Here is a 211,239-nt window from a genome sequence, read left to right as displayed (position 1 = left end):
AAAGGCTGTGAGGGAAGGATCTGTCCCAGTCTTTTGATGGTTAATTTTCTGGGTCACCTTGACTGGGTCCTGGGATGCCCAAATATCTGGTTAGACATTATTTCTGAGTATGTCTGTGAGGATGCTTCTGGAAGAGATCAGTATTTGAATTGGTGGACTGGATAGAGCAGACTAGCCTGTTTCAGTGTGGATGGGCATCATCTCATCCTTTGAAGGCCTGAATGGAGAAAAAAGGCAGAGGAATGCTGAACTGATTCTCTGCCTGAGATATCAGTCTTGGACCGGGACTTACATCAGCAGCACTCCTGGTTACTAGGCCTTCAGACTCAGGCTGGAAGTTATACATCAGCTTTCAGGAGTCTCCCACTTTCTGACAGCAGACCGTGCACTTCTCAGCTTCCATAATCACCTGAGCCCCTTCTTAATAAGTTCTATTTGAACGTATAAGATGGGGCTCCTGTTGGTTCTCTGGAGAGCTCTAATATGAGACCTGTCTCTTTGGTCTTCAGATGGCCATCTTCTCCCTCAACTTCACATCATCTCCTCAGGTGCACCTCTGTGTTTACGTTTCCTCAGTCATACTGGATAAGGACCCACCCTAATGACCTCATTTAACATAATCACCTCTGTAAAGACCCTTATCTCTTCATGAAGTCACATTCTAAGGTACTGGGGGCTAGGACTTCAACATATGAGTGTGGGGGGTGAGAGGACAAAATCCAGCCCATAACAAGGTTTGTGGAGCTAATTCTGAATCATCTCAATACAGCCTGCATTTAAAAGAGGAACTTCAGGAGAAGAAACTTCAATTGATGGAATTCTGGGTTTCAAGTGGGGGAATTCTAGTTTTCAAAGTGGTCCCTAGGGGTGCTGAAGGCCCACCCTGTAGTTCTTCACAAAAGGCACCTCAAAGGTATCTCTGCTAAAGGGGCCCTAGCGACTGGTGGAATGTGGGTTATTATGAGGACAGGCGATTGTGATGATGGCTGGGCTGTGGAATCTTGTGAGGCCAAATGTTAATGCCTCAAAAAATGTCCTTTGGCCCCAACTGGCAGTGCTGTGGTTTTCTGGATGGCAACGGAGGATAGGGAAATGATGGAAGGCCGAGGGGCAGGAGAAAGTTGCCCAACCTTCCCCAAGATGGCGCCTGATGACCCCATGTCTGAAGGAAAGCCAAGGGCTTCATTGGTAAGGAGGATGCCTCTTCCCACTGCCCCAGCCCGTCCCAGTGAGGGGAGGAAGTGCATAATGGGGACACCACAAGCTAGGGGCTGAGAGCTAGGAGATTCCAGAGAGCTACTAAGAGGGGGTGACATGCACCCTGTCCCCACACTGGCACCTGGCTGCATCCAGAGACCAGGTAGCCTTCACAACATTGTGAAGTCACCTGAAGTTGGCTTTGATCCCCCCCATCTATCTACCTCTCCACTTCCCAGGTGGCTCATCTGGTAAAGAATCTACCCCCAATGCAGGAGACCTGGATTCGATCCCTGGGTTGGGAAGATCCCCTGGAGAGGGGAAAGGCTACCCACTCCAGTATTCTGGCCTGAAGAATTCCATGGACTCTATAGTCCATGGGGTCTCAAAGAGTCAGACACGACTTTCACACACACACGCACATCTACCTCTCCATGGGTGGGGGGCGGGAGTGGCTTTCTTCCTCCTACAAATGGGGATCTGGGTCCTCCTATACAGAGGTACTCAATGCAGAGCCTAGGTTTCTTCCTCCTTCTGTAACCTCTAGACGACTGGGTATCTAACTGATCTCAAACTAGTTGTGGGGATGGGGCGAGTCACCTGCAAGCAGCGATTTGAAGACCACCAGGAAGACAGACTTCTACTCAATTCCCCCAACACACCCACTTGGAAATTTAGGGCGCCATTCCTCTGTCAGTTTGCCCTCTCCTTCTTCTTAACTCTCAAGGTCCTGATAACTCCATGTAAGTTTCTCTTAAGAATTGAGTCTAGATGCTTTCAGTTCACAACACACTTTCAAGCACCCCCGGGGCACTGTGGCCTGGGGCTGCCGGTGCACAGTAGGGTGGGAGGCGGGGCCGCCCCATACTGACTCCTCCCATCCCCTCATTTCTGCCTCTCCAGCCCCAGGAGGCAGACACCCCGAAGCCAGACTCCTCCTACGACTACCTGGAGGAGATGGAAACTTGTGAGGACGTAGGCTGCCCGGGGCCACCTAAGGTACTGTCCTCCAAGGCCGGCCCCGCTGCCACTAAAGGACAGGCGGGCGATGGACCCGAACTCGCGGAGCTGCCCTCGGTCCCAGCCATGGCGGCGCCGGGGAGCCCAGTGCGCGAGCGCGACGCCGAGATGGAGCTGGAGAAGGTGCGCATGGAGTTTGAGCTCAAGCGGCTCAAGTACCTGCACGAGGAGAACGAGCGCCAGCGGCAGCACGAGGAGGTGATGGAGCAGCTGCAGCAGCAGGCGACGCCCCGCCTGGTAGGTGCCAGGTCCCGCCCGGAGGCCAAGGGTGTGGGACACTAGGGGTGAGGGGAGCCCGTCGCTGACCTGCACAGGAAGCCTACTTTATCCATTTGGTGGCTGCGTGCCACCCTACCTCCGCTCACAGCTTTAGAGCTTCCATGTTAATTAAACTCAGATCCAGCTCTTCAAGGAAGGTTGGCCCCAGAACCACCTTGTCCACGGTTTTCCTCCTCAGGGAAAACTCAACATTTCCTCTCTGGCTGGATTCCCACCCCTCTCCTCTCTTCTCGGCATCTCTTAAAACAAGATGCCTGGGCCTAGACTGCAGACACCCCCACCCACCCCCACCCTCCACGCCCCCCACCATGTCCCCTCCAATGCTCCCCCACCCCCAGCCCCGACACCCGCCACTGCAGCCTGGCTGATGGATTTTGATAAAACCATCCCCGGCCCCACCACACACAGACACACACCTCCTCTGTTCAGGGCTGCATTTGTTCTATTGGATCACACTGCCTTGCTGTCAACTAAAACTTAGATATCTTTTGGCAAGAAATGGGCCACTCCCCCCTAACCTAAACAGGGATAAGAAAGCCTGTGTGTGATTAAATGGGATGGGAAATTCCTAACACTGTGGCTGGACCATCATAAGCACTAAATAATGAAAGATGTTATTGTTTAAAGCAGCACTGTCTGAGCTTTAAATCAGACAGTTCTAGGTTAAAATCCTGGCTCTGAAACATATGAATTCATGACACTGGGCAAATTACTGATCCTCTTTGAACCTTGGTCTGCTCATCTATCGGAGAAGGCAATGGCACCCCACTCCAGTACTCTTGCCTGGAAGATCCCATGGATGGAGGAGCCTGGTAGGCTGCAGTCCATGGGGTTTCGAAGAGTCGGACACGACTGAACAACTTCACTTTCACTTTTCACTTTCATGAATTGGAGAAGGAAATGGCAACCCACTCCAGTGTTCTTGCCTGGAGAATCCCAGGGACGGGGGAGCCTGATGGGCTGCGGTCTACGGGGTCGCACAGAGTCGAACGTGACTGAAGTGACTTAGCAGCAGCAGCTGCTCATCTATAAGGCAATACCTACCTCATAGGATTGTGGGGAGGATTAAATGAAAGAATACATGTGAGGCACTCTGAAATGAGCCTGGCACATTGAGGTAAGCACTCAATAAATGTTAGCTATTACCATTTTTATGTACTCATGCAATTCACTTCTTGACCCAAATGCAACAACCTACGTTCATCACTTTTTAATTTTATTGGGATGTAATGTATTAGCTATGCTTCCCAGTTCTGAGTCATCCTGAGTTCTGAGAAACGTGCCTTCTGGCTTTATCCAAGTCATTGCTATAATTGTTGAGGAGGATATGACCTAAAGTAAATACCACTAAAAGAGTTCCCTACAGGTTAGCAATGTTCCATTAATCAGCACCCTTGAGTTACATTTTCTCCAGCTCACATTTCTCTACCTTGTCCAGAAAACTGTACTGAACACACAGTCAAATGGTTTCCCAGAATTAAGATATTATATGATAGCATTTCCCCAACTGACTGGTCCATGTTCTTTTTTAAAGAAAATTAGGTTGGCTTTGCATGATTTGCTCTCAATGAACACAGGCTGGCCTCTTAACAATTATCTTTTGTTTTTCTTGCTCATGAAATACTTGCTTTTTAGTTTGAAAATCTTTCTCCTTGCTGGAGGAGATGGAAATCTTTATAGTCCTATCTGCTCTCTGTCTTCCACTTAAAAAAAGAGACCATTGGAAGTGTTTTGAAAAGTCTAAAAGGTTTCACAAATGCAGTTTGTTATCAAAATCACAAATGTCAGTCATTAGCCTGCAGACCACCAACAGTGGCAAAGAGTCCATGGACACAGAGCCGCACCAGGTCTGCAGAGAAACACAGTATCTGTCCAGCCCTCCACTCCCAGCCCAGAACACCGGGTTTCTTCCCCTCTGGTCTTCTGCCTTCCTTACCATTCATTTTAGAGGCGGCTTTACTGGAGTCATTTTCTGCCCTGCTCAGTTTTATTCAGTTTGCCTCACATTTTACGTAGTTGTTTCAACAGTATTGTGTCCAAAACCCCACCTTTAACAATATTTTACAAAAGCGTTTTGCTTCCTGCGCATTTCCTTGGAGAGTTGAGTTTATTTGTAAATTCCCAACTCTCTTTTTCTGGGTGGGTGGGTGAGTAGGTAGACAGTTGTTATTGTATTGAAAAATACCTCTGAATATGTTTCTAGTGAATTCAGAGCATCACCAACCCTGCTTACAAAAAATGTGGCATGAGTTGAAAAGATATTTTAAAGAATGAACCATAGGTGTGATGCCTTCTTAACTGCAGACCGTAATAGTTACATCAGCTTTTACTCCACTTCTATGTTACTGCTTTCTACAGTTTAAATGGGGATCTGTTTGACCTTAATCATATAGATCCTGGAAAAGAGCAACACACAGGCAGAATCAGCCAGACAGCTAAAACTGACCCTTCCCCACACCCAAGACCCCGAGGGTTTAGGGAGGCCCCATCCCCTGTCTACTACCTGTCCACAGGAGAGACACACCCTGGGCTGAAGGACCGCAGCCTATCCCGATGTGACACGCACCAGCACCCAGAAAATCAGATAGTCATTTGTGCCCTAGGGATACCCTCTCATTGGGCCACCATCCAGCAAAGAAGGTGGGGCATCAGGGGAGACCTTCCAGGGAACTAGCTCAAGACCCAGTGTCCAGATCTGGGGATCTCTGAGTAGGAGAGAGACTGCCCATGTGTGGGACCCACAGGCTGCATGGAGCGTACAGAGAAAGGAGGGCGGCAGCCTGGCTCGGGAGGGCTAAGGCCAGGCTCAAGAAGTGAAAACTGATGAGTCCCCTCTGTGCCAGTAGCCTTGCCTGGAATTTTTCATTCTTGTCTCACTCTTCCTCCTCACCATCTTGTGAGGTGGGCACAATTACCCTCACCTTGGGTGAGGAAGACAGCCTGCCTAAGGTCACATTCGGGAAGGGACAAGAGCAGGAAGGAAGCCCAGGTCTGCCTGGTGTCCAGGCCCCAGCTGGTCATTTCCACTCTCTTCTTTCCCCACAGTTCTCAGGAGGCCTCCAGGACCTCCTGCTTCCCCAGAACCAGTTCGCCATGTTCCTGTACTGCTTCATCTTCATACACATAATCTATGTCACCAAGGAGATGATCTTCTTTCTCTTCTCCAAGCACTACCTGTTCTGCATTGTGGCCATTTTGCTCTGTTTGATTAAAACTTTATGGTCATACTTCCAAGTGCCTTCGCTCTCTCTCCATCACTGGGCACCACCTTGCCTCACCTGTGCCCCCCTCCCCCAATCAGAACTCACTGTTAGGAAAGGTTTGCTGTCAAACATTTACACCTTAGTGTGAAGAGATGTGTTTAGGCCTTGTACTAAGCCTGAGTTCTCACTGTGGGTGAAGACGCTTTGTTTCCCAAGAGGAGGATTTCAGAAGGTAGTGGGTTAAGGAGGCATGTGTAGGGAGAAGAGGTTTAGAAAGCCCTTCCAGAACCACAGAAATTATACCGTGACTGGGCTGACTTGGGATCCACTGAATCTTCTCATTTAGATAGATCTTGTCTGAGGTGTGGGGAGCTGAGGGAGGCTGGGAGGTAGGGCCCCCAAAGAGGTCCACATCCCAGTTCCCATATGTCACCTTATGTGATAAAAAAAAAAAAAAAAAGACTTTGGGATTAAATTACGGCCTTGAAATGAAGAAGTGATCCTGGATTATCCAGATAAGCACAGTGTAATCAAAAGGGTTCTTATAAGAGGGAGGCAGGAGGGTGAGAGGCAGAGAACATGTGGCCACGGGAGCAGAGCGGGGAGTGATGTGGGACCACGAGCCAAGAAATGCAGGCAGCCTACAGAAGTTAGAAAAGGCAAGAACATGGGCTCTTTCCTAGAGTCACCAGAAAGGATGCAGCCCTGTCAAAGCCATTTTAAATTTCTGACCTCCAGAACTGTAAGAGAATAAATGAGTTGCTTTAAGCCACTGCATTTGTAACAATTTATGACAGCAGCAGAACTAACACAGGAAACTAATACAAGAGCCAAAACTCTGTAAGCGCCTTCCAGCTCTGCAGACATGTCAAGAGGGCATTGCCATGCCATTGGCAAGGGTCCATTTAACCCTGGCCTGAGCAGGACTGCACACAATCCATCACACAGGCTCAGAGCCTGCCCTCAGCAACATGCAATTCAAGAATAGAGATGCTGAAGCTCCAGGGAGCCCAGGATGGGCCTATCGGGTATCCTAATCATTGAGCAGTGCAGGCCTGGGTGAGGTGGGGGCAAAATCTGGGCATACTCCAAGGGGCCTTGGGGAGGAGGCACTGATGTCTGATTAGAACCACAACAAGTGGAAAAGTAGAAGGAGGGGGGACAAAACCAAACAGGCCACACAGCCCAACCCTCAAATCACACACACACACAGCTAATAGCTGTCTACAATAGACAGGTACACAGATAAGCAGGCAGCAACGACTAAAAGGAACAGACTTTGGGCACTAGCGGGCTCACAGAGGGCACAAATGAAGTGGCCCAGTGTGTGTGTGTTCAACTCCCCTATCCCCTACACACACACACACACACACACACACACACACACAGGAGGTTGTCAGCTGCCCGACCCCACCAGCCCCAGCTGAGAATGATGGCCAGTGCAGGAGACTTCAAGAATAACGCAGCAAACCGAATGGACACAGCTGTGCGATCAGTCAAATCTTTTTTTTTTTTGGACCCCCTCCTCTTTCTGGGCATGAGGCTCTGCTTTAAGAGAAACAAAAGAATACATTTCTGTCTTGTTGGGCTGTCTGAGTGATGCTGAGTGAAAATACATGAAAAGAGAAGACCACCCTGGGATTCAACGTCAGGACACATTATCATGCACTTCAGTCCACAGTGACTTCTTGTTTTCCACCCCATTCAATGCGTCTGTTCCCATTTGTAGCTGCATGTGGCAGGTATTTACTTGAAGGAAATAAAATGGTCATTTCTCATTAAAGTTTCAATAGAATTTTTTTGCTATGGGTCACTTCTCACCATCTCTTAATTTGATCTGGGTTTCCGGGGGGCAAGGATTGAGGCAAAAGAAGGAGAAGATCTTGCTTTATTGACTACACCAAAGCCTTTGAGTGTGTGAAAGTGAAGTCGCTCAGTCGTGTCTGACTCTTTGTGACCCCATGGACTGTAGCCTACCAGGCTTCTCCGTCTATGGGATTCTCCAGGCAAGAATACTGGAGTGGGTTACCATTTCCTTCTCCAGGGGATCTTCCCGACCCAGGGATCGAACCCAGGTCTCCTACATTGGAGGCAGACGCTTTAACCTCTGAGCCACCAGTGGATCACAACAAACTGTGGAAAATCCTTAAAGAGATGGGAATACCAGACCATGTTACCTGCCTCCTGAGAAATCTGTATGCAGGTCAAGAAGCAACATTAGAACCAGACATGGAACAGCAGACTGGTTGCAGATAGGAAAAGGAGTACATCAAGGCTGTACATTGTCACCCTGCTTATTTAACTTATATGCAGAGTACATTATGAGAAATGCTGGGCTATATGAAGCACAAGCTGGAATCAAGATTGCGGGGAGAAATATCAATAACCTCAGATATGCAGATGACACCACCCTTATGGCAGAAAGCGAAGAAGAACTAAAGAGCTTCTTGATGACGGTGAAAGAAGAAAGTGAAAAGGCTGGCTTAAAACTCATTCAGAAAACTAAGATCATGGCATATGGTCCCATCACTTCATGGAAAATAGATGGGGAAACAATGGAAACAGTGGCAGACTTTATTTTGGGGGGCTCCAAAATCACTGCAGATGGTGACTGCAGCCATGAAATTAAAAGACACTTGCTCCTTGGAAGAAAAGCTATGACAAACCTAGACAGCATATTAAAAAAAAGAGACATTATTTTGCCAGCAAAGGTCCATCTAGTCAGAGCTATGGTTTTTCCAGTAATCATGTATGGATGTGAGAGTTGGACTACAAAGAAAGCTGAGTGCCAAAGAATTGATGCTTTTGAACTGTGGTGTTGGAGAAGACTCTTGAGAGTCCCTTGGACTGCAAGGAGATCAAACAGTCAGTCCTAAAGGAAATCAGTCCTGTATATTCATTGGAAGAACTGATTTTGAAGCTGAAACTCCAATACTTGGCCGCCTAATGTGAAGAACTGACTCACTGGAAAAGACCCTGATGCTGAGAAAGATTGAAGGCAGGAGGAAAAGGGGACGACAGAGGATGAGATGGTTGGGTGGCATCATTGACTCGAGAGACGTGAGTTTGAGCAAGCCTGGGGAGATGGTGAAGGACAGAGAAGCCTGGTGTGCTGTGGTCCATGGGGTCACAAAGAGTAGGACACGACTGAGTGACCGAACTGAACTGAAGGAGGAGATCAGGATATCAAAAAGATTAAGGTCCAGATGTTTAATCTGCTAGAGCAAATAGAATTGAGAGTTTGGGAAAAAAACAAGTGCTATAATACCATTTATTTAATCAGCCTGTTGCCAGATAAAACTAGATTAAATGCACCCATTTTCCTATTAAATCTTTAGAGAAAGACTAAATAAACCTTCAGCTGTTAGCATCTCTTCTCACCCCCTTAGCAATGGGCATGAAATCTCCCTTCTGTCCCTCCTCCTACTCTGACAGAAGACTGGAGCCAGTAAGAGAAGATGTGCCCTCAGTAAAAATGGGAGCAACTCATGGTCACTCCCCAGATTTGGTATAGGCCTCCCAGTTCAGTTGCAAAGTAGGAAATCAGAAGGAAGGGAGAGAGAAAAACGAAGAGAGATGCAAAGGATAGGAAAAAGGCACAGCCTGGAGTTACCAAGCAGGCAACAAGTCAACACACAAGCCCTTCCGGAGCATCTCCAATGTGCCTGGTACTTGATTACAAGCTTTATGGAGGCCTGGGAGGTAGACATGTATATCATCCCCATTTCACAGCCAAGGATACTGAGGCTCAGAGAGGTTAAGTGACGCACCCAAAACCATCTTAGATCTCAAGTCTGACTCCAAAATACATGATGTTTATACACTTATACATTCCTAAAATCCTGCCTCGGAGGATTTCACAGCCTTGCTGGGGAGATGCAGCTGATACACACTAAACTGTAAAGAAACTAGCAGGCACATAGACCTCAGTGATGAAGGAGATTAAACAAGAGGGCCCTGGAGCGCAGGGTGATCAGAAGTCTTCTCAAAAGAGCAGCTCACAGGGGCCAGTAAGCCTGGGACAGGTAGAAAGGAGCAGGGAGAACTCACATGAATTCAGACCAGTGTGGGATCTTAATTCAAAGAGAGGAGTAGGCTCATCCTCACTCTGGTGAATAGTAACAGACCTGTAAAAGTGATTTGGAACCAAATTTTATAGTTTTAAATGTTGGTCTGAGGAATGTGAACTTAATCTCTTAGGAAATAAGGGATGTTCAAACTACTGTGCTATTGCACTTATTTCATATGCTCAAAATCCTTCAAGCCAGGCTTCAGCAGTACGTGAATCAAGAACTTCCAGATATACAAGTTGGATTTGGAAAGGCAGAGAAACTGGAGATCAAATTGCCAACATTCATTGGATCATGAAGAAAGTGAGGGAATTCTAGAAAAACATTTACTTCTTCATTGACTATGTTAAAGCCTTTGACTGTGTGGATCACAATGAACTGTGGAAAATTCTTAAAGAAATGGAAGTACCAGACCACCTTACCTGTCTCCTGAGAAATCTGCATGCGGGTCAAGAAGTAAAAGTTAGAACCAAATATAGAACGATAGACTGTTTCAAAATTGGGAAAGACTGTATATTGTCACCCTGCTTATTTAACTTATATGCAAAGTACATCATGTGACATGCCGGGCAGGATGAATCACAAGCTGGAATCAAGTTTGCTGGGAGAAATATCAACACCCTCAGATATGCAGATAATAGAACTCTAAAGGCAGAAAGTGAAGAACTAAAGAGCGTCTTGATGAGGGTGAAAGAGGAGAGTGAAAAAAGCTGGCTTGAGACTCAGCATTAAAAAAAGTGAGATCATAATATCTGGTCCCATCACTTCATGGCAAATAGAAGGACAAAAAGTTGAAGCAGTGACAGATTTTATTTTCTTGGGCTCCAAAATCACTGCGGACAATGACTGCAGCCATGAAATTAAAAGATGCTTGCTCCTTGGAAGTAAGCTATGACAAACCTAGACAGTGTATTAAAAAGCAGAGACTTCACTTTGCCAACAAAGGTCTGTATAGTCAAAGCTATGATTTTTCCAATAGTCATGTACGGATGTGAGAGTTGGACTATAAAGAAGGCTGAGCGCTGAAGAATTGATGCTTTCAAATTGTAGTGCTGGAGAAGATTCTTGAGTCCCCTGGACTGTAAAGAGATCAAATCAATCAATCCTAAAGGAAATCAACCCTGAATATTCATTGGAAGGACTGCCGCTGAAGCTCCAATACTTTGGCCACCTGATGAGAAGAATCGCCTCAGTGGAAAAGACTCTGATGCTGGGAAAGATGGAAGGCAAAATGAGAAGTGGGTGGCAGAGGATGAGATGGTTAGATAGCATTACTGACTCAATGGACATGAATTGGAGTAAACTCCAGGAGATAGTAGAGGATAGAGGAGCTTGGCATGCTACAGTCCATGGGATCACAAAGAGTCAGACACTACCTAGTGACTGAATAACAACAACTGTGACCCTCCCCTAAAAAGGGGAAATTCTCCACCCATCCCCTCTCCTGGGGACCACGTTCTTGCCTTGACCTTCTCTTCCCATTTCCAATCTAGGAACATTTGTTCTAACGTCCCATGTGAAGATTGCATTTAGCTGTAAAAGAAACCCAGTCACAGTGGCTTAACAAAGTAGAAGTTTACATGTCTCACAAAATCCCTGGTAAGGCAGTCCGTGATGGTGAAATTTCTCTAGGAAGTCATAAAGGACCCGTCTTTTCGTTCCACCATCCTTAGCATATGGCTTTTATCCTACTCACTTCATGGCTTTTAGCCTCATAATCTCAATATGGCTGCCATGGCTCCAGGTATCAACTCCTGGTCAGCAAAGGGGGAAAAGAAATGAAGCCACCTCTTAAAAGCTTTCCAGAAAGATCCACTTAGAGACTTCTGCTTGCATCTCATGGTTCACACTGGTCACGTTGCTGCTCCTAGCTTCAGGACATCTTTAGTATAGTAAGTTTTTTGCCTGGACACTGTTGCAGCCTTGAACAAAATTAAGATTCTGATAGTATGGGGAGGAGGGGAAAGAGAGGAGTGGATAAGCAAATAACTGTGTCTACAGTACCTTGCTGCTTTCTTAGGCCCAGCTCCCACTCCCTGCCTCAGTGCTGACCCAGCATCACAGTCCTGTGGGGGTTGAGACAATTGGGTGGAGCACAGCTGTGGCCAAGCTGGGTCTGGTCAATGGCTGCACTTCTGCCTTAAGGCCTCACTCACATACCACAGCAAGAAGGTCACAGTTTTCTCTCAATACAGGACTGGAACAGCTCTGCCTTCATCCTCTTGACCTCTGCCTGAGGCCCCAGGATCTTACACAACAAGGGCTTCAGCCTTGCCTGGGGGCACACCCCTCGGTGCAAGGTTGCCGGAGGAGGCCAGTCTGCCTCTAGAGTCCCTCCCCTTCCTGAGTCCCAGATCCCGCAGAACAGAGCCCTGTCCCCAAAATCTATCCTGTCATCCCACTCACACTGTGTTGCTGAAGACTGAGCATAACAGATCCTACACAGTACACTCCACTCTAGCCCAAGCAGTTAAGCACTAATAATAAAGTTTCAAGCAGTCTTAGGAAGAGAAAGATAGAAGAATCTTGCCTGCTGTCCCAGTGGAATCACATAGGTTTCAACCCTGAGCCCAGGGACAGGCTAGGATCCTGGAAATGCTCAGATCTGCAAGGAGGGAAGGAGGAGCAGGCTTGGCTTCCAACTTCCCTGCCATCTCCGTTTCTAATCCACTTCAACAGGCGATGGCAAGCAAGTTGGTTAAGCTTTCTAGGCTTTATTTGGGTGACCTACCAATTACCTAGGCTCTCAGTTTAAAAAAAAATAATAATAATAAAATAAAAAGGTGGGGGGTGGAGAGAATAGGACCAAAGAGCCTTGAGTCTGATTTCAGAAATTGCAATTTAATTGATCTGAGATCGTGTCCAGAGAGTTTGGTGACTTTGAACACCGCCCCAGTTGATTGTAACATTTTCAGCTTCATTACAAACTAAATCCTTGTGACTCAACACAGGATCTGAGGACCAGCAGCCCCAGGTATCTTAGAAGTGCAGCATCCCAGGCCCCACTCTGGACCCACTGGTCATTTGCATTTTTGACAATATTCTCAATGACTCTTGTACACGTGGACGTGACAAGAGCTCTGCTCTAGGTGAAGTGATTCAACCTTTGTTCAGTTGCAAAGATGGTGCTCTCGGCCTGGAGGGTCTTGGGCTGGGGGCGGTGGTGGGGGAGTGCGGGGTGGGTGGTGGGGTGTGAAGGCCAGACAGGAAGGAGAGGAGAGAGGATAAGCGAGCGTGCAGCCCCTACGAGGGCTGTGGGAGCCCCCTCACAGCTGGCAGGCACAGACTGAGTGGCCATATTTCCACCCCTCCCCTCCACGCTCTTCACCAGCCCTTGCTCTGGGCTTCTGAGCAACCAAATAATTGCTCCCAGCACTCCGCAGTTCACCAGAAACTTCCGGAATCCCCCCAGGCCTGTCTCTGCCTCTGTCCCTTTTATGATCTGGCTCTGTTGTAGCTTGGGGGAAAATCTTGCTAATATACATTCATTCATTATTTAAAGGTTGCCACTGTTCTTTCAGGAAGGTTAAGCATGATTAAAAGACGGGATTTTTTTTCCACAGGGCACAGTAGAAAAGCTAGGACTCCCGCATTTTTAAGCTGTTTTGGCCAAGCCTTGTTGCATAATTTAAAGTCTGTGACTCATTTAGATTTAATTAGCCGAAGGAGCAGCAGGGGCAGGTTCATTAGTTGGTATTTATTAAGCACCCTCGGAGGGCTAGGTTTGCTGCTCTCTAAGAGCGTCGGACTTGCAAATTTCCTATACTTTAAGAAAGAGGGGATCACAGAGAGGGTTAGGAGGCAAGCATTTTGGTTCCTCAAGAACAAAGGGGTGGCATCAAAGTGCCTGGGGTCAGGAGACAAATCCCCCAAACGCCTCTGCCAAGAGTCAGTGATTTAGGGACTCAAGGTGACAATGTGATAACAGGGTGCAGGCTCAGCTTTACAAATGAGAGGTGTTAGTAAGAGAAGGGCAGAGAATGTAGGGGTCAGAGACCTGACTTTAAGAACCGGGAGAAGTGAAGCAATCAGGACTCAGCTCTAGGATCTTCGGGGCCCAATGCAGAAGGACAGTGAGGGTCCCTTGTTCAAGAACCACTGAGGATTTCAAGGTGGGGACAGAGGATCCTGGAACCAACTGTGGGGTCTGGCTAAGTGCAGGCCATCCCCCCCCACCAAGCATAGAGACTGGGGGCAGTGCTGTGGTGGTCCACCCATGAGGCTGGCCCTCGAGTGAGTGTGGGAGACCTTCTGGGGTAGGGGGCTTTTGTGGATCCTCTGAAATCCCCCTCTGGTCCCTGACACCCCATCAGCCAGAGGAAGGGGAACAGGTGCTATGCATTTTGAAAGGGGGCAGGGACCACGGGAGCAGGCCCAACTGCTGAGGATGCTGAGTCTGGTGGTCTGGGGGGAGGAAAGGTCCCTGCGCAGACAATGTCCGGGGTTGGGGGGCGGGGCTCATACCCCCACCAGCTCTGGAAGCAGAGTCTGGCTGAGTGGGAGATACCTCTTGGTGTGCAGGTCACACCCCGGGCTTGCAGCTGCTAATCTCAGGGCTAACACAAGCACTGAGTTTCCCAATTCTTGGCGTTTCCTCTCCCTCCTGGCTTCCTCCCCAGCCCCATTCAGCAGCTAGCTTTTCTCTGGGCTAGAAAATCCCCAAATAAGAGAATAAAGCTACACTTTTTACCCTCATGAGCCTCATTTGTATCAAATGACACAGTCACTTTGCCTCAAACTTTGCATCAAAGGAGCCTTTGTAGGGTCCTGGGGCAGAAAGCAGGTCTTGGAAGAGAGCCACCGGAAAGCCAGGCAGAAAGTGCTGAGCAAGGCAACCCTTGGTTGAGAAGGTGGGGGTCAGCAGGAGGGAGGTGGGGGGGTGTCCTTGGGAGCTTCCCCCACCCCTAGGTAGGGCATATGCCAGAAATTCTCTGCCATGGAGCCACTCTCCTCCCAGCTGGAGCAGCTAATTGTGTGCTGCAGGGACCACCCTACTGCCAGGGCTTCGGTCAATGCTTGAGGAGCAAATGAATGAACAAGTCGATGAACAAAAGGATGCAGTAGACGGCCTGAGAGAAGACTCTGAGCTCAAACCTTCTGTGAAGATGTCTTGGAGAGGAGGGAAGGGCTCACGCACTTGCCCTGTAGCTACTGTATATTCTGTCCCGTCCATGTCAACTCATCTCATCCCATAGCCACCCTGTGAGACAGTACTATAACCATCCTCACTCTGCCAATAAGAATGAGACTCAGACAGGTTCAGGAGTTGCCTGAGCTTCCTGAGCTGGGACCAAGTATAACACAGAGCTGAAAGTTGCTTTAAAGAATGCTGAGAAATCTATCTCGTCTGTTTGGATGTCAATGAGATTCAGAGCTGCTTTGATAATAAATGTGAAGAGTGATGTTACTGTATTTCAAATGCTATTGTGAGGTCCGCTGTATCTCTCTATATTGTGCACACCTAGGGGTAGAGGCTTCAAAGGTACTCGACTGAAAAACCTGCCCTTTTATTCTGCCCATTCTCTCCCTTCCTCCCACTAAAGGTTGTGGAGGGAAATATCTCTGAGAGGGGACACGCATGTCAGTCCTCACTCACTGGCTCGGGTGGGGCAGGTGAAAGACGGGAGCTGGCCAGGTGGAGCTAACAAGAAAGGAAGAATCAGTGCAAAAGAGGCAGCCCCACCCCACTCCCACCCTCCTGCCCATTTTCACCCTGTGTCTAGTTTAAGGGCAGCCAGGAATCCAGTCTTTTTAAGTGACACCTGCTGATTTTTAACTGTTGACTCCATCTTTTTAGGCACTCTCTGGACCTAACAAAAGTCTGCAGGCCCACCAACTCACAACCTTTGAACTTGAGATGTGATTTCCCTTATGATACAGTCTTCTGTTTCACTCAGAGATGTGCTGGGGGAATTCTTTAAACAGAAAATACACCTAGTTACAAAAATAGAATGTGATTCACTCTAGCCCTGCATTAAGCAGAGAAGCAGCAGTAAAGGATGTTTCTTCCCTTCACAAATTGCCTCACCTTGAGGTGTTTCAAGAGACAGATCTCTTTATGCATTTCAAATCAAGTTAGAATGGGAAAAATCTAATTTTCATACAACTTGAAGGAAAATGGGAATTTGACTCAAGCCTGGACAGGATTAAAGAAGGGGCAAGGCTGGGGCCTGGGGTGGAGAAATGAGGCAAGAGAGTGCGTTGCAGGCAGAGGGCAAAGCTGGGTGTCCTCGCTTAGGGATGTGGAGAGAGGCTGGCAACAGCCCTGTGAGGTTGGTGAGACAGAGAGATGGAGCCTGGGGACTGGATCCAGCCAGAGAGGGGAAGAGGATGAGGGCATATCATCAGTTGCCATGGCAACAAAGGAATAAGGAAGGAGGAGGGGAGAAAAGGAGGGAGGGGGGGAATCTCAGAGAAGAGCTATATTGTGCTGCTACAGCCAGGTCTCTCCCCTCCATCCAGGTGCCTTGTCTATAACTCCCGGGCCCTCTACCACCTCCCCCACCTGATTCCACTCAACCGTGGCATGGATAAAATACTATGAAATGAAAATACTATGAACTGATGTCAAAGACATTCAGATCCTATATGTGTAACTATAGGATGTGTAACTACTTACTTCGCATCAGTCTCTAGAAGACCTCTTTTAAAAAAATTTTTTTTTAAATATTTATTTGGCCGCACTAGGTCTCAGTTGCAACATGCAGGATCTTTAGCTGTGGCATGAGAACTCTTAATTGCAGCATGTGGTCTCTAATTCCCTTACCAGGAATTGAACCCAGGCCCCCTACATTGGGAGCATGGAGTCTGAGGCACCAGACCAACAGGGAAGTCCCTCCAAAAGGCCTCTTGAATTAAAAAATATTTTCTCCACTGTCCTGCTATGGAAGCCTGTAATTCAACTATCAGGGCAAAAATTCTTGGACTAAGGATTTGTTCATGTTCAATTACAAACCCTCCTTAGGAACAGTAATATCTTGGATATAAACTTCTAGAATCTCATAAATTAATTTATCACACATAGCAGGGGTCTTGGCTTCAGCCTAGGTATGTCTACTACTAGGATTCAGGCATATCTAAACGTGTATGATAAGTTAGTACGATAGACCCCAGACAGGTCAGTTTATAGCATGATTTCAGTGACATTTGCTACGTGTACCCAGTGTTCGTTCCCCATTGATTTTCTTTTGTGGAACTCCCTGTTCATCAGTCTTTGTAAATTTCCAGTGGGCTGGCTTCCAATTGAGGGTGGGCCCCAGACCCAGACCTGGCCAATCAGAACATTCCATCTTTTGGCCAAATGATAGGTTCTGGTGTGGACACATGACCCAAGCCTGACCAGTGAGTCTCAGACTTAGGACTTTTGCTGGAACTCCTGGGAAAGATAAACTCTCCTTTAGGTACTAATTAGGCAGAATAAATGTCCAGAGCAATTGGTGGCTGTCTTGCTCCACTTGGGAAAGCCCGACCTGAGAATACAGCTTACATGGAGAAAAGCAGGGCCAAGAAGGGATGAGAAGACTCAGGGGAAGAGAGGGAGGGAGGAGAAGGAGAGAGAGTGAGACCTTGTTGGCATGATTTGAGCTCCTGGATCCACCTGAAATAAGAGACATCCCTAAGCTTTTCAGTTGCTATTAACTTTTATTTAAATTAGGTTTCTGTCACTTGGAACCAAGAGTTCTGAAGCATAAGGGCTTTCCCATTTGGCTAAGGAGAAGAGAATTACATGAGTTGGAACATGAGCTCAGTGATAGCTAATGGAGGAAACTTGGCATCTGTTTCCAGCCTGTCCTATAGAGAAAGCCAAGCAGATGAACCTAAACAAGGGAGTTTAATAGACACGGGTAGAAGTGGCGCTATTGGGGGGCACACACGTGGGAAGGGCGTCATTACTTCTGGAGGGAAAACAGCCCTGCTCTGGCACCATGAGCGACTGAGGTATTGATGTCTCTACCAATGGAAGTGGTGGCAGGGCATCACTGAGAGGGGATGCCCAGTGGAAAACCATAGACAAGCATAGTCTGTACAATCACAAAGGCTCCATGATAAGACCATGAACAGTCCGGAAGCAACCCAAGTGTGTCCCTCAACTGATGTGTAGATAATCACCATGTGGGACAGCCATGCCATGGAATATTATTTGGCAGTAAAAAAGAATAAAGCATTGATCCATGCTACCACATGGTTGAACCTTGAAAACATCATGGTAAGTGAAAGAAGCCAAACATAAAAGACTACAAATGTTGTAATTCCATTTACATAAAATGTCCAGAATGTGCAAATCTCTAGAGAGACAAAGTAGACTAGTAGTTGCTTAGGACCAGGGTAACAGAGGGACTGGGAGATGAGAGGTATGGGTGCACAGTTTCCTTTCGGGTGATGAAATGTGCTAAAATTAACTGTGGTGATGGTTGCAAAACCTGAAATGCTAAAAGTCATCTAATTGCACACTTTAAGTGGGAAATTGTACAGTATATGAATTATATCTCAATAAAGTTCTCACCCTCCAAAATGGCTCTTGAGGTTTCTGCTGAGTCTGTGTGTGGGGGAGATAAAGGTGAAAGGTTAGCCTCCAGGAGATTCCAGGTGACCCAGGGCACTTGATGAAGCTGCTTCGACTTTGGGAGGGAGTCTCCCCTCAGATATGACATGAGAGACCTCACTCTGAGCCAGCACTATAAGAGGGCTCCCCGCTGACTCTTATCTGGTCTCACCCCTCCCCACAGGGTAGAAAGACTGTAGGGCCAATGGATGTGCCCACCACACTGCACCTCCTAAGAACATACCATAGGCATACAAGACCCAGGAACTCCTTGCCCAAAAGGTCCCAAACCTGTTTCTCGAGTCTGCAATCCTCTTCCCCAGGTTCATCCTCCACAGGGTAGACTGAATTGGTGGGTGGCACATACAAGAGGTGTGACTGGAACTTGGATATGCAGGCTGGTTGCCCACACCAGGCCCCTCGAAGAATGAGGCAGAGCTGGGGGGTGAAGGATAAAGGGACAGGCCACAGGCAGGGTCGGGAGGGTCCTGGGGCCCACTCTCCCCACAATCACCAAGTATTCCAGCAAGTGGCCAGAGAAATATGAGCGTTCTCAATTCAAACTTGACCTTCCAGGTCATCATGAAGATGTATTTTTCAAGACAGAAAGCTGGAACATTTAACAATTTGTTAGCCTGCTTTATAGCTGTAAGATATGTACACACGTGGCTTGTAGACCTCCATTTGTCTTCATGCTCTGGATCCCTGCAAACACAGAGATCTGATGCTGAGAGATGCTTCACTTGAGAGAAATCTATCAGAGCTCTTCTTTCTACAGAATCCTGCTAAGGGATTTCCCAGGCTGTGTTTATGGATTTACAAAACAGTTCATGGATTCTTAGCTCCAGGCTATAGAGAAAGCTGATACATAGCTGCCCGCAACCTGAAGTTTAATGATTTCTCTCAACATCTTCTCAGCTGAGCCCACAGCTTAGGCACATGGTGAGGTGCAGACTGGAGACTCAGTGGTTCTCAGAGCCCTACTAAGGAGTCGGTGCCTGTCTGGCTCCCTTAAGGTATCATGTAGTAAGAGTCCGACTGGCAAAGAATCCTAGCAGAAGCTCATGGGAAACGCCTGAGAGCAGGACTGAGGCAGGCCAGGGAGTATCCATACATCCTTCCTCTACATCTTCCTGTCGGCCAAAAACGCAGGAATCGTGTGCTAGGCCCCTTGCAGGAGAGACCTTCAAGACACACGGTCTCTGTCCTCCAAGAACTTATCATCTGGCTGCAAAGTAACACTGACGCGGATCATTAAAACACAACGATCCCTGGTGGTCCAATGGTTAAGAATCACCTTCCAGTGTAGGGGACCCTGATTCCATCCCTGGCCAGCGAACTAAGATCTCACATGACGGGGCAACCAAGTCCAAGCCTCAACTAGAGAGCCTGTTTGCTCTAGAGTCCATGTGCTACAACTAAAGAGAAGCCCGCACACCCAACACAGCCAAACAAATAAATAAAAATAAATATTAAAAAAAGAAAGAAAAGATGCTCAACATTAAAAAAAACACACAATATTAAACCCCCACGATATAACAGAGTGTGACATAAAGCATTTTCAAGACTAGAGATTATCTCATCCAGAGTTTCTCCTAGGCACGGCTGCCCCTTTGGACAACACTACCCTTTGCTTGGGCTTCCCTGATAGCTCAGTTGGTAAAGAATCTGCCTGCAATGCAGGAGACCCCAGTTCAATTCCTGGGTCAGGAAGATCCCCTGGAGAAGGGACAGGCTACCCACTCCAGTATTCTTGGGCTTCCCTTGTGCCTCAGCTGGTAAAGAATCCACCTGCAATGTGGGAGACCTGGGTTCAATCCCTGGGTTGGGAAGATCCCCTGGAGAAGGGAAAGGGTACCCACTTCAGTATTCTGGCCTGGAGAATTCTGTGGATTGTATAGTCCGTGGGGTCACAAAGAGCTGGACACGACTCAGTGACTGTCACCACCACCACCCTTTGCTTGGAAAGAGCGGGAGCTGTCCTGTGCATTGCAAGATGTTAACAGCAGCCCTGCCCTCCAACCCACTAGATGCCAGTAACAGGCTCCCTGCCCCAGTTGTAAGAACAAAAAGTATCTCCAGACACTGCCAAATGTCCCATGGGGGTCAAACTGCCTCTAGCTGAGAACTATTGCTCTAGTATAAACACCTCCCCATCATTTCCAGTATAATTAATGTTTATAGACAGATAATTACAGGAAGCCAGGTGAGGAGGTCGGTTTTCATTCCGATCCCAATGAAAACGCAATGCCAAAGAACGTTCCAAGTGAAAGTGAAAATTGTTCTTTGCAACCCCATGGACTATACAGTGCATGGAATTCTCCAGGCCAGAATACTGGAGTGGGTAGCCTTTCCCTTCTCCAGGGGATCTTCCCAACCCAGGGATCAAACCCAGGTCTCCCACATTGCAGACGGATTCTTTACCAGCTGAGCCACCAGGGAAGAATGCTCAAACTACTGCACAATTGCACTAATTTCACATGCTGGCAAAGTAATGCTCAAAATCCTCCAAGGTAGGCTTCAACAGTACATGAACTGAGAACCTCCAGATGTTCAAACTGACTTTAGTAAAGGCAGAGGAACCAGAGATCAAATTGCCAACATCCGATGGATCATAGAAAAAGCAAGGGAATTCCAGAAAAACATCTACTTCTGCTTCATTGACTACGCCAAAGCCTTTGACTGTGTGGATCACAACAAACCGTGGAAAACTCTTAAAGCGATGGGAATACCAGACCACGTTACCTGCCTTCTGAGAAACCTGTATGCAGGTCAAGAAGCAACAGTTAGAACTGGACATGGAACAACGGTTCCAAATTGGGAAAGGAATATGTCAAGACTGTATATTGTCACCTTGCTTATTTAACTTATATGTAGAGTACATCATGCGGAGAAGGCAACAGCAACCCACTCTAGTACTCTTGCCTGGAAAATCCGATGGGTGGAGGAGCCTGGTAGGCTGCAATCCACGGGGTCACTAAGAGTCGGGCACAACTGAGCAACTTCACTTTCACTTTTTATTTTCATGCATTGGAGAAGGAAATGGCAACCCACTCCAGTGTTCTTGCCTGGAGAACCCCAGGGACGGGGGAGCCTGGTGGGCTGCTGTCTATGGGGTCATACAGAGTCGGACATGACTGAAGCAACTTAGCAGCAACAGCAGCAGAGTACATCATGAGAAATGCCAGACTGGATGAAACTCAAGCTGGAATCAAGACTGCCAGGAGAAATATCAATAACCTCAGATATGCAGATGACACCACCCTTATGGCAGAAAGTGAAGAGGAACTAAAGAGCTTGTTGATGAAGGTGAAAGAAGAGAGTGAAAAAGCTGGCTTAAAACTCAACATTCAAAAAACTAAGATCATGGCATCCGATCCCATCACTTCAAGGCAAATAGACGGGGAAACAATGGAAACAGAGACAGATTTTATTTTCTTGTGCTCCAAAATCACCGTGGATGGTGAGTGCAGCCCAAAAGACGCTTGCTCCTTGGAAGAAAGCTATGACAAACCTAGATAGTGTACTAAAAAGCAGAGACATCACTTTTCTGGCAAAGGTCCATCCAGTCTAAGCTATGGTTTTTCCAGTAGTCATGTATGGGTGTGAGAGTTGGACCATAAAGAAGGCTGAGTGCTGAAGAATTGATGCTTTTGAACTGGTGCTGGAGAAGACTCTTCAGAGTCCCTTGGACAGCAAGGAGACCAAACCAATCGATCCTAAATGAAATCAACCTTGAATAATCACTGGAAGGACTGATGCTGAAGCTGAAGCTCCAAAACTTTGGCCACCTGATGAGAAGAGCCGACTCATTGGAAAAGAACTTGACGCTGGTAAAGATTGAAGGTAGAAGGAGAAGGGGATGACAGAAGATGAGATGGTTGGATGGTATCACTGATTCAATGGACATGAGTTTGAGCAAACTCTGGGAGATAGTGAAGGACAGGAAAGCCTGGCATGCTGCTGTCCATGGGGTCACAAAGAGTCAGACACGACTGAGCGACTGAACAACAACAGATGAGGGGGAGATGATTGTGGATGGGAAGAGCTGGTTCTTGAAGAAAGTGGCACCACAACTGGGCCTCAAAGGCTGAGTAGGAACTGGTGAATCCAGCTAGAAGGACAGCCCTCCAAGATGGGGGAGGGTGTGCTCAGAACAAGCAGCATGACCCACGTGGTTATGAGGTTGTGCAATGTCAAAAGGTGCCCAGCCAAGGCGACAGGCAGGGACTGAAACACAACTTCCCCTCTCCTGGCCAAGCCATGCCTCTTGGCACTGGGCTGTGTCAGTCTGGAGGAGAGACAGCTGTTCATACAAAGGTGTCTTGTGCTACCCACCTCATATGCTCATGGTGCTGTATCTGCCCAAAGAAGGCCATTTCCTAGTGACAAAGGCACCAAGGGCCAGCCAGGAATGAGCATGCCCTGGGATGGAGAGGAGAGAGCCAGCATAGCAGCCAGCCCTCTGTCAGGGTCAGATGGGGACTGCAGCATCTTGAGCCTCTTTTTGGCCCTGCTAAGCTTCTCTCTGCTCTGACTGGTCTGTGGGGACACCTTCGCTCCTCCCGCAGAGGTCCTTCATGGAAGAATGAGAAGGAAGGTCTTTCAAGAGCTCAAGGTAGATTGAACCAAAAGGAGAAGGAAAGCTCTAAGAAAAGAGTCTGGATCAGAAACACACAGTAGCCAGTGCGCCTGGACTCAGGTTATTATTGCTCCTGTCCCTTCCTCAGAAAGACACTACAGAGAGGTGTTCACCCCTCGGGGATGTCTCCTATGCCCAGAGCATCTTTCCTCCTACAAAGAGACCTTCAGACCCTGCAGGGACCCCTCATCCCATCACCTTCCCTTTCTTTGCTCATCCATCCAGTAATCACTTCAGTTCAGTTCATTCAGTCGTGTCCGACCCTTTGTGACCCCCAGTTGCAGTATGCCAGGCCTCCCTGTCTATCACCAGCTCCCAGAGTTCACCCAAACGCATGTCCATCGAGTCGGTGATGCCATCCAACCATCTCATCCTCTGTTGTCCCCTTCTCCTCCTGCCCCTAATCCTTCCCAGCATTAGGGTCTTTTCCAATGATGGACCAGCAAAAACTAAGGTACTGGTGCTCCTGGGCATACACAAAGAACCTCCCTGGGGCATTTTGGCATGGGCCATTTTAAGAGCCTCACGTGACAAGTCCTCACCTTTCACAAGCACTGTGTTAAACAGCTGTCTCATCTGAGTACACATGTGAGGGAGGCGGCTGGTTCTCCCTCCTGCTTCCCTTACACCGTCACCCTTCTCCCACTTCCCCAAAGACCAGCATGCTTCTTACCCATCCCGAATCTTCCCACGGTGCACTGGCTTGAAGGAACATGTATGGCACAATGAAGCAGGAGTCTCAATTCCTGCATCCATGTGGAGAAGAATGGTGGCTAAATGACTGGGCAAATCAACTAGCTTCCAGTTCTCTGCTTTCATTCAAAGTGAAGGAGAATCTATTCTAGCTGTCTGTCAACTGATAGGTTTTTAATGATTACCCATATGATTTTTGACATATAACTCAAAAAGAGTTTATAAAACTGAGTGACACTGCTATAGCAAAACTCCTTACATTCGTTAGTATTTATGTAAGTGAAAAGGTTTCTGAGCTCAGCTCTTGCATCTATTTTTTAAAGTAGAAATAATACTGAAACTTGACCCCTCCTGGCAATGAGTAATATTCATCTATGGATATATGATCTAATTGGGTGGGGAAAAAAGCACTTCATCCTCATTAAGAGATACATTTTCAATTAAGCTTTATTTTTTATGCTTCCTTAAGCAGCTATTACTAGGATATTGAATGGTTTGCCTTGGAAACAAACAGAGATCATTCTGTCGTTTTTGAGATTGCATCCAAGTACTGCATTTTGGACTCTCTTGTTGACCATGATGGCCACTCCTTTTCTTCTAAGGGATTCCTGCCCACAGTAGTGGATATAATGGTCATCTGAATTAAACTCACCCATTCCAGTCCATTTTAGTTCACTGATTCCTTGAATGTCAATGTTCACTCTTGTCATCCATCTCCTGTTTGACCACTTCTAATCTGCCTTGATTCATGGACCTGACATTCCAGGTTCCTATGCAATAGTGCTCTTTACAGCATCGGACCTTGCTTCTATCACCAGTCACATCCACAACTGGCTATTGTTTTTGCTTTGGCTCCATCCCTTCATTCTTTCTGGAGTTATTTCTCCACTGATCACTCATAGCATATTGGGCACCTACTGACCTGGGGAGTTCCTCTTTCAGTATCCTATCATTTTGCCTTTTCACACTGTTCATGGGGTTCTCAAGGCAAGAATACTGAAGTGGTTTGCTATTCCCTTCTCCAGTGGACCACATTCTGTCAGACCTCTCCACCATGACCCGCCCATCTTGGGGGTCCCCGCACAGCATGGCTTAGTTTCATTGAGTCAGATAATGCTGTGGTCCGTGTGATCATATTGACTAATTTTCTGTGATTACGGTTTCAGTGTGGCTGCCCTCTGATGCCCTCTTGCAACACCTACCGTCTTACTTGGGTTTCTCTTACCTTGGACGTGGGGTATCTCTTCACGGCTGCTCCAACAAAGCACAGCTGCTGCTCCTTACCTTGGATGAGGGGTATCTCCTCATGGCCACCCCTCCTGACCTTGAATGTGGAGTAGCTCTTCTTGGCCCTCCTGTGCCCGCGTAGCCGCCGCTCCTTGGACATGGGGTAGCTCCTCTCGGCCACCACCAAAGAATGCTGAAACTACCGCACAACTGCATTCATCTCTGCTGCTGCTGCTAAGTCACATCAGTCATGTCCGACTCTGTGCGACCCCATAGACGGCAGCCCACCAGGCTCCGAAGTCCCTGGGATTCTCCAGGCAAGAACACTGGAGTGGGTTGCCATTTCCTTCTCCAATGCATGAAAGTGAAAAGTGAAAGTGAAGTTGCTCAGTCGTGTCCAACTCTTAGCAACCCCATGGACTGCAGCCTACCAGGCTCCTCCATCCATGGGATTTCCCAGGCAAGAGTACTGGAGTGGGTGCCATTGCCTTCTCCCACGCTAGTAAAGTAATGCTCAAAACTCTCCAAGCCAGGATTCAGAAATACGTGAACTGTGAACTTCCAGATGTTCAAGCTGGTTTTAGAAAAGGCAGAGGAACCAGAAATCAAATTGCCAACATCCACTGGACCACCGAAAAAGCAAGAGAGCTCCAGAAAAAAACATCTATTTCTGCTTTATTGACTATCCCAAAGCCTTTGACTGTGTGGATCACAATAAACTGTGGAAAATTCTTGAAGAGATGGGAATACCAGACCACCTGACCTGCCTCTTGAGAAACCTATATGCAGGTCAAAAAGCGACAATTAGGACTGGACATGGAACAACAGACTAGTTCCAAATAGGAAAAGGAGTACATCAAGGCTGTATATTGTCACCCTGCGTATTTAACTTCTATGCAGACTACATCATGAGAAACGCTGGGATGGATGAAGGACAAGCTGGAATCAAGATTGCCAGGAGAAATATCAATAACCTCAGATATGCAGATGACACCACTCTTATGGCAGAAAGGGAAGAGGAACTAAAAAGCCTCTTGATGAAAGTGAAAGAGGAGAGTGAAAAAGTTGGCTTAAAGCTCAGCATTCAGAAAACTAAGACCATGACATCTGGTCCCATCACTTCATGGGAAATAGATGGGGAAACAGTGGCTGACTTTATTTTGGGGGGCTCCAAAATCACTGAAGATGGTGATTGCAGCCATGAAATTAAAAGACACTTACTCCTTGGAAGGAAAGTTATGACCAACCTAGATAGCATATTCAAAAGCAGAGACATTACTTTGCCAACAAAGTTCCGTCTAGTCAAGGCTATGGTTTTTCCTGTGGTCATGTATGGATGTGAGAGTTGGACTGTGAAGAAAGCTGAGCGCCAAAGAATTGATGCTTTTGAACTGTGGTGTTGGAGAAAACTCTTGAGAGTCCCTTGGACTGAAAGAGAGCCAACCAGTCCATCCTAAAGGAGATCAGTCCTGGGTGTTCATTGGAAGGACTGATGCTAAAGTTGAAACTCCAATACTTTGGCCACCTGATGCAAAGAGTTGACTCATTGGAAAAGACCCTGATGCTGGGAGGGATTAGGGGCAGGAGGAGAAGGGGATGACAGAGGACGAGATGGCTGGATGGCATGGACATGAGTCTGAGTAAACTCCGGGAGTTGGTGATGGACAGGGAGGCCTGGTGTGCTGCAATTCATGGGGTGGCAAAGAGTCGGACACGACTGAGAGACTGAATTGAACTGAACTGAAGTAGCTATTAAATTTTCTAATAGCATTTTTTGATTAATTGTGATTAGTTGTCATGGTACAAGTCCAGACAAAATATTCTGTAATATTTAGAATCTATGGTCACAAGAACATTTTTAAATAAATTCATTTTTATATACATAGCTTTGTTGGAGAGAAGTATGATTGGGTGAATAAAAGATATTCAATCATAAAAATGTATTAGGATAAAATTCTGTTGGGGAAGTAGAAGGAAACATAAATTCAAGGAGAAAAAAGAGATGAAATTTTTCCAACTGTCAAGGGAGAATTTCATGTATTTTTTAAAAGGATTATGCTGGGTATCCAATCACTATACTATTTCATTTAGAAACATTTTTCAGAGTACTGTAACAGTTTTATCTTTAAATGTCAATATTTGCATACACCAGAAAGTACACCCTATGTAACTATTTAAACTATGGAAAAAATTTTGAACATTTGCTCCTAAAAATGTGCAAAGGGGTACACAGATTTTCCGGAAAAAAAATGGAGTCCACAAGAAAAACGTTTAGAGCACTAGGGTCACAGAGCTTAGCTCTTGTCTGCAAGGGGATGGCCTTCAGTGAATGCAAAATCAGCACCTTTAAGGATTTCCTAAGTCTCCAGGGACCTGGGGGCACCCTTAAAGTGCTGGGCTGGGGGTGGGGCCTCTGACTGGTGAAAACTCGGCCGAGGCGCTCCCGCTTCAGCCTATCAACACTTTCCTCCGTCTTCTTTATTCTCTCGCTTGTTTTATTTTCAGCTTTCCTCCCAAATCCATTCTCTCTACTACAGATGGCCTGTCCGGTCAGTATGAGATCTCTTCGACTTGTTTGTATCCCGCGTCACCGTTCCTTTCTTCCAGAAGCTTTCAGGTGGGCAGTGCCCCCACCTGCCCTCCCCAGACTCGCTGACCGCGGTCTAACACCTCTTGTACACGTGCGGCACCCACTGATTCCTCGTTTTCTCTTGCTTTGGGCGAGTCCTCACTCCCCAGCTAAGCCATTCGTTTTCTCATCTGTGTCTCCAAGACTCTCTTCTCAGCAGTAAGAGGCTGATATAAAGAATTCAGCGAGATGAAATTCGTACTGGCACGGAGCCTGGCCTGCAGCCAGAACTGGGTACCCAGCTGCGCTCAGCAAATACTTGCTAATCGCGCAGTACAATTTTCCCTCTGGCCAGTGATTACAGAAGTCAGGGCTTCCTAGCGTCCTCCTTGTCCGCCCAGGGAACCAAAGAGAGTTTCCAAACCCCAGGTCTTTCGACAGCTTGCCAAGTAAGAGTGATGGAAAGGCTCTCCAGTTCCCGCCACCGCTGCCGCCGCCGAGTCCGCTCTGGGTGCTGGAGGCCGAACCGTGGACGTAAAGAGTGGGTGGGGAGAGCCGGGAGCTATGAGGTCATGCTCGGGTCACGTGACCGCTCCCGCATCTGTCAACTGTGATACAATTACTAAACCGATCTGGGCGTGCGACATTTAAACCAGTTCTCTCTCCCTCCCTCTCTCGCAGGCTCTGGTCCCTTTCATAACAAGGGACTGTCTCAAAAGTGTAGGATCCTGAAGGATTTGGCTGCAAATGTTACAATTTAAAGGGCTGGGCTAGAAAGAAAGGAGGGGAGAGAGAAAAAAAAGTCCAAGATAGCACTTACTGCTGCTGCAGTTTGAAAATTATGCTTAAGGCTCCTTAAAATCATTTCTGTCAAAGCAACTTGGCATATGTGTTAAACGGTCTTTTAAAATTCTTCATATGGCCTATTAATTCCATTTCTAGCGTGCTTGTTCAGGAAGTAATTCAAACTGGGGCAAAGGTTTAGGTACATGAAAGTCACTTTGTTATTGAAATTAACCAACCATATAAGGAAAGTGAATAGAGTATAAAAAAACAATATAATATTGTTCAGTTGTTTAAAATGATTTCCAAGAATCTTTCATGACATGGGAAAATGTGTGAGACAATGGCCACAGGGAGTATTTGCTGAGCACTTCCTATGTGCCAGACGTTCTGCTAAATGCTTTCTGTGGATTGATACTTACACCCTTAGGAGACAGATACCATTATAATCCCTCTTCTAAAAACTGCGGCCTAGAGAAGGAACCTGCCTAAGGCTGACTAGCTAATAAAGTGGGAAAATTGAGGCTTAGCAGTTACCCAAAGGGCTTACCTAGATAAATGACAAAGGCAGGATTTGAACCCACAAAATCTGAGGCTTGAGTCCAGCCTTTTAACCCTCATGCTCTTAACTGCCTGTCACAGTAATAACTGGCAAGAAATCAGTATGAATACTGCACACACACACCATCAGGCCAGTCGGATGTACACACACACAATATATGAATAGCAAAAGAATGGAAAGACAAACAGCCACATTCTCACAGTGGTATCCCTCAGTGGTACAATTACCAGTGATTTAAGCTCTCTCTATACTATTTCGAATCTTTTAATGCAGTGTGTATGTGTTATGAAGTAATGCAGGATGTATGTATTAATTTAACAAGTACACAAAATGTTATATACAGATTGATTTCACTAAAAAGTCATGTTTTAATTATGATATCATTTATTATTAATATAATGAAAACTTCAAAGTAGTTCATGACAATTACTCTTCGAATAGTTAAATGAATTTAAAAACACATTAGGTGCAATAATTTGCAGGCACTGAAAATGAAAGGTATGGAGATCAAGTGACACCATTATGTCAAAAATCAAGGTACAAAATGGTAGGCATACTATACACAATTATTTGAAAATACTGTTGTAAAATCTGAAAGAAAAAACAATATCAAAAGATAACTATCAGGATGGTAAAATTATGTGTGATTTTTAAAACTTTTTTGAACTTCTATAATATCTTCTGTTTCTTCTATACTAATAAAAATATTTTTATTATTTTAATATTTTATTTTATTATTTTATAAACATTTATAACACAATATTTTATTGTGTTAAGGTTCCATATCAAAATTAGCACAGAGCACACGGGAATCTTTATTACCTTTCCAGAATGCTTTCTGTTTTATCTCACTTCATTGCCAAACACCCCAGTGAGACTAGGCTCTTTCTCATTTTACCTATGGAAAAGTTAAGGCATTAAGATGGCAAATGAGTTACTTGGAGTAAGCTAGTAAATGCACGGCAACCCTGGGACCAGAGCCTACAACCCCAGAACTCTGGCCTATAAACCACACCAATTTCCTGATGCACAGGCTGATGGTGCTGCCTGGAGAATAAAAACAATGATTAAGACCCCCAACTCTGAGATCTAAGTGTAGATTCTCTTCAGAGAGCAAGAGCCTGGGGGCATGGAGCACGCCCTACTTCTCCTCTCTGTCTTCAGAGTGGGAATGTCTAAGGCCTAAGGCTTTCCCCTCACACTCCAAACTCCTCCACCCCCAACACACACAGCCAGCCATGTCCCTGAAAACAGGCTCCCTGGGAACATGCCTTGGTCTTGGATGGAGAGAGAGGCCAATAGATGTGTAGTTTATCCTCCCCCACACCGTCTGGTGTACAGTCTCACCAAGAGTCCCCAGAGGAGGAGGATCAGGGGCCCCACAGGCCAGCATGTGTCAGAGGTTAGTTGCAAACTAGATAGGCACTAGACAAGCAAGCCTGGAAAGAGCATCAGGACATGCAGGTTGCCAACAGGCACAGTAAAGGATACTCAACATAATAATTAGATAATTATATAATAATAATATATAATATAATAATAATAATTAGCTAATAATTAGAGACATGCAAACCAAAACTATAATGAGGCACCCCCTCACTGGTCAAAATGGCCATCATTGAAAAGTCTGCAAATAACAAACGCTGGAGCGGGTATGGAGAAAGGGGAACCCTCCCATACTGTTGGTGGGAATGTAAATTGGAGCAGCCACTATGGAAAACAGGATGGAGGTTCCTTCGGCTAAAAATAGAGCTACCATGCGATCTAGCAATCCCACTGCTGGGCGTATATATGGAAGACCAAAAACTCTAATTCAAAAAGATACATATACCCAGTGTTCAGAGCAGCACTGTTCACATTAGCCAAGACATGAAAGCAACCTAAATGTCCATCAACAAAAGAATGGATAAAGAAGATGTGGCATATATATATATATATCATATACAATTGAATATTACTCAGCCATAAAAAGAATGAAATAATTCCACTTGCAGCAACATGGATGAACCTAGAGATTATCATACTGAGGTAAAGTAAGCCAGACAAAGACAAATATCATATGATATCGTTTATATGTGGAACCTAAAAAAAAAGATAACAAATGAACTTATTTACAAAACAGAAATAGACTCACACACATAGGAAACAAACTTATGTTACCAAATGGGAAACAGGTGGGGAAGGGGGGGACAAATTATGAGTTTGGGATTAGCAGATACACAAACTGTACATAAAATAGATAAACAGCAAGAACCTTCTATATAGCACTGGGAATTACATTCAATATCTTATAACCAGCCTATAATGGAAAAGAATCTGAAAAAGAAAAATACATATACAAATATATATTTTTTCTTTTATATATAAATAAATATATATAATCACTCTACTATATGTCTGAAACTAACTACATTGTAAATCAACTATACTTCAATCAAAAAAAACAAAGAGAGAGAGAGAGATTAGAAGAGGTCAAGTCTCAGCCACAGTGGGCCAAGCCAGCAGTAGGGAACTGGAGGGGCTGAGGAACCCCAGGGAATCAGGTCCTGGTCCCTCATGTAACAGAAGATGTGACTTGCCAGGGTCACAGCCAGACTGAGCAGGAGTAAGCCCAATCCAGAGCACCAAGGGATTAGTCAGAGACCAGGCCACAACTCCACAGAGCCAGGCTTCACTAATTCATTCAAGATATACCCAGTGCCGTTCCCACTGATCAGATCTTCCTATTGTCATGGGTCCAGAGCCAGCACCCTGTCCCCAGTCCCCTCTCCTTTGGGGATCAGGTGACCCCTATGACTCAAGGTGAGGAAAATGTGGATGTCACAGGCAAGGGGGCAATTACTCCTCCGGAGAAATAAATTCAAACTCCGCAACACAGGAAACAAACCAATGGGCTGAGTCCAGGGGCGTGACAAGTCCAGGGCCCAGTAGGGAAAGCTTCTAGAAAGCAGGAGGAGTCAGACAGACATATGACTCAAGTGGTCCAGCAGGATGCACGTGCTCTAGAGTTAAAAGAAAACCAAAGGATGCCCATGGGCAAGGGAATGGCACAAAAAGTTAAGAGGGGAATGAAAGCCTAGATTTACCAATCCTGGTGTCAGGGGAGGGTCCCTAGTCAGGAGAATGGGAGGCGGAAGTGCTTGGATAGGGTGATTTCTGTAAACAGTACATTTAAGCGTTTGTCCCAAAACTGGAACGAAAAGCATGGAACACCTGAATGGGAGTAGTTCCTGCTACTGAAGACAAATGTGAAGGTAATGATACTTTCTGTAAGGAAAAGGGAAGCAACTCGCCCCAAGTGCTATTTACAAAGAGGCTTTGGGGGAAAAAAAAAATCTTGCCTATAAAGAGACCTGCCCATTGGTCTGAGCTGATGATAACTGGGTGCTTGCTTTGCTATTTCCATGGGGTCTGTGGGATTTCTTTTGAGTAAAGAAGAGGTACAAGTGCTGTGCTGGGGAACAGAGAAGCAGGAAGTTGGTAAAATGAAATGTCCATTCCATACTTGCAAACCCTCAGTGGCTTCCCATTGTATTTAGAATAAATTCAGATTCTGTAAGTGTCACATGGGATCTGGCCCTGCCCCTTCTCTCTCACCTTCACTCACTCAGTGAAGCCCCACTGACCTCCTCTCTGCTCCTCAACCCAACACAGCTGTCTCTGCCTGGTGCCTTATACTGTGGGTCCTTCTGCTCAGAACATCCATTCTTTCCCTTCCCCTCACCCTGCTGGATGCACGGCTGCCTCCTCCTGCTTCCCTCTGCTCCCTACCCAAGCATAAACCTTTACTTCTCCATAGTACTTAGATCAGCCCAAGTCACCAGTGGTCTACCTGCTCAGTAGCCACATCTCCACCACCCCCAGCCCTGACCCCTCCCACTTGTGCCCCACCCTCCACCTCAGCAGGTTCCTCTGTAAAACCTGGGGCTTAATTGCCCTGCTCACTAAACTGGATGTGGTGCCTGGCAGAGCGCCTGACATCGGGAACCAGCCAATACATATTTGTGGAATAAATGAAGGAAAAAGAGATCTGCTGCTTAGAATGTAACTGAGCGAACACTCAGAGCTCAAATTCCAAAGGAGAAAAGATGAGAATCTTCACATGCTCCCTATTGCTTCCCTCCTTTCTACTGAGCCCAGTGCAGCTTGCTTCCACTTGCTCGTCTTCTCCCTCCCACCCTCGCTTCTTTCTTTTACAGAGGTTCATGAGCACCTATTCTGGCTAGGTGCTGTGTGATAAGCCCACCTTCCCACCCACTCTGCTCCGTAACATGTCCCCAGTGCCCTGACCTCACCCAGGGCCCCAGTCTAACCCTAGGCCCCCTCAAGTCACATCCCTTATACCCTCACCCCCATCCTTGGTACATCTTCTCCCTGGACCTTCATTGGACCTGTGTGTTCTGAGGACAGACACCCTGGGAAAGAGAAATGTAGGATTCTCCAAGGAACCAGCTATAGGCATGTATTTGCTAACATATTTGTCCTCTTGGGAGTCAAAGTTTTAGAGTTCCTATACACTAAGTTTTTCATAAAGATGAATGACAACAACGTGGTCTTATCAGGTTTTTGGCTTGTAGTCCCAAGAGTCTTATTAGCTGACTATGACCCAGGACTACTTTCTTACTTCCTTTGAGCCTCAGATTCAAATGAACACTTGGTTTTTGAGATCCCTTCAAGTTCTAGATCTTGTGTAATCTTTGGCACATGAATCCACTCAGGCTTGGTAGCAGCCAGGATGAGTCAAACATCACCCTTTATGGGCTCATCTCCCAGTAGCAAAAAAAAAATGTGCTCAATTCCATCACTCCAAGGGTGTACAGGAGTAGGTGGTGAGCTGGGCCAAGGTCTGCCAAGACTCTCTCTGAACTGGGGATCCATTTTGCTGCATCTGCAATGAGAATGCAGTAGCTGGCCTTATAGTGAAAGGGGTCCCATACTGCAGGAAAAGCCCACGACGTGAGCTGTGAGGTTGTGTAGGAAAGCTGGGGTGCTGTGACAAAGTGAGGGTTTATCATGCTTTAGAATAGAGCTTAAGGGGGGAGGGGAGAGAGCTTGGGAAGGTGGGGGTGGCAGGAGAGAGTCAGTCCTTCCTAGTGCTGTCAATGGGCTTCTCAGGTGGCACTAGCGGTAAAGAACCCGCCTGCCAATGCAGGAGATGTAAGAGATGTGGGTTTGATCCCTGGGTCAGGAAGATCCCCTGGAGGAAGGCATAGCAACCCACTCCAGTATTCTTGCCTAGAGAATCCCATGGACATTGGAGCCTGATGGCCTACAGTCCACAGGGTCGCAGAGTCAGACATGAATAAAGTGACTGAGCACGCACAGTGTTGTCAATGAACAGGCATCAAGTCAGAGTAATGGGCCGTGAGGGTATGGACAGGATGCAGAGAAGAGAGGAAGGCGGCAAGACTTGAGCACCTCCCTGGGGGGTCCAGTGAGGGCTGCACTGGCTCCCTGGACGTGTGGGGGTTGGTGTTGGCCCAGTATAGGTCTGCTGATCCCTTCAGGGTTTCCTGGAACCCTAGAGACAGAGAGGAAGCCCTGCAGAATTTTCCGAAATGCTAGCATGTGTGCAAAGCTCCCTCTCCATTTCCGGCTCTCCAGGCAGCTGAAATCCACACTCTCCATCCACCAAGTTATCCTGGCCTTCCTGGGGCAGCAGGCCTCGGTGAGGGGCAGGGCCTGGCCACCCGGTGTTCAGCTCCCCCCAGTTCTCCCAGAGCAAGGGAGTGAGCCTGCAGAACAGCCTCGGCTGGAGCACAGCCTGGGACTGCGTCAGCAGCAAACAGCTTCCCTTGCACCTCGGCAGGAAGTGTTAATGAGGAGAGCGGTGAGGAAGGGCTGTGCCTGCCTGCGGTTGTAACAGTTTGCTCCTTCTGGCTCACAGGCACTGAGGAACTTATACATGGAACACGCCTTCTTGAGGGTAAGATGGTTAACACTAATCGAACAAAGTGCCCAGTGCAAACATTTCTAAAGCAAAGATCTGGACAGCAGTACAGCTGCCGGAAAGGATAGGATGTTGACCAGCAACTGAGCCCCGCAGGTCGAGGGTAGGCCTGGGGGCTACAGAAAGGTGCCCCTTCATGGTGGTGGACCTAGCTCATCCACAGCCCCCTACCTTCGCACCCAGGTCCAAAGCAAGCCCCTCCCCCCGTTTGTTTCCCAGGGAGGGAAGGGACGCAATAAAACCCAGATTTGTCCAGGAGGAACCAACTCTGACTGAAGTGAGTCCTGATTGAGTTCACACTCCATGCACCTGCAGCCTTCCCTGCCAGAAGCAGGAGAGAGGGATTCTCTTGTCAAACACCATCCTGTGTTACAGGGTGGGCATCCTTGCCTGGCCCTCACCTGACCTAAGCATCCCTTTCTATGGCACAATCCATTGTTGAAGAGGAGACAGACGCTTGAAGCCGCCATCCAGAAACCAGCACCAGGCCAGGGCAGAAGACTGTAACAAGCATAAATGTCTGTTCAGACCCTACAGCGTGCACCCTCAGTGTCAGCACTAAAACAACAGGGCAGCAGGGACCACACAAGGATGAAAACACACTCCTGCCCACAAAGAGCTGTGTTGAAAAAGATGGTGGCCCAAGCAGACAAAGCTGGTGACCGGAAATAAAGGCAATGAGGGGAAAGATCTCGTCAACCGGGGCTGTGGTTCCTGGAAATCAGGGGCTGGGAGGGCAGGCTTGGTCCACCACTGGGTTTTGTTTTGTGGAGGGGACATTATGACGGTGTAGACTGGAACACACAGGTTGAGAGGCTGAGGAGGAAGCTGGGGAGAGAGAGAGAGTATCAGGCAGTTGTGGAAGAGACATTTTGGAAAACAGAGAGACATTGAAGTAGAACTGGGAGAAATTTTGTAAAGCTCTCAACTTTCCCCCAAACCTTTCATTACAACGAATTTGCAGAGGAGATGAATTCATGTCAATCTGGGGGACATGGATGATCGTTGGGGCCCCAATAATGGATTGAGGCCAACTCAGAGGGTCAGAACTGGGGTTGGCAGGGGATCAGACACTCCTGGGTTATAGAGCTTGAAGTGGGGTTAGAGTCCCCAGAAGGGGAGGAGGAAGGGGGCTCAGGCAGCTGGAAAGGGAATGCTTTCTTTGCTGGGCCAGGAATGATGGCTGGGAGAGAAGAGGGTGGGCTGGGGGGGGTGTCCAATGGGACTTGTCAGATGGTGTGAAACTGTGATGGAAAGTCTCAAGCCCTGGACAAGTGTAAGGTTTTATTGGGATGGAAGGAAGGGAGCTGAGAGTGGGTAGGACACAGGTCACTGACTCTGACCTCTTCCAGCCTGTAGTGTCAAAAAATTTAACCTACCTCACCAAAAAGATGGGGAGATTATTTGTCATCTCTCACCTGGGCTGATGAACAGTTTCTGACAGGGCCCCTGCCTGCAGTCTCTCCCTTTCTCCAATGTTGTCCTCCACATACTGCGGTGCTAGAAGAATCTTTTGAAAGTCCAGCTCTCTGGGATTTCCCTGGCGGACCAGTGGTTAAGACCCGTCCAATGCAGGGGGCGTGGGTTCGATGCCTGGTGAGGGAACTAAGACCCCGCATGCCAAGCAGCTTGGTCAAATATTTAAAATAAAGTCCTTCAGTGACCCCTCATCACCTACACCCTGCCTCCCCTACCCACATTCATCTACTTCCTGAGCAGGGCACACTGCACCATGTAATCAGGCTCTGTCCATCTTTTCAGCCTCATCCATGTCACTTCCTGTCACTCCCACACTCCATCACACTGAACTACACACAGGTCCTCAAACACAACTTGCTTTTACACATCTCAGGGACTTTCCAAATGCTCTCCCCACCCCTGACTCCCACCTTTACCTGAAGTTTTTCCCCAGTTCAACTGCCAACACCCCAGAGCCTTCTGTGGCCCTTTCCTTCCACCTACTACTGTATTTCTACAGCATGCTGTATACAGCACTTCTGCATTGTTTCATCACCAAGTTCTCGTCTGTGAATGGGTCCGTAACTAGTGAAAGAACAGGGCCAGATGGTCTTTGCAGCCGAGCAGCCAGCACAGGGCCTAGCTCATTCCTGGCATTCAGAAAATTTTCAATGAATGACTGAGTTTGCAATTCAAAAGGGCCCACAAAGATGACATCTTTTAAGGAGTCTGTCCAGCTAACAAAGACACCCTTTTCTCATAGAATTGACCCTAGACACCAACTGGACTGGAGATGGACATCTGATCTGAGCTGGGCCAAATGGACTCCTTCTCAGAAAAGAGGAACTGACTCTAAGAAAAGCAAATTTGTTTCTGAAACTACAACATGTAGTGCATGCATGCTTAGTTGCTCAGTCTTGTCTGACTTTTTGCGACCCCATGGATCCCTCCAGGCTCCTCTGTCCATGGAGGTGGTCCAGGCAAGAATACTGGAGCGGGTTGCCATGCCCTTCTGCAGGGGATCTTCCTGACCCAGAGATCAACCCTAACAAACGTTATGCCCTCCTTCCCACCAGTCCCCAAATCTGTGTGTTCTGCCAAGTGTCAGGGAAGTCAAGCCACGCATCTCCCATTCCAATAGGCTAGCTGATCCAATTCACAGTAGGCAGGTGAATCCCAGGGTCATGACCTCCACACTGAGATGTGCTCAGTATCTGGTGGGTAAGAAACCCATGCTCACCAAGTTCCCTGCTGGATGTGCCATGGAGCTGCCAACCTGGGCCACCATTATGTCCAGCCCTAAGATTCTATGAAGGATACAGACCTTCCCTGCACACACTGGGCCCTAACCAGGGGCAGAGGGCACTAGTGTTCACTGGTTGAGGGAGAGGAAGGCAGGATCTTGGAGTACCAGGGAGCTGAGAAGTGGGTGCTCAAGAACCCATCCCAGAGAGATGAGTAGACTTTAAGAGTTAGTACTTGCACACATGAGCCAGGGCCCAAGCCCCTGGCACATGCACTGAAGTCCTACTGGACTTCACTTATAAAGCACACATTCAAAGATAAAAGTAAGAACTTCAAGACGGTTAGCTACCGAGCATTAGACCTCAGTTCAGTTCAGTTCAGTCACTCAGTCGTCTCTGACCCTTTGCGACACCATGGACTGCAGCACGCCAGGATTCCCTGTCCATCACCAACTCCTGGAGCTCACTCAGACTCATGTCTATCGAGTCAGTGATGCCATCCAACCATCTCATCCTCTGTCGTAGACCCCAACTGCTGGGCAGTTCTGAGCATGGAGCTCTGTGTGACTGCACTCATCATACGCCCATGAAGTTGACCCTCTACACAAGAAAAAGAGTTCTGTGTGGGCGTGCATGCTAAGTCGCTTCAGTCGTGTCCCCCTCTCTGCGACCTTATGGACGGTAGCCCACAAAGCTCCTCTGTCCATGGGATTCTCCAGTCAGGAATATTGGAGTAGGTTGCCAGGCCCTCCTTGAAAAAGAGGTCTAAACCTTATTAAGTAAAATAAGAACAAGAAGCTGAAACAAAAAAAGAAAAACACACTTCAAATGCGTATTAAAGAAATTTAGGACACTCAGACGCATACATCAAGATTACCATTCACATCTCAGCTGAAAGATGAGCTAACGAGCAGATGTCTCTATTTCTTTCAGCCCAGACTGTAGAATTGACCAGGAGCTCTAGAATGTATAGATAAAATGGAATTAGATTTATAAGCATTAAGTCAGGCTTTATTCCAAAGTATAATGCCTTTAGCTAGTCAGAGAGTATTTCATAAAGATAGACTAATCCCAGGGCAAAACAGAGGAGGAGATATTACCAGTTTGCTTTGCCCTAATAGGTTATGCTTTTACGGCTTAGAAGTTCAACAGGAGCTTCACTTTCCAGAGGCTTATACAAAAAACTTCCTGTTGGCATTGGCTCCAAACAAGGCCTTTCGTATTTCTGGCATCTTTTGCTGGGATAAGAGATCCAGGCGACTTTCCAGAGTATTAGAAACCATTATTCTCTGATCACTACTGTAGACCTCCACACCTCCAGTTGTGTCTGTAGCCAGTTGCACCTCTTTGTCAACTTGAACTTCCACACATCTGTGGGAGACTGCGGTGTACTGGGGGATGGCTCTTTGCACTGCAGCCTCCACCAGGAAGTGGTCCTGTGGCCTGCAGCGTACAATCACCACAGGCTCCAGCAGTCGGAGCAGACCCTGGAGCACTAGTTTATCCAGCAGCCCCTGGTAAAATTCTGGGTCTGTCACAATCCGGCTGAGTCTCAGCTTTGCATCATTCAGCAACTCTGAGATGAGGTCGTTTCGGGCTCTCAGGACTTTCAGCCTTGCCTGATTCCTCAAGGTAGACATCTGGATTTTCTTCTGCTGCTCTATCTGCTTCTCTTTCTTCTCATAATACTCCATGATCTTCAGTCGCTGGGTTTGCACAAGGCGTCCTTTCTCAATGTTGAACTCTTCCTCAGCCTTGGCATCTATTTCTTCTGCCTTCTCATTGGCTTCCTGCTCAATGAAAGCCATCATGTGCTTAATCTGCTTTTGCACATCGACATCACTCAGGGCCATGGCTGCTCCTGGAAAGGGAGGTAGAGGAAGAACTGGTGGACCTCTGGTTCCTCTGACTTAGGGCAGAATTTCAGGTGTGTTTCTGGAGCTCCACTTTCTGAGCTGTGGAGTGTATGAGGGGAGGAAGGATAGAGTTAGGGTCCAAAGGGAAGGATCACAGAGACCATTTATTCATGACTCATGTCACAGATGAGGAAACTGAAGCCCAGAGAGGGAAAGCAACTTGTCCAAGGTCATACCCTAGTAGAATCAGACTCAAACTTGGGTTCCCAGAGTTTCATTTTTACTACACTCATCACCTTTTTGTCATCAAATAATATGAGACAATCAAGACAAAAGATTTCCAGCCAGCAATGGCTCAATCATAGATAACAAGTGGAGAGAATGGAAAGGTCAAATTAATACAAAAATGGAAAGTGTAGGCACATTTCAGGTTGGAGAGGGCTGAGGGAGTCATAAGAAACTTGTGGTTAAACAGGATTCAATCCAGGAAGGTTGCCTAGAAAAAGAAAGGTCTTTAGTGCCTCAAATGATACAAAGAGACACAATACTCATGGACAGATAGTGGCACCCTGGAGAGAACTGGAGGTGGGAGAGGTTGACGCTAATCCTTTAACTGGAAGTGGTTTCCAAACCTAGATGTACGTATAAATCACCTGTGGGCCTTTCAGGAATACAGCTTTCTAGGCCCCACTCCAGAATACTGAATTAGAAGCTCTGCCAGTAGGGTCTGCGTGGGAATCCATATCTTTAAGTCTCTCTGGGCCCTCCTACACTGTTGGTGGGACTGTAAATTGGTGCAGTCACTATGGAGAACAGTATGAAGGTTCTTCCAAAAACTAGAGTTGCCAGATGATCCAGCAATCCCACTCCTGGGCACACATCCAGACAAAACTATAATGTGAAAAGATACCTGCACCTCTAAGTTCATTTCAGCATTATTCACAAAAGCCAAGACACGGAAACAATCTAAATGTCCAAGAACAGATGCATGGAAAAAAGATGTGGTATATATATATTCACACACACATATATACAATGGAATCTTAGTCATAAAAAAGAATGAAATAATGCCATCTGCAGCTATATGGATGGACTTAGAGATTATCATGCTAAGCAAAGTAAGTCAGAAAGAGAAAGACATATATATATAACTTATCTGTGGAATCTAAAATATGACACAAACGAACTTATCTACAAAAAAGAAACAAACTCACAGACATAGAGAACAGACTTGTGGCTGCTAAGGTGGATGGGATGCAGGGGAGGGCTGGACTGGGAGTGTGGGACTAGCAGATGCAAACTATTATATATAGCATGGTTAAACAGCAAGGTCCTATGGTATAGCATAGGTAACTATATTCAATATTCTGTAATAAACCATAATGGAAAAGAAACAAAAAAAGACTCTCTGGGATGCTTAATGAGCCCAGGCAAATGATATAGGAAATTTTTAAAATGACATATGAAAAAATAAGACTAGCAATAAAGAGGCAGAAAATATTAAAAAGAACCTAACAGAAAATTTGAAGCTAAAGAATATAATAGCTGAATTGAAAAATTCACTAGAGGTGTTCAACAACAGACTTGATTATGGAGAAGAAATAATCAGCAAACTCAAAGATAGGCCATTTGAAAGTATCCATTATTGGAGAAGCAAAATTTTTTTTAAGTGCAGAAAGTCTAGGGACATATGGAACACCATCAAATGGATTAATATATGCACTATGGAAGTCCCAGAAGGTGAGGAGAAAGAAAGAAAGGAGCAGAAAGCTTATTTGAAGAAATAATGACTCCAAACTCCTCAAATCTGAGGAAGGCAATGGACATCCAGATTCACAAGCAAAACTGAAAAACCAACCAAATCATGTCTCTAAAACAAATCGGTGAAACATGGGGACAGCAGGAGAGGGACAAAAAATGCTGGAAGACAGAAAACAATGAACAAACCGGCAATAGCACATCTTTCTTTTACAAGTAATTATTTAAAATGTAAATGGATTAAACTCCATAATCAAAAGCTATAGAGTGGCTAAATGAAATTAAAAACAAAACAAGATCCAATCCTACGCTGTCTCCAAGAGACTCACTTTAAGAACACACATAGGCCGTGAAACACATATTCTTTTTACTTTCAAGTGAAAAGACAGAAAAAGACAGTCTGTGCAAATGGTAACCAAAAGAGAGCAGGAATGGCTGTACTTAAGTTATATAAAATATACTTCATGTAAAAAACTGTCCTAAGAGTAAAAGAAAGACATTTTATAAAAATAAAGGTCAATTCAACAAGAAGATATAATAACTATAAATAGATACATACCCAGCATCAGACTACTATGAAGTAAACATTGACAGGACTGAAGAGTAATAGACAGGAACACAATAACAGTAAGAGTTCAACATCCAGAGAGAAGATCAATAAGGAAACAGAGGACTGTAACAATGATATAGATCAAACAGACCTAACAGACATAGCAAAATATTCCATGAACAGCGGCAAAATACACATTTTTCTCAAGTACAATTTTAACATTCTCCAGCATAGATTACATGTTAGGTCACAAACCAAGTCTTAACAAACTGAAAAAGACTGAAATCATACCAAGCATCTTTTCTGACCACAATGCAATGAAACTAGAAATCAGTAGCAGAAGGAAAAATGGAAATTTCACAAGTATGTGGAAATTAAAATGCTCTTGAACAACCAGTAGCTCAAAGAAGACATCAAAAGGGAAATTAAAAAATATCTTGAGACAAACAAAAATGAAATACAACATACCAAAACTTGGGATGTAGCAAAAGCAGTGTTGAGAAAGAAGTTTATAGTGTTAAAAGCCTACAAGTAAAAAGAAGAAAGGACTGCCCTAGTGGTCCAATGATTAAGAAACTGCCTGTCAATGCAGGAGACACAGATTTATCCCTGGTTCAGGAAGATTCCACATGCCTCATGATGACTTAAGCCGGTGCATGACAACTACTGAAGTCTGCACTCTCTAGAGCCTGTGCTCCACGGACCAGAGAAGCCAACACAATGAGAAGCCCGCACACGGCAACCAGAGGAAGCCTGCTCACAGCAACAAAGACCCAGCACAGCCAAAAATACATATTTTTTTAAAAAAAGAAGAAAATTTTCAAATAAGCAGCCTAATTTTATACCTTTAAGGAACTAGGAAAACAAAAACTAAGCCCAAAATTAGCAGAAGGAAATAATAAAAATTAGGGCAAAAATAAATGAAACAGAAAAATGGAGGGGGGGAATCAATAAAACTAAGAGCTTTTGAAATGATAAAACTGACAACCTTTAATTAGACTAAGAAAAAAACAGAAGACTCAAATAAAATAAAAAATGAAAGAGGAGACATTACTAACAGTGCCACAGAAATAAAAAGGATTATAAGAGATTACTATGAACAGCCATATGCCAACAAATTGGAAAACCTAAAAGAAATGGATAAATTCCAAGATACATACAACCTACCGAGACTAAATATAAATAGAAAATCTGAACATAGCTATAACAAGTAAGGAGATTGAATCAGTAATCAAAACCTCCCAGTGAAAAAATCCCAGGACCAGGTAACTTCAAAGGAGAACCCTACCAAAAAAAAAAAAAAAAATTAAAAATCAATGTCAACTCCTTGCAAACTCTTCCGAAAAATGGAAGAGGAGGGAGCACCTCCAAATTCACTTTAAGAGGTCAGCATTTTTTCTTGGGCTCCAAAATCACTGCAGACAGTGACTGCAACCATGAAATTTAAAGATGCTTGCTCCTTGGAAGAAAAGCTATGACAAACCTAGGCAGTATATTAAAAAGCACTTTGCCAACAAAGGTCCATATAGTCAAAGCTATGGTTTTTCCAGTAGTCATGTATGGATGTGAGAGCTGGACCATAAAGAAAGCTGAGCACCAAAGAATTGATGCTTCTGAACTGTGGTGTTGGAGAAGACTCTTGAGAGTCCCTTGGACCGCAAAGAGATCAAACCAGTCAATCCTAAAGGAAATCAACCATGAATATTCATTGGAAGGACTGATACTGAAGCTGAAGCTCCAATATTTTGGCCACCTGATGAGAAGAACTAACTCACTGAAAAATACCCTGAAGGTGGGAAAGATTGAAGGCAGGAGGAGAAGGGGATGACAGAGGATGAGATGGTTGGATGGCATCCTTGACTCAAGGAACATGAGTTTGAGCAAGCTTGGGGAGATGGTGAAGGACAGAGAAGCCTGGTGTGCTGCAGTCCATGGGGTCACAAATTGTTGGACATGACTGAGCACCTGAACGACAATAATTACCCTGATAACAAAGCCAAAGACACTAAAGAAAACTGCAGCCCAATATCCTTGATGAACACAGATGTAAAAATCCTCAACAAAATATTAGCAAACTAAATTCAAGAGCATGTTAGAAGAATTATACACCATGACCAAGAGGGATTTATCCCTAGAATGCAAGGATGGTTCAACATATAAAAATCAATGATCATACAAATGATCATTCAACATGCAAAAATCAATCAGTGCAATATACCACATTAATAGAATGAAAGATAAAATCACATGATCATTTCAGATGAAGAAAAGGCATTTGAGAAAGTTAGACACCCTTTCATGATAAAAAAACAACCAACAAAGTAGGAATAGAATGAAATTACCTCAATATAATGCAGGTCATATATGAAAAGTGCACAGCTAACATCATCCACCTGGCTTCCCAGGTGGCGCTAGAGGTAAAGAACCTGCCTGTAATGCAGGAGACATAAGGACATGAGTTCAATCCCTGGGTCGGGAAAATCCCCTGGAGAAGGAAATGGCAACCCACTCCAATATTCTTGCCTGGAGAAACCCATGGACAGAGAAGCCTGGAGGGCTATGGTTCATGGAGTCGCAAAGAGTCGGACACGACTGAATCGACTTAGCACACAGCATCATTCATACTCAACAGTAAAAAAATGAAAGCTGTTTTTCTAACATCAGGAATAAGGCAAGGATGCCCACTCTTGCCACTTTTATTCAACATAGAATTGGAAGTCCTAGTCACAGCAATTAGACAAGAGAAAGACATCAAAATTGGAAACATACAAGATCAACATACAAAAATCAATTATTTCTGTAATATTAAAATGAATAATCTAAAAAGAAAATTAAGAAAACAATTCCAATTATAATATCATCAAAAAGAACAAAATACTGTGACTAAATTTAACCAAGGAAGCTAAATACTTGAACACTAAAAACTACAAATTACTGTTGGAAGAATTTAATGACACAAATAAATGGAAAGATAACCTATGTTCATTAGAAGACTTAATACTGTTCATACTACTCAAATCGATCTACAAATTCAATACAATCTCTATCAAATGCCCAATGGCATTTTTTTTAAGAAATAGAAAAAACAACCCTAAAATTAAAATGAAACCACAAGGAATCCTTCACAGCAAAACAGTCTTGAAAGAGAACAAAGCTGGAGGCGTCACACTCCTAACTTCAAAACATATTACAAACCTATAGTAATTGAAACAGTATAGTACTGGTAGAGAGACCAATATAACAGGATACAGATCCTAGAAATAAACCCACACAAACACAATAAAATGATCTTCAACAAGGGTGCCATGAATACGCAATGGGGAAAGGACAATCTCTTTAACAAATGGTACTGCTGCTACTGCTGAGTCATGTCAGTCGTGTCTGACTCTGTGGGACCCCATAGATGGCAGCCCACCAGGCTCCTCCGTCCCTGGGATTCTCCAGGCAAGAACACTGGAGTGGGTTGCCATTTCCTTCTCCAATGCATGAAAGTGGAAAGTGAAAGGGAAGTCGCTCAGTCGTGTCCGACTCTTAGCGACCCCATAGACTATAGCCTACCAGGCTCCTCCGTCCATGGGAGTTTCCAGGCAAGAGTACTGGAGTGGGTCGCCAGTGCCTTCTCTGAACAAATGGTACCAGGAAAACTAAATATCCTCAGGCAAAAGAATTAAATTGGACCCTTATCTTACACAGAAATCAACTCAAAATGGATTAAAGAATCCCATATAATCCAACAATTTCACCTCTGGAGATTTACCCAAAAGAATTGAAAACAGGATCTCAAAAGAGATATTTGCATTCTCATGTTCACTGAAGATTTACTCACAATAACCAAGAGGTAGAAGCAACTTAAATGTCTATTTATGATTGAATGGATAAAGGAAATGTTGTATATACATTCAATGAAATATAATTTTGCCTTAATATGACAAGGAAATTCTGTCATATGCTATATCATAGATGAACCTTGAGGACATTATTATGCAATGTGAAACAAGTCAGTCACAGGAAAAATACTACATGATTACACTTAAATGAGGCATCTTAAGAATCAAATTCATAGAAGCAGAAAGTATAATGATGGTTTCCAGGGGCTAAATGGTGGGGAATTAGGAAGTTGCTGTTTAATGGGTATAGAGTTTCAATCATGCAAGATGAAAAGTCCTAGAAATTGGCTATACAACAATGCATATATAGCTAGTACTGTACACTTAAATTTTTTGTTAAGAGGGTAGACTGTATGTTACCTGTTTTTTTTAATTGGAAAAAAAAAAAAAATGCTGTCCCCGAAAGATGTACCACTCACCAAAGCTTGTCGGAAAAACATACCCATGTTTGTGACAAAGACCAAGACTTTGGGTTCAACTTTGCAAACTGTCATCGGAAGTTAAAAAGAAAATAATTTAGCCCATCCATTCTCCATTATTTTAGCATGTAATTTTTCTTAAACTGCGCTTTTGTAAGTAAACAGCAAAACATTCTCTGTTCCTAAATAAGACAAGTCCATTAAATTTTTTTTTAAGGCTCTCTGGATAACCCTGCTGATCACCAGCTTTGAGAGCCACTGTAAATGAAAGACAGAGAGTGGGAGATGCAGGAAGTTGCAGGTTAAGTGTATAGAGGAAAAAAATGTACCAGACAAATCCTTACCAGCCCCCCTGCCAAGGGCCAGCCTTTGCTCTGGTGCCGGAGTCTGCAGGCGGAATGCGGAACTTGGAACACCTACTGGAACCTGGCACTGTTGCTTCCTTCTTTCTGCAGACGACCCTCTCAGTCTGACCTGGCAGCTCAAATTGAAAGAGCCAGGCTGTCACTGGGGAAGGCGAGCCAAGCCCGCCAAAAGGAGGCCAAGAGGAATTTCCTTGGCACACAGGCCTGGGCTGGGGGATGTGCTTGCACACCCAGAATCTCAATTAAGTTGGCACACGGTGGGCTTCAACTCTTGGGTGGGCCCACCTTAACCAAACCATCAGAGACAGATGCGTGTGTGAACCCAGGCAGCCAGTTTCTTAATTTACTAATGAAAGATACAGCCGTCAAGCTGGCAGGTCATGGCCCTCTTTCTCTGTATGTGAGTCACATGGGAAGCCAAATGCAAAAGTTGTCTAGTGAGAAACCAGGGCAAACAAAATGTGCCAGATGGTCTCTAAGAATGGCACGCTGGCCACAGGTGCTGGCATGCTCTGGTCCATAAGCGAGGACATCCTCTCCAAGTCCAGACAGGGCTCAAAGGGGGCATCACTGGCTTCCACAGTGTAAGTAATCTTCTGGAGTAAGATTGCTGGAATTGAGATCCTAGTTCAGCACTTAACATTTGTATGACTTTGGGGAATCAGCTCATGCCTTGAAGGCTCAGTTTCCTCATCTGTACAGTGGAAATAATAATAGCATGCACATCATAGGATTATTGTGAGGCTTAAATGAAAGAAGTGAGTGTTTAGCATAATGCTAAGCACACAGTTAATCGTCATGCTTGGCAGTTCCCGTCATCATCAGCGTCACTACTAGACTGCTACTGCTTTATACCTAGCTCTTCTCCTCTGCTTTAAGCCTCATCATCGTCCCTCTGTATATGTACAGAGACTGCTTTGATTTCCATTCTCAAAAGTAAGTAGAAACACGTCCTAGTCTTGCTTCCTTGTATTCAACTTAGTAACCCTGCAAGAAGCTTGAGAACCTCCCAGCGCTTCACGGCATATTCACCCGTGATCTCAGGTGGCCAGCCATATCCTTGGTGATGGGAGGTGAAGTCCTGGAATTTCAGGGCTCTTGGGCTGTGGGGGTGAGGTGGAGTCATCTCACAGCCTGTAACAGTCCCTGAAACTGCAGTCCTGAGTTCTCATACCTCCTCTGGGACTCCCATTTCTAATCAGTCTCTCGGTGCTGGGACTTGAAAGCAGCTGCACGGTGGGGCAGGGCTAGAAGTCAGGGATTGAGCAAGTGTCTCCGCAGGAAAGCAGCTGCCCGTATAATGCATCTGGCTGATGTAACTTCCAGTCTGTCTGGGATGGGGATTATGAACTCACATGAGCCTGTGGCTCAAAGAAAACAATGAAAAGGAGCTAAGAAATATGAAACATACGTGTCTGCTCTTGCACAAGGGCACAGGACTCTCCCGTCCCACGAGGCAGACTTGCACTGTAAGTGGCATCTGTCCTGCCCGTACTTGGTAGGGGACAGCACCCAAAGCTCTCAAGATGGTCTTACTCCCATAAACTATTCAATACCAAGGTCTCTTCACTGCCCCCCAGACACAGCAGGCTCAGCCCTACCTAACTCACATAGCTTGTGATCACACAGTTCCCTCAGCTAAACAGCCTTCCTCTGCTTCTCTCCACTTAACTAAATCACATCTACATCTTCGGCCCAATGTGAGTCCCACTACCTCCTTGACCTCTGGACTCCTCCTCAAAATGACAGCATGGCCTATTTTCCAGATATAATTCACAGTCTTTTGATGCTCCAGTTACCTTGCTTCCTCCAGGAAATTCCTTGAGGACAAAAATCTCCTTCTCTAGCAGGGGTTGGATGCAGACTCGTTAAACATGAATTGATTGGATTAAAGGCTTGAGGCTGGGGTGGGGGGAGTACTTTTTTTTTTTATCGTGAATTGTAACACACATTCAGAAAAGTATACAGCTTAATGAATTATTATGAGGCAAACATGCAGTAACCAGCACCCAGGTCAAGCACAAGGACATTACCAGCACCCCCAGAAACCCCTCCTTATGACCTTGGGGAAGAAGACATTTCAAAGCTGATGATTTTATATTCATAGGCATAAGAGGTGTTCTTAGAGGAAGTGTGGGCTTGGAAATCTCTCTTCGCCAGTCCTCACCTACAGGAGCCTGTGTGCACCTTGGAGAATCCTCGTCACCACGAGAGGGAGGAGGGGAAGCAGGCATGCTTGGGGGCCAAATGTGTCTGTCAGCCTGGAACCCTGTCCAGACCCTGATGCTACTGTTCCTCATTCCAGCTGGGATTTGTAAGTCTGAGAGGTCACGTGTCCAGGTCTGGGCTCCCTGGTTTAAGGACAAACAGCACCAAACCGGGGCCTCCAGCCACTTAGAGATGAGAGAGTGAGCAAGGGAAGGGTGCCCGGGGCAACTTGCAGGGCCCAGGAAGTGGGTGAGGAAATTCAGAAAAATAAGGACTCCTCTGGGGGTTTAAAATACTTAATATGTGGAAAGGGGGGGTCCCCTTTTCTGTCTTTGGACAAATATTTGCTGAACATCTACTACATGCCAGGCACCATGTAGGCACTAGAGATAGAGAACAAGCAAACACCAGCCCTGCCTCCCAAGCCCACGATGTCATAGGAGGGACCGACAGGTCAACAGGAAGTCACACTACAGGTTGGCCTGTTAGCAATCAGCAGCTCCAAGACAGCTAGGTGAGGACTTCGCTGGTGGTCCACTGCCTAAGACGCCAAGCTCCCAGTGCAGGGGGCCAGGGTTCGATCCCAGATCAGGGAACTAGGTCCCATACACTGCAGTTAAAGATCCCACATGCCGCAACTAAGACCTGACATGGCCAAATAAATATATAGTAAAAAAAAGAAAAAGGCTAAGCAAATGAAGGGATCCAATGCCTAAATCCCTCCCTCCCAAGTTCACCATGGGCTCTTTTATAATGAATTGTTCTGCAACCATTAAGCTATGTAGCGGGTGGTTTGAAACACACCATTAGTGACAACAAATGCTTTAGATGCAGGTCACTTCCCTGGTAGCTCAACTGATAAAGAATCCACTTGCCACGTAAGAGACCCAGGTTCTATCCCTGGGTCGGGAAGATCCCCTGGAGAAGGAAATGGCAACCCATTCCAGTATTCTTGCCTGGAGAACTTCATGGACAGAGGAGCCTGGTGGGCTACAGTCCACGGGGTCTCAAGAGTCAGACACGACTTAGTGACTAAACCATCACCACCACTTGGAAAAGGTAGCAAGTTGGTATATTCATGAAGGAGGGTTTTCCAAATAGATAAGAATCAATCAAGTTGTTAGGGATACCTGACTCAAAGCAATGCCTTGGGGTTTCCAGAAGGACTCTGGCTCAGAAACGTGGAAGGGTACCTGAACCCAACATAGGAAGGAATAAGAGCAAGCAGAGGACACAGGCTGTGACTGCAGACTGCAGTAGAAGGAGTGGTCCTCTGGGTAAAGGGTCAACCTCGGAGGGAGAGGCACGGATGGGGATTGAAGGACAGACACTTGAGAAGCAGGAAGAGAAAGTGAGAGTCTTTTGACAGGGAGAACGCTGTGGGCAGAGGCACTGTGCTGGGAATGTGTAGGAGGTCTGAGCGCAGAGAACAGATTGGATCAGCAGCAGCAAACAGGCCTCCAGTGGCAGTGGGAGTGAGCGATGTCTAGAAAGTCGGAGCTCAGTTGGGGAAGATTTGAAATGTCAGACTGAGGGCTGGGACATGAGGCTAAGGAGACCCATTAAAGGTTTTGAGTAGGGATGTGACTTGGCCAAACCCGGGTTTAGAAAGATTAGCCTGGTGGTGGTGAAAGCTGGAGAGTCTGGCTTTAAGTAAATGCCAGGTCAAGACTGCATGGATGCTTGGACAAGAACATGAGAACAGAGGTGGAAGGAGATGTGGTACCAGAGCTGGCAGGTTTGAAGACTCAGGGTCTGGCCCTGGCAGCACCTGCCGAAGCTCCACCCACAGGATTGAGCTGCTCAGCTCAGTGTGAAGATACGGGAAAGCAGGTGTGAGGCACACTGCTCCTTCCAGAGCCAGCTGGGGATAGAGAAAGCAACAGCCAGAGAGTTCATTTGGTGAGGAATTAAAAGACCCGTCCCCCCAGAGAGGAAATCAGAAGTGTCCACAAAGCTTTATCTCTGCTTCAGTTGCTGATAACTAAGGGGACACATACAGTTTTAATCTAAGAACTCCATCCCAGTGGCAAAGCAGGCTGTGATTGGGACTGGAGAAAGCTAATGCCCACAAGAGGCAGGCAGGTAATATAAAGTAGAGAATCAGGTAGGGTCAGAGACATTTCTTCCCCAAATAATGTACATTAAGAATTTACAACTTAGTTTCTCCTTTTCACACATCTGCAGGAAGGTTACTTCAAAGGAGTCCAGTTCTCCCAGAGAGCAATGTGCTACAAGTTGCATGGCTAAAGGTTTGCAGTGGTGGCTCCCCACACCTCCAAAACAAAACCCCTCCGTTTCATCGCTGCCTAAAGGGCTCAGCCTTCTGAGTCTCCTGGAAATGGGGACGTGGGGGCACAAGTTCTCATATTTTAGGGAAGCTGGAAATCCCATTTGAAAAGTAAAATCCTTTTATCTTTTTTTTTTGTCTTATTGTGGTAAAATACACGTAACAAATTTTTGTCATTTTAACCACTAAGTAATGTTCTGCTGCTGCTGCTAAGTCGCTTCAGTCATGTCCGACTCTGTGCGACCCCATAGACGGCAGCCCACCAGGCTCCCCCGTCCCTGGGATTCTCCAGGCAAGAACACTGGAGTGGGTTGCCATTTCCTTCTCCAATGCATGAAAGTGAAAAGTGAAAGTGAAGTTGCTCAGTCGTATCCGACTCTTAGCGACCCCATGGACTGCAGCCTACCAGGCTCCTCCATCCATGGGATTTTCCAGGCAAGAGTACTGGAGTGGGGTGCCATTGCCTTCTCCGAAGTAATGTTCAGTGGCATTAAATACATTCACATTGTCGTGTGACAGACATCACCAATCATCTCTAGAATGCTGTACCCATCAAACACTAACTCCTCATTCCGTCTTCCCGCATTTTCTGGCAACCACCACACTACTTTGGGTTTCTATGCATTTGACCACCCTCAGTTCAGTTCAGTTCAGTCGCTTAGGGATGTCTGACTCTTAGCAACCCCATGGACTGCAGCACGCCAGGCTTCCCAGTCCATCACCAACTCCTGGAGCATGCTCAAACTCACATCCATCGAGTTGGTTATGCCATCCAACCATCTCATCCTCTGTCATCCCCTTCTCCTCCTGCCTTCAATATTTCCCAGCATCAGGATCTTTTCCAAGGAGTCAGTTCTTCACATCAGGTGGCCAAAGTATTGGAGTTTCAGCTTCAGCATCAGTCGTTCCAATGAATATTCAGGACTGATTTCCTTTAAGAATGACTGGTTTGATCTCCTTGCAGTCCAAAGGACTCTCAAGAGTCTTCTCCAACATCACAGTTCAAAAGCATCAGTTCTTTGATGCTCATTTTTCTAGAGCTGACCACTCTTGAAACCTCTTGGGAGTGGAATCATTTGTCCTTTGTGACTGACTTATTTCACGTAGCAAAATGTATTCAAGGTTTATCCATGTTGTAGCACTTGTCAGAATTTCCTTCCTTTATAAGGCTGAATAACATTCCATTGTATGTACCTATCACATTTTGCTCAGTCGTCAGTGGCATTTGGGTTGCTTCTACCTTTTTGCTATTATGAATAACATTCCTCTGAGTGTGGGTGTACAAATATCTGTTCCAGTCGTTGCCTTCAATTATTATAGGTATTTACCTAGAAAGGGAATTGCTGGATCACATGGCAATGCTCTACTTTTTGGAGGAAACTGTGCCATTTTCCACAGTGGCTCCACCATTTTATATTCCCACCAGCAATGCAACAAGGGTTTCAATTTCCCCATGTCTTCACCAATATTTGTTATTTTCTGTGTTTTTGATAAAAGCCTTCCTAATGGGTGTGAGGTGGTACTCATTATAGTTTTGATTTGCATTTTCCTAATGATTAGTGATGTTGAACATCTTTTCATGTGCTTATTGGGCATTTGTGTATTTTCTTTGGAGAAATGTCTATTCAGGCCCATTTTAAAAACCAGGTTGCTTTTGTCGTTTAGTTGTAGGAGTTCTCATCACTTTGTGGTCCTGAGCACTCCAGCTGCCAGCCAGGTAGCCAGCCAGCCAGCAAACAAAGCTTCTAGATAGGGTTTTTCAAAGTGTGGGCTGTAAAACCAAAAGGAATAGAAAATCCAAAATTCATTACAGGTAGTGAGCTTAAGTGCTGTTTGTCAAATTTTTGTCATATATATGATGCATACGTACATACGTATTCTGGTGCACAATGAAAATGTATTTGTTAACTGTGATTTAACATACAAAACAGAAGAATTGATACTTTTGAACTGTGGTGCTGGAGAAGACTCTTGAGAGTCCCTTGGACTGCAAGGAGATCCAACCAGTCCATCCCAAAAGAGACCAGTCCTGGGTGTTCATTGGAAGGACTGATGCTGAGGCTGAAACTCCAATACTTTGGCCACCTCATGAGAAGAGTTGACTCATTGGAAAAGACCCTGATGTTCAGAGGGATTGGGGGCAGGAGGAAAAGGGGACGACAGAGGATGAGATGGCTGGATGGCATCACCAACTAGATCCACATGAGTTTGGGTGAACTCCGGGAGTTGGTGATGGACAGGGAGGCCTGGCATGCCGAAATTCATGGGGTTGCAAAGAGTCGGACATGACTGAGCGACTGAACTGAATATACAAAACATTTGAACAACAGTGACCTCCGGACTTTCCTGATGGTCTAGTGGTTAAAACTCTGTGCTCCCAATGCAGGGGACTTGGGTTTGATTCCTGGTCAGGGAACTAGATCCCACATACTGCAACTAAGACCCAGTGCAGCCCAATAAATAGTACTTTTAAAAACAAAGCGACAACGAAAAACTCTGACCTCAAGTTAACTGAATCCAACCTCCTTAGAAGGCACCCAGTGTTACTCAAGCAGACCCTGGAAATTCTCCCTCAATCGATCTATGGAAGTATTCATCCCCAAAACACATCTCTTCTAGGTGGGGATGGGGGTGGATGGAAGTGGTCTGAGATTCTGGCTACATGACGTATGAGGAGCATGGTCACTCAGACATATCCAGCTTTTTGTGAGCCCACGTACTGTAGCCTGCCAGGCTCCTCTGTCCATTGAATTTTCAGGCAAGAATGCTGGAGTGGGTTGCCATTTCTTCCACCAGGGAATCTTTCCGACTCAGGGGTTGAACCTGCATCTCCTGTGTCTTCCTGCATTGGCAGGCAGAGTCTTTATCTTTATGAGCCACCTGGGAAGCATGAGCAACTTACATGGCTAATATCTACTGAGCATGCCCTCAGGGGCTGGGCGGTCACAGGACATCATGGGATGGTAGCTGAGGGTAGGAACCAGGCTGCCCCTGAAGTAAGAGGCCTCTCTCTGCCCTGGATGCCCCCATGGGCCATAACTGGTGTCATGAGAAGTGCAATGGATGGAGCATCAGAGGTAAAGGGTTCAATCCTGATGTCACTCACAGGCTGGATGATCTGGATAAGGGCTCACAATCTGTTCCAACTCCCTCTGGATAAAGACACAAAGCCTCATCTGTTTACAGAGAGGGTGTTACTGAGGAATTCTGTGAAAGCCAAATGCTGTGTTAAATGCTAGGTGAACCACAGGTGTCCTCATTCACAAAACACCACCCCAATCATCCTGCCCTTCCCAGAACCTCAAGCTGCCTTGAGGTAGGAGCAGGCCAGTAGTCATACCCCTCGAAAGCCCCCAGGCAAGTGGAGGGTGGGCTTGAGGTCATCCAGGAGCCCCAGGACACAAGCTTTTCTAAGGGAGCTGGCTGCCCAAGTCTCCAGCTGGTGGGCCACGGTCAGGGCTGGCCTAGAAAGAGCAGATGCTCTGCTTGTTCAATGTTTGCTACCTGTTCCCAGTTCAGGGGATGCATTCAGATGCCAAATGCTTCTCTGCTGCTGCTGCTGCTAAGTCGCTTCAGTCGTGTCCGACTCTGTGCGACCCCATAGACGGCAGCCCACCAGGCTCCCCGTCCCTGGGATTCTCCAGGCAAGAACACTGGAGTGGGTTGCCATTTCCTTCTCCAATTCATGAAAGTGAAAAGTGAAAGTGAAGTTGCTCAGTCGTGTCCAACTCTAGCGACCCCATGGACTGCAGCCCACCAGGCTCCTCCGTCCATGGGATTTTCCAGGCAAAAGTACTGGAGTGGGTTGCCATTGCCTTCTCCAAATGCTCCTCTAGTATTGACTTAATGTTTGCTGCTATAGGCCCTGACTGGCTTCACCTCTGCTAAGAGACACAGCTCAAGCCCAGAAGCAGGGTAGCTACTGGCTTGCAAGGAAGAGAGTGTATCCACTCAACTGTGTCCCTCACGGTGCACAGGGGCTTCCATATGACATAGTTGGGAAAAGCTCTTTCTGACCCCCTCTGTGCTCATCTTAACACTTTGCCCAGAGATCAAACCAGTCAATCCTACAGGGAATCAATCCTGAATATTCACTGGAAGGACTGATGCTGATGCTGAAGCTGAAGCTCCAAGCCAGCTGATGCAAAGAGCTGACTCACTGGAAAAGAGCCTAATGCTAGGAAAGATTGAGGGCAGGAGGAGAAGGAGGCAACAGAGGATGAGACGGTTGGATGGCATCAGTGACTCCATGAACATGAATTTAACCAAACTCTAGGAGATAGTGAAGGACAGGAAAGCCTGGTGTGCTGCAGTCCATGTGGTTGCAAAGTATCAGACACAACTTAGTAACTGAACAACAACAGAGTCCAGTACATAGCATTTAAGCATTATCTGTTGGACTCATAGATAAACGGATGGATAGTGAGGAAAGAGTCTTCTGTATAGACTGTCACAATCCTAGGGATCTGCAACTCTTTTTCAGATGGAGGAGAGAGGAATGTGAAGAGGTGCTGCAGTGGTTGCCCCAGGGAGACACCTCCTCCTGTTCCACCCACAAACTTGGAAAATAGAGCTCAATAAGAATTTAACTCCCTGTGGCGTTTCACTCTGTGCCTGCACATGAGTGGAAACAGTGACAGATTTTATTTTCCTGGGCTCCAAACTCACTGCAGACACATGACTGCAGCCATGAAATTAAAAGACGCTTGCTCCTTGGAAGGAAAGTGATGACAAACCTAGATAGTGTACTAAAAAGCAGAGATATCACTCGGCTGACAAAGGCCCATATAGTCAAAGCTATACTATTTCCAGTAGTTATGTGAGAGTTAGACCATAAAGAAGGCTGATTGCCGAAGAATTGACAGTTTCAAACTGTGGTGCTGGAGAAGACTCTTGAGAGTCCTCTGGACAACAGGAGATCAAACCAGTCAATCCTAAAGGAAACCAACCCTGAATATTCATTGGAAGGACTGATGCTGAAGCTGAAGCTCCAATACTTTGGCCATCTGACGCAAACAGCTGACTTGTTGGAAAAAGACCCTGATGCTGGGAAAGATTGACAGGAGGAGAAGGGAGCAACAGAGGACGAAATCATAGGATGGTATCACCGACTCAATGGACAAGAGTTTGGGCACACTCTGGGAGACAGTGAAGGACAGGGAAGCCTGGCATGCTGCAGTTCATGTGTTTGCAGAGTCGGACACCACTTAACAACTGAACAATGAGCAACTTAGCATAAGCAACGGACTCAAGAGAATACTCCCTCCTCTCTGGTACTCAGTCTTGAAAAGTCTCCTCAACTCAGCAAGACCACTAAGGTCAACTTTGGTTCAATTGTGCACTGCGATTCAGAAAGTACTTCCAGCAGAAAGAGTAATAGAGTTTGCCTCATTTGTTCCTGTCTTTCAGAAATCACAGTCCTGAACTACATTCAATATCTGAAAACAGGGATTTAGGTATGGTAGAAGTTGGAATCTCTGCTCGCACTGCATGAGGCACATTGAATACAGCGATCCAGTCCTCCAATGTCTTCTCAGGAGGCTGGAGTTGTGAGGAACAGAAGCTGGAAGTGGTTAACAGAACAGAAAAGGAAATTCTAAGGATTATGCGTGGCTCACAGGATAGTGGCAGGCTAGAGAAGCTGCTCAGGACTGTCTTTACAGGAACCACGCCCAACATACGCCTCAGGACCTGCTCTGATGAGAAAACCACTTCTGGTATTGTTGCTGCCAACAAATTCTAGACACTCAGTGTATACAGTGGTCACTTCTGCACCAGGAACTCAGTTACACCACAACCAGCACCACCACCCACCCTATGTGCCACTTCCTGTATTCAGCACTGAGTTGTGGGCCAAGCACCAAAGCTTCGAGAGTGCGCTCTGTATTTAACTGTAGTCACTCCAGCTCTTGAGTCCGACAAGGAAAGCAAGAGTCTGTAACAGCTTCCACAAGAGTGATCTTTTTCTTCCCACCAAGACTTACAAAGTGGAAGATTCCCCAAATTCAAAATGCGCATATAACACTCAGTGACCACAGGATCCACTATGGAAAAATAATCATCAACAAATCTTGGATGGTTTTCTGGCACTGTTAGAACTGAAGCCTGGAATAAAATCATTAATTTCATTTCTGGAAGATGGATCTATGATCTGGCCTCCTTTGAACCTTACAGGAGGTGGCCACTCCCAGATCATAGAAGTATTCTGTACCAGCAGCCTCTAAGAAGTGTCCTTTTCTATGATTCAGCAATAGTGGCAATGCCATCTGTTATAATGACTGGTCTCCTGACCTAGGCTGCAGCAAAAGATGGTTAGAAATGAAGATGGGAAAACATTATTAAGGGTGCTTGAGCTAAAATTCTCAGAGGCTGGGATTTACTTCTGAGTTTCTAGTATGTAACGAGCTGGAAAAAAGGAGATCTAGATGTGTTCTAGAAACATAACTAGAAATGAAATCAGTGAGCCCAATGTATTGGATTTTTTAAATCATCCTGATCATCAGAAACCACTGACCTTTAAGAAATTGCTGCAGTGTTTAAGCCATTAACATCTCAACTAAAAAATAGTGTAATACATTACATCTGACCCCTAAGAGAAAAGGATGCAGATGGGAGGTTTTAGTGGTAGGAAGAAAAGAGGAATAGGTATGGCACACAGTGTGATGCTACAAAGGTGGGCCAGGTGGAGTCTGGGAAGCAGGACAGCCCTGGGGAGTGAAGAGGCTGCAGTCTGAAGACACTGGGCAAGTATGGAGGAAAGAAGCATAATTGAAGAGCAGAGGAGGGCCTTTCTTGGTGGTCCAGTGGCTAAGACTCTGGGCCTCCAACGCAGGGGGCCCAGGTTCAATCCCTGGTCAGGGAACTAGATCCCACATACTGCCAACTAAAGATCCTGAGGGCTGCAACAAAGATCAAAGATCCAGTGTGCTGCAACTAAGACCAAGTGCAGCCAAATAAGTAAAAGGGACCAGGTAGAAGAATGATTACCATTTTACCTCCTTGCCGATAACTCTAAGAAGGAAGTTGGAAGGGGGAAAGGAGTAACTACTATCAGCCAAGAATCAGGGACTCACACCAAGCTTGGATTCATGTAGTGACAAATCAACTGACTGACATTTAAAACAAATCACAGATTTGACTTGGATCCTTCTCACCTCCCTCTTCCCTTGAAATTTGCTTTTTCTTTATTTCTAGTATAGCTTGGGGAGACCTTGAATCTTGGACTGTTGGCAACAATCCAGGGGTAATAGGTATTGTTGGTTGCCTCCCCAGCATATATTACCCCCCATGCCTACTGTCCACTGCGCAGGAAACATAGAGTTTGAGGGGGAATAAAACTCTGGCCTTGGGGTGGGCCCTGACCCGCCTAATAAGGATAGTTCCAAGCCCCTGTCCCAGCAATGGTTTCCGGGACAGCCAGTAGCCCAGGCCTAAGGCAATGAGCATCTGACATTCTGCTGGCCACCGTGATGAACTCAGCTAATCTGAAGAGAGGAAGTCCAAGAACTTTGTGTATTAAGCGAATCAAGAGAAGCTCTCTCTCCTGCTGGGCAGTGTGGTATATGGGTGGTAAGGCCTGGACCCGGTGTAACCATTTTGTTTTCAAGAGAGAAAGCAACCTAAGTAGGACGCTGACCCAGAGAGAAGAGAAAAACTGAAAGACGTGCAGGAAAAAAAATTGATTCAGGGTTTTGACCAAGCCATACTTGAAGCCTGAGCTACTTCTGGTTGTTTCAGTCAAAGAAGTCCATACATTCCCTTTGCTGTTGAAACCATTTGGGCTGACTTTCCTATTCCTTGGAACCCAAAGCATCATGACACCAAATGGTCTACTGGAATCCAGTTGTTCATTTCTGGAGTAAATGTGAGGGGACACAAACAAAATGACAGAAAGCTGAATACATTTTAGAAACTTAGTGACCTTCTGGAGTTCTACTCTCAGCTTGATTTAGGCAGTTGGTCACATGTTTAATCACCAAGAGGAGATTGGTAAATTTCGAAAAGTTAGGAAGAAACCTAAAGAAGTAAAGAGGCTAAAACAGAGAAGATTTAAAAGGGAGAGAAGGGATATGTCAATGGAATCATAACATAGACACCTCAGAGTACCCCAGCCCTTCTCTGTGTTACCAAGCCCTGTGAACTTGGTCATCTAAACTTCCTGCTTCTTCACTTTCACAGCCATGCCTGATCCAGACCTTCTTGACCTCTCTCCTCCTCACTTTCTCTGCCTTCACTCTGGTCCCTTCTAAATCCATGTTCTACACCACTCCCAGAGTGGTCATCTCAAAAGATAGCTCTAAACTTGTCATTTCCAACTGAACACTTTTAATGCCTCCTTCCTGTGGAACATGGGAAATAGTATGAGCTCAGACCAATTATTTTGAAAGCTAGCTCTGCCACTTAGCAGCTACATGACTTTGAGTAAATGTCTTAATTTCTCTGCACATCATCTATCTTGACTGCAGTGATAATACTATCATAGACAAGATTCCTTTACCAGTGACAGAAAACCAATCTACACCATCTAGGCAAAAAGGAAGGGAGGACTTATTAAGTGACCAACTGAAGCCCACTAGTATACAACAGAGTTTCAGGGATACCCAGAATCAGGAACTCTTAAATATCCTGTGTCATCCCTGCCACTTTTAGGGGGGATGGGTGGAGAGCACCTCTCTCCATTTTTGTTTCTCTGTGCATTGTTGCTTCATTTCCTTGAGTTAACTATTTTGTAAATGTCTGAAACATGAAGCAGGAATGACTCACTGCCTTTAGGCTCTTATCTTCCAGTTAGTTAGTACCAGTTTTGAATCCCAAATTCAAACTTCTCAAGAAGGGTTCTGGTCATCCCATCTGGTGTCAGGTGCCCAGGGCTAATCAATGGAGGTCAAGGACAGGATGTGTATGAAGAGGGCATCTACCATTTAACCATATGATCAGAACCTCCCTGGTGGTCCAGGGGTTAAGGTTCCATGTTCCCAGTGCAGGGAGCCTGGGTTTGATTGCATGCCACAACTAAAAGATCCTGTATGCTGCAACTAAGACCTGGAGCAGCCAAATAAATCAACAGGTAAATGGTTTTAAAAAGAAAAAGAAAATAAACCACACGATCACAGAAAGAACATGTAACACAAGCAAAGGGTGTTGTTTTGGATAGAGAAGCCAGTAGGTATTCTCTATGAATTTTATCTTGCATGGTTATTTTGGGGGTGTAATAGGATGACCTATGAAATGAGCAGCAAATACCCAGGACAGTGGCTGGGCACAGTACACAGTGACAGCACACAGCAAATCCTCCTTTCCTCCCTTCATCACTTCCTTACTGCCAGAGCCACTGTTTACCTAGCTAGTGCCTTTGTCTGGATAGCAAGGAGATCAAACCAATCGATCCTAAAGGAAATCAACCCTGAATATTCATTGGAAGGACTGATGCTGAAGCTGAAGCTCCAATACTTTGGCCACCTGATGCAAAGAAATAACTCATTGGATAAAGACCCTGAGCTGACTCACTGAAGGCAGGAGGAGAAGGGGATGACAGAGGATGAGATGGTTGGATGGCATCACTAACTCAATGGACATGAGTTTAGGCAAACTCTGGGAGACAGTGAAGGACAGGGAAGCCTGGCGTGCTGCAGTCCACAGGGTTGCAAAGAGCCTGACATGACTTAGTGAATAAACAACAATAACAAATTAAAAAGATGTCCCTCTGTGGGTGGATGCCACCCCACAGGCACAGGTCTGATAAGCAAAAGTGGCCTCTGTGATAAAAAAAAGTGCCCCTTCTTCCCGTGTACACAGCCTTAGGCTAGGGTCATGGCTTTGCAGGTATCACGTGGGCCTTTCTGGGTATCCTATTTCTCCCTTTGCCTTTGTGCAGTGCACAGACTGCCCAGCCCAGGTTGGCCCCGCATGCCCTTAACGTGGCATCCAGAGGCCCATGGCCTGGTAGCACCACACAGTTCTCAATTAAACACAAATCAGTTCTTTCACACCACTAATCCTGCATTCTGTCCACCCTACATGGCTCAGCATTCCCAAGAAGTTGCGTGCTGTTCCTTCTTTCTGTCTTTCCCAGGCATTCTTATCTTACTCCTATTAAACCCCAGGCCAATGACACCCTTCTGCACACCCAGAGCTAGGTACAAACAGCCTTCCTGCACTTCCCAAAGACTGTTCTTCATCCCCTACTACAGCACTGAACACATTATATAGTACTTATCTGTTGAGATCTGTTTCGTCCTTCTAGCTAACCTATTGGTGGGCTGACCTGGGCATCTGGGATAATACTCCCCTCTGCCTCCATATACAACTGGTGGAATCAACCCAGAGCTCGAAGTACTCCTGGCAGTCTGTTTTGGCTTTTCTATGGGCCAAAGGGATGAGGTCACCATCATCAATGAAGTCACCATTGCATGATTCATCTGACATCAGTTCCCCATTTGGAATGTCCTGATATTCCCAGAACTTCTCCCAAAGGATCCAGAACCTAGAGACCCTTCCATCTGTCAAGGTTTTGGAGCTAATCATCCAGCTCTCTGGATCCCCAGTAAATATCTGCCTTTCTGAAAAGCAGCAAAAGAACTGAGAGGCTGGAGTCTTGAATGGAGGAAGCCTCCATCCTCCCAGTCCTGGAACAGACCTCATTATCCCTCATAAAAGCCTCCCCCATGTCTCTAGCAACTGGCCCAAAGCCTTTACCAGGATCTTTCAGAGTACATTGTGAAGAGCTCTAGAGTTGTCAAAGGTGAGCCTTGATCACACCCTATGGATCACACCCTAAGCTCACATTTACAGATGAGAAACCTGAGGCCCTGAGGAGTGGCATGGTCAAGGTCACACTGCTAACTATGGTCAGTCAGTTCAGTTGCTCAGTCATGTCTGACTCATTGCAACCCCATGGACTGCAGCATGCCAGGCTTCCCTGTTCATCACCGACTCCTGGAAGCTTACTCAAACTCATGTCCATTGAGTCCAATCATCTCATCCTCTGCTGTCCCCTTCTCCTCCTGCCTTCAATCTTGCCCAGCATCAAGGTCTTTTCCAATGAGTCAGTTCTTCGCATCAGGTGGCCAAAGTATTAGAGTTTCAGCTTCAGCATCAGTCATTCCAATGAATATTCAGGATTGATTTCCTTTAGGATTGACTACTGTCAGAGCTGAAACCAAATGTCTTCTCTCGGCTGAGAGTATGCAGTAGCTCCTTAACCTGTCTCAATAGACTCCTTTCAGTATTCTAGTGGCAGCAAATGCTGCCTGAAGAAGTGGTCCTGCAGGCAAAGGAGGCAAGTCCTCCTTCCTTCCCCTCTAGAAGGAAGTGGCAGAGATTGGCCTTGAACTGAGCTCTGACTTCAAGACACTGAACTGCCTTCCTTAACAGGGCGTTCAGTACATATAAAGTGTCTTTCAGATTGACTGCATAATCTAAAGCAGCTGGCAGTGTAAATACTCACACTCAAACACGATGGAGGGGTCTGGTGAGACATCCAGTGGGACTCCACAAGGAACTTCTGACAAGCCAGGATGTCTTTCAGGACAATGGAAATCAGATTTGGGATTTGAGGGCTGAGGCCTCGGAAGCATGGCATGAGTACATAACCAACTGAGCATTTCCCACGGTGTGTTCCCAGAACCTGAATGCTGAAAAGAGGTGGAGACCTTTGGGATAACCACTTCACCTGTCTGCGTCTCAATTTGTTTACCTATAATCTGAGAGAGATCTCAGGGAGACCGTATGGTTGACCTCTGCGGTGCCTCTCAACACAGCGTTTTCTGATCCTGTGAACTGATGACAGGAAGCGATTTATCTGGCGTCAGCAAGGGGAGGGAGGGTGTGGTGTCAACGTGGAGTGTATCATCCCCGCCTCCCCTGTCCTCCAAGGCCTAAACTTAGAAGCAGCACTTTTGGCCAGTGAACAGATGGGTGTTTCCAGGCTTCGTCCAGGCGGGAGGGCAGGGGTTGTCGCCTGGCTCACTGGCCATGTCTTTGAGCTCTGGGGTGTAACACTCCTCAGGGATCCCAACCTAACACCTTCGAGGGATACTGGGACTGTAAAGGGGCCTCAGAGAATGTCGCCTCTAGGGGGAGCACAGGTACACCCGCAGCATCCAGAGTCGCCCAATCTACCTTTTCTGGCAAGGAGGGCGGGGGGTAGAGAGTGCGTCAGTGGTTCAAGATGCTGTAACTCCCTTAGTCACCAGTTTCATAGCAAATGATGTGGACAGCATGGGTTGGGTTGGTGGAGGGGAAGGAAGGGAAACCAAGCCTCAATTCAGGAGTTCCTACTTTCCAGCTCAGGAACTACCGCCACCCCTCCCCTGTCACTCCCGTGCGCCTGAAAAAAAAAAAAATTTTTTTTTTTTTCAAACTCTCTTGGCCTTTCTTCCTTCCCGATTTCTAGTTCTATTGTGCATTTAGAGGCTAATAGAATGGATCCTGCCTTCCGGGTGGAGTTTAAATATATACGAATAATTTTGCACGACTATTGCGTCATCATAAAAGTCGTCGTGGTCTCCCAAGAGGGCTCCACGTCTTCTCCCAGCTTCGGGGCCTTGGGACGCTTCTGGGCGCTGCGGGCACTTTCGCGAGGAGCCCTCGGCTCCGCCCGAGCGCGGGTTTCTCGGCCCCCCTCCCCCAGTCTCACCTTCCTCCCCGCTACGCTGCTCTTCGGCTCCTCCTCCACGCCCCCTCCCCGCAGCCCCCGCGCGGAGCCAAGCTAGGGTGAGCCGGCAGGGCAGAGAGGCGGCTGCGGGCGGGGCGCGGGGCTCTGGAGCCGGCAGGCGGGCGGGCGGGGGCGCGAGGCTGGCTGCCCGCAATCGGGGGAGGCGCCTGGGCCCGCCCTCCTCTGGGGCCCAGCGGGGAGGGGGCCCCGGCCCGGCGTGGGGCGGGGTGAGCCGCCTGGCCCCTCCCCTCCGCTGCCCTCCCCAAAGTTGCCGTCTCCCCCGGGGCCGGCCAGTCTTATGATCCAGTGGATCCTCCTGGGGAGGCTGGGCCGGGGAGAGGGCGCGGGCGCCGAACGGCGGGGGCAGCGGGCGGGCGCGGAGACCGGGGCCCGGGCGGGGATCCGGGCAGCGACCGAGGCGGCGGCAGCGCCCCGGGCCCGTCGCCCCCTCCCCTTGGGCCGGGGGAGCCGCTGCATGGGGCCGGGGGGTCGGCCCTGCTGCGCTGAGCGGCGGCGGCGGCGGACCCCAGGCGGGCTGGGGCTAAGCCCGGGGCCGGGGCGGGGGCTCCGGGGGGACCATGCCCGGAGGCCGGCCGGCCGCAGCATGGCTCACGGGCCCGGCGCGCTGATGCTCAAGTGCGTGGTGGTCGGTGACGGGGCGGTGGGCAAGACGTGCCTACTCATGAGCTATGCCAACGACGCCTTCCCGGAGGAGTACGTGCCCACCGTCTTCGACCACTACGCAGGTAAGCTTCGGAAGTGCTGACTAAGGGGCAGCTCCCCAGGCCGGGAACTTTGGAGCAACTTTGGATGAGCCCCCTCGCCGCCTCCCCTGCGCGCGCTCCCCGCCCCTCCCCCGCCGCGCCCTCCACTGGGCGCCCGGCCCCACCCCCAGGCTATCCCTCGGGCAGCCCCCTTGCCAGCTGGACCTACTCCTCTTCCCACCCCGCTCCCCAATCCTGGAGCCCAGTCCCGCGTCCCGCGTCGGGGCTCCCGGCACTTCCCAACCCCCTCGGTGCTCCGGGCCGACCTCCTTGACCTTCCTACAGTCGCCTTCCCAACAGTCAAACCCCGAGGGGGAAACGTGGCTACGGGACTCGGGAGAAGGGAGTGGGCAGCTGGGGGCCACTTCATCCCAGCCTCACCCCCACTTCACTGTGAGCCTGGGAAAAGGAGTGGCATCTCCCTGGGAGCTCCCGCCTGCGAGCGCTGGTTTGGGAGGGGAGGGTCCTGGTGGGGAACAGAATTGCCCCAGAGTCTAGGTAATTGAGCTTCTCTCCCCGCCCCCACTTCTGCCCTTGCAGTCAGCGTCACCGTGGGGGGCAAGCAGTACCTCCTGGGACTCTATGACACAGCGGGACAGGTGAGTGTCTTGGCCCTGGCCAACACCCCCCTTCCTTTCCCCAATTTAGGATGATCGCGAAGAGCCTTTAGAAACTGAGGTGTCTAGGAGCGAGGGTGTGTCTGCGAGGGTCCCTCTGGATCGAGTATTTCTTTGAGTCAGCACATTGGGAAAAAGATAAAACCTCAGCAACAAAGGCAGACCAGCCCACCCCATGTGAACCCCTGGGCTGAAAGTTTTTGCCTGTGTGTGCCTCCTGTGTGGTGCCTGGTGTGTGGGTCCCAACTCCTGTTGCAAAGTGGCAGCAGCCAATCCTGAAGCGCCCTTATTTTTAGTTGCAGATGACCAGGTCTCCCCTCACAGCCTTTGTCTGGTCCCTCATTGGTGAGTGGTCTGCCTGCCCGAGGAGCCTGATTGGTGGGAAATGGCATCATCTAATATGATGGGAAGGCATTTGGTCCTGGTTATGTTTATTACAACATCATTGCACTCTGGGACTCAAGTCCCTGGAAACGTAATTTGTGGTGTTACTGAGGACCACAGGGAAAAAAAGAAAAGAAACAACAACCATCCAGCCACTCCCTGGGTCAGGGAGAGGAAGGAAGGGTTAGGAGTTCAGCCTGAACCTTGGAGGAAGAGCTTTTGTTGTTGTTGTTCCCTAGGAAGGCCAGGTGACTTTGTCTGGGTTTTCTTTGGTAGAGATCACTGTGCAGAAAGGAAATGCACCCTCCTCCTGTCAGTCTCTAACCATTATTGGCAAAGTAGAGGTGGCTTCTGAAGGATTGAAGTCTCCTTTCTGACTCTGTCCCAGTTCCACCCTTTTCCCAAACCCACTTTTGCTGTGGGCCTAAGATGTGTGATGAAGTTTTGCAAAATCCAGCCCTGTGATTAGACCTGAAAATTCAGATGGAAGTTTCTATGTGTCATCCTGACTTGAGTTCTTCAGGACGAGTGGGCGGTTGAGGGCCTTAGAGAGAGTCTGTAGGGAATACCCAACAGCGCAGCTTCCTTATGCGTAAGATGGGGCGTAAAAAATTCAGACCGTTCCCCTGGGCGTATATTGTATGCTAGATGCTTAGCGTTGAGTCTGGCACATACTTGGTCAATAAAGAGGAGGTTTTCTTTGTAACTCATCTAGATCTGGGTTTCAGAATTGTAGTATAAGGTTAGATTCTGGAAAAGGTCTTCTCGGGGGGCACCTCAATGTGACCTCTGGTTTCTGTACTGTGAAGTTAGTGGAGCCTCTGAGAGAGACTGTTAGAATAGACTCTATAGAGTAGTCTCAAAAGAGAGACTGTTGGCAGAGAGAGGTGCCTAAGGCCACCCCCTCTCACCAAACTGACCCAGGTCAGTATAACCGGTTCTTTTTAGATTTTTTTTTTTGATGTGGACGACTTTTGAAGTCTTTATTGAATTTGTTACAGTATTGCTCTGTTTTATATTTTGTTTTTTTGCCTGGAGGCATGTGGGGTCTTAGCTCCTGATCAGAGATAGAACCTGCACTCCCTGCATTGGAAGGCAAAGTCTTAACCTCTGGACCACTGGGGAAGTCCCAGTATAACCAGTTCTTAGTTTTCCAGGGCCGCTTTTCATTACCTGCCTTGTAGCTACTCCTTCTGTCATGGACGGCAAGAGGCAGAACCCATTCAATCAAATAAGACCAATGTTTAAGAAGTACAGCTGGTAAACAACAGGTTGAAATTATTGGTTGAAAGGAGAGAGGTTTTTAAGGATTGTCTCTAATTTTAACTTCTCTCACTAGTGCCTCTTCCCTTTTCTTTGTTACTTGTCACCATGACTGTTTTTTGACCACAAGCCCTGTTCAACAGGACGTGTATCTGTCAGAGCTGTTCTGTGCACATTCAAATGTGACTAATATTTGCTGACTTTCTTCTATCGTACATATCAGGCCAGGGACATCCACATGCAAATATTATATCTTCTCCACTAAACAACCCCATGAGATAGGTAATCCACTATCTTTGCAGATGAGGAAAGGGGCCTAAAGAAGCTAGGTCGCTGATCTAAGGTCACACAACTGCTGAAGGGTGTTGCTGGGGTTAGGACATGGGTCTGAATCTGCCCTAGTTAGAGGTGGTTATATACACAGGAAGCCATGGGAGGTGCTGAGATACCACCTGGGTTGATTGGGTTGCTTGTATGTCTCTAGACATGGTCCCTGGAATCTTCACAGCTATTCTCTGTTTGGGGGTTATATGCCAGTCCTGTAGAGGAAAGAACCCAGGTCCAAAGAGTCAACTACTCTGTCCAGTGGAGATTGTAAGCTGTATACCTAGTGGGATCAACCTATTAGTGATTAAAGTTTACTGTTTTTACCCATCGGTGGATCACCTATTCTGTTGACCAAGAGGTGGACTAGGCCCCCTTGGTGTTTCTCCCAGTGTCTAAGACTTTTCTTGGCAATAGTTCATCTTTCAGCATCCAAGCATTTATTACTAATAAGCAGTCTTAGCGACATAATCCTCAATGAGATTAAATGAGTGCCCACTTTGTACCTGTGTGTGTCTGTGCTCAGGCTCTTCAGTCATATCCCACTCTTTGCAACTCTATGATACCTAGCCTGCACTAAGCACCTGGGGGCTACAAAGAATAAATTTAAGAGAGGGATCTGCCATGGCCAATGACAGCATAAGTGAAAGTGTTTGAATTAGATGCCATGTGTGTTATATAGGAGGTACTTGTGTTATACTTGGACATTAAGGCCTCATGCCTTTATGAATTGATATCAGGTTAATCTTACAATAATAATAGTGATCAAGGAACACATATACATATATAGAGAAATTTTGAAGTCTAATGGGCACCAGAAAAAAGCCCATGGGCTTTGGAACCAAATTAGCGTGGGCCCAGATCTCTACTTGGCTGAAGTGTTCTTGTGATTCTTACCACATTATTAACCTTCTTTGTGATCTAGTAAGAATGTAGATAATTAAAATCTGCACTGCAGTGTTGTAGGCCAACTTAAATTGTTTAATGTGTAGAAAAGCAGCAGACACTGTCCTTCATTCATAATAGTAGATGTGTAATAAATATTTGGAGAAATCACTGTGCTCCACTGTGGGCAGTTTTGTGGGGTGAAGGGGTCGCAGGTGGAAGAGGGCAGCATGTTATACTTGGAGTTGATAGAAATTCCACTAGGATGCCAGATCCTAGAGCCTTTTGAGTGGAGCCATGGTGCCAACTTTGTCCTTCAGAATTCCCACAGTCCCCATCACATGTACCCCATGGGTACATGGACACAGTTGAATGCTCCCTTCTCTAAATGCCCTGTTGTGTCAGATGGTTTTCCTTTCTCGATCAGAACCTACATCCCCAATGATAGAACTCTTAGCAAAATGAAGAGTTCAGTGTAGAATTTGAGAACCAAGTGGGATATGTAGGTTTCAGTTGATGCTACTTTAGGAGGTAGGTTGGGATGGGGAAGGAACTCAGCACTTTCAGATGTTCACTTGGGGTACTTCCCTGGTGGTTCAGTGGTTTGGATTCTGCACTTCCAATGCAGGGGGCCCAGGTTTGATCCCTGGTTGAGGAACTAAGATCCTACCTGAGGCCAGAAAAAAATATAAAAAGTTTTGAAAAATAAAGTATGCTGTTCACTTGTATACTTGGGTGCTCTCTGTATTTGAGTCATAGCAACAGCACCTTCCCCGGGTTGGTTGGGACTCCTAGTCTGGGCACCTACTCTTGGGTTCCCTCTTAAAAAGAAATTATTAATTTTTATTTTTTAGCTGCCCTGTTTGGCATGTGGGATCTTGGTTCTCCAGCCAGGGATCGAACCTAAGCCCTGTGCATTGGCAGCATGAGTCCTAACCACTGGAACACCAGGGAAGTCCCACTGGGTCCCCTCTTTGACCCCAGTCGAGTTCAAAGCCATGTAACAATTGCCCAATTTATGTATTAAAGAACATATTAGAACAATTCAAGAGGTGGCTGTAGCAGATGACCTCTTGCCTTCCAGAGCTGGCAGTTTCCCCCTTCACCTCTGCTGCTGGCAGGGAGAGAAAGAACGTGAGTGTGATGGGCAGTGTTAGTCTGGTCACGTGCTCTGCCTGGGCACATCCCTCAATACCACCAGTGTTAGGCCAAAGGGAAGCCCCCCTCTCTGGGCCAAGACCCTGGGTGGCCCAGGAGCAGGCCCAATATTTTACTGCCAAGCTTTTCAGAGTGGAAGTTGAGGACACTCCCTCCTCCTCCCTGGGGCCTGCTGGAGGGTCTGGCTTCTGGCCTGGGCCTCTGCAGTGCTTCTCCTTTCTTGCCCAGCTTTCAGGGCTCTGAGGTCGGCTCTGCAGCCCCTCTGTCTGCTCACAGAGGGGCTAGAGGGTGAGATTTTTCCCTCCTGCCTCTGTACAGGGAGCTTGGGGGAAGTGGAAAGGGCTCTGGCAGATGAGCTGGTGGGAGCTGCCTGGCAAGCTGCTCTCCAGCACCCGGCTGATCTCTTAATCCTTGGCAGGAAGGCAGAACTTGATACCTTGAAGAGGGAAGGACAGATGCCCAGTTTATCCCAGGTCCCGGAATACCCACACTCAAGAGGGTGTGTGTTGGGGCTGAGTTTGGGTTCCCGAGAGTTCCAGATTTAGTCACTGCCTCAGTGCGTACACATCCATATGTGTGCTTTGGGGTGTACTGTTGCTATATGTGTTAACTTGAACACACACAAGTTCAAGGATGCATACAGGAGAGCTATAAATACCTTAGCTCAGGTGTCCCCGGGGGTTGGATCAGGGACAGGCAAGGTCTGTTTCTTTCTTGTCGTAACCCAGAAGCTGTGGCTCCCTTGCAAGCCCTCTGGGTGCCCAGGAAAGCACTTCCCTTCCAGAAGGGAATCTCCAGGGCCGGCAGCCTGGGAATGCCCCGCCTTCTGAAATGCCCCGCCTTCAGTGTTTCCTTGGGCAGCACCCAAGGGCCCAGGGTCACGGGAAGGGGGAGGGGAAAGCCCAGGGAATCGCCACTCATGGAACAGCTCCTGCCTTCAGGCCAGCATCCTCAAGAAACCTTCTGAGGTGGACTCTTCCCTGCTGAGGGAGTTGAGGGAGTGTGCTTGTGAAAACCAGACCCAGAGAAAGGTTTTCCTTAGTTTGGAGGGGTCTGTGGGGAAGATCAGTGGGACTCAGGAAGTGCCTACTCTCATCACCAGGCCTCCAGGTCCCTGTACCCCCTCACTCGTCCTGAGGGGCCAGGGAGCAGAGTTTGAGAGGAGCGGCAGTGTCCCTTTCAGACATCAGCCACAACAGGTGAGATGCTGGCACTGAGCACCCTGGTTTCCCTTAGTAACCTACTGTAGATTTGTCATCTCTGCATTTTGCTAACCTTTTTAGAAGCTATTTATATCTCTAGCCTGCACTGCATCATAGGGAATGCTGGTTTCCACCTCCGTCTGGGGAAGGTGGATGGCCTTTTTTGGCTCCAAAGCCTTTGCGGTGGCCAAAGGTCCTGTGTCCCCTGGCTTGGGACTCTGATACGGGTTTGGGATGTGGTCCTCTGATCCATCTGGCTTCACTTCTGTCATGATTCTCTTGAAGTTTGGTGACATTTACGCTCTGGGAACCAAAGCTCCGCAGCAGGTGTATCAGGAATGGTGTTACAGGTGTGCCCAAATAGCATCCGCTCGGCTCTGGGGGGGCGGGGCAGTGTGCAGCCTCCAGGGAGCTGAGCAGATGCGGTCCTTTCTCTGTGTGCCAGGATGTGAAAAAGGTGGGAAGCACTGCGTTAAAGCTCAGGGGTCGGAGGCCTTATGGGGAGCTGGGTGTTTGCGGTTTTGTTGTGGAATTTGGGGTTTCAAGAGATGAGCCCTAATGGTATTAAAACAACACAAAACAGAGCCACTCTCCATGGGGCTATCAGTTTCTAGCAATGACACATGTGTTGGCAGCAGCTGGTACTACTGAGAGGCCTCAGATACAGAATAGCAATATACAAGGAGGAGGAAAGAGAGGCTGTTACAAAGAAGCTAAGCCCAAGACCACACATGTCTTTAAAATTTGTGCGCCTCAGCTGAATTTCTTTTCAGTCAGAGGGCTTGGTTTTGCCCTAATTTGGCATGCTTGGGTCAAGGAGCAGCTTTCCTTGCCCTCAGCAGTTTGCTGTTCCTCTTTTAGTTTCTGGCAGACAGCTGCTTTGCACGAGGAAGCGAGGGGAGACCCAGCCAGGGAGGCTGCGCACGGTGGCAGGCTGGCCATGGCAGGCTGGCCGTGGCGAGCCGTCAGAGCCCTTCCCTGGGTCTCCCAGCCCTCCTGAGTTCAGTCCTTCCAGATCTGCTGCCTGCAGGTCTGGCTCCATTCCCTCTAAGCTCTGTGAGGACAGGCAACTGTATTTCTTTTTCTCCACCACGTTTCCAGCTCGTAGCCCCGTGTCTGGTGCGTGGTAAGCCTCCAATGAATATTTCTTAAATTGAGTTGATTCCCATTTGGCTGTCAACCCATTTCTGCTAAAAGCTTAACCAAAGACTAGGGTTATTGCTCTTAAATAAGAGCTTCTGGCATACCCCCTTTCTTGGGAAAAAAAGCTTTTTAAATTTAGTAGGAGTCTCTTAAGTTTCAAAGGAGTGACAGGCATGTAGGTAAGCAGCAGGCCAATAGTGTTATCCCCTCTTTCGGACCCTGGGGGCCTTTAGTATCACCTGTGGGTCTGTCCCCCAATGCCGTCTCAAGAATCTTTCCTGAGGCTTCGCAGTCTCAAATCCCCTGGGGAGGAGGCGGCTTGGCAGTAAATGTATGGGTATTGAATTGTCTGGAACATCTTTGAATCCCGCTCCTCCTCTCTCTGTGAGAGCGTCAGGCAGCCCAGCTTCTTCCCTCCCTATAAAGTGGGGAGATAATGGCCACCTTGCAGGGTTCCATCAGGATTAGAGATGGTCCCAAATGGCCTGGCACTCAGTCTGTGATGATGGTCCAGGCCAGCTTTGGGGGTTTCACCCCAGTTCAGTTCAGCTGATGTTGATTCAGGGCTGGCTCTGTGTGTCAGTCGTCTGGGGGAGGAGAAAAGGGGGATCAGATGGCATAAAGGTCCACCTATGCAATAGGGAACACTCCACGTGTGAAACCAAGTGCCACATGGTCCCAGCTGAGAGGAGGTGGTCCAGACAAGCTTTTGGAAGTTGTTGGCTTGCAGGAAGAGATAGAAGGCGGCACAGTAGGCTGGTTACAATGGTGGGCCCCCACATTGGACTGCCAGGATCCACTTCTCAACAAGGGTCTTGACCTCTCAAAACCTCAGTGTCCTTATCTGTAAAATGGGGATTATTAAATCAGAGCTTTCCAGCTGCCAAGTAAGGGATTTTTCTCAGCCTCAAGGCAGCTGGGTGGGGCCTAGGATGGACAGCCCTGGGCTCAAGTTGTCCCTTCCAGCTCAATCAGCCTGACCTCAGTCACTTACCCCAGGGCCCCTCTACCCCACCCACTGGGTGCTGTGGAGTGAAAGCTTGAGAAGCAATGGACTAAATGAGGTGACACAGGCAGAGGTGCACGGAGAACTGATATTCTGGATAGAGAGGAAGAGCATGGAGTGCAGGCATGGGGTGTCCCAAATGTGTCTTTTTATGGTACCCCAGATCCCTGCTCTCAGTGTCAACATGTGGAGTAGGGATGAGTACTAAATTATGGAGTTTTTCACCTGGTAAGCGACAGCTTAGTAATTAGAGAGATATTAATCTGGTGCTGCGTTGCTTGTTGATTTTAATAGAAAGAGCAGAACATGGGGGAAGGGCCTGCTCTTTCATTTCAAGTGACTGAGTAGAGGCCTAGCCACCTCTTGTCCCCATCCCCACACAAGCCAGCCCTTTCCAGACTGAGGGTGGACTCTGGGCTTCAATAATGACACCCTTGTCATTGAATGGTATTCTTACAGGGTACAAAGCATGCTTCATGTCATGCCTCCATGAGGCCTCTCACCTGCTCTGTGAGTGAAGAAAGCCGGTTGCCACTGTCTCCTGTGCAGGGTCAGGGAAGTTAAGTAACTTGTTCATACCATAACAGCTGATAAAAGGCAAAACGAAGGTTGCGGGCCAGACCGCCCAACTCCAAGGCCTGGGTTCTTCATGTTAAATCGCTCACGTGAATCAGCTCGACGGTGTTATATGTCTCCTCTACATCATGTACACTCCGTTGCGATTTCATTTAACAGTGTATTCCAGGCCTGTTGCTTTTCTGGTTGAAAGAGTGGGTGGGATGGTATCTATAGTTGGGACACCAGGGGCTGCTGCTGAAATGGCCCTTAAGGAGACCCCCGCCGCACCCCCACCTGGGAGATTAAGGGCGTTTTCTTCATGTGTTCATTAACTTCCATTCTTGCTGAAAGAGGCCGTCCCTTGTGTGGTAGCGGAGGCTGCACTGCCAGTGAGGCTGTGGAAGAAGCTTCGTGCCGGTGCCTGTGTCGCCTCTTCCCGGGAAGGAGGACCGGGCTGTGCTTGGGCCCCCTTTGTGTTGCCACCCCCGCTCGCCTGCCAGCCCTGACTTGACTGGAGTACGTGTGCAGCGGCAACTGGGCAGGGCCGTGACAGCCAGCAAATGGCAGGTGTCTTTTCCATCCCATAGGGGCTGCCCCAGGCTTTTCTCTTCTCCCTTTAGGGGTTTTCTTATTTAGGTAAAAATTGCTGTTTTCAACCTGTTTGTCCCTCTTCCATTGGGTATGCCCTGGATGTGCTCCCTCTGCCACCCGCGCCTCATTTTGCCTGCCTTCCTGAGTATCCCGTTGGCACCACCTCAGCTCCCACATCCCACAGCCTGGGCTGCATCCCGCCACTGAGGCTGCCAGGACTGGATGAAAACATTCATTCACTCAGTCAGCAAACATTCCTTGAGCACCAGTCTGGGCCACCGGTACCTGTGCCAGGGGCGGGGCTTACAAGACAGGTCAGGTCCTGCCGCTAGAAGCTCACAGTTCAGCACAAGGGACAAGGGAGTAGGTGCCTGTTCATCAGGGGGCGCAGAGGGGGCTGGGTTCTGTCCTTCCCAAGCAATGAACTGCTCCTAAGAGCTAAGCTGCCTAGGATTCTCCAGGTCGATTTTAGGTGAAGAAAGTGCCAGGTTGGATTCTTACATGTACTCAATGCTCAGCAAGGGTTTGAATTACTATGTGCGTGCATGCCAAGTTGCTTCAGTCGTGTCCGACTCTTTGCAACCCTAGGGACTATAGCCGCCAGGCTCCTCTGTCCATGGGATTCTCCAGGCAAGAATACTGGAGTGGGTTGTCACACCCTCCTCCAGGGGATCTTTCTGACCCAGGGATCAAACCCGAATCTCTTACGTCTCCTGCGTTGGCAGGTGGGTTCTTTATCACTAGCGCCACTTGGGAACGCCTTGAATTAAACTACACTGATTCTCAAATGTGGTCCTCGAGCCAACATGTGTCTCCTGAGAATTTGTTTAGGCATCCAGACTCAGGCTTCAACCCAGACCTCCTGAATCAGAAAATCCGGGACAACTCTGGTATAACAGGCCCTCCAGGTCATTCGGATACAACTGAAGTATCAGAGCCACCATTAATGAATAACTGTGAACGTCATGTATCTCCTCATAGCAAGCCACCTCCTCTCCCCCAACACTTGTGTATACACACACACATACACACACGTGCTGTATACCTGCTCTACTTACACATTGTCTCCAGAGTGCAGTACATAGCTTACTCATCTTTTAACCCCTATCCATCCAAACACGCCTACATACACCCTCATCTCTAGTTCTTTACATGCAGTTGGGACGCTCTGTATATGTTGGAATGAATTGAATCATTCAGGCAGTGGTGCCGCCTTCCTCACTTGTCTGGTGGAGATGGGGCCGAGGCAATATCAGCAGCAGAAAACGGAAGCAGAACTTCTTAAGCTGCCCTTGGCTCCAGTGGTCTGCTGTCTGGCCCAGGGTGTGGACACAGTAGGTTCCATGAGTATACTTTGATGAAACCCAAGTGTCAAGCCATGTTCTCCCCTGTACTGTAAGCAGCCAGACAGATTTGAGGCTCAGGCCCTGCTGTGTTCACTGTAGCTGAGGTTAGCGCTCTGGGAGGTGACAGGCCCGCCCCTGAGGACAATGCTGGTTCGGTTTGTGCTAAATCAGTTACAAAGCAACAGGTAGCATGACATCCTTTTGTGTTGAAACTCCCCAGGCAGGTCACTGGGACAGGCCATTACTCAGACACTCTTCTCAGCTGTAATTACTTTTCGGGCTGACCATGGCTGTCTGTGTAAGTGTCCTCCTCTTCCATTCCCCTTCCCTTCCCCCACTTTTGAATTCCTCCTTCATTCCTTTCTTTCTTCCTTCTTTTTTTCTCTCTTGCTCTTTCTTTTTTTCAGAACTTGTTCCAGTGTAGAAAGACCATCCTCTTTCAAATGAGCTAATGGTTGGGATTATAAATGAGTTGGCTCAAGTGTGCCCGCTGTAAGAGCTGCCACTGAGGGAAAGCATTTAATTCTTATTGTCCAGCTTGATTAAAATTCCATTTACCCCAGCCTAATTTTCAAAGAGCTGTCCTTCCCAGTTAGCTGATGAAGGGTTCCTAATTAAGGTGTTTCTCGTGGCCTCCCTGGCCCTGGAGGAATGGGGAAGGGCTGGAGGTGAAAGGGTTTCTTGCGGTCTCTAGACAGGGGCCTTGTCCAGCAGGAGGGAATTTCTGGGCTTTATCCAGTCTGCAGAAAGTGAGAAGGTCCTTCTGAGTCCCAGGCATCCCATGAGCTCCTCCTCTGAGGCTCCAGCCCTCTTAAGGATTGAACTCCTTCTTTGCATTTCAGCTGAGAAAATCATCTATAGGCTCTAGTCTAGCATTTCATTTTATTCTTGTGTAAATCTTTACTCAGCCCCCAGATTGTAAGCCCTGGGAATAGGGAGGAGCAGGCTGCAAGTGGCAGGTACACTCAGCACAGCTCACAACCAGGTGTGTGTTGGATTTAGGGGATTATCAGAAAGATAATCATGGAGAGTACTTTTCCCATGACTTTACACCTCCTCCATCAGCTCATTTTAAAGGGGATTCTGATCTGTCTGGATGTTATTGAAGTTCTTTAAAATCAGGTTATAGGAGGTCATTGTAAGGTGTCCACTGAAGCACAGTAAAACTCATTTCTTAACTCATGGATGCCATTAGCAGAAAGGCTTCCAGGCCTATTTGGATAAAATATAAGACACGATGTGTGCTGTTCTCCAGCAAGTCTGGATCTCTAGGATCCCTTAAGTGTGTTTTATGTTAGGTGTCCCTCTGTTAAAAGCAGGAGGTTGGTGGGGAGCCCAGACATCCTGCTGCTGGGTCAGGCATTGTGGAAGCATCAGTCTAGGGAAGCTGGTATTATGAACAAAGCGATTCCTCAGAAGTTTCCCGTGGGCCAGACTGCTTGATGTATAAGTTTACTCCTCTTTCCTTTTTAAAAGTTGAGGTATTATTCATATTCAGCAGGTTCTATATATTCACAAAGTTGAATCACCACTATTTAATTCCAGAACACATCCTCATCATTCCCCAAAGAAACCCTGTACCTACTAATACTCTCCATTCTCCTCTCCCCCTAGCTTTTAGCAACCACTAATCTGCTTTTTGTCCCTGCGGATTTGCCTGTTCTGGCCATTTCATACAAGTGGAATCATACAATATGTAACCCTGTGTCTGGTTTCTTTCCCTTAGCATCATGTTCTTAAAGTTCACTCATGTTGTGGAGTATACCCGTATGTCATTTCTTTTTGTGGCTGAATAACCTTTGCCTGTCCTTTTTATTCGTATATGTCAGTCTTCATTACACGAACATTCTGCCTGAACCCCAGAAACCGCTTTCTGAAGTCCTGCTGGTCACGTACTTCTGGTGCAGTCTTCACCCAAGCCTGCAGAAGGGGTCGGGGCTGGTCGCCCTCTACTCTCAGTGTTCCAGTTCTCCTGCTGCCTGTGTTCATAATCCTCCCCCACCTCCCACCATCCACACCCTTAGGTACATGAGTATCTGTTAAATATAGGTGACATGAGGAACACAAAGATCCATCCTCTGTAGGAGCTTAGAGTCTATTGCAAAGAGAAGATGTATACTATGAAAGTGAAAGTGAAAGTCGCTCAGTCGTGTCCCACTATGCAGTCCATGGAATTCTCCAGGCCAGAATACTGGAGTGGGTAGCCTTTCCCTTCTCCAGGGGATCTTCCCAACCAAGGGATGGAACCCAGGTCTCGCGCATTGCAGGTGTATTCTTTACCACCTGAGCCACCAGGGAAGTCCATATGACAAAATGAAAGCAGAAAATGGGATGTGCCAAGAAAAGGTAGGAGTGTGAGGAGTGTCATAGAGGTGCCTGGCTGCCATGCTGCTTGCCTGGAGCCTCCCAGAGAGCTCAGCCCTCAGTGGGGCCATTGAGACTTATAGAAACCTGATTTCACTGAGGCATTCACACATCATCAGGTCCATGGGTCTGATTTGTGTTAATTCATACAGATCCAGATACAAACAAGGCTGTGGAGGGATTAACTTACCATGTGGTCTCATTGGAAAAATGGACACAAGCCATAAACCAGTAGCTCATAAGGAAGAAAAGCCAATAGCCAATGGACACACAATATGCAGAGATATGAAAATAAAAACTTTTTTCACTTATCAAATTGAACATGAGAAAAATTGATATTCAGAAGCCAGGGAAGAGGATGCTTTATGTACTGAACTGTATCAGCTCAGTAAAAACTGATACAGTCCATTTGGAAGTTAATTTGGCAAAGATAGTTACATTTTCAATGATCCATTTCTATGAATTTATGCCAGGGAAACATTCAGTGTACACAAAGATTTACATAAAATGATGTTATTCATAGTGATACTTATAACAGTGATAAATATAAACACATTAATGCATAGTAAAAAGGGATTTGTTAAATGATAGCATAGTGTGTATTAGAGTAATCACAGCCATTAAAAACTGCTTTGAGCAGATATTTGAAGATATATGAAAAGGCTGGTGGTATTTTAAGTGTGAAAAAGCAGGAATCAAAACTGTAGCATGATTACAACTTTGAAAAACATACATATGTATAATGTGTAAGAAAAAAATTGGTACAAAATTGTCAAAATGTTAATCTGTTGGCTCTAGGTAGTGATGGTGAATGTTTTTAGAAATTTACTTCTTTATACTTTATTCTGTTTTCCTTCAATTTATGAAAAAAGGTTGCTTTGTTTTATTGAAGTTATATATACAAATGGCTTAAGTTTTAAAGAGTCAACAGTTCTATAAGATCCTGTTATGGAAAAACAAAAGATTCCTCTCCACTTCTCTGTAGAAAAGTCCTTCCACTCCCCCAAGGCAAGCACTTTCAATTCTTAGCAGTTTATTTTGGTAAAAGAAATCCTCTGTTGCCTTCACACTGGGAATGATGAGGCTTTAGCTCTCTTTCAGAGTATCTTCCACGTCCCATCCACCCATCCCCAGGAGCAACACGGTCATTTTCGTTTGATTATTGACCCATCGTTATATCCTTACTGCTGTGTTAGCACAGCTGAGCCATGTAATGTACTATAATTACTTTTCCTTCTTTGTGCTACTTTTTGTTTCCCTGGAATTACTAATTATTTTGCTTCTTCCCTTGCTAAGTTTTCATTGTATGTCTGTCTCATCCTGAACTTGCCTTTCCAGGCATTCCAGTGTATCAAGTCTTCTGTCCGTCTCTTCTGGGAGACTTTTGCCATGAGCCTGCTGTTCTGCTTCAGACTGGGCTAGTTGCCTCCAGCTGCTGCACAGCTGTCATCCTGGGATTTTCCTACATCATTATTGGGATTCCCTTTGGCTCTATCTTATGTATTACATTCTTACTTTTCTTATCTGCATAGTCTAGTTCCTCATTTTGGTAGAGCATCTATTTTATTAGTTTCCTGAGAAAAGGTGCGTTGTAGGCAAATTTTTTGTTGCCTGTGTGTTTGAATGTGTTTTTATTTCCATCATACTTGATTGACATTTTGAAAATAGGTTAGAAATCATTTTTTTCTTCAGAACTTTAAAGGCATTGCTCCATTGTCTTCCACTTTCAGTTTCTGCTGTCAGAAAGTCTGATCCCAATCTGGATCTGGATTCATTGTCAAGAACCTGGTTTTCCTCTCTGGGAGTTTCACACTCATGGTCTTTGGGTTAGGGTCCAGCCAACTGTTGTGAGCCCTTTCACTCCAGAGATTCGTGTCCTTCTGTTCTGAGAAATTTTCCTGGTTTATTTCTTTGATTTCTTCACTTCCAGTTAATCTCTTCTGATACACTAGAACTTCCAGGTTTTAGATATTGGAGCTTTGGGGTGGTTCTCTGAAAGTCGCTCAGTCGTGTCTGACTCTTTGTGACCCCGTGGACTATACAGTCCATGGAATTCTCCAGGCCAAAATACTGGAGTGGGTAGCCTTTCCCTTCTCCAGGGGATCTTCCCAACCAAGGGATGGAACCCAGGTCTCGCGCATTGCAGGTGTATTCTTTACCACCTGAGCCACCAGGGAAGTCCATATGACAAAATGAAAGCAGAAAATGGGATGTGCCAAGAAAAGGTAGGAGTGTGAGGAGTGTCATAGAGGTGCCTGGCTGCCATGCTGCTTGCCTGGAGCCTCCCAGAGAGCTCAGCCCTCAGTGGGGCCATTGAGACTTATAGAAACCTGATTTCACTGAGGCATTCACACATCATCAGGTCCATGGGTCTGATTTGTGTTAATTCATACAGATCCAGATACAAACAAGGCTGTGGAGGGATTAACTTACCATGTGGTCTCATTGGAAAAATGGACACAAGCCATAAACCAGTAGTTCATAAGGAAGAAAAGCCAATAGCCAATGGACACACAATATGCAGAGATATGAAAATAAAAACTTTTTTCACTTATCAAATTGAACATGAGAAAAATTGATATTCAGAAGTCAGGGAAGAGGATGCTTTATGTACTGAACTGTATCAGCTCAGTAAAAACTGATACAGTCCATTTGGAAGTTAATTTGGCAAAGATAGTTACATTTTCAATGATCCATTTCTATGAATTTATGCCAGGGAAACATTCAGTGTACACAAAGATTTACATAAAATGATGTTATTCATAGTGATACTTATAACAGTGATAAATATAAACACATTAATGCATAGTAAAAAGGGATTTGTTAAATGATAGCATAGTGTGTATTAGAGTAATCACAGCCATTAAAAACTGCTTTGAGCAGATATTTGAAGATATATGAAAAGGCTGGTGGTATTTTAAGTGTGAAAAAGCAGGAATCAAAACTGTAGCATGATTACAACTTTGAAAAACATACATATGTATAATGTGTAAGAAAAAAATTGGTACAAAATTGTCAAAATGTTAATCTGTTGGCTCTAGGTAGTGATGGTGAATGTTTTTAGAAATTTACTTCTTTATACTTTATTCTGTTTTCCTTCAATTTATGAAAAAAGGTTGCTTTGTTTTATTGAAGTTATATATACAAATGGCTTAAGTTTTAAAGAGTCAACAGTTCTATAAGATCCTGTTATGGAAAAACAAAAGATTCCTCTCCACTTCTCTGTAGAAAAGTCCTTCCACTCCCCCAAGGCAAGCACTTTCAATTCTTAGCAGTTTATTTTGGTAAAAGAAATCCTCTGTTGCCTTCACACTGGGAATGATGAGGCTTTAGCTCTCTTTCAGAGTATCTTCCACGTCCCATCCACCCATCCCCAGGAGCAACACGGTCATTTTCGTTTGATTATTGACCCATCGTTATATCCTTACTGCTGTGTTAGCACAGCTGAGCCATGTAATGTACTATAATTACTTTTCCTTCTTTGTGCTACTTTTTGTTTCCCTGGAATTACTAATTATTTTGCTTCTTCCCTTGCTAAGTTTTCATTGTATGTCTGTCTCATCCTGAACTTGCCTTTCCAGGCATTCCAGTGTATCAAGTCTTCTGTCCGTCTCTTCTGGGAGACTTTTGCCATGAGCCTGCTGTTCTGCTTCAGACTGGGCTAGTTGCCTCCAGCTGCTGCACAGCTGTCATCCTGGGATTTTCCTACATCATTATTGGGATTCCCTTTGGCTCTATCTTATGTATTACATTCTTACTTTTCTTATCTGCATAGTCTAGTTCCTCATTTTGGTAGAGCATCTATTTTATTAGTTTCCTGAGAAAAGGTGCGTTGTAGGCAAATTTTTTGTTGCCTGTGTGTTTGAATGTGTTTTTATTTCCATCATACTTGATTGACATTTTGAAAATAGGTTAGAAATCATTTTTTTCTTCAGAACTTTAAAGGCATTGCTCCATTGTCTTCCACTTTCAGTTTCTGCTGTCAGAAAGTCTGATCCCAATCTGGATCTGGATTCATTGTCAAGAACCTGGTTTTCCTCTCTGGAGTTTCACACTCATGGTCTTTGGGTTAGGGTCCAGCCAACTGTTGTGAGCCCTTTCACTCCAGAGATTCGTGTCCTTCTGTTCTGAGAAATTTTCCTGGTTTATTTCTTTGATTTCTTCACTTCCAGTTAATCTCTTCTGATACACTAGAACTTCCAGGTTTTAGATATTGGAGCTTTGGGGTGGTTCTCTGAAAGTCGCTCAGTCGTGTCTGACTCTTTGTGACCCCGTGGACTATACAGTCCATGGAATTCTCCAGGCCAAAATACTGGAGTGGGTAGCCTTTCCCTTCTCCAGGGGATCTTCCCAACCCAGGGATCGAACCCAGGTTTCCCGCGTTGCAAGTGGATTCTTTACCAGCTGAGTCACAATTGTCTTATATTTGCCCTTTCTGTGTCTTTTTGCTCTATTTTGGGAGAGTTCCTCAAGTTTACCCTTACTATTATTTGTTTGTTTAATGTCATTCTAGCAGAACCTTTTCCTGTTCTTTGGATGTGCCTTTCTTTTTTTCTTCAGCATTTTCTAAGTTTGGCTTGGCTTTCTTTTGGTTTGAGTATCTTCTCTAATTTCTCTGAGGGTATTTTTTTTTTTTTGTCTTTTTGAAAAAATTTATTTTAAATAAAGATGAATATTTTTAATGATAAAAGGTACAATTCACAAAGAAAATAGACATCCTAAACCATTAGACACCTTAACAACAAAGAGATAAAGTTACATAAAGCAAACACCAGAAGTCTCTGAGGATATTAATGATAGGTTTTTGAAATTTTTGTTTTCCCACAGTCTTTTGTTTTAGTCTCTGCCTTTTGTGGCAGTTTCTCAAGTGTCTAATTATATTTATGAGAGTGACACTGGAGAATGTGGAAAGCTCTGTGTATACATGGGCCTGGATGACTCTGGTCCTTACTGAAGGTCCGGGTTTCTCAGCCTAGCACCATTGTATTTTGAGCTGGACAGCTTGTTGTGGGTGCTGTCCCGTGAACTGTAGGATGTTGAGCGCATCCCTATTGTCTTTCCCACCCCAGTCATGATGATCAAGAATGTCCCAGACACTGCCAAGTGTTCCCTTGGGGCAACATCGCCCCTTACTTCCTGTTTCCCCATTTGAGAACCACTGCTGTAGGGTGAGCTGTCTGGGCCTTTTCCCTGGGGAACCTGGTCCTTCCTCTTGCACTGGTCATGTTCCCCAGAAAAGAATCTTCTACTCTGCTGCCTGAGAGGGTCCTGCTAGGCTCCACTGTTCTTAGCCCGTGTGTTAGGTATGTTCAACGGGGCCCTGTGTCTTCCCACCCAGGGAACCCTCTGTTCTACACTTTCCTGGAAATAAATCTCTCTGCCTTTTGTCAGGGTTGGGGAGAACATTATGATAGAGAACGGTATCTGGGGTGTAACTGCTTTACAAGCAGACTATCAACCCACCCCTTGTTTGTGGCGCCGCTTTCAACCCCCTTTCAGAACACACTGTGCGAGCTCCCACACCTTTAAAGGGTTCTGTTGAGCAGAACAAGGTGCTTTATAACTTCCCCTTGTTGTTGGCCCAGGATCCAGGATTTGGCTCCCAGGGTCTGCATATCAGTTCTTACTTGTTCTTTGGCTTTCTACCTTCTAAAATGATGTGGCTGTTTAATTTGTCCTGTGGCTTTATGCCTTTTTTTTTTTTTTTAATTACTATATATGTCAGAGGATTTGGGAAAGATCAAAGATAGATGCATGTGTTCAGTTGCCTAAGATTTAACTGAATTCTTCTCCAATTTGTTTTCATAGTCAGAAAACATACATAAGAAGAGCAAAGCTATAGTGATAAATACCTGTTCAGTGCCTGTTATCCAGTGTACCTTCCCTTAGTATTAAGGTATCGGGGAAAATTAATTCATTAGAAGCTTTCTTGGGATTCAGGCTTTGGAACAAAAGGTGGTAGAGGCTATATGAATTTCATCTGGATCCTGGAACCGTATGGTTAACTGTCCCTTCCATGTGAGAGCTTGGCTTTCTAGTGTCCAGGATCTTTTTGTCCACCAGGTCCAGCATCTTACTGTTGGGCAAAGCTGGATGGGCATGAATATTTCTGATTATGCAATTTCCCCTTTGCTAGACTCTACTTAGGGTTGGGAAGATCCCCTGGAGAAGGAAACAGCAACCCACTTAAGTATTCTTGCCTGGGAAATCCCATGGACAGAGGAGCCTGGCCAGCTACAGTCCATGGGGTTGCAAAAGAGGCAGATATGACTTAGCAAATAAACAACAACAACAAGAGTCTACTTAGAATCCCTATAGATAATGATTTTTAAGTCAACATTTTTCAGACAGGCTAAAACAGACAGAGGATGAGATGGCTGGATGGCATCACTGACTCGATGGACGTGAGTCTGAGTAAACTCCGGGAGTTGGTGATGGACAGGGAGACCTGGCGTGCTGCAATTCATGGGGTTGCAAAGAGTCGGCCACGACTGAGCGACTGAACTGAACTGAACTGATTAGGTTACAGCTCCCTTTACTTACATTTTATTCACCTTGATTAGAGTCGGGTGTTTTCAAGCATGTCAGTGATTTCTTAGTAATGTGATCTCTTAGTAATGACCCATATTGCAGATGACTAATGACGATTATGGTTTCATTTTCATGACTTTAGTTCTCAACATGTAGCTTTATGTCAAACTATTAGGATGTCCTACTATAGTTCCCCTATATTTATTAACTGCATCCCCAGATACTGACATTGGGAAGCAGGAAGGAGCAATTCCACTTTGAGGATGGGGACAGGGAGGGTCAGGACAGTTTTCTTAGGTGAGGAGGTGATGGGAGCATGTGCGTTTGAGGTTCAGAGGGAAGATGGGTAGGACAAGGTATTCCTCGCAGCCTTCTCTAGTCCTCAGGCGGTAGACATAGCATATGAATTCCTGTGGCACTTAGCACATGTGTCTCTTCCTGCCTACATCAGCGGGCCTTCTTTGGACCTGTGTATCCCATTTGATCATAACAACAACCTCTGAAGTAGGTGATATTATCTACCCCTCCTCCTGCGTTTGCTTAAATGGATGAGAAAACAGACACACTGAAATGACCTGCATGAGTTACACACACAGCCCAGGAGAGCGATGCTGGGCCTCAGACCAGGCCCACAGGCTCCAGATCTGTAAGTCATTATTCTCATTAGTGACTTCCCCTGCTGCCAGGGTCTTACTAGATTGCTTAACTGAGCTAGTGGCTCTCTGAAAGGAGATGTACACTGTTTGATTTTCCAGGAAGCACATAACACAGACTCCGTAAAAGGGCTGACATGTCAGCTTGGACGGGACTCAGCTTAGTGGGTGACTTAGGGCGGTGCTGAAAGCTGGAACCTCACAGATTCCTGGCAATTTGACCAGACTCTAGGGTCCACACCTCTGCAGTTGAAAACTGCCTCCACTCCCACGCTAACTGGCCCAACTGCTCCAGCCACGGCCTCCCAGCACTTCACCCACTGCCCTGGGCTTGGCTGCTGCTCTCTGCCCTAGTTGGGGGGCAGCTCCTGTCCCAGCGCTGCCTTCAAGTGTTTTAGAGGATCTAGGAAAGAGAATGCACATTCGAAACCACTGGAAATGACTGAGGTTTTTCTTGAAAACTTTGTTGTTTCCTCATCTGCTGCTTTTTGATTTTGTTGCTCTGGCCCTTGGTGTGTTTGGCCAGTGTCACATCTTCTTCTAGCCAGATTCTCTGTGGTGGGCAATCCAGCTCCTGGATTGGCTGAGTTTCTGGGAGCACAAAGATGCTGGTGCAAATGTGGGTCCAATGAACCTTCTACAGGCAGCAGCTGAAAACTGCCTGTGCTGAGTGCAGGGCCGGGCGGCCACATCAAAGTCCACACGCATCTTAACTCTCTTTCACTTCTCAAGTCTCGTTAACCATTGTTTTAAAACAATACTTTTGGGGTCTATTGATTTAGCTATCTTCAGTTATTTTAGTAAAACCTCGAATTTCAGTTCTTGCCTGCCGTGGTAAACATGCACTTAGTAAGCAGCCAAATTTCTCCGTGTGTTTTTCACAAAGTCGATTTTCCCCTCAATCCTCCTTTTCCTCCAATTTATTCCTTTGCATCAAATCTCCTGAAACTGAACAGAGAATGTGTGCCATCGGGTGGGGTGATAAGTTTGCAGCCACCACACAGGCTCAATGTCTGTTGTTTAATCTTACAACAGTTGAGTCCATTTTATAGAAGAAGGAAATGGAAACAGTAAGTAACTTGCCTGAGGCCACATAGCCAGTAAGACTATGATTCAGAGATTTAAAAGGTCTGTGTCTAAAATCTACTGCTTGCTTAGAACAAAGAGGCCATGAGGGTCCTATACTAGTTGATGGAAGAAACTGCCTTCCTGCCTCACTTCTGACCAACTCAACTGTGACTTTGGACAAGTGATGAGTTTCTCTGAGCCACAGTTTCCTCATCAGTATATTGGGAGCCGAAGGTTTGGTGGGCTGGTCGGACTAGTGTGGTAGCAGAAGCAAGGCTGTGCTTGCTGTGCTTTCTCTGCTGTGAAGTGAAATAGGGCTAAAGTAGCGTGGTGCTGCTGCTGCTGCTAAGTCGCTTCAGTCACTCCATAATAAGCCTGGCAAAGAGCTCTGCTGGGAGCCTCCTGCAGAACAAGGGGACCAGAAAAGGAGGGAGAAGATGAAGCAGGTTATGCAGAACTGGCAGAGTAGGGGGTGTGAGACATGCCTGAAGGAAGGTAAGTTGTGCTCCACAATGTGGAAACGTGTCATGGGGATGAACTCACCTCCTGAGGAGTGGATGTCTTGGGAGTTTCTGCCAGGGACTCTCTGCAGGAGAAGAGTATTTCTGCCATGTGCAAGCATCTCTCTGAATTTCATAGAAATCTGTGTGTGTGTATGTGTGTACACATGTGTGAGGGTGCCCACAAAGACCTGGCTTTGCACACTTGTAAACCCATGTATTTCCCTTAAATTAAGGTGAAATTCACACAACGTAACAGTAAGCATTTTTAAGTGTACAATTTAGTGGCACGTAGTACATTTATGGGCTTCCCTGGTGGCTCAGATGGTAAAGAATTTGCCTGCAATGCAGGAGACTCCCATTCAATCCCTAGGTTGGCCATTCTCTGGAGAAGGGAATGGCCATCCACTCCAGTATTCTTGCCTCTGGAATTCCATGGACAGAGAAGCCTGGCAGCTACAGTCCGTGGGGTCGCACAGAGTCAGACATCACTAACACTTTCACTTCACTTCTTTTCAGTACATTTACAGTGTTGCACAACTGCCACCTCCGTCAAGGTCCAACGGAAATTGTGTGTACTTCCTAAAGGGTCTGTTCTGTGACAGTATTTGTGAATGGCATTAGGTCATCCTGATTTTGCCTACCTGCCCGGAATCCTCCTTCCCCCATCAGCCTGTACCGCGTGTTTGGCCAGGGAGTGTAGTTCAAGTATTCAGATTCCAAATATGTTTGCTAGTTATGATTTAACTCCTCTGTGTAGCATGGCTGCCTCGGTGGGCATGGAGAAAACCAGCGTTTCAGGATTAATCAGAGGGTAGTTCCTGAGTCTTCTCTTGCTGTTTGTCCCTAGTGTATTGGAAGTCTGTGTGTAAAGGTGTCTGCCAATGAGAGACTTTAGTCATCATCAGCCTCTTTCTCTGGAGAAGGCCATGGCACCCCACTTCAGTACTCTTGCCTGGAAATTCCCATGGACAGAGAAGCCTGGTAGGCTGCAGTCCATGGGGTCGCTAAGAGTCGGACACGACTGAGTGATTTCACTTTCACTTTTCACTTTCATGCATTGGAGGAGGAAATGGCAACCCATTCCGGTGTTCTTGTCTGGAGAATCCCATGGGTGGCGGAGCCTGGTGGGCTTCCGTCTATGGGGTCACACAGAGCTGGACACGACTGAAGCGACTTAGTAGCAGCAGCAGCAGCAGCCTCTTTCTCAGCCTCAAAGGCAAAGAATGTAGGTCTTAGTCCACAGTCAAGAAAAGTGGTGTCTCCTCTGGATCTGGCCCATCCATAACTCCTAGTTCTGTGTTGGCAGCCTTGCCCACGGGAAGCCCAAGTGACCTGCAGCCACAGTGCCCAAGGGTCCTCTGCAGCTCAGGTGTTGGAAGGGTAGGAGGGCTGCTCCCCTGGAAGTGTCAGGCGTGCATTGAAATTATCCATGCCCGCATTGAAATAGTTAGCCCTGGGCAAAAACTGGTCCCCTGTGATACAGGGACCACAGCATTGGGCAGAGTCCCTGAACACTCTTCAGGGGCTGCAGAGATGGGGCCAGTTCAGTTCAGTTCAGTCATACAGTCATGTCTGACTCTTTGTGACCTCATGGACTGCAGCACGCCAGGCTTCCCTGTCCATCACCAACTCCTGGACCTTGCTCAAACTCATGTCCATCCAGTCAGTGATGTCATCCAGCCATCTCATCCTCTGTCATCCCCTTCTCCTCCCACCTTCAATCTTTCCTAGCATCAGGGTCTTTTCCAATGAGTCATTTCTTCACTTCATGTGGCCAAAGTATTGGAGATGAGGCCAGTGAGTAGTAAATCCTTCCATACTTACTTTGGCTAAGGGGTAAGGAATGAAACTCCATGATTGGCTTAAATCCAACCAAGACTTACTTTAAGCTAAATATGGGGTCATGTGTCTGGATAGAAGAGAGATAGGTCCTGAACTAAACTAGTTTTGGAAAGAAGGAACAAGCAGGAAAAGGATGCTGGGTAGACAGTCGATGATCTCCTCCATCCAGGGTAGAAAAAGTGTCAAGACAATGGAAAAAAGGTGGCAGTGAAAAACAGTAGCAGGAGGTAAAATACGAGAAGAATCACTCAGTCTGAGGCTTTGCTCCTTAGAGCTCACCTTATTATTTAGGAAGATGGGTTGGACAGGCAGTTGGGTTCTTGGCTGAAAGTGGTAACAGCAACTTGAAAAATTCACCTGTTAGTGGAGAATTCAAATGCTTTATCCACTGTCTCCAGCTTTGTAGCTGGTGAAGGACGTGCAGGCCTCTGTGATCTGGCTGCAATTGGCTCTTCTGACTTCACCTCCCACATGCTATCCTCATTCATTCAGCAAGACTTTAAAAGCAGCTACTATAAACCAGACTTTGAAGAGTGGTCCTCTGCCCTCAGGGAGTCTTGCGAAGGATACAGATAAAAGAGAAAAGAAAAGAGGCAATCTATTACAATGTAAGAAATGGGATGACATTGTGTTACAGAGGGACCTTAATCTGAATTGCGGGTTTGAAGAAAGTTTGTTGGACCAAGCGATTTTTAGACCAAACTTTGAAAGGTGAGTTGAGGTACCCAGGTGGGGAATATGGAGAGGGGACAACAGACTGGCTGGGCAAGTGACTGACTTACTTTATGTTTGATGTTGATACTGAGGCCTTCCAGAGTTCTGTTTTGATCCTGATTGAGTTGTGATGTCTTTTCATGAGATGGTGAACCTAGGAGGACTTAAAAATTTGAGGAAGAAGAAATGTGAAATTTCAGATGCGTCCGGTTCGGCCAAAAGGAGACTTCCAGAGCTGAGTCCAGAACTCAGAGGCAGAGAGCTTCTCCAGATACACTTTTCCATTGTCTACTCAGTATCTCGAACTTAATGGGCCCAAAATTGGTCTCTTTCTCTAGTTGTGGGCCAATTTCTCCACGCTCAGTCTTCCTCATCGCTGTAAAAGGCATTACCCATCCAGCTGCACACACTGAACCCTGGATTATTCCAGAAGCCTCCCCAACCTAAAGGCCTAAACCTCCATATCCATCACCCAAACTTGAGTCTAATTCCAGAATAGAACCCACCATTTCTCTAGCTATCAGCTGCTTCCACTTAATCTAAACCACCATCTTTTCTCACCTGAATTACTATTATACTGTCTCTCCTTGTACTCCTGGCCACCTCATTCATTCACCACAAAGCAGACTGAATTGCCTTTAAAAAACACAAAACAAAACACAAATTACAAGACACTCATTCCATAACTTTCCATTGTAGTAAGCTCTAAGGATCCAGGCGGGCTTCCTCTCCAGTCTCACCTTGTCATGCTGGCCTTTCCTGCATTCGCATCTGTCAGGGCTTTCCTGTCTTGGGCCTTTTGCCCCTGCAATCTTATATTTGGCTCCTCAACGCATCCCTCAGATCTCAGCTTAGACATCACTCCCTCCAGGAGGTCTTTTCACACCAACCAGGCTGAAGCTGTTCATCCTGGTTGCCCTCTCTCCTGGCTCTTTTCCTTCTCAGCATATCCCAGTTTGCATTCATAATCATTTTTGTCCCAATTTGTTAAATACCTGACTCAGTTTCTCTCACATATATATATATATATATATTTTTTTAATTTGGCTGCCTTGGGTCTTAGTTGCAGCATACAGGGTCTTTCACTGCGGCGAATGGACTCTTTAATTGTCGTACAAGCTCAGTAGTTGCAGTGTGTGGGCTTAGTGCTTGGCCACATGTGGGATCTTAGTTCCCTGACCAGGGATCAGACCTGCATCCCCTGCATTGCAAGGTGGATTCTTAAGCACTGGACCACCAGTCCAGTGGTTATTTATTAATTTTTGGGCTGCACTGGGTCTTCCTGGTGGTGCACAGTCTTTCTCTGGTTGTGGGGAGCCAGCTTAGTTGCCCCAAAGCATGTAGGATTTTACTTCTCCAAGCAGGGATCGAACCCATATCCACTGCATTGAAAGGCAGATTCTTAACCACTGGACCACCAGGGAAGTCCTTGGTATTGATACATTGGATCCACACTGCTCCTCCCCGCCCCCCCCTTTTATTTATTTACTTGGCTCTGCCATGTCTCTTGCCTGGAAAATCCCATGGGCAGAGGAACCTGGTAGGCTTCAGTCCATGGGGTCGCTAAGGGTCGGACACGACTGAGTGACTTCACTTTCACTTTTCCCTTTCATGCATTGGAGAAGGAAATGGCAAGCCACTCCAGTGTTCTTGCCTGGAGAATCCCAGGGACGGGGGAGCCTGGTGGGCCCCATCTATGGGGTCGCACAGCATAGGACACTACTGAAGCAACTTAGCAGCAGCAGCAGCAGCAGCAACCATGTCTTAATTGGAGCACTCAGGATCTTTGGTCTTCATTGCAGCATGCAGGGTCTTTAGTTGTGGCATATGGAATGTAGTTCCCTGACCGGGGATCAAACCTGGGCCCCCTGCATTGGGAGCACAGAGTGTTGGCTACTGGACTACCAGGGAAATCTCTTTCTCCCCTTTTGATAACAATTTTAAAAATAGAGTTCTCCTATACTTATCTTCAAATGAATAGGTAATGTAACCTCTCTGTATACATAATTTTAAAGCAGTGTTACATCCTGGCAGTAGTAAGAAGGAGAAATAAAAGGAAAGTAATTCATAATAAAAGCATTTATTTCAGTATTAAATTCCTAAGTTCCCAGGGCTGAGTACTTCAGAAATCATAAATGAAGTCATCAGTTGAACAACTGTAGCAATAACTCCAAAAGTTCACTAACAGGGTTGTGTTTTAGTTTTAGCAGTTAGGGTACTAGAAGTAGTATTGCCAGTGGTGTACAATTTTCGGTAGTGATAAGTAACTCCTGTAATGTTTGAGCAACACCAGGTAAATCTACCTTTGTCTCATATGCAGCAGAGATAGGTCCTAGAGTCACTCAGCACCTAGCAAGATACACTCATCAATCATGCGGGACCCAGGGCCAGTTTTCATTACACAGGTCAGGTAGCACCCGGCTCCCAATCCCCAAGTGCTGCCAGGGTTCCCACATTCATGTTGACAATCAAAATTAACTCCTGCATTTTCCCGGTGTCCCCTGAACCTGGAGGAGTCCTGCCCTAGTGGGGTGCCTCTGCTGTGTGGTGAACTCCACAAGGGCCGGGTATGCAACTGTTTCTCATTGGAGCACGCAGGGTTTAGCAGCTAGTGGGTAGTATTTGTTGGAATACAGGAATGCATGACTGTTCCATCAATGTGAAATTTGTACCGAAAGAAGTTAGAAAAGGAACGCACTGCACAGAAGTGTGACCTGCCATTGACCATCCTTCTGACTGCCTTAGGCCAGCTGACCTCTGTTTCAGTGAAAGAGACTTGCAATTATAGCTCCAGACAATGTAGAATTGCAGCTCTAAATCCTTTACAATGAAGGAAGTCATCTCACCACACACAAAAGAAATTGCACTGGCTCTGAAGTTGTGGTTTGTCTTTTTTTGGAAAGTCAGGCTTGTCTTGTTGAAGAGCTCAAAACACTTGACCAGCTCTCTCATTTATCTTAACATGTGTATGCTATATTTATTCTCCCCTCACAGATGGGGAAATGAAGCTTGCCGAAGGGCCATATTTAGCTAAGTCTTGATCCCCTGCCTTGGGGGGTCAGCTTAGATAAAACAGTACCCTAAAACTCAATTTTTATTCAGTAGTTTAAACCTCCACCCACATTAAATCTGTTACTAGGGCTGCTCACAAGGGTAAAAAGTGTTAGTTTGAGCATGTCTCACCATGTGATGTGGCAATCTAGTTCAGTCCTCTCCTTCTAGAGATGAGGAAGTGCAGGTTCATGAGACATGGTTAGATAACGGCACAGTCAGTGCTCCAGCTGGTTGTCTTTCTGCTACCACACATTTACATTTCTCTCTTTTTTTCTCCAGCTAACCTGAACAGGAGTTACAATCAGTCAGACAGCCAAAAGCAAGATAATAATGGAAAAGAAGCCAAAGATATAGTTCCCTAGCTCCTAGATAATTAGTACATTAACTGGGAAATGGATTTATTCTAATCAAAATATATGAAGATGACAGTTGCTTAAAGTTAGAAGCTGAGCCTTCAATTTCAAGAACTCTCGCCAGGAACTAATCAGGCTTATGATAAGTAAACACCATTTCACAACTGAACAGAAGATGTTTTTTAAAAAAGGGAAGGAGGGAGGTAAAGAGGGTGGAAGAAAAGAAGAAAGGAAGGGAAAACAATGTTAAGAAAGTAAAAAAAAATTTTTTAAGTTTTTGAAAAACAATGACCTTTTAGGAATTTCTAACGATTAAATTCTCCCTAAATTTTATTTAGTCCAATAAAGTCATCGTCAATGCATTTTGAACCAAACTTACCAAAATACTCCTCCAAAGAACCCAACCCAGCTTCCTTGGAAAGTTATTTTTAAGGGGCTGAAAAGTGATATTTCACAAAAGGGAAATACAAAATGAACACGAAAAGAACAAAAGAGCTACACAAAGAAGATGAGGTTTCATAGACTGCTATTACCGAGAATTGTTATAGAAATGTTGATCATTTATAAGATTTCTGACAAAATGCTTTCCGTCTTCAGAAGCCAGCTTCAGCCCATGTGTCCTCTTGGCTTTAGAGGAGCACCGTTCAGGGGTTGGAGTGGTTCGGGAGCCATGCCTGATACCTATTTTGGGCTTCTCAGCAGAAACAGATGTTTCAGATGGAGACGACTCCTCCTTCATTGACCACAAGCCACCAGTTGTCAGGGACATTCTTGCTCAGTTGCCTTACATTTTATATATCTTGAAGTAGTAGGAGTCTGGGACTTGACTGTTAAAAGAATTATTCAATTGTGGTCCCACTTCTCATTCCAGGTTGTTAAAGAGGAAAACTCTTACAGGTTTTGACAAATATTTTCTAAAGTAACATCCTGGATTATTCGGAAGCATAATATATTCTTATAGCACTTTATAGTCTTCAAAGCACTTGTCATTGATAATCTCCCATTTCACAGACTGGTAAACAAAAGCTCTAAGACATAAGTGGTTTGACACGGGGCACATGCTGGCCCGTCACACAGGTTCCAGTCCTCTCCCTCCTGTAAGGGCCAGCTCAAATGCTGCCTCTTGTCTTTTCTTAGCGCCTCCTAATTACTGCCCTTGGTTTTCACCACATTCTGACTTGTAATATAATGTCCGCATAGGTTTGTTTCCCTTGCTGTGAACTCCCTAAGAGCAAAAGCCGTTATAAATGTTTTGGTCTCGTCTCTGTCAATTCTTCCTCCTCAATGCCAACCTTAGCATGTTCTCTCAGCAGCAGCACAGTTTCTTCTGTTCTAGGCTATGGCTTTGAGGTATGCAAAGTCCTAGTGAGGTACCCGGGCACACCATGGGTGTTGGTGCTCATTCAAGCTCGTTGCCACGTTTTCAGCATGCAGATGTCTTAAGAGCATCTTGCAAATAAAGCGTGTCACAAGTTAGAAATGGCTGAATCTTGTCCTGACTTCATTTCCCTGATGGTTGCACATCCTGGACACACCGTAGTTGCTTACTAGTGTCTTTTTGATCAAGCATGTATATGTCCACCTGCTGCCGTCTACACTTTTCTTTCTCCCATTGCTGTATCTGACTATCTTTTTCTGTATTCATGTCTTGAATTCCCAATGAAATATGAGCTCCAGAGGGGATGATTATTTCATTTGTGTGTACATGTCCTTGGAACCTCTTTGCTAATTTTCAATGACCAGTATGTGATAGAATACCACAAAAAGCATGGCAGAGGCTACACCACCCAATGTGAGTGGTTTGCTTAAGGTACATATTTTGGATATGTAGTTGAAGTAGGTGTACACATTCTAAAAACATGTATTTTAAACAGAACTCACTAAAGTGGGAGGGAGCACCCAGCTCCACACGAAGGGAACAAAAGTGGGCACCCTGAGGAGCACTGCTGGCTGAACTGGGCGTTAAAAGGGGTCTCCTGACTGATGGCCACTTGCCGCAGTTCTCTGTCGCACTGAAGGTGTTTCGTTTCCTCTCAGAGCATGTTTCATTGGCCTCATTGTGTGTGGGCTCTTGTCAGATCGTCAACTGTGATACTGTTGAAGGGTGAAGCCGGTCATCCTCACAGGTCAAGCACTCTTGATGAGCACGGAGAGTCTAATCAATCACTGAGCTACCAGAACCCACTGTAAGAAAATGGATCCCACTGGTACTCAGCCAGTTCTAAGAAACTAGAGCTTTTACTAAGCAGTTCAGCAATCCTGTTGACCAAGTTCACCATTGTTTCTCAGCTTTTGACATAAGACAGTTGTCTTCAATACACTGAGAATATTTAAATTACCAGGCTGAAATGTTTAAACATCTACCTTTAAAAAAGTTTTTTTGGACTAAAATATAATCAATTTGTGAATTAGGAGGACATGAGAATTGACTTTAAGGAATTAGGATTTTTAAAAGAAAGGGCAGTTCCACATTTAACTTTCTTTGTGTTGTCAAATTTTAAATATATAGCTGGGGAGGAAAGGGTTACATGCTTCAATTTGTTTATCCCCAAATCTAAAATTGCACATTGTCTTCTCTCAAGATACTGTGCAGTGGATATAAATAATTGTATATGATGCGTGGTACAGTATGCACAGGGAATCTTTTTTTTTTTAATTTGTTATCTATTATTAGACTTCTAATTACTTAGGCTAGATGGAAGCAGAAAGGTTTCATTCTGATAATCACTGCCGGTGGTTTAGCTGGAGACTATAGGCAGAAGAAATTCATATTAGATAGTTCAGACTTAAGTAACATTTCTTTCCAAGGAGTTCTAAACACACTAGTCTTTTTTTTTTTTTTAACCTCAATTCTTCATATTTTAACTTTTGCAACAAAAATCTACAATTTAGCAAATGTAGAAATGATTAGTCTAGGTTCCTTCCTTTGTGCCCACGTGTCTCTCATTGAGGTTATGAAAAGAATGCTTGCAGTAGACTTATGTTCTATAGAATATTTGGGTGAATGTTAAGCATTTCTAGAGACCTTTCCATTCAGTTAGTTTTTATGTCTTCCCTCATAGCTCAGTTGGTAAAGAATCCGCCTGCAATGAAGGAGACCTGGGTTTGATGCCTGGGTTGGGAAGATCCTCTGGAGAAGGGAAAGGCTACCCACTCCAGTATTCTGGCCTGGAGAATTCAGTCCAAGGGGTCGCAAAGAGTCGGACATGACTGAGCGACTTTCACTTTCAATACCCTCCTCGAGAAAGAATGCATGTTCTGTTTCCCTGATGAAATAAATTTTTCATTTAAAAAATCTAATTTGATTTTCTTGAAAAATACATAATTCTTTTTGGGGGGTTACATTGTAAATAGTCTTAAGGCTCTTGAGTCCCCAAATGATTAATTAGTACAGTAATAATATATCATTCTTTTATAGTAATCTGAAAATTATACTGTCCTCAAGAGACCTTAGTTTCATTTGTGTGTTTTGATGCCAGGGTGGAAAATTTGTGTTTCTCACTAGAAGAGTTTCTTCCCTGTGGTTGGAGAGAGAGAGATGCAGAGCCAGGACTGATATGGGATTGATGGGACCCTGTGTGGATGGCAGAAAATAGGAGAACCAGTTTCCCATGAGATTGAAGAATGTATGTTAAAGCATTGAAAGAGATTTTTATGTGTCTGGCACTCTGCTGAGTGCTTTAGTAGCGTTATCTCATTTATTCCTCATAATCCTATGAGATAGTATCTTCATTTACTAATTCTGTGAAAACTAGATCTCTAAATATGGTGGAAGAGGGATTTGTAGCAAGAACCCCACCCTCCTCCCCTGACCATGCTGTGTGCAAGTTTGCTCAGGAAGGGACAGCTGCTGGTAGAATGCTAAGATCAGATGCTGTCCCTTTAATTCTCCTTCTTAACATGAGTACAGAAAGTATACTTAATGCAACAAATTGTACTATTTAACACTCAAACTGATGTGTTTGTTTGTTTTTTGCTTATCTAGTTTTTTATTTTTATTGGGGTAGAGTTGCTTTACAATGTCGTGTTTCTGCTGTACAACAAAGTGAATCAGCTGTGTGTATGCACACAGCCCCTCCCTCTTGGACCTCCCATCCCACCCTTCTAGGTCATCCCAGGGCCCTGAGCTGAGCTCCTGGCCCTCTACAGCAGCTTCCCACTAGCTTCCCATTCTACGTGAATGGACTCAAACTGATTCTAAAACATGTTTTTGATAATAGTCCTTTTGTAACTGACTGGGGTGCCAACATATTTCACACCCATTCTACTTGAGCTCATCATTAATAATTTCTTTTTTTTTTCATTAATAATTTCTTAACACTAGAGCTCTGCTTTCGAAACTGGTTAGAAGCCTCTACTTTTAAAAACAAATGTTCAAGAAGACTGGGGGTGGCATTTCCCATCCTGTCCTGAGCCAGCACCTGAGAAATCTTTGAATACTCTTGGCCCCAGACTGCACGTGTGCCCTTAGAAAGCATTGCAAAAAACCAGAAGGGTTAACTCCAAAGTCAAGAGTTTGAGGTAATAATATGCTTGAGTGTAACACTGTAGTAAGAAAAATGTCAGAAGATGACATGAAAGGAAAATCGTCCCATGAGAGAAATACTACCACTGAAACTCCTAGTGGAAGATATTTTTAATATGCCTTTAGTTCCACATTCATGCAGTTCTAGTAGTGAAGGGTCATTTAAGAGGGGTGGCAGCTTAGGCCAAAAATAAAATTTCCTTGAAACCAGATGAGAGGCTAGCCCTGACAAAAATGGAATCCTGATTCTGCTCACTCCCTGGAATGTAAGCAAGCAGAATTTTGTGTCCTAGGAAATAATCTAAGCAAACAGGATATTCACTGCCTTTTGTGATGGAGAGATGTTAAAACAGCCATTGATGGTGCAGCTCTTCTGTAGAATATGAAGCAGCAGTTTAAAATTGTATGTCTGTTAAAAGATTGAAGGCAAAAGGAGAAGGTAGCAGCAGAAACAGAGATGGTTAGATAGTATCACGGACTCGATGGCCATAAATTTGAGCAAACTCCAGGAAATAGTGCTTCCCAGGTGACGCTAGTGGTAAAGGACCCACCTGCCAATGCAGGAGATAAAAGAGATGCGGGTTCAATCCCTAGGTTAGGAAGATCCTCTGGAGGAGGGCATGGCAACGCACTCCAGTATTCTTGCCTGGGGAATCCCATGGACAGAGGAGCCTGGTGGGCTACAGTCCATGGGGTCACAAAGAGCTGGACACAACTCAAGGGACTTAGCACACACACATACGAGGAGACAGTGGAGGACAGAGCCTGGCATGCTACAGTTCATGGGGTTGCCAAGAGTCGGACATGACTTAGTGACTGAACAGCAACAACATGTAATAACCTACGAGGGAGAAGAATCTGAAAAAGAATAGATTATATATGTGTGTGTCAGGAAGATCCCCTGGAGGAGGGCATGGCAACCCACTCCAGTATTCTTGCCTGGAGAATCTCCATTGACAGAGGAGTATGGTGGGCTACAGTCCATAGGGTCTCCAAGAGTCAGACACCACTGAAGTGACTTAGCATGCACACATGCACATATATACATAATCACACACATATACTCATTATATATATATGAATCACTTTGTTATACACCTGAAACTAACACAACATTGTAAATGAGCTACACTTCAGTTTAAAATCGTATGGCAGTCTAACGGGTTCTAGTCTGGGACCAGCTCCAGGACATGCTGAAAGGTGCAGAACAACATGGATTGCACAGTCTCTTCTATGTACAGATGTTTAAATACATATACATGCACATGTATATGTAGGCATATACATGCACAAAAAACAACAGAAAAGACACATCTGAAAAATCCGCAGTTCAGGAAAGAAATGGAAAGTGGGGAGTAAGAAGGATTCTGTAGATTTATTCCATGTGTTTCTATCTTTAATTTTTCTCACAAACATGCACATGTAACACAAACACACAATTAAGAAAACTGTATAAACAGGGAAAACAAAGATTTAAGGTCTCGGTGAAGATGTATAGTGGTTAAGGCGTGGATTCTAGAGTGAAGCTGCCCGTGTTTGAATCCTGTCTCCTTTACTTGCTTATTACGCTTCCTTACACAAGTCATCTAACTTGGGCGCCTCAGTTTATGCAAATGCAACACCGAGAGAGTGGTTCTTATGTTGTATAGTTGTTACAAGGATTAAATAAGTAACATGGTATGTTTACATAGTAACATTCAGAATATTAGTTATTATACATGACTGTACCTAGATATTTAGCCACAATCAATTCTGTGTGCAAACTTTTCGGTTAAAGATGCTTCCAGTGAGAACTGTGGTCATCACAATGTATTTTCTCCAAGTTTCCTTGTAGTTGTTAATGATGTTGTCATCTTTTTACCCCCCTGGTGTTCAGAACTTCCAAAAGAAGAGCAGCAGAAATGAATGGAATTATGTTGATGGATGTAGAATGCCATGTGTTTTATTTGTGGAATAGTCCCGAGCATGCTTTTTGACCATCTAATCTAATGTGCATATTTATTAGTAAACTCACAGTGATGGAAATCATGAGGTTTTGCTTTCTTCCTTAGGAAGACTATGATCGTCTGAGGCCTTTATCTTACCCAATGACTGATGTCTTCCTTATATGCTTCTCTGTGGTGAATCCAGCCTCATTTCAAAACGTGAAAGAGGAGTGGGTGCCAGAACTTAAAGAATACGCACCAAATGTACCCTTTTTATTAATAGGAACTCAGGTATGTATGCTTTGATTTTACCCATTCAAGAATAACCTTTCTGGCCTGCCTCGTGATGTTGCTCTTAGATGATGGCCCCAAGGTTTAGCAAATGAGATACGTGTTTAATCTCAGTTGTTAGTTATAATAAATTCTGTCACACTTTTGGGAAAGGTAGTGTCAAAAGAAAGCAATTACTGTATTAGTCTGTTCTAAAAATCAAGTTCCATTGTAATCTTTTTTTTTTATATGTGGGGGTTAAATGGTACTACATGTTTTATCTTTAAAGACTGACGCTATGATGGGATGTTATCAACTTTTCTTAACTAGATTGATCTCCGAGATGACCCCAAAACTTTAGCAAGACTGAATGATATGAAGGAAAAACCTATATGTGTGGAGCAAGGACAGAAACTAGCAAAAGAGGTAATGCAACCTTTACAGATTTTATTTATTTATTTACAGAATTTAAAAATAAATGTAAATGAAGCTAAGGTAGTAATAGAAGCAAATATTTATTGTGCATTTACCATATGCCGGCACTGTGATGAGTGTTTTACATGCATTCAATCATTTAATCCTCGATTGACCAGTTGCTCTGGAGGAGAAAACAGAGGCATGGCAATGTCAGATAACTTGTCAGGTAGCTTGTAAGGTCCTGCAGGTAATAAATGGCAGAGCTGAGTTCAGTAAAGACCTGACTCCAGCCTTTAAACCTGTGCTACACCGCCAACACTATTTTCCTAATAAGCCATGTGTAGAAAGAGGTGTCAGAAAAAGGGGCTTCTTAATCAGGCCCTGTCTTCAGTGAAGACTCATGGAGTAGGCAGTGGAGTGCAGTTGGAGGACAATTTAAATCTGCAGTTAAAAAACAAAAAATTATGGCTAGGTAGGAGAGGAAATGCGCTGCAGTCTTTTTATGAAAGGTGGAAAATATTATCATTCTAAAAATATAACTCTGATGCACAACATGCCTCCTAACTTAGAGTCTTCCTCTCCCCAAAGAAAGGCATACTTTTTTCTCCATTTGGCCCTAACATTATTGGATTCTATTTTTAGATGTTATGACTTTAATAGGATTTTTGTGGAAATGAAATCTAATCAGGTCTTTTTAAAAATATCAAGAGGCAGAAAAAAGCAAGAAAACTTCTTGGAAAATAGTGTTTCCTAAAGCAAAAGAGAAATAGTTTCACTAACAAGTCACTTTACAAATTCCAAGTACTAAATTCTGTCATCTTGGGAGAGAAGGAATTTCTAAATGTCATAAAGGTAAAAGTCATAAATGAAAACATTGATGATTTAACTACATAAAAATTTAATACATCAAAATGCCAGAAATAAAATTAAAAGTCATACAACAAACTTGACATTTATGGCAGAAAAAGGGGTTAATATCCTTAGTGTACAGGAGCCCCATTGCATATGGATTAATCACAAAACGACAGGTATACATATGTTGGGAATTCTACATATATATATATTCATACACTCCAATAGGAAAAGGGACTCAGATTCTTCAAAAAACACGGATTGCCACAGAAGATAAGAAATACATTCATACTCCTTACTGGTCAACTGTAGTTCAATTTCCATCTATAAAATTGGCAAAAACACTGTCCCAGCAGGCAAAGGCTTCCTTGGTGGCTCAGACGGTAAAGAATCTGCCTGCAATGAGGCAGACCTGGGCTCAATTCCTGGGTTGGGAAGATCCCCTGGAGAAAGAAATGGCAACCCACTCCAGTATTCTTGCCTAGAGAATCCATGGACAGGAGCCTGGTGGGCTACAGTCCATGCGGTCGCACAGAGTCAGACACGACTGAACAACTAACACACAATGGGGCAAGGAAGTGGGTGCTCTGCTGTTCTATTGGTCAGTGAGTAAAAGCAGCCTCAACAACATGCAAAAGGCTTAAGGGCATGAACGCTTTTGATCAAGCAATTCCATAGGTAGGAGTATATCCTAAAAAAATTATATAGGATGTGCTTAAAGAGATGGCCATAAAGTTGCTGTATTGTTTATAACAGCAAAAATCAAAAAATCCTGCACCTATTAAAATTTTATACTAATATACCTATTACAATGTTCATGCTTATAGTTTAAGGGGAAAAAATGGTTGCAAAACACTATGATCCCATTTTTAGACCTGTCAGCAGCATTTGGCACAATTGGTCCCTTCTTGAAACACTTTCACGTGGCTTCCTTGAACGCCCTCTCTTGGGCTTTGTCCTCTTTCGTTGGCCTCTTCTCCTTCTCTTCATCTCCCTGTCTCTGAATGTTGGAGAGTCCAGGGATCAGCCCTCAGCTGCTTGGATGTCTTTCCTTCTATATCCACACTCAGTCCTTAGGCCTGTTGAGCTTCTGTCAGTTTTGTGGTTTGAACAATCTACTACTGAGCTTCCCAAATTCCCATCTGCAGCCTGGACTTCCAGACGTGGTAGTCCAACTTCTCATCCAACAAGTCCATCCTGGTGGTAAGCATCTCAAAATTAACACGTCCAATACAGAATTCCCAATTTTATCCTCCAGGCTTGTCTTCCCAGTTTCTCAGGTTAAAAACCTGAAGTCACACTTGACCTTGTTCTTCCTCTCATACCATACAGTGAACACTTCAGCAAAACCTGTTTTTTTGCTTTCGAATATATCCAGAATACCTATGTTCCTCACTGTCCCCTCCTTTGGCAGCCTGGACCAGGCTCCTTCCCTCTCTGCCTGGACTAACTGGAACAGCTCCTCACTCACCTTTCTGCTTCTGTGACTGTTAACCTGTTCTCCACACATCAGCCATTGAGTCTTTAAAAACAGAAGCTCCATTAGCTCACTGCTCTGTGCAGAATCCTTCAGTGGCTCCCCAGCTGACTTTGAATAAATGAAACCCCCACTGTGGCCTCCAGGCCCAGCCACCTCTGCCTCACTCGTTGTGCTCCAGGCACACGGCCTCCATGCTGTTTCCCATTTTCTGCCTCCAGGCCTTTGCCCTTTTACTGCTTCCTCTGCCTGGGAGTCTTCCTGATGTAGACACTGTTCATCCTTTCCTTTTAGGTATCTGATCCAATATCATTCTCTCAATGAGATCTTGCCTGACCTGTCCCCACTCCATATCCCAGCGAATTCTCCAGGCCACAATACTGGAGTGGGTAGCCTATCCCTTCTCCAGGGGTCTTCCCAACCCAGGGATCAAATCCAGGTCTCCCGCATTGCAGGTAGATTCTTTACCAGCTGAGCTACCAGGGAAGCCCAAGAATACTGGAGTGGGTAGCCTATCCTTTCTCCAGGGGATCTTCCCAACCCAGGGATCAAATCCAGGTCTCCCGCATTGCAGGTAGATTCTTTACCAGCTGAGCTACCAGGGAAGCCCAAGAATACTGGAGTGGGTAGCCTATCCTTTCTCCAGGGGATCTTCCCAACCCAGGGATCAAATCCAGGTCTCCCGCATTGCAGGTAGATTCTTTACCAGCTGAGCTACCAGGGAAGCCCAAGAATACTGGAGTGGGTAGCCTATCCTTTCTCCAGGGGATCTTCCCAACCCAGGGATCAAATCCAGGTCTCCCGAATTGCAGGTAGATTCTTTACCAGCTGAGCTACCAGGGAAGCCCAAGAATACTGGAGTGGGTAGCCTATCCTTTCTCCAGCGGATCCTCCCAACACAGGAATCGAATTGGTGTCTCCTATATTGCAGGTGGATTCTTTACGAGCTGAGCTACTAGGAAAGCACTTCCTTTTAGATCTCTGCTCCAATATCACTCTCTCAATGAGATCTTGCCTGACCTGTCCCCACTCCCTATCTCCTTCCCCATTTTTCTCCAAACCACTTCTACCTCTATATTTATTAATCCATGGTCTTCTTCCTCTAAAATACATTTCATTGAGCGTTGCATAGGGACTTAATTTTGTTCATTGTTGTAGGAAGGAACAAATTCCTTCCTCTGATTTGGCAAATCAGTGCTCTGTAAGTTTTCAATGAATGGACAGACGGATGGATGGATGGGGCCCCTCTCAGAGTAGAAACCAAAGTCCTTACTCGAAGTCACTATCTTGAGGCTACCTCACTGACCTCATCTCTTGCCACTACCCCTGTTCACCCTCTCCCCTGCCACTCTGGCTTCCGTCCTGCCCCGAATGTTCCAAGCACGTTCCTGCATCAGGGATCTTTACGTCTGTGGCTCTTTATGGCTGGAAACCCTGCCAGTAGGTATCCCTCACTGCTCAGACTTTACCTTGCTGAGCAGCTTCCACTGACCATCACCACGGTCATCTGCACCCTCTCCCTCCATGTTTAACCCACAGCATGTGCCACCATTTCTATATTCCTTCATGTGTTCCTCCCCCAGTAGAACTTAGGCAAATGTGAGCATCACACAGCAGGGGTTTTGCTCTTTTGCTCAGTTCATAGACATGATTCCCAGCACCTAGAAACAGTGCCAGGCATTTAATAGGTATCCAGTCAACATTTGATGATTGAAATAATTTTTCAGAGAAAGTCTGAAAGGATATACACTAATATTTTAACAGTTAGCTATCTCTAGGGAATCATAAATATGATTTCATTCTTTTTGCATTTTATGATTTTCCTTATAATGGTATGTTTGTGTGGTACCAGTTGTGTAAAAAAGATTTTATATATTTGTGATTTTTTCTTTTTCTCCCTCCCAGATAGGTGCGTGCTGCTATGTGGAATGTTCAGCTTTAACACAGAAGGGATTGAAGACTGTTTTTGATGAGGCTATCATAGCCATTTTAACTCCAAAGAAACACACAGTAAAAAAAAGAATAGGATCAAGATGTATAAACTGTTGTTTGATTACGTGAGAAACATCTTCAGTGGCCAAGGAAACTGTACATTTCTCTCAGAAAGCATATGAAATGCTACAGCTGTACCCAGACCTCTTATAATGAAGCAGTTTAAAACTTGAAAGGAAAAAAAAAACCAACCCTGTCCTCAGAATTCTATAAAAGTTCATTAAGAATGTTTCTTAAAGGTCCAAGAAGCAGCAAACAGCATCTGAAGCCACAATCTATTATAAATACTTTATTTCAACTAGAAGGTACAATCTCTCAGGGGTTTCATAGTTTAAAAAGCTACAATCACATCATGTAACTACATAAAAAAACAGTGCTGTTAAGTGGAACTGCCTGGCCTAGACCATATACATTTCTGCACAGTCTTTATGGAATCTGCACAAAGAAATCTCTTCTCCCTTTGCTCCAATTAATTGTTCTTGTATGTGAGTTTCTTTCTATTCCAGTATATCCAGAGTGGTGAAATAACAAGGCCAGCCACGTAGCCAAAGGTTGCTCCAAGCGTGCAGGAGATGGGCCATTCCTGAGGAGAGAATGTATGAGATCAAAAAGAACAAATGTTTTACTATTACTTGAGCACAAGTGTAACCTAAATATTTCTATATTAAAGCTTAACGTGCTTTCTTAAAGAATGCCAAAAGTGTAATAAGGTCATAACTGCATTTATCATGAACACTAAAAATGTACACACTTTAGTTAATGTGCGTTCAACTGTAACAAGGCTTCTGGCGATTGTAGATTTAGTTTGATGCTCCCCAGACTGCATGAGATACATGCTGAGATTACAGATTAAAAACTTTGGGTCAGACTTTGTCATAATCCTGGACTCAACTTAGCTCTCTGAACTAGTTGGTAGTTTTTTTTTTAATTTCCACATTGGCTTGTATATCAAATGAGACAAAAAGTATGTATGCTGACCAAACCACAAGAAACTTTAAATCATGTAAAGACAAATGACCTAGAATTCAAGCATGTTACATCGAATTTATAACAAAGCAGCTGCTTTCATAATAAAACTGATGTCACCTTTCAGACATAGATATTGAAACCACAGTAGAAGTTACAGAACTACAACTTAATGTACACATCTAGAGTATAAGTTAAATGATGTGCTGGCTTCCAAATACCCATTTTTCTCCAGTCATGTTATATTTCACAATATTACCTCTAGCCAGAAGTAAATAACATTGATTTATTGATCATCCGTGAGCAGTGCATGGTGGTCCCAAGGTGAAAGGTCCTGCTTTAAAAAAATTTTTTTTCATGTTTATCTGTGAAGCTCATTTGGTATACTGGAGCCATTTCTAATTTTTCTCTAGGGAAACAGGCCGTATAACTGTGTTAGAGGTGAACCATCTTAATGATAGTTCTGTTACCTAATTAAGCTTCCTTGTTTGGTCTGCTCTTGATCTACCTTAGTCCAAATGCCATGCAACAGACAGTGTGTTAGACAAAGATTCAGTGTGAACAACTGATGCAGTTCAGAGAAGCATAATCTAATACATAATTTTTTTCCCCATCCTTTCCTACATTTAAACTTGCTGTTGCCTAAATTATGATTTCTGTCTGTCTTTGGTGAGCTTCTGTTAATTTCCATGATTTGAGCTTACAGCTATGTCTGTTGCACAGATTGGGTAATGGAACACTAAACTTTTATACTTGAAAATGACAGCCTTAAATGCTCATAGCAGTCACAAATCTAGGATGTATTGTCTTGTATGTGAGCTTTGTAGAGGTTTTTTTAAAAATATAAGCATCATCCCCATTGAAGAGTGGAGAATCTACTGGATAACTGGTCAGGAGCTTTCTCTCCTGAACTGGACAGTGGATATCTTCTTTCTCCCAAGAAGTGGTGGTTCGTGTTAAGTATCATGGCCTTATGTATGCTCAAATGGAATCTGATGTAACTTTCTCATTTAATATTGGTCTGCTATTTTTAGATAGAACTGAAAGAACTGTGTAACTCAATTAGTATATTAGCCAAGTTGTCCAACACATGATATAAAGGAATTAAGACAGTAAAGTATTATATATTTATTTCCAGCTTGCCTTTGGGGATTTGATGGGAATTTTTTTCTTCCTCAGTTCACATATCTGAAACTCTTCACACTTGGTTTCCTAGCCAATAAAGTTAAAATCTAGAATTTGCCCTGCCCTAAGAGAAATGGACTAGGACTCTAGAAACACAAACCCTAGTGTCATCTGTTTCTTGATTGGGCCTCATTTTTCTCATCTTTTAAATATGGATTCTAATCTCTCTTCCTAGCAACTGCTATGGTTTTCTTCTTTCTTACAGTAATCACTGTTGGACATTACCTTTTCGGCTTCATGTTCTTAAGATGGTAAAAATCCTGTATATAGATTACTAGAACTCTAAGCAAAGATGATTGTATCATCTGAACCTGAGGTGCCTTAGGTACTCTACTGACCTTGGTGGGGTTTGGAGTTTCCCATTGCTTATTGCTTATGAAGAGCCTTTCCATTGCTTTGGTTCTTTAGTATCTTTTTTTTTTTTTTTTTGCAAAACCCTTTCAGCCACTTTAACTAAAACCAAAGATTTCTTTTTTTCTGTTTATAAACAGATTATAGAAAAGTTGCCTTATTTTCAGAAGCATGTCTTCATTTAAAACTTAGGTTTCCACAGAAATTCAGGCTAATCACTGGAACAACATAGTGAAATATCTGGAAAATAAAATACTTCAAAAATATCTTACTGACATGAATTTTGCTAGTGAATGAAAATACAGTGCTTCAAATAAGATCATGTATGAATGAATTCAAACTTAGTTTTTTTGCATGTAAGTAATCAGTTTTAAGTCCTTAAACATAGTTTTAGGGACTTCCTGACATCTTATTTAATATTTTGCTTATATCCTTATTCGATCTCTAAAGGTACATTTTAGGTTAGCCTATGTTGAATTATCATCTTTCCAATAAGTAGAGCCTGAACTAATGGTTTTTATTGTGAATTATCGTAGTTACTTTAGGCATTGCTTCCATTTGATTTTAATTATTCAGTTTACGTACCAAATTGAATACTCGTTTGTTGGTTGTTGCTTTTTAAGTGATTGTTACTTTAATAGTGTCCCATCTCAACACATGGGGTTACAAATAAAATAATATGCATAGTTTACTACCTATGTAAAGTATTGAACTTCTTACCTTAGTAGTTTTTATTTAACACTCTATGTAAACATTTGGACTAACACTCGATTTTCCTCTGTTTCTCATTGCTGTGAGTTTATGCATCATCAGCCAATTGTGAGCGCCTGCACTTTGGTAAAGAGCACATTGTCAAAGTGTAGGGAGAATCATAATCCCTCATGAATCCAGCCAGATTCCAATTTGGGTTACTAAATTCTATTTTAATCACTTTGTCATTTCAGTGTGGCTCTTTGTTTCCAAACACAAAGATACATTTACACACACATTCTTCAAATAGCTGCCATACCTCACCTCCAGTGGAATGCCAGCAATGACGTAGATATTAGAAAGTTTAAAAGTTTTGCCTAAAGAGGGGTTAAAGTTTGAAACACTTGCTATTCAACATCTCAAGGAATCCATGCCATCAACAAATCAGAATGCTGGACTAACTGTGGACACTGTTCGCTAGTGACAGGTCACACTCTCCTGCTTGATTTTCCTTAAAGTAAGTAATCCTTATCTGTAACACAGTCATTTTTAACAAGAGATTTTCTTTATATAAGGGCAGACTTTCCTGATTTCTATAAGCCAAGATAGGGAATGGCACAGAGGCTACTGGAGGGAGTTGGGGAGGGGAGGGGCGGGAGGCTGCCAACAAACCACCCTTCCTCAAACAGCTTGCTACTAACCTTCTTGTAACTGCTTTAAAACAATTTAAAAACTATCCTGTGGCAACAGATCATACTGAATTGTCAAACAATCCTAGATTTGTCCCGTATTTTCATAGATTTTGAAGTTTTCCATTTAAATTATCATCTCACATACAGAGATGTTTCTATTTATCGTTCCTCATACTACAAATAGGATTAGAAACACACACACGGTATCTATTGAACAGACAATTCAACTTCGTTGCTATAAACATGTCTCCAAATGATGGTCATCTGAGATGGAGCTACATAATTATCTTGTTTTGTTTAAGGAAAATAGAAAACTCAAAGACATTCATGTAAAAGTCACGTGTTTATCACCAAAGGACCATCTTTTTATCCAATTTTTTATAAATGTAAAATTTTTTTTAAAAATCACTAAATAAAAGAAAATTTTCTGTTGCATAACAAAAGATAATATAGTGCAATTGGGTAAAATTACTATAGTTACTGTCAAAAAGAAAAACTTCACAAAAATGAGTAGCTACATCATGTGAAGAAAGTGCCCTGCTTTACAGTACTACTATTATCCTTGCTCTAAATCAAATAATTCCTTATTTGTCTCAGCACTTGAAAAAAGTCAGTGTTCGCTTAAAATAATCAGCATTAACAAAGGCCTGATACATAGGATCTTAGTACATGGTACTGGCAATAGGTTATTTTTCTCTTAGAAATAAAACAATTTCACCCTAATCAGCTTTAAAAAACTTTTGAAATAATACAGATATGTGTTTTTCTGTTACAAAAATCATTATTATTGCTGCTTGAAAGACACTTCAAAATTATATAAGCTTATTTCTACCTGAAGACCACACTACATTCTTCTGATCAGGCACTGCTATAAAACTCTGCTTTACGTTTTAGAAAAGGAAAATGTACTAATATACAAAGTTTGAAAGCATTTTCTAAGTAGTAGAGAATAGTATTCTCTGTGTGTGTATATATATACATATATATATTCTGAATCACTTTGCTGTACACCTGGAAGTAACACAACATTGTAAATCAACTATACTTCAAAAAAAAAAAAAAAAGTTAACAAAAAGATGACCCTAGGCAAGTCGCCTAACCTTTCTGTGCCTTGGTTTCTTATCTGCAAAATGAGGATCACTGTAAAACTCACCTCACAGGGTTACTGTAATGACCAAATGAGGTAAAGTCCTATGTGGTACCCACAATCATACCTAAAACACAGGTCTGGCACATAGGACAAGTGACCAATCAATGGGTTACAATGGATAATCTTTCAGTTCATATTTTTAAACAGGCACATATGAAGTAAGTTGTAATTACAATCTACAACACTATCATTCCTCAAATACACCATCTCTAAAGCTATTTTTTAAAGTATTTCTAAAAAACTACACCTAATATATACAGCAGAAATTTCTATCATTTTTAAGAGTCTCCATTTGAATGGCTCTTTTCATTCAAAACTATGTATTGAGAGCCCCTACTATAAACCAAGCAATTAAGGGGCAAACTAAGATTCTTTTTTAGATAAATTCAATAACACAAACTAAAAAATGTGTTGCAATATAATTTTTGGAGAGGTATGTGATCTGAGAGATCTCAAGGGAAAACTGACTTATCTGCAGATCAGAAAACCTAGAAACACTTAGAACAACCCACAACCATTAGGATTACTGACTCTTTCAGATAAAAATGAAGATAAAACCCAGGCAATTCTAAATTTCACACAAACTACTTTTTACTATGTTTTGTTTATCATGCTTACCATAGATTTACATTTGCATGACTGATACAATTCATCTTTCAAAACCGACTTACTTCCAAACTTCACCTGGTTTTAGATGATTGTGTGTATTTTCTTCTGAACCTGGTTTTAACGCTGTGTTTCCCAGATGCACATAAAGTAGATGCTGCCGTCTTGTGTAAGAATACACGAGCAGATGAGTCTACTCATCGGGGTAATTTCTCTGCTTGGTTGTAACTCAGAGTTGGTTGGTCCAGAGTTGGTTGTAACTCTGCTCTGAGCCATGATTACTCTACCACTCTCCTGTGACTAAGAACACAGATTTAGGAAGAGCTATTTGTGGAGAGGTCCACAGTCTCCAGGCTGGAACTTCTTGTTAAAGTGACGATGTAAGGTCCCTGCCAGGACCATGCAAATGAGTTTTACCTCAGCCAGCACTCTCCTCTATCACATGGAAGTCCTACTGGCATATCATTTTCAGTATCACTGCCCTACAATGAACCCACCTTTTAAATCGCAAACCACTTTCTATCAGTTAAGTATTAGTATTTTTCCCATGCTTGAAGTATGTAACTCACATTCATATAAATTAATATTTTATTTTGGTTTGTCTAAAACACTGTGTAAGACCTTTAGTAACAGAAACACCAATTAACCTAAAAATATGCACTCTTTCAATAATTAAATCCATAATCTTGGCTTCATCCCTTTCTCTACCATTATTTGCTGTGATTCATTTAATTTTCCTAATGATCTCCAGCATCAATTTATTAAAGTATTACCTGTGGCACCTGTGACTTTTAATAATGAATATATGTCTCACAGATATTAATTTTTAAACCTGATAAAACCAGAGAAAACAAAAAAAAAATTTTAAATACAACAATGCCTCATTTATCTGGTATCTGATGGGAATAAGTACAAATATTTAACAATTTTAAATTGTTTTAAAGACAATCTCCATCCATTTTACATTTTAACTTTATAAGAAACAAATACACTCAGAAGAGATTTGATTATGTGTTCAATTCCATTTTGGAGATAGTAGAACTGGAAGTCCAGAGTTTAAAGGTATTTGTTGGTATTCTAGGTACAAAATCCTCATTTATTAGCTTCAAATACTCTCCTACAAATATATTAAATTTTTTGGTCTAACATACACTACCAGTTGAGTGGTTGTGGCATTTAAATGAGATCCTCATGTGGGGAAAGAAATACAATATAATAATTACTCGACCTTTTTCAAAAAAATCTAAGCCCTGGCCATTGTTAAAGAAGAACAGGGATAAAGAGAATCATGGTGTCCTGGAGCACTGGATTCCGAGTCTTCCTCTAATCAGTCAAGAAATGCTGAACAAGATGCATACTCCTCTCCTGACACTTGGCTCTCTTATGTGTAGAAATGAGGATGAAACCTACCTTGCACTATGGTTACCAGGATTAAGTTACTTGTGTGACAGTGCCAAGCCCCATGCCTGGTACATAAAGAGATACTGTGTTTTCCTTCTATTGCCATCTGAAATGTCAGATAGGATTGAAAATTAAGTGAAATCCAAATACCCTAAATACCCAAATACCAGAGAAACAAAAAGATGAGTTAACAATCCACTCTACCAATTTAAGGACCGTTGTGCAGAATGAATAAAACAAGCACATTCTCTGGAGAATTCAAATAATGAATTGGCAGTTTTTTGGGAATGCTAAGAAAAAACAGTCATTAACCTACTCCTTTTATAGGTCACAAATGCCTATAACATCAGTTAAGCAGTTAACTGTAGGGTTCTAAACTAAGTAATTCAGAATTATTTAATCCTCACTAGCAAGTGTCAGCGGAGAAGGCAATGGAAACCCACTCCAGTACTCTTGCCTGGAAAATCCGATGGACGGAGGAGCCTGGTAGGCTGTAGTCCATGGGGTCACAAAGAGTCAGACACTTACTGAGCAACTTCACTTTCACTTTTCACTTTCATGCACTGGAGAAGGAAATGGGAACCCACTCCAGTGTTCTTGCCTGGAGAATCCCAGGGACGGGGGAGCCTGGTGGGCTGCCGTCTGTGGGGTCACACAGAGTCGGACATGACTGAAGCGACTTAGTAGCAGCAGCAGCAACAAGTGTCAGAGCCAGGGTTTGAACCCAGTAATTTGATGCCTCAGCTCTTAAAAATCCTGTTATCTACCTATTAATAAAACATGTGGGTTTAAAAACTTCATGTAAATTTCCTTTGTTTAGAATGACTAACAACAATTCTTAACTTTGTACTAATTGTTTTAATAATGTGAAGTGCTGATTTTTGATAAGTAAAGAATTAAGATATTTTCCAGATGAAAAGCTGATAACCATATATTCTGAAAATATTTAGAGCATATTAAATCTGAATCAGAATCTAACTCACAATCTGGATCTAAATTATCATTACCAAACAAATTCCAGTCCTGGTAATATTTCTGTTATAGCTTATATAGTTAATATGTACTTTGTACACAGTAAGAACTCAACAAATACTTACTGATTAGCTATTTTTATGGCAGATGGAAGCATCAAATTATAATGTAAATAGATTTTCCATAGTCAAAAATCTTGTCAGTTACTGCAGCTATAAGTTTTCTCTGGGGGTGAAGAAGCCAGTCTGGGTTATGGACAATTCAATGTTTATAATGTAATAATTAAGGCAGGGAAGAGAAGCAAGATGACTTTGAATTACTTTCAAAGAAAACAATAAAGATGACCAACAACAGAGTGGGTAGCCATCAACCATATTCTCTTTCACCAAATTCTCTTGCTGCCTCCTAGAAATGGAAGGCTTCCTCCAATTATATAAAGATGCCTGGAATCTTTCGTCAATTGTCATTACTTAAAATTATTTAAAATTCCTATTAGTTAAGTGAAAAAACCTTTTCATTAAGGTTATGTATTTTCAATGGGCCTTTCCAGTCACTAAATTCTGAAACAACTTAAAAACTATAAGCATTCTTGAACTTGCTCAATACAGAACTCACATCATTATATAATCTTATGCTTGGCCTCGGGCACTTTATACACAGTCAGATTGAGTACAAAGTAGAAAAATGGAACTACAATATGTGACAGTTTTTGTGAGGTGGTTTGTGTGTATGTGTTTTTAAAGAAAGTGTAATTGCTTAACCAGATACTCTTGCTTCTCCAAGTTTACTTCTTTTTATTAAACATGAGTAAAATCAGATCACAACCCAGAAAAGCTTGCTTTACCACAAACATATCAAATCTTTATTGGGCTACAGGAATACAGAACTAAAATCTCTTCCTAATACTATAATATTAAAGTTTAAATAATAAAGTATAGACAGAGGTTTTCTTCTTCTGAAATTCTACTTTAGAAAAATCTCCATTCTGAAGTAATGCCATAATCTTTTATCTGGTTTATTGTTTCTCTGGCAGATTCTGTCAGCATCATGAGCCACACTGAGTACTTATTGTGTAGTTAGGTTTACAAAGAAAAAAAAACAGAACAGAAAACTTTGATGAAAATAAAAAGTGAAAAAAAAAAAGACATCATTTCTCTAGTTTATAATTGCTAAATTAGTAAATAATCACTAAACTGGGGAGGGGCAGGTAATTATTATGTGAATAAAAGATGATTAATTATATATCACTTCTAACATATCTATCATAATTTTAAAAGATGATAGTGAATACATATCTATCATAATTTTGAAAGATGATAGTAAATAAGTGGCTCATTAACTTGGAATACTCTTAAAACAACCCAATAGTAAAGATTATTAAATAACCAGTAATAGTCCAGTCAAATGAAACATTCCTAATGAAGACCAACATTTGTTACATACTAAATTAGCTAGCTAGAAATTTTTTTTAAAGTCGATAATTCAAGTAGAAAATTTATATTAATTTTAAAAGTCTGATACCATTAATTTGGATCCAGTTCACCTCTTACTGTAAATAAGAATTGAGGTAGAAAAATGAGAGTCACTAGCTAGAAGCCTAAACAATCAAAAATGGATAATTGGATTGTAAATAACTGAAATATATATTTTCTTCACAAACCTAAACCCGATTTTAGACAGATGCGTCTGCTCCCCATAATTCAATATCTACTTCTGCATCGTCTTTTTTGCCTGTCGTTCCCCCCACCTTTGGCTGCACCACATAGTATGTGGGATCTTAGTTTCCGAATCAGGGATCAAACCCATGTACCCGGCACCAGATGGCGAAGTCTTAACCACTGGACCACCAGGGATGTCCCTGCATAGTCTTAAGACGATTTATACAGGTCTAAGATGCAAAGAGTCAACTCGTTGGAAAAGACCCTGATGCTGAGAAAGATTGAGGGCAGGAGGAGAAGGGGGCAACACAGGATGAGATGGTTGGATGGCATCACCGACTCAATGGGCATGAGTTTGAGCAAACTCCAGGAGACAGTGAAGGACAAGGAAACCTGGTGTGCTGTAGTCTATGGGATGGCAAAGACTTGGACATGACTTAGCAACTGAACAACAACAACAACAAGATATCAAACTTTTACACTCCAAAATATTCCACCTATATGCAAACTAACAAGCTAATTACACGTTACCTTACCAACTCATAAGCTGATGGCCCATGGTGCGTTATATACTGATACTTTGTATTAGATTTAATTTCATATATCTGAAATAAGGGATTAAGACACAATTTCCTATGTACACTTTTCAGTGATTTTGATTGTCCTCCAATCTAGAAATTATGACACTATTGAATGAAATTAAGTTTCATAAGATGGTAACTTGAGTACAAATGAATCTCTATTTCCCAGCAATCACTGAGATGGCCAAGAGAATATAAAAGAAACCTTTATTAATACTATAACCTTGGGAATGGTATCAGTGACATCACACATGCCAAACCTCCAGGGATTTCTATAACATATAAGTAGGTGAAGAACTATTACAGGGAAGGGCCAACCTACCAGACTTACTGAATGTAAAACAACTCATTTGTTAGGGAAACACAACATCTAATAGAAACCACAAAGAATGGACTTAAAAAGTAGGCAGTTAAGTGCAAGGCATACAATCTAGCTCCCTCAGTGGCCTTTGGAAAGTGAGACACGTATCAGAGATTCACTACCTAGGAATTTATTTTAAAGAGAAAACTGGACAAACTAAGAAAAATTTAAGGAGAAAACTGGACAAAACTGCCAGGATGTATGTTTTATGATAATTATGGTAATTAATAATAGTGAAAACTGTAAATAATCTAAATATCCATTCATAAGAAATTCATATATGATTTTACACAAATAATACAGTATTACACCCATGCAACTTGTTGCTGACATGGAACGAGTTCCACAATATACTGCTGAAGGGGAAAGAAACAGATTAAAAATAGTATGTGTACTATGAATAGTTATACAGAGAGAGAGCTGCAAAGATTGTCACCAAAACACAAATGGGAGCTGCCTCTGGGTGGCTGGATATTTGATAATTTTTAACTTACTTTTTATAATTATTAGTACTGCTGAAGTTTTCTAAATAAATGTATACTGTCTTTGTAATCAAGAGAAAAATTCTCATTTTGGAAAAAGAAAGTATATTTATTTTTTAATACTAAGCTTGATTTAGGAGAAATTATCTTGATAATTGGAAACATCCATTAAGATACAGATTAAAAGATCTTTATCATAACGTTTATAACAGTATAATAGTAAAAATAGTTAATTATTAGCAGTAACTTAAATGATCAATAGCGAATTTGTTAAATTTTAGAATAACTATATAATGATTTACTACAAAGCCATTAAAAATTATGACAAAGATATATGCATCACTAGCTCAGTGACCTTGGAAATATCATATGTCCTCTAGGTATCAGTTTTCTGTATCATTTCTGTAAAATGCAGATAAAAGAATACTTACGGTGCTTCACCTAGCTTAATAGCCATACCCTATTGTGATAGAAAATGAAAAATCTGATATTTATAAGTTTCCTCTAATTTCACACACACTTATTTCAAAATCAACTTTGCTATATGTTAAACAGTGCTGGAAGACAGAAACAGGCTAATCTGGATACCTGTAGCACTGAGGCCCCAATAAGTCCCCCAGATTACAGTGACAGAGGGAACCGACATCCCTACTTAACTGAACAATGAAACAATTTATATATACACTCGTTGGCGTCATCAGTTTTACCCTCACTGTACAAACATTTACTTTGCTGCTTTAAGGAGTTGAAACCAACCTGCCATGGTCTTCCCCAATCCAGTGGAATAGGAAAGGCTCCAAGCCATATTCCTACAAAACTAGAAATTGTAGTGATCTGAAGACTATTCTCCCAAATGGACGTAACTCTGTAAAACACAAATATATAAATCATTGGTGGAACAGATCTCAGCTGCTGGGAAATCAAACAAAGAGCACGTATTAACACCATACATATGTACATGTTCTGTTCATTTCAAATAAGCATCTCAAATTGACACATAAATATTTGCTATGAATCATTAACAATTAATTGGCAAGAAGATATAAGTGGTTTTCAGCTGGAAAAGTAACATATACACATACTGAAAGTCAAATAATACAAAAGAGTATTTGCAATGAATGCTAAGTCCTCCTCTCACCCTTATTATCAACTTTGGTTCCTTTTCCCAGAAATGACTATTACCAACTAAGTACATATCCTTCTAGAAATATTGTATACACACAAAACCACACAATTTTGTTTAGAATGATACATGCACATCTACTTATATGCACACATGTATGTATAAACCCTTCAAAACAAAACTCAAATGTACCATGTCATAAACACGGTTTTGCTGTGTATCTTCCCCTGTTAACAGTTTTACTAGTATTCCATTGTCCCAAGGAAGCATCATTTATTCAACTAGTCCCTTATGGCACATTTCATTTAACAAAATCAACTCTATTTGGTAAGGAAGGAGTAGAGAATGAGAACAAAACATTACAAAAGATCCACTGCTTTGGCCTACCATTCTTATTTATTAAATGCACATCTTACAGTGTAAAGGTGGAGAGACATAATTCTATCTGTCTCTTAGAAAGTCTTGGCTTCAGTCTGCCCCTAATGGGATCACTTAACTGGGTGGAATAAGAATCTCATTACAGTGGAGTAAACCACTCCCCAAAAATGCAGTAACTGGAGTCCAAATATTCAATTGTTTCAAATGCAGTGTTTAGTTATTCTGAAGTTTATGAAAAGCAGTTTCTTCCGTTAGTGTGGTAAAGGGGGGAAACATTTGCTTTGTTAGATGACTGCTTTAGAAACAGGCTAATGACTATACACAAAAGTACCCTGAATTAAAACCATCCAGAATGACAAGTCAGTCCATAAACCAACATCCCATCACCTACCCATCTCAGTACTGCCTTTCCCTCACCTACACGAGTTAAGAGCTTCAGCCTGTTTCTATTGAAAACTGGGGCTGGAAGAAGATTAGAGGCAATCCCCATACATCCAAATCTGTGTTATTTGTTGGGCTTAATTCTTCTTCTCTATTTTGTGTAACACTTAAAAATAAAAGTCAATTTCTTCAACTAACATTCAACAGAACAGAGATCTATTCCAGTCTTAAGAGGTGAAAAAACTGATGAGTTGAATGTAAAGAGAGAATTGTACGATTCAGGCAATTTAAAGGTTTGTCTAAGGTAATTTTTTACTTTATGTTGCTGAGAAATGTTGACTTCCTTTCACCAAAACACACACTTCTTGGTATTGCAATGTGTAAAGTGATTTGCCGAGAGATACAAAATTGAGAGCAGAGTTTACTTTCTGCTAAGAAGAGTTTTACTTTTTTCTTTTTTTATGAAAGGAAGTTCAGCTGAATTTGGAAGAATGAGTGGTATTTGGTCTTGAAGAAATGGAGAAAGAGATATACTGTAGGTTAAAAGAACGTAAGTAAAATTGGTTGAGCCCAAGTGGAAGAATGGGTAACAACACTGGAAAAGTAGGTTACAGTAGGATTTTTAAAAAAATAATGGCTTTATTGAATACAGTTTAAAAAAAAATGCTACAGAGAAACCTTTTCCAGCCATACGATTCACTTAAAGTGCACAATTCAATGTTTTTAGTATATTAACAGAATTGCACAATCACCCACAAAACAAAAGCCTTTATATTAGCAGTCACTCCCAATTTCCCCTTCCCTCTAGATCACTAATCCACTTTCTGTCTCTATGGATTTGCCTATTCTGAACATTTCATGCAAATGAAATCAATGTGTGGTCTTCTGCGACTGGATTATTTCACTTAGCACAGTTTCCAAGGTTCATCAATTTTGTAGCACATAAAAATGTCATTCCCTTTTATTGCCAAATAATATTTTGTTATACAGATATATCACATTTTATTTTTTCCACACATTAGTTGATGGACACCTGGGTTGTTTTGACTTTTTGGCTATTACATCTAATGCTACTATAAACATTCATGTATAAGTTTTGTGTGGACATATATTTTTCTTGGGGATATACTAAGGAATAGACTTGCTGATAACTCTGTGCTTAACCTTTTGAGGAACTGCCAGACTATAGTCCAAAGCAGCTGAGCTATTTTGTGTTCCCATCAGTAGTGTATGTGGGTTCCAATTTCCAGATTCTTGCTAATACTTGCTACTACTGATTATAGTCATCTTAGCAGTGATGAAGCGGTATCTCATTGTGGTAGATTTAGGCTTAGGATTTTATAAAAGCCTTAAAAGTCAAATTTTTAAGTCAAAAGAAGTCTCTGAAGGTTTTAAATCCAGTCAGCAATATGAGTTAAGTCTAATAAGATCTATGTACACGTCTAATCTGAGCTCCAAGTTCCTTGGGCTAAGGGGCAAGATCCATGTCGTCACACTTTTTTTTTCATTGTTATAAGCACACTTGTGGTCATCTTATATTTGTTAAAATAAAGGCAAATATCCAAGAAAAGTGAAAATGAAAGTGAAGTCGCTCAGTTGTGTCCAACTCTTTGCGACCCGTGGACTGTAGCCCACCAACCTCCTCCGTCCATGGGATTCTCCAGGCAAGAATACTGGAGTGGGGTGCCATTTCCTTCTCCAGGGAAGGGCAAATATCCAAGAGGTTGTCCTCTATTTTGTTTGTTTGATGTATGAAGAGTGTTTATGATCTTACGTACAACAAATGCATAAAAAAATGGAACCAAGACCTAATTTAAAAATTAGAAGAAATCTGTAGCCTATCTTTTTAAAATTAAAAAGCCTGAGGCACAACTGTGTTCCTGTGAGTGCCCTACACCATCTCGTGAATTCCCTTTGCCTCTCTCAGTGCTCCTGGGTCTTCATTTTCCTGAATTTCAAGACGTCTTCCTTCTATCGTCCCCTTCTTTTAAAGTACATCCTTTAACATATTCCTGAGAAAATGTAGGGGGAAAACAGATTTTAGAGATGTTTAAAGTCTGACAGTGACTTTACTATAATTGTTGGCAATCATTTTGTCTCAGAATGTTGAAGGCATTTGCTCCATTGTTTTCTGATTCCTGCTTGAGAAGTTCAGGGCCATCTGGCTCCCAGTTCTCTGTAAGTAACATGTTCTCTACACCCCACCTCCCACCATCCTTTCTGGGAGCCTCTAGAATCATCTCTTTATTTCTTGTTATCTAAAATTTCACATTAACATGTCTTGGAGTGGGTCTTTTCGTCCATTATGCCAGAAATACACATGGGCTTTCTTAATTTAGACTCTCAGGTTTTTAGTTCTTGAAATTTTCATTTGAAGACTTGCTGTTTGATGCCCAGGTCCCTTAAGAATTTTGTTTTTCTTACTCTTTTGCTGGGGATACTATCCTTATGAATTAATTCCCTAATCTTCTTACTTTTTAACTCATTTCCCATATCTTTGCCTTTTTGTTTGACTAAAGGATCTTTTCAACTTTGTCCCTACTTCTGTTGAATTTAATTCCCAAGAAGCTTTCTTCTATGAATATTCCTTTTGATTACCTCCTGTTCACATTTATGGATGTAAAAATATATATTTTTTAAAGTTATCTTCTGGTTCTTACACTGCTTTTATTTCCACTGAGTTTTCTTGTTGTTTCCATTTCTGGTTTTCAGCTTAGAGGTGTTCTTCAAATGTCTAGTGATTCTTCAGTTACCATTCTACTTAAATGTAAAACACTATATATGAAATGTCCAGAAAAGGCAAATTTATAGAGACAGAAAGTACTTTAGTGTTTACCTGGGATGGAGAGTAAGGGGTGGGTGGGAGAGAAGGGTGGGAATGGAGAACGACTGTTGACAGGTATTCCTTTTGGGGTGATGAAATGTTCTTAAGATTGTACTGACAGTTACAAAACAGTACCTACACAAAAAAACTATCGAGTTATACATTTCATTGCTTTATTTTTTGGCCGTTATGTGGGATCTTAGTTACCCAACCAGGGATTGAACTTCTGTCCCCTGCAGTGGAAGCGTGGAGTCTTAACCACTGGGCCACCAGGGAAGTCCCCTTGAACTGTACGCTTTAAATGGGTGAGTTTTATAGCTTGAAGTTATATCTCAATAATGTGCTTTTTAAAAAGACAACAAAAAAAGTGAAACTCTAAACAGCTGGCTGGCTGATCACTGTACACAAATAGCATGATTCAACTGATGGGCTTCACTGTTTCAGGAACTGGGTAGGAACCCTGCCTGTTAAGAGAAATCTCAAATGTCAGTATCTATAGGTGTTTTGGGACCATTTTTCTCAGAGAGAAATCATTTCAGTATTCTGCCTAGATGGTATAAGCCTGGCTGTCAGTGTTCTGGGCCTAGAAGATAAAAAGGACTAGGCATAAGGTACAGACTCATTGCTTAGTATGTAGAATTTTGTTTAAGCCTTCCTGAAGAGGTTGTAGCAACTAGGCTCAGGATCTGGGGGTAGCCGGAGTGGTTGGGGGTGCATCTTTCTCCATCTTCCCTTCACCCACTGTATAACTATGATATTTATACAGTATTTATATTCTGTTCTGAACTCCAATTCATTGATATAGTAACCCCCTTATATATGCACTCAGTAATTCCTTCATCTGGGGGAACTGTCTTCTATCATATCTTTGAGTTATTTTTTGCTTTGTATTTTAGGGGTACTGAAACAGTGTCAGACTTTATTTTTCTGGGCTCCAAAATCACTGCAGATGGTGACTGCAGCCATGAAATTCAAAGATGCTTACTCCTTGGAAGGAAAGTTATGACCAACCTGGACAGCATATTAAAAAGCAGAGACATTACTTTGCCAACAAAGGTCCGTCTAGTCAAGGCTATGGTTTTTCCTGTGGTCATGTATGGATGTGAGAGTTGGACTGTGAAGAAAGCTGAGCGCTGAAGAATTGATGCTTTTGAACTGTGGTGTTGGAGAAGACTCTTCAGAGTCCCTTGGACTGCAAGGAGATCCAACCAGTCCATCCTAAAGGAGATCAGTCCTGGGTGTTCTTTGGAAGGAATGATGCTAAAGCTGAAACTCCAATACTTTGGCCACCTCACGCGAAGAGTTGACTCAATCGAAAAGACCCTGATGCTGGGAGGGATTGGGGCAGGAGGAGAAGGGGACGACAGAGGATGAGATGGCTGGATGGCATCACCGAATCGACGGACATGAGTCTGAGTGAACTCCGGGAGTTGATGATGGACAGGGAGGCCTGGCGTGCTGTGATTCATGGGGTCACAAAGAGTCGGACACGACTGAGTGACAGAACTGGAACTGGAACTTGTCTTAAGTGATCTCCTTTGTATGTTCTCTATATTTATCATTTCTTCTCTAATTGCTTTATTCTTCCCAACCCCCATTAGCTTTCATTCATTTTGATTAGCTCAAACCTTTCTTGCTGCTACAACTTGATTTTCTAATTTATCTATGTTTCTAATTTATGATCTAATAGTATGATCTGGATTCTGAATTTATTTCATTAATTTTTCAATTTCCTTCTCCACCTCATTTTCTTTAATTATCTCATCTTTGAGCTCTTATTTTATTGCATTAATATCCTTAATAACATTTTTTTCAGTGGTAAACTGTGTGGAGCTTTTTTGTTTTTGTTCCTTGGGTAGTATTTTCTTCCAGGCTGAGTTCCTTATCTTCTACATGCCTTTTTCTTCTTCTATAGTTTGTTTTTAGGCATTGTCAGACCATTTCTTTTCAACTTGCCCATACTTCATATGGTCAGGCTGCCCAAACTACCCATTTGTTTGGATAAAACAAATGTGTTATTTGAAGCCGCCTTTCTATCTTAACCAACATCAATTTTTTAAGTCTTGAAGTTGCATTTTGAGGACTGGATGTTCTTTTCTATCAAATTTTCGGTGACATGAGGCAGAAGGAAAGAATGGAGGCAGAGAGCCAAGGCAAGGGAAATGGTGTCTTTGCAATATAATCAGAAATATTCAGCTGCAATTTAATGAATGGTGGTGCTACAAATTAACAAAAATTTTGACCAGTGCTTATGTATCCCATTAGGAATCAGATGAAACTATAGTAGAACAGTCTGCTTCCTGGGTAAAACCCAGTAGGCAGCAGCCCTGGGAGACTGATAAAGAGTATAAACAGCACTAATGGGGGTTCAGGGAAGCTGGCACTCTGCTGAGGTGTCTGCATGTGTTTGAGTTTTGATGATGATGTGTGTGCTCAGTTGTGTGATATAAGGTCAGATGTGCTCAGATGATGTGTACAATTCTTTGCAACCCCATGGACTGTAGCCTGCCAGCCTCCACTATCCATGGATTTTTCCAGGCAAGAATACTGGAGTGAGTTGCCACTTCCTACTCCAGGGGTCTTCCAACCCAGGTATTGAACTTGGGTCTCCTGCACTGGCAGGCAATTCTTTACCACTGTGCCACCTGGGAAGCTATATGTGTATATATATATATATATGTATATAATAATAAAGTATATATATTGTGTGTGTATATATTTCAAATTAGAATTTTAATTTGGTGATGTCTATCAACTTCTTTTGACCTAGGAATTCTACTCCAGAAATCTGGTATACAGAAATCACTGTACAAGTATACAAAATTATATGGTACAAAGATGTTCATAACAACATTATTTATATCATGAAAATTTGATAATAGCCCTCAATAGGAAATGAGTTAAATCATGGTACATGGAATACTTATAATGATGATTAGTTGCCAACATTCATCTCATTTCTGATGATTAGGCTAATTAAATCATGGTGATCCCATTCTTTCCCAATGATTAGTTTAGGAAGATTTAAGGAGAGAAGAGAAGTTGCTGCCATTTCCCTACCAGCCCAATAAGTGAGAAGTAAAGCAAATTATAAAGCAGTGACTAGTATAACCAGTTTTATTTTTAAATTACATATATTTTTTCATAGATAAAATCTGGAACATATAAAATCTGTTAGTAACAGCTGTTCTTTTTAACTTTTGATTTCTATTATTTGAATTTTTATAATATTCTTTTGTAAAAAACAAAAAGCATAAATTCCTTTCTAGTCACTGATTTATAGCAGCACTGACATTGATTTATTTTCATTTTATAAATTTCCATAATAAAGCCATTGGAATTCGATGGTTAATGGCTAATTTCTTCATAGTTAAGTTCTATATATATATATATATGATTGAGAATAGAATACATAGTGCACTATTCTGCAAACAAACTTAGAAGTGACTGAATATTACAGATCAGTCTTCGTGACAGTGAGTTCTAAGTAAATGTCCACATTATTTGACTCCACTGAAATTCATTTAATCAAATCTTAATTGAAATAAATAAACCATTTCAAATGCCTACTATCTATGTTCCAGACACTGTATCAGTCATCTGAGATAGTTAACAATAAATACTATGGCTCAGACAGGCTGTCACCACAACAGTGCTTGTTTAGATGGAGTTGATCTTTTTAACTGTTGATCTCTATCTAAAAAAGAGGCACTAAACAACTCCTCCTAGTGGCTAAAGATATTTACAGAAATCTTACATAAACTTTCCCCTTCCCCCACTGAATAAATATTAAAACCAATGCCTCTTTGCTACTAAATTTTTGTACCCACATTAAGACTAAATTACCTAATTTTAATACATATAAAAATTGGTCATTCACCATCCTTTCACTTTTAATGTCCACAGTGGTTTTTTTCAATATAAAGTCCATTTCAACACAAAGATGGCAAAAAGAGGCCTATTGTTTTCACTATACAAATAGGGCTTATAGGCTGTCTTTACCTTGGCAAGATAATCACAGATTCAGGAACGTATTCAGAAATTAAACTTTTTCATTTCATGAAAAGTGATCAGATTCTGAAACATTCAAATAAAAGCATAAAATAAACTGATAAAAGAAAAAGCAAACTTGAATGAAAAATGTAGGATGAAGATAGTCGAATTATTATTTTCCTTTATAAGGAAGTCGACAAATGGAAAAAAAAAAAAGGCCCCACAATAATTACAACACCAAAGCAACAAATGTAAGTAAACTAGTCCATTACTCTTCCTGGAAAAGCCCATGGACGGCGGAGCCTGGTGGGCTGCAGTCCATGGGGTCCCTAAGAGTCAGACATGACTGAGCGACTTCACTTTCACTTTTCACCTTCATGCATTGGAGAAGGAAATGGCAACCCACTCCAGCGTTCTTGCCTGGAGAATCCCAGGGACGGGGGAGCCTGGTGGGCTGCCGTCTATGGGGTCACACAGGGTTGGACACGACTGAAGTGACTTAGCAGCAGCAGCAGCAGTACAAATTGAGTATATTCAGTAATAAAGTATACCAAAAAGAAGTCGCTAGAATTTTTTAGGAAACCAAATGACTTTTCTATCTTCAAGCCTCTTTAAAATAGCATTCTTTAAAAAAAAAAAAAAATTTACAATAATTTTACATGCCTTTAAGAAAAAGTCTTGTGAAAACAGTGTCATTTAATTACATATTCAATCTGAATAGTGTCCAACTGGCCCTTTACTCTTGGGATGCATCTCTTACATAGTTCTCAAATTCAGAGCTTTGGTGTCTTCAGTCTTTATTTGATTATCATCTACTCAGTGTTAAACATGCAAATAAATACACTAAAAATTAGGATATAATGATATTTCACTTAAAATAGTACAAAATATTGATTCAATACTGAACAAGATCTCAGCCCAATTCCAAGCTATTCATACTCAACACCTGAATTAGTTACATTTCAAAAATAATACAAGGGCCTACTTTAAATAAGCAAAACAAAAGGAAAAAACTCTACAAAAATCAATAATTTAAGGAGGTTATACAGAACATATGATCTCAGCCTAATTCCAAACTGAGCTATTCATACTCAACACCTGAATTAGTTATATTTCAAAAATAATACAAGGGCCTACTTTAAATAAGCAAAACAAAAGGAAAATACTCTACTATGTTTTGTATACTAAAACACAGGATGAATGATAAAAATTTAAAGTTCTAAAATCTTCAATCAGTACTTTAAGGTATTTAAAATACTTTCAGTGAATTAGAACTATAGCATAAGTACTTCAAATCAGAACTTTAATTTCTGCTGAAAATGATTACTGGTTAGGAAGAAAAGTATTATTCATATGTTCTATATAACCTCCTTAAATTATAACATTATTTTAAATTAAAGTTGTAACTCAATATAAATAATGTTAATATATTCAAATAATTTCAAAATAACACACAAGTCATTGTTTTTCTTAGGTATTTCATACTAACAGTGCAGAATCACCAGATCTTTGAATTTTTAAAATTTTTTGCATAAAAGTGAACATTTAAGGCTAACTCTAACATTAAACAAGTTACTGTATCAGATTATTTCCTACCTCATTCAAAATTGGACATGTGACATATTTATACTAAATCCTTCAAGTGTGATAAAAGTGATAGGGAAGTGATAGGAGGAAACTGAAATATCACTAATGTATGGTAGAAGCATGAAGACTTAAGCTCCCCACGACAAAGTTCAAATCAACTTTACATTAAATATACTGTAAAAACCATTCTTCCTTCCCTGTGGTTGTCTATGCTTAGCACTCCTTGGTCTGTTACCTAAACCAAGAAAAGTACTAAGACAGATGGCAGTCAGGACTGGGAGCATGAAGTATACAAATGTCTCCTGACAACTGTTAATCCAGTTGACAAACATTTCTTGAGCACTTACTATTTCATAACCTCACTCAACTCAGGGTGGGAGGGGCAATACAGGGGCAGGGAATTAAGAGGTATAAACTATCACGTACAAAATAAGCTACGAGGATATATTGTACAACACGGGGAATGCAACCAATATTTTATAATAACTGAAAATGGTGTAAAACCTTTAAAAATTGTGAGTCACTATGCTATACACTTGTAACATATAATACAACTATACTTCAAAAAAATTATCAAAAGAAAAAGGCTCAGAAAATGTCTATATAATAAGTTCATGATAAATTACTATGAGAAACTAAGAATGGTTACTCTGTTTCCCTTCAGTTTTAAAGTTTGACTTTATTTAATTTTAAAATATTAGGAATTTATACATATTTAGTTCGTTCTGCTATAATGCTTGTTTTGAAATTTTGAATTTATTCCAATTTGATTGATATATTAAAGAACAATAGGAGTGACTTTGTCTGTGAGAAACACTGAGTGAACACAAAAACTGCACCTAGTTCAACTGAGCAGCGTACGAATACATACAACATGCACACTCCTCAAACATCTAGCAGCTAATCAAGACAGTGTTATACTGGCATCAGGATATACATTAATGGAATAAGAGCTGAAAGTCCAGAAATGGATCATGTGCTTATGATCAACTGATTTTCAACAGAGGTGCCAAGATCACTCAGAGGGATAAACGGCCTTTCAACAAATGATGCTAGCACGACTGGAAGCCACGGGCAAAAGAATAAAGTGGGAGACGCCTACTTCACACCATACACAAAAACTAACACAAAATGGATCAAAGGCCCAAATTTAAGAATTAAAATTAGAAAGCTCTTAGAAGGAAACACAGGAGTAAATCTTCAACACCTTGGATTTGGCCATGTGTTCTTAAATATGACTCTAAAAGTACAAGCAACCCAAGAAAAATTAGACTTCATCAAAATTAAAACCTTTGTGTCTCAAAGAACACTATCACGGAAGTGAAAAAACAACAGACAGAAAGAGAGTAAATAATATTTGCAAAGCATACATCTGATAAAGGGCTTGTATCCAGAATACATAAAGAACTCTAACAACTTAACAATAAAAACATAAAAAACTCAATTGAAAAATGAGCAAAGGATCTAAAGAGATATTTCTTCAAGGAAAACATAACAGCCAATAGGAACAGGAAAAGACGCTTGACCTCACTAGTCAAAAGGGAAATACAAATAAAAAACACAAATAGATAATACTTCACACCCATTAATTAAAAAGTCAAATACTAACAGCTGTCGGTGAGGATGTAGGGGACTGGAGCCCTCACACACTGCTATGGGCATGTAAAATGGAAGAGCCACGTTGAAAAAGTCTGGCGGTTGTTCAAATGATTAAATGTGGAGTTACCATATGACCCAACAACTCCACTGCTTGGCATACACTCAAGTAAAATAAAAACATTTATCCATATGCGTTACTTATCTTGATCTTGAAATCATTCTGCAATGTATATCAAATCACTTTAAATATGTATAATTTTATATCATCAATTATTCCTCAGTAAAGTTTAAAAACATAAAATAAAAAACTGCTTCATATTTAAAAATATATCCACACAAAAATCTGCACACAGACTCCTTCAGCAACTTTTTCAGAATAGCAAAAAGTGAAAACTCAGATGTCTATCAGCTGACGAATGGATGAACAAAATGCAGTACATATCCATCCTTATTATTCAACCACAGAAAGGAATACAGTACTAACACACGCTACAACTGGCCTCCCAGGAGGCTCAGTGGTAAAGAATCGCCAGCCAAGCAGGAGACAGGGTTCAAACCCTGGGAAGGGAAGATACCCTGGAGAAGAAAAGGGCAACTCACTCCAGAATTCTTGTCTGGGAAATCCCCTGGACAGAGCAGCCTGGCAGACTAGAGTCCATGGGGTTGCAAAAGAGTCAGACATGACTTAACAACACGCTACAACGTGGATAAACCTCAAAAACATCATGATAAATGAAAATGCCAGTCACAAAAGATCACATATTATATGATTCCATTGTTATGAAATGTCCAAAACAGGCTAATCTACAGACAGTAAATAGATTAGTGGTTGCTTAGGGCTTGTTCAGTTGCTGAGTCTCTGCGACCCATGCTATATCCCACCAGGCTCCTCTGTCCATGGAATTTCCCAGGCAAGAATTCTGGAGTGGGTTGCCATTTCCCTCTCCAGGGTGCTTACGGCTAGGGGAGAGGAATAAGGGAATTATAGCCAAAGGAAACAGTTTCTTTTTTAGGTGATGAAAATATTCAAAACTGACATATCTGTTGCACATATCTGTGAATACATTAAAAATACTGAATTGGACACTATATAGGTGACATATATGGTGTCTGAATTATATCTCCATACTATTTAAAAAAAACCTGCCTCCCAGCTGTCTCAGTTCCCCTCACGTATCTGAGCCACACCTTCCACCATCCGCCTTAACTTTTTAACAACCCTCCTTACAAGACGCAACCCCTCCCATATCTACTTGAGACACAGGTTCAATCCCAGGACTGGGAAGATCCCTGGAGGATGATACGGCAACCCACTCCAGCATTCTTGCCTGGAGAATCCCCATGGACAGAGGAGCCTGGTGGGCTACAGTCCACAGCGTCACAAAGAGTCAGACACGACTGAACACGCGGGCACATGCTCTTCTGAATACCAAATATCTTTTATGATGTGTTACTGACCAAGTTTCTGAGTGTTGCACCTCAATCCCATTTTCTTCACAAGCTCTGTGTTTACTGCTTAGTTCTGTATAATGCAAGGATTTTTAGGTATGCATCATACAGTAGAACTGACTGTCCAATCAGATAACAATATCACTCTAAATGCACCATCGGTGCTATCATCAGAAACAGAAATCAAAGCTGGATAAATCATCAATCCAAACCAGTAAGATTTCAAATGATTTTCACTGTTTAAAATTTTCAAACTAAAATGCTAAAAGAAATCAATGCTATTTGGAATAATATGGTAATGATGTAGGAAAAGGTATTCAAACGGTGATACACTTTTGTTTTCTAGAGACTTTATGAACACTAGAAGATGGTCCTGAAGGGGTACCAACAGTATGCATTTCCAAAGGAAAAAGTCAGTAATGTATGGAGTCTCGCTACACAGCAGTATCTCTCTACTTGGGCTGTTCTCTTCCAAATCACACAAAATACCACATTCATTTCAGTTTCTATGATTTCACTCATTCCTCTATCATGCAGTGTCTCCCCTTTCCCGAGTCTCACCAAATCTCTTACTCCTGATCTAAGTCTTTCATAGATCATCCCCATTACAGCTCACTCTTCAGGACCCTACCCTGCTACTGAGTTCCTAAAACTTTACTGTTTACACAAATTTAGTCTTATGTTTTTGCTCCTCTCATCCCTGCCCCTCGAACATCCAAGCCCCTTAGGGAGAGAATCAGCTGATTCAGCCTCCAAAAACTCTGTTTGTACAAACTCTGTACAAACTCTAAACAGAGTTAAAGGCTCAAGAAGTTTTTGCTGCTGGATGATAAATAGGACAAAATCATGGGTACCAACTAACTTCTAGTTTTCTTAGTTATGACTCAACCATTTCTGATATAAGTAATTTCAATGCTTTTTAAGAAACTAAAATTTTAACTTAGTGATGCTAAAAATACATACAGCTACTAAGGGAATAAAATCCTGTAAAACCTGCACTTGGATGTCTCACCACAAAAGAGGGTGAACAAAAAACTATGGTTGTTAACACTAAACATTTTTGGCTAATGAATGCCAATTCTACATAATAAGATGTATGGAAGCAATTTTATCGGCAATTTTATCACAGTGACAAACTGTCCCCAAGGAGTGTTTCCAAGGTTTTCTTTCAGTAGCAGTTTTCTTTTTCCACAAAAGACTAAGTGAAATTCTGCCATACAGGGGAAAAAAGAAAAGCAGAGCTGCTCATGCTGAAGTGGAGGGAGAGGCCTATAGTTCTGCTTGCTTGGGTCCCCCTCGAGTGCACACAACCCTCCCCTGGTCCCAGTCCCCAGCTGCAGTGGGCCCGGAAGGCATCTCTGGGAACCATCCAGGGCTGAGAAACAGTTGCCCCGAATAGAAAAGGACCTCGTTAGTTTTTTAATACTAACTAGTCAGTTTTTTTAATACTTCAAACATCTCTAGAATATAAAATTAAAACTTACCCATTTCTACTGAAAATTCTTAGCCAGGCTTTGAAGTTTGGTCCTAACAAACATAAACAAGGTATGGTAGTAAAAGTGGACAAAATAACCGCAAGTGAAAATGTTTCCAAAGCCAACCTAGAAAAAAGGAAACCTTCATTAACTTTTTAAGAACTGTTAAACGTGCATGGACACATTTTGTGTCATTTTTATTTAAACAGATTTAATAATATAAACCTACTGTCTTACCAAAATGATGACTATAAAAAATGTTACTAATGAAATGCAAACTATAAAAAACAATCTAGCAGATATGTGGCTTTAACTATAGAATTCAGAAGTGTTAAATGCCCTTTGACACTGAAACTGTCCATTGCAAGAAAACCCACTTCTAGATCATTAACTTTTTCCTCAATAGTCTCTGGAACTTTCTATGCAACCAGTGGTTCAATTTAGCTTATACTGGAACCATATGAAGAACTAGTAAACTAGTTTCTAAGGCCTGAGAATTTGCATTTTGATAAAATGCTGATGCTGTTGGTTTTAGAACCTCACTTGGAGAACCACTGCTCCAGACATCCACTCTACTCTAAATGGATTAGACAGAAAACTACCATTTCCTGTTACCAAGGGCTTGTCCCCTCTCTAGAAAATAACTGCCTATTAACTTATTGTGTGTACATATAACCAGATATACACACACACAAATATATACACACACAGCTATGTGTGTGTATGTGTATTACATCACTCATTTCACCATGATCATTTATCACTGCTAAGCTGAACTTTCTTCAACTACTGTGTGCATAACACATATTCAAGAATCTGCCTTTCCCTAATTAAAAATTTTTCAGTTTAGAAAAGGTATTTAGTCAAATTTTACCTTTCAACTATAAACATTAGCTTATTATGTAATTAAATACAGCAAGCTGCTGCTGCTGCTGTTGCTGCTAAGTCACTTCAGTCGTGTCTGACTCTGTGCGACTCCATAGATGGCAGCCCACCAGGCTCCCCCAACCCTGGGATTCTCCAGCCAAGAACACTGGAGTGGGTTGCCATTTCCTTCTCCAATGCATGAAAGTGAAGAGTGAAAGTGAAGTCGCTCAGTCATGTCCGACTCTTAGCAACCCCATGGGCTGCAGTCTACCAGGCTCCTCCATCCATGGGATTTTCCAGGCAAGAGTACTGAAGCAGGGTGCCACTGCCTTCTCCAATACAGCAATCTACTGACTTTTAAGAAAACAAACTTTTTGAGCAGTTTAGAATCACATTTACTAGGAACTGATACGCTGTTTATTTTGCCAACAAAGGTCCATCTAGTCAAGGCTATGGTTTTTCCTGTGGTTATGTATGGATGTGAGAGTTGGACTGTGAAGAAGGCTGAGCACCAAGAATTGATGCTTTTGAACTGTGGTGTTGGAGAAGACTCTTGAGAGTCCCTTGGACTGCAAGGAGATCCAGCCAGTCCATTCTGAAGGACATTAGCCCTGGGATTTCTTTGGAAGGAATGATGCTAAAGCTGAAACTCCAGTACTTTGGCCACCTCATGCGAAGAGTTGACTCATTGGAAAAGACTCTGATGCTGGGAGGGATTGGGGGCAGGAGGAGAAGGGGACGACAGAGGATGAGATGGCTGGATGGCATCACTGACTCGATGGACGTGAGTCTGAGTGAACTCTGGGAGTTGGTGATGGACAGGGAGGCCTGGTGTGCTGCGATTCATGGGGTTGCAACGAGTCAGACACGACTGAGTGACTGAACTGACCGAACTGATATGCTGTTTATAACTAATTTACATGTATCATTATAATCAGTTTCCTTAGAGGTTCTAAGGACTTATGATTACCAGTATCATACACTTACTGGTATATGACAATTTCTCATGTACGTCCCTCCTCAGGCAACTGGGTAACAGAAGGCTAGATAATAGGAGCATTTAGTGAATTAAGTTATTTCACTGTCTTTAAAAAAAATAAATAACACTGGCAAGGAAAGGCAATGATTTCAGTATCCTTCTGTGATCCATTAACGGAACACACCATTTTATTTCTCTAATCACCAACAGAATCAGCATTTGGTTTTACCAATGACTGTTTTAAAATATAATTGGCTTAAGGTACACATTTCAGACTTACTCTATTAGTGGTGCTCCATACAGAACAAAAATTACATGAAAGAAGAAACAAGACGTAAGAAAGTAGATACAGCATTTCAAAAATCTGGTTACCTAAAAAAAGAAATGAACAATTTAAAGAATCAAGAGTGCCTGAAGGACAGCAGATACTTTGAATTTTATCTACAAATACAACTTGGTCCCACACTGAGTGGTACAGGGGACTATTCTTTGGATTTGCTCCTGAAGTCAGATCACATATGCTTTGCACAACACTTCTAAAAAGCCTAAAAGATAAGAATCGACCTCCATATTCCACACACCTAACCAACAGCAGAGTCAGAAAACATTTTTGTTCCTCTGCTGCTGCTGCTGCTAAGTCACTTCAGTCATGTCCGACTCTGTGCGACCCCATAGACGGCAGCCCACTAGGCTACTCTGTCCCTGGGATTCTCCAGGCAAGAATACTGGAGTGGGTTGCCATTTCCTTCTCCAATGCATGAAAGTGAAAAGTGAAAGTGAAGTCGCTCAGTCGTGCCCGACTCTTAGCGACCCCATGGACTGCAGCCCACCAGGCTCCTCCGTCCATGGGATTTTCCAGGCAAGAGTACTGAATTATGCTGTTACGCAGTATTTACGAAATATTTACCAATAAGAGTGCTAGGATACACAAAAAACAAATAGTCCTTATTGTGTGATAATGTTACACGTGAAATATTTATAGAAAATAACAACTATAATAAATCTTTTTCATTTTAAAACAAAATTCCTAGAAAAACTGGACAAAAAATTACAATATTAAATAATTCCCCGAATCATATTTATGTTATTATAAAAAAGGCCTGCATGTTTGAAAATCAGTGTGTGGGACCTACTTGACTTCAAGAAGATCTAACGGTAAAACACACACTGAGCTTCTTATATCAAAGGGCAGTAAACATGTTTTAAATTACCTAATAGCATACATATAGTACTGAATAATGTTCAGTGAGGACTTTTCAAATAATAGTTGTGTTACACTGTAATAAATATTCCAGAAAATAGATTCCAATATCTGAAACTTCAACTACTATTTAGTCAAGGAAGGCCATGTTTGAAACAAGAGCTACCAAGGTGGTTTATTTTATAATGTCTAAAAAACCCATTGTGTCTTTCAGAAATGCAAAAGATGCATGAAAATAAACTGAAATGTCTTATAAAGATTAAAGGTGCAATTGCTACATGTTTTTATCTTCATCATGTTTTAGGATGACATAAAACATGACTATATAGGTTCACAATGCTATGATATCCAATGAACTCATGGCAAGAATCTATCAAACATAATGGACAATCTTTCAGCAAGCAATACACTACTGATTTGGGGGTGAAAATATCAGCTTCTTTATTCACTGTAAATAGCCTAATAAATGCTTGACTAATACTTTATCCTTCAAGTAAAAGAAAAATTACCTACATCTGAAAATCATTTATCAAGAAATAAAGCCTTACCTTGTATGATAATGAACTTCTTTTAGAAGACACATTTGGTTTCACTACTAAATACAATACTAAATTGACGGCAGTTACAGAAACAGAACAGATGCATAACCATGTCAAGTGTGTCTCCAATATTGAGAAGTTCTCCAAGAAGAATGATGGAATGAAGATGCTTAGGATAATTGAAAATATGCATAAAAGATGGGTATACAGTAGTTTCTTGATGTCAGTATCTTTCATGGTGTTTTCTTGAGTGGCTATCTAATGAAAAACAAATTAAGAAAAGAGCATAGACAATAATGACTTTTTGCATTGTCCTAAATGCTTAGACATCTAAAAATAAGCCATGAACCAAAGTCAGTTTTCTATGGGCAAAAATGTCTAAGTGCTAGAGCACAGGGAGATGCATATCTGGAAATATACATGTAGACTAATATGGTACAAACTGTTCTCACAGCCTAAAAAAGGACACATTAACTAATTTCTTAAATATTTGTGTTTAGTTTCTGCAACATGCTCATATGCTAGGACTGTTTAAGCAATCCATTGTACTTTTCCTTTTTTTCTTTGCCAAAATCAGAGGTGAAAACAAAGGACATAGGTTAATAACTTGCCCTTTTGGAATTATAGGCTATGCATTCTAGGAACCCCATAATACACTTTGGCTGGACTGTTGGCATTTTTTACCATTACAGACCTTTGTCTAACGTCACAGAAGTTCACATTTTCTAGCAAATGCCAAGTAACACCAGGTACACACTGGAATACTCAAATGGCAGCCAGTGTTATTAAGAGCTTTCAAAGAACATTATGCTAAACCAAGGAATCCCAGTGCTGCAAAAATACCAAAATGGCAATGTCCGTTACAGACGCCAGATTCCAACCAAAAGCAGGGTATGAATGAAAGGAAGAAAAATACCTACTTTCTTTCTATAAAACACATATTTGATGTATGTACATATTTACAGATTACCTAACAGAGAGCTTATACATGGTATGGACTGATGTTAAGTAAGGCGTTTATTAAAGTAACAGTCCACAGGTTACACTGTGGTGAACAGTCCAGAAAAACTTACATGAACATACATATAGATATGGACAACGTGCTCATTCACGCAGTCGTGTCCGATTCTTTGCGACCCTATAGACTGTAGCCTGCCAGGCCCGTCTGTCCAAGGAATTGTTCCGGCCAGAATCGAACTCAGGTCTCCTGAGTTTCCTGCTTTGCAGGCACTGTGGAAAAGGAAATGGCAACCCACTCCAGTATTCTTGCCCAGAAAATCCCATGGATAGAGCAACATGGCGGGCTATAGTCCACAGGGTCGCAGAGTCGAACAGGACTGAGTGAGCACTCTACCTACCGCTGAGCCACCAGGGAAGCCTACATATATATATATATATATGTACACACACACACACACATATATATATGCATATGTATATATTTTATAGATACACACAGGACACCCACCAGGGCAAAAGGGCGAATCCACACCTTATCCCAACGTTCTCATTAATTCACATCTATACTTTTCAAAGGCAAATATTACTACTTTACTGATAAGGAAACAGGCTAAAACAGATTAAGAAATACTCCAAGGTCTCAAGCTCTCAAGTGATAAAGCCATTTCAAAACCTAGCCTCGCTGATATATACGCACCAAGGGGGTCGAAAAGCGAATGAATGGCAAGAAAGGAAATGTTTCTCACAGGTGCTACGCTCAGCTGAGGGCCGGGGAGGGAGATCTAGAATATATTCTCAAAAAAAAAAAAAAAAAAGAATATATTCTCTCAATAGACAACCCTTCAGATATTTTTCTGGGCCACCCTCAGAATCCCGACTGACCAAGCAGATCTGGACCTAAAACAGTGAGCGGTACCCAAACTTAGATAGCTTGCGGAATGAGTGAATGAACAAAGAGTTGGTCCAGTGCTGCCCCTCTGAGAAACCAGCCCTGTGTTAGGTCCTGGCCAGCCGAGGACGACTCTGGTCAGGTGCCCTCTCAGGTGGCCAGGAACCCGGCATCCGCAGTCAGACCTGACCCAGGCCCTCAAGCCTTGCAGAGGTAGAGAAGGCCCTTCTGAGCGACTCCTACAGGAGCCTTGGCGGGACATGAACCTGCAGCTTCATCCCAAATTGTATTGCTCTGGACTCTGCCTAAGCCCGTCTCAGCCGACCGGAGTGTGGGCAGCGAGGGACGAGCTGAGAAGCATAATCAAAGAACACAGACGTGGAGACCAACAGAAACAGAGGTACAGACACAGAAAGACGTATCTGAAAGAGGCCAGTCCATCACGGCAACCCTTGGGTAACGCCGGAAGGGCGGCGCTCGAGGGGCAGGCAGGCGCCAACTGGCCGGGGACAGAGATTTCCGGCCAGTTGGGCAGTTGGCGAAAGTGGCTTGCAGCCTCGGGAAGCTCACATGCGAGGGCGTTCGGCTGGGCTTACCTATCTCTCTCGCCCGCCGAACGGAAGCGAGGGTTACTACCGCCCACCATCAGGTGCCACTCACTGCCCTGAGCCTCGCGCAGGCGCAGCCTGTGGGGCGGAGACCCAAGGCCTCACAGCCAATCGCAGAAGTGGAGGGGCGGACCAAGAAGCCAGCCCCGCCTTCTCGCTCGCGTTTATTGCTCCCGCTGCTTTCCAGGTGCAGGATAGGCGGGGCGAAGGGCCGTGGGGCCGGAAGTGGGTTTTAGTAACCCGGAAGGGGAGTTCTTTCTTGGCTGTAGTGTTGATATCTTCCAGCTGCTGCTTGTTCTGCGGCTGAGGGTATCATCGCGAAAGGATGGTGTGCGAAAAATGTGAGTTAAGGAGACTTTTCTCTGGGAGAAAGAGGCTGGGAGACCCTAATTCGAACTCCCCGGAAACTCTGCCCTTTGTTTTTCCTTCGGCCACAGGCCTCTGATTCTAGTCTCTGTCCTTCTGTCTTGCTATTTGACCATTCCGGCCCCTCCCCAATGACCGTATAGTCCTGTATCTGTTGGATTCGGGGTGGTCTCAGTTTTGCCCCCGTTTTGTCTATGTCGGTTGCTTCCCCTTGACCCCGGCTATCATCCTGTACTGCTTCTTGACAGGCTCCCTCGCTTCACAGACCCTCAGGGTTGGAATGGATCTTAAAAATCACTTCCACAACATCTGGAGTTGCTGGATTTAGCAAATAAAAGTACCGGACGCCCAGATAAATTTGAATTTCAGGTAAACAACGAATAACTTTTAGTGTGAATATGTCCTATGCAGTATTTGAGACTTGGCCCTGTTTGCTGCTCCTTACTACTCTTAAGTGCTTTGTCCCAAAGCACGCACTTTTACGACATTCTTTACTGAAAAAGTATTCTTTGTTTATCTGAAATTTAAATCTCACTGGGTGTCCTGTGCTTTATCTAACAAGCCTAAATGAGGATCCCACCCAATGATTAAGTGCTCTTTGCATGAATGCCTAGAGTACAGAGGCACGGGCCTAGGAGAATCTTACCATCTTCAAAGAAGTCCCTATAGTTTTCACTGGCTTTTAGAGAAGTCCTTCCTCCTTATGGACTTCCCTGATGGCTCAGAATCTATAGAATCTGCCTGCAGTGCAGGTAGACCCGGGTTCCGTCCCGCGGTCCGGAAGATCACCTGGAGAAAGAATGGCAACCCACTCCGGTATTCTTCCCTGGAGAATTCGATGGACAGAGCAGCCTGGCAGGTTACAGTCCATGAGGTCGCAAAGAGTCAGACAGGACTGAGCGACTAACACTTTCCTCCTTATAGTTGCCATTCGGTGACTCTAACGCTAACCCTTGACAGTTCTAGAAAATATGATTTTTGACGTCACAAACTGGTTATAGCTTTGAAAAGAGCTGTCATATCCTCAAATACCTTTTTCGTACCGTTAGGTATGTCTGACTCTTCTGTAAAAAAGATTCAAGTCCTCATATCGTGATAATTAACATGATCCGTTTTGTTTATATCCCCATAGTATATAAAACTTTGAACACAAATGCCTGTGAGTTTGAATCAGAGTTTTTATATTAGGTGAAAGAATGACCATGGATGGTTTCTTTGTTAAATTCTCAGAGTACAGAAAATAATTTGGTGTTTTTATATTTGGTGCCTGGCATTCGGGAGGACCCTCCACAATACAGCCTCAGCTTACATTTTAAACTTCATTTTCACTAACCCTTATTTTCTGCAGTTCAGCCAAACCAAACTGTTTCGTATGCCTGACCTGAGTTTTTCATGCTTTTCCCCCGGATGTGTTGTTTATCAGGTTACCTTCATCCTCTTTTCTCCTCTTACCAGTCCTATTGCCACTAACCCTCTCTATTGCCTTCCCCACAAAGGTTTCCTGGATTTCCCTGATCAAGGTTATTTTTTCTTCCATGGGATTTCTCCTAATACTACAATTCTGAATTGTTATACTGCTTATTTTCCAGCTTATATTTTAGTTGAATAGTTCTTAACTTTTGGGGGTGGTTCTCTGAGCCCTTTGAGAATGTGATGAAAGCTATGGACTTAGTATAGTCTGCTTAAAAATGAATATACAAAAAGTTTGTGTATGGTTTTGTCTTATTCATATATCGTCTGTGGCCTACCTGTGGGACTCAGACTAAGGACTACTGTTAGGGAAATGAGTGTGCTATAAACTCCTTGAAATCTAGACCTTTATCTAATTCATTTTACTTTTCTCTGTACTTTGTACAATGGCTTATACATCAGAGATGCTTAGTAAATATTTACGGAATGAATAGATTTATTAGATTTGTTTATACACGTACAGAGGAAGCCTATTATAAGCCATCCTGTTATCCACAAATTTGACTTGAGAGTCAGTTATCCATTGCCCACAGTTAATATCTTAAGTCTCAGTTTAGTGGCCCTGACCCCAACATGAACAAGCTTGTACATATTATGACTGGTGATACCATTGTGAACTTTAGGCACAATGTAGTGTATTTATTAGATAGTAAACACTAATCCCCCTTGTTTTTACTATCTTTTTATAACAGGTGAAAAGAAACTTGGTACTGTTATTACTCCAGATACATGGAAAGATGGTGCAAGGAATACCACAGGTATTTTTCCTTTTAGAACATAGATATTGAATCAGATACTTCCTGTGAATAATGTTTTCATTTTCACATTATTTGTAAAATGAAATATTGTTATATGTACAACATACTTTATTTATTAAACATTAAAGAATACTAGATCTCCCAACAGTTTAATATATTCTTCTATTTCATTCTTTCAGTGATGTGTCAGGGTTCCTGATTTGGTAGAAAGGAAATAGCAAAATAATTAAATGAATTTTAAGCAACAAGTGCATCATCAGATCAGATCAGATCAGTTGCTCAGTCGTGTCCGACTCTTTGCAACCCCACGAATCACAGCATGCCAGGCCTCCCTGTCTATCACCAACTCCCGAGTTCACTCAGACTCATGTCCATCAAGTCAGTAATGCCATCCAGCCATCTCATCCTCTGTCATCCCCTTCTCCTCCTGTCCCCAATCCCTCCCAGCATCAGTCTTTTCCAATGAGTCAACTCTTCGCATGAGGTGGCCAAAGTACTGGAGTTTCAGCTTTAGCATCATTCCTTGCAAAGAAATCCCAGGGCTGATCTCCTTTAGAATGGACTGGTTGGATCTCCTTGCAGTCCAAGGGACTCTCGAGAGTCTTCTCCAACACCACAGTTCAAAAGCATCAATTCTTCGCCGCTCAGCCTTCTTCACAGTCCAACTCTCATTTGATTAAGCTTACATAGGGTTAGTATTGAAAGCCTCACCTGATTTTTATATTCTTGAACAAATTATTTAAATGTTTTCACCATCATAATCATTAAATACAGTGAGGATTTTTTCAGAGGGAACAAAAAGAAATATTTTCACTATTCAGTGTCACTGGCAGTAAAGTAGTGGCGTCTGGATTTTACATTAGATAGAGTAAATATAGACCCATTTCCAAAGTCCTACACTGAGTCTGAGGAATAAGATGATTGCTTTTTTCCCACTACCACACCCTGCCCCCCATCCCCAACCATGCTGTGAAGCTTGCAGGATCATAGTTCCCTGATTAGGGATCGAATCCACCCCCTTGACAGTGAAAGGACAAAGTCTTAGCCATGGACTGCCAGGGAATTCCTATAATGATTGCCTTTTATTCAAATTTTATTCTCCTAGTAAAAAATTGTTTTATTTTTAAGTAGTGTCTTTAAAACCTGGCTTTTAAATGAAGATTTTTGAAAATGTTGATATAGGCTAGTCTACCCGAATGTTAGGTCCGTGAATCAAGACAAACTGAAAGTGGTCAAACAGGAGATGGCAAGAGTGAACATCAACATTTTATGAATCAGTGAACTAAAATGGACTGGAATGGGTGAATTTAACTCAGATGACCATGATATCTACTACTGTGGGCAAGAATCCCTTACAAAAAATGGAGTAGCCATCATAGTCAACAAAAGAGTCCAAAATGCAGTACTTGGAAGCAATCTCAAAAACAACAGAATGATCTCTGTTCGTTTCCAAGGCAAACCGTTCAGTATCACAGTAATCCAGGTCTGTGCCCCAACCAGTAATGCTGAACAAGCTATAGGTTCTATGAAGACCTACAAGACCTTCTAGAACTAACACTCAAAAAAGATGTCCTTTTCATTATAGGGGACTGGAATGCAAAAGTAGGAAGTTAAGAAACACCTGGAGTAACAGGCAAATTTGGCTTTGAGGTACAAAACAAAGCAGGTCAAAGGTTAACAGTTTTGCCAAGAGAACTCACTGGTCATAGCAAACACCCTCTTCCAACAATATAAGAGAAGACTAAACATGGACATCACCAGATGGTCAATAGCGAAATCAGATTGACTATATTCTTAGCAGCGAAAGATGGAGAAACTCTATAAATAAGACCAGGAGCTGACTGTGGCTCAGATCATGAACTCCTTATTGCCAAATTCAGACTTAAATTGAAGAAAATAGGGAAAACTACTAGACCATTCAGGTATGACCTAACTCAAAACCCTTACAATTATACAGTGGAAGTGACAAATAGATTCAAGGGATTAGATCTGATAGAGTGCCTGAAGAACTATGGGCGGAGGTTCATGACATTGTACAGGAGGTAGTGATCAAGACCATCCCCAAGAAAAAGAAAGGCAAAATGGCTGTCTGAGGAGGCCTTACAAATAGCTGAGAAAAGAAGAGAAGCTAAAGCAAAGGAGAAAAGGAAAGATATACCCATTTGAATGCACAGTTCCAAAGAATAGCAAGGAGAGATAAGAAAGCCTTCCTCAGTGATCAGTGCAAAGAATAGAGGAAAACAATAGAATGGGAAAGACTAGAGATCTCTTCAAGAATATTAGAGATACCAGTGGAACATTTCAAGCAAAGATGGGCACAATAAAGGACAGAAATGGTACGGATCTAACAGAAGCAGAAGATATTAAGAAGAGGTGGCATAAATACACAAAACTATACAAAAAAGATATTCATGACCCAGATAACCACGATGGTGTGATCACTCGCCTAGAGCCAGACATCCTGGAATGCAAAGTCATGTGGGCCTTAGAAAGCATTACTATGAACAAAGCTAGTGGAGGTGATGGAATTCCAGTTGAGCTATTTCAAATCCTAAAAGATGATGCCGTGAAAGTGCTACACTCAATATGCCAGCAAATTTGGAAAACTCAGCAGTGGCCACAGGACTGGAAAAGATCAGTTTTCATTTCAATGCCAAAGAATGTTCACACTATTGCACAATTACACTCATCTCACATGCTAGCAAAGTTATGCCCCAGATCCTCCAAGCCAGACTTCAACAGTACGTGAACCATGAACTTCCAGATGTTCGAGCTGGTTTTAGAAAAGGCAGATGAACCAGAGATCAGATTACCAACATCTGTTGGATCATTGAAAAGGCAAGAGAGTTCCAGAAAAACATCTACTTCTGCTTTATTGACTACACCAAAACCTTTGACTGTGTGGATCACAACAAACTGGAAAGTTCTTCTAGACATGGGAATACCAGACCACCTGACCTGCCTCTTGAGAAATCTGTATACAGATCAAGAAGCAACAGATAGAACTGGACATGGAACAACAGACTGGTTCCAAATCAAGAAAGGAGTACGTCAAGGCTGTATATTGTCACCCTGTTTTTTAACTCATATACAGACTATATCATGAGAAACACTGGGCTGGATGAAGCACAAGGTGGAATCAAGATTGCCGGGAGAAATATCAATTACCTAAGATATGCAGATGACACCACCCTTACGGCGAAAACTGAAGAGCTAGAGAGTCTCTTGATGAAAGTGAAAGAGGAGAGTGAAAAAGTTGGTTTAAAACTCAACATTCAGAAAACTAAGATCATGGTATCTGGTCCCATCACTTCATGGGAAATAGATGGGAAAACAATGGAAACAGTGAGAGACTTTATTTTGGGGGCTCCAAAATCACTGCAGATGGTGAGGGCAGCCATAAAATTAAAAGACGCTTACTCCTTGGAAGAAAAGTTATGACCAACCTAGACAGCCTGTTAAAAAGCAGAGATGTTACTTTGCCAACAAAGGTCCGTCTAGTCAAGGCTATGGTTTTTCCAGGGGTCATGTATGGATGTGAGAGTTGGACTATAAAGAAAGCTGAGCACCGAAGAATAGTTGCTTTTGAACTGTGGTGTTGGAGAAGACTCTTGAGAGTCCCTTGGACTGCAAGGAGATCCAACCAGTCCGTCCTAAAGGAGATCAGTCCTGAATATTCATTGGAAGGACTGATGCTGAAGCTGAAACTCCATTACTTTGGCCACCTGATTGCAAAGAACAGAGTCATTTGCAAAGACCCTACTACTGGGAAAGATTGAAGGCAGGAGGAGAAGGGGACGACAGAGGATGAAGTGGTTGGATGGCATCACAAACTTGATGGACATGAGTTTGAGTAGGCTCTGGGAGTTGGTGATGGACAAGGAAGCCTAGCATGCTGCAGTCCATGGGGTCCCAAAGAGTCGGACACAACTGAGCAGCTGAACTGAACTGATTGGTTAGAAGTCAAAAAATGAACATTCTAATTGTTATATGTTGCATGGCTATGTTATTATGTGAAATGTGTAGAAATAACCCACTAAAGTGTATGTATATTTCAATACAGAAAGTGGTGGAAGAAAGCTGAACGAAAATAAGGCTTTGACCTCAAAAAAAGCAAGGTAGGTAAAAGAGCATCTGTACAGCAGTGATAAATTTCCACTCTTTTTACTATTAAGTATATTGGAATGAATTTGTTTTGCCTCATTCTGTTGTAATAAAGCATAGACTTAGGTACTTCCCAGGGTGTATAACCAAGCTATCTGTTACATCCTATTGGTTTCACCCTGTTCTTTTCACTGTATCAATATATGAAGATATTATGTATTATTTTTATAATTTGACCAGAAAATAGTACTTATTTTTAGTAGTTCTTAGCTTTTCTCTGAATCACAGGCAGCAGACAAATGTGGACAGATCATGAGCTCTAAAGTCAGACATAAATTTGAATCTAGACGTTGTACTGTCTAGTTCTAGAACCTTAAGCAAGTCAAAACAGTTCCTTAACTTTCCTGAACATTGCTTTTTTACTGAGGAATGGGGATAAAAATGTGTCCCACCATAAAAACAATTTTTGACACTATGCTCTACTATATTCAGTTTTAAAAGCCCCATAAATTCTTCCAGCTGCCATCCATTTTCTTGCTTCCTTTTATAGCAGAACTTTTCAAAAGCCATATCTAGAGTACTTTCTCAGTGTCCTTAAGTTCTATTCACTCCTTCAGCCACTGTAGTCAGGCCTCCGCCTCTACCACACTCCTAAACCTACTCTTGTCAAGATCACACATGAACTTTGAAACTGTTGGCTACTTCTCAGTTCTTACCTTTCTTAACCTTGAACAGCGTGCTGTCTCTCTCTCTCTCTTTTTTTTGCAGCTATTTATTCTCTTGGCTTTGAGATACCACATTCTCCTTTCCTCTTAACTCACTAACTGTTCCTTCTCAATCCAGTACTTGTAGACTCAATCCTAGACATTTTTTCCCCATTTATAAATTTGCTATCTCTCCTCAAGTGACTTTAGTCCAGCACCTTTAAATTCAAACTGTATGTTAATGACTTCCATGTGTATATCTCATCATGACTTTTCTGAACTCCAGACATATATCCAGTTGCCTCCTTGACTTTTCTAATTTGATGTTTGACAGTTATCCTCTTTTTCCTTCAGTCTAATCATAGTCTTCTCATCATGGCTCTGGGGTTCAATCTACTTGTACAAACCAAAATTCCTCACTGATTTCTTCATTTCATTTACTTCCCATATCCATTAGTGAGTTCTATGGCTCTACTACCAAAAAGCAACCTGAATCCACCTTCTTCTGCTCATCTCACTGCTAGTACCCTCTTCTAAACCATCATTATTTCTTACTGAATACTGTAATAACTTCTGTCTCCCTGTTTCCTCTCTGATTCCCTATACTTCATTCTCAAAATAGTCAGCGTGGTTCCTTAAAGGATATGTAACTCCTTTGCTTGGGTTTCTTTTTACATTGAATAAAATCTAGGCCCTGTGCCATGTTCTCATGGATCCTTTATGGTCTGGCCCCTCCTACCTCTGTGACTTCCCACTGAGCCAACTCTTGAATCAGATTTGCCAAGCACACTCTCATTGGAAGAGGTTTTGCTTACTGTGCCCTCTTCCTAGAACTCATCCCTAAGAGCTCACGTAGCTGGCTCCTTCTGGTTACTTGAGTCACAGCTGAAATGTCATTTTTTCAGAGACAGTCCCTAAGCAGCATCTAAACAAATGTCTTCCTTCCTTCTTCCTTCCCCTCCTGTCCACCACAGTATCCTCTTTGAATTTTCTCTACAACAGGTATTACTGTCTTAAAAGTGTGGTTGTCTCCTTACTTACTGTCTATCTCCTCTCACAAATGTCAACTGGATGAGGACAGAAGCTTTGTCAAGTTCATCTTTGGCTTTTAATGATAAAGCTGCTAATACATAAAGTGCCTTACACATAAAGGTGTTTATTAAATAATGAGTATAAAATAGCATAATAGACTTAAACTTCAGTGCATTGTCTCATTGTGTATTGTTGACTGACCTATTGATGTCTTCTAAGATCATTCAGTTATTATTGACCAAGTTGTTCCTTTTACAGAGCGTACAGTTTTAGGTCCTAGTTCCTTTATGCTCCCAAACTTACTTCGGTAACATTAATAAGTAGCTATTACTTTGGGGTATTTTAAATGTCTCACTTTGGGAAGTGTACATAAGATTTCTGAGATATTAAAATGTACATTTTAGAAAAATATATAGTTCTAAGAAAAAGTAATCTCTAGATTTGTAAGTTCAAACAAATTGAGCTTGTTATTCAAAGGAAGAATCAGGTTCACTCTTAACTTCCCTTGTGGGAAGTAAAGTGACATTCTTTTGGATTTAGAAAAATTAACCTTTGAAAATGAGCTATCGTATTGTACCCAAGAGAAGAAACCAGGTCTCAACAGTGTTAGTGTTCAGTATGTGAGTTCAGTTACAAAAAGTTACTGCCAATTTGATGGGAAGTATTTCCTCTGAAATTATTTTGCACTCCAGTTACAGTAAGGTGACATTTTCATTTAATAGAAACTTTTTATCCAAAGAAGTTTACATCAGTTAATTGAAATTATCAGCTAAACTAGGTAGTCATGAAGAGATACACATACCTTATTTTAAGTCAAACCATATAACTGTACATATATTTCATCAGTCATTTTACATTGAGACAAGACTTTTTGAATATGAGTCTGCTTTATCATTTGCCTTATATAAATCATAACCAGAATATATATTTTCAATATCTTTAAAGTAGCTCAAGAACTGATAACTTTTCAAGTGCCAAGTCCTTCCATTTAGAATTTTTTCTCAATTTTTAAGTTTTCTTACCCATGACTAATGCTGTAGCAGTTTTAATGATTCACTCTTTTCTGGTCATCCTCAAGTATTTACTTAGTTTTTAATAGAATCAGTTACTTTTTTTGTACTCTTCATTTCATGAGTTTCCATAATATTTAATTGTACCACATGAATAGATTGACAAATACAACTATTATAAACAGGTTTGGAATTAAGTACAGATGACTCTTTATAAGCATACAGCTTACATGGAAGGGGCAGAAGTGTGCAGGTATGTTAAGAGAGTAGCCAGTTAGAAGAGTGCTCTGCCTATCAATTGTAGAGTTGGAGGGACCGGAGGGCATAGTTTAATCACATTTGTTGCCAAGTGAGGTTATTTAAGAGTATTTCTATTGTATTGTATATTTTTCTTTCTTTAAAAAAAATCTCTAGGTTTGATCCGTATGGAAAGAATAAGTTCTCCACTTGCAGAATTTGTAAAAGTTCTGTACACCAGCCGGGTTCTCATTATTGCCAGGGCTGTGCCTACAAAAAGGGTGAGTTTCTCTTAATACCACTTTTATATTCATATCAAATGTACCTCTTTTGATACTGATTTGGATAACACAGTATAAGAGTAGCCCTTCATAAACCTTATTTGTCAGATAAATGCTCTTTCTTCTAAGGCAAAGAATATAGAACGTGTCATAGTTAAAAGTATATTCGTTTTCTCTTTTCTGATGCTGTTTAACTTTTTTTTTTTTTTTACCTTCAGCAGTGACTTAAATAAACCAAATCCTTGATATTAGTTAAATATTTGATTGGTATAATTAGTTGTTGTTAACACTTGATTGCTTACGTGAGTTTTCTGTTTGTTTGTTTTAGGCATCTGCGCTATGTGTGGGAAAAAGGTTTTGGATACCAAAAACTACAAGCAAACGTCTGTTTAGATGTATTGAAATTTCTGGTTTTCTGTATGATTTTACTTTTTGCTTTGAATTTTCAAGGCATAACTTAGATGTTCAAGTTACAAGATAACATGTCTTAAGTAAACCAGGGAAGCAGACTGGTATTCTTTCTTTTGCTGTCAAGAAGTTCGGCAGCAATGTAACTAGTTTTCTGCCTCAAGCTTTTCTTTACAAACATCTTATTTAACTGGAGTAAGTAACAAATCTAACAAAAATATTTTCCTGGTTCTGTATGCACTTTTTAATTTATCATTACTCATATAATTTTTATTCTTTTTCCCTCTACATTATAGATAGCGCAAAAGTAAGAAGGAAGTTATTGATATATGGCTTTGAATTTGGCATTCAGACTTGTAATCCTTCCCTCATTCCCTGTTGGTTGTGTAGTTTTAGGATCAGCAGTTCCTTAATTAATGGCAGCATCATAGGGCATTTAAATATCTGAGCCCATTATTGTTAAATAGTTCCTTAAATAAATTAGCCCAAACCCAAATTAAACAAAAGTTGTTTTTATGTTATTTTTTATTCATTTGTGAAGCCAAAGTGCCAATACCTTTGATATGAGAACAGGAACTCAGGGGACAACCCACATATGTCCAAAAAAATACACTGGATTTCAGAAAAACACATATCACCTTGAATTCAGGCCATCATGAAAGCCAGAAGAACACTGTACACCCATAATGATGTATAGTGAATGAATCACCATTCTTCGGAAAAGTGCTTTGAAGCAGACACCAAGCATTTTTTTAACCTCCTCTTCTTTTCCCTCCCCCACCAAAAATAAATAGACAAAGCAAACATTTTGACTCTTTTTTTAATATATATATAATGTAGACTGCTAAAAGACTGCTTTGAGGTTTTTTTTTAACTGTAGTGTAGCTGATTTACAATGTTGTGTTAATTTCTGCTGTGTACAACAGAATGATTCAGGTATACGTCTATATGCATTGCTTTTTAAATTCTTTGCCATTATGCTATATCACAAGATACTGAATACCTTCCCTGTGCTATGCAGTGAGACCCTGTTGCTCATCCCTTCTGTGCATCTGCTAACCCCGAACTCCCAGTCCATCTCCCCACCCCACAGCCCCCTTGGCAGTCACAAGGTTGTTCTCTGTCTGTGAGTCTCCTTCTGTTTCTTAGGTTTGTTTGTGTCATATTTTAGATTCTGCCTTTAAGTGAAATCATATGGTATCCGTCTTTCTGACCTCAGTTAGTACAGTCATTTCTAAGGCCGTCATGTTAATTGGACATTATTTCATTCTTTTAATGGCTGAGTAATAAATTCCATTGTATGTGTCAGTCTTTTGAATTGTAGTTTTGTCTGAATATATGCCCAGGAGTTGGATTGCTGGATCATATGTTAGTTCAATTTTTAGTTTTTTGAGGAACCTTCATAGTGTTTTCTATAGTGACTGTACCAACTTATATTCCTACAAACACTGTAGGCGGATTCCCTTTTCTCCATACCCTCTCCAGCGTTTGTTATTGGTAGATTTTTTTAATGATAGCCTTTCTGACTGGTGTGAGGTGGTACTTCATTGTAGTTTTGATTTTCTTTTCTCCAATAATTAGTGACGTTGAGCATCTTCTCATGTGTCTGTTGGCCATCTATGTGTCTTCTTTGGAGAAGTGTCTAGGTCTTCTGCCCATTTTTTGATTGGGTTGTTTGGGTTTTGTGTTGAATTATATGAACTGTTTGTGTCTTTGGGAAATTAAGCACTTGTCAGTCACATCATTTGTAAATATTTTCTCCCAGTCTGTAGGTTCTTTTCATTTTGTATATGATTTCCTTTGTTATACAAAAGCTTGTAAGTTTGATTAGGTCCCATTGGTTTAATTTTGCTTTTGTTTCTATTGCTTTGGTAGTCTGACCTCAGAAACGTTGGTACGATTTATTTCAGAGAATGTTTTGCCTGCCTTCTCTTTTAGGAGTTTTATGGTATCAGTATCACGTCTTATACTTAAGTGTTTAAGTCATTTTGAGCTTATTTTTGTGTATGGTGAGAGGGTGTGTTCTATGTGTTCTAACTTCATTGATTCACATGCAGCTGTCCAACTTTCCCTTAACACTACTTGCTGAAGAGATTGTCTTTTTTCCATTGTATATTTTTGCCTCCTTTGTTGAAGATTAATTGGCCATAGGTGTGTGGGTTTATTTCTGGGCTGTCTGTTCACTTTCAGGTTTCAAACAAAGCCTTTTCTTTCGCTGCCTTCAGAGGTACAGGACTTCTGCTTTTGAAACAAGCTTACTGTGGGAGGCCAAGAAAAGTATTCCCCATTGCCAAGTGCAGTATAAATACGTATCACTATAAAATGGTAGACTAGATACAGTGATGATACACATGGTATAGATACCACATTTTTATTTGTTTTAAAATTACTGTGGAAAGTATTTAAAGTTTTAACTGTTTAATTTTATCTATAAGGTTTCTTCCCCCCTAGGATACGTTCTTATCCTTACCCAGAAATATCACAGCGATAATTGCAAAATATAATAACAATAGCTCTGAGGGCAAGAAGTATCTTCTCACGCTTTAGCTTGGGATTTTAAACTAAAATCAGCACAAGGGAAACATAATAGGACCTGGGTAAGAGGGTGACCCAGATCCATTAAAAGCTATATTGGTCAGCTTTGGGAAGGTACATTTTTCAGGTATCACCTGGGATGTGGATTTCCACAACTCATATTTCCTATTCGTGCCTGACTAGCCTTCTATGTAAATGATCCAATGGCCAGACTCAGGTTGTTCTGTGAAGATATTTGTCAGTGTTATACCTCAGAGTAGTGTAAGTGTTATAGACCTTCATATTGTTGAAATAACAATGTGACTGCCATAAATTGAATAGAAGTTATTAAAAGAGGAAGAAAGTCCCAAAATAAAACATAAACGTAAAATATTTTTAAAGAAATTAAAAAATAGAAAATATAACATTAAGATGACAGGATTAAGATCATATCTAGCCTCTATCAAGTTAAATAACATTTTTTTAATCTCAGATTGTATTTAATGTATGTATGTCAGAAACAAATACCAACAGAACACTTCTTAAGTACTTTCACTCATTAAAATATGCAGTCATCAAAATAATACAAGATTTACGTATTTGTGCAGAAGTTTATGTATACAAATAGAAAACATCTGAAGGCCACTGATGGTTTTTCTCTGTGGAGTAGAACTAAGGGTTCAGAAGAGAGACTTAACCCCTTTACAGCCTCATGCCAACTACCTAGTACTTTTTAGCTTCTAATTCCTTTACCTGGGGGAGCAGGAGAGTAATAATAATTTTCATATCCTAGAAATATGTATTTACATGCATAGATACATATTTATTTCTTGAGAATTTCAAGCAGAAGAAATATATACATTGTTCTGCACTTCAGATTGTTAATGTTTCTCCTATTTCCTTTACCATTTTCTGTCTCCTTACACATTTTTTTGACCACGTGATGAATACATTGCAGACATCATACCCTTTAATACTACATATGCACTTTCACTTTTCACATTCATGCATCGGAGAAGGAAACGGCAACCCACTCCAGTGCTCTTGCCTGGAGAATCCCAGGGACGGGGGAGCCTGGTGGGCTGCCGTCTATAGGGTCGCACAGAGTCGGACATGACTGAAGTGACTTAGCAGCAGCAGTACTTCATATGAATAAGCATGTAAAGTATGGTTATCAAATTCAGGAATTTAACATTAATATTTTCATCTAATCTTGTTCCAGTTCCGTTTTGTTGTCCCATTGGTAAATTTTTTTACTGCTACAGGATCTAACCCAGGATCATATGTTAGATTATCATGACTCTAATCTGGACCAGTTCTTCAGCCTTTCTTTGTCTTTTATAGTATTTGTTTGGAGAATACAGGACAGTTAAAGTATAGGTTATCCTTCAGTTTGGGTTTTTCTGATTCTTCCTTATGGTTAGATTTGGATTATGCAGTATGGGCTGAAATCCTGTGACTGATGTGTCCTCTCAGTGTCATGTCTAGGCTCTCAGAATGTCCCCTCGCCTCTTATTGGTGATGTTAATTTTATCACTTGAGTAAGATGTTGTCCAGTTTCTCCACTGTATCGTTAAGTTCCTGTTTTAACTTTTGCAATTAGTAGATAATTTGTGAGGAGAAACTTTGAGACCAGGTTGATTGATGTTCTATTCCTTGTCAAACCTTCCCCTCCTAGATTTAGCATCTTTTGATGATTTTTGTCTGAATAAATTTTTACTGTGATGTTTACCAAATTGTGATTTTTCTACCTGCATTATTCTTTCTATATTAATTAGTTGTCATACTACTCTAAAGAAAAGGTTTCCCTTTGTCTATTTATCATAAGTGTAGAATAAATGCTTTTTTTCTGATCACTTGAATATTACTTACAGGTGATTCCTCTTTACCCCAAATAACTTAAATGTGTATTCTCTAAGAATAAGGATATTTTCTTACATAACCACAGCATAATTATCAAAATCAGAAAATTCGCATTAATACAGCGTATCTAATATTTTCCACATTTCACTGGTTGTTCCAGTAATGGCCGGGAGAATTGGTCCAGGATTCAATCCAGAATAACACATTCCATTTAATTGTCAAGTCTCTAGTCTCCTTCAGTCTGGAGCACTTCTTCAGTCTGTCTCTCAGAAATGTCAAGGGCGTGAAAAACATAGACTACTTACGTATATGAAGTGTCCCTTAATTTGAGATTTTTCCGATGTTTGTTTGTGATTAAATTGAGCTTATGTCTTTTTGGCAAGAATATCATAGAAGTGGCACTGTGTCCTTTTGAGTGCACCGAATCATGGTATTGGTTGTTCCATCACAAGCTGTTCATTTTGATCACTTATTTTTGGTCGTATCTGCTAGATTTTTACACTGTAAAGTTTCTAATTTTTTTCTTTTAAGTTAGCAAGCATTTTGTGGGGAGATACTTTGAGACTGTAAATATTCTGTTTCTCAGCAAACTTTCATACGCTAAGTTTAGCATCTAGTGATGCTTCTTGGCTGAATTGTTACTCTGATGGCTGCCAAATGATGGTTTTCCAGTTCTGTCATTCCCCCACATTTATTAGTTGGCATTCTACTATAAGGAAAAGATTCCTTTTCTCGCTTCTTTTAGTATGAACTCATAAATTCCTATTTTATTCCTCTGTTACTCTCATTTGTTTTAATGTCAAATTGTTCCATATTTGGTCAGTGGGAGACCTTCTAGGCTGGCTTCTTAGTCTTTTTGACATGTTTTTATCGTTCTTTGAGAAGTTTCTTACTCTCCAGCACAAAATGTTCCAAGTTTATCGTGTTGTTTTCCCTTCACCCATCCCTGGAAATCAGCCATTTCTCCAAAGATTCTTAGTTTCTTTCAGTGGACAATGGTGTTCAGAAACTAAGATCTAGACCTGCTGGCTTGTCATTGCTTATAGGGCCTTCAACAGAAAGAACCAAGAAACATTTATTAGATATCCCCAGTTTCTCTAATACCTTCAATTCCAAACCAGCCCCACAGGGTTCTTTCTTGCCTTTACCCATTTGATATTTGTATCTTCTTCCACAATGAGAACCTGGGTCTCCAGCATCATTATTGCAGAACTTTGAATTGTTTAATATTGCTCATGTATTTTGCAATTAAAAATAGTTTTAAGTTTCTTAAAAATCTAAGTAAGCCAACAGAATGATACATGTGAATGTCATTCATCAGTCTGTTAGTGCAGGAAAAGAGCTTGGGGACTTCTGTGCTTATGCTGCCTCCCAGATGAATTTGGTAAGTGAATAACTGATACTAAATACTTGTTTCAATTCAGCTAACATTTATTGAATCTATACTGTGTTCTCATCCCTAATCAGACTACTTTTATTGGCTCCAAGTTTTTTGCTCATAACCATCAGCAAGAATGTGATAAACAAACCATCAATTAATGTAGTATTATGAAAGTAATGTACAGAGAAAATATATTGAAAGAATAGTAACTAAAGAGAGAGACTGTTTCAAAAACAGCAATCCTAACAACAACAACAAAAAAACTAGACCAAGGTGATACTCAGAGAATGGAAATGAAGGGACAGATTCGAATGAGCTGTTAAAAGATTTGACTGCCTTGTTGACTAAATGAGGAAATGAGAAGTTGAGTTATAGTGGGTCTCCTTTATATGTTCTCATAGTAAGTTCCTCCACCAGGGGGCAATGGTGTTCTTTCTTGGTTTTTAATTTTCCATCCTGCTAAAAGATTTGCAGTTTTAGACGTACAGATCAAATAGATGGACTTAAGTCTCCAACAGCATTGTGAAAAGATAGCCAGAGAAACTTAGTCGTACAATAAAAATCCTGGAAAATATTTATTTACATGTTTCAAAGTGAAGTCGCTCAGTCATGTCTGACTCTTAGCCACCCCATGGACTGCAGCCTACCAGGCTCCTCTGTCCATGGGATTTTCCAGGCAAGAGTACTGGAGTGGGGTGCCATTTACATGTATACATATTCATATAAGTATATAAAATTTCTGTGTATGTATCAACTGGCAGGAAATAATGATTCTTAGAGCCCAGAAACGAAGAAAAAGAAGTCCAAAATGTACATTAGTTCCAACAATCTGTCAGTGTCTAAAACCTACTTAAAGCATCATGTGCATAGAAGACAAAGCCCTGGACTTGAGCAAGGTGGGAAGGTTAGATTAGACATAGGTGCATAAAGCATGGATCCCTACAAAGCATTGTTTTCAGTGGATTTACTATAAAACCCCACTTACACACAAAAAAGGCAGCGGGAATATGTTTTTATCCTAGCCTTAGCCTTGGGAAGACATGGGGTAGAAAATTAAAATCTCTCCTTAAGAACAAGAATGAGATAGACATTTTTAGGCAAGCAGGTGAGTTTAAACCAACCAAATCCTCAGTAGAGGACATTCCAAAAGGCATATTTCAGGAAGAAGAAAATGAGCTCAAAATTAATGAAATTAATTTAATGACCATTAAAGAAATAATGGTCAGTTCCAGAAGATGATAAATATGCAGGTAAGTATAGACAAACATTGATTATGAAACATGTTAACATGTAGTTTGTGGAGTTAATAACTAAAATACTGGAAAATAATAAAATAGTTGGTCAGATTAAGTACTCAAGAAGAAAAAGATATTACAAATTTTCAACTTGGTTAAGTTAAAAATACATTTTAAAGCAGTACATGTTGAAATTTCTTAACAAAGAATAAAGCGTATTTTCCAAACCGAGGTGTATGGAGTAAGGGAAAATATATCAATCCAAAAGAAGTCAAGAAAGGAGAGTGTGAGGAAAAGACATTTAGAGAACAGAAGAGACAAAGTAATATGGAAGATATAAATTCAAATGTATCTCTAACACAAATGATGTGAATATACTAAATTTTCCAGTTAAAGGAAACAAATTCTGTCACAGGTCTTTTAAAGTTCCAGCCATATGCTGAATGTGCATTTACAGTAAAAGGATGGGAAAGTATACCAGGCAAATATTAATTAAAAGAAAACTGATGTGGCTATATTAATATAGGGAAAGTAAATCTTAAGGTCAGAAGCATTACTAGAGGAAAAAAAGACCATTACATACTGATAAAAGGTTCAAGTTTCCAAGAAGATAAAAACAAGTCTTGGTTATATACTAATATCAGCTAATATACTAATTATAACTAGTATAAGCTAATAGCTTCAAAATATATAAAGGAAAAATTGATGAAACTATTTTAATGAAATATTTTATATACTTTTTGCACTAATTGATCAAACAGCCAAAATATAAAACATTCAGTAGGATTTGAACAATACAGTTAATAACTTGATCTAATGGACACAGAAAAGATCATGTCAGTAACTGAATAATATGCATTGTTAAGCGTACAACAGTTACCAAAAAATCCTGTACTAAGCCATAAGACAGATGTCAACAATTTTCAGAAATTTGATATCAGAAAGACCAACCTCTAATCATAACACAGGTTAGAAACCAACAACAGATAATTTTTTTAGAGTGTGTATAGTCGGCCCTCTATCCTTGGGTTCTACATCCACAAATTCAACCAACCACGGATTGAAAATATTCCCCCCAAAATTTCCAGAAAGGTCTGAAAAGCAAAACTTGGATCTGCCATGTGCTGGCAACTATTTAGAGAGAATTTACACTGTATTTACAACTATTTAAATAGTATTATAGGCATTATATGGAGAAGGCAATGGCAACCCACTCCAGTACTCTTGCCTGGGAAATCCCATGGATGAAGGAGCCTGGTGGGCTATAGTCCATGGGGTCACGAAGAGTCCACACAACTGAGCGACTTCACTTTCGCTTTTCACTTTCATTCACTGGAGAAGGAAATGGCAACCCACTCCAGTGTTCTTGCCTGGAGAATCCCAGGGACGGGGGAGCCCAGTGGGCTGCCATCTATGGGGTCACACAGAGTCAGACACTACTGACATGACTTAGCAGCATAGGCATTATAAGTAATCTAAAGGTGATTCAAAGTATATGGTAGGAAGGTGTACTTAGTTTTTTTAATATAAATTTATTTTAATTGGAGGCTGATTACTTTACAATATTGTATTGGTTTTGCTATACATTGACATGAATCCACCACAGGTGTACATGTGTTCCCCATCCTGAAGGCCCTCCCACCTCCCTCCCCATACCATCCCTCTGGGTCATCCCAGTGCACTAGCCCTGAGCATCCTGTATCATACATCAAACCTGGACTGGCGATTCGTTTCACATATGATAATATACGTTTCAATGCCATTCTCCCAAATCATCCCACTCTCGCCCTTTCCCACAGAGTCCAAAAGACAGTTCTATACTTCTGTGTCTCTTTTGCTGTCTTGTATACAGGGTTATCGTTACCGTCTTTCTAAATTCCATATATACGTGCTATTATACTGTATTTGGAGAAGGAAATGGCAACCCACTCCAGTACTCTTGCCTGGAAAATGCCATGGATGGAGGAGCCTGCCTGGTAGGCTGCAGTCCATGGGGTCACTAAGAGTCAGACACGACTGAGCGACTTCACTTTCACTTTCCACTTTCATGCATTGGAGAAGGAAATGGCAATCCACTCCAGTGTTCTTGCCTGGAGAATCCCATGGACAGAGAAGCCTGGTAGGCTGCAGTCCATGGGGTCGCACAGAGTCAGACACAACTGAAGCGACTTAGCAGCAGCAGCATACTGTATTAGTGTTTTTCTTTCTGGCTTACTTCACTCTGGATAATAGGCTCCAGTTTCATCTACCTCCTTAGAACTGATTCAAATGTATTCTTTTTAATGGCTGAATAATACTCCATTGTGTATATGTATCACAGCTTTCTTATCCATTCATCTGCTGATGGACATCTAGGTTGCTTCCATGTCCTGGCTATTATAAACAGTGCTGCAATGAACATTGGGCTTCATGTGTCTCTTTCAATTCTGGTTTCCTCAGTGTGTATGCCCAGCAGTGGGATTGCTGGGTTATATGGCAGTTCTATTTCCAGTTTTTTAAGGAATCTCCACACTGTTCTCCATAGTGGCTGTTCTAGTTTGCATTCCCACCAACAGTGTAAGAGGGTTCCCTTTCCTCCATACCCTCTCCATTTATTGCTTATAGACTTTTGGATAGCAGCCATTCTGACTGGCGTGAAATGGTACCTCGTTGTGGGTTTGATTTGCATTTCTCTGATAATGAGTGATGTTGAGCATCTTTTCATGTGTTTGTTAACCATCTGTATGTCTTCTTTGGAGAAATGTCTGTTTAGTTCTTTGGCCCATTTTTTGATTGGGTCGTTTATTTTTCTGAAATTGAGCTGCATGCTTGTATATTTTTGAGATTAATCCTTTGTCAGTTGCTTCATTTGCTCTTATTTTCTCCCATTCTGAAGGCTGTCTTTTCACCTTGCTTATAGTTTCCTTTGTTGTGCAGAAGCTTTTAATTTTAATTAGGTCCCATTTGTTTATTTTTGCTTTTATTTCCAATATTCTGGGAGGTGGATCATAGAGGATCCTGCTATGATTTATGTCGGAGAGTGTTTTGCCTATGTTCTCCTCTAGGAGTTTTATAGTTTCTGGTCTTACGTTGAGATCTTTAATCCATTTTGAGTTTATATTTGTGTATGGTGTTAGAAAGTGTTCTAGTTTCATTCTTTTACAAGTGGTTGACCATTTTTCCCAGCACCACTTGTTAAAGAGATTGTCTTTTCTCCATTGTATATTCTTGCCTCCTTTGTCAAAGATAAGGTGTCCATAGGTGCTTGAATTTATCTCTGGGCTTTCTGTTTTGTTCCATTGATCTATATTTCTGTCTTTGTGCCAGTACCATACTGTCTTGATGACTGAGGCTTTGTAGTAGAGCCTGAAGTCAGGCAGGTTGATTCCTCCAGTTCCATTCTTCTTTCTCAAGATTGCTTTGGCTATTCGAGGTTTTTTGTATTTCCATACAAATTGTGAAATTATTTGTTCTAGCTCTGTGAAAAATACCGTTGGTAGCTTGATAGGGATTGCATTGAATCTATAGATTGCTTTGGGTAGTATACTCATTTTCACTATACTGATTCTTCCAATCCACAAACACAATCTATTTCTCCATCTATTAGTGTCCTCTTTGATTTCTTTCACCAGTGTTTTATAGTTTTCTATATATAGGTCTTTTGTTTCTTTGGGTAGATATATTCCTAAGTATTTTATTCTTTTTGTTGCAATGGTGAAGGGAATTGTTTCCTTAATTTCTCTATTTTCTCATTATTAGTGTATAGGAATGCAAGGGATTTCTGTTTGTTGATTTTATATCCTGCAACTTTACTATATTCATTGATTAGCTCTAGTAATTTTCTGGTGGAGTCTTTAGGGTTTTCTATGTAGAGGATCATGTCATCTGCGAACAGTGAGAATTTTACTTCTCTTTTCCAATTTGGATTCCTTTTATTTCTTTTTCTGCTCTGATTGCTGTGGCCAAAACTTCCAAAAGTATGTTGAAGAGTAGTGGTGAGAGTGGGCACCCTTGTCTTGTTGTACATAGTTTATATGGAAATACTACATCCCTTGATATAAGGGACTTGAACATCTGCAAACTGTGGTGTATTGGGGGTGGTCCTGAAAATGGTCCCCTGCAAATATGGAGAGACAACTGTATTTGGATAAAACATGCTTCTAAATAACTGAGTCCAAACAATCATAGTTGAATTAGAATTTACTTAAGATCAAATAATGAAATAATTTATCAAAACTTGTGGGATACAACTAAAGTGGAATTCAGAGGGTTGTGTATAGCTTTAAATGCTTATCTAGGAAGAAAAGAAAGTCTGATAGTGAGCTAAGAATTGAACTGAAGTTAGAAAACAAATCCAAAGAAAGTAAGGGGAAGGAGTTAATAAAAATAAGATTATAAATGAATCACATGTAAAACTAAGGTACAATAGGAAACAAATAGAGCTCAAAAAGTTCATTCTTTGTAAAGACAAGTACTTTAAAACCTATAGCAAGACTTATTTTTAAAAAATCAGAAATAGACAATTTTAATAGATATTAGAGCTTAATTCTAGATACAGCAAAGAAAAAGGATACTGTGGACAGATGTCAGTATATTTGAAAAATAGATGAAATGGATATTTTCCTATAAAAATAATAATGATTGAAATTGTCAAGAATAAATTTAAAAACCTGAAAGATCCTATAGTCACTAAAGAAATTTTATCAAGAATCAAACATAAGAGTGAGATAATTTTGCAGGAGAATTATACCAAAATTCTAATAAGTGATTCCATACTTACACAAACCTTTTTAAACGAGAAAAAGTGGGACTACTCAACTCACTTTATAAGGCTAGTATAACCTTGTTACCCAAATCAGGCAAGTACTGTAAAGAAAGGAGAATTACAGAGCATTATCAGTCATGAGCAAAGATGGAAAATATTAGAAAACTAATTGCTCAGTTCTTAACACTTGATAGTATTTTGTGACCAATGCAGGTTTATCCCAGAAATGCAAGATTGGCCAACATTTTAAAAAATCTATTAATTATCCACATTAACAAATAAATGAAAAAATACTATATGATCATTTTTGGTAAAAATCCAACAAACAATGAAAACTAGAATGGAAATTCTTAACCTCCTAAAAGGTAACATCAAAGTCCACAGCAAACATCATGTCAAGTCTTAAATGTATCACCCTTAAAACTAGTAACAAGACAAGAATGCCTACTCTTACCACTTCTTTTTTAAAATATTTATTTTTATTTGGGCTTCCCTGGTGGCTCAGATGGTAAAGAATCTACCTTTTTATTTATTTGGCTGTTCTGGGTCTTAGTTGCACCACACGTGATCTAGTTCCCTGACCAAGGATCAAACCCAGGCCCCCTGCGTTGTGAGTGCAGCCTTTACCACTGAGCCACCAAGGAAGTCCCTCACCATTTCTGTTCACATTGTACTAGAGATTCTAGCCAGTGCAGTAAAAGAAGACAAAGAGGAAAAAAGTGTAGAGGTCAGAAGGAAAAAACAAAACCAAGTGTTTGCAGTATTTCAGTGTGTTGTGGCTCCCCAAAGAATCCCCAATGAATTATTACACTGAATAAAGAGTTTATGCAATTTATTGCTAAGGAGATCAGTATACAAAAGCAGAATGTATTTAAGCATACCAGCAAAAACTAAATGTAGTTTGAATCTATATATAATAGAAACTATATAAAAATAAATATAACAAAAGGTGTCCAAGTCCTTTTGGAGAAAGTTACAAAATTTATTGAACAAGACAGAACTCAGCAAGCTGATCATAAAGTTTATATGGAAGAGCAAAGGGCCAAAAGACACTTTTAATGATAATAAGTTGGAGGGACTTGATGTACCAAATATCAAAGTTTGTTATAAAACTGAATTATTAGGACAGTATTATACCAGCACAAAGGCAGAAACAGAGCAACTAAGAGTAGATGAATGCATGTGTGGAAAGGTGGCATATGACGCAAGTGGCATTATAAATCAGTGCGGAAATTCTTCGGTAAATTAAAACTGGATCCTTGTAAACAAAAGCCAAATCCAGGACTTAGATGTGAAAGGCAGTCCTGTTGTCCAATATCAGAAAGCAATTTTCTAGACTTGCCTGGATTCCTAATTGTTTGGTCCCTGGTAGTCCATCGTGGTCAGAAGTGGGAGGCAAGTGTAGTTTTGTAGTTTTTTTCTTCCCGCAGTCTCTGTTTCCTCCATGTGCTTTTATCTGTTTGTTTAGGTCTCTGTTCTTGTTTTCCTCAAGTGTCTGGTCTTTTTTTTTTTCTTGGGGAAACTATTGGAAACTCTGCTCGTGTTGGTAGAAGTTGACCATGAGTTTCATGTAAGGCAGAGGTTAGCAGCAGTAACACTATTGATGTTTTAGATTGGGTAATCGTTTGTTGTAGGAGGCTTTTCTTGCACATTGTAGGATATTTTAGCAGCATCCCTAACCTTTACCCTTTAGATGCTAGAATGCCCCACCCCACCAAGTTTTGTGAAAATAAAAAATGTCTCTAGACTTTGCCATACACCATATGTGTCTTAAGTTTAGAATCACTGATTTGGAGTGATCTATCTAAGGTATTTGCAAAGGGACTCCTAAAATCAGTATATTTAGATACTTCTTTTTGAGATGGTCATATTCTGCACAGAGTAGTCCTCCAGTTTCTCTTGGCTGAAGGATAAAGTGGCAGAAGAAGCAGAAAGTCTTAGTATTCAATATACATGCATCCACTTATTCTGCTTGTTTTAAGTACTACCCACCCTCAACCATGACTGGTTTTCCTCCAATCAGAATCCATCTGTTTTCCCATCTCTGAAGCCTAAACCTCTAGACTTTCGCCAGAGTGTGGGAGGTATGATCAACCAGTGATGTGGAGTATGGGAAGAGGAGAAATCCAGGAAGCTACGGATCCTCAAACAACCTTAATTCAACCAGTCTTCCTTGTTTCAACACCCCATTTAACCCCTCTTCCGGAGATGCCATCAATCTTTGAGTTTTTTGAGGATTCTAGAGTCCAGTATTCATGTATGGATATGAGAGTTGGACCATAAAGAAAGCTGAGCGCCAAAGAATTGATGCTTTTGAACTGTGGTGTGGGAGAAGACTTGAGAGTCCCTTGGACAGCAATGAGATCAAACCAGTCAATCCTAAAGGAAATCAGTCCTGAATATTCATTAGAAGGACTGATGCTGAAGCGCTAATACTTTGGCCACCTGATGCGAAGAACTGACTCATTAGAAAAGACCCTGATGCTGGGAAAGATTGAAGGTGGGAGGATAAGGGGACGACAGAGGATGAGATGGTTGGATGGCATCACCGACTCAATGGACATAAGTCTGAGCAAGCTCCAGGAGTTGGTGAAGGACAGAGAAGCCTGGTGTGCTGCAGTCCATGGGGTTGCAAAGAGTCGGACATGACTGAGCAACTGAACTGAGCGTGCTTATACTTAATGTCTGTTTACTAACTTATTTGTGGTCTTTCAAAGTTTGCCAAGTCCATTACTATTTGTCTGCTTTCTACTCTCCAAAATTTGGTTCTTTTGGTATCCTCTTTCACTCTTTTTATCCTTAGGATTTATGCACTCCTTTACTGTATTTTTATGTGGGGAGATTGAGAAGGATGAAAACTAGATATGTTTCATTCCTAGATATATCCAGATATGCTGTTCATTCAACTGTCTTTATCTAGAAGCTTCAATTTCATGTACTTTAAATACTTGTCATGTTTCTAATTGTATTCAGACACTTACCCTTTGGAATGTGGACTATCAGGTGGAAGAGAACAGATACAGCCTTTTTTTCCTTCCCACCCTTTCTTATAGATAATATAATTGGGAAGTAGGAACGAAGAGAAAGATGTTAACAGAGGTTATTGGAGATTAACTGGTTGAAATTGAAGTTCATCTTGAAGAGTTATGGGAGATACGAATATAATAAATAAGGTGTAATCAGATTATGAAGCCTAAAAGACTGGTTTGTTGATATCATATTGAATCCAGGAGGCAGGCAGAAAGCATTATGGACTTTTTATCTGAGAAGTGATTTGATGAAAGTAGATTTTATAAATATTAATCTCAGAGCTCTGACAACATATGGACAAGAATAGGGAATGAGTAGAGGCAGAGGAGCCTTCCAGAACTGTGGCTGAAATTCAGATAGAGTGATAAACTAGGCCATACTGGGAAGCATGGGAATGGAAAGGACAGGTTTAAAAGTCATTGACAGGGAAAATTTGATTGTTACCTCCAGTGGGTATAGAAGTTAGATCATAGTCGAATGTGTAGAATCTTACATTCATGGGTGGTAGATCTGAAACACCAAATAAAATGTCATTTGTGGCAAGAAATGTGCCTGATTGAGCACCACGTGATTTACTGAGAAAAGGCCCAATCAAGACAAGTCAAGAAAAGGGAAAGGGAGGCTATTATAAATTCACAGAGTGGTTGCACTGGAATATAAAGATTCCTGAAGAACAGCCAGTCCTCTGGAACAGAAATGCTTTCTCTTTTTTACTTCTGCTTTTATAGGGAACACATCTGGCACAAGGCCCACAAAGGGCCATTCTAATTCCTGAGGTCACGCGACCTTTTTGGTTTCATCTCTACCACCAATTATTTCTTCCCTCTAGTGTTTCAGTTCAGACTACTGAAAGAGAATTAGGGCCCAGCTCTATGTTTCAATTCAGGGCACACGTTACACATGCCTCAGTGGCCAGTAGTGACAGAGGATGGGTTGTGCTGTCCATTCGACAGCAGCTGCAAATATGGCAGGCACATTGACTCACCCAGACAAAAGAGTTGTTTTAATGAATCTGAATTAGAACAGAAATGAAACTTTTTGGTGTACAATTTTACCTTTTGAGGTTGGTCAGGTCAGCTCCAGAATCCCCAAGCTACCTTACAAAGCTACCATAGTGGTGGAAATGTGAAAAGACAGATTGGCTTAGTGTGCTTACTCCTTCTGTGCAAGTAGTTTGCACTTCAGACTAACCACTCTCTGAACCCAGCACCAGGTCTGCTGTCTGCAAGCCACCTAGCCTCGTGACAGCACCTCATCCAGGTTTGCTTATGTAATGTTTGTAGAAAAAGGGCACAGTTTGCTGACAAATGGACCAATACACCCTCATCTCGGCCCCACCAAAACTGGTCTGCTGAGGTGCTCCAGGAAACTCGTAATCCTTTCAAATGAGCTTGCAATTTTTCTACATCTATGTAGTTGTTCAAGAGTCAGCAAACTATGACCCAAACTGTGACCCAAAGACTAGTTGCCTGTTTTTGTGTATACGTCTTTATTGGAACACAGTTATGACTATTCATTAATAGATTGTCTGTGGTTACTTTCTTGTACAACAGCAGAGTTGCAAAGCTAAAATATTTACTACCTGACCCTTCAAGAAAAATTTTGCTGACTCTTGTTCTAGATAGTTCTAGAAATGATCAGCATTTTGGGAAAAATCTTGAGTAGGTATAAAAGGTTAGTGGCTGCACAGTAGTGGTACAGTGTTTTCCCATGCTGCTACTTTTATTGTTTCGTAATTCCTTAATCACCTTATGGGCCACATTTGGCCAGAAGTCATTCAGACATCTCTCAGGGTTATCTTACTGGCCTAAGCTAAAGCTCATGTTATTCTACACTGATGGATTAAACTGTTAAGTAATTCAATCTAGATGACTTTACAGTTTAATGCAAATGTCTTTAGTTTGTTCCAATTATTTACCCTAGGATTTTATTTTCCTGCTACATGCACTCAAGAGTAATAGTATGTGTGATCTGGACGCCTGGGTCTCTTGCGGAATGCAGTCCTTTGATTTGTTTCCACATCACCGAGTTGGCCTTCAGGTGATGTCGTTGAGATTCCCCAAACAGGATATTAAGTTTTACCCAGCTGGAGAAACATCATCCTATTTCATGATTTAGTGGGCCAGAGATCCTCCTGCCTTCTCACACTATCCTTCATCTATAAAATAAGTGTTAACTTGCTTTCTTTGTGGATTATTTGCAACAAACCTCTATTTTCAAGACTCTCTCCTCAAAGTCAGGTGAGCATACTCAGCTAAGATAGCCCATTTGGAACACATGAGCTTTGGCCAAGAGTTTAAGGTTAAAAATACATTGCTTACAAAAGTTCTCTGGTGTCTGTTCGTTTTGCCAACAAATTCTTCTCTTGAAATATAGGATCTTTTTAAAATTTTTATTTATTTGGCTGCCCTGGATCTTAGTTGCAGCACATGGGATCTTTAGATGTGGCATGTTAACTGTTAGTTGCAGCATGTGGGATCCTCTGTATTGGGAGCATCGAGTCTTAGCCACTGGGCCACCAGGGAAGTCCCTGAGATATAGGATCTTTTAAGTCAACTGCCATTCTGTCTCCAAGAGGCCAGGGGGAGAGTTTGTGGCTGTTGCATGGTGAAGGACCTGCCCCACTCTCACACCTACCCATTTCTCCCCTAGGCTCTTGATTTAGCACAAGTTGAAAAACAGGGAAATGGAACATTCTGGCTTAGGCTTGCAGTTAACAGGAGCCTTTTGAATGAGAAAAATATGTGTTCATAACCATCAAATTTGAAAGATATGGCTACTGGAAATTTGGGCTGTTTCGGAGCCTCCCAAGTTTGCCCTGCCCCCAAAGCCCTGGTGCTACTTCTCTGAAGTTCTACCTGTTCCTCCTCCTCCTACCCCAGAAGCCTTCTCTGACACCTCCAGGCTTGCCACAGTATTTCACTACAGCCTGCATTTTCCCATCATGATGTTGACATCACTCCTTCTCCTGTCCTTTCCATGGGTTCCACTCCCTCCCCAACTGAATTGTAAGGTCTTGAAATACAGTGACCATGCCTTTTCTGTTCAACAAGACTCTTAAATAAAGTCACCAAGACCAAAACGGTTGCTTGTTCTCCAGAACATAGTATAGGAATTCAGTGGTTATGAAAGAATGAACGAACTGAACAAACACACTTCAGATCTACCTAGGGCAGGAATATCAGAGTTAGTGGCAGTTGCCTTTCCAACAGCCCTAGGGGCAAGGAAGTTCCAGAGAGAGCCTGAGAGCAGAGCCACAAGTGTGCAGCAGTGTACCGCACCTCCCCTTTCCTCCCCTCCTTACCCTTCCTCTCCCAACATCCAGCCTGACTGGTTGGAGAGCCTTCATATTCCACAGAGGAGCTTTCAACCTTCACCTCATCCCTGGAAAAGATCCTTTTCTTATTCAGCATCATGTCTAAAAGTCATTTAGTCTTGAAATCAAACACTGCAGAAAACATGAAGAGCCTTATAAAAACTGCACCACTACTGGGAGTCTTATTTTAATTATTCTCTAAAAATTCACTCTTTGTTCAGTGTCTGATTTCATTTGGGGCTGGTTTCCTCTCTTGCAGGCCCTGGACGCATGAAATCTGTATTAATTTATACATGTGGCAGGATAGTACAGCCTATCCCTTTCCCTGTGTTTAACTGCCTTCTTTCTTCCCCTCACTCAGGCAACTAGCCTAGTTTGTGCTTCTTACCCAGAGGAGAGATGTGATAGCTAGAAGTAGAGAAATGAGTGTCAGAGAAAACGGCTTTTGGTTTCAAAAGTTGCACTTAGGCTAAAGAAGAAGAAAACTTACACCATAGACAAAATATTTGGAGGAAAGGATAATTAGCATAGAAAAGAACTCTTTATCCCTGAGGGGCAGGAGATGAATTCCTGGGAAAATACCACGTTTCCAGGTCCTGTGCACTACTATACAGGGTCACCCTGGAAAGAAGGCACAATCCTAGATGGTTGTCTGGGAATATAGAAAATGTTTTTTACACCCTCAGGAGGGCCCCAGGAAGATTTCAAGACCTCAGAGAAGGACTAGGTGCATGGTGGCTCCCTCATGAAGGGGCTTTAGGTAGGCTGGTAGAATTTTTCATGCCCCAGTGAGACATAAAGCTTTTCTCCTTGTGCCTGAGAGGATGCCAGAGAAATGGAGGGTGCTTCTGAACCTGAAGGGGTCATGCAACCAGGGTAATGGATGTCTCAGTAAATACCAGTGTATATGGTAGAACAACCTTGGGGAGCAGATTCAGCACTCCCTCCACTCCCCCTCTCCCACCACATACCTTGACACCTCATAAACCCCTCCTAGGCACTAGACACAATCAGGGGATAGGGGAGGTTGAAATCTACAAATTCACTGAGATTAAGTTACTGACAATGCCAAGAAATGGAAGACTGGAATAAAACTTAGGTTCTATTTCTTACATAAATGTGTGGATTAAGACATGTATCCACTGCTCATACCTTATATTTAGGGGTGACATTTCCCACAGAGCAGCTGTGTTCAAGTAGCCATTAAAATGTCTTCTTAGGTTTTAAGTTTCTAGAAACCAAATGGTGAGTGTACTATCCAACATATGCCATGAAAGTAGAGCCAATAACTGGAGGGAAAGGTTCTCTCCTAATGGTAAAGTGTCCAAATTCCCTGACCCAATAACAAAGTCAAATGATCCAAGTATAAAGATTGTGTGTCAACATTGAAAAAAATGTTTTTGCTTAAACTCGAGCATGGTATTAACTCTACTTTTTTTAGTATCCACCTGATTAAGAAAATACATAACAGAAAGCTAAGATATATTCAGCAACATTGTACGATAATTTCACTCATCATAAAAACATTTATGCATATTTGAGAAGGAATCCATATGGATGTGCACATTTTTCACTTAGTCTGCAGACAGAACATGCATGTGGGTTTGCAGATTCCCCTCAGGTAACTCCACCACTCCCAGGGGTCTGAGGACCACAAGTGGGAACCTGCTGGGCCAAATCATTTGAAATTAGTCTTATTTGGCAACTGCAATATGTGTGATGGCGATGTCTTGCAGAAATACCTCTTTTAGTATTCCAGTCTGTGGACTCTGGCAGAATAATAGTTTGTTGCAAAACAGATCACTCTTTTTTGTTTGCAAAGTCTTCATACCAGCTGAATCACAGCTTGCTTTTCACTTCTCGTAACACCTTGCAACATCGCAAAATATTTGCTGGAGTTTGTGAAGGGCGGCTACAGAATTAGTAAACTGAAAGGAAGCCTGCCTTCACTCCCACCCCTGTCAGCACCTTCTGTTCTAGCAGACCGAAAGGCAGCTTGAGAACTCTGATTGCTTCTCCAGATAAGGACTACTCTTGGCACTGTCGCCTCGTGGAGAATGGAAGCAAAGGAAACATTAGGGAGTTGTGCAGGTGCCAGTTCATGATACCGTCACTTCACAGAATGAAATCGGTAAACGACTCCATGAAGGTAAATTGCTGTGGTAACCAACCTTCTCAACTTTTCTATCTGTAAGTGAAGACAGTATGGGCTATTTCTCTTTGGGAGTATATAATCTGGTTTTAATGAATGACCACCATGCTCTAACTCCTACTTAACTAGGCTTATACAATGCTAAGCCAGGGAGGGACCTTAGCAAGTGTCTAGTTCACATCCCAGGTTGATAGATGAGGAACTGACACTCAAAGAAGTGAAGATGTACAGCTAGCATGTCTCAGACCTGATCCCTTGTTTCCTCATTAGTTTTCTAGTGCTCTTTTCCGTTTACCACGCTGCCTTCTGAATGGACTCACCCAACTTCCATGAGTGGATAAGAGAAATGGGACCACCGTTAGACATAAGGCCATCATCACTTCTTACTGAGAGGTCAAAGCAAATATTATGGATATGCTGGTGTCTTAACTTTCTCCAGAGTTATCACAGATTTCATATTCCAACAATTTTCATTTATCCAGCTGAGTAGAGTTAATATCACGCTTGAATTTAAGCAAAAATATTTTTTTCAATGTTAAAATGTAGGCTTCACATTTAATCAGATCATTTGACTTGATATTATTGGGTCAGAGAAGTTGTACACTTTACTATTAGGAGAGAACATTTCCCCCAGTTATTGGCTCTACTTTCATGGCATATGTTGGGTCATCAAAGGTACTAGGGGAAGACATAGTGTGGATAGGTAGGGTGTGGCCTGAGGAGATGATCCAGTGTTACGGTCCTATCATACATAGGTTAGAAAAGAATTAGAATGTACCAAGATTATATTGAACAGGTATAGTAAGAATAAAATAAACTTCTTTTGTTATTTTCCATTTTTATTTATTTATTTTTGGCAACACTGGGTGTTCAATGCTGAGTGTAGGCTCCCTCTAATTACAGTGGGCGGTGGCTACTCTAGTTGAGGTGTATGGGCTTTTCACTGTGGTGGCTCCTCTTGGTGGAGCAGGGGCTCTAGGGCATGCAGGCTCAGTAGCTGTGAGGCATGGTTTAGTTGCCCTGAGGCATATGGAATCTTACTGGACCAGGGATCCAACCGAGTCCCCTGCATTAGTAGGCGGATTCTTATCCTCTGTATCATCAGGGAAGTCATACACTTTAGTGATTCAGAAAACATCCTTTAGGAATATGCAAAGCCTAATTTCTTCAACCACAGTTTCCATTGTATAAATACATGTGAAGGTGCTTTGAATTAAAGATTTCCTTTCAGTTAGTGAATCACAAGGCCACAGACAATGTGGCTATTAGGAATCTTCATAGGTTGTCATAGACAGAAATGGCAGAAATTTGAAGTACTTCATACCGTTATTTTAAAAGCAAACCAAATGCACTGTGGTGACCTGAATGGGAAGGAAGTCCAAAAGGGAGAGGATACATGTATGTGTATGACTGACTCATTTTGGTATATAGTAGAAACTAACACATTGTAAAGCAACTATACGCCAATAAAAATTAATTTTAAAAGAAGCAAATAAAAATCTAAAGTTAAACTGAACAGTAAAATTGAGGAGCATTTTAGATAGAGTACTATTTCATTTTAAAGGGACATGTGAATACTGATACTTAGTCCCCAAAAGTCTGAAACCATCTGGAGATCCTGTTAAAATGCAGATTCTGGTTCAGCAGGTCCGAGATGAGACCCACAGTTCTACGCTTCTAACAAGCTCTCAGTGGTGTCAAAGCAGCTGGTCCTTAGTCCACACCTCTAGAAGAAAGGGATGAGTTTACTTGGTGCCCATATCTTTAAATGTGTTTTCTATGGAGGTTGACCCTGACTTTTTCAGATCTACGACTACCCTCAGTCATAGGAATCTTTCTGCCTCTGAATTCCTAGTACACTTATTATATGTATCATCCACAAGCTCTTAGGTACTAGAGTGTATTATGCCCTGTATAGGCATGTCTTGTGTCGCCTACTAGATTATAAGCCTACTATCTGTGTTTGCTCAGCCCTGTGTATACAACGTAGATGCTGAGTGAAGAACTACTGATGACTGGTCGGTACATTGAAGATCGTTCGCCACTTCCTCAGAATGCTACAGCTAGCTCATGAATGAACTCAGGACTTAAATCAAATGTCTGGTCTAAGAGACGCTGAGTCTATTCTGCCTCTCATTTCCCCTCTCTAAGTTGGTGTTTTAGAAACCAGTGGTTGTGTGGAGGATTCTGCTTGGGTATGTGATAAAACAACAACAAGCCGTGAGGGGAAAAAAGGTCCGGTAAGAGTGAGGAGACTGTGGCAGCAGGAAGCATGTGCACTGGCTGCATTAGACTACCAAAGTAAAAACCCTGGAAAGAGCACAGGCTTGGAGGCCGACAATCCAGTGTTCAAAGCCCCATTTCTCCCACAAGTTGTGTCAGATAGTTTTCATGCAGAGTAGTAGCTCCATCTAGTGGCTTACTGCTGCCTAAGTTCCCTCACAAAATTATGTCTTCTAGTACAGTTGATGGTCATTTGATTCATCCTTTCATTTAATTCAACAGCATTTACTGAATGCTTACTGTATGCCGAGCATTTGTCTTCTAAATCTAAAACAGTGAACAAGAGAGACATGGTCCCTGCCTTAAGGGAGTTTGTGGTCAGATGGGAAAGACAGAAATTGAATAATTTGTCAAGTACATTTTTGTTTTTATTTTTGTCTTTTAAATTTTTACCATTTTAATTGAAGTATAGTTGATGTATAATCTTATATAAGTTACAAGTGTACACTATAGTGATACATAATTTTTAAAGGCTGACTTCCATGTGTAGTTATTACAAAATATTGGCTATATTCCCCAGGTTGTGTAATATATTCTTGTAGGTTATTTTATACAGGACAGTTTGTACCTCTTAATCCCCTTCCCTCTTGCCTCTCACTACTGGTAACCACTAGTTTGTTTTTTATATCTGTGAGTCTGCTTCTTTTTGTTATAGTCACTAGTTGTATTTTTAAGATTTAGTAAATTTGAATTCAAATTACAAAAAGTCGTATGAAGAAGTATAGCATCCTTCTTATAAGAAGTATGAGTCTGTAATAAGGCTTCCTTAGGGAAGTGACGTTGAAGGTAAGAAGAGAAGAAGTTGGCCAAGACACAACATCAGGCATGAATCAGACACCCAGCAGCATCTCTCCGGAGACCTCAGCTCCCGTTTCAGATCAGGACCAGTCCATTGGGAGCTCCAACCTTGAGCTATGGCCTCTTTCATCAGTCATTTATCATCTATCAGTCCACCCTGCACAAATCACTTTATATACATCATCACTGATCTTATATTATCCTTTTATGACAAAATTCACTTGCACAAAGGTCTGAAATGACACACCAGAGATAGGATTCACACCCTGATCTCTCTGCCCCCAAAGTCCATAGTCTTTCTTCTACTCATGGGGTCTCCCTAAAGCCAAGGCCAGATCTCTTCATTCTGCTGCTTGCCTTCCCCTAAAAGGAAATCATTATGAGAAGTGTTTAGGAAGAGTGAAAATGTGAAAGGAAAACAAAATAATAGCTTGGTGGGTCACATGTGAAGAGCCTCTTACCAAGGGACCCGAGTCACTCTTTGCCTCACCTTGTCTGCCGTGGTCTATGAGCTTGCCCTGCACTGGACCCCAGGTTTCAATAACTGCCCCAGCCTAACTTTCATGGCCTAACTTTCAGACTCTCCCAGTCTGGCCCATTTCTAGGGTGACCAAATCAAAATAGTTTGCTAAGAAATGTCCCAGTTGTAATGCTGAAAGTCCTGTGTTAGAAAAAAACTTCTTAATCCTGGGCAAACCAGAATGGTTGGTCACCCTACACACCACACAAGCCTGCAGCCATTTTTTGACCCATTGAAGTTTTGCTCTTGGTGTTAAATCACAAGATCATAGGAACATTGTTGGGGAGACTTTCTTTCCTAATGGAGGAGATTGCTCCAGTTTACTTTTTTTTAAAACACATCGATCGACCATAACTAGCCAAGCCAGCAGAGCAGTGTGTAGCCCATAAGAATACATGAACTGTCACAATGGAATTCTCAGGAAGAGAAGCTCACGTGTCACCCTGTTCTGATCACTTCTGTAGCTCAGTCTGCCCATCTTTGTAAAGTGGAAATCAAAAGCCATGAGAAAATTTCCAGAAGAAATAAAATGGGCCATGATCAACAAGGAAATGGATCATGGTTAGGGATATGTGCTCTGAAATCAAACCACCTGGCTTCTGCCCTGCTCTGCCAGAAGGTCATTTGTTATTTCACCAATACTTATGGGCCAGGCACTCTTCTGAGCACTTAAACATTCAGCTCCTTTAAACCTCATAGAAGTCTTAGCAGGTTGGTACTGTTATTCATCCCATTTTACAGAGACTGAGGTGAAGCACAGAGAGGTTATTTAACTTGCTCAACTCACACAGGAGCAAGAATCTTGGGCTGGTTTGTTGACAGCTCTGTTCCCCTACTTCCCCCAGAAAAGTGGAGATAGTAAATTATGATGCCTACTTCACTGGGTTGTTATGCAGATTAGCTGAGATAGTCTGTAAAGCCCTTAGCAAAGGGTCTAGACCATAGTAGGCTCCCCATATTGAATCACAAAGTATGTACTACTTAATTGGAGTGACAAAACACATGTGCTGTAATCATCAAAAATATAACTGGCAGTTTAGGATAATGGCTAAATGAGTGAAGCAGAAGTCTGGGGTGAGGCAGGATATGTAAAAAGCCCTGAGTTTAGGAAAAGGAGGGCACAGTTAAAGACCTTATTTACATGAAAGACAATTCTCCCATCTCTTTGGGGAGAAATAGCAAAGAAGACGTCTAAGGATTGATGATTGGCCTCAAAGCCCTAGGCTTTCCTTTCCCAAAAGAGGAACAGTAAACACGTCCTCAGTTCTGGGAAGAAGTTCTGGAAAGCCCCAGATAGGTGAGCTGAGGTACCTGGAGAAGCCCCCGGGAGGGCCTGAGCTGGACTGGCCAGGGAGGCCTGAACATGCTGCCTTTTTGGGCCTCTGGGGCAGGGCTCCAGCCCACAGTCCAGATTTCTACCATGACTTGCTTGCCAGTGTGAAGCCACAGTTGTCTTGGCATTATCTCTCTGGCTTCATCAATTTAGACTCTCATCTTTGGCTCAGAGAACTCAGTCCTCTCTTCTTCACCTGTGCTATTTTTCATTTGCTCACCTGATTCCAGGGAAGACACAGGACTATGTGTCCCAAGCAGCGGGGGAACTTGAAGGCAGAGGGGACTGGCAGGGTGAGAGGAATAATGCTTATCAGAGATGCAGCAAGGTTACTCACAAATAGCTGTAGACTCCTAGAAACTCACTCAGGTCCTTCATCAGAGACAGCATTAAATTTCATTTCGGCATCCTAGTAAGAGTTGTAATTAGCAGCATGGAGAGAACAAGAATCTTCTCCTCTGGGCTGAGAGACCAGAGCAGTAAGCCTTGAATGGACATTGCTTATCCAGTCAACCTATGGTCCCTTTCTTCTTCTTCTCCCACCTCTTACAATGTGAGTGAAGCTGTGCTCTCAGGCTCAGGGACTTCTTCCTGGTTGCGCTGCTTTGCCAGCAAATGGATTCTCTATCTCTCCAAAGCCCTTTTGGATAGATGACTACATTGGATGGGACCAGGTTTGCATTTCCATTTCTCGGCTGGATGTTGCTCTCTTCAAATCTTTGGCATTCAGGACTGGAGATTCCATTTCTCCCCTTGTGTGGATTCTACACCCTGCCCGGAGCCAATGCCTCTGGACCCCTTGTCTGTGTGGAGGATTCAGATGATGGTTGGTGCCTGACACATCAACCTTGGTTTCTGGGCTCTTGAACTGTGGGTAGGAAGTTGCAGAAGGGTGCCACCACATGGCAGAATGGGTGGGGTACAACAATGGGGAGATTCCCTCACAATGACTTTTGGGGGAGGAAAGGAGCACCTGGGAACCCAGGTGGTCAAAGGCAATTGAATTGTACAAATTAATGTTGCCCAGGGAAATACAGCTAAGGTCATCATGTGCCTCTAGATTTCCTCTAATGAAGCTTTCAAGAAGAGACCGGAATTAAGCTTCAGTTGAGCTTGAAGGATGGACCACCTGATGGTGGGATGGGATGGGATAGACCACCCATATCGTGCATTCAGGTCTGCATTTCAGCTCAAGGTGTTGTAGGAAAGTGGAGCTGGAGAGGATGGTCGTGTCCCAGGTCTCGGGTGAGTACCTGGGATGGGCTGCCAAGTGAGGGTCCTCGGCTTTGTGCAGGAAAGAACTCAAGAGTGAGCCATGGTAAAGTGAAAGCAGATTTATCCTGCAAGGTACACACTCCATTGACAGAGTGTGGACCGGCTCAGAAGGCAAGAGGCAGCCCCAGGGCATGGGGTCCTCTGGGAAAGTCAGAGCAGCCGTGGGTGTGGTTAGTTTTTATGGGCCAGGTAATTTTATAGGCTAACCAGTGGGAGGAATATTCTAACTATCTTGGAGAAGGGGTGGGGATTTCCAGGAATTGGGGCACGACCCACTTTTGGCCTTTTACAGTTGGCCTCAGAACTGTTCTGGAGCTTGTGGGTGTGTTATTTAGCATAGGCTAATATATTGTCAGATCAGATCAGTTCAGTTCAGTCGCTCAGTCATGTCCAACTCTTTGTGAATCCATGAATTGCAGCACGCCAGGCTTCCCTGTCCATCACCAACTCCCGGAGTTCACTCAGACTCAGGTCCATCGAGTCAGTGATGCCATCCAGCCATCTCATCCTCTGTCGTCCCCTTCTCCTCTTGCCCCCAGTCCCTCCCAGCATCAGAGTCTTTTCCAATGAGTCAACTCTTCTCACGAGGTGGCCAAAGTACTGGAGTTTCAGCTTTAGCATCATTCCTTCCAAAGAAATCCCAGGGCTGATCTCCTTCAGAATGGACTGGTTGGATCTCCTTGCAGTCCAAGGGACTCTCAAGAGTCTTCTCCAACACCACAGTTCAAAAGCATCAATTCTTCGGCACTCAGCCTTCTTCACAGTCCAACTCTCACATCCATACATGACCACAGGAAAAACCATAGCCTTGACTAGACGGACCTTTGTTGGCAAAGTAATGTCTCTGCTTTTGAATATGCTATCTAGGTTGGTCATAACTTTCCTTCCAAGGAGTAAGTGTCTTTTAATTTCACGGCTGCAGTCACCATCTGCAGTGATTTTGGAGCCCAGAAAAATAAAGTCTGACACTGTTTCCACTGTTTCCCCATCTATTTCCCATGAAGTGGTGGGACCGGATGCCATGATCTTCGTTTTCTGAATGTTGAGCTTTAAGCCAACTTTTTCACTCTCCACTTTCACCTTCATCAAGAGGCTTTTGAGTTCCTCTTCACTTTCTGCCATAAGGGTGGTGTCATCTGCATATCTGAGGTTATTGAGATTTCTCCCGACAATCTTGATTCCAGCTTGTGTTTCTTCCAGTCCGGCGTTTCTCATGATGTACTCTGCATAAAAGTTAAATAAACAGGATGACAATATACAGCCTTGACGTACTCCTTTTCCTATTTGGAACCAGCCTGTTGTTCCATGTCCAGTTCTAACTGTTGCTTCCTGACCTGCATACAAATTTCTCAAGAGGCAGGTCAGGTGTTCTGGTATTCCCATCTCTTTCAGGATTTCCCACAGTTTATTGTGATCCACACAGTCAAAGGCTTTGGCATAGTCAATAAAGTAGAAATAGATGTTTTTCATCTATTGAGTGTATATTGAGTGTATAATGAGGCTCAAGGTCTACTAAGTTGAGCCTTCCTCCATCTTGGATCTAATCAGTTCTAACTGGTTTTTGTCATATCCTCTCAGATTTGAGGTGAGCCTGTCTATGAAATAAGGTGTGCTCGTGTTTTTGTTTATTGTGATTTCAAAGAGCAGGGAGGAGAAAATGAAGATGAGAGAAGGCATGAGGAACTAGCATTTGTAGAGCCCTTTGAGTGCTTGAGATAGAGGCCTCACATGCATTAACTTTCTCTTCCTCACACTGATCTTGGGAGGTGTTGTTTACTGCACTTTACAGAGGAGGAAACAGAAGGCACATTGTAGCACAAGTATCACAGCTAGTAAACAGAGAAGCCAGTTGCTACTTTGTTCTTTATTTAGTGTAAAAATTAATGAAAAAATTCTGAACAATTCAGTCCTAAAAAATAAAAAAAGACTTCATGAAGCATGCCATCCAATCCAATGAGCTGTGTGACCTGGGACAAGTCAGTGAACCTCTCTGGGCTATAGTTTGAATATCTATATCAAGAAGCTATTCTGGAATGATCTACCATCTAAAAGCTTCTGACCCAGTCTCTAATCACTCTTGTTCTCAAAGAAGGACTTCCTCTTGCCCAGCCCGAATCTCTCAATAACCTAAATTGTACTGATAGGAAATCTGTACTAACAGATTAGTACTCATCAGGAGTACATCAGGAATTCACATCCTCCTCGGCTGGACAGCACTTGCAGAGCTGTGCTATAACTCTCCTAAATCAGGCCCTTGAATAGGCAGGAGAATGAAAACACAAAGTGAGTGCTGAGGGGGTTCTGCGTCACCTGCGTTTCTACCTCACCGCTCCCCCACAGCCACTGTAGCCAGCGTGGCTTCACCTTGCCGCTGCTCCCTCTGCAGCTCAGGTGCTCCCCCACAGCTGGCCACTTGCACCAAGGGAAGAGCCGGTGGCCACCATGCTTTATCCCAGGGCAGGCCTAGCCAACACAAACAGGTTGGACTTGCATGGCCTCCCCTGTCCCCTGGGAGAGCACTGCCCAGGTAGGGACAATAAGATAATATTTATGAGAAAAAGTATCATCTACAGCGGCACATGCACCTTGAAATTCTAGGAGCTCTGAACTGCAAAGGCACTCCCTGGTTCCCTGTGCAATCTGTACTCCCTTGGTCTCGGTGGGGAAGGGAGCACACACCCACACACATATATGCACATACATAGACACACACACATATGTATTTACATGCATGTACGCATACCAGCTGTCCCTGGAGTTTGCTAAGCCTCTCACATGAAGCATCAACAGCCCTAGGAAATTGTACTTATGAACTCTAATTCCACTGGAGCTTGCCAGCATTCCAGGGCCAAGTCAAGGCTTTTAAATAGCTGTGGACTAGATTCTAACCTTGGAGCACAGACTGGACAAAAAAGGGCCTAAAAATGCCAGGGAAGCCAAAGTCTACCTTCCTCACCATCCATGTCCCTTTCTCCTACCCAGCCTCCTGTATTCACCCTGCAATACATACACCAAAAAATCAGTAAATCCCAAATTGAGCAGTTGGCTGTGAGAGACAGATGCCAGTTGAAGCTTTGTGTGTGAGGGTGTGTGTAGCTGTGCCCAGCGCTTGATCCAGGGATGGCCACCAGAGGCAGTGTCATAATTTAAGTCAAGTTGTCTTTGGCACCTGCCTGCGGCTCACAGATTAGCCTCTTTGTTCCCATCCCAGCCCTCCTCAGGCACCCATCCAAGCTGCTCTGTGCACTTCAACTAAATTTATAGGACACTGCTCCACTCGGCACTGTGCTGAGGAGTACAAAGTCATTCTGGTATCAGGTCTGTTGCAAGCTCTGCGTCCTTGGGCTTCTCAAGTGACTGCTTTTGCTCCACCATAGAGATGCTGGCATGATGCAAGAAAGATGATGAGGAACTCAGGCTCAGAGGAAAAGCCTAGGCTTCTCACCAAAAGACTGGCAAATAACCCCCTACCTGTATGTTTTAAGTTAAAATAAGGCTCCCCAGGTGTGCTAGTGGTAAAGAACCTGCCTGGGAATTGCAGGAGCCATAATAGATGCTGGTTCGATCCCTGGGTCGGGAAGATCCCCTGAAGAAGGGAAGGACAACCCACTCCAGTGTTCTTGCCTGGAGAATTCCATAGACACAGGAGCCTGGTGGGCTGCAGTCCATGGGGTCACAAAGAGTTGGACACAATTTAGCAACTAACACTTTGTTTCTTTGAAGATGCTTAAGGCTTGTGTGTTTCATTGTCTTATCTGCTCTAACCAATGTTTTCAAGTAACTGATTAACAATAGTCCCAATTGCATTTGATGACAGATCAGATCAGATCAGATCAGTCGCTCAGTTGTGTCCAACTCTTTGCAACCCCATGAATCGCAGCACGCCAGCCTCCCTATCCATCACCAACTCCTGGAGTTCACTCAGACTCACGTCCATCAAGTCAGTGATGCCATCCAGCCATCTCATCCTTTGTCGTCCCCTTCTCCTCCTGCCCCCAATCCCTCCCAGCGTCAGAGTCTTTTCCAATGAGTCAACTCTTCGCATGAGGTGGCCAAAGTACTGGAGTTTCAGCTTTAGTATCATTCCTTCCAAAGAAATCCCAGGGCTGATCTCCTTCAGAATGGACTGGTTGGATCTCCTTGCAGTCCAAGGGACTCTCAAGAGCCTTCTCCAACACCACAGTGCAAAAGCACCAATTCTTTGGCGCTCAGCTTTCTTCAGAGTCCAACTCTCACAACCATATGTGACCACTGGAAAAACCATAGCCTTGACTAGATGAAACTTTGTTGGCAAAGTAATGTCTCTGCTTTTGAATATGCTATCTAGGTTGGTCATAACTTTCCTTCCAAGGAGTAAGTGTCTTTTAAATTCATGGCTGTAGTCACCATCTACAGTGATTTTGGAGCCCAAAAAAATAAAGTCTGACACTGTTTCCACTGTTTCCCCATCTATTTCCCATGAAGTGATGGAACCAGACGTCATGATCTTCATTTTCTGAATGTTGAGCTTTAAGCCAACTTTTTCACTCTCCACTTTCACTTTCATCAAGAGGCTTTTGAGTTCCTCTTCGCTTTCTGCCATAAGGGTGGTGTCATCTGCATATCTGAGGTTATTGATATTTCTCCTGGCAATCTTGATTCCAGCTTATGCTTCCTCCAGCTCAGTGTTTCTCATGATGTAGTCTGCATAGAAGTTAAATACGCAGGGTGACAATATACAGCCTTGACGTACTCCTTTTCCTATTTGGAACCAGTCTGTTGTTCCATGTCCAGTTCTAACTGTTGCTTCCTGACCTGCATATAGGTTTCTCAAGAGGCAGGTCAGGTGGTCTGGTATTCCCATCTCTTGCAGAATTTTCCACAGTTTATTGTGATCCACGCAGTCAAAGGCTTTGGCATAGTCAATAAAGCAGAAATAGATGTTTTTCTGGAACTCTCTTGCTTTTTCCATGATCCAGTGGATGTTGGTAATTTGATCTCTGGGTCCTCTGCCTTTTCTAAAACCAGCTTGAACATCAGGAAGTTCACGGTTGACATATTGCTGAAGCCTGGCTTGGAGAATTTTGAGCATTACTTTACTAGCATGTGAGATGAGTGCAATTATGCGGTAGTTTGAGCATTCTTTGCCATTGCCTTTCTTTGGGATTGGAATGAAAACTGACCTTTTCCAGTCCTGTGGCCACTGCTGAGTCTTCCAAATTTGCTGGCATATTGAGTGTGGCACTTTCACAGCATCATCTTTCAGGATTTGGAATAGTTCAACTGGAATTCCATCACCTCCACTAGCTTTGTTCGTAGTGATGCTTTCTAAGGCCCGCTTGACTTCACATTCCAGGATGTCTGGCTCTAGGTCAGTGATCACACCATCGTGATTATCTGGGTCATGAAGATCTTTTTTGTACAGTTCTTCTGTGTATTCTTGTTATCTCTTCTTAATATCTTCTGCTTCTGTTAGGTCCATACCATTTCTGTCCTTTATCGAGCTCATCTTTGCATGAAATGTTCCTTTGGTATCTCTGATTTTCTTGAAGAGATCCCTAGTCTTTCCCATTCTGTTGTTTTCCTCTATTTCTTTGCATTGATCGCTGAAGAAGGCTTTCTTATCTCTCCTTGCTATTCTTTGGAACTCTGCATTCAGATGCTTATATCTTTCCTTTTCTCCTTTGCTTTCGCTTCTCTTCTTTTCACAGCTATTTGTAAGGCCTCCCCAGACAGCCATTTTGCTTTTTTGCATTTGATGACAACATCTACAATAATATCCTAATTCTTTTTTTTTTTTAATTACCATCTACAGTTTGTAAGCGCTTCAGCAATACGTGAACCATGAACTTGCAGATGTTCAAGCTAGTTTTAGAAAAGGCAGAGGAACCAGAGATCAAATTGCCAACATCCGCTGGATCATCGAAAAAGCAAGAGAGTTCCAGAAAAACATCTATTTCTGCTTTATTGACTATGCCAAAGCCTTTGACTGCGTGGATCACAATAAACTGTGGAAAATTCTGAAAGAGATGGGAATACCAGACCACCTGACCTGCCTCTTGAGAAACCTATATGCAGGTCAGGAAGCAACAGTTAGAACTGGACATGGAACAACAGACTGGTTCCAAATAGGAAAAGGAGTACGTCAAGGCTGTATATTGTCACCCTGCGTATTTAACTTCTATGCAGACTACATCATGAGAAACACTGGGCTGGAGGAAGCATAAGCTGGAATCAAGATTGCCAGGAGAAATATCAATAACCTCAGATATGCAGATGACACCACCCTTATGGCAGAAAGCGAAGAGGAACTCAAAAGCCTCTTGATGAAAGTGAAAGTGGAGAGTGAAAATGTTGGCTTAAAGCTCAACATTCAGAAAATGAAGATCATGGCGTCTGGTTCCATCACTTCATGGGAAATAGATGGGGAAACAGTGGAAACAGTGTCAGACTTTATTTTTTTGGGCTCCAAAATCACTGTAGATGGTGACTACAGCCATGAATTTAAAAGACACTTACTCCTTGGAAGGAAAGTTATGACCAACCTAGATAGCATATTCAAAAGCAGAGACATTACTTTGCCAACAAAGTTTCATCTAGTCAAGGCTATGGTTTTTCCAGTGGTCATATATGGTTGTGAGAGTTGGACTCTGAAGAAAGCTGAGCGCCAAAGAATTGGTGCTTTTGCACTGTGGTGTTGGATAAGACTCTTGAGAGTCCCTTGGACTGCAAGGAGATCCAACCAGTCCATTCTAAAGGAGATCAGCCCTGGGTGTTCTTTGGAAGGAATGTTGCTAAAGTGAAACTCCAGTACTTTGGCCACCTCATGCAAAGAGTTGACTCATTGGAAAAGACTCTGATGCTGGGAGGGATTGGGGGCAGGAGGAGAAGGGGACAACAGAGGATGAGATGGCTGGATGGCATCACTGACTCGAAGGACATGAGTCTGGGTGAACTCCGGGAGTTGGTGATGGACAGGGAGGCCTGGCGTGCTGCGATTCGTGGGGTCACAGAGAGTTGGACGCGACTGAGTGACTGAACTGAAATGAAGGAGGCACTGTGCTGTAGGGGTAAGGGAGGAGTTACTGGTACGGATGGGGCTTGGAGTGGGACTAGAGCCAGGCTGATGGACAGGAGAAAGGATCAGGCTGGGGAAGGACCCAGCATGATCCAGGTCTGGATGCAAGGCCATACTTGGGGGTCAGGGAGGAGGTGGGGTTGCTGGGACACAGGAACTTGTAAGAGAATAAACAATAGGACATAGAAGTGGATGGATAGAATAGGGAAGAAGAAAAACTATTTATTATGTACCAATTAGTGTATCACATGATTTTACGTACTAATTTCATTTAATCTGAACATCCCTGGGAAAAGGTGGGGCTGGGGACAGTGGTTCCTCGGCCTTTAACAGGGTTCATCAAGGAAACTAACCTATTTGCTTAATCTCAAACAGCTAGTTAGCAGTAAAACCTAGATTCTAGTCCTCCATTTCCATCCCCAGATCCAATGGCTATTACTTTTCATTTTACTGCACCTACCAAGTTTCTATCATGTTAACTTTCTAAAACTAGAATATGAAATGGATTGTATGTGCAAATAAATAGAAATAATATAACATGTATTGTTTAAGAAAATTAAGTCCTTGTGAACCCACCCCTCAACTTAAGGAATAATATATTACCAATATGATTGAAGTGCCATATTCCCCTCTGTTCCCAGCCCTGGAGGTAACCACAATCCTGACATGTGTTCCGGCGATTCCTTTGTGCCTTATAATTTTACCACATGTGGTTGCTGTGGCATTGCCACTTGCCCCTCCAGATCCATTCTCCAATCTTCTTCATCATTCCTAGTGTCCCCTGAAGCTGCCCTGTATTGACTGCCCTGGGAGGCTCCCTTGATCCCTGGCTTCCTGATCGGTTTGGCTAAAGTGAAGTGCTGGCAGGAGATCAGAGGATGAGCAGAATGAGGCCAGGGTGTTAGCCCCCCTGCCCCTCCCTGCTGGGTCACCCACTGTAATAAATCAGTTGCATTCCTCTACCAAAGGTAGGCAGCCTTCCATGCAGCTATTCCCTCCCTGTCCTTCCCCTGCCCCCACCAGCTCCTTGAGACTTAAGGATGGGAAAGCTTCTGGACTGTTTTGCTAGCCCCAGGGCACTATACCATTCTTTGTGGTTAGCCAAACCTAGTGTTTCTCAAATTTTTTTTTCCCATTTTCACCACCCACCTCAACCACCAAGTAGCCTTTTCAGATTTTTTTCCTAATCTTCTTCCCCACCATGAAATTTTAATACCACAGACATACTATGTATCTGTTTATGTACTATACACTTCTCTGCTGTACACATGAAAAGAATAATACTTCTTTGCCCTCTTGGGGATAATATGGCCCCTCATTGAGAATGTATACCTCAAACCAACTCATGTTTTTTGTAAAGAGTCCCTTTAAAAAGTTTCCCCAGCCACCCACCTGGTGGATGCCGTTTCTTTCTTGCCAGAGCACTGACTGATACGAGAGAACATACCTGTGTCCCTAAACAATACATGTTTAGTTTTTCTGGGTTTTGTCTTTACGTTAATGAAAGGACACAGTGTATTTTTCTTGGTCTTGCTTTTCTTAATGTAGTTCATGAGAGCCATCCATAATGAGGCGTGTAGCTGTTGTTGATTTGCTATATAATACCGCATTGAAAGGAATACATCAAAATTGACCTGTTCACTTAGGGTTGATGGATATTTGGGTTGGTTATTCTGAACATGTGGCACAAAACGTTCTTGTACATGTGTCTGGGTTTAGAACACAGATATCCATGAATGTGGATATGGATATAGGTATAGGCATAGATATAAACATAGATACAGAATGTCTTCGGTACATACCTGCGTGTACAATTACTGGATGGTAGGGTATGCCTGTCTTGACCCTAAGCAGGAAATACCAAATTATTTTCCTGTACCTGTACCAGTATATATTCACACTAATAAGGAGTTTTGCTTGCTCCACCTTCTTTCCAGCATTTGTTGTTGTTAGACTTTTGCCTGGAGGATCCCAGGGATGGAAGAGCCTGGTGGGCTGCTGTCTATGGGGTCACACAGAGTCGGGCACGACTGAAGTGACTTAGCAGCAGCAGTAGCAGCAGACTTTAAAATTTTTGCTCATTGTTGGATATGAAATGGGTATCTCATTGTACCATCTTTTTACTTGTTCGTTAGCCATTTGTCTTTCCTCTTCTGTGAATGCCTGCTTATGACTTTTGTCCGTTTTTCTATTGGGGTGTTTCTCTTTCTTCTTGATTCATTGGTATCCTCCTTATATTGCAGGAAGTAATCCTTTACCAGTTATATATGTTGCAAATACTTTCCCAGACTGTGACTTATCTTTTTGCTCTCTTTAAGGTGAATTCTGATTATAGAAATTAAAAAATGCAATGTAGAAAAATGTACTATTCATTTCCTTAATGGTTTATGCCTTTTGTGACTTATTTGAGATACTCTTTCCAATACTGAGTTTCTAAACTTATTTTGTAGTTCTTTTTTAAGATCTTTTAAATTGTGCCTTTTACATTTAAATTTTTATGCTATCAGAAATTCATTTTTGTACATAGTAAGGATCAAGTTTCTTTTTTTCCTTATGATAAAGGAAACTAATTTTCCAGTCTCACTTACTGAATAGACCCTCATCTCCCTTTCCTATCTTTAGTGCTTTCTCAGTCATGTATTTATATGTGTGTGGGTCTGTTTCTGGGTTTGTTCTTCTATTCCATTAGTCTAGTAATATATCCCCAAACCAATAACAGTTTTAATTTCTATAAGCTTAATAATAAGTCTTGATATCTGGTAGAGTGAGTCTCTTTACTTTTTTAGAAGTATCTTATCTACTCTTTGCTCTTGGCTCTTCCCTGTAAAAAGTTTTCAATGGTTTGTCAAGTTCCTGAAAGGACTTGTCATGGGCAGAAGCAGGAGTCGGGTAGGCATCCACATGCACCAGTGAGGACCACTTGAGGCAGAGTAGGTGATGAAAGGTGGTACCAACCACCACAGCATATCTGAAATCCAGAAACCGAGGCCTCTGGAGCCAGAATACCACCTAGCATGGGAAAGCTCAGCCAATGTTAAAAAGTGATATGAGGCTATCTCTGCTTATTTTTATTAACCCAGTGGCCCAGGGATATCATAAAGGTACTAAACCCCCACGTTTGGGGAGGTTTCTTGAAGAACCGTGATACAGGTGTTCCAGGTGGCACAGTGGTGAAGAATCCGCCTGCCAGTGCAGGAGACACAGGTTCAATCCCTGGGTCAGGAGATCCTCTGGAAGAGGGCATGGCAACCCACTCCAGTATTCTTGCCAGGAGAACCCCATGGACAGAGGAGCCTGACGGGCTACAGTCCATAGAGTTGCACAGAGGTGGACATGACTGAAGCGACTTTGCAAGCATGCACACACTGAAGAACAGGAATTACTTATTCTGAAAAAAGAGGAAAATTAGGAGTGACTTAATTGTTGAATACTGTTCTAGGCTAAGGAGACAAATGAAAATTGGAAAAGAAGCCAGAGTTGGGGATTCAGCCTCGTAGGCATCAATTAATATCACAAGAGACAAACCTAGCTGAACCCATAGCACCAGTCTGTTTTCTTCCAAAAAAGAACATAGATGGTTCTGGTATGAATCCATGTCCATTTACTGATATTTGTGTTTGTTTGTTTGTTTAGATACCACTGATCATTTACTAGGGGCCTATCTCTCTTCCAGGCACTTACTCCATGTAGTAATCTATTTAAATCTTACTTATTCCATGTAGTAATTTATTTAAATCTCACCTACTCCAACCTAAATCAACTCAGAGTATGTATCCAGCTGATGCTTTTTCTGTTGGTGTTTTCCCGTGAGGAATAGATCACTGAGGGAAGTTGAAGAATTCTATATAGACCGTCCAGGACCACTCCTCAAACCAGGCTTTCAAACATTTTCTAGTGGGTATTGTTTATTTGACCTAAACGGGAAATTGTAAAGCCAGGTATCAAGTTATGCAGTTTAAAAACAAAAAGCAACAGGATTGTGGTGACTATCTTTTCTCTGAGGAAGCAGGTAGAAGGAAGGGGATGAGCAGGAAGAGGGGGTACTCTAGAGCAGGCTTCCTGGAGCAGCCATTGTATCCTTCACAGAGGCTGTAGGAATAAGACTGGACCTCTGCTCCAGGCGGGGATGTCCACGGCATCAAGGATTTTTTTCAGCAAGAAGGCAGCGCCTCAAATCCTTTGTGGAACAAGACAGGTTATAAATAGATCTATAAATTTTTTTAACTAGAAGGCAACAGGCTTAGCACAGCTATTCTTCCCCGTTGGTTCTCCTCCCTGCACCGCTTTGCCTATTAAATCCCTGCTACCAGGCAGATCCACCTGCCTCTTAGCCAATCCGCTGCAGGAGCCTCAGGAGAGCCAGGCTGGAAACTGGCTTCTATTAGGGCTCCAGGTTGTGACCTTGCTTGTGGAAAAGACTAAATCTTCCTATCTTATCTCTGGCTAATTGGGCAGGAGGTAGAGGAGACAAGAATTTATGGTCCAATTTGCCACCTGCTGACTGAAACACTAATGTCTTCATTTCAGAGGCAGGCTCTGATTTTAGTGACAGGATGAGGAGAAAAATGATGTAGGCTGGGTTTCTGGAACATGTAGTGAAGACCTGCTCACAGGGCTTTTAAGTACAAAATCTGAAGACTGGTATTTTATTGGCCAAGTTATATGTGGCTTGTGTTTTTTGTGTGCATGTGTGTGTGTGTTTGTGAGAGAGAGAGAGAGAAGCAGAGAGATTGATTTCATCTCCTAACAGATCCAACGGAGAAGGCAATGGCACCCCACTCCAGTACTCTTGCCTGGAAAATCCCATGGATGGAGGAGCCTGGTAGGCTGTAGTCTATGAGGTCACTAAGAGTCAGACATGACTGAGCGACTTCCCTTTCACTTTTCACTTTCATGCATTGGAGAAGGAAATGGCAACCCACTCCAGTGTTCTTGCCTGGAGAATCCTAGGGACAGGGGAGCCTGGTGGGCTTCCGTCTATGGGGTCGCACAGAGTCGGACATGACTGAAGCGACTTAGCAGCAGCAGCAACAGATTCAAAGGCATTTGAGCATGCAGGGACTTAGAAATTATTTAGCCCCGGGCATCTCACACTTTGTTGTGCATCAGGATCACCTGCTGGCTTGTGAAAGCGCTGACTGCTAGGTCTCGACCCAATGTTTCTGACTCCGGGTGGGGCCTGAGAATTTGTCGTTCTCACAAGTTGCTAAGTGACGCTAATACTGCCAGTCTGAGGACCACACTTGGAAAACCACTAATTTAGTCCAATGTCCAGATCACCGATGAGGAAACTGAAGCTCAAGAATTAAAAGTACATGTTTAAGGGCCCACAACTGATTATTAGCTAAAGCCGGACGAGAACAGAGATACCTGACCTCTAATCTGGTACTTTCCCACTGCTTCAAGCTGGTGCGTGGTCAGAGTGCCAGGGAGGTGCCATTCCAACGATAAACATATTATCCTTTATGGCTGAAGATAACCAGTGTCCACATTGTCCTCTGCTGTCCTCCATAGCCCAACATCACTGGCTGTGCTGGCTCAGGACATAAATAGACCAGCCCAGCCCAGCCCAGCCCACTCGCTCCACCATCCAGTGGGACTGACAACCAGGTCCTATTCCCACAGCCAGGGCGCCTACTCACTCCCCTCATATCCTCATGGGTAACTAAGCTGAGATTTGAGGCCTCTGGTGACCACTGGTCATGCATATTGGCCCTGAGGAATAGCTCTTTCTACATCTTCCCACGTTCACCAGGGCTTTGACCTTAGTGTCTGACATTTAAGCCCTTTATCCTGCTTAGCGACTAAGTCCCCTTCTGAGGCTGGAGCTCACTCTGAATGACCATCCAGCACTGGGGGACTATCCTTCTGTTGGTCCCCTTCCTGGGCCGGAGTGTTGGCCTATACCCAAACCCCGTGGTTGGGTCCTACAGCCCATGGGCCAGCCTCCTACATGGTTTTTGTCCATTCAGAGGTCTTCTGAGCACTAATTATCTTTTGAATTCCCAGGGTCTGTGCTCTGCCTGCCAGATTGGAAATCCCAGGTTTGACCTGATATAAGTCAAAGCTGAGATTTTCATCAAAAAATTTTAAAAATTAAAAAAAAAATTTTTTAAACGCTTCATTCTATTTTTTTTTTTTTTCACAATTTGATTTGAGGATGGTTCCGAACCTCTTTTCTAGTGACTCCCTCTGCTGTAGAGTTGATTCTTTTGTTTCTCCCAAGCATACCTTGCCTGGTGAGATGGTGTGGGAAGTCAGGTTGCCGTTTTAAAGTGTCCCTCCCTTGGGATGATGCTTGTCTACCTATCATGGGCCAGTTTCTCCATTGGATCAGTTCCCCAACCCCATATAACCAACCCTAGCCACATTCCTTGGTTTGCCCAGTGAGACCCAGCACAAGGATGTCCTAAAGAGGACAATGCTTTGAGTGGGTTTTCCCCACCATGGGGAAGGGATATACTGATCCATCCACAATGGTACCTTACAGGCCTCTTTTCATTTGGAAGTGATGCTCCAAAGACATGGTCTTATAGGAGACAAAGAATTGGCTAGATTATTCTGCATAAGGAGTTGGTAGATACTGGAGATGAAGGAAAGAATACAAAAGAGAGGACCCTGGAGAAGTCTGGAGTAGTTTGAGTGACATAGAAAGATGCTGGAACCTAGGGGGAAAGGAGCCAATAAGACATTCCCTATGTGACATGACCAGAGGACTTCTGCTGTTGAATTTTAATTTGTCTGCTGTCAGGCAAGATGATCTCTTCCCTACTCCAAACCTAGGTACACCTCTATAGCTTTTGTGGTGGAGACATGAGGGGTGAGACAACAGGACAATATAGAGAAACGTGGTCTGCTCCACTCATCTCTGCTGAGACTTATGAGCTAGGAGTGTTGGACCTCGATTTTAGGCCGGAAACTGCTAGTTCCAGTTGGTCAACCCCTGCTAGCGGGGTGAGCGGGTCTGCGAGAAGCAGGGAGAAGTGCTTGACACAGAAGCAACTGCCAGGTAGACTTAGGCAGGGACAGGAAACATAGCCCCTGTTTGCCAAACACACCAGAGGCTTTGAAGGCAACTCTGAGATGACTGTGCTGGGTTATTCTGGGATTCATTGTCATTCCACTCTCACCGTTTGAGAGAGCTAGCCTGATATCAGACACTCTATAGTCTCTTAAATTTGGATCCAATCAACTTGGAATCTGCGTTCCCATGGTCAGGGGTTTGGGTGAAATTACCTTTTTCTTGTCTGTGAAGAAACAAATCAGAAGTAGAGACAAGATGGTAGGAAACATGTTTAGCCTATGCAAATTTAGTAATCCTTGGCTTACTGCCTTGGGGAGAGAATGCAATAAATGCATTGATAGTTGATGGGGGTTTACAGTTTTAGGGAAAAAAATTTTAAAACACTTCATTCTGTTTTTTTTTTTTTTTTACAATTTGATTTGAGGATGGTTCTGAACCTCTTTTCTAGTGACTCCCTCCACTGTAGAGTTGATTCTTTTGTTTCTCCCAAGCATACCTTGCCTGGTGAGATGGTGTGGGAAGTCAGGTTGCCATTTTAAAGTGTCCCTCAAACACCCTAGAATGGGACAGCTTTTCCTTCTCCCCTCCAAGTAAGTGTCAACCATCAGGGCTGCAGTAGATTGTCAGGATGTGGCAGTGGGAATGAAAAGGGAGGCGAGGAAAAGGTTCTTGCTAAAACCATTCCCTTCCCTTCCCTTCATTTATTCCTAGTCCAAGAGCGGCTGGAATGAGTCACTCAGAACACACCTTGGTCTTTTTCCTGAGAAAGCCAAACTTGGAAGTGACTAGCAGGTCTAATTGTGCCTCTGTGGAATCTAAATTCTGGAAGGAGACAAAGAGAGGTCTGGAGGCCTCTGACTGGAGAGCCTGATGGATTAAATCCAAGCCGCCAACCGTCCCAAGAAGCTGTCAGGGTGCCTGGGCTGCGTGGAGTCAATCTGGACGATGCATTCCAGATGGTTTGCCTTTTTCCTTGGGTTTGGGGCCAGTTGGAGCTCCTGGGCGGTCTCCCAAGGTAGACCCCCAGAGAGCATAGGGCAACTGTCCAGATGGGAGGGACAGGCCGAGGATCACTGTGGCAGGCTCGAAATTAGAGGGAAGGGCCCCCCTCCTTTGTGTCGAGCATCTGGATATCATTTTTCAGGCTATTAAAAACACTAACTCTACTTTGTTAAATGCAGCCAATTCATTTTTTTTCAAAAAGCAGTTGGGGGCCAAGCAGTTGCCCCAAAAGGGATCCAAATAACTTGGGGCTATGATATGGGGTGGCTCAGAAAAGGGGCTGCAAACCTTGCTAACAAGCATCCGACCACCACCTCCACTCCAACCTCCCAACTTCACCAGTTCACAGGCAATGACCCCACCAATGGCAAAGACTCAGGACAGTGCCAGGGTTGTGCAGTGTATTTTACTTTTTGTTTTTGTGCAAAATGTATGAGGCAGATGAAGAACCTTTTCTTCCACATCGAAGGCTTTCTGATTAGGTTACTGAAAATAAGCGGGAGATAGAAGAGTGGGGGCAGGGAGAGCACGCGAGAGAACAGAGAGAAGGAGCAGACTGGATGAACCACTGAAAACTCTCTGTGGACTCCAGCGTCTGTGAATCAGCTCTAGCCATGACTGAATTTGCTGCTATGGAAAGAAGGCATGTTTATCTGTGGTCCTGTTGCAACCACGTGGTTGGCCAGCAACCTGAGGGCAAGCAGCTAAGAGCAGCCCACTTCCCAAGGGGCCGAGGGAAGAGACAGGAGGTGAAGGATGAGCTTCTACCCATGAGTGTCCCAGGCTGGTTGGAAGAGAAGTGGTCCCAGCTCTGGGGAAATCCTGGCGAGGCAGCAGGCCCCAGCGCTAGGGAGCTTCTGGGTTACTAGAAAGAGAAAAATTGCAAAGCACCATGGAATAAACAACTGCAAGGGAAGGGGGTTCGTAAGTACTAAGGGGACACAGGGCGGGGTGAACAGAACAGTTTGGGATGTTTTGGAAGGAGAAAAGTTGCCAAAAAAGAAAAACCTTTCCAACCCAATAACCTTACCCAGAGGAATCAGAGGAAGCCCAAGGATAGATCCTGCCCGACCATCCCAATGTCTGTTCTGTTGCTTTGAGAACTGTGCTTTAGTCAAACTATTTTGGACACATTTCTAGAGGGTAGATACCAGAAAGTAAAAATCTTACACATCCGATCAATCCCCAAAAGTATCCTGTTTGAGGAGTGGAAATGTCTTCTATATGTATCTCCTAGCTCCAGGCACTACTTGTGATGGCAAAAGCAGGCTTCCTAAAATGTTCAGCCTAGTCCACTTTTAGGAGAAAGTGATGACATTCGGGACATAAATGTTTACTGTAAATATACATCATTATACATGAACAAACCAGAAGTAATCAAGTACACAAGTTGTACACTGCAAACTTGTGGTGACATGCCCCTATGCAGTGTATCCATGCCCCTAACTCTTATTCATGCTTTGTCCTTGGGAATCAGTCAAGAGGATTGCTATATCCATTATTCAGAGACCTCACTTGACCCTGGTCCTCACGGATGCCTCAGCGTGAAAATCTCCAGCTCTGAGGCCCAGACCCTCGCCTGTCTTGACAGGGCAAACAGCTCCCATTGTGTGCCAAGGTATTATTAATGAACTCTGATCTCACTCATGGAAGCTCTGCTGTGAAATGCCAGTCCTGTTAATAGCTCACCGTCAGGCTCTGTGCTCGTCTTCATGGAGTCGTACCTCAGGACTAACCTTTATCTTCCTTTTATGATCCCAGAACATTGACAGATTCTCAAATGCCATAACAATAAAACACATCATGAGTATCAGCCAGTCCTTCTAAAATAATATTGATGTCAGTGACAGGCACGCTATTTTCACCTCCAGATTTAAATGGGGGTGTTTTGATATGGTTTCCCAGACCAGGAGACTTACATAGTAGAGAACTTCCACGGAATGGATCTTTCTTGCTCACTTGAATTTTAAGAGAAAATTTCTCAAGGGGATCAGATAAGTGTTGCTCTAATTCTTGACACAGAGCAACATTAGTGCTTGTCTTGTTCACACTTGCTAACCAGCATTACTCTTCTGCATGAAGTTACATCCTTTCCTGCTGTGGTTGGATCTCTGCCTTTGTGACTCCTGCTTCTCCGCAGTAAGTTGATGAGGGAGCCTGGGATTCTCCCAGTCAGCAAAACCTGAACCTGGCCCCAAATCAGATTGCCTAGGGAACAGAAACAACAGGTGAAGGGAATTGCTACCCAGCCCCAACTCCATGGCCATCCCATCCTCATTTTTTTTTCCTGGAGTTGCCACGAGCTCTACTTGAGGCTGAAGCTCTGGTGCTTGCTCAGGAAGAAGATGCGTAGGGAGCTATTCCCTGATGAACTGGAGTCCTTGAGTCTCTATTCCGTAGGAGTTTCTTCTAGATTTTCTAGGATAACTCATCCCACCAGAGGAAATGAGCTCATCTAGTCACTGACCTGACAGATGGCAATGACTTTGGTCAAGAGTGCCAAGAAAAACACCCCAGAAGATGGCTGCTCTGCCCTGTGGCTTTGGTGGCAGCGCCACGTGGATGGGTCTGTCTGCCTATAGCCTTCTCATACCCACAGAGTGTAAACACCAGGAGCAGCCACATTCCTTGGGATCTGCATAGGGGGTGCCTCAGTGGGCATCTGACCTGATCTGAGTCCACAGAGAAGAAGCTGTTAAGCCAACTCTCATCTGGGAAATGCAGAGCTGTTTGTATACTCTGACCTGGTAGAGTCCATCCTGGAACTGTGAGCCAAGGAAAGTTGGCTGAAACGAGCAAGACTCATTTAAGAAGCTGTAATGGAGGAACGCCCATTCTGCCCTGGTGGCTGGCTGCCAAAGTAGATTGGCTCCAGGTAAGCCACTGGCAAGGACAACAATGCTTCTTCCTGCTCCACATCAGTAACCTGTGCATGGGTCGTGTGCTGCAGGAGGAAGGGCAGGGTGTGGAACTGGAAGGGTGCCAGAGGTTTATGTAGTCTGTAATCCTGGGACTCAGTGAATTCTTCCCTCTGATCTCCTACTTCCAGGAGGCTTCCTCTCCTCACGTCTCTCCAGGTACTGTGATGAACCTATGATTTGATATTGAGGCTTTCATTTAATATTTCCATACCATCTCTGTCCACGCCTTCATCCGAGATTTTGTTGTGTTCTTGGCTGACCCAGATGATCATAAATCCAGTTTTTTCCTCCAGTTTCTTCCACTTGTAACTGAGAAATGAGATTATCATGTAGTAAGCACTCTAAGAAAAAGGTACACAGGTTTGCTGTTACCAAGGGTATCTAAATTGACTTTAATCCATAGCAATTCATGTTAGGGGGAAAGGCACAGCAGTTTCCTTTTTCGAGAGTTTTCCCTCTGATTGTTCATTTTGTCCTTGTAACTCGTAGGAGCATGTAGAGATGAGTCAGAATACCTCTGTTTGACAGCTGAGGACAGTTCAGCTCCACAGTGACTTGTTTGAGGGAGTCCAGGTAATTGGTGACAAAGATGATGTCTGGTCTCCTGATTTCCATTCTGGGGTTCTTTTTACCAATCTTCCTTATTTCATTCATGCATGTGTGCTAAGTCACTTCAGTTGTGTCCGACTCTTTTTACAGTCCATGCTACATGCTATGGACTGTAGCATGCCAGGCTCATCTGTCTAGGGGATTCTCCAGGCAAGAATACTGGAGTGGGTTGCCATGCCCTCCCCCAGGGGATCTTCCTGACCCAGAGATTGAACCCTCATCTCCTGAGGCTCCTGCACTGCAGGCAGATTCTTTACCGCTGAGCCACCCGGGAAGCCCTTTTCATTCATTCAGTGTAGCGATTGAAATAAAAAATTGCCCCTACATGCCATGGTAGAAACAGGTCTGTAGTCTTGTCTCCTAGCCTGCCCACAGAAACCATCTGTCCAGTCACACAAATAGCACCGTGTTTCAGCCTCTGCACCTTGGCTCCTGCCATCACTTGCTTGAACTGCCCTCCCTCATTTCTCTGCTTAATGAAATATAACTGTCCCTTAAGCCCAAGCTTAACTATCTTCTCTTCTATATTGCTCTTCTGATTATAGCAGCAGAAGTAGTTTTTCTTACTTGGGACAGAGTTAATAAAGATAGGTGTACAAAGCCATCATATACTGCCTTGGATTATAGCTTTTTTTGCAGGTGAATTTTTTTCTCCCCAAATAAACTGTGAGTCCAAAAAGACAGAAATTGTGTGTCACACATCTTGTGTTCTCTGGAGAGTCTCACATAGACTATAAGCTCAGTCTTTATTGAATGAGCACATGTGACCTGGAGGAGGTTAGCTGGCTCCTTGACATAGTCACAGTACTGAGACTTGAATTCCGAATTCCAGAAGCGGGCCTCCATGTTCTTTCTACCAAGGAAACAATGCAGTTTTCACTATGACTAGCTTCTTTGCAGGTCAAAAATGGTTGAAAATAGGCTACTTCATATGGACCAGTCTAATACAATGCATATTGAGTTATTCTAAAAAAAATAGAATAGGTAAAAAAAACCCTGAATTTCCTGGGTTGTTGGCTAGCGGTAAATGAGGAGCCCTCTTTCAAGGATGCTACTTTCTCTCACAAACTTGAAAATGGATTCTCGCCATGAGTCAACGTGGGAATAAAGTATGGTGGTCATTAAGCTGGCTTCATGGGCTAAAGAAAGAGGAGATTGAGAGTGACCCACTGTTAATCTTTTTTTTTTTTCTCAATCATTTTTTAAAATTTTAATTAATTTTATTTTGGCCGTGCTGGGTCTTTGTTGCTGCACTCGGGCTTTCTCTAGTTAGCGTGCATGGGCTTCTCATTGCTGTGGCTTCTCTCGTTGCAGAGCACGGGCTCTAGAGTGCGAGCTTTAGTACTTGCGGCATGTAGGCTTCCTTGCCCTGCAGCTTGTGGGATCTTCCTGGACCAGCTATCCTACCGGTGTCTCCTGCATTGACAGGTGGAGTCTTAACCCCTGGACCACCAGGGAAGTCCCAGTATTACCTGCTTTTATCAACCATGCACTGTTTCTGTCTGCACTGACTAAGCATGCTCTGCCCACAGTGGATGAATTTATGTAGATACAGAAATAACACAGAAATCCCTCATCGAATGCCAATCTTGTGATCATCTATTGCTCCTGCAAGTCATTTTAGTAAAAAGCTTAGATTTAGTGGATATCTTTTGTCTCTCTTCCTTTTGTTTTATATTAAGAGTTGAATTAAGGGTAGAACTCCAGGCCTCACTCTATAAATGAAATGTACACTCAGTCTGTATACTGAATCAATCTGTATACTGAAATGGAATAAAACAGAATTAATTATGCTGACTTGGAACCTCTCAGGAAGCTGCTTGGGTTGGGAGACTCCCAAGGGAATTACGCAAGGGACAACAGTATTTCACTCACCTGCCTTTAGAGTCGGGTGGGATGTGGTCAGCTGTAGAGCTCTTCTTCTGCTGAGCAGAGGTACAAGTCTGGGTCAGAATTAAATGGCTCAAGCCAATAGAGGAGAGACAGATTCTATCCTCTTTCACTTGCGGTTGTGAAGCTGTCTTTAAATAAATATTAAGCACATATTTTTCCATATGTGTTTGAAGCAATACAAAGTTGTCCCATTAAGGCATCTGTCTGTCTTGGCCCAGCCTTGTTTATCAGTGTCATTTTACTTATCAAAGGGAATGGACCACTCCTTGAACAGTCACAGAAACCACAGTGGAACTCAGGAAACTTAACCAGTCTTGCATCCTATCATTCACATCCCATTGCTAAATAACAATTCATTCCATTTGTTTATTAATGACAATTATCTGCATTGCTCAAATGACTTCCTCATCCAAATTAAATATTAGGATACTAGGTCACAACATGGCCTTTCTGAAGGCCATACTTCTCTGATGTACAAAAGAGAATCAGCAAACCAAGCAAAGACTAACAGCCTACTTCCTACCAGGCACTGTGTGAGGTTCTGGATAGTACAATAGGTTGGATCTAGTTTGGCTTATTCAGAAGACAACCCTGAGACAAACCAAGGACTGTTTTTATAGAAGTATAAAAATAGTCTTCAGTACATCATCTTTACAAAATTATAGACACATCCTAAGCAGCTCTTGCTTCCTTTAACAACTCATTATGAATTCTTTATCCATGCAGTTACCTACACTGCAGTAGCATTTATTTTGTTCACGTCTCTAGTGCTTCTTGGTATGATGAATTTATAACTCAGAGACTAAAAGTAGAATCCCCTCTTACGTGTTCTAAAATTACTCCTTTCAAAGTTCAAAAGCTCCTTCTCCCTTTTAGTTTTAGTGGTGAAAAATCTGGTGAATCATTCCTGATTACACAGTATATAAACTTCATAGTTTCATAAAATCTAATCATGTTCCTGTTCAGTCTTCCTTCCAACATGCTTTACCCCATTCAGTAAGTCATCAGTCCTCAAGTCATTTCTGAGACCCTTCTGGAGCTTTTCTAGATTTTCATGTTTGTATTGATGTGTACTGTTTCCAGGAGAGAAAGCAATACCTTTTCAAGGTTTAGACTGCCATGATTCTACAAATATCCAGGTTGATGTTTACATGGCTCTTTAATAATCAACAGGTCAGTATTTCACATCACCATTTGTCATTAATCCATGCTTCTTACCCAGATATTTCTTGCTGTATAAATGTCCTTACTGAAAAAATAAAACAGCTACAACTGAAGTAAACACCTGTCTAGAACATTCCTTCAAAACTCCTTGTCTGCTGCTGCATTCTCTTCCCTGATTTTGGTTTTCTGTGTACATTTAAGCACTCATCTATGTGCTCAAAATAAACAGATGCAAAACAAAACAACCAATATATCCTTCCTTTCCTCCTGCAGAATCCCAATCAACAAACCCTCTCGTTACTCCCTACCCATCCTCATTTTTCTCTTTCCCCTATTTCTACACCCTCACTAAACTCCCTTTTCTCCTCGTTCTTTGTCATCTTTTTCTTGTCACAGGGTATATGTTGAAAACACAACAGAAAGAAAAGACTTCCCATTCTCCAGTTAATGTGTAGCCAGTGCAGTGAGGAGGAAATAGGTCTCTTAGGCCAAATAAATTTTAGCAATTAACAGTATCTTCTGTGCATCATACTTAAAAATGCAGCTTTTGACATTTCATACTTTACAAATGTCAATTGTGAGACTTGCACTTAGGTAATAATTAACTATTAAACTACTCCACAAACATTGAATATGATTTAGCATGGTGCCTTGGGTATAGGAAATGTATTGTAAATAATTGATGAGGCTTTACTCTGATAACTATATGAGAAATGCCTACTGTCCTGTAGGTTATACAACTTAATGGAGATGTCCGGTGGCAGTTTAGTTAGCTTTATGAATGTTCTTGATGGATGGATAGAAACCACGTAGTGGATTGATAAGGAATGGATGGAGTGTATGGGTTTAAGTTTTTAGGAGATAATAGTCCCTTCGGGATCTTCCAGATAGTTTGTGGGCTAGTACTCTACAGAATTAACACAAATATGACAGGAATATATATTTAAGGAAATTACTTAGTTCTAGACAATGATGCTTTTTAATGTTTCATTGGTGTATTTTCCAAAAAGGCAGGATTGCACCCATTCACTCAGGAAAAGCTTTTTTTAAAAAAAAGCAGATTAAAATTAGATAATTGTCCAGAGTGTCTTTAATCTTTCACTGAACTGTCCACTCTAAGTACTTCTTTTCTAAGGACTCATCACTGCACTCCAAACTTCCCCAAAAAAGCCTCTACTGAAGTTTCGTCCTGAGTTTTCTAGTGACAGGTTTAATGCCAGCAGGGCTCCATGGACATGTAAACGGGATCTTCACCTTTACATACTCAAGCCACTGAGTAGGTGGCATCATATTTCAGTGAACTGGGAAATTCACAGGGACAAGCATGTTGACCCAAACATATAAAGATTGCTGAGTCTAATATTCTAAAATACGTAATTAGTCAATGACTAGGAAGCCTTCCTCACATCAGTCTGGAAAGATAGTCAAATACAGAATGTTTTCTTTTTCTTAGATAACTGAGCTAGTTGACTAGTCAATACTATACGAGTTGCTAATTTTAGAGGTTTTGGACTCAATTCAACAGCATAGACATAAACAAAATATGAGGACAAAAAACGGCAATATTTTTTTCAGAACATAACAAAAGTCTCTGTCAGTGGCTGCACATTGTTCATGAGAACCCTGTTGAAATAGAGGAATATAATAAAAACCAACTGTCCCTCCCAGCTGAAAGACAGACATATGACCTGTGGTTTGAGAGATGCCCGAATAGACTCCTTTAACATATTAATATTAAAACTTCACCCCATGAGATCTTCAGTTTCTGCTTCAAAGACACTGTGGCTTGTGGAAGGGTCCATAGGCACATCCTCCTGATTTGGTCTCTGAAAATCGTACACTGAAGGTCCACAGGCACATCCTCCTGGTTTGGTCTCTGAAAATCGTACACTGAAGGTCCACAGGCACATCCTCCTGATTTGGTCTCTGAAAATCGTACACTGAAGGTCCACAGGCACATCCTCCTGATTTGGTCTCTGAAAATCGTACACTGAAGGTCCACAGGCACATCCTCCTGATTTGGTCTCTGAAAGTCGTACACTGAAGGTCCACAGGCACATCCTCCTGCTTTGGTCTCTGAAAGGCAGTGTGTCCCCCTGTCCTCCAGCTGCATTGTTCATCTCAGAGCAGTGCATAAAGATCCCACAGAACTGAAGATCCTACCCGCTCTTATTTACAAACCTCTTTGATATCTATTCACGGACATTGGTGCAGAATGAAAATGCACAGGACATACAATTTCTTCCTAAGATTTCACTATTTTCTTTCTGCTATTTAGGAATAGGAAGTCTATTAATTTAAAGAAAATGTCCATGATTTCCCTGGTGGTCCAGTGGTTAAGAATCTGCCTGCCAATGCGGGAGACATGACTTTGATCCCTGGTCCGGGAAGATTCCACATGCTACTGGGTGACTAAGCCTGTGAGCTGCAACTACTGAAGCCCGCACACCCTAGAGTGTGTGCACTTCAACAAGAGAAGCCATAACCGTGGTGAGAAGCCATGCACAGCAACCAGAGACAGCCTGCGCAGCAGTGAAGACCCAGCACAGTCAAAAGTAAATAAGTACTTTTTAAAAATTAGGCAAATGTCCACAGAAAGCATATCATCCTCCAGGTAATTTGATCATATCTACCAAATTTTAGTTAATTTGTGAAAGCGAAGAGGAACTGAGGAGCCTCTTGATGAAAGTGAAAAAGGAGAGTGAAAAAGCTGGCTTAAAAGTCAACATTCAAAAAATTAAGATCATGGCATCCAGTTCCATCACGTCATGGCAAATAGATGGGGAAACAATGGAAACAGTGACAGACTATTTTCTTGGGCTCCAAAATCACTGCAGATGGTGACTACAGCCATGAGATTAAAAGACACTTGGTCCTTGGAAGAAAAGCCATGACAAACCGAGAGCATATTAAAAAGCAGAGGCATTACTTTGCGGACAAGTGTCCATCTAGTTAAAGGTATGGTTTTCAGTTCAGTTTAGTTCAGTCACTCAGTCGTGTCTGACTCTTTGTGACCCCATGAATCACAGCACGCCAGGCCTCCCTGTCCATTACCAACTCCCAGAGTTCACCCAGACTCACGTCCATCAAGTCAGTGATGCCATCCAGCCATCTCATCCTCTGTCATCCCCTTCTCCTCCTGCCCCCAATCCCTCCCAGCATCAGTCTTTTCCAATGAGTCAACTCTTCACATGAAGTGGCCAAAGTATTGGAGTTTCAGCTTTAGCATCATTCCTTCCAAAGAAATCCCAGGGCTGATCTCCTTCAGAATGGACTGGTTGGATCTCCTTGCAGTCCAAGGGACTCTCAAGAGTCTTCTCCAATACCACAGTGCAAAAGCATCAATTCTTCAGCACTCAGCTTTCTTCACAGTCCAACTCTCACATTCATACATGACCACTGGAAAAATCATAGCCTTGACTAGACGGACCTTTGTTGGCAAAGTAATGTCTCTGCTTTTGAATATGCTATCTAGGTTGGTCATAACTTTCCTTCCAAGGAGTAAGTGTCTTTTAATCTCATGGCTTCAGTCGCCATCTGCAGTGATTTTGGAGCCCAACAAAATAAAATCTGACACTGTTTCCACTGTTTCTCCATCTATTTGCCATGAAGTGGTGGGACCAGATGCCATGATCTTCGTTTTCTGAATGTTGAGCTTTAAGCCAACCTTTTCACTCTCCTCTTTCACTTTTATCAAGAGGCTTTTTAGTTCCTCTTCCCTTTCTGCCATAAGGGTGGTGTCATCTCCATATCTGAGGTTATTGATATTTCTCCCGGCAATCTTGATTCCAGCTTGTGTTTCTTCCAGTCCAGCGTTTCTCATGATGTACTCTGTATATAAGTTAAATAAGCAGAGTGACAATATACAGCCTTGATGTACTCCTTTTCCTATTTGGAACCAGTCTGTTGTTCCATGTCCAGTTCTAACTGTTGCTTCCTGACCTGCATGGTTTTACCAATAGTCATTTATGGATGTGAGATTTAGAGCATAAAGAAAGCTGAGTGCTAAAGAATTGATGCTTTTGAACTGGGTGTTGGAGAAGACTCTTGAGAGTCCCTTGGACTGCAAGGAGATCCAACCAGTCCATCCTAAAGGAAATCAGTATGGAATATTCATTGGAAGGACTAATGCTGAAGCTGAAACTCCAATACTTTGGTCATCTGATGTGAAGAACTGACTCATTGGAAAAGACCCTGATGCTGGGAAAGATTGATGGCAGGAGGAAAAGGGGACAATGGAGGATGAGATGGCTGGATGATATCACCAGCTCGATGGACATGAGTTTGAACAGGCCCTGGGAGTTGGTGATAGACAGAAAATCCTGGCATGCTGCAGTCCATGGGGTCGCAAAGAGTTGGACACGACTGAGCGACTGAAATGGACTGAACCAAATTTTAAAATGAGGAGGAAACTCTGGGAAGATGGAGGAAGTGGTAGCATAGATTTGAATCTCCCTAGATCCCTTCCCCCAAATAAATAACTGGATAGGAAAACTCAAAACCCTTGAAAATATTTACAGTAAAGCTTTAGGTGATAAAGTAGCTCTGTGAACATCAAAATACCAACCAAATGGGACAGCCAGAAGACCTGCCTGTTATCAGCTCCTATGTATGAGGAAGCAGAGAAATCCATGAGAAAATGTATCCAAAAGATCAGGGGATGGAAAAGTTGAATAACAGCCAAGAGGTATTTGCTGAAAAGCATTTGGGCTCGTGTGATAACAGCCCTTGCATGGAAAAGAAAAGTTTGGAAGGGAAAACTGCAAATTTAAAGAGATTTGAAAGATATATCAATAGTTTTTTTAATGGACAAAACTAAACTGTCATATTTATGGATGCCACTTGGGGGGTAAAACCACAAAAGAAATTGATTTCTATAAAAATCAGTATAGTGGTTATTATCGGGGAGGGAGGCAGTTGTGATCATGGAGCACATGGAAGGCTGGCACAGTCCTCTTTCTTGACCTGAGTGATGGTTAAGGGGGTGCTGCCTTATAACAATCCACTAAGCTCTGCATTTATTTTATTTGGTTTTCTGTGTTTGTATTGTATAATAAAAAAAGGCTTTAAAAATTTTTAATGAACATATCCTTTGGCCTAGGAATTTCACTGCTAGGGATTTGTCTGTAAGAGAAACTCACCAGAGTATGCAGAGATAGGCATGCCCATTGCAGCATTGTTTGAAATAGCCAAAAAGTTGTGGGAGGGATGGATATGAATGTGTATTAGGCGGAGACTCAGTAAATAAATTATGAAACAGCCAGCCATTTAAAAGAATACTATGCAGTCAAGAAAAAAAATGAGATGGGTCTCATCTATACATGTTCCCAGACATATCATTATGTTTTTCTAAAAACCAAGATGTACAACAATATTATTATGATCCCATATATGTAAATACATACACAGACACACAATGCATTCACATTTAAAATATTTGAAGGAATATCTAAGAAACAGTCAAAAATCTTTACCCTCAAAGTTGAGTGGGAGTAGGGAGGGAGTCAAAGAGTGAGAATTCAATTGTCATTTTGTGTGTTTTTGTATTTTTCAAAAGTATGTGTGTATTTTATTGTTATTTTTAAAAAGCTGATGCCTTGATTGCAGTCTTGTGAAAGGCCCTGAGCAGGAGAAACCAGCTAAGCTGTACCTGTATTTCTGACAGAAAGAAACTGTAAGGTAATAAATTTTGTTGTAAGCTCTGTTTTGGAATATTTGTTACACAGGAACATGGAACTAACACAGCAGACTAAACCCAGTCCCTTCTGGAAGTAGAGCACATGCGGTGAAACACTTGCCTCTGGGAGGCTGCAGCTGGGTGGATGCAGCACATGCGTTGGGTGGATGCAGCACATGCATTGAGTGGATGCAGCACATGCGTTGGGTGGATGCAGCACATGCGTTGAGTGGATGCAGCACACGCATTCGGTGGATGCAGCAAAGTCAGGATGGTTTGGTTTTTTTAGCAAATGTCCTCACCTGCGCCACTTTATTTTGTTTCAACTCTTTTCTAGCCAGATGACCTTATCTCTGAAGACTTTATTCAAAATGGGCTTTCTTTACGAATTCATTTTGTTTTCTTTTCTAGCAGTGAGTTTTTTTCAACCCTATCTTTTATCTGAAAATTGCAGTTTGAAAGTGATTTAGTTAAGAATCATCCCAGATTCCAGTTTATTACTCTATACAATTATTTTCTGTCCTTGACTGCTTTGCTCCATTGTCTGCCTTCTTCTACGTTTCTTTAGAGCTTTTCTTAATTCTTTCAGCGCTTGGATGGAGCATAAGAATCTACTTGAGTAAGCCCTCCTATTATTCTCCCATTTCAACATTTTTTCTTTTCTTTTTCTCCCTGGAACTACATTTTTTATATTATAGTCATTGCTCTGAAAGCTTGTGCATGACTTCCTTTTATTTCTCATTTAATTAAGAAAGAAGGAATAAATCCTCCTGTAAGAGATAGACCATCAGATCAGATCAGATCAGATCAGTCGCTCAGTCGTGTCTGACTCTTTGCCACCCCATGAATCGCAGCACGCCAGGCCTCCCTGTCCATCACCAACTCCCGGAGTTCACTCAGACTCACGTCCATGAGTCAGTGATGCCATCCAGCCATCTCATCCTCTGTCATCCCCTTCTCCTCCTGCCCCCAATCCCTCCCAGCATCAGGGTCTTTTCCAATGAGTCAATGCTTCGCATGAGGTGGCCAAAGTCCTGGAGTTTCAGCTTTAGCATCATTCCTTCCAAAGAAATCCCAGGGCTGATCTCCTTCGGAATGGACTGGTTGGATCTCCTTGCAGTCCAAGGGACCGTATGACCACATTTAGTTGGGAGAACAATATTTGCATTAATTTTTGCAGAATTTTCAGAATGCTTAGTTCTTTGAGCAACATAAGGAATCCCAGATTTAGGAGGCCTGATATTAGAGGAATGCTCTTCCCTCCCCTCCCCCAACTTCTCAGAAAATGGCAATTCCTCAGCTATATAGGAGAATTCAGAAAGATAAGTAGAAAGGAAAGATTTTTGAATACCATTTTCCTTTGTTTACCGAGTTGGTGTGAGATACAAGGGGACTTAAGGATTTATTTTGAAAGAATAAAAATTATAGGCTCTCTAAGTTACAAATAATAACAATAATAACAAAACAAAACAAAAAATACATCATTTTTCCTTCCAAAGTATTTGAGATGCACTCTATATGAGGAAAATGGCCTTAGAGGAACATAGCAATATATATCTTCTACCATAAAAAACAGACATGAGATTGTGTGAAATAAGAGATCAAAAAAGCTGGCAACCTATCCGGCAAGGTTTTGACTTGCTCTAAGTGTTTCACCCCTTTCTACGGTCCTGACGTTATAAACATATTCTTCGACAATCAAACCGCAGCAGTAACAACAACAAAGACAAATGCACAAAAGATTTGTTAAACTTTATTTTGTTTGTTTGTTTTATTAGCATATGGCCTCAGAGAAGCTAACTAAAGATTCCACCCTCCAACTCTGTGGTGTTGCTCCTCAGGGCAAGGCTGACATTAGATACAGGTATTTGAAAATGAAAGAGACTCCTTTCCAACCCAGAAGAAATTATTCAGGAATCTGGGAGACAGCATATGATGTTGTGCCAGGTGCCACCAGTCTTTCTCAATAAAACATCCCTAGTGAAAAAACATGGAGGCCAGAAAGGGCTGGTGAGGGAAAACATGACGAGGAGGGCTGGCAGCAGCATGCCCGCAGGGAATTCAATGTCAGGGAGAGCATACAGGGAGACACCGTAAATGTGCTTTTCTCACCAAGCTCCTTTTCGTTTTAGAGTTGGGAAAACTGAGGTGCGGGCATAATCACCAAAGGCATACAGCTAGCTGCTGACAGAGCTGGCTGTTTCTACTCTATCACACTGCTTCTTCACTTCCCTCATTTCCTACCTCTGTTGTGTTCTGTTCTGAACTGCCCTTGTTAATTGGCACTAAAGTCTCTGCACCTAGAGTTTCAGACATGTTTGGAAACTTCCTTTAAATGTGTTGATCGACTGAGCACTGAATTATTTGTGAAAGCAAGAACAACTCCCTCCAGGATGAGGTATTCAGAGATCAGTCATGATATGTTCCATTCTTCCAGGCTCTCTACATTTTCACACAGGAGGCATCAGTTTCTTGAGAGTGCACAGCCCCCCAAAAGCCATTGCAAAGGTATCTGTGGAGAAAACAAGGCAAAATCCCATGGGTCCAGCTACCCTCCACAATCATCCTTAGGATGACCTTGGAGAACCTGATTCCTCCTGTGGCGATGATGTGTGTGGACTGGGTGATTTGTGAGAGGCAGGTGAATGAGCTATATGTACAGCTGGTCCTTGAATCTTTGGTCCTCCTTGTCATCAGCTGTTGGAGAAGGAAATGGTAACCCACTCCAGTGCTCTTGCCTTGAGAATCCCAGGGACGGGGGAGCCCGGTGGGCTGCCGTCTATGGGGTCACACAGAGTGGGACACAACTGAAGCGACTTAGCAGCAGCAGCAGCAGCAGCTGGCAAGACCGTGTCCTTGTCCCATTGCCTCTGAGAGACACTGAATCTTGGCAGGGAGAGGAAGAGGGAGTGATACTGCATCTAACTTTGAGAATAATCATTACCATATCAGTGTGCAAACCACATGTTCCAATGGGGAGTGTAGGAGTATGCACGTTTGTCTAGCTATCTTGAATATTATAGGCATGGTCTAATTCTTCTTTATATTCTTTCTTCTAATAATGAATTGCGAAAGAACAAGATGTACTGTTGTACTTTATAGTTCAGGCAAGCAATACAGGTAATTGGCTAACATGGTTTGGTATGATCAGCTTTTTTTTTTGAAGCCGATCTGGCAGAAAAGCAGTGGACTATTGCAGGAGTTGCACTGGCCTTTCCAAAACTTCTCTGTCCAGTCCATTAATCAGCAGCAGAACCGCCAGGACACCACATTACTGTGCTGTAGCTCAAAGAGATCTGTGGTTGTAATTGGGTTGACTGGGAACAAAGTTATATCATTCCAATTCTGATTGATTAATGCTGAAGTCCTTGCTAAAGAGTGGTTACCAGTCTCAGTCTCCACAAATCATTCGGTGGTGAATGAGGACTAAGCTAAACAAACTTGGGCCTGTGAACATGGATTTTTCTTGCAGTGTGGGGCAGAGGTGTAGAGATGGTGGAAAAGGAAGAGAAAAACTAGATTTGACTGAAGAAGAAAGAAACCCCTGCAGCCTGGCTTTTTATGGCATCTTGGGCACCTCCCTTTCTTTGGTTACCTTGTTCCCATCTCTGCATTCGCTGTCACTAAGCAGTCAGATTACCACCCAATGGTACCACCATAGTCATTCCTTTCTATCACCCTGGCTCTTTCTTTACAGATGCCCATTATTAGCCAGATGGAGTTATTGCCCAGTCAAATGATTTAAACCTCCCCTCTCTGAAAGCTTTTCTACCCAAATTCTCCAACTCCACCCAATTCCTCCCAATACTTTTTTCTAGTGAAGGACACTCCCAGTCATTCCCTTTGTCTCTTTCTCTGAGTCTCTCTTTTTCATCACTCCCATATCTAAATTTTCTCATTCATAGAAAGATAACAATCCTCTACTTGGGTCAGATAATCTTTTCAAAAATGTCCACTAATCCTGGACACAGAGTAGGTAGGGTATTAGAATTGCAAGAATGTTTTGGACAAAATCAAATTTAAATATTGCTTTTCTGTTTGGGGTTCTTTGAGACATATCCAAACAAATAATAGGGGGAAATGTTTTTTCGATTTTAAGTAAGCTCTGGTTGTTTCAGTGTCAGCAGTCTCAAGCATTACTTCTTGCCAGCTTTCCATTTGGTAGAAGGTGCTTCCTAAAGATGAACTTCTGTGGAGTCAGAACCAGCGGAGATGAGCCAAATCACGATTGAAATGCTTGCTGGCTTCTCCTTTTGCCAGTGTAGCTCTGTGTTTCCACTTGTGGGAAATCCATCTGCCTGTCAGTGCTCGTGAACGCCAATACCTTTTTTGATACAACAAACTCACAGTGTTCCGCTTCAAGAACGCCAGCATTCATAATTTTTAAGCCTCCAACTTTAAAGAAATGGAAGCAACTGAATTTCTCTTCATTTAAAAGTAGAAATAGTAGTATTACATAGCTAGAAATTTCTGTAAAGTGGATTGGCAATAACATTACTTATGCTTTCAAAACCTGAGTTCTTCAAAATTTATGCCTGTGTATCAGTCACAAGATAATACATTTTTTGACTTTAAACTATTTTCTTTCTTGTCCTAGAAATCCTGTTATGCTGTGGACATTTACAGAAATTTGGCTTGAGAAAAAATATTTCAAAACTCAGGTAGAGGTAAATTATAATTTATTACTGGGAGGAAAACACTCTTAGTTGCAACATCTCTAACTGGAAAGCTTTTGAATTTTCTAGATTTGACATAAAGATTTATGAGGTGCGATTTCACAGAAGAAAAAACATTTTGGTAAAAACTTTTTTTTGGTAGGTAAAATAGGAACTCACAAGAGTAACTAGATGAACTTTAGTAGAAGTCCTCTGTGAACTTAACTGAGCAAAGAAATCCATTAAACTCCAGGAAACTAAAGGTGCGTGTTTATTATTTATTTCTGGCATTGAGTCCTTTCCATTTCCCTACAGAGTTGTTTGAGGGATCTAATATTTTGAAAACATGCTATTTTAACTTGAGTCAATAACTTGATCTTAGTAATTTGGTGAAAGGGCATGAGATTAGAGTATGGCCAGGGTCTCATTCTCACTCTGCTACTCACCAGATTTGTGACTGTGGTCATCTCTCTTCCATATTTTGGACTTCTATCTTCTCATCTGTTTGACAAGAATAAGAAATACCTGATCTTGTTTCCTCTTAACATTGTTATGAAGATCAAATAAAGTCCTAGTTGTTAAATCATTTTGAAACTATCAAGTGCTATACAATATAAGGCAGTCTATTCATTATCACCTCAGAATTCCTCTCAGATTACATTGCTTCAAATGCATTATTTAGGAAAAGTACAAACTTGAATGCCATATGGAGTCCCTGTTGACACTGCAGATGTTGGTTAATTTTAGATTCTAAAAGAACAAAAGAACAGAAGCAGTACCAAGCAAATTAGCCTCTCTTTAGCTTTTTCTTCGAAATCTCCTATTATACAAATACCAAACTAAAAATGGCAGGCTAAATATTATAGAAAATTACATCATTTGAAGCATCGAAATTCTGTATATCCAAGCCTTTTTGCAGTTTATTTTTGCAGGAGTTTATTCCCTTCAAAACACATCACCAATGAATTTAATGCTATAAGATTAATCATGGTTATTTCTTCAAGGACCAAGTAAGAGGATTTTAATCTTCAACTTTAACCACAAATAACACAGAGCCAGGAGAAATAGAAAAGTCTCAGAAAGACTCACAAAAAGCCATTTTGGTGGTCATAGTCTCTCTTGAACTAATGGAAAACTGAACTAAGCTCAGCTAGCCTTGGTCTCTGATTCTGAAGATTCATATTTACCAGTGGGAATTTCCTTGAAGAACAGGTGTGGCAGACTCTCACATACTCATGACAACTGCTTTTACAGCCTCATCAGCTTGAGGAGACCTGTCTTCCTCACAGGCGCCATCTGTAAGACATCTCTTTGCATTTTGTCAAACCTGACTCTGTTTACACATGCGCAAGCAAGAGGTGTTTCTGTAAAACATACAGATGGCATCTGTCATTCTATCTCTTGTTTGTACACCAGCCACTAACAAAAAATATCCTGGAACAAGCTGAGCATTCTGTAAGTGCCTTGTAATTATTTATATTAAATATAACATTTTTTATCTTATATATTATTAGTATAATATTGCTTATATTATATATATCTACAAAGGTCCAGTTGATATTCTGAACCTAGATTTTTACTTTTTAGAGGATAATCATGTCCCCAAATTATTCACTAAGTCTATCACTTTAATTAGAAATAATTTTCAAACAGAGGCCCTAAGTATTTCACCTATGAGGCACCTGCTCCTCTAAAAGAGGTAAAAATTTTAAAGTTTGTCTTAACCTATCTTTTAGTCATTTGGTGGATACAGTCTGATATTTCAAAGTCTACTCTCACGTGGATTAGAATTATTAAAAGCAAACCCGAAGAGTAGATTTTATGACACAGCTTATTATGGATGCAGTAGGCTGATCATTTTTGTATTAAGTATACTAGTAATCGCCTCCCTATCCTGCCCATATATTGCCCCTGTTAGCACAAAAGGCCTAATAAGACAGGTGCAACTTGATTCTACATTACATGGTTCCCTCAAACTGGAACAAGATTTTAACTCCCTCAAATATTTTCCCCAGCGAAGCACTTTGGATTACTGCAGATGATTACAGGCCTAAACAAGAAATAGATTCAAACAACCCTCATTCACTGCTGAAACTGAACTGGAACTGACCCCTAAAAGAAATTGGCTTAATTCCTACAAGAGGAATATGAATCAGGTTGCCATCTGTTCCCTTCCTTCTTTAACTTCCCCAGTGAACTGGGTTTAAGCATAGAACTGGAGGAGTCTTTCAGGGAAGGGAAAAAAGACTCTGGTTTGGTGTTTAGATGGGTTTGCTGCAAGGCTAAAGTCACTCTAGATGTGAGAAGAAAGGAGTCTGGGAATTAGCTGGGGAAATCACAAAATTTGGCAAACCATGGACACAACATGCGTTTAATTTGCCAAATTTTGTTTGAAGATGTTACATCAATCAAAAATCCTTTGCTCGCCAAAGTTGAAAAAACATAACCCAAAGTAGCTGAATCAAAAGGTAAATTTATTGACCCATGTAACTGGATAATTTAGAGTATCTGGTGCAGGTGAAGCTTGATCCAGGCCTCAAACAATATGACCAAGGACTTGCTTTCTCTCTCTCCATTTCTCAACTCAGCATCTTCCATATGGGCTCCATTCTTGGACAAGCTCTCACCTTCTGTACCCGATATGGATGCAAGCTGATACTTACCCCTAGGTTCAGATCCAGGACCAACTTTTCTAGCAGATCTAGAATGGGTCACTGTGACCAGGGGAGTAGGCTATACTAGAAGACCTAGACCTAAGTCACATGTGTCACCCCACAGCATCGGGTGGAGACATCACTATTCTCACCAAGCCCTGAGAGTAGAGAGGACCAGAGTCCGCAGAACAAAATTAAGAGTGTGGTGAGTAGAACTGACGCTCTCTACAAACACTCAGGAACCAGACGCACAAATAAATTTATTGAATATTATTCCTCATTTAAGAAGGAATTCTGGATATCTTCTAGAATCCAAGTCTTACCAGCTGAAGAGAAAAAAAGGAGAACGTATAACTGACATTTCCTAATGTTTACATAGAAGAGTTAGTGCTTAATGAAAGCTTGAAGGATAAATATTGCAAATACAGAAACCAAAATATATGAGAAGGCATTTAAATTTAATTAATTTAAAACCAAAAAAGAAGTGGATTCCATTTTAAAAAAGAAAAAGACAATGGCCAAAAGAGAGACTATAGAATCCTCATGTGAGACATTTTAAAAATTGAAGGTAGTTTCAATTAGAGTTGCGAGTAGATACTCTTCAAAGATACTGGGCAGTTCTAGCTTCATGATTTGTAGATTTTGCAGTTTCTGAGGAAGAGAGCTTTAGAGCCAAGGAAAACTTTATAGGTGGCTATTTGTTGAAACTTGTCAACTCATGATTTGTTTTTAAATACTTTCATTCTATAATTGAAACAAACAAACAAACCTCCCCATACATGAAATGGAACCAAAGAGAAGTCCTATGTGGAAAGATAATTTTATTTTCTAATAGCAATAGTAATATGGCTAGGCTAGCTTCTTACGATATTTACATATATTTCTCAAATGGAAGCTGTCACTGCCATGTTACTTGTACATATTTCTACATCTGTATGTTCTCCTAAATTTTGTTGTTCGGTCACTAAGTCGTGTCCGACTCTTTGCAACCACATGGACTACAGCATGCCAGGCTTCCCTGTCCTTCACTATCTCCTGGAGTTTGCTCAAACTCATGTCCATTGAGTTGATGATGCCCTAAATAGTTCTAAATATTTCATGTAAATTAAGTACCCTAGGATTCTTCCATCCTGGTCTCATGTATCTGGAATCTAATAAATAAAAAAAGTATGGAGGGAGGTGCCTAATGTAAAGACAGGATGCTCACTTTACACGGCTCAGTTATAAAGCACATTTACCAAAGTCAATCCATCTTCCCAGGCCCATAAACCTATTCTCCAAAAGCAACCATGGGAAATTGAAGAATTACAAAGACAAATGCAAAGAGAGGCTAATTTAAAAAAAGAAAATGAATGAAGGATATTTGAACCTGAGGCTAGGGTAGCACTAGAGCTGTTTGGGGCAGTCTACACCTTACAAGTTCTCAACTCCAAACCCATTAATCCCATCATATACTTCATTCAAAAGATGCTTCTAGATGTTGAGTTAAGAAGACTCAAGTATTTTCTAGAGCTTGCAATTTATTAACTGGCACATAATCAAGTTGAATATTATTCTTTCTTCTTTTTAAAAATATGCCAGCCATTACTGGTTACAGGAGAAGCAGATTAAATATTTTAAAATTTTCTGGACTTCCCTGGTGGTCTAGTGGTTGAGAATCTTCCTGCCAATAGAGGGGACATGGGTTCGATCTCTGGTCCAGGAAGATTCCACATGCCACAGGGCAACTGAGCCCATGTACCATAACTACTGAAGCCCAAGTGCCCTGGAGCCCGTGCTGGGCAATAAGAGAAGCCTGCACACTGCAACTGGAGAAAGCAGGCTTGCAGCAACAAAGACACAGCACAGTCAAAAATAAATAAGTAAATAGATAATTTTAAAAAATAGTTAAACAGGATAAACATGATAAAATACCAATAAACACTCACTGCAGAAATTAAAAATCTTTATTAGGAAATGATAAAAGCTATAATTTTCAGACCAAAGAATGAAGAATTATTTTTAATGGAATGTGAGAGCTAATCCTTTGAAAGTTGACGTTCTAATTTGGAAACCTAGTCACGCCACCCTAGAATATTCCTTTGGAAGATTTCATTAAAGTGTTTAGGAGACTTCTGGGGATTTATCCTAAAGATATACCTGCAGACATATGTGCCAGTTTATTCATCACAGCATTGTTTGTAATAAATAGCAAAGATTGTAAACAGCTCAAGTGTTCATCAATAGGGGAATGGTTAAATAAACTGTAGTGTAATGTTATGTAGCTGTTTAAAAGAATGAGGAAGCTCTCTCAGTACTGATATGACAGAGCTCGAAGAGACATTGTCAACGGGAAAAGCAATATGCAGATCAGGAGATATAATATGCCACCTTTTGTGTAAGCAGGGAAGAAGAAAAGAAAGAAGAACTGCTTACATGTGCATGAAGAATCACTGTCAGGACACATGGGAAAAGCAATATAAGTAACTATCTCTACCTATGAGGGTGGGTGGGCGTGAAGAAGGGATGGAAGAAGCAGGGTGGGAGGGAGAATTTTCACCATATACCTTTTTATTTTGTTTTGATCTTTTTAAAAATTTCTGGTGGAAACCTTTTTTTTAAATTTATTTATGTATTTATTTTTGTCCGCACTGGGTCTTTGTTGCTGTAAAGACGGACCTTCTAGGGGCTACTCTCTAGTTGCTGTACCCAGGCTTCTCAGTGCTGTGGCTTCTCTTGTTGCAGAGCACAGGCTCCAGAGTGTGGGCTCAGCAGTTGTGGTGCAAGGGCTTAGTTGCTCCATGGCATGTGGGAATCTTCCTTGACAGGGATCAAATCTATGTACCCTGCATCGGCAGGCGGATTCTCAACCACTGGTCCACCAGGGAAGTCCTGTTTTGATTTCTGAAACGTGTGAATGTATCAACTGGTCAAATATTAAAAATTAAATAAATACCAGAAAGAAAAAAGCTTGAGAGAAGTCATTCAGGAATCATACAGTAATTTCATGAAGGTTCAGATCAGATCAGTTGCTCAGTCGTGTCCGACTCTTTGCAACCCCATGAATCACAGCATGCCAGGCCTCCCTGTCCATCACCAACTCCCGGAGTTCACTCAGACTCACGTCCATCGAGTCAGCAATGCCATCCAGCCATCTCATCCTCTGTCGTCCCCTTCTCCTCCTGCCCCCAGTCCCTCCCAGCATCAGAGTCTTTTCCAATGAGTCAACTCTTCGCATGAGGTGGCCAAAGTACTGGAGTTTCAGCTTTAGTATTATTCCTTCCAAAGAAATCCCAGGGCTGATCTCCTTCAGAATGGACTGGTTGGGTCTCCTTGCAGTCCAAGGGACTCTCAAGAGTCTTCTCCAACACCACAGTTCAAAAGCATCAATTCTTCAGCGCTCAGCCTTCTTCACAGTCCAACTCTCACATCCATACATGACCACAGGAAAAACCATAGCCTTGACTAGATGAACTTTGTTGGCAAAGTAATGTCTCTGCTTTTGAATATGCTATCTAGGTTGGTCATAACTTTCCTTCCAAGGAGTAAGTGTCTTTTAATTTCATGGCTGCAGTCACCATCTGTAGTGATTTTGGAGCTCAGAAAAATAAAGTCTGACACTGTTTCCACTGTTTCCCCATCTATTTCCCATGAAGTGATGGGACCAGATGCCATGATCTTTGTCTTCTGAATGTTGAGCATTAAGCCAACTTTTTCACTTTCCACTTTCACTTTCATCAAGAGGCTTTTTAGTTCCTCTTCACTTTCTGCCATAAGGGTGCTGTCATCTGCATATCTGAGGTGATTGATATTTCTCCCGGCAATCTTGATTCCAGCTTGTGCTTCTTCCAGCCCAGCATTTCTCATGATGTACTCTGCATATAAGTTAAATAAGCAGGGTGACAATATTCAGCCTTGATGTACTCCTTTTCCTATTTGGAACCAATCTGTTGTTCCATGTCCAGTTCTAACTGTTGCTTCCTGACCTGCATATAGGTTTCTCAAGAGGCAGGTCAGGTGGTCTGGTATTCCCATCTCTTGCAGAATTTTCCACAGTTTCTTGTGATCCACACAGTCAAAGGCTTTGGCATAGTCAATAAAGCAGAAATAGATGTGTTTCTGGAACTCTGTTGCTTTTTCGATGATCCAGCGGATGTTGGCAATTTGATCTCTGGTTCCTCTGCCTTTTCTAAAACCACCTTGCACATCAGGAAGTTCACGGTTCACATATTGCTGAAGCCTGGCTTGGAGAATTTTCAGCATTCAGTGTCTCTAAAAAGTTTTTGTTGAATAAAAATAAAGACTTTTAAAATTAATCAGGGATAGACTATATAGCTTATTTCCTCAGAGACCTTTTGATGAAACTATTTAATTACAAAGGCAATAAACAATTATAAAGGGCTTTCCAGTTGTTGCTGGTGGTAAAGAATCTGCCTATCAATGCAGGTGACATGGGTTCGATTCCTGGGTCAGGAAGACCCTCTGGAGTAGGAAGTGGCCACCCACTCCAGTATTCTTGTCTGGAAAATTCCATGACCGAGGAACCTGGCAGGCTACAGCCCATGGGGTCCCAAAGAGGTGGAGACGACAAAAAAGAAATAAAGCGTCATGATTTGCTTTTATATTGTACAAAGT

The 211,239-nt window shown here is 42.6% G+C and overlaps 5 protein-coding genes and 1 non-coding gene across 9 annotated transcripts; 4 read left to right on the top strand and 2 right to left on the bottom strand.

Moving 5' to 3' along the window:
- Positions 1–1,071: 1,071 nt before the first annotated feature.
- TMEM247 (transmembrane protein 247) lies at positions 1,072–34,606 on the top strand. The gene is made up of 5 exons (XM_070380200.1): positions 1,072–1,188; positions 2,101–2,454; positions 5,542–5,717; positions 34,392–34,455; positions 34,508–34,606. Exons 1-5 carry the CDS (start codon positions 1,072–1,074, stop codon positions 34,604–34,606), a joined length of 810 nt encoding a protein of 269 aa, XP_070236301.1.
- Positions 34,607–34,985: 379 nt separating this feature from the next.
- ATP6V1E2 (ATPase H+ transporting V1 subunit E2) lies at positions 34,986–63,691 on the bottom strand. Of its 4 annotated transcripts, none has more exons than XM_070379633.1 (3): positions 63,410–63,691; positions 62,468–62,550; positions 34,986–39,394 (listed from the first exon to the last, which is right to left on the bottom strand). In XM_070379633.1, the coding sequence occupies exon 3, from the start codon at positions 39,290–39,292 to the stop codon at positions 38,612–38,614; it is 681 nt and encodes a 226-aa protein (XP_070235734.1). In that variant the 5' UTR covers positions 39,293–39,394; positions 62,468–62,550; positions 63,410–63,691; the 3' UTR covers positions 34,986–38,611. The 4 variants fall into 4 exon arrangements, with proteins under 4 accessions (XP_070235734.1, XP_070235737.1, XP_070235736.1 ...); XM_070379636.1 differs by having other exon boundaries at positions 34,986–39,300; XM_070379635.1 differs by lacking the exon at positions 62,468–62,550.
- Positions 63,692–63,708: 17 nt separating this feature from the next.
- Positions 63,709–106,408, top strand: RHOQ (ras homolog family member Q). The gene is made up of 5 exons (XM_005895614.3): positions 63,709–64,173; positions 64,732–64,790; positions 98,327–98,491; positions 98,801–98,896; positions 103,122–106,408. Exons 1-5 carry the CDS (start codon positions 63,726–63,728, stop codon positions 103,275–103,277), a joined length of 924 nt encoding a protein of 307 aa, XP_005895676.3. The 5' UTR covers positions 63,709–63,725; the 3' UTR covers positions 103,278–106,408.
- Positions 68,250–68,322, top strand: TRNAG-UCC (transfer RNA glycine (anticodon UCC)). Its single transcript has one exon. It is a non-coding gene; the product is annotated as a tRNA-Gly (tRNA).
- Positions 103,386–135,239, bottom strand: PIGF (phosphatidylinositol glycan anchor biosynthesis class F). Its single transcript, XM_005895612.2, has 6 exons — positions 135,144–135,239; positions 132,708–132,956; positions 131,239–131,330; positions 129,122–129,238; positions 115,060–115,168; positions 103,386–103,791 (listed from the first exon to the last, which is right to left on the bottom strand). The coding sequence occupies exons 2-6, from the start codon at positions 132,933–132,935 to the stop codon at positions 103,678–103,680; spliced, it is 660 nt and encodes a 219-aa protein (XP_005895674.1). The 5' UTR covers positions 132,936–132,956; positions 135,144–135,239; the 3' UTR covers positions 103,386–103,677.
- A 108-nt stretch (positions 135,240–135,347) lies between these two features.
- On the top strand, positions 135,348–146,833 carry CRIPT (CXXC repeat containing interactor of PDZ3 domain). Its single transcript, XM_005895615.3, has 5 exons — positions 135,348–135,496; positions 137,684–137,749; positions 141,813–141,867; positions 145,014–145,117; positions 145,446–146,833. The coding sequence occupies exons 1-5, from the start codon at positions 135,481–135,483 to the stop codon at positions 145,508–145,510; spliced, it is 306 nt and encodes a 101-aa protein (XP_005895677.1). The 5' UTR covers positions 135,348–135,480; the 3' UTR covers positions 145,511–146,833.
- Positions 146,834–211,239: the final 64,406 nt, after the last annotated feature.

This window comes from Bos mutus, chromosome 11 (genome assembly GCF_027580195.1).
Source record: "Bos mutus isolate GX-2022 chromosome 11, NWIPB_WYAK_1.1, whole genome shotgun sequence".
Lineage (NCBI taxonomy): Eukaryota > Metazoa > Chordata > Mammalia > Artiodactyla > Bovidae > Bos > Bos mutus.
The sequence above is the reverse complement of the archived record's forward strand: the minus strand, read 5'-3'. Positions and strand labels throughout refer to the sequence as shown.

Excerpts from the sequence above, each read along its gene's own strand:
- TMEM247 (XM_070380200.1), top strand. The coding sequence starts at position 1,072 with ATGGCAACGGAGGATAGGGAAATGATGGAAGGCCGAGGGGCAGGAGAA. Across the intron at positions 1,189-2,100 it reads GAAAGCCAAGGGCTTCATTG|CCCCAGGAGGCAGACACCCC; the intron begins GTAAGGAGGATG and ends CTGCCTCTCCAG. Across the intron at positions 34,456-34,507 it reads TCCTGGGGCAGCAGGCCTCG|AGCAAGGGAGTGAGCCTGCA; the intron begins GTGAGGGGCAGG and ends CAGTTCTCCCAG.
- PIGF (XM_005895612.2), bottom strand. The coding sequence starts at position 132,935 with ATGAAAGATACTGACATCAAGAAACTACTGTATACCCATCTTTTATGC. Across the intron at positions 131,331-132,707 it reads GAAGTTCATTATCATACAAG|GTAACCAGATTTTTGAAATG; the intron begins GTAAGGCTTTAT and ends TTCTTTTTTTAG. Across the intron at positions 129,239-131,238 it reads TATGGAGCACCACTAATAGA|GTTGGCTTTGGAAACATTTT; the intron begins GTAAGTCTGAAA and ends CCTTTTTTCTAG.
- CRIPT (XM_005895615.3), top strand. Across the intron at positions 137,750-141,812 it reads TGGTGCAAGGAATACCACAG|AAAGTGGTGGAAGAAAGCTG; the intron begins GTATTTTTCCTT and ends ATTTCAATACAG. Across the intron at positions 145,118-145,445 it reads GGGCTGTGCCTACAAAAAGG|GCATCTGCGCTATGTGTGGG; the intron begins GTGAGTTTCTCT and ends TGTTTGTTTTAG.
- ATP6V1E2 (XM_070379633.1), bottom strand. The coding sequence starts at position 39,292 with ATGGCCCTGAGTGATGTCGATGTGCAAAAGCAGATTAAGCACATGATG.
- RHOQ (XM_005895614.3), top strand. The coding sequence starts at position 63,726 with ATGATCCAGTGGATCCTCCTGGGGAGGCTGGGCCGGGGAGAGGGCGCG. Across the intron at positions 64,174-64,731 it reads CGTCTTCGACCACTACGCAG|TCAGCGTCACCGTGGGGGGC; the intron begins GTAAGCTTCGGA and ends CTGCCCTTGCAG. Across the intron at positions 64,791-98,326 it reads TCTATGACACAGCGGGACAG|GAAGACTATGATCGTCTGAG; the intron begins GTGAGTGTCTTG and ends TTTCTTCCTTAG.